This window comes from Equus asinus, chromosome 1, assembly GCF_041296235.1.
Source record: "Equus asinus isolate D_3611 breed Donkey chromosome 1, EquAss-T2T_v2, whole genome shotgun sequence".
NCBI classification, from domain to species: Eukaryota; Metazoa; Chordata; class Mammalia; order Perissodactyla; family Equidae; genus Equus; species Equus asinus.
The window spans coordinates 120,970,867-121,259,224 of record NC_091790.1 but is presented as its reverse complement, the minus strand read 5'-3'; the positions used below and the strand labels follow the sequence as shown (position 1 = coordinate 121,259,224).

The following is a 288,358-nucleotide window of genomic DNA, read 5'->3' as shown; positions in this document are numbered from 1 at the left end:
GTATAGACGGCATGTGAAACCATGGGACAGGTGGCATCACTCAGGACAGAGGGCTGAAGACCAGCCCCTGGGACATTCCCAAACTTGGAAGTCTGACAGAAAAGAAAGTTCCTACCAAATAGATGGAAGAAAGATATTTATTAGGATGAGGAGAAAAACAGGAAGATGTGGGGCCTCAGAATCCAAAGTAGAAAAATATTTTAAGGAATAAGATACCAAATGCATCCAACACAGAGGAGAGGTCAACTAAGATAAGATAGAGGATTAACCAGCACTTTTGGTAAAGAGGGGTTAGTGAGCAGAGGCATAGAATCCTAAGTAAAATTGGTAGAGAGAAAATGTGAGCTCTATTTCTGGCAGGATAGCATTGTTAATAATCTGACAACCTCACAGTTTAAAAAAAGAACTTGAAATGTTTGATAAAATATAGCAAACATCCTCTCAACTATATGGCAGAACTCACAAAAAATAATAGAAATGTTCAGAGCTCCAAAATAAAGAGGAAGCCGAAAACGAGTTGAAGCAGCTACAGAAGCTCTGCTGGTCTGGAAGCACGCGTCCATCTGAGATGCAGTTTTCAACGGCCACAAGATTTTGGTACTGAGACACACACCTAAACCTGCCTTAAAGTGTGATTTATGAAAATATTTGCTTTCCAGAAAAAAAAGATGACAATAAAAGTTGTCAAACTTGACCTGGCATTTGACCTTAAAAAAAAATCTCCTGGGGCCGGCCCCGTGGCCAAGTGGTTAAGTTCGCGCGCTCCGCTGCAGGCGGCCCAGTGTTTCGTCGGTTCGAATCCTGGGCGCGGACATGGTGCCACTCATCCAGCCATGCTGAGGCGGCATCCCACATGCCACAACTAGAAGGACCCACAACGAAGAATATATACAACTATGTACCCGGGGGCTTTGGGGAGAAAAAAGAAAAAAATAAAATCTTAAAAAAAAAAAAAATCTCCTGGACAATTTCAACCTCAGTCCTGTTAACAAGGGTTGGGATTTGAGTTTATACTCTCTGCCCAGGGCAGTAAATGCCAAGACAAGAAATTCATAAAGGTGATCCTGGTCCACAACAACCTGGGATGCTGGAACAGGACACAGAAAATCTCCTCTGGACAATACTGATGTGCCCTCAACCCAGACAGCATAGAATTTCAAACCAAACAAAATCCTAAAACACAAGATTACAGACCCAGAAGGAAACAAGCCAGCACAGCTGAGCTGCAGAAGGAAAATCAAAGAACAGAGCTGGACTCCCAGCACTTTCAGGCAATGAAAACTGATTTCATATTCCATTTTCTTGATGTTTTAACTTTAAATAAATAGGATTAAGAGGCTTAAAGAAAACGCTGAATCAAAAACATGAGAAATCCAATGCTAACCAAAAAACCAGACAGATTTTAACAAACTACCCAATAGAAATTTTAGAAATTAAATACATAATAATTGAAATTAAAAACCCTACGGATGATTTAAAAGGCATGTTAAACTCAGCAGAAGGAAAAAAATTAAGTAAATTTGAAAATGGAGCTGAAGAAATCACTCAAAGAAACAGGGAGACGATAGGATGGAAACTATGAAAGAGAGGTTAGGAGGCATAGAAGACTGAGTTGTGGGTCAGTTAACTAGTGTTTTCTGTTTCTGTTCCACCTGGACTCATGCTCATGTACCTGCATTTAGTTCAAGTGTTTATTTGGCCCAGCTGGGACAGCTGGCCTAGCTGGACCTCTCTCCTCATGGGATCTCCATCCTCAAGGAGGCTAGATCAGCTTCCTCACATGGGTGGTGCGATGTTTCAAGAGAGCAAGCTCTAATGTGCAAGTGTGTTATCAAGCCTTCTTGTGTCACATTTGCTAACATCTCATTAGGCAAAAGAAGTCCCATGGACAATTTCAGAGCCGATGTGGGAGGGGCTAATCCTGGGATACCAAGAAGTATTAGAGTAAGATCTGCTACAAGTGAGAAAGCATAACAGACATCTAATCGGAGTTCCCTAAAGAAAGGAAAGGGTCAACAATTAAGAGAAATGGCAAGAGGCAATATTCTAAGAGTTAGTGGCTGATTTCCAGAATTGATTTATATATACGTATATGTGTGTGAGTGTGTGTGTGTGTGTGTTTATCTCCAGTCTTGGAATATTTAGCTTATCTGAAGTCAGCTCCATCTTAACCCATAGTGTAAAATGTCAGAGAACCAAAATGAATACCTTAAAAGAAGCCAGAGAAAAAAAGATGGATTATCCACAAAGTGACAATTAATAGCTAACTTCTCAACTCTAAAGATGATGTCAGAAAGTGAGATAGCATTTTCAAAAGCTGAGCAAAAATAACTGTCAACATAGAATTCTGTATGCTCAGTAAACCATCTTTCAGAATAAAACTAAAATAGGGACATTTTCAGAAAATTGAAAACTGAGAGAGTTTGCCAACCAGTGACTATCGCTAAAGGAAAATTTAAAGAATGTATTTCAGGAAAAAGGAAGTGACTCCAGAAAGAAGTCTGAGATGCAGAAATCAATATCAAAAAAAGAAATTGAGAAACACAGGCACATCTAAACTAACATTTAATGTATGAGATAGTAATAATAATATCTAATCGGGGGGTTACAAACAGTGATTCTAAAGTACTGGGAAATATGTCAATAACTGGAGACATGGGATATTAAAGAAGATGGACGTTCTCATGCTGATCAGAAGGAGAACAACAATGTTGATGTATTTTAAGATTTGTTAGGCATGAGTATTAATAGTTTAGGAATAACCACTAGTTAAATAGAAATGCAGTCTAACAAGAATAGACAATATTTCAAATTAAAAAGGAAAAGATCGATTCAAAAGAAAGCAGGAGAAGAAAAAAATCATAGAAGAAGGTAAACATAAAGCACAAAATGTGTGTATATCTGTAATTTAAAAAAATATAAATGGAGTAAACTCCCATTTAAGTACAGTGATAAAAGGAGAAGAAGGAAGGAAGCAAGGTGATGGGGTAAGGAGGAGGGGAGGGAAGAAAGAAGGCAGACAGGCAGGTTCTACTTACATGTGATTTAGCACAGGCACTCTTAAAATATGGAGATGCAGAAAGATTAAAAATGAAAGCATAAGACTGCAAGCCAGAAAATTATTAACAAAAATAAAGATGATATATCAATATTAATATGAGATTGAGCAGGCTTGTTGTTAAGGGCCTTTATCCTTAGAGATAGAGCAGAAAATTTCATAATGATAAGTGAAAATATCGGGGTGCTTCCAGGTTGGTGGACATGTGGAGGTGCTGAGATAGCGGTGGGCACAGAGAGGACATGGAAGCTTCGAGCTCCTTCCCACAAACCTCGCCCTATGTATTTCTTCATTGGGCTGTTCATCCACTCCATTTTAAACCTTTCCTGCATGAATAGGGACAAAAGCTCCATAGCACCATATCCAAGCACCACATATATCATAAACTCTCCAGCCTTTCAGATTTTTACCCTGGGTGAACGTTATATACTGAAGGGGAGAAGAATATGCCACCTCACAATAGGCCACTTTGTCATAGTGATTATTTTAAATTAAAGTTACTTGAGAAACATCTGGTGCAAGAAAGCCACTCCGACCCTCCTTTGTTCCCCTAAAAGCAATAGATAAATCACCCGTGCGAAAAGTAACTTCCCTGTGCCAGGAGGATAGAAAATAATCACTTTTAACTAATCCCCTGCCATCTGGAAACTCCCAAGGTAATAAGCAATCATTGTAAAGGTTAAACTCCCCCCTCATTGTGCCTTTGGAAGCCATCCTGTAACGCCGTGCCTCTGAGCTTCACACCAGTTTCAAGTTTGAAGTAACCCTGTTCATGAACAGTTTACACCATATCTCGCTCGAGGAAATGTTCATCTCAAGTCAAGCTCTCTGAATTTTCTTTTGAGATTAGTGTACAATTTTTTTTTATAAGTGAGAAGTCAAGAAGAGTAAGGAGAATAAATTTGATAGTCAACAGGCTATGTTTTAATAAATTTGAAAGTTTGTAGGAGAGGAAACACTGGAAAAAGGGAGCTAGAAGAATGAGAGATGCAAGGTAGAAGTCAGGTGCGTAAAATCAAGTTCAGAAATGCAAGATTTAGGGCAGTAACAAAATCTGTAACAGATCCATGGAGTGGATGCTTGCGATATGCAGAAAAAGATCGTCACTGTTGAGGAGGTCACAAAACTACAAGGCCTCTGTGTTAGATAAATCCTCTCCTGGAAATTTGAAACTGACTAGAATGATCAGAGAAGTAACAATGGAGAAGTCAGTGGTCCAGTTTAATGTATTCATGGGTATAATATGTAAGTCTCTGCAGACAGCAATAAGGAGGGGCAACATGGTAGAGTCTGATTTTCAAAAGACCTGTGTTTCTGGTTTAATTGTCTTTATTTTGTTTTAATAGACAAGGAGGAGAAATATTTTAAGAAATAAATGAAGCGCAGGGAGGGCATAAACACTCGCTTGGCCTGGCACATTATATGGGGTCGGGGGGCATTACCGATAGTACTCCAAGGGAAGAAATGTCCTCAGCAGCTAAATTCAATTATATCTGGATGGTGAAGGCAATGTGCGGAAGAGAGATTGAGGCTTGTTGGAGGCAGTTGCTGTTGACTTACCATGTCCAACAGAGCGTACAACCCAAGAGAGTAAGAAGGTGAGGTGGGGTGGAAATCAGGCCAAGTTAGGTAATCTACTCAGGAGTATGTGTACTGAAATGATGAAGAATGATCTGGGAAACTTGGGCTTCTAACAATTGCTGTCAGGTGTGATGGAAATAGCCCTGGCAGTGTCTATAGAAAGGGAGGCTGCCACTATGGAAAATAGTATGGAGATTTCTCAAATAATTAAAAATAGAAATACCAAATGATCCAGCTATTCCACTTCTCAGTATTTATCCAAGGAACATGAAAACACTAATTCAAAAGGATACATGCACCCCTATGTTCACTGCAGCATTATTCACAACAGCAAGACTTGTAAGCAACCTAAGTGCCCATCAACAGATGAATGGATAAAGATGTGGCATATATATATTCAATGGAATACTACTCAGCCATAAAAAAGACAAAATTGTGTCATTTGCACCAACTTGGATGGACCTTGAGGGTATTAAGTGAAATGTCAGACAAGGAAAGATGATTACTGTATGATTTCACTCATAGGTGGAAAATAAATAAAGACACACATGGGTACGGAGAAAAGATTGGTGGTTACCAGAGGGGAAAAGGGTTGGGGGAGGGCAAAAAAGGTAAAGGGGCACGTGTGTATAGTGACCGATGGAAACTAGACTATTGGTGGCGAATGTGATGCAGTCTATACAGAAGTCAAAATACAATGATGCACACCTGAAATTTATATAATGTTATAAAACAATATGACCTCCATAAAATAAATTTTTTTAAAAAAAGAAAGGGAGACAATTGATTTAAATTAAACACCAGGGTTTTTAGAGGCAGAATACAAGCTTTGTCAGCTCAGATTTCAAATTCCTCTACCTCCCTCAGCCACCTGTCATCATTCCTCAGCACGCACCTCCTTGCAGATCCATCCTTCTCCTTTTTTGTACTCTGATTTGGCTATTGCTGCGGTATCCCTTTTGTTTTCCCGTGAAGTAATGATGGTCTTTCAGAGCTTGGTCTTTCTTATGAATCCCTGACAGTACCTTGCAAAGTGCTGGATAGGCAGAGGGTATTCAATAAATATTTCATTTATTGAACTATAAATTTCATTTGTCTAGGTTATAACCAGCACTCAGACACTTGAGATATGGCTATATATTGAAAGCAAAGGATTTGAGCTTTTATTAGAAACTTTTTCATGTTTAAAAGAAGATCTTGGCTTCTAAAGATTTTGTCATTACTCTTGCTTTTTCCCTACCTCATCACAATCTAAAATTTATGAAAACATAAGAAGTTGCCGTGGAGACAACTGTTGGGCACCAGAGGAGCCATTTGGAAATAAAAGCAAGAACTGCTATAATATTCACCATCAAAATTTTGCATTAATCCTTTGCTTTCAATAATAAAACTGGAAATAAAATACCAAAAAAATATTGGATACTGTGAAATCAGTGTCTTTGTTACCAAGCTGATAATCATCTGGTATATACCAGAAGATGCTACACTTTGTTAAGAGACAAATAATTCCACATTGGTTGGAAAATAGTCATTGCCCCTTAGAACCCCCTGGATACCACCCTATGGCACAAGCTCCCCAGCCTCTATCCCAAGATGCTTTGTGACTCCTCATAATCCAGCAACTAAAGATTAACTCTGAGCTGAAGATCAAGCAGGGGCTCAGCACCATGGCTGTAGTTGGCATACCACGTGTTAAACATGGTGAATCTACCAGCTGTTAAACATAGGGAATATCAGGGCAGCCCCGTGGCTGAGTGGTTAAGTTCACGCGCTTGGCTTCAGTGACCCAGGGGTTCACAAGTTCGGATCCTGGGCTTGGACCTACACACGACTCATCAAGCCATGGCTCTGGTGACATCCCACACGGAAGAACTAGAATGACCTACAACTAGGATATACAGCTGGGTGCTGGGGCTTTGGGGAGCCAATAAAAGAAAGAGGAGGATTGACAACAGATGTTAGCTCAGGGCCAATTTTCATCACACACACACACAAAAACATATAGGGAATATCATTTCTGACTATATGTATCAGAGGTTACAAACCAGTGTGTTACAGACATGATTTGTGTGGTCCTCCAAGGACTTTACATTCTTATCAAGTAGCATTTAAAACTTCAGTGACTTCATGTAATAACCCAAATTTTTAGCTCCTCTTGAAAACCTGGAGATTCTGGCAACACTGGACTTTTCTTCCCGAAAAAAACAGAAGAGAGCATGATTGTCCCCTTTAAACACTGCGCATGCTGTGGATTCACCAGGCTTCACCATTTCCAATTGTTCACTCAACGGACTGCACTATTTTATGTTACCAGTTCCCCCTGTGGTTGTTTAAGCCTCTGTGTCCTGCTCTACTGTAACCCCGATCAAATTCCTGGGAGCTGTGTTTGGTTCTAGACTTAGTGGTCACCTGGAGCGACATCAGCTTAGTGTGGGTCTACTCCTCCTTTGCCTCATTCTTCTTCCAGGTGTCTTTTGCTCTAGCAATTAAAACAGCAACTCAACTCCCTTCACTTCTAATTCAAGATGGCATGTCCAGACATTGCAAACAAGAAAACCTTGTCTATGGTGACTACATTTCTGAGTTTTCACAGCAAAGGATCTAGAGTTGAGGAGAATCATGCACACCAGTCTTGTGATTTACCACCAAAAAAATAGGAATGAAATTTTGTGACCTCTGCTATATATATTTGCTCATTAAGCGAAAAATTAAATCTTCTACAGGAAAACTGCTGCTGGCAATTCTGCTGTTATTCCTGAGAAGGTAGTGTTCCAGCAGCGACAGGCCCAGGGTTTCCACCTGCTCACCTGCTATTTCCTCCCTCAACTGTGGCTGCCACCTGACAGTTTGTGAATTCACAGCTATACCGCATGATAAACCAAAAGAAGTGTTCTAACACCACATTTAATCAGAATCCTTGCCTCGGTTTTCTGTTGCTGCATTACATACCAGCCAAAACTTAATTGCTTAAAATAAGCGCCAATGATTTGCTCACACTTCTGTGGTTCAGCAACGTGTGCTGGTGCGACCAGGGTCATTCATGACATTGCGGTCACCTAGAAGCTCAACTATGGTGTAAGGTGGCCCTTCACACATCTCTGGCAATTTGTAGGGGATGCAGGAATGGGCTTGGGTTCTCTTCCACACGGCTGGGCCAGGCTTCTTGGCATGGTGGGCTTAGAGCAGCATTCCAAGAGGGTGAGAACAGAAGCTTCAGAATTCTCACAACGTCACTTCTGCCACATTGTATTGGCCAAAGCAAGTCACAAGGCCAGCCCAGACTCAAAGGGTGGGGAAATGGACTCCAACTCTTGATGGGAAGAGCTGCAAAGCCACAGGATGTGCATTCAGGGATGAGGGGAAGTCTTACTACCCTCCGTGCAAACAATCTACTGCATTCCTGAAGCTAGAGAGAGGGACGGGCTCCATGATAATAGAAGAGAGGAATTACGGCAGAAAATCCCTTCAAATGTACTGGAATCCCATAACATACATCAGAAAGTCTCTAGTGAGATGGAGAACGTAAAGACAAGGAAGACTGGGGAGGAGTTCTGGTTTGGAATTCATCAGGAAACCTGTGGCAGTGGCAAGAAAGAGAGAAGGGAGACAGGGGTTCTGGTGGAAGGTTGGAGGAGGGATCGTGAGAGCCGGAGGGGCTGGGAGGGGAAAGCCTGACGGGAGGACTTGCTTCCTGAAATAGTTGTCTACCAGCTGCCGCAGCAAAGCTCAACCTCATAGCCTCCATCGCTCAGTCCTTGGGCCTGGGCTGTGCCTTCTGGTCCGTCCTCTCCACTCTCACTCCCAAGTGTGGGATCTCCTCATCTCAGAACTGATTCCCATGATATTATCCAAAAACCTCCTCCAGGCTTTCCTCGTCTGGTACATCCTGCATATCACACGTGCTTGGTTTAATTGTTTTTTTAAAAAATATTTTTATTTCTTTCTGAACAAGTAAAATATGCTCCTGTTACAAAATTCAAAAAGCACAAAAGTTACACAGACAGAAAACAGAGACAAAGAGGTTGAACAACATGCCTCCTAAGAAGTGGCAGAGTCTGGATTTGAACACAGGCTGACCGTGGGGCCCATGCTCTGGACCATGGCGCTGTGGGCCTCTAGACTCGGGCTCCTCATCTGCCCTGCACACATAAAAGTTAGAAACTACATTTTCCCCCAACTGTCAAAACCAATAAATCGACTCTGATTAGCAAGTGAGAAGTGACAACCTGCACACTTCCTGGCTAAAAGAATAAAGAACCAGGACAGCCTTACAAGCCGTCAGCATTGTCACTGTCACAGAAATAAGTTATGGGAAACAGACACCAAGCACTACTTGTTCTAAGACACAGACTCATGATGTATTAATTTTGGCAATGCTCATACACCTTGTCATGCCAATAAAGTCACTGAAATTGAAAGTAGAAATTGAAAACTGGATGTGACCTGCATCAATCAGCATCCCAGGTGTCAGACTGGGGATGGAAGAGGAGAGGGGGCCCTTGGGAGGTGGGATTAGCACCCAGGAAGGAAGGAAGGTCCTCTGCCTTCTGTCCCCATGCCTAGCCTCCTTACTTGAAAAGTTCGCTTCCAGGAGAGACCTCTTCCATTTGTCTTTTATCATCTCAATTGAGAAAATGGACAAAGGAGGAAGCATGATCATTTAGTTTCTAAAACTCAAACTTACAGTCTTTGGGTGACGCGTCTCAATACAGTTATGCCAGATACGGTACATGGGGTGCGTATGTTTGTGTGTGATCATACAGCATGTGCAGGAGTGTGCACATCGGCCATAAAACATTTGCCAACAGCAACTTCCACATTGTTCATGGGCAAAGGCCCACTGGGTTTTGAACACAGCGTTGCAGTAATATGAGGAGGAAGAGGATCATCCTGCCCACTGGACTGTGCATAGGTCCATCCCACAGTCAGGCAGATGTATCTGAAGCTGGACTTTCCAGCCATTCTTTGCTCTGCTAAACCTCTGGTAACTCCTTTCCATTTATCACACAACCATATATTGCCTAAAAGGCCACTTACATATTTCTGGCCATTCAGATCTATTCTGTAGTAAGAGATATTTGTACCCAAAGGGATAGATTTTATCCATTTTTGGAAAAATCATTTGGGGCAATTTCTGACCTTGGCTTCTAATCAGCCACTGAAGTCACCCAGAGTAGAGGGAGGTAGATGGATCTTCCTGCCGCTTGATGAAGGGAATTTTCCTCTAGCCACGAGGCCCATGCAGGCCTGGACTTTGGCATTTTTAAACAGAAATATTTTCCCCAATATAACATTAATTCTCAAAGCTGAAGTTTGAGTCCATTTCCTCTTGTCAGAAGAGAATCCTCTTTTATTCTCTCTTTGCCCTTGAATTTATAAATAGACCACTCTGAAAATAAGTCCCCCAGGGGCACTTAGAGGAGGTTAATGGGTCAGGAGAAGAAAAGTGAGGATGCTTTTTCTATATCTCACAAAATTCTTGTGATCCAACTGCTAAATTACTTACCCGAACATCTTGAGTTCTTCCCCATTAAGATGGGTAAATGGAAGGACATAGAGGTTGCCACGATTACTTCTGACACATAGAGAGTGCCTGGGTTCTCAAAAATACCAGACCATGCATCTTCATCAATCATTATTCCATTTCATATGATCTAATTTTCTAGAAAAGATGTACGCACAATATTTGTAAAATATAATTTGAATTATAGGCATAAAAGGTTATACAAATTAATTATACTTAAAGTAAAAAGTATATGTTGTCCTATATATTATGCTTGAAGAGTAAAATTTTACATTGCCTTCCTCAATGTGTATGTATATGTGTGTGTGTGGGAGAGAGAGAGAGAAAGGGCAAGGGAAATAAGAATAACAGTGAAGGGCTAAGTTTCCTATTTCCAATCTGGAAATACACCTTCTGCGTTTTTCAAAATTACAGCCCGACCATGGAATACAAGATAATGACTCCCAGGATCCCTGCTCCGGTAGCAGGACCACCGAGGCAAAGGCAGGCAGGTCCTAGAGCCAGATTCCTCATAATCACGGACTCAAATCAAACTCCCGATAGTGGAGTATAAATTATATCTGTCTTTATTTTATTCTGCAATGTTACAGTGGTCTTTGCCTTATGACACACTTCTAGTTCACAGTGACTCAACAGTAAGCAGGTTTCTCAAACAAAATATCATTTCAGTGAAGGTAGGGATGAGAAAGACGCCCCCTCTCTGATGCTTGCAGTCCTCATTCACAAGCCTGCCTCCAACCAACAGAAGCAGGTGGTACACAGGCTCATCAGGAGATGAACACATTCCTGATGAGTCATTCTCAGCTCATAGCAGCACAGAGAGTAGACCCATTTATAACCAAATTACTGAAGCCACTGGGGATCAGGTGCAGTGTCTCATAGACTGGCGAGAGACGGTGATGGCGAGACAGCTGTAATAACCCCTCCTCTGCTGATGCCTTCTAGTAAGACCTCTGTGATTGCTTTAAAGAAAGTCTTGGGGTCTGTCAGGGAAAAAACAGGAGTGTGTACAAGGGAACTGTTCTGAGCAGGTCATCAATCAGTATCAATACCTGCCACTCAAATCCACCAGATAATTCTTACCTGATTTGCCAAAAATATATATGTTATTTTCTCTGACATCTTTAACTCATGTATCAGGCCAGAAAACACTGAAGTCTTCAGACAGGCAGGAAAATGCAGCGCTGCTGAAACTGTGGAAGAAGCAGCACGCTGGCTTGTCTCTATTACTTTATGTGCAAAACTGCCTCTCACTCATCTCCTATTCACCTCTCCTTTCTAGAACAATAGCCTGGAATCATTGTCAAAAGTCAATCCACACTTGACATGAGGGATGTAGTTTAAAGACTTGTTTTGGGAATCAAGATTCCAAGTACACATTTTGAACAAGCCTTGCCATTTTCAGAGCACATTTTACAAATGGGGCTTCTGTTTTTTTTACAGAAATGCCAAACTGAATATGTGCCTGGATCACTTCTGTGATTTGTTTATTACAGGGAAAGTTGGTTGCTTGATTAATCTGTACCGCTACAACATCAGTCAAGAGACTTTTACAGATTATCTACTGCATGTAAGGTAGTGGAAAGGCTGAACTTGTATCCAGGCTTCACTTAGACTCTGAGTAAAACAGAGGATTTGAAAATGGAATTGTCCTGAAAAATCTGGATGCTATGATCTTTGCATATCCACACTATACGCTGCACAATGCTATTAAAACCTGCTATCATAAGTAAAGGGGTGAAAAAACAAATCAGTGCAAAATGTATGCAAAACCACTGGCATTCAAATAAGTGTTTGCTTTAAAAAGTAAATGATATGAAATAAGTACTAGACTAAGAGTCAGTGCTGGGTACTACCCCCAACTTGGCCATCAACACGCTGGATCATTTGGGCAAATTCCTCTACATCTCTGAGTTTTAGTTCCCTCATCTACAAAGCCAGGAACCTGGAACAGAAGGGTCTATTTTGTATATTCCAGTATTGAAATTCTATGATTTTGTGATTCTACCTGAGTCACTCTTCCATTAACACTAAATTTCTTTTAACAGAAAAGAGATATTAAGCATTAAAATAGCAAAACACACATTTTGTCTTTCATCATGAATATACATCTCCAAACTCTCACATCTTTAGTACAGCAAATTATATTACACAATTACCACACAACATCTACTGGTATTATCTACAAATGCTATATTTTGTCAAGAGTCAATATCTAAGAGTAATTCAATATTTTGAATATTGAATTATTTACAAAGTGCGTTCATCAATCACTAATGATTATTCATTTCTGTTTTCCTGTGATTAACTTACTTGTTATCTTATTATCATAATTACTTCTAATTCCCTCACTCTTCCCTAGCTGGCTAATCTTCAATGAACATTTAGGGGAGCATTAAAGGAAGTGTTAGTTTTATAATATAAGAAGAGACTGAGGTACAGTTAATAATTACTTTCTGGAATATGAAGCAATGGATGATGATCAGCTATTTTCCATTTCCACAGGGGCCAAAGAAACACTAATGCAGAAACCAGAAAGGTTGTGATTACCAAAAGAAGAAGTTGTGATCATTGTTAATTTCTAGAATTTCACATCAAGAAAATTGGGCAAATCTATTGTTCTGAATATGTTTGAGAATATGGCAGATATATTTGGGATGGTTGAGTTGAAGGGCCTCTTTCAAATAAGACAGAAAATTGTTTCCTTCTAGTCCTATTTGAGAAATAGTAGGGAGGAGACCAATATCTCACTGGGTCTGTTTTAAGCATTCCAGTATCACCACTCCCTAATCCGAAAGACTTTGATATGTGTAATAGACAACCAGAAACACCTCTCCACCTCCCTCTATAAAAGGTGAGACTCTCTGAGCTTGTGTCTTAAATAATAGCATTAACATAGTTCCTATTAAGCCATATCTAAGCTCAACCATGTGAATCATGTAAACATGCCCTAAGGAAACCTGGAACAGACCTACTTCTGCTTCAGCAACTCCATGGTAAAGGTCTCATGAGCACAAGAAGAATGGTAGCATTATTATTCATGATCAGAAGTCATTGCAGGAGAGAGAGTGGAAGGATGGGCAAAAAAATGACTTGACAAGAATTAAACGATAAATTAATATTAATGGCTGCTATATTTTACCAAATTTTACATGTTCTCTCATATAATCCTCAAAACAAACCCCAAACCATATTCTCAGAAATGTTCGCTTGCCTAGCTTTGCACAACTAGTAAATGGATGAGTAAGAATTTGAACCCAGATAATTTTTTTTATTTCTAAAAGTGTTAGGGAGAGGAGCAATCATAGGCCACACTTTCAAATAACTGATTTCTGATTTGAAGATCTTTATCTGTATGTTTCCACTCATTCATTTATCTGATCCCATTAACCTGGGACCAATAATTGTTAGAATTTCAAAGCAGTGAGGAAAATATGGATTCATTAACAAATGATTAGCCATCTCGAAAAAAAAAGCCAAGCTGGATCCTTACCAGTTGGATTTAAATTGTTCAAAGATTTTAATATAAACCAAAAATGAAACCATAAAAGCACTTGAAGAAACAGAGGGGAAAATTTAAGGATCTCAGAGTCAGGAAGGCCTTTCTAAGAATATCACAAAACTCAGAAGACATGATAGAAAAGCATGATAAATTAGATTATGCCAAAATAAATTCACCATGGGAAAACCGCCATGAGTAATGTTAAAAGAATGCCACCTCCTGGAAAAAAGATTTGTAAGTTGTATCATGATCAAACTTCTTCTAAAATGTAAAGAATGTCTACAAATTAATATAAAAACGTCCCACGTCAAGATGTTGATAATGAGAGAGGCTAAATATGTGTGAGAGTAGAGAGTATATGGAAATCTCTGTACCTTGTTCAGTTTTGCGGTGAACCCAAAACTACCCTAAAAAATAAAGTCTATTAAAAAAAAATCTGCAACCATCCAATAGAAAAAGGGACATAGGCTATGAAGAGACCATTCACATGAAAAAAATTAAAATAGCTCTTAAATGTAAGAAAATATATTTAATATTACTCATAATAAGAGAGAATAAATTATAGCATCACAAAAATACCACATTTTGTGTATTAGGATGGCAAAAATTAAAAAGTCTTATAATACGTCATGTTGAAAAAAGTGTAGAGAAATAGGTCCTTTCGCACGTGTCTGAGGGGCTTGGTGTAACCTTCATATAGAGAAGTTTGACCATATCTTACAATAGTTTAAATGCACACACTCTTTCTCCCAGCAATTTCACCTCCAGGAATCATCATACTGATATAATCCCAGATGTGTGAAATTTTATATGTAAAATGTTATTCATTTTTGAATATTCATTACATTTTTTGGAATAGCAAAAGATGCAAAACTCATATTGATTACATTTTGTAATAGCAAAAGAGTGGAAGCACCATTGGTGCCCATCAATAAGAGACTAGTTGACGAAATTATGGTTCAACCATAATGTTGGGGTTATGGAGAAATGTTACTGCCACACTCTTTTGGTTTCCAACAGAAAGGAAAAACATTCTTAATTTCTTGCTCTGCTGTTTACTGGTGAGTTGCCTAATCAGTGAGTTTGAGTTAGAAGTTGGGCCAGTGTCACTGAGTCCCTCATCCGTCTTTCCTTTTGGGATCTGCCTGCCCCACATTCACATCCGTTCTATCACGTCATGAGCCTTTCAGGGAAGCCATCTGTGTAGGGAGGCCTGTGGCTCTCTGAGCTGCCCATGACCTAGTTGGTAAATCTATCTAATTTGGAGGTTCAGTATTAGGAAATCGTTGTTCATCTGAGCCTCATTCTCCAGAATCAGCTTTATCGGTAATAAATATACTTTGATCTTTATCTCCTTAGTGCTTTGTGTTGTCTCTCAGTGAATTTAAAACTCAAGCGGCAAAAGCACAGATGTCATTTACTGTGCCTCTCTATACAACACGCACATTTGAATTCTATCCAGTCACAAAAATGAGAAATCTTTCTGGGTACAGATAGGAGATCATCTCCAAGTTACATCGGTGGGAGAAAAGATCAAAGTGCAGAACAGCCTGTGTAGAACCTTACATTTGGGTAAAAAGAGGTGGAGGAGAGAACAAATGTTCTTTTGTATCTACATGACATATCGCTAAAGAGATACACTAGAAACGATAAGTTTTGTTGCCTCCACAAAGAGGAAGAGTGTGGCTGGACAGAGAGGGGAGATTTTTCAGTGTTTGCTTCTGTACCTTTTGGATTTTGAATACATGCATGAGGATGTTTGAGCACGAGTTCGCTTCTTCCACAGTACATGTTTTTAAAACTATCTCTTGCTCTTCCTTCTCTTTCTTGCTCCCTAACAAACTCTATTCCATTAGTGCTGGTGTTAATAAAACAACATAATTGGTGTAACATGAGAGGGGCAAGAATTAATATATGACTCCCTCTTGGGCTTTTGTCTCCCCTGACAACTAGGAAGGCCTCTCTGCTCAGTCCCTCCCTGGCCCTCCTCCGCGCAAGGCTCTTTCCACTGGGTGACTGGGGCTTTGATGATGCAGAATCAGGAGACAGAGAGGGGGACCAGAACAACATCGACAGAAAGACATTGGTGCAAGATTAACTAGGATGGATGAGGAAAGTAGGCCATATGTGTGAGAGAAGTAAGGACTTTTAGGAAGTATTTCTGAGAACTTGCATAAATTTCATGGTTCTTGGGCTCTGAGATAGGTGACAGCTTCAACAGACTTAGAAATATTATGACTTGTAGCCGAAAACAGTCATGATTTTGCCTTGGTGCTTTGCCTGGCCCAGAACCACACCATTCAACAGACCCATAAAACAACATATGAGGATTAAAACCCTCCCATGGATAGACTCCTACTGATTCATCTATTAGAGAAAGGAATAGCCTGTTATCCAAGCCACGAATGAGTCATCAAACCAGATACTATTTTCTGTTTTCTTTTCTTTCTATTCTTTACATTTTCTTTTATTTTTTCACTTTTATTTTACTTTTTATTTATTTTTTTGGTGAGGAAGATTGGCCCTGAGCTAACGTCTATGCCAATCTTCCACTTTTTGCTTAAAGAAGGTTGTCACTGAGCTAACATCTGTGCCCATCTTCCTCTATTTTATATGTGGGATCCCTGCCATAGTATGGCTTGATGAGCAGTGTGTTGGTCCATGCCCAGGATCCGAACCTGCAAACCCTGGGCTGCCAAAGCGGAACACACAAACTTAATCACTACCCCACTGGGCTGGCTCTTCTTTTCTTTCTAAAGAATATAAAATGGGTAGTGATAGCTTGAGTGTCCTGGGGGCTCCCAACGGACGGTTTTGGTCACCACCAGATATCAGATATATGCACTGGGCAGTCACTCTGGACGCAGAGCTAGCTTAGCCAGCACTCCATGCCATAAGGCTCTGCTGGAGGAGACTGTGAAGCAAAGGCAGAGTCCCTTTGGCAGTGTAGAGCGCTCACCCCAGACCCTTTTCCCAAATCTGCAGACCCTACAGTCCACATCTCTCCCACCCTCGACTACTTTTCTTTCCTCCTTTGATTGCCAAAATGTTTGGTTTGGCTATTCACATAAGACATAGTTTCATTGAAAGGACTGGCTTGCCATTTACATACAAAATATAATACTACACGATTCTTATTCCAATCATTAAAGAAGCATTAAATTGTCTTTGTTACAAATTTTCTTTCATGCCAACATGAAATCTTGTTCACATATTTTCAGTTTTCATAGTTTGTTGCTCACATAGCTCATAATTTAGAAATAGAAACACACAGGAAATCGTGGGCTTAAGTAAGATTTACTAACATTGCCCTTCTCTGCTGGGATCTGTTGTGGAGTTTGTTAGAGTCCTTGGGTTTCTGGCATTGTCATTTGTTTCTATGACAATGGTAGTGATGGGAAATAATCACTAGCAAGGACTCTTATCCTCTAATCAGGGAGCTTTGGGGTACGAGGATAGACTAGCTTAGAAATTTGATTTAAAACTCCAGGAGAAAAGTTTTTTCAGCAATAAATGTTGACTGTCATTCAGATACCTAAGCAGTAGAATTCCCTACAGAACAGAAACCACTCTGAAATACATAACAATAAGAATTGCTTTCTTGGACTTTTTACTATTATCTATGACAGCAGAAAGAACAAAACAGCTAAAAAATGATATGCTCCAGATGTCCTTCAATGCTCCAATTTTATTTTCAGCTGTACCCTCCCCCATCATGGGAGTCAAATCATCCTAGCCAAATACTGTTTTCACTTGTGAAGGCTGTTTACAAGAGGAAGGTAACATCAAATTTATATTATATATGTATTTTCAAAATCTTATTGCAGTTTTCCTGCACTTCTAAATACACAAATATTTCTTGCTCAGTGGAACCACTAATTCATTGAATCACTTATAGGCTAAAGAATTTAAGTCTATTCATCTGCTTACACAGAACTGTGTTCCATTTAATAAAACATCTCCAGTGAACTATCCTGTTTGCCCTACACTTTGATGAATTACGGCAAATACCGGGGCAAATGGACACCTCTTCCCTTTTTTTCAAGGCAAGACCCCAACACCAGCCACACATCAGATGACACACATCAGTGGCACCTCCTCTGATGCAAAGGAGAATAGAGGACCCTGACCAGGAGATGGCCTTGCAACCTGGGAAAGCTCAGGGTCACTGCCAGTGGAGGAACTGCCAAAGAATCCAGGAAAACAGGAGGAAAGTTCCAGACTTGTGGCCAGAAAGGGAAGTCTGGCAAGGAATTCTGTAGCTCTGAGCTGTTTGCCATCCCGTACTCTTTTACCCAAATTCTATCTAAAACCTCTCATGTCTCTGTGTCCGTGTCCCTTGGGATGATTCTTGCCTCTCCGCTGAGCTTTTAAAGCATTTTGATTGAGCAGTATCATTGCAGCCTTCACATTTCGGATCATGACTTTGACTTGAAACAGTGCTAAGCTTAACACTTAACAGGGCTAGGAAATGTAGTTTGACTGCAAGAATGACACAGAAAAGGAGAGGTGGTGTGTGCTGGTGGTAGATATTATAAGGAGATGACAGTGCTAATCTTGCTTTGTTCTACTTTCTATTGTGATGGAAAATTAGATCGACTAAAATCATGGCTCATTATCCATCTAATTACAGAATGTTCGATGGTTCTCTCACATTCCCCATCATTATGGATTTGTTTTCTTCTTTGGGATTTGGGCATTACATTGGGTAAAAAAAACAGGCCATAGGCACCTTGTCTTGCCACTCATATGGTTAAGAGTTTGATGATGCTTAAGTGCTACTTTGCTGTGATAAAATTGCATGCATGAATAATCAGGCAATGATGCTCTAAACTTAAAGGATAAACAACCTGCTACATCTTGGTTAGAAGACCACAGCCATAATCAGTCTCTGCTTAATTTGCCTGCAAATGACTAATGATTAGAGCAAGGTTCTATTACTCCAAGCGCAGGTCTCTTCTTAAAGTTATGGCCTCGAGTGATAGAAAACTGCCTTGCCACAGTACTTTAAAGAACAAGATTGCAATACTACTATTTAAGGTGATGGCAGAAATACTCTGTGATCTGGCAATTCAGGTTGTAAGCAAAATGAGGAGCTGTAAGTGAAGCCACAGAGCATTGAGCTGGTCTGCCTCTACACGAGTCAGTATACCAGGCAGCATTCAGGCGCCACCAGAGGATCTGGGAATAAATTTGCCTCCAATAGTTTGACGAGTGAAATCTACACATAGTATTGATTAACTGTGGGAGTGAATTCTAAGAGATTACCAGTAGGTGACTTCAAAACTTCAATGCATATGATCAGGTAGTAATTTTAGAATTATTAATCAGACTCTTTCAAGATGGCAAGAAGTAAACACCCACGGAGGTTACCTCAAATAGCGGATGATTATTGTAAAGAAACACTGGGAAGGAAAGGAGACAGGAAACCCTCTCAAGAGCCTCATGACCAGGGACTGTAGACCCTGAAAGGTTGTTCAGGAGTCAACAGGAGCCAAGAGAATCCTCTCATCAGGACTGGGCATCCATTGTTCCATTTCCACATTCTGCCATTGCAATGAATCTACAATGCCACGTTTCTGCTGCTTCTACTCCTACCACTACTGACTAACTTCATTCTCTTCCTTGCCTGGTGGTTTCTTCTTATTTAAGCTGTACTGCCTCATGGTTTTCTGCCCCTCATGATTCCTTCTACTGCCTTCTTTTCAGGTGTTTTTTTGATTCTACTGACCCAACCACCCGACCCCTTCTCTGTGTGTCTCCTATGAGAGCACCATGGGAGAGGGTCTTACTATAGGTTGGCCAAGTCCCTGGTGCATAGCATCCTCTTGGACAGGAGTGTCATATCAAGCTGCCTTGCAGGCCTCTGGTCAGCACAGAAATCTCTGCCTTTGGATCACAAGCTCGTTTAGCCTTGTCTTAATTAGCTGTAGCCAAGGGAACAGGAACATGTGATACAAAAAGTGACCCACTATGTGTAAGGAATGCCCCAGAAGAATGTGGCAGGCACTCAGGATAACTAAAGGACCTCCTTCTATGGCTGACCCATGACAAATAGAAACGGCAAGCAATAGGATATATTGGAGTATATGAGGAAGCCATTTGGTGTAAAACTAATCCGGCCTGACTTTGTTTTTTCCAAAAGGGCCTGACATGGCCATTGAGCAGGCATTGTACATCTGCTTTAAACATTTCCTGTGGCAAGAACAAATGCCCTTAAGAAAAAGGTGCAACTTCCCCCCACATTGGCATTTCCTTGGGGTAAGCATCTTTCCTTAGGCTAGGAACTGAGTGCTGTGCTCACCTTTGACTACCCAGCTCACCTGTGACCACCCAGCTTGAGACAACAGACCTGCCACCCTGCTGTGTCCACCGAGACAGCAGACCTACCTGCTGTGTCCATCAGTTGCTGTGCCGATGGAGCAGTCTCGCGACTATTGTAAAAAGGACATTTCAATCATATGTGAAACCTCCTTTTGGGGGATATATAACCACTCTGTACACCCTCTTCTTTGGTGCCCTTTCTTCCTTCGAGAAGAAAGGCACTGGGCCATGGTCCTCACATTTTAGCTCAGAATAAACTCACCCAAATTTTCATTTATAGATTTGTTATGGATTATTTTTGTCGACACCCAGTACATCAGAAAATCAGGGCAGCACTGTAACTTAGGAAGTAGAAGCTTAGTCCACTGTAATGTACTGTGTGAATAGAGGCATTCCTAGAGGGTGAACAATGAAATTCCAAATAGCAGTGGTAATTCAGTCGCCACTCAGCAGAGAGCATTCCCAGACAGGCAAGCTCAGGGGTCAGTCCACCTGAAAATTGCATTTATTGTAGAGATGTGCTATTTCCATCAGAGTTATATATTAACCCTCATTGTTCTGAGTCCAATGTATGCCAAGCAGCCTTTAGATAAACCCAGTCTTATATAGTCAGCCTACAGGGCAAGTATGTATGGCTCTGTCAATGTGAGTATGCTGGTCTAGCCAACACGGTCATATTTCTCATTATAAATAAGCAATCTAGTGTTTGTGTATTTATTTATATCTATATATCTATATGTATATGATAGAAATATATATTATATATCTTTCTAGATAATATAGATAGGTATAGATTTTATGACATATATAATAATATAGAGTATATATGTAATATATGCTATATATTTCTAAATAATATAGATAGATGTAGATAGATTTATATAATATATATTACTATAATATATATCATATATTCTATCATATATATATTCTATCATATATATGATAGGTTCAACAAACCTTTCCCATACTCGATGCCTTTGCCCCACAATGAATAATAAGCCTTCTAATTAAACACAAAGTACTTCATTCTCAAAGGAATCCCATTAGCATTCACTCAATAATTAATAAGCATTATTTTAATTTAACTAGACCATTGGCCATTACATCACACACTGGGTTCAGAAAATAAGGTTTTGCAAACTGAGTCATAGAATATAGTTAAAAGGAAGAAAAGAATGTTTCAAAGATATTCTTAAGAACAATCTAAAATTGAGAGAAATATACTGTTATTTAAGGATGACAGGCTCAAAGTTGGCTACTCAACATCATCAGTTCTCGACCTTATTTTTGGGTCCCTTCTGTTCACGGGCACAGTACACTTCCATTACTGACAACTCATACACAGACTGAGTTTCAACAAGGTGGCATGCACATAGCTGAAGACCATTCTTCTGCTATTCTTATGTGTAATTTAGGGGCACTGGTCCCATTGCAGTCCAGTTGAACGGCCTCTGGAATTGCACTGTGTACAGGCTGCATCACAGATGCAGGCATTGGTGCCACCCTTGCGTGTGATAACATTAACTCTTAAATATATAAACTTGTCACAGTGGGTGGAGAGTAAAGGACAAGAGAACGATGGAGGTAATTTGAGAAGCAATAGCCACCTTTGATGTGTGAAAATACTGTTCTGAAATGTGACCATTACCAGACAGCTGGTAATTAAATTAAAGTAATTTATACTTATTTTAAATTCCTGTGTCAAATGTTGTTGAGAAAGGAATCTTTTAATATTAGGGGTAGCATAAGCTTTATCGAATAGAACAAATTGAGTACTAAGTCAGAGGACAGAAAATTTTATGTTTTGGGGATTCTACCGTTAAGTTGTTTGGAAGTAAATGATAGATTTGCGGAGGGGGAGTGTGATGGTATATACACTATTCCAATAATTGTGCATATATTTTTGCTTTCATGTGGGAAAGGAGGGGTGATACCAATGCGTTCAGACCTAAGTGGAACTGAATATTTAATATTTTATCAGTTTATAAATCACTGTGCCGGCTCTTTCCTTCCTTTTCCTTCCTCCACTAACCTCTTGGAGCTGTTGTAAGTAACCCAAAGCTTCCATATACCTGTTTATAGGTCCTGCCGTTTCATTTTCTGTCCTCACATTTGATTTACATATAGTCTATGTTTAAACTACTGCTGTCTCTTCACTTTGTCTTTTGAGTTCTTAGAAAGTGTGAAAACTATAATTACAGACAGTCAGGGAACAAAAAACTCCAATGTACACATGTTTACTGAAAGCAATCAGTGACGGAATGTTTACCGTTCAGGCTCAATAAAAACCACAGCACAGGGAGAGTTGTTTACATCATGCCTCAAGGTTCTAAAAGAAGTAAACTGCATGAGGGGGAAATATTGCCTTGTGTCTAGGGCCAAGGCTTGAGCGATGTACATTAAATACAAGAAATTGCTTGGGGTGTGTTTAACTATGATCGATAATTCTAGAAAGCACACTATATCTCATTCTCTGGAAGCTGACCTCTGTGAGGTTTCACAATGTGTGCTGGTGTGTGTGAATGTGTGGGTGTGTTTGAGACAGAAAAAGAGATGGACAGAGGCTAGTTACATGCAAGAATGTCTCACTTCCTTCAATCAGAAAAAATCGTTTTGAATACAAATTGTTCGATTGTGGGGGTGGTTACGACATCCTTTCAGCTTGGAAGTAGCAATTCTCCACCCCATTAATTCCTTATTCAAAGTTCTTCATTTTAAACACCATTGTTTGTCTCCTGCTCAGAGCTGCTGATTTGAAAAGAATCCTGCCACATTCATAAACCAGTGAAGCATCCTGGGCTCTTGTTGGGTTATCCTATTAAATGAGTGGTTGTTTTTATGACACATTCTAAAAAAGCACAAGATCTGCTTCCTGACACGAAATAACCCTAGTGATTTAAAAACCAATCCAGAAAGGTGGCCTCAAAATCTGCTTTTGCCAAACTGGCAATGACTGTGAAAACTTTTAAGATTTCTGCAAAATAACTTTAAGATGAAACCCCACAGATAACTATTATTGCAAGGTACGAACAACATTAAAGCAACCAGTATGATGAGAAGAATCTGGCAAGGCAGAATGGTCTGTATCATATGCTAAAAATGCTTAGAAGCATTTAAGGTGAGTGTGAATTAGAGAACTAGGAACGTAATGGGAACAAATTGAGCGTGTCTCTAACTCGATCCGCCCCCCTTCCCCTAATGTCTCCCCCCCAGAACAATCTCAACAGGGCCACCAAAATGTTCTTTCTTGCATTTTAGTTAAGTAAAACTCCTAGGTGTTCCCCTTCCATTTACAGACGAAGTCCAAGGTTTTCAGCATTGCACGCAGCCTCCCTGGGTTCTGATTTCTCTCTGTCTCTCCAAAAGATGACCCTCTCCTGCTCCACTGTCCCCCAAGCCCTGCAAATCCTCTCTCCTTCTCCTTATGCTGAAGCACAAGCGATCTTTCTACCTGTTATGCACTTCCTTCTTGCTCCTTCAAAATCATGGTCAGAGAGAATTTCTTCTGAGATCCCTCCTCAGACTCCTTGATAAATAGTGATAGTGACTAGCAAGTGAACCAATCTTTAGGACTCATAAGGAACTTGACATGTATTTCACTTAATCCTCACAAATAACTCTGTGAACACAAACCATGGCATAACAGAAGCCGCCATCAGACATGCCTAAGAGATGGTCAGCTGTTGCCTTGCCTCCTCTCCCTGAGTCTGGCTTCATCCTTCATCGCTCCCCATACTATTCTGCCATCGGGCAAATGTGTCAAAACCAAGACAGTCTGTATGGCCAGCGGCTGAGAAATCTCACAAAGAGAAATCTCACAAAGTGGCTTTTACTACCATAAAGTTGCCACAGTTAAAGGCTTAGCCCTTAGTCCCGAAGGTTCAGAAATTCAGTTACAAAGACTTAGCCAGGATCTTAATATCTCCCCTCAAGCAACTTTCCCCTGAATTCAAAAACATCGTTCAGGTATTCTTTCTAATGGTCCCACAGGATTCTGCATTTGCCTCTGTCCAAGCTCTTAACTCTCTATATTGTTAATATCCATGTCTGTCTTCCTTACCAGATTACTGACTTCCAGAAGGCAAGGTTGGTCCTGTCTATTTATCTGTATGTCCCGTATAAGTAGGATGTCAATACATTTGATAAATAATGAATGAACGTGTTTTTTCAGTTTGGAGATGCTTAGTCTTTTGAACAAATATCACAAGCTCCTGGAATCTAAAACTATATTGTCAATTTAATAGTTTTGCACTTAGAAATATAGCTGTCAAGCTACAGCACCTTCACTTCTTTGGTCACAAGGTATGTGGTCTGCCCATCTCCGAGTTGACTCTTTGTCAGGGCCACATTTAGTCCTGTATCTTCAGTTCCGTGCTTTTGTAACAGACTAAACTGTTCTCCTGAGTGCCTTCTTTTCTAGATACATATATAACTTTAGTCATATTTTTGCTGATTCTTAACAGTTCAGGCATCATCCTAGCTCCTCAGGATGGCCTTGCATATTTCTTCCTGATATATTACATGCTGATTTATAATTTAACTTGCAAGAGGAAATTCTCAAGGAGCAAACTGGCTTGAATTACTCATTGTCACCACATATAGTAGATATTATTATTTCCCCTACTTTACAGATAAATAAAAAAAGACCTGGAATGTTTAAATTAATTGGATAAGATCATACAACTCTTAAGGGGCAAAATTTGGACTAAAATTGCTATCTTTTGCTTCCTAGTCCCTGCTGCTTCTCTCATTTAAAAAAAAAATTTTTTTGAGGTATACTGCATATAGAGAAAACTGTACACCTCAATGAATTTTCATAAGTTGAACAAAACCTTGTAACCACCAATCAGACCAAGCATCATCATATTCCCAATAGCCCAGAAGCCCCGCTCACATTCCCTTCCAGTCACTACACCACCCCACCCCAGGGCCATCTACTATCTCAAGTTCTAAGAGCATAGATTGGTTTTCTCTACTTTTACACTTTACATAAATGACATACAGCATGCATACTTTTGCATCTGTCTTCTTTTCTCAACATTGTGCCTATGACATTTATCCATATAGTTGCGTAGAGTTGTAGTTGTTCATTCTCATAGCTGTATAGTATTCCATTTTATGAGAAGATCACTGTTTATTTATCCACCTGCTCTTGATGAGTATTTGGATTGTTTCTACTTTGAGACTATGATGAATAGGGCTTCTGGGTGTTCCCTTCCCTCTAAATTCTGACCATGGGTATCAAATAATCTTACAGATGAAAACACAAATTCATGGCCGTCTGAATCAAGCTATTTGTGTGTAAAATGTTGATTTTACCCTAAAATATCAAAGGTGGCATAATAATAAAAAATTGATTAATATAATTACTAACATTAGAGATTAAAGGAGAAAAATCACATGATCATCTGGAGAGATATTAAATTTTTTTCAGTAAATTTACTAATGAGTCCCAATTAAAAACTGTTAGCAAACTAAGAGCAAAAGAAAATTTTCTTAATATGTTAAAGGGCTAGAAAAATCCTACAGCAAACATACATTTTGAAACGTGGAAAAGCATTCTCTTTAAGATCTGGAACAAGACAAGGGTATTGTCTCTCACTACTATTCATTATACTGAAGGTACAAGTAAGCACAATAAGAGGTGAAAACCAAAATTGGAAGGATAATGAAGGAAAAACAGAAGTTCCAAGAGGCATTTCATTGAAGAAGACTTTGTAGTATAGAAAGAAACATGAAAAGATGCTCGATCTCATTAGTAAGCAGAAAAATGAGTGGAAATCAACCACAATCCATTTTCTTCCTCCTAGATTTGCAAAAATTAAGTATTGTCAAGGATATGGAGTAACCAGTACACTTACACACTGCTGGTAGGGTATAATCACTCCAGAAGACAATTTAGCGTATCTGGTACAGTTGATTTTGTGCAGTGAATACAACTCAACTCTCTACTCCTGGGTTTATACCCTAGGGAAACACTTTGGCATATACAAATGTCTAACCACAGTAGAAGGGGAAAAAATATGGAATAATCACATCATAGATTACTATATATCCAGGGAAATGAATGCATTTCAGCTGCCTGTAAAAACAGATAAATATCAAGAACAAATATTGAACAAAAAGCAAAGTTGAAGATGAATATATACAATATGTTTCCATTTATATAGTGTAAAGATAGGAACAACTATAAACACTTTGTTATTTAGGCATAGAGGCATAATTGGTAAGTCTACAACAAAGCAAGGAAGTAGCAAACACAAAAACCAGAATGATCATTACCAATTAGGAAGGAAAAAATAGGATATGACTTGAGGAGGGTACACAGAGAACCGGAAAGGTAACAACAACGGTCTTTACTTTTTTCACCTGCGTGGTGAGTACCCGGGCAGGGCAGACATTCAGCTGGTATGGACTGGTACAGCTGGACTAATACATCCTTACTGTTGTAAAAGCTGCTTCCGAGAGACCCCTGAGTGTCCCCCCTCCAAACACCTGCATTGCCCCAAGCTTAGAGCATTAATTCATTTACATGTAATTTAACTACTGATATTTTGGGTTTAGACCAACTACGTTTCTATTGGTTTTCAATTTGTCTCACCCGTTTTTATGTTTTTTTGTTCCTCTTTTCCTGCCTTCTTTTGGTATTTTTATTATTCCATTTTATATTTTCTTTTATCCTTTAGGTATACACTCTTTTTTTTTTCTATTGGTGATTACTCTAGAGATCAAAACATGCAACCTTAACTCACCACAATCTTCCTTATATTACTTCACCAGCCTTGAAACGATGCTGAGGGCCTTACAACAGTTCGAATCCATTTACCCCACTCCCAACCTTGGACTATTGCTGTTGCACATTCTGCTTCTACATAGATTATAAACTCCACAAGACATGTTACCATGCTGTTTTAAAGTCAGCATTTTTTAATTACCCTCATTTTTACCCATTCTGCTGTTCTTCATTCCTTCTGTGTTCTTGTGTGTCCTTCTGGGGTCCCTTTTCCTTCGGCTTGAAAAGATTCCTTTAGTATTTCTTGTAGTGCAGGTCTTCTGGCAATGAATTATCTTTGTCTGCTGAGAAACATTTCCTTTATCTTTAAAGACTTTTTACATGTTATAGAATTTTAGATTAGAAGTTTTTTCTTTTATACTGGTTTCTACCAGTAGAAATTCCTTCTTTTCTACCAATTTCTACTGGTTTCCACAGTATCTGTTCAAAAGTCAGTTATAAGACTTGTTGTTGATCCTTTGAACATAATGTGTCCTTTTTTTTAACTTGCTTTTAATATTTTATCAGTTCTTATATTTTTTAGTTATATAATTTGTTTGATTATTTTTTGCAGACTTCAATCTCTGGTGAAACTCTCCCAACTTCAATAATGTTTTTCTACCAACTGCATCATTTTCTTTAATGTATTACTTGCAGCTTATGAGCTACAATATTCTCCATTTAACTAAAATACTTCAGTGTATGGTTTTTGAGAAATTAGCAATTTCATAAAATATGGAGATAAAATTTCTCTTGGCTTTTTCCCCACCTACTCCAAATCTAACTTATGATTCTTTTTCCTTAAAAATGTTTTAAGTTTTGAATTATCGTGGGGGGGGAGTCTTCAAATAAAGAAAAGCAAAGTTATTCTTTAACTTTAATCAGTACCTCACAGACACAACCATCTTCATTTCCCTTTCCAACTCCATTCCTGACTTCTTTAACTTCAAAGTTATCTTCCTAGCTTATGGCTAAGATTATAATTGTATGGCAAACTAAATGTTAAACACGGTATGACTGAATAAAAACATTGCAAAGGCAACTAGATATTTTGTAAAAGGTGAATTCTCTGGTTAAACGTGTTTCAAGCGGGCAGGTCACATAGGTCTGGCAAGCTGGTAGACTCCTTGAGAGGACCAGGCCCTTAAGTTCTCTTCCACTCTCTTGACTCCACCTAATACAGCTCTTAGTAAATACAATAGGTGTTCAGTCGATAACTGTTGTAATTACCCAAAATTCGATGCAACACGAAGAAAAAATTTCTACATCGCTTCAGAACTTAATGTCAATAAATAACTCAATTATTCATGTATTAAATCAGTAATAAAGTCCCAGGAATGAGATTGCACCACATGTACTCTTAAGGAAGAGACATTTCCAATGGCATCAGGTAAAGCTGTTTAAAATAAGTAAGCAGCTTCTTACTGTATAGCACTGGTCCCAGTGCCCTTCTATAAGAAAACTCTAAGAAAATGTGGTTTGGTCAAACCACTTCCTGATACAGTTTTAAGGGCAGTTAACACAAAAGAGTTTGTTTTCCAAAAACACTGTATTGTAGTACTTAGTGGGGGAAGGAGTAATTAAAACAAGCTGATGTAATAAGCAAACCCTGAAAATGTAGAGGCTTAGTATGACAAGATTTTTTTCTAAATCAATCAAAACCTGATGCAGGCCTGGTGGCCCACTTAGTCGTGACGTTATGCCATCCAGATCCTGTGACCTCAAATTTACCAGAGCAGAGAAGACAGAGCTGGAGGAACTGGGAAATATTTTGTTTGTTTCTTTGTTTTGTTTTTCTATTAACTTTCAAATTTTACCATTCAGACTAAGGTTTTTCTTTTAATTGAGTTCATAATAGTTTACATCAACGTGAAATTCAGTTGTATATTATTTCTTGTCTGTCACCACATAAGTGCTCCCCTTCACGCCCTGTGGCCCCCCCCAACCCTCTTCCCCTGGTAACTACCGAACTGTTTTCTTTGTCCATGTGTTTGTTCATATTCCACATATGAGTGAAATCATCTGGTGTTTGTCTTTCTCAGTCTGGCTTATTTCACTTAGCGTAATTCCCTCCAGGTCCTTCCATGTTGTTGCAAATGGGGTGAATTTATCTTTTTTTATGTCTGAGTAGTATTCCATTGTACATATATACCACATCTTCTTTACCCAATCATCAATCGGTGGGCATTGGATTATTTCCATGTCTTGACTATTGTGATTAGTGCTGCAACAAACATAGGGTTACATATGTTACTTTGGATTGCTGATTTCAAGTTGTTTGGGTAGATACCCAGTAGTGGGATAGCTGGATCATATGGTAGTTTTATTTTTAATTTTTTGAGGAACCTCCATACTGCTTTCCACAGTGGCTGCACAAGTTTGCATTCCCACCAGCAGCATATGAGGGTTCCCTTTTCTCCACACCCTTTCCAACAGTCATTATTTTTAGTCTTAGTGATTATAGCCATTTTAACAGGCATAAGGTGGTATCTTAGTGTAGTTTTGATTTGTATTTCCCTAATGAATAGTGATGTTGAACATATTTTCATGTGTTTATTGGCCATCTGCGTATCTTCTTTGGAAAAATGTTCATATCCTCTGCCCACTTTTTGATTAGGCTGTTGGTTTTTTATTGTTCAGTTGTGTGAGTTCCTTATATATTGTGGAAATTAACCCTTTGTCAGATAGATTATTTGCAAATATTTTCTCCCAGTTGATGGGTTGTCTCTTTGCTTTGATCCTAGTTTCTTTTGCCTTGCAGAAGCTCTTTAGTTTCACGAACTCCCACTTGTTTATTTTTTCTTTTGTTTCCCTTGTCTGAGAAGACATGGTATCTGAAAAGATCCTTTTACTTTTGATGTCAAAGAGTGTACTACCTATATTGCCTTCCAGGAGTTTTATGGTTTCAGGACATATCTTCAAGTCTTTGATCCATTTTGAGATTATTTTTGTGTATGGCGTGAGGTAATGGTCTACTTTCATTCTTTTGCATGCGGCTGTCCAGTTTTCCCAACACCATTTACTGAAGAGACTATCTTTTCTCCGTTGTATGTTCTTGGCACCTTTATCGAAGATTAGCTGTCTGTAGATGTGGGGTTTTATTTCTGGACTTTCAGTTCTGTTCCATTGATCTGTGTGCCTCTTTTTCTACCAGTACCATGCTGTTTTGATCACTACGGCTTTGTGGTACATTTTGAAGTCAGGGATTGTACTGTCTCCAGCTTTGTTGTTTTTTCTCAGTATTGCTTTTGCAGTTTGGGGTCTTTGTTTGCCCAATATGAATTTTAGGATTCTTTGTTCTATTTCCGTGAGGAATGTCATTGGGATTCTGATTGGGATTGCATTGAATCTGTAGATTGCTTTGGGGCATGGACATTTTAACTATGTTTATTCTTCCAATACATGTGCATGGAATCTCTTTCCATCTCTTTATGTTATTATCTATTTCTTTCAGTAATGTCTTCATAATAATAGTTTTCATTGTATAAGTCCTTCACCTCCTTGGTTAAATTTATTCCTAGGTACTTTGTTCTTTTAGTTGTGATTGTAAGTGGAATTATATTCTTGAGTTCTCCTTCTGTAAGTTGGCTATTAGAGTATAGAAATGCAACTGATTTTTGCAAGTTGACTTTGTACCCCACAACTTTACTATTGTTGTTAATTATTTTTAATAGTTTTCCAGTGGATTCTTTAGGGTTTTCTATATATAAGATCATGTCATCTGCAAACAGCAAGAGTTTCACTTCTTCCCTCCCTATTTGGATTCCTTTTATTCCTTTCTCTTGCCTAATTGCTCTAGCCAAAACTTCCAGTACTACGTTGAATAAGAGTGGCGATAGTGGGCATCCTTGTCGTGTTCCTGTTCTCAGGGGGATGGCGCTCAGTTTTTGCCCATTGAGTATGATGTTGGCTGTGGGTTTGTCATATAAAGCCTTTATTATGTTGAGGTAATTTCCTTCTATTCCCATTTTGTTAAGAGGTTTTTTTTTTTTTAATCATAAATGGCTGTTGGATCTTGTCAAATGCTTTCTCTGCATCTATTGAGATGAACATGTGGTTTTTATTCTTCAATTTGTTTATGTGGTGTATCACATTGACTGATTTGTGCATGTTGAACCAACCCTGTGTCCCTGGTATAAATCCCACTTGATCATGATGCATGATCCTTTTGATGTATTGCTGTATTTGGGCTGCCAATATTTTGTGGAGGATTTTTGCATCTATATTCATCAGCGATATTGGCCTGTAGTTTTCCTTTTTTTGTGTTGTCCTTGTCAGGCTTTGGTATCAGAGTGATGTTGGCCTTGTAAAATGAGTTAGGAAGTGTCCCATCTTCCCTAAGTTTTTGAAATAGCTTGAGAAGGATAGGTATTAAATCCTCTCTTAAAGTTTGGTAGAATTCCCCAGGGAAGCTGTCTGGTCCTGGGCTTTTATTCTTTGGGATGCTTTTGATTACCATTTCAATCTCTTTCCTTGTGATTGGTCTATTCAGATTATCTGTTTCTTCCTGATTCAGCTTTGGGAGGTTGTAAGAGTTTAAGAATTTGTCCATTTCCTCTAGATTGTCCATTTTGTTGGCATATAGTTTTCGTAGTATTCTCTTATAATCCATTGTATTTCTGTGGTATCCATTGTTATTTTTCCTCTTTAATTTCTAATTTTGTTTATCTGAGCTTTCTCTCTTTTTTTTTGTAAGTCTGGCTAGGGGTTTGTCAATTTTATTTATCTTCTCAAATAACCAGTTCTTTGTTTCATTGATCCTTCCTACTGCCTTTTCTGTTTCAACAGCAATAATTTCTGCTCTGATTTCTTTTTATTTCTCTCCTTCTGCTGACTTTGGGCTTTGTTTGTTCTTCTTTCTCTAATTTAGTCAGGTGTAATTTGAGGTTGCTTATTTGGGATTTTTCTTGTTTGTTAAGGTAAGCCTGTATTGTGATGAATTTCCCTCTTAATATGGCTTTTGTTGCATCCCATATGTGTTGGTATGGTATGTTTTCATTTTCATTTGTCTCCAGATATTTTTTTATTTCTACTTTAATTTATTCAATGATCCATTGCGTATTCAATGCCATGTTGTTTGGTCTACACATCTTTGTCCTTTTCTCAGCTTTTTTCTTGTAATTCATTTCTAGCTTTATATCATTGTGATCAGAAGAGATGCTTGTTACTATTTCAATTTTCTGAAATTTATTGAGGCTTGCCTTGTTTCCCCAACGTATGGTCTATCCTTGAGAATGCTCCATGTGCACTTGAGAAGGATGTGTGTTCTGCTGTTTTTGGATGGAGTGTGCTATACATGTCTATTAAGTCCAATTGGTTTAGTTTTCATTTAATTCCACTGTTTCCTTTTTGATTTTCTGTGTGGATCATCTATCCATTGATGTGACTAGGGTGGAGAGGTCCTCTACTATTATTGTGTTGTTATTAATACCTTCTTTTAGGTTTGTTAATAGTTGCTTTATGAACTTTGATGCTCCTGTGTTGGGTGCATAGATATTTATGTGTTATTTATTCTGGATGGCGTGTCTCTTTGATCATAATATACTGCCCCTCTTTATCTCTCTTTACCTGTCTTATCTTGAGGTCTACTTTGTCTCATATAAGTATTGTGACACCTGCTTTCTTTTATATGCCATTAGCTTGGAGTATCGTCTTCCAACCCTTCACTCTGAGCCTGTGTTTGTCATTGGAGCTGAGATGTGTTTCCTGGAGGCAGCAAATTGTTGGATCTTTTTCTTTAATCCCTCTTGCCACTGTGTCTTTTTATTGGAGAATTCAATCCATTTACGTTTAGGGTGATTATCAATATATGGGAGCTTAATGCTGCCATTTTATCACTCATTTTCTGGTTCTCTGGCATTTCCTTTGTTTCTCGTCCTGTGTGTTTTGGTCTACCCATTGAATTATGTAGTTCTTTACAATGTGTCTGTTTTCTCCTTATTTATTATTTGTGTCTGTTTTACTTTTTTGTTTAGTGGTTACCATGAAATTTGTATTCAGAATCTCGTGTATAAGATAGTACATTTTCTGATGGCTTATTTCCTAAGTCTAAACCATTTCAGTCCCTTTCCTCCTCCCCTCCTAAGTATTTTTCTCACATCTTATTCCATCTTGTGTTGTGAGTTTGTGCTTAAAATGACAAGATTATCTTTGTTTTTGGTCTTTTCCTTACCTTTATCCTTAATGCTATACTTGAGTATTTGCTATCCTATTCTGATTCTGTCTACCTATTTATCTCCTTACTCCATGCTTTGTAACTCCTTTCTCCCTGTTTTTTTTTTTTTTTTTTTTTCAGTTATGAGGGGCTTCTTGAGGATTTCTTGTAGGGTGGGTCTTGTGGATACGAACTTCCTTAGCTTTTGTTTGGGAAAGTTTTTATTTCTCCATCATATCTGAAGGATATTTTTGCTGGATAGAGTATTCTTACCTGAAAATTTTTCAAAGATTTGACTATGTCATTCCATTCTCTCCTAGCCTATAAGGGTTCTGCAGAGAAATCCACTGAAAACCTGATAAGGATTCCTTTGTAGGTTTTCTTCTGCCTTACTGCCCTTAGTATTCTTTTTTTGTTGCTCATTTTTGCCAGTTTTACTACTATATGCCTTACAGTAGGTCTTTTTGCATTGACATATCTAGGCGATCTGGAAGCCTCTTCCACATAGATTTCCATCTCTTTCCCTAGGTTTGGGAAGTTCTCTGCCATTATTTCTTTGAACACACTCTCTGTTCCATTCTCCTTCTCTTCTCCTTGAATACCTATAATTCTTATATTGCATTTCTTAATTGAGTCGGATATTTCCTGGAGACTTTCTTCATTTCTTTTTAGTCTTAGTTCTCTCTCCTCCTCTGTCTGGAGCATTTCAACATGTCTAGCTTCGATTATGCTGATACACTCCTCTGTGATGTGCACTTGAGCATTCAGGGATCCATACTTTGTTTAATTTCTTCCTTTGTGTCTTTCATCTCTAACATTCCTGATTGATTCTTCTTCATAGTTGCAATCTCTTTTGTGAAGTAGCTCCTGAATTCATTGAATTGTTTCTCTACATTCTCTTTTACCTTGTTGAGTTTTACGATGATAGCTATTTTGAATTCATTGTCATTTATATTACATATTTCTGTGTCCTCAGGACTGAATTCTGCGTACTTGTCATTTTCTCTCTGGTCTGGAAATTGAAATGATGTTTGATATTGCCAGAGGGGGTGGCTCTGTTTTTACACATCCTGGTCTTATTTGGTGGCAGTTACCTCCTATCGCCATTCGGTGGGGGTCAATAGCTGTGTATTCTGAGCCCTCTGCCTTCAGCTGAGATGACCAGTGGTGGAGCCATGCTGGGTGGGTGGGGGGAGAGACTCTTTCTCCTGCATGCTCTCTGGGTTTTCTCATTCTGCTCTTGCTATCTGTTCTCCTGGGGTGTTGACTTGATGCAGTCAACCCTGAGCAAAAGCTCTCACCTTGGTAAAGGGCTTCCCTCTCAGCTGCATGGGCCCTCTGGGACCCTTGATGTTCCTGTGAACAAACGTCCCCTCCACCATTCCTTCCCTCTCAGAGGCCTCCTGTGGTTCTGGATGCAGTCTTTAGGGGAAGGAGAAAATTTCTCTCTTACCCTGTTCTACCTCCTCCAAGGGGGGCTCCAGCCTCTCCATCCTCCATCATATGGCTGCGTGTGTCTCTCTGACATTGTTTGTGTTGTGTGGATGTCCTCTGTTGGAGTATGGATGTTTTTTCATTGTATGTTGGAGGGGGGAGATTCCAGGCAGGTTCACTCCACCATGATGCTGACGTCACTCCTGGAAATATTTTTAAGTACTGGAATCACTTTATTCCTTTTCCATTGGCCAAAACCCAATGATGAAGGCCAAGCAACTACAAAGGAGGCCCAGAAATGTACAGGAGCAAATGGGTATTTGGTGAATATTCAGTCTCTGGTACAGGGGTAACAGGAGAAGATAGCAACACAATGTCAAATTGAGTGTTTGGCCTGGATTTTTAACTCTTCTACTATTAGATGTGTATAGAAACAGAAATCCGATTGTGATGATAACAGGGATTATTGGATTTTTATAAAGCAAATATTTTCTTTCATTCATTTAATAAGCATTTACTACTGAAGCATACAACCCTGTGTAAAAGAAAGCAATAGAAATAAAGAGAAATCAGTCAAGATATTTTTCCTCAGGGAGCATGGAGTCTAAGAGAAAAGATAAAGACATGTCATGGAATGTTTACTCAACCATCATTTCTTTTATCTGTCAGCAAAAAAACTGCTGGTTTTTGCATTTGTTCACAAAAGTAATCAAAAATTCCACTTCTGGGTATATACCCAAAGGAAATGAAAACAAGATATCAAAGAAATGCCTGCAGTCCTGTATTTATTGCAGTGCTGTTCACAATAACCAAGGTATGGAAACAACCTAAGTGTTGATCAGTGGCTGAATGGAGAAATATACAGTGGAATATTATTTGGCCATGAGAAAGGAGGACATCCTGTCATTTGCAACATGTATGGATCTTGAGGATATTATGCTAAGTCAGATAAATCAGACAGAGAAAGACAAATACTGTATGATCTCACTTATATGTAGAATCTGAGAAAGCCGAACTCGTAGAAATGGTGGTTACCAGAGTCTAGAGGGTAGGAGGATAGGACAGGTCTTGTTTATGGGTACAAACTTGCAACAAGTAGCAAATAAGTCCTACAGGTCTAATGCACAGTATATTGAAACACACGACAATATTGCAATATAATTATCAAACTTGCTAAGAGACTAGATCTTAATTATTCCAACCACTAAAAAGAAATAATCATGTGGCATGATAGAAGTGTTAATTATTGTTACAATGGCAATCATATTATAATATATAAATGTATCAAATCAACATGTTGTGCACTTTAAATTTACACAATCATATGTCAAATATACTTCAATTCAAAAAAAAACTCAAACACTATTTCATGTGCTTCATTTTCTATTTAAAGTGAGAATTATATTCTTATCAGCTCCTGAAGGCTAAATGATCAGCTGACAAATTAGTTTAAAAAACACAAATATAGAAAGCTGCGATGTTTTTGTTTTAATGCGGTGGGAAGAACATTCTGCCAGAAGTCAAAGAATCAGGGCTCTCATTTTCCTCCCACCATTGACTAGCCCTATGACCTTCAGGAAGCCAGTTCAACCCCAGGGCCCTCGATTTCCTCCCATTCAGACAAGATGTTCTCTACCATCTCTTCCCAGTGTAGATTTCATGTTTTGCTTTTCTTTTCAGGTTTGCCTTCATTGTTTCTCCTGCTCCTCTTCCCTACATGTTAAATTACCTCCTTCCACTTCTACTTGGGGACCCCATCCTGGTGCCCCAGATGAGTTTCACAACCTCAAACAAGGGTCCAGCCTCTGAAATCTGGACCTTTCTGAAGTTCTTCTCACTCCGCTTTAATGTGGTCCTGTCCTGTGGCCATTCTCTTCAAACCCTCTTCAAACCCTATTTTCTACTTCTAAGGCCTTAGCTAGCCAGGTAGATAAACTAACGTGTACCCATGTGTTCGTGAATCTGTTGCTTTATTCCTACCTCCAGTAACACAAATGCAGGACAGCTGCTATTTCTGGAGGAAATTTCTTCCCACAAAGAGGACTAATGTAAGAGCAAACATGAGGTTCCATGGCTGGCAGGAACTCTTTCCTCTCTTGGGCAATCAATTGTCTGTTCCCATGACAAAGAATGGATATGTCACCAAATGATTTGCTACAGATAGCTTCATCAGACAATGCTTCTACAGTATCTCCAGTCTTCAATAGCACCTCTCTATTTAGCCAAACTTAATATCCTCCTAATTGAGATGACGTTGGTTATATAGCAGTGCATAATGAAATAGTGTTGAAATTTTATCAAATACTTTTTCACATGTAATGAACGATCATATGGTTCTCTCCTTTATTTCATAACTGTTGCAAATTATGTCAACTGATTTTTGAATGTTAAACCAAACTTGCATTCTGGGAATAAACCCAACTTTTTATGATATGTTACTGTTTTTACATATTCCTAAATTTAACTTGCTAATATTTAGTTTGGGACTTTTGAGTTTATAATTTTCCTTTCTTGCAATGTCTTTGTGAGTTTTGGTATCAAGGTTATGCTCCACTCACAAATAGAGTGAGGAAATATTTCTTCCTTTTTTATTCTCTAGAAGAGTTCGTGTATATCTAGTGTTATTTCTTACTGAAAAATTTGTAAAATTCATTGCTAAAGTCATCTGAGCCTGGAGCTCTAATTTATTGAATGGCTTTTAATTACAGATTTATTTTTATTTCATATCTGAATATTAAGATTTTATATTTTTTGTATCAGCATTAGTAAGTTGCATTTTTTTCAAGGACTTTTTCCATTTCATTTAAATTTTCAAGTTGATTAGCATAAAGTTGGATATAATACATTTTGATTATTCTTTTAATGGATAAACTATCTATAATGTTTCCTTTTTCATCCCTAGTGTTTGTAATTCACACCACCTTTCTGTGACTGAAACCACAGTGGATTCCCTCCTGGTGAATTAAATCAGGCTCTCCACCAGAAGTAATTGTCTCACAAAGCAAAGTATATTTGCAGCAAATAAGAGACCATGAGGAATCATTTCCAAAGTCATGGCATCCCTGAACAAAGGGAAGTAGGGACATTTAGTTGGGATGAGGGATGAATAGTCAAAAGGGAGAGGTGGGTATTCCCTTGTGCAGGCTCTGTTGGCAAACATGCTTCCACACACACTGCAGTTTATGGTAATTAGGCCTAAGCTCCTCCTGGAGAGACCTTAGCATTAAAAATAAGGCAAAATTCATAGCTGTAGCTCTTGTGGTGAGGCTTGGTCTGGCTCAGGGTGGTTGTGATTACATCTCCCTAACACAACAAAAAGAAAAAACAATTTGGAACAATATTTAAATGCTTCTAATACCACTCCTGCGTTCCTTGGGGCAACTAGTCAGTGACAAAATCCCTCCTCTAGATTTTATCCTGCTCCTCATTCTTGAGGGGCACAGGTTGAAGGGCCGTCTTCTGTAACCGCTTCCTGCTGTGCATGGGCATTGTCCTAGGGACCAGTAGAGGAGCAGAAGTTCCAGCTAATCTCACAGGCATAGCCCCAAGTTGTTCATAACAACCATCTGTAATTGTATAGCTTCAATGTGTTTAGTATTATGATTAGGATTTGGGCATACTTGCCCCCTCCCTCCAGATTCCACCAGCTCTTTTATAGTCTACATACTGTGTTGCCCATGCTTCTCTGATGGACCTAGTCTTGCTGCCTAGGAACATGCAACCTCCTTGGAAGTGTACCACGCCTAAATGGTATGGAGTTGGTTAGGATCCAGAGCAGAGCCTGGGGTAGACAGCAAGTCATTCAAAGGTTGACAGGTCATTGGAATTTACTTATCTGTATAGTGTCGCTGAAACAAGAGTTTCAAATCAGAGAGTGACTTGGAGTAAAACTCAGAGTCATCAATTGCCTGTGACGACCTCTCTTGATTTTCAGGCATGGGTGCCTTTTTCACTCATGTGTGGTGTATCCAAGGGGTGACGCCTTCTAATTTTAGGGAAGAGTGAGTGGTTAGTAACACCAAGTAAGGCCCTACCCAAATAGGATTTAGCTGATCTTGGGGCCAACCACTTTTCCAAGTTTTAAGATAGTGTGAGCACTCTTCAGGAGCCCCCAAGCTGTTTGTTCGGGGATTCAAATCTTCCCTTGTTCATATATCATCCAGCCCTTGAGTATTGGGGACCACTGGTAACCCTGTGTAGTGGCTTCCCTTACTTCATCAGGGTGTAAATTCATACACTGGTGTAAATTTATAGAAGGGTAGAGTGGGAATTAGTGGTAATTAGAGAAGCTCTCCTGATATAGTGGCCCTTTTTGCACCTCCAGCTGCCATGTTATTCCCTTTAATGGCCTCTGAATCCCCACTGTGATGGCCTTTACAACGGATTCATGAAGCTTCTCCCATCTACAAACCATAGTTTCTCTGCATTGGGCAATGGTTTGCTCTGGAGATCTCTGTGGCTAGAGTAAGCCTGACCAATCACTTCTGGGCAAGTGTGGGTAATAGGCCCATTGAATCAGGGAGCAGGGTAGTGGGGTTTAAGTTATAGCAGGGTTTTAAAGAAATCTGAGGGGAATCTAGCAGCATAGCCTGGTATTGCAGTATTTTATTCTGGGTTAGCCATAGATGCCCTTTAGTCTCTAGTAGGCTAGAGACTTGATGGGTAGTCCACACCACCCCTAGGTTGGCCCATCATCAGTTTTTCTGCTTTCTTGATTAAGAGGCAGGTGGCAGCTATAGCTTTCAAGCTTGGGAGCATGCTTTCTCATGGTGTCTAGGCACTTTGAGAAATAGGCTACCTCTTCTTTTAGGGGTCCCAACATTTGGGTGAGCACTCCTATAGCTATTCCCTGTCTTTCATGAACATTTAGGTCAAGTGTTTTGCTCAGGTCTGGTAAGGCCAGTGCAGGTGCTTCTATTAGCAAGTTTTTAAGCTTGTTGAAAGCTTGGTCACATAGCTTATTCCATTCAAAGGGGTCTGTTTCTGGCCCCTGTAGTTTGTCCTAGAGAAGCTTAGCAATTAATCCAAAGTTAGGCATCCAAGTGCAGGAAAACCCAGCCATCCCTAAGAATCCTTGGAGCTGCCTTACAAGTTTTTGGTGAAGCAAGTGGACATTTTACCATTTTCCTTTATTGGGGAAGGCTGTGTTGTCCCCTTGAAATGATGAACCCCAAATACTTTACAGTCTCTTTTGACACTTATGCCTTCCCTTTAGATACTTTATATCCCTTACTGGCTAAGAAGTTTAACATATTTAACTCAATTTTGACACTATCTACTTGGGGATAGAATCAGGTCCCACAGGTTAAGGGTTCAGTCCCACAGGATTACCCTTCACCTCCCATTTTAGATGCCAATTCCAAGTTCAAGTTGTCACCTGTACTTCTGCCCAAGCAGCCGCAGACCAGAGGTTCCCACAACCCCCTCCTTGGGTTTGATCAACTTCATAGAGCGGCTCACAGAACTCAGGGAAACATTTTACTTGTTAACAGCTGGATGGAAGAGATGCATAGAGCAGGATATGTGGGGAAGGGACATGGGGCTCCCAGACCCTCTCTGGGCATGCCACTCTACCTGAATCTCCACGTGTTCACCAACCTGGAAGCTCCCTGAACACCATCACTTTGGGTTTTAACAGAGACTTCATCACATAGGCACAGTTGATTAGATCATTGGCTGTTGGCAATTGAACTCAAAGCCCCTCTTCCCACCATGGAAGTGTGTGTGTGGGGTGGAGGGGATGGGGCTCAAAGCTCCAACCCCAAATCACACAATTGGTTTCCCTGGCAACCAGGCCCCCACCTTTAGGAGCTTTTCAACAGTCACCTTATGAACATAAATGCAGGTGTGGTTGAAAGGGGCTTGTTAGGAATAACAAAAGATACCCATTTCACCTTTATTGCTCTCGAGTTATTTCAGGAATGGAGGACTAAAGTAATTATTACAACAAAAGATGTCCCTATGGCTCTTATATGGGAAATTACAAGAATTTTAGAAGCTCTGTGCCAGAAACAAAATGAAGATATTTATTCTTATTAACCCAGTACTGTACAGCATTGACAGCACTAAGGTCTTGAACAAATCTGTATTCCCCTGTTCCCAGTTTATTGATTACGGAAAGGATTCCTCTTTATGGCTTCTGGCTTCAAGGGGTATTTGTTTTACCCGGGGCCAGTGATCTACCTGCTTCAGTTTTTCCCTTACTGATGTGGTGCTGGCTGCTTGCCCCACCTGTCCTTGTGCCCATAATTCCCAGTGAGCTCAGCTTAAAACGTGTAGGGGAATCTCTTCTTAAGTGCTGTATCCTGTAATAGGGCCAAAAGCTCACCTCCCCCTCTTTTGGGGACTTGCATCTCGATTTGATCTTGTTCCCAGCTTATTGAGGCCCCTAACTTAGATAGTATGTCCTTCCCAAGAAGGGGAATGGGGCACTCTGGTACATACAGTAAGGAATGCTTCAGCAGTTTTGATCCTATTTCACAGGTCAAGGGCTCCAGAAATCTTTTGGCCTCTCTCCTGATATCTCTTTTAAGTCACAATTTCCTTTAGAAAGATTTTTCCCTTTTCGGCATTCAACAGGGAGAACATGGCGCCAGTATTGTGCAAGAATTCAACCTGGTCTCCTCCTCCTGCCACGGTCATCTGGGGCTCCTGGAGCCAACTGGGGAGCCCCACAGCCCCCTCACATTTCATCTGTAGGCAAGGGAAGCGGCCACATCTCGGTCTCGTTTGCTCCCTTCCCTCTCTGGAGATGGTTCAGATAATCCTTTCACCAACACCCTTCCTGTTGGCAGTCTGCACACCAATTAGCCCCTGATGTGGTTGGTGGCCCCCTCAGTGGGGGCCGGGGTTACTCACCCATGGAGTATTCCTTCTTTCCTTCAGGTTACCTTGAGGAGACTGGAGGGCCACAGCGAGCAGGGCAACCTGCCTTTTCATCTTCTTGTCTTTCTCTTCATCCTCAGCCTTGTGCCAGTCATTGGGCACCCTAAATGCAGCCTCTTCTAGTTGTGCAGGGTTAGTATCATGACCCATAGCCAACTTTTGAAGTTCCTCACGGATGTCTGGATCACTTTGAGATCTGAAATAGGGATTAAGAATTACTGTACTGCCCCGGGCCTTCGGGTCTCAATTGGTATATTGCCTGAGGCAGTCCCGCAGACTCTAAAAAAGGGTGAGGGGTTTTCCTCAGGGCCCTGATGGACCTCTCTTAATTTAGACCTGTTATTAGGCAGCTTGCTTACTATTTTCATGGCTTTCAAAAGCAGACCCCGAAAGTATCTGAGATTTCCTTGATCCTCAGGATCATTGGGATTCCACCCTGGGTCACTTCCTGACACAGCCTATTCACCAGGCCTGCAGATGTCTGATCCTGGGTCATCTTCCTTATCTGCTTATTCTTTGGCTTTTCCTCAGCTGTGGAGTGTAGTCAACAGGCTTTGAATATCTGCCCAGATATTCAAATCTAAGTCTTAGGTTCAACCTTTAACCATTCACTTAGACATAGTGCCATGAAGCACTGGACATAAGGGATTTCTTCCCATTTCTTGGTCCTTTTGTGTTAACATTTAGGGTCCCATTTTTCTGGCCATCTTTCCCTGTCTTTCAGTGAATATTGTGGCCAGGCTCAGTTACATAAAAGCATCATCTGCTCTCGGGTCAATGGGGAAAACCCAAAGGCCTTCCAACTCTGGAGGATGCAGCACAACGGGCTCTCCTCTGGGATGGAGCTCACTCCCCCCATATTCTAGCAGCTTTTCCAACCTTCCAGGTGCATCTTGTTATGGTTAGTGCTGACGCAGATGCCACAAAGTTGTACCCAGAGGAGGTTAGCACCCTAATAGCCTGAAACAAGACCCAGGTCAAGTAACTGAATCCTTAAAAGAAAAAGAAAACTGGTGGATGCTGGCTTTCACCTGGGGAGGGCAAGGGAAAAAGGGAGACCTAGGAGTCCAGAAAATCCAGACTGTGGAAAAACAAGATTAATGTCAAGCGCCGTCAACAAAAACGTTAATGTCAACCATCCTGGACAAAAACAAACAAATGAAAACTGACTCAGCAACTCCAGAGAGGGCAGCAATTCACACAGGTTTTCACAACTTGTTGTCGGGGAAATTAAGTGCATGCTGCGTGACTCCACTGGGAGGGGATTCTGGAAGCTTACACTTGGTTTCCCCCGGATTTTGCCCCATGTTCCTTTCACTTTGTTGATTTTGCTCTATATCCTTTCATCGTAATAAATCACAGCTTTGAGTATGACCATATGCTGAGCCCTGTGAGTCTTCACAACAAAGCATTAAACCTGAGAATGGCCCCAGGGATCTTCAATACCTATGGGTTCAAGCATTTGGGGATTTCTCCCCTTTTTGGGAACTTGTTTCATTTAATTGCACTGTTGTCAGAGAACATACGCTAAATGATTCCAATGCCTTGAAATTTGTTGAAAACTGGCTGTATGGAAAATCAATTTTGGTGAATTTTCCATATATAGTTGGAAAGAATATGTATCTTGAAGTTATCGTGTGCAGTTTATATATGTCCATTAAATCAAGTTTGTTAATTCTATTTTTCAAATATTTTGAATATTTACTCATTTCTTTTGCTTCCATCAGCTACTGAGAAAAATCATGAAAATTACTTACCATTTTTATTATCTTTTTTCACTTGGTGTTTAGTCATTTGTTACCATCTTCTAGTCTGCCTACTAGACCAACAACTGTGCATGCAAAGTTGAAGAGAGTTTGAAGCTCTAGCTACTGCTACTTTTTTTCCAGATAGTATTACTTTTCCAGATAGAATTTACCAGATAGAATGTCTGCTCTCTTGCACACATTCAGAATAGGGCATGTCAACTTAATGCAGACTGGGATACAGTTAGTTTGAAGATAAGGTTTGATCTTTTCTGTGCACGGGTTAATTTTTCTTCCCATGGCCGATTGGCAAAGTTTTGTGTGCTCCACTCCTGCCACCTGGGTTCGTGGGTTCAGATCTGGCGGACCTACTCCACTCATCAGCCATGCTTGTGGTGGCATCCCACATTCAAAATAGAGGAAAATTGCCACAGATGTTAGCTCAGGGCTAATCTTCCTCAAGCAAAAAAAAGAAAAAGAGGAAGATTGGCAACAGATGTTATCTCAGGGTGACCCTTCCTCACCAAAAGATAAAAAAAAAGAGAAAGAATGACTAACTCAGTCTTAAATCCCCTTGTAGCTAGTAGGCAAGTCCTTTTATGTAGTAGATCTACTGAATTTTTGGAAGGTTCTGTTGATTCTGGGTGTTTAGCTTTTCTAATACCATTTGTACAGGTCCATGATGCTCTTCCATAATTATTGCTGGTTATGACTTTTTTCCATTATTATGTATCCCTTAAAAGTGCAATTCTTTTTTGGAGCCACGCTAAGTTTCTTTTTTTTTTAATTGCAGTAACATTGGTTTATAACATTATGTAAACTTCAGATGTATATCATAATATATTTCGAATTCTGTGTAGATTACATCATGTTCACCACACAAAGACTAATTATAATCCATCACCACACACATGTGCCTAATTACCCCTTTCACCCTCCCCCCTCCCCGCTTCCTGTCTGGTAACCACTAATCCAATCTCTGTTGCTATGTGTTTGTTTGTTAATGTTTTTGTTTTCTACTTATGAGTGAGAGCCTATGGTATTTGATTTTCTCTCTCTGACTTATTTAACATAGCATAATACCCTCAAGGTCCGTCCATGTTGTCACAAATGTCTGGATGTCATCATTTATTATGGCTGAGTATACTTCCATTGCGTATGCATACCACATCTTCTTTATCCATTCATCCCGTGATATTCCCCTAGGTTGCTTCCAAGTCTTGGCTATTGTGAATAATGCTGTAATGAACATAAGAGTGCACGTATCTTTATGCATTTGCGTTTTCATGTTCTTTGGATAAATACCCAGCAATGGAATAGCTGGATCGTTTGGTGGTTCTATTCTTAATTTTCTGAGGAAACTCCATACTGTTTTCCATAGTGGCTGCCCCAGTTTGCACTCCCACCAGCAGTGTACGAGGGTTCCCTTCTGTCCACATTCTCTCCAACATTTGTTGTTTCCTGGCTTGTTAATTATAGCCATTCTGACCAGAGTGAGGTGATATCTCATTGTAGTTTTGATTTGCATTTCTCTGATAGCTAATGATGTTGAGCATCTTTTCATATGCCTGCTGGCCATCTGTATATCTTCTGTGGAGAAATCTCTGTTCAGATTTTTTTGCCCGTTTTTTAATTGGGTTATTAGTTTTTTTGTTGTTGAGATGTATGAGTTCTTTGTATATTTTGGATATTGACCCCTTATCTGATATATGGTTTGCAGATATTTTCTCCCAGTTGTTTGGTTGTCTTTTTGTTTTGTTGATGGTTTCCTTTGCTGTGCAGAAGATTTTTAGTTTGATGTATTCCCATTTGTTTATTTTTTCTATTGTTTCCCTTGCCTGGTCAGACATAGTATTTGAAAAAATGCCGCTAAGACCAATATTGAGGAGCATACTGCCTATGTTTTCTTCTAGAAGTTTCATGGTTTCAGATCTTACATTCAAGTCTTTAATCCACTTTGAGTTGATTTTTGTGCATAGTGTAAGGTAATGGTCTACTTTCATCCTTTTGCATGTGGCTGTCCAGTTTTCCCAACACTATTTATTGAAGAGAGTTTCCTTTCTCCACTGTGTGTTCTTGGCTCCCTTGTCAAAAATTAGTAGTCCATAGATGTGTGGGTTTATTTCTGGGCTCTCAATTCTTTTCCATTCATCTGTATGTCTATTTTTGTGCCAATACCATGCTGTTTTGGTTACTATGGCTTTGTAGTTTATTTTGAATCAGCAAGTGTGATATCTCCAGCTTTGTTCTTTTTTCTCAAGATTCCTTTGGCTTTTGGGGATCTTTTGTTGTTCCACATAAATTTTGGGATTCTTTGTTCTATTTCTGTGAAAAATGTTGGAACTTTGATAGGGATTGCATTGAATCTGTAGATTGCTTTACGAAGTAGGGACATTTTAATGATGTTAATTCTTCCAATTGAAAAGCATGGAATATCTTTCCATTTGTTTGTGCCTTCTTCAATTTCTTTTCAACAATGTTTTATGGTTTTTGGTGTACAGAACTTTCATCTCTTTGGTTAAGTTTATTCCTAGGTATTTTATTCTTTTTGTTGCAACTGTAAATGGGATTGTATTCTTAATCTCTTTCTAATACTTCATTGTTATTGTATAGAAACGCCACTGATTTTTGTATGTTGATTTTGTATTCTGCAACCTGACTGTATTCATTTATTATTTCTAAAAGTTTCTTAGTGGATTCTTCAGGATTTTCTATAGATAAAATCCTGTCATCTGCAAATAGTGACAGTTTCACTTCTTCCTTTCCAATTTGGATCCCTTTTATTTCTTTTTCTTGCCTGATTTCTCTGGCTGGGACTTCCAATACTATGTTAAGCAAGAGTCGTGACAGTGGGCATCCCCGTCTGGTGGAACCACCATAAATTTCTGATGCCCGTTTTATTCCTCCTTGGATCCTTTGTGGCTAGGTTCCAAAATTTTCTGTCTGAAAGCTTTTCAACAGTCTTGGGCTACTTGCTTCCTCCAAACTGGTCATTGGATTATTTTTTCCTGAACTTGTAGAAATCTGCTTGTCTAAGCTTTAGTTCACACATCTGTCTAGGCTCAGCAAGATGGCAAGAGTACTTTCTTTCAAGTCTTACCTCACCTTGAGAGCACCAGACATCCTTGTTGGTTAGAATTAAGTACAAAATGGTAGTTCTGGTTGCTTCTTCTTTCTTAGGAGAGAGAAAACTGTCAATAAAGTAAGTGAAGAATTTATCATGTGTGCTATTTTTAGCAGAAAGAGATTTTCAGCAGATGTACAGCTTGAATTACATACAGCCCTCAATAAATTTTGCCTCTATGATAGTTCCATGATTTGTATTAGATCACAAAATCCCAGTCCATGAAAAAAACATAAGGGGGAAACGTCAAAATAGGAAATCAGATCAGGAAAAAAATGAAAAACAATTTTACATACAAACGATTAAATGGAGGAAAAACAGAAACATATGTGAGTTCTAATTAGTTGTTGATTTCTTTCTAAATTGCAAATCTACGATAACTTATTTATATAGAGAACTGAAAATACTTAATATAAAACATAATTGAAGAATACAGAATGGGATTTCAAGTAGAAGTTGACTTCAAGTTCTGCACAAAGACTGTCAAATCTGGAGGGAAAGAAGGAGAAACGCCTGTAAGCCCAGACAGCCAATCTATCCCAGAAGGTGCACCAAATGCTGGGGCATAACTGCTCCCCAGAGACGAGTGTCCGTGGCTGCAGCAGCCAAAGGGATCAAACTGTGGTGAAGCTGTTGCATCCAGAGTTGGCCAGCGACCTTGCAGACACATTCAGATGGAACTGGGATGTTAATGGTGTTGGCAGTTAGTGCAGAATTTTCAAATGGATATTTCCATTGTAGCTTGATCCCCAAGGGCCAGAGCGCCTTTTAAAGTGGCTGCAAGCTGCGCTGCCTTCCATTTGCCTCAGGAAACAATTGAACAAGCCACCCTGAAGTTGGCCGGATCCTCCTCTCTGGCTCCCTACAGACTGACTCTCTTTTTTTTTTTCCTAAGCAGGCCAGGAGCCAGGCTGAAATTCAACAACAAACAAGGATGGTTGAGTTGTTCTGATTTAATCAACATTTTTAACAGAAGCCTCCGTGTGGCAGTGATAGCCAGCTGTTCTCCCAAACATTCGTGCTCCCCTCCCACAATGCAATCGCAGCTGGGAATGGGCTGCCCCAGCACTGACTCCATTTCCCAGCACTTTCACTTGCTTCTAAGTAGTGCTGTGGGACTAGTTCTCAGCAATGGAAGATAAGCAGAATGGTGAGTGTCACTTCTAACCCAAGGCGGCCATAAGGTAGATAAGCTTATTCTACTCTCTCTCTTCTTCCATCTGCTGGCTGAATTTTGTTGCCCAGAGAGATTTCAGGAACCACTTCTTGAAAATAACAGAATCTCCTTGGGCTGGGTTTCCAAATAGTGTTACCGAAAGTTCAGTCTCTGATCTCAAAGCCAATCCAAGTAACGAGACGAGAGTCTTGGGAGAAAAAGGAAAGGCTTTACTTTGCCAGGCAGAGGGAGAAAAGCAAAAGCCCAGTGCCCCAAAAAAGTTGCTTTCTCCCTGTTAAGAAACGGGTAGGAGTTTTTATTGGGGGTTTTAGGTAGGGGACAAGGGCAGTGGCCTTCTTAGTCAGCATTTTCCCATCAGCCTGTGTCTGGGGCTGCTTCCAGAGGAGACAAAGGATTTCTTGGGTGAGTGTCCTTGGCTGTTTCTCTTCATGGTGGAGGGTAGACTCTGACGTCAGGAAGCCAAGAAGTTGGCCCTGGGAAGCTTCGGTTTCTTGATATTCTGTGGACATTAGTTTCTCTGTAAGAGAACTTCAAGGTCCTGTGATTAGCCACAACTTTAGTGGGAGCCCAGTGTGAAGTCACCTGGACTTTAACAATTTGTAACTTCTATTTGGTTGTAAAGCTCAGGGAGGCAGAGGTTAAAGAAACAAACATTTACATATGAGTGTAACTAAAGACCCAGGGACCTGGGAATGTGCACCTTTAGTTTTAACCCTTACATGCTGGGTTCACTGTAGGGGAACCAACCTCAGGGCTGATATTAACTAAGAGCCAGGAACAGTAGGTACAGAAAAGGAGTATGTTCTCTCTCTGCCAAGCAGGAATACACACACTAGATTTCATAGAGCAAGAAAAAGGTATCTATTGTGTTAAATTGCTTAGAGTTTTGTTTTAAGGATCTGTTAGTTCCAGTTGCTAGCATTAACCTAATCAATAGTGCCTTTATGGCAGTCATATCCATGTATACACACACACACACACACACACACTCACAGACACACACAGAAAGATAAGCAGTCTTAAGCCATTTACTTCCAAAGCCTTATAGACTAGCTATAGCAATCAGGGCTCAATTGCAGATGCACAACCACTAGCAGGTATAATTTATATATATACACACTTACGTATAGCATAGTGTGTGTGTGTGTGTGTGTGTGTGTAAGGTATTTGTTACAGGGATTTCACCTTACACAATTAAGCAGTCTCATTAAGGCTATTGTCTTTGCATCAGATCCTAGAGCTTGAAATCCAGAGGGCAAACTGTCCGAAGGCAAGATGGTCAGAGAGGGAGGAAAAGCAGGGACAAGCTGGAACCCACAAGGTCAGACTGGAACCTGCGTCAGTTCTCAATGCTTCCAAACGTGAAGATGAGAGTATTCCACAGAACACACCAGCATCCTTCATCATGGAGCTAAGCACATGTGACATACCAGTTGGAGAAACTCAAGGAGGATGCGGGGGCAGGCGAAGCAATTTCAGGCCTGGCTGCTATCCCATGCCAAGGAGCTCTGCCAGCAGATAAGCAACAATATTTATGAGTTACAAAAACATCCGATGACCTTGCTTCAACCTTCGAGCATTAAAAAACTAGATGGGTGTTCCTTCTTTTCTTCCCCGTCAATCATACGCAAAAAATGTCTGCTGGATCATCTTAAAATAAAAATTTCAGAAAAAGGAAAATTTGTAAACATAGTTCAGCCTAGCCAAGTTGACACATTACAAAGCCCTCACATTGGTCCACTGATTAAATTACTAGCCAACCGATATTCTTTAAAAGATTACTATCCACTTATTCAACAAATGTGCATTGGGCACCATTTATTTTCCAATATTTGAGAAGTACTGGAGATAAAAATTTGAGTAAGATATACTCTTAAACTTCAGGAATTCATGGTCTCATGGAAGAAGCAAAGCTATGAACAAAATTATAATGTGACGTCATTGCAGTGGCCTTGCTATCACAGGGCATTGTATAAACACAGAAGGTGAGCAGTGTGTGGTACTGATGTTAACAATTACACTAGACCACATTGTCCACATCTACATGTACAAATATCCCGGGAGACATCACACTGCCCCAATGCTAGAAACTTCCAATCTGCTTTTTGCAGTCAGCAATATCCCCTACTGCCTTCCAAAGGTGTCAGATTAACAGTCATGAGTGTAGAAAGAAACAGTGAACCTCATCTTAACTTCAGCAGCCAGAGTTGAAGCTAAAAGCAGCCACTAGCAGCCTTATTTTAAATCGAACACAGTAGACAGGAGAGGCTAACAAAGAGTGAACAAAGATTTGCAGACATTGTGTAAAGTCATTTTTCACATACTATTCATTTTGCTGGTCGTAGGACTTAGCAATGTAACAGGTGCACAATTGACGAGAAATGGGAATTAATTTTTCCTCCCAACACTGCGCAGTCAATTCTGTATACGTCCATCATCAAGGCATGGAGCATACAAAGTATTTTTTAGATTATTCAAGGCATTTCACCAGCATTCCCTAATTAATCAACAAACATCAACAAAATTAGAAACCAATCATTATAGCCCTCACTTCTCAAGTGGGAAAACTGAGGGCAAAGAGGTTTATTCAAGGTCAGGAAGGATTTATGACAAAGTGAGGAATAGAGACCGTATCTCTGACCCTTTTCCCATGTTCACACTGCTGGCTTTGATCCTCTTGCAATAACCAAAATGAACTATAGACTTCAGAACCCTCTTCCTGCTGCACTTGAATTTACTTGGCATTCTCTTCCCCTCTTCTTCTCTCCTCAGCCCCTGGAGGTATGACTGACTGTGTTTATTCCAAGTGGTTTGAACAAGTTGAAACATTATTTCCTAAGGAGAGTGACTCTGGTAAGAGAAAATGTAAATTTGTGGGTCCCAGAGTTAATTTAGCCTAAAGTGACCCAGACTCCTGGAATCTTGAGCCTTCAGTATGCTGCAGTGTTGTAGGGATTTTGACTGTGACAATAGAAATCATTTTTTAAGAAAAATAAAAAATACTGATCACAAGTGGTGAAATTTTATTCTTTTGCTAAGTGCTTAATAATGTACTCCTAGGTAGAGGGGTCTTAATTTCTCATTCAACTGGGATATTTTGAAAGTGAAAAGGAGCCTACTGGTTATTATGACCAGACAGTCAGTGGAAACAGGGACTGCCTGGACAAACTGAGAGAAACCTGATCAGGTTTCATTGTAACAGTCCCTTCTGTTAACGAATGTGTAGAAACATTTGCTCCCTTGGTGAACATCCATGACACCCATTATTAGTTTATCTTGGTGTCCTTGCTAGCTCATTGCCCCTCACTCTGGAGATCAAAATTTAGATAGTGTATTACTGTCCCAGGGCCACTACAACAAAATAACACCAACTGGGTGGCTATGAACAACAGAAATTTATTCCCTCACAGTTCTGGGGGCAAGAAGTCTGAAATAAAGATTTCAGCAGGGCCATTTTCTCTCTGAAGGCTCTGGGAGAATCTTTCCATGCTTTTCTCTTAGCTTTTGATGTTGCAGGCAATTTTTGGCGTTCCTTGGTTTTCAGAGCATCACCTCAATCTCTGCCTCCATTGTCACATCAGGTTCTCCTTGTGTGTCTGGGTCTGGGTCTCTTTTTCTCTTCTTATAAGGACATTAGTCCTATTGGATGTGGGCCCACCCTAAAGATCTCATCTTAATTTGATTACATCTGCAAAGGTTATTTCCAAATAAGGTCACATTCACAGGTATCTGGGGTTAGGACTTCAACTATCTTTTGGGGGGACACTGTTTAACCCCAAACAGATAACTATGGTATCAAAGAGCATATATTTAGAATGAAAAATGGCCTCTCAAGCATACTTTTCAGCCCTTGCTATTCTTGTTGTTTCTTGAACAAATGGACCTGTAGAGAGGCCAGAAACAGCTACTGAGAGAGGACGCTGAAGAACTGCAGAGCCCGTTGAGAAAGTCACCTCACAACAAGGTTCAATGCCATCGTGGAGCAAATAGTCTCTAGGAATACAATATGCCTTCTTTATGGCATATCTTTTTATTGAAGAGTTTTCCCCCCTTAAATAAAGTCTCTGTGGATTCAGGCAACACAACCTTTTAAATATTTCTTGGTCACTGTATTATAAAACGATTGCCCCGTCTGTTTTAAAACAGCTCTTGAAACGGCTAGTGATCCAGTGATGCAAGAGGAATACGTGGCCCATGTGCTCACCTTCACAGCACACGGCTAAATATATTCACTGATGTATTTGATAAATTATTCATGTTATTTCTTCCCAAAAGCAACGCTGCCATTTAATGCTTATCAGATCCACTTCCTCCTTACTATATTCTTATTTTTTCTTCAGACAAACACCTGGGAGAAATCATTATCATGTCTTCCTGAGAAGACACCCTTAGCAGCTCCATGCTGTCATTTCACAGGTTACATTACCCAGAAATAAGTGAATTATTAGCTGGAGTGATGTAAAATCAGAGACGAATGGTAATCTCGAAAAGAAAAATAAAGGAGGTGAAAAATATTCATGCCTTCAGGCATTGTGTTTATGTTTATAGAGTATTTCACATTTTACTGCTCAAGCTTATTCCACTAAAGATGGTTTGGGCTTTTGTTCCTATAATTCATGGAGTAACACATTTCAAGACCATTTGTTTATATACCAAGAGTGACATATAGACCCCTTTCTCCCGAATGCCAGAATGAAAATACCAGGGTATGAAATCATTGTAGATTCATTATACTTTATTAGGAGAAGCAAGTTATTATTATTAGTTCCACGGTATATCACTATTATTCCATAGTCTTTTCAAATCTCATTAAAATGGAATGCTCTTTCTTTTGTCCAGAAGACTTGCATTGCATTTCTAAGGATTCACATGTTTAATGCAAATGTGTCCTGCACGCTGTACAGTAATGTTTGGATTACACGTGCCTCCAACATTCGTGGTCATTTTGTGTTCTAGGCATTGGGGGGATTATATTTTATCTTGTATTTTCATGCGTCTCTGCACAGACATCCAAGAGATGGATTAAGAATGCTTTGAATTAAGGAGTAGGGGGGCACATTTTAATCATTTTAGGTTTGAGGAGAATCTAATCAATAATAGAGACAAGGATGAGGTTTTTGGTACTGCCATGACAGGTCAAGGTGACAGCACTGAACTTATACTAGAATGGAATGCCTAAACTGCAACAGACATTGATCTTTAAAACACCACCAAATGTCACATACTGTGCTTAACTCGTATTGCAATTCCTTTATTCCTAAAGATCTTGGCAATTGTGGCAAAATGTATACTTTGCATTTCCAGCCATTTTCACTCATGTTCCTCTCACAACCTTTTTGTTTTAATATAGGCTACTGTATGAAGGTCTGGCTAATGGGTCAGCAGTAGCAGTTCTTATCTTTTCTGTTGGTTTAGAGTCATATTTGTATTCTCCCCAAAGCCTCTTTAACTCTTAGAAAACTTTATGCCAAATAGCATCACTTTGGAAGTATTCTTCTAGAACACCTGTCTTGTTCCCTTGCTAGTGTAACAAGTCAATAACAACTTCAGAAATTCTTCCAGATGGTGTCACTGAAAAGCGAACTTTTGCACATTCTTCTAATTCTCCTTAACTAATACTTTACTATGCCTTCTATTTAGGGCTCCATCCCTTGAGCTGTTATTGCATTGAGATCTACTGATAGAGAGGAGGAGGGAAGGAATGGGAGGTCTGCATCAGGTTACAAAGTCACAGGGCTTGGTAAGGTGGTGTTATGGACCGAACATTTGTGTCCCCGTCAAATTCATTTGTTGAAACCCTACCCCCCAATGTGATGGTATTACAAGGCGGGGCTTTGGAAGGTAGTTAAGATTAGACAAAGTCTAACACATGGGATTAGTGCCCTTATAAGAGTCGTGAGAGAGCTTGCTTCCTCTCTCTCCGCTCTCTGCCATGTGAGGATACAATGAGAAGGCAGCCATCTACCACCAGAAGAGGACCCTCACCACAACCTGACCATGCTGGCACCTTGATTTCAGACTTCAAGGCTCCAGAACTGTGAGAAACAAATTTCTGTTGTTTGTAAGCCACTCAGTCTATGGTATTTTCTTACGGCAGGCTGAGGTAAGACAGGTGGTGCGCACCAGGCCTGTGTTTACCCATCCTCTGTACCTTTATGGAAGAGATTTCGTGTGTACGTGCTTCATGATGCTATGAAGATAACTTTAAGCTTTGTCATCCTTTTCTTCTGGTTGAAGCTCTCTTTGCCTAAACCAGAGGATGATTGCTCCGAAGAAACCAGATCTCAGGGGAACCCCAGCTAGGATACTTATCATGAGTCCAGGGGTTGCATGTGAGTAACAATAATAATAAAATATTAGCACCAATATGTATTTTGCCAGGCACTATAATAAGTGTGTTACATATATTATCTCACCTGATCCTTATAACCCCCTGAGATAGGTATTATAATTGACCCTATTTTAAAGATGAGTAAACTGAGCCGCAAGAGGTTGAAACTTAATAAGTAGCAAAACCAGAATTTGAGTCCAGGCAATCTGATTCTCGAACATAACATCCTAAAGCTATTCTTAACTGGGATAAGATTGACAGAGAAGCAAAGAGGAGAGAGGCAGTGAACACAGAGGTAGTAGTCCACGCAGTGCTGAGGGCCTCTGAGCGCGATGGCTGAACTGCAAGGACCCTGAAACAGTCCTTAGAGACGATGTCTATACCTGACACACCTGTCTGACCCATTTCCAGCCACCACATGTGTCACAGGTCTTTACTCACAGTTGTTAATATGTCTACCCTGCTTTGACCCAAAATTACACAAAGCAAGAACAGTTGCCAAGGAGAGGGAATTTGGAGAATTATAAAAATACAGATAAGAAACTAGGAGAGGTGATAAAAGGAATTAATATTGGTCCCAACCCAAATTTAAGCTGGAAAATACTTCTGTGGTATAAGAAAGACTTGGATTTTCTTTAGTATAAAGCCCACGGTGAGGTGGTCCCACCCAAGGTGGAGTTAATATCTCCCAAGGCAGATGGACAGAGGTTCCTTAATCTCAAGGGCTTTACATGATGTCCCTGGGAACTTAAAGAATACTTTGCCAGGGACCAGCCTGGTTGCATAGTGGTTAGGTTCACGTGCTCTGCTTGGGTGGCTGAGAGTTTGCAGGTTCAGATCCTGGGCACGGGCCTACACACCACTCATCAAGCCAACCTGTGGTGGTGTCCCACATACAAAATAGAGGGAGATTAGGACAGATATTAGCTCAGGGACAATCTCCCTCACCAAAAAAAAAAAAAGAATACCTTGCCAATTGTGCAGAAACCAAAGCTATTCCCAAGAAACATAATTGGGTCCAACATAGTCAGTGAATTAATCCTTGACAGTGATGTCATCATTTCGAAGTACATCACTGAGAATCAGTGCAGCCCAAACCCCTGACCCCACCCCATGAGCTGCTCACACCACACAACTCCCCAGTAGTAAAAACCAGGGGCACAAGAAACTAGGCTGGAAATAACAAAGCTGTTACTTTTGCAAAGAAAGAAGAACTAAACCCAGTAAGGGTCAAAACATGAAATGCATTTAAGGGAAAAATGATTCTTCTTTTGAAAATTACTGGGGTGGAAAGAGAGATGATGACGAGGATAATGTTGATGCTACTTACCATTTTTGTTGACTATTTAGTGTGCTAAGAATTACAACAGACATTGAAACCACACAGTTAGGGATTATGATCCCCATCTTTTAGATAAGAAAACTGAAGCAGAGAGAAGCAAAGCAACTTGCCTGAAGCCCCACAGCCCCTCTTTCAGAGGCAGGCTTCAAACCCAGTTTTCTATTCCTGTGAAACTTGCACTCGTCACTGGTAAGCCACATACCTTTGAGCAGATAATGATGATCTAATTCCACGCTTCGGAGGATTGCAGACAGGCTTCCTCCACAATGCTCCATTCCCTGCTCGACTAGAATGATTGAAGAAGGCACTAAGGAGCTGTCACCGAGAACCACAGAGGCAACCGTCCTGTGTAGACAGTCCAACTTCCAGGGGTTGCCCATCCGTCACCACGAGGCTCCATAGAGGTCTGGTTATGCTATAGATTTACAACCACCCCATCCAAAGGGATTCAGAAAACATTGACCCAAACCTACTGAAAATCTTTTTTAGTTTATCTTTCTTCAGGAATTAATCCAGTTCCTGCTGAGCTTAAAGAATGAACTCAAAGACTGCACATCTGCAAAATCGAAACATTTATTAGGACTGGGACAACAATTTTAAGTAAATTAGGTTTGAATTTTAGCTACTTTGGGGAAAAAGCAGCAAATAAATGATTAGTTTCTCTTCTAAAATTTCTTGCAGGCTATTGAAACAGTCCCTTTATAAATTATGAAGCGGTCCCCTGACTGATTTTGGAGGGTAGATTGCTGGGAGCTCTGTGCACAAATGCTAGTGTTTGCTGACAAGCCGTCAGCAGAATCTTTAGATACTGCCTCAGACAAAGGCCTGAGGATTGATACACCTTAAAAATTACTCCTTTCCCCCTTTATTTCTCTCTTCTTATTTGTGATAATAAAATTTAGGCTTTAGCCCAGGAATCAAGTAACCTGAAATTATGCATGTCTTCAGGCTTCCAAAATGCCTAGTTTGTCCACACATTTGTTGATAAGGAATCTGAGAGCTTATTATTTCTAACCATAGGTAATGTGAGAATAACCATCTCCCCTCCAGGTGCACATCAGATCTGCACACTTTTCTCCTGTAAACCAGAGGAGTGATTGAAACACTGTGGTAGGCACAGAGAGGTGCTGCCTGGGTGCTCCTTCATTAAGAAGTTGCCACACAGCCCAGGAAAATGGTCAGTAAAAGCTACCAGCTGTCAGCCTCTTCAGAGTTACTTCCAATGGTAGGGAGCCACCTCACCCAGGGCCACAGGTATCCCTGAGGCAGCCCTCACCAAGTGATCAACAGGCAGGGGTCACACAAAACAAGTCTTTAGGCAACTTGAAAACTCATCAAGGACAGCATCTTGAGAAGCTTTTAAGTGAAAACACAGATGCCTGGGCCCCACCTCCAATCAAGATGGGACAGGGCACAGGTATTTTTCAGGTGATCCTGATGCATAATGAAGATTATGATCTAACGAGCTGGAGTCATGACATGGCAAGAAACAACCATAATTCATATTTAGGCTAAAAGATAATTGCCAGGAGAGGCAAATCCCAAGTTGTGCCTGATCAAGGTGGAGTCTGAGCTTAACTTTGATTCTGTGAATCACCCAGTCAGCCTGCTTCACAACACAGAGGGTGAACACGCAGAAAACAGAGCATGCAAGCATGCTTCTCATTATGGCCCCAAGGCAGCTTAGAGAGCAGAACATCGCCACCCCTGGATTCTTTTGTTGATAATGAGGAAAGTGGCCATCCTCGAACACAGAGTATAAGAATTATATCACAATCATAATGATTTATCATACTCAAAAACGATGTATGATATATGTTCATATGAGACAACTAATTTTTAACAGATAAATCAGAGACGTTGGAAAACAAAATTAATTCAGAATAAATTTCTCACAGAAACAAATATAAAATAAGTTCCTGTATAATAACTAGAAGCAATTTTGGCCCCAAACTACTGTCCTTTGCCCATCCAACAACTTGCATCTTTCTTAACACCAAAGTTTGGGTTCGGTAGCAGACAGAGTTCTTTGATCTCTGGAAAGTTAGGTCCTGACCCAACCTTCCTTAGAGGAGGAGGAAGAGGAAGTAGGCTGGGTTGACTGAAAATTTTTTCTTTCTAGCTAAAAAGACAGAGCCTGATGAAGGGAAAGACTTGCCTTGTTTCTCCCTTCTGGTCTTGAGTGGCAGACGCTAGAGCAGCGGTTCTCAAGTTTGGTCAACACTGAAATCACCTGAGGAACGTGGTGACCCTATAAAAGGCCTGGGCTGTGTTCTCCAAGGAGCCTGGGCTGTGCTTTCAGCTCTCCAGGTGATTCCAATACACACCAAAGTTTGAGAACCACAGTTAAAGCTGCAGCAGCCACCCTGTGTCTGAAGGAAATTCAGAGACACTGGTCACCAGATGAGATGCTGAAGCAATCCTAGCAGTTACTTATCTTCAGGCTGCTTGCTATGTGAAAAGAAAAAAAAAAAAGCTACTTAAGATATTTTAAGTAATTGTGGCTGAAAGCGTTGTCGGTTGATACACAGCCAAATCAAAAAAGGAATCACAACCAATTATAATGTCCCCAATGCCCATAGAATCAAAATGTTCCAGTTGCTCAGAAGCAATTCAACTTAGGCCCCGAGGCCAAAGAAAAATTACTCCCCTAGGCCTGCATGAAGGAGACACTGCTTGCTGTGGTGAGTAATATCTTCAGCAATATTCCTACAAGAGATTAAAAACAGAACATTTCGTACAATTTCTCCACGGCATCTCAATGCAAAATGCCAAATCATAGCCCAGTAAAAATGATTCTGGGGAATAAGATATAGGTTGTAGGGAATCTGAATTAATCCAAGAATGAAATTTAAACTATCTGGATGATTAGTTGTTGCATAATGTGGAAAGGTAAAAACCAAAAAGCAAATATCAGGATTGGTTGATTTATCAGCACGGGCTTCTCATAATTTGGTTTGACAATCTTTTCTGACTTCTGATGCAAACATGGACTTCTAATTTATTCATAATTACCCAATGTTTACCAAATAGTACATAATAGCTCTATTTTCCTCAATTAATTTCAAACAGCTTGTTGCAGTTGTGTTTTATTTTCGCTTTGCATCTCCAGTTATCTTCTCAGGCTGTACACTCACCCACCCTGACAGCCTCCAAACTGTAGTGAAACCGTGCTGCCTTTTAAGAAGAGAAATAGTCTCCTTCGAAGTCAGAACTTCGAAGTACTGCTCGATAGTCAGAACTGGTCATGGGAAGTCAACAGAGAGCAGCCCTGAATGGAGCAACGTTGGGCCCGGCAATGCAGGTGCAGGTAAGGCAAGATTGTCGTGGTGCTGGCCCAGCAATTCTTCCAAGGCTCAGATCTGGACCTGGTCATTAAGTCTCACTGAGAAGCAAAACCTTTGCCTTATGCAGTAACAGAAATTGCTGCTTGATGCTGCCTTGGCTTAATTATAATTCACAAGAAACCCACAGTTCTATGAGCCAATATCTCCTTCTGCCTAGTCTGAAGACGACCAAACACTGTGTGCATTTCCCTGAGATTCCTGGGAACAGCCACTTTAATTATCTCCCCCTTTGCCTCTGATTTTCTCTGGATCAGTACCCATACTTTCCTCCTTTGGTTGTGTCTCAGAGGAAGAATTACTTTGTCTTTTTGTAAAATGATTATTCCCCTTGTTTTCTTGATGCCTTGCATCCTTCTGTCCTCTGGGACTTTGCTCCGTCAATCAGCCCGGTTCCTTCGTCTTCAATCCTTCAGTTTCCACTTGTTTCTTCCTTTCTGGTTACAAACATGTTTCTGTATTCTGTATCCTAAAACAAAGCCCTCCCTAGATTCTGCCTCTGCGTTAAGCTACTGTCTAATCTCTTCCCTTTAATAGAAAACTTCTAAAAACAGGAGACTATGCTCAAAGACTTCGCTTGTAACACACTACTTCCTCCGCTTCAGTTTACTTTTCAATGCTTTGAAAACAGGATCTTTACCTAACACTCCAATATATCTTGTTTTTTCAGAATGACTTCAATGAACTAATTATCCAAGTCAATGGCTTTTTTACATTCTTATCTTCCTCTCTACACCATCTGACATTGCTGATCACTCTCTGCTTTGGAATTTTCTTCACCCCTGGAGTCAATGACAACACGCTACTTTTCTGGTTACAGAAATTCTCCTGTAAATTCTACTTTCCTGAGAAATGTTAACAGTTTTATTCTCAGGGAAATTTATTGCTCCCCCACCTTCTCGTACACACACAGGAGACACACAAACACTCCTTCGTACACACGTGCACACAGAAGCTGCCTGCAGAAGAATGATACCATATCCACTCTTGCCCTCAACTGAAAATAACTAAAGTCACCAGTGGCAGGCTAAGTTAGGGGAGCAAGAGGGTTGAGCAGGACATGGAGATTTAGTTCCCCTTAGAATACATGCAACCTCAAAACCCCAGTTCTATTCCTGGGCCCTTTCTCATCTCACTGTGATGATTACATTAGTCATAATTTCTACTTAAATGACATCCATATTTATTCACATTCAGCCGATTTTTCTATTCAGATTCAGACCAGAATATCTAATTGACTGTTTTATGTGACTATCCTGACAACCCCTCAAATGCTCCAATCTGAAGCTAAGCCTATCATCTCCACCCACAACACCCAGTGCCAAGGACAATGCCTGGCTAATAGTAAACAATGTCTGCTTAATTTTTATGTGTATTTTAGAAGGTTTACACAATTATATACTATTTTAATGAAACTAGTTTTTTAAAGTGTATTTGTGCATAAAAGATGTGCCCAGTGACCTGTGCAATTTTTAAAGCCATGAGGAGGTTTTACCATTGAGCTACATTGAGTGAAAAGGGCCTAAGGCTTTTCTGGTTCTTTCCATTATTTCTCAAATACAGAATTTTCAGATCCCTTGGCTGTCCTTCTGCGGTCAAAGTCTGTCTTATTAACATTCTTTTTAGAAATCTGACGCCTGGAATTGTCAAAATGAATTCAGGACTATCATGTAACTATGTGAGTTTTGTAGACACAGCTAAACCTAATGACCACTTCAACTTGCTATGGGGTTGCTTGCTTCAATTTCAAGTAATAACTAAAGCAGCATGAACCTTCGTGTGTGTGTGTGTGTGTGTGTGTTTATATGAATGAAAGAGAAAGTGATGGTGAACAAGGGAAGGAATTAGCTTTTTGTATATAAGTTGTCCCATAGTGCCCTTCCATCATCAAACACAACATTTGAAAATGGACCCATAGTTTTACGAAAACAGATTTGGGAGTAGAAACAGGTCTTTGACTTGGCTGCATCTGCTATGATCCCTATGATCCAATGATTAGATAACAGATGGACAAACACACAAACACTAAACAAGAAATATGTGCTAAATGCTAAATTCATGTCCTAGGATTTATTCATGAGCCTATGAAAACTTGAAGACTTATGTGCAGTATGCATATTTATGAAGCTGAAAACAATGGTATATTATTATTTCCTAACCTCCAGGCCTCTTGATTTTATGTGTGCATAAAATGGCTATAATTTTGAGCTGCAGCGTTTTTCACCTGCATCTATCTCCTTATATGATGGGTGAAAGAGAAGGGCCCTAATGTCATAGAGATTTATCTAGAGTCATAAACTTAAAATCAAATTTAAGATCTAGTCCGACTATTGGATATTGCTCACTTCTTTGCTATTTACTTTATTAAAGAGTTTAATGTCTTTGAATGGTCTGCTAAGTTCCCACTAAAGGCAACCAAAGCCAGCATTAGCCACATAAAGAGCTGAGTCCAGGTTTATGCAGCAAAAATTGGGTCTTGTGTTACTCCACAGATACTCGGTGGGGTGAGATAAAAGCAGGACTGATTTCTCATGCTGATCATCCAAAAGAAAAAAAGCAAGAGCAACTAACACTTTTTAGTGCTCCCATGTGCCAGGCACATTAGAGGGACTTTGCAACTATGTTAATTCATTTTAATCTCAAAATAACCCATCAGAACAGGGAATACTATTATTCCCATTATGCAGATAAGGAAACGTGGGCACAGAGCAATGCCATTTCTCGTAAATAGTGGAGCCAGATTTCAAATTTAGACAAAAAATTTCCAGAGTCAACATTTAACTTGTTTGTTATGTTAACTATTTCTCAAATACCTCCAACTAGCATTTTAATTTAGCGGCAATGGTATCCATTAATTCACTCAATTATCTTCATAACTCTGTTTAAAACTTCAGCAACTTAGCATTCATTATCTGAAAAGTTGAAAGTACAAGATGCTGATCTGTTGAGTTTGCTCCAGAGTCCCCTACCCCACAAAATATTTTGAGGAAAATATCTCAAAATTTTGGGGGAACGGCCCCAGCCATCCCAATCTGTAGATCTGAAACTTGAGCAGTAATTTTTCAACATGACTCAGTTTATTCCTGGGAGGGGTACATGCCTTAAGCTGAGCAAATGGTCCATACCTTGGGAATTTGGGGACTACGATTTTCCCTGGATGCCTCAGTTATGACCTGTAAAATTGGACACTTTTTGAAAGTTGCACTCTACTATGTGGACTTGGGAGCAGCACGAGGTAAGAAAACATTCATGGGAAAAAGCCAAGACAAAAGACACAGAAGGAAGATTTCCCAAATTTCCACAAGAGCTCCAGTCCTGTGGCCCATTTCTGAACCCCAGTGGACTTCATGCCTTCTGGTTCCATTACACACTTGGGTTTCCATGTACACTTTGGGGTATCTTTCTGGTATCCTTTTTGTTTTTTCTTTTGCTTCAGCTGGTTCCAGTTTTGTTTCTATTACGTTCAACCAAAAGAATCCTGAGTAGTTTACAGAAAGACACCATTACATTTTTTAAAAGTATGTATATTTTCCATACTCATTATGTTTAATTAAATATAGTTGGCAAGCACTTTGTTTATTTTTGCTGAAACATTTGTCCAACATTTTTACCAGCTATACCAGTCTCTGAAGGTTAACCCTTTGAAGGGAGAGAGGAGAAAGCACAGTTGAATTTTGCTAGGCCAGACTCATCAATAAAACTGAATCATTAATGTCTTGTCTTCCCTGAGGATATATAGCTTTCTCATGTTTACTATCTAAGATCATGAAATAAAGATTCCAGCGTGTCAAAAGAATGCTGAATACACCACGTTTCTTTGGACCTCTTTATTTCCAGCTCCTGAGTCAAAATGTTACCTGACTTGGGCACTTTTCCAGCCAGGATGTGGATCTCTTAGCAGCCAGAGGCTCTGGGACACTGGATGTGAGCCAGCCTACCTGTGGGCAGAATAATGGAACTTGAAGACAAAGGAAAGGTCCCACCCAGCACCAAATATTTCCTTCAGATGCCTTTCCTAGTGAGACTGCTTTGGTGAGGAAAAGAAAACAAAATTAAACCTCAAAACTACTCTGCCATTGGCCAGCTTTTTTGGTCAAACACCAAGTCAGGAGTAGAGATAGTCATAGAACAAAAATGCTGTCGCTCAAATGAGCAGTGACTAACATGGTACATTGACTGGGTAGTAAAAAACTAAATCAGAGCCAATGCTGTGATGGCACTACAACCTGTGTTTTATTTAACCAGACTATTCTCTGGTTAGGTGGTACTTTATTCTCAGGAGTCAGGTGGCTGGAGTATTACTGGTGTTTCATTTGGTAAGAGTATTTACTCTATAATAGCTAATGAGTGCTCTCTATTTGAGAGAAAAAAAGAATAGGAAAAATTATCATGTGTAATCTTAGTTAATGTTCAAAAGAAATCGTTGCAGTATAATTTAGCTGAACAGTCAATGGTTCTCTCAAACATTTGAGAAAAATCATTTGCTACTTAGTTTAATAGGTCCTTCTTGTTTTGCTCAGCATTCCTCGTAGTCACTTCCATACCTGGTTGTAGATGGAGATTCTGCATGTATTTCTTGAGAACTGACTATGCATTTATGGAAAAAGTATGATGGAAAGCTCTTTGGAATCAGATGAGCTTCGTTGAAAATCCCAGCCCAGCCCCTTACTTCATTTCTTCATTCCTAACAGCTTTGATCATGCAGTCAGAGGATGCTCCTGTATTGAGATGGCCTGCAATTCCAGCATGCTGGGCAAGGGATTCTCAAGGGTCCCCATGGACCACAAGGACAGAAAGGCTTTCAGGTGTTGCAGGAGTGCCATAGTGGTCTATTCAAAGTGACTACACAAGCAACAAGGGAATAAAAGCAGCCAGAATCCAGAATCCAGATTCCTGGAACTGAGAAAGAGTACTGAGTGTGTGCCACAATACAGATGCATTCATCTAGGTCAAGAGAGTTGCAGGACAGAGTGCCCAGCAGGGTGCTCCAGGAGCCCAGGAAAGAGTCCCCAAGAGAATGAGCAGTCCACTGGCCCCAGGAGCCCTGGTCCTGTTTATAACAAGTTCAAGCAAGACCTTTGCTACATATTTACCACTCCTTCCTCCCCAATGCCAACTCTGGAAGCGTCAGAAACTGGGTGGCCAGCCAGGGGAAGGAGGACAAGAGCAAAGTGGAAAAATAGAAAAGGTATTATTATCACAGTGGCATTTTCCATTGAAGGCTTCCAGCCTAAAGCGAGGGCTGGGGGAACTTGACATTATGTCAAGTTAGGAAGTGTGATTATAGTCTAGGACTAGCAACCTAATTTCTGAATGAAAATATACTTGCAACTTGAAGTAACCCGGGACTCGGTTACCTAAAAATAAACACAGAAGCCATGGGAACTGTGAGAAATTTCAGCTAGGGACTGCTAATGAATACATTTTATGAAGTGACAATGAGAGGAAGAAAAAAACCCAAAAAGCTGAATTATGTCTTGAGTTTTTCTCGTTCGTTAAATTGGTAGAATAACTGAGCAATTATTATTCACCAGGTACTGTGCTAAGTGCTTTTCATGTACTATCTCATTTTATCTTAATTCTCACATCAAATATACAAATTAAATATAATTGTGTCTATTAAGAGAAAAACAAAGCTTAGAGAAGCTTCAGTATTTTGCCCAAGGTCACACATCTCTAAGTGGAACAGCCGGGGTAATAGCTAGGTCTGTCTGATCCATAAGCCCATGTTCTAAACTACTCTGCTTTTTATTGGCACAAAGAAATGACTCATAATTCAGCAGAAAGGTTTGAGAGAAAGATCTCTTATGAAACAGCATGTAAAACTTCCCAGTTTTATACATTAAAAAATATATTTCTATATGTATTTATATAAATGTGTGTATATGACTATGTGAGAAATATTTTTAAGTCTGGATGAATACCATGATTTTTCTTTAGTTGATTGGGGGGGGGGGGTTCCCTTCTATTTTCTTACCTTTGTTTCCAATTTTTCCAGTACTATTCCCTTTGTAAAAGGATAAATTATCATTTGTGTTTTATTAATTAAAAAAATACATCTCTTCTCTGTCTTGTGTTTTATTTCCTTGGGTTTAATTATGTGACTGGAGTTTCTTTAAATTGCTTTCAATATTTCTATCACTAAATTTGGTTTAAACTTGTAAATTCTGCCCTCCCTCCTGAGGAGTTCAGCTTCTCCTGGTCCCCACATTTAGGACAGTGCCAGCAGCCCTCCCAGGAGGGCTTCTCGGTGAGGGAGGACAATGCACTTCTTCTTTAAGACAACATACTTAATCATTTCAGAGCTTCTTGCACATGTTTACACATTAATTATTTTCCATCAAAACATAACAACTAAATTTATAATGAAACTGCATGACTCCGCATATATGTTCAGAAAGGGAAAAACGAGAGGAATAGAAAGCAGATCAGCGGTTGCCAGGGTCTGGGGGCGGAGGGAGGGGTTGACTATACACAGGAAGGGGTAATTTGGGGGATAATGAAATTGTTCCATATGGTGGTTACACAGCTGTATATGTTTGTCAAAACTTGTACAACTGGACATCAAAAATAGTGAATTTTACAGTATGTATACTATAATAAAAAAGTAGAAAGAAATACAAAGTAAATCTTGTTCGATTGTCAATTTTGCATTTTAGTCATATGAAAAAAATCATATTCAGTACAAGATCTTATTGCTCAAACCCTCTTCTTCTTATCAACATCACAACACAATTTTTCTTCTTCTTTGGGTCCTCTTCCTCTTCTCAAGCTTAGCAAGTTCACTAAAAAAAATCATTATGGCCACATACCAATAAACACATTGCCTTACTCGCTCTCCAGCTTCCATGTAACCTGGATCAAAGATTAATTTTATTTTAATTCAATGGTTTAAATTATTAACTCAATCTTTAAATTTCTTTATAAGGAAAAAAATCTTTTTCTTGAAAAATGCTAAAGATCATTATTTTATTCATTCTGGAAAACATCTGGAGCAGTGGTTTTCAACCGTGGCTGCACAGCAGAATTACCTGAGGAGCTTTATAAAAGTCACTAGATTTGGGGTTCCATCTCCAGAGATTCAGACAAATTTTGTGCAGACTGGCACAAGTATTTCAAAATTTTCCAAGATTATTCTAACGTATAACCAAAGTTGAGAGCCACAATCGAAAGTTTTCAGAATAGACATTTTTTTCCAACAGAAACTTTTTTCAAAGCTATTCTTAAAGGAGGAAATGTTTATTTTTAGTAGAGAAAGTATGTGTGTATACACAAAGCCATCCCTGTGATTTTCTCACACTGGTGACCTGATTTGAGATTGTGTTAATGGCTAAGGATGATTCATTCCATTTCCTTTCCAGGTGACAGTCATCACTGCACAAAGGTCTCAGCAGCACCTCACCTTGGCATCCAAGCCAGGCAGTGGGGTGACAGGGCTGGGACATTAGGAGAATCGGATCGTCTAGTTTTCAGGTTGTACTTGGTTGCTAGCTACCTACTCCATCTATGCATAAAAAGTAACATTATGCCACATGAAGACAGCCACAAAATCTATCATAAAAGAGAAAACAGAATCAATGCACAGATGGGAATAAAAATGAAATGCGAACAGTCAAGATGGCTCAGATTCACAAGACAGGGGGAAAGATACTTGACTGAATTTTATTTAGAATAATATATTTGTTGGTGATGTCCAGTGCAGAAACATGGTTGGCTGTCCCTGACCAAAATCCCTGAAGGTACACTAGGCCCCCAATCAAAATAGACAAAGATCCTTCTGGGGAAGTGAAGCTGGTGAGAATGTGTTGTACACTTTCAATATTTACGCATTGTAGGCCCCTACGAGAAATGGTAAAATTTTAGACTGGACATCAAAAGGCCCATGTGATGCTCTCACTCCAGCTTCCTGGGTAAAGTCAATGATTAAACCATTCTTAACCTCAGTTTTCACATCTATTAAATGACTGTAAGAAGTACAACCCACATGGTTGAAAGTATTGTTTAGATAATCAGGTATTATATCAAGTCAAGGCATTATCAGCTAAATAATAATATCTTATTTTAATTCACAGAGTGTCTAATGAAACCTGGGGTCTCCTACATGACTGTTTAACTTGCCCATCTCCTTGTCCGGAAGCCCTCAGTCCTATCACTGGAGCTACTTAGCTTGGACCAGCTAATTCTTACCAGACAGGGCTGAAGGAGCCTGGACCAGTGAATCACTATAAAATTTGACTTGTTGGAAATTCTGCTATGTCCTTGAACCTCAGCTCTCTAACTGAGCTCTGGCCTTTTCTCTTCGCTCCTTAGTCCATATCCTCATATTTTGAACTCCAAACCAATTCCATTCAAATGTCTGTACTATCTTTCTCTCTTCAGTTCTCCTGGGTTCTAGTCTTGGCCCTGAAAATGTGTGACCCAGTTGCTTTGATGTCTATCTGTCCTATGACTGGAGCCTCCCAGGCTTCCCAGCTAAGCCTTTCTTGACTCTGGGCTTACCGACCAAGACGTCCCCTCTTCCCTCCTAGACGGAAGAATGGCTACAGCTCATTGAGAGCTGTAGGCCAAGACCTCTGCGAAGAACTTTGGAAGGGAGATATTGTCATTGTTATTTTATATCTGAGGAAACTGAGGCTTGGAGACCAATGTTTGCGTATGACAATGGCTTGTTGGATGAATATAACTCAAGGAGTCCTGGAGTTTTATGATATTTCTAAACCAGCCAAGCACAATGCAAGATAAATCATTAAACATGAAATCCAGAATTTAGATCCTTCAATCAAAGTGAAGTCAGTCTTTCTATTAGTCACACAAAATTGCTAGTCAGAATTAAAGAAACCTTTGGGTTATCACAGAATAGTCATCCAATCTCAATGGCCTTGAATTATTGCTAAAGAAGAAATAGTCAACCAAGCTCAAGAACTCCTAGCACTAACTCAATAATGTTAAAACTGTCTTTATAGAGAACTCTAAAGGCATTTAATTATTTTCTATTTGAAATAGAGTTTCATTTTGACTGAGTTGCAATCACATTTAAGACCAATGAATTAGCTTTAGTTATTCTGTGTTCTCATGATGCATTCAATTTATTCATTTATTTACTATACATTTATGGAATGCCTGCAATGTGCCCTGAAATGTGTGAGGGCTGGATATGCGACAGTGAGGAAAATAGACGTGATGATAACCCTCTTGGCACTTAAATCTAGTAGAAGAGAGAGACAAGACAGAAAATAATTTTAGATAATAAAAAAAATTATTAAAAAATAAACAAGGCATTTTCACAGAGATAATGGGTTGGAAGTATTGTTACATTAGATACGATTATCAAGAGAGGCATCTCCAAGGAGGAGACATCTAAACTGAGACCAGAAAAATGGGAAATATCCCATCATGCCATGTGAAATACTGGCGGGCAGTAGCTGGTGAAAGAGGGACGTCAGCCTGGGAGATCAGCAAGTATAAAAATAACAGCAGCAAAGAAGTTGGCGTGTTTCAGCAACAGTCAGATGACACTGTGAGTAGAATAGAACAAACAAGTGGGAATTCGGCCCGAGATGAAGCTGGGAGGAGGAAAGGGCCAAGGCCTGTGGATCCTTGTAGTAGGTCACGGAGAGGAGTTTGGATTTCATTATAAGCATTTTGGGAATCTGAGAATGCGTTTGTGATAGCTAATTTTACGTGTCAACTTGACAGGTACATGGAGTGCACAGATATTTGGTCAAACATTATACTGAGTGTTTCTGTGAGGGTGTTTTGGATGGGATTAACATTTAAATCAGTACACTGAGTAAAGCAGACTGCTCTCCTTAATGTGAGTGGGCCTCATCTGATCAGTTGGAGGCCTGAATAGAACAAAAAGGATGACCCTCCCCAGAGTAAGAGGGAATTCTTCCTGTCTGACTGTCTTTGAACTGGGACATTGGACTTTTTCCTGACTTCCAGCTTGAACTGAAACGTCAACTATTCCTGGGTTTCGAGCCTGCTGGCCTTTGGATGGGAACTACACCATAAGCTTTCTTGGGTCTCCAACTTACTGACTCGCCCTGAAGATCTTGGGAGTTGCCAGCCTTCATAATCGTGTGAGCCAACTCCTTATAATAAATCTCTTTTACACGCGGAAATACACACACACATTGGTTCTGTTTCCCTGGAGAACTCTGACTACTAGAGCACGGAAGGCTTTTCGAAGCAGAGGACCGATATAATCCAATTTTATTTTAACAACATCTCTGATTACAGTGTGAAGAGTACTGGATGGGAGTGAAGAGAGTGGTGGTGAGTACATTATTGCTCCTGAATATTCCTTGGCCATCCCGGTGAAAGGATACAGAGCCTGCACCATTGGAAGGAGGCTCAGGCCTGTTACTTGCTTTGGCTAATCAACTATGAGCAGAGTAACTTAGGCCACATCGGAGCAGACGTTCTAACAGCTGTTGTGCAGTTTTGCCATCATTCTTTTCCATCGGCCACAAGAGCAGCACATCCGCGAGAGGAGCTTCTCCTTCGGCCGAGATCCTTGAGCAAAGCAGACACATGGAGCAGAGCCACAGCTGACATGTAACGTGGGCCGAAAACAAACCCTTACCAATATAAGTCACTGAGGTTTGGGGATTGCTCGTTACCATAGCATAGGCTGGAGTAAACTGACACATACAGAGAAGTTAGAAGACTGTTGCATTTGTCCAGGTGATGGAAGCTGGTGGCTTAAATCAGAATAGTAGCAGCAAATATAAAGAGGAGTGGACAGACTTGAGATAATCTGCATAACGTGATGGTTAATGTTACGTGTCAACTTGGCTAGGCTATGATGCCTGTTGTTTGGTGCAGTAGTTGTCTGACTTTTGCTGTGAAGGTATTTGTGGATGTGATTAACGTCTATAATCACTTGACTTTGAATAAAGTGGATTAACCTCCAAAAGGTGGGTGAGCATCCTGCAGTTGAAATTCTTAGGAACAAATATCTGAGATTTCTCAGAGAAGAAGGAATTCTGCCTTGAGACTGTAACATAGAAATTCTGCTTGTTTGCAGCCTGCTAATCTACCCTATGGATTTCGAACTTGCCAGCCTCCAAAATTGTATGAGCCAATTCCTTAAAATAAATCTCAATCTCTCTCTCTCTCCATATATATACATATACCAGATCTGTAACTGATACAGATATAGAGCAGAAAGGACCTGCTTGTGGATTGTATATGGGGAGCCATGCCTCTTAGGTTTCTGCCTGTGGGCCTTGGTGGATGGGTATGTAACACATGGTGTATTGTCTTTAAATGGTGGTCTCAATGGGTAGAAAAAATTGAATCTCTAATTCAAAAAGTAATCTCAAACATTTTTCTTGGTTAAATTCTTAAAACAATGGCTAAGGAAAGTTCTGATGGCCATTGGAATTTCACTGATAAAAATAAAAAAGGTAACAAAGTATTATTGGTTTTTCCGGGCTTTCTGAAAAACCAAAAATCTGTACCAAAATGGTGAGCAGCCATCAAGAAAGCCCTGTGAAATCAAACGCTCCCTGATATCGATTTTCCACATTATTTAGTAATGCACAGCAAAAGCATCCTAGTCACTTTAAAATCCTCCTTTGAAAATGGCGTGGGTGAAAGAAAAATCCCAAGATGTGCTGAGTTTCAGAAATCACATGCAAAACAGTTACCTCCTCCCTTCCTGTGCACCCTGGCCCCTCACACCATCAGCCAGGAGGACCACAGACTGGGAAAGCCAAAACCTGCAAAGATGATTTACAACCCGCGATGGCTGTGGGAATGAAACATTAAGAATTCCTCCCAGCTCTCCCATTGGGGTGATCCTTCACTACAAACACAGAAAGTGTAAACCAGCAGCACGCGTACAACCGGGGTCACTACACCTCAGGTCAGGCCGCGAGGCCAGACTAAGAGAGAGCCTAGAGGTCCTGAACAGCAAACCATGGGGCTCAGGAATTCTATCTGCCTGTGCACTCCTAGCTGGGAATCTCATTTCTGCTCCACTGAAGACAAGTCCACACGTACTCTGTAGTTGGGTAGTTAGTCCATTACAGTCCAACGATCACAGACAAAGGGACCAAGGTGAATTTTTTCTTGAAAGGTCTACCTATATTTACAATTGTAAATATGCATGGTAATGATAGAGATACTCCAGGGTCTCACTCCAAGGTCTCTGCTAATTTCTCCTTCATGTTTGTTGCCTTAAATCTTTTCTAAGAGTAAGGTCCCTGTTCACATCCATCCGAACTTTTCTGTTTGAACTGAGCCTCAGTTATGTATTCTAGTTTCGACTATTCAGCAGCTTCCAGAAACTTTATTAGTATAAGAGTACTAGGATCCTTTTCTTAGAAGTGTATTTGTTTCTATCAGTGACAAAGGTTATTTCTGATTCTAATAAGCAGAGATTTTCATTCTTGACTTTAAAAAAAAAAAAAGAATGTCCAAGGATTCTGGGCTTATTGAGAAAAGAGTAATTTTTAAAGTGGGGACCAGATGTAGGTTACCATGGCTGCTGCTTGATCCTCATCTTTCTTTTTTTTTCCCATTACAATTTTGCACTTTTTTCCTTCTGCTTAGACCTTCATACTTGTGTGTGGACTAGAGCTGCGCTGCTGACCAATCTCAGAATACTGAAGCATGAGCAGAGCAGCCATGGCAAGGACAAAGCAAAACAGCACCCACCCGATTTATCTTTCTTCCCGCACAGCTTCAAGACTCAATGGAGAACACATATTTGAACAGCATTTAAACTCCCTACCACCAGCCTAACCGCTGAAAATAACTCCAGAAGTTCAAAAGTAGAAGCCAAGAATCACCGAGGAAGGGTACGAGCTGAGATTTTATGTTGTAAGGATGCCACTCTGCTCTCCTCTGCTGGACCCAGCAATGTCGCTCGGATCCTGGGGAGATTGGACTCAGGGAAAATCCCCGTCAAAGGGACACATTTATGCAATGCTAATGCCATTCCACAAAATCTTCCAATATTTTCAGTAGCCTGAAAAAAGTAGAAAAGTAGAATCTTCAAAACTCTTTCCCCTGGTGCTTCACTCCCTCCCATATTCCACATCCGCCAGACACCCCACACTTACTGAGCTAAGGAGCTGCACTCCGCAGAGATGCAGCATCCCTGTTTGCCGCCAAGTGGAGAAGAAAGTGGGTGCACGTGTGGAAAGAGAACCCAGCTCCTTCATTCTCCTGCTCCACTGCTCTCGTCACCTCCTCTTACCCCACTGAAGAGTAGTCTTAGTTTTTCCTGATGGTTCACCAACTGAGGGGGTTACATCTTCGAGGGAATTGTTTTTAAACAGTTCCTGTGCCTAATGTCTTAGGATTGCCCAGCCCAGTGGTTTGGGCTGGGTCACTTTATATTCCCATTGTATTCCAATCACCCATCTATATTCTACACAGAGAAGGTGCTAGCAGGAATAGGCCCTTTCTCTGTCTTGCCTCTTTGTCTTGGGGTAGGCACACATTTTGAGAATAAATTTGAAGCTGGCAGCTCAGCCATCATGAACTTAGAGGTTTCAATCCATCCCTCTGCTCTAAGGGAAATATTAAATTCATATGTAAAATACACAAATGTGACCAGGGAAGCAGGAATATAAAGGGAGGGTGGGAAGAGAATGATGCATCATCAATTTCCTTTCAATTTTGCCATTAACTATCAAATATACTATCTCATCAATCTGAAAAAGATCCCATAAATCAGGTAATAATATTCCCACTTCTATATTTGAGTAAAATTAGGCTGAATGGTTAAGTAACTTTCTAAAATTTAACTCAAAATCATGTGAATTATAGGATTTACTCACAAATATACATTATTTCTCACCAAATGCACTATCTTCTAAAAACTAGATAAAGCAAAGAAGAATGAGAGATATATAAAAGAAGGGGATATTAAAAGAGTCATTTTATTAGTAATGTAGGCAACTTGGCAAGTGATTTCTTTGGCTCTGGCAACACCCAGATGATATCCACTGATGAAATCCCTCCATATTGATATAATCGACTTTAGCTTAAAAATGATTCTGGTTAAAGAAATAACACAGAAAAGAGTACATTTTAACAATTCTTTATCATTTACACTTTTAGCGAAGGAGGTTTCAATCCTTTTGGAAGGAGAGCTGCTTTTAATTTCCCCCAAAGCACTGAAAACCTGGAACATTTGGAACTCCTCTGCCGGAATTGTGTTCAGGGCCAATTTATCAACCACATAAGGATATCTGTTTCATTGTGCATATTCACATTTTTTTAACCCAGTTTATCTACTTTTTTTATTGGGCTCTAAATAACTTTTAGCTATCTCCAAAAACAAAATTCAGTATTAAAGGATAAAGATCGGCTGCTGCAGAAGATAGTCCAAAAAACGTATGTTAGATTCTGAAGACAATTCCAAAAACATTTTGAGCAAAGGCAGAAAAACTAGGGACAAGCCTATGATTTCTATGGAGTTTATTTTTGAAGGGGCTCAACTCCTCTGAACGCAAAAGTTAGAGTATGTTTTGTCGGGAGGAAGAGAATTCCTCTACCCTCTCTAGGTCCTTCTGGCTGGGCTGTGAGTTAAATTCACACAAGACAGAATAACAGGAGAAAACCAAACAAAGCTTTAGAACATGGGAGAAACCCTGGAAACTGGGTAACTCAACAAGATGAACAAGCTTCCAGCTTAAATATTATCTTCAGCGAAAGACAAAGGAGGATGGTGGGGCTAGTGGTTTGGGACTCGAGAGGGGAGGAAGACAATTTACATGGAGATGGAAATGCAAATGTTTGTTAAATAAGTTTCCCTGGGCCAGAAATGGGGTGGTTGGTGTCTTTCTATCATGTCTATTTTACATTATATTATAGCTATCTTATGATATCAGCTCCTTCCTGGAACAGGCCTTCTATGTTAAATTCTTTTAGGCAGTTTGGGGGAAGATCGAATGTTCTTCCTGAGTCTTCTGGCCTTTATTGTCTTCAGCTTGAAATAATCCGCATACCAGAGTGGTGCATCTCAGGGCGGCCTGCCCTGAACCCCATCAGTTTATTATCCTTTTCATTACCTGCAGAGTAGCATTTCCTACCTACAGCATAAAAAGTAAATAAATAAAATTTTAAAAGCTTCTTTCTTCTTAGATTTAGGAATCTGTTCAGAGCACTGGTCATGAACCTGTGTAATTCACAGAGGTACTCGGAGCATAACTTTCCTGCAGTATGATCTTTCGTCAGTGTGAAGCTGATATATGATAAAGGGATATATACTCAGAAGGATCTTGAAAGAATAGAGGAGAACACTGTATAGTGTGTAAAAAAAATCCAAAGATAAATCAATCAGATGCTATTAGAATCCCCACCTCCTGGGATCATCTCAAAAACCCAGACTACTTGTCTCGTCAGTTGCAGCAGACATTGGCTACAAATAAAAACTGGAGCTATAAGGTTCAGTCAAGTAGCATTGGGCTAAGAAAGAAGGAAAGATAGAAAGAAAAGACAGAAAGATTGTTAAATGTGGCACATGTTTGAAAAACGGTTCAAGGTGTTATGGACAAAACACAGAAGCAAGAGATTGATACCTCTGTACCAGGGCTGACTGAAAAAAAAGAAGAAGAAGGAAAGAAAAGCTGAGTTTATTGTCTGACAAGAGAACTTTGTGCAAACTGATAGGCAAACTGTGTCTCTTGGGCTGCTAATAATATGAACGTTGGCAGCATATGTGCTCGAACTATAGAAGAAAGTCTGTACTGGGAGGCAATTCTCAATAGGTCTCATGTTTCTGCCGAAAGGCGCTGACACCCTTTGCTTCTGGACTATCTTTGCAAGGATGTTTGTAAAGCAAACAACTTTGGAAGACAGTGTCTCCCTCTGGAGCAGATGGCAGATTTTTTTGTCTTCTTCTTCTTCCTCTCCCCGAAGCCCCCCAGTACATAGTATACTCTAGTTGTGAGTGCCTCTGGTTGTGCTATGTGGGATGCCACCTCAGCATGGCCTGACGAGCGGTGCCATGTCCCTGCCCAGGATCCAAACCAGCGAAACCCTGGGCCACTGAAGTAGAGGATGCGAACTTAACCACTTGGCCATGGGGCCAGCCCCAGGGTAGATTTTTTTGCTGTCCAGGATAATAAAGATAATATCTCTCTCTGGGGCAAAGGTTGAGCGTTGTTAGCAGACAGACCCTTTAAAAGAATGTGTTTCCTCAGCTCAAGTTCATCACCTGGGACACAGAACCACTGTGTCTGCATCATCCACCTGGGCTGCTCTGCATTGCCCTTCTTGGGACTAGGGTGCAAGGGCATCACTGTGAACATGAAGTTTCTAATGCTTGTTGTGCCATGAGTAATAAAGCCCTTTGTCTCTGATGCAAGAGTCTCGTGTCTTCCACTAGTGTCCATGAAACTGTGGCAAGCTACCTTTTTTGCTTGCAACGAGGGTAAAATTTCAGGTCTTTCACAGTTCTTGACAGTCTGCAACTTCCAAGGAGAGAATCACATGGGATCTTTTTATAATCTCTCTCAAAACAACAACTTTTTATCTCCTAGGAAACAATTAAAGCAGACATGTATGTCAACGAGAAAAAGACAGGTACAAGCAGGAGAAAAAGAACTATTGAGCACAGAACCAATCAATATTTTAAGTGACTTATAAATGAAATAGATGATGATGATAGATAGTAGATAGGTAGGTAGGTAGATAGATAGATAGATAGGTAGATAGATAGATAGATACAGACAGACAGACAGACAGAATAGAGTGCATATTTCGGGGTGTGAGTTGTATATGTGTATGTGTGTGTTTTCATGTGTGTGTGTGGATACTGAGCTCTGCATTAATAAACAAGTAAGAACACGTGCACATAAGAATAAAATTTGTGTTTCAGATTTTGTAGTTCAGAATTTGTGTTTTAAAAAGAGAGCTCCTCAGGCAAGATGTTGAGCCTTTCCCCAATGAGATGAGTTGAGGTTGAAGTAGGATGTTTTTCTCTTTATTTTCCTCTTCGATTTCTATCTTTGGTGAACCTTCAGGAGAAATGATGCTGTATGAAAATTAGGTCTAAAATTGGCTCATTCATTTCAATTTTATTGCTTGTTCCCTAAAAGAAAAATGGAAGAGCAATAAATGATCTCTCGCCTCAGCGTTATCAATTTGTATTCACTGTGCTTTGTATCTCCCGTTCAGACATGGCTGTGTCCTGACCTTCCTTTTAATTCAGTTCCAACATATTTTTAGCATTTTATCTCATGGTCGGTCTCAAAAACTTCTGGAGCATTTCACAGCCTTCTGATGTTACATTGCTTGAAGATCTCCACTGCGTAGGTTAATTTTTACACACAGCACCTAAATTCGATGAAAACTTTTGTTTCAGAGACCTCAGATAGCCTTAGCATATTTCCCTTGGACTTTGTTTCTTCAGAACATGTGGTATATCAGCACTTATCTGGAAAAGAAAAATAAATTGAGGCAAAATGTAGGTTGTGTCTAATGCTTGGAAGCCATTTTACCAGTATGCACTAGGAAAACCCTTAGCCTCCCCTCAAGCATTGACTGCTTGAAAGGGACTGCATTGCATTGGAGGGGTGCCGCATGACGTCAGAGCCTCAGAGGAGAGCTTCCCAAAATATAGGCCCCCAAAACCTCCAAAATCTTATGTCATACTCACTTGGGTTTCTGACACAACTCCTTCCACTGGCTTTTATTCACATTTTCCTAGTAACATGAAGTCTAGCAACTAGTAAGGGGATTGAGAATCTGTTTGTCCTTGGGGTAGTCAGGATTCATCAGGAGTGAAGGCCTGATAGCTCCCGTCGCTTCCTGTTTTACTGTTCATACTTTAGGAACACCAAACTATTTTCGTTTGTTGTCAAACCCTCCTTCCTCACTATAATATACCTGCGTAATATACCTTTCATTTCTAAATTAATATCTTTTTACCTTGCTTCTGTTTCTAAGGGGTACTTCATCTCATTTCTAACCAGAGATCTCTTCAAAAGAAGTTTCTCTCTTAAACTTTTGACCTCATTACTTTTCAATGTAACTTTGGGTCTAAGGCCACTTTCCGGAAGAATACATATTTCTATAAAAGTGATCGAAACAAGAACTATTGTGCTGACTTGTTCAATAAGAAATGAAGTTAAAATAAAAATTGCACAATAAAGGTCCTCGGGTGGAAGGGTTACCCTGGCAGGTCCTGATTCTCTCCCAAGAGTCCATTATTTCTGCTCCTTATAGTTGTCAGCTTTGGAAGCAAAACAAAACCACAGTGTCGTTTTCAGCCTTCATCAAGGTCTAGGCAAGTGTCACCAACATCACATCTCCATTTAGGAAGTTTCCAATCCTTTCTACTCATTCTTTCTTTTAACCCTGTCTCTTCCTACTTCTGAATCTCTGCTTCTTTTTCCAAGTCCTCTGGGTTCATTTCTGTTCTTAGCACGTGTGAACAGTTGCACATAAAGGTCCTTGATTTTCCCAAATGATAAAACCTTTCCTTGACCCAGTTACCAGCTTTGTCACCTTCCTGAGCCTCTCTTTGATGACATGTCCCTAAGGTATTTGAACTTCTCAGGATCTATCATTGCAATTCTGTGCAGCAGAACTATTTTAAACATTCATGAAGGGTATGCTTTTGGTTCCTTCTAACTCTTCACCATCAAAATGTTTTCTTTAGTCATTCAACAAATATATCGATTGTCTACTATATGCTAGATAAGTTGCCAGGCAGCAGGACATGGCGATTCATTAGACATGGTTCCTGCTTTCTTTCAGTTACAACGTCTCAGAAACATTAACAGGTGTTTTCTTTTGCACATAATTGATTACTGATACTCATGCTCTGAAATGTCAAATGCTTTTATCTATTTGAATCCCTTCTCAACTCGATGTTGTACCTTTCACTGGTTAATTTGCATAAATACAATGCAAAACTTTCCATGGCTAAAACTTTTTTAAAAAAAGCCTAGCTAGAAAGACACAGGCTTTTAACATAAATTTTATACTATAAGCTATTTAAGGAAGAATTATCTTAAAGTGGAAATGAAAGAGGTCTGAAACAACGCTGAGAATATCTGGGCTCTGTCACAAAGAAGCTACACGGTTTCAGAAAAGCCACTTAACCTTTTGAATTTCAGTGCCTTCATCTGTTAAATGACGGGTGGGAGTAAATGTTCTCTTATGTCAGATCTAAAATTCAATGATTCTAAATGCAAAAGTATTTCAGGTATGAAGTGCTGTTCTAAACACATTTCTTAGGAAAATTCAGTAAAATGTAAAAATTCAGCCAGCAGACACAGGAGAATTCACTGGATAGAGAGGCCAGAAGTTGCACTGAAATTCCTCTCTACCAGCAGTCTGAGAGGATGGCCAGGGCTGCCTCAGGTGTGGGAGATGTTCAGCTCTCTCCATATCTCAACCTCCTCTCACGGCAAGGTCAGGCTCAGGGCCGTGGAAACATAAGGCATCTGCTATGGCTTTGCTTCTGTATCTGGTGATGATCTCAAATTTATCAGCAAAATTAGGTTGAAAAAAACTGTTATTGGCTATGGATGATTATCAAGTCTGGTAATCAGATAAAGACACTGAGGAATCCATGTAATAATTATGCACATGTGATGAAAATGGATCTTTCCTGTACCCTGTAAGCATGCGCCATTCCCAATGCTGTGGTCTGCAGAGAACCAGAAAATTAAATGCGGATTATAAAATCTTGATCCCAAGCACAATGTTGATGACTATAGTATTGACTTTCCCAAGGACAATGGCAGACATTTTCTTCATGCAATTTTAAATATATATGAACTTAAAAAATGTTAGTATGTCAAATTTATTTTCAAGCAAAATAGACTCAGAAATGAATTTCCACTACTCACTTAATGATTAATTGAAAGACATTTTAGATACTGGTTCTGAGGGAAAAAAATGCAATTATTTTTTCCTTTAAATAATCATTTTTTTCTACCATGGTTTTGTCAGAGACATATTTTGAAGACAAGCGCTTCCTAGTCTTTGGTGCTGTGGCTGCACACCAGGAAGCTAGTATTTGGTTTGTTCCTTACTTTCTAATGGTAATATCATAACCTAGATATGAGTCCTAGTCTCTACTGTCTTAAGGAACAGAAAGTCAGTGACAGATCTGCAGTTTTCTGGTTGTTTTCATTGACAACACGAGGGTTGCTAAATCAATGTTTCCCTTCCTTAGACATCAGCCAAATGTGACATTACATAGCAAAGTATCCACAGACATAAAAATATTACTATAAAACAAGGCCACACAGTAAGGATGACACTCATTTTCTACATTTCCCGTGTTTTATTTAGAAGCATAAACCATTTATCACTAGATTAACATGATTTAGGTCACAGCATCCCAAAACCTGTGCTACCAGAAGGAGATTTCTAATGGCTTCAATATAACTGAATATATAAGTATTACTTGTATTTAATATATGTATTATCACAATTTGTTATTATTTCAGCCTCTCAAGGGAAGTTCATAATACTTTAAAATGGCTAGAGATGGACAGATTCTCTCTATTTAGAACAATTTTCCTTGATGCCATGTAAACCAAGTCAAAGAGTATATTGGATAAAAACAAATCGTTGTGTTTTCTTTTTGGTGTTCTAATTAAAAAAGTAATATCAGGCCTGTTATTAGTGTGTTATAGTAAAGTGATCTAAAAAGATTGATAAATATTTATGAGTGTGCGGGTTAAATGGACGTTTCCAAATTTTGTGTGTTATGCAAACTAACCAAAATATTACTTTAGAGTCACCAAAAGTTATCTTAAAATTTGGTTATCTGTGATTTCTTTCTTTTTTTCAAAGTTATCTTTTCCTACTCCAAATCTCACCTTCTCATAAATGTTCTACTGGAAATTGCTGTGTGCTCACATAAGTCATCTTGTGGATTGAAGCCATGAGTATTAGCAAATTAGCTGCAACAGAATTTGGCATCTTGACATTGTGTCTATCCTCTCCGGAGCTTGCTGAGTCAGAGCCTATCAAGTGTTAAAGGTCAGTTCAGGAGACATGAACTGAATTGTCATTTTCAGATTAAGGGAGAAACATTTATGAATTTGAAATGTATGCTTGAAGCCAGCGGATTCTGAGACATATGCTTTTCACTCCCACTCATCGATTCCACCAAAAATGGGGGTATAATAACTGGCATGTATCCCTCTAAGTCAACCAAAATGGGAACTCACTGGGAACCTCCTGATTGATTTTCAGATCGTGTTGACAGGGTACCTAAACAGCAAGCACGTCTTCTTTCTTGAATAACATTCAGGTGTGTTATTGAATTACCCTGAAGCTCAATGGTCAGGATCTACCTGGAGGAAGAGTCCAGCTTTTTCCATTAGAAAGATAGATCACTGGAGTAATTTGTGTGGGGGTGTGTGTATGTCGGGGGCGGGGGGGGGGGGGAATTGGCAAGAATTGACTAGAGGGTCCTATTCACAGACGTTCTCTTACTAACCTTTATCCTCCCATGACCTCAAAAAAGCACTGTACTCTTTCCCCTCACAGCAAGCTGGGTGAATTTAAGACTTTTTTATTTGGTTATATATGCCAAGCACAACAATCAGTTCATTAAAAAGCAAACTACCAAAGAAGATGTCAATTTAAATTTACTGAGTCATTTGATTGAAAAAGACCATTTATTTAAATGAAGAATCCAGGATACCTGTGTTGGTATGTTATGGATGAATTGCATAAAGTCAAGAAATGATAGACATATTAATATTAAACTTTAAAAAGGAATTATATAGAATTAAAGCATTAGATACAGAGAAACCGCAAATGGCACTTGGCATATGTAAAGCAAAAGCAGACGTATAACAATTATGATAATCCATATTTCTCAGTATTTTTAACCAAAGGCTTTTTGAGGGGAGATCAGGCTAAATTTTTCACTATAAAAAATTTTAGAAATATCACATAAATTAATTCTTATAATTTGATGTTTTCACTATCTATAATATTTTAGTGCTTTTTTTCCTAAGTACCCAACTTCAAACAATTTACTCTATGTCAGTGATGTACCTAAATTAAGATTCCCACTGAAAAGCAATCTTACCCATTACAGAAGTTCTCTAGGGGCTTCTACGTATAAAGCATATAAAAACATGAACAATACAATTCAAGTATAATGTTGAAATGATATGTTTTTAAACAATTTCAATCATTTTTATCCATTCTTCTTTGTGCTTAAAACTTTGAAATACATGGGCATTACATCTGTTTTCATAGGAACTCTGCTTGATGTGTACCTTTTCCAGTAGTGATTTCTTCATAACGTAGCTGTGTTTAGGTTTTTCTCCGTTAAAGTAACAAACATCAAGAGAAAAAGGAAGTCAATGGGAATGAACTCCAGCTTCAGTCTCAAAGGAGGTATCTCCATATAAGGATATACAGCTTTGTCCTTTGCTGAAGCAAAGCGTGATTCAGACTTATCTTTGGAATTAACATTCGTTCTCATTATAAGCATATGAATGGCAGAGAATTCTTAGTTCTGGAAAAATCGTGAACTTGATTATTATGCATTTTTTTTTTAAGTAAGACTTGGATTCGTTGTTATTGCATTTATAGAATGTCCATCTTTCCAAAGAAATAAAAGATTGCAATCACATCCATCTCGGGCAGATTAAACTAGGAATTCTGAACTTACATAATCGATAGAGCAGAACACATTTTTCAAACGAATCCTTGCACTTGAGGCGTTTTCAACCCACTCGTAATTAGTGCCTACACACACGTCTTCTAGGCTCTCTTTTAAGTGCCAATAATGAAAGACAGAAGTTTAGAGTAAGTGGGTTCCAAGGCAGGGGAGAAGTTTCTCTGACTGGGAGAGATATTGAGGTGTCTGGAACCAGAGAAAAGAGTTGAAAAGCACGACAAAGGAGGAGCTCCTTGGGTTTTAATTCAAACATCCAGCAGCTCTGTTCACTTGGGTGCACAGACAGTCCTTCCACCACGGGATTGATCAGCATCTTAAGCCCTTAATGGCTGAATTTTTCATTTCACTCTAATAGAGTGGTTCCCCTCATGGGCACCTCTCCAACTGGATATGAAAGTCAGTAGAAAATAGAATTCTCTTTTTAAAAATCACTTCTTGTGTCTATTTTGCAATTCAAGTGGTATGGAAATTCAAACCTGTGTCAAGGGTTTTCATCAGGCTTGAGCTGGTGCAGGACAGAATGTCTTCCCACAGTACTGCTTTCTTGGAAACTGTAGCATTAAGATAAACACGGAATGTTGTATGCGACTTGTATTCACGCCTTATCTATAGAACTACACTTGGGCTGTGGAGCTGAAAGCTGGTAGACCTTGGACCTATGTGACTAGAACAGTATAAAAGATATGTTGGAACTTGATTGCTGTCTGCGGCAGCTGTGTATGCCCTGAGTGGGGGAGGGGGCAAAAGGAGCTGTATGCCCTGAGTGGGGGAGGGGGCAAAAGGACCTGCAAGAAAAAGTAAATCAGCTGTATACTTAAGTAGCTGCTGGGCCCCCATGAGATGAGGCTGCACTTGCTGAAGCACTTGTCCTGTATCCTTCTATAAAGCTAAGGAAACGCAGCCTTAAAGCTTATTTGCACCTTGTGAATCCAGTTGCCAATTTAGACCTCTACCCATAACTATGTTGGTGCGATATCATACCAGACTTTTCTTCCTATCTTCATTACCCCTTCCACTCTGCTCCCCAATCCTGAAAATGTGGAAAATACAAATACACAACACAAAATGGAATCTGACTCAATGAATATTTATTGAATGGTTGCTATTTGGGAGGAGGAACAGAATTTTCAGCAAAATCTCTAGAGAAAGCTATTTCTCTTCATAAAAAAAAAAATGCACACACAGCTGCATTCTCACAGACATACACAGAGCCTGCGTGTCATCTCCTTGTACTCGGGCATAGTAACATATGGGAGAAGGAGTCGTCTATTCCTACAGGCTGTGACAATCACTGAGAAAATTTACCACAGAAAATTAGCCAACAGTATTTCAGCAGGAGGTCCAGAAATTATCTATCAAAGATTCAGAGACCAGAGGCAACATTTCACCTCATTTATTCCATTGCTCAGGGCAAATAAAATTATAAAGCACCCAGCAACCTGTGCCCTGTGCATTTTGACAAGCTTACTGCTAATTGATTGTTTGGGCCTGCCGCGCATTCCAGGAGAAATAGATTACTATTAATTTTAGCTGACGTTTCATATAGGAACATATATTTTATTTCTGTTTATATTTGTGACACTGAAATCTGATTCTGCAACTCCTCAGGAGGGAACGGAGGTATCACGATTTGGCTCCATCCTGTCGCTTTTAAAGATTTTATTTTTTTCCTTTTTCTCCCCAAAGCCCCCCGGTACATAGTTGTATATTCTTCGTTGTGGGTCCTTCTAGTTGTGGCATGTGGGACACTGCCTCAGTGTGGTTTGATGAGCAGTGCCATGTCTACGCCCAGGATTTGAACCAACGAAACACTGGGCCGCCTGCAGCAGAGCGCGTGAACTTAACCACTAGGCCAGGGGGCCAGCCCCCATCCTGTCACTTTTAAAAGCAAGCAACGAAGTAGCCATCCAATTAACAACCCTGAATTAACAATGGGTTAAGCATTTGTAAAACACCGATGTTAATACGACGCCACTTAAGCAAGACAAGCAAATTTGGCATGAGGAGGATGTTACGCAAATAAATTCCCAAATGTGTTCTTCAAGCTTAGTCACTTTCAATTAACCCTCCCCCCCATCAGTCTCTTAACTCTTCTTGGTCCTAGTGGAACTTGAAGACATTTTAGGAGATGTGACAGCCACAGTAGCAAAAGATTTGCAAAAGCTCCCTACTTGGGATCTGCTTTTAATGCACTGATAAAGCTGTAGTCTGGACAACATACGTACATCAACATAACTAACCAACCAACTGTTGGGTTCACCAAATATTTGTTGAAGGTCCCTTGTTAGCTCCCGTGCTAGGCCACATCAAACAACTCTGAGAAACAGACTCATCCTCAAAGAGTTCACATCTACTGGAAGAAGACAGACAGTCAAAGAGCTAACATCAATGGAATGTGGTGAGGCCAACAATAAAAGGTGCGGAGGCTATTTGGGAATTCCTAAAAGACACGCTAAGCCAGCCTGGTCAGACCGGGTTTCCTAAATGAGGGCACTGAGCAATAGTGTCACTGAGCTGCGGAGAATCAGAGTAGAAAGGGAATTTGAAGGGATTCTAGTTCTAGTTCCGTGAATCTCAGTGTCAAACTAGGAGCGGGTGAGAACTGTGCGAGGAGGTGTGTGTACTTTAGGAAGTATACAATGGGCTTTCTTAAGCTAGACATCAGGGATGGAATTGCGCTAAAACTAGGAAAGCAAGGCATTTAACCAGAAGGCAAGCTGTCCATGAAGCTAAGGAGGAGAAGCTGGATAACATGGGAGCCAAAGGAGAATGAATGTCTTGTCAGAAGGCATTTTCAGTGAAAATTTATTGAGATCCTATTACATACAAGGTGGTGTTTTAAGATTGCAATTAAAATACGAGGTAAGTCTATTCTGTCCAAGGACAGAGAGAGGAAAAAATTGCCTTCCTCTTCCAAGGAAGTTAAAATGGAACCAATATGGGAAATTAAACAAAGGGAAAGGAAATTAGGATGGAAAAATTTTATCAGGTCAATATGTGCAAAGGAGGAAGCCAAAGAGGAGGGAATATGAAATGGTATCTAAATTGCACAATAGAGAATGTGTGCTCCCGGCATGTATGATTGTGCAAGGCAGGCCTGGGGACAGTCATTGCAAAACTCAACAGATGTGAACACCTGAGACCCAAAGGAGAGAAGTGTTCACATCCTCTACCCGGTCAAGGCCTATGGTCCACAAATCGATTTTTTGTGTCATCACCATTACCTCTGCATATTTTAAGCTCACTCTTTCCTTGAAGAGTTTCCATTCCATTTAGCATTTATTCTAATAAGAAAGTTTTACTTAGCTCCTCGGAAAAAGGCAAACACTTTAACATCATGAAACACATCATATTTTCCTTGTAAATGTTTTGTAATAAATGAGAAACTGTACGGCAGTTAGTTCAATATTGCCCATGGAGGATGAATCCTCTGAGCAGTTACCTTGTTTCCATGGCAACGGTACATCTGCCCATCCTTCAGTGTGATACTAGGAAGCCACCAACTCGGGACTGCTAAGGAAAAGCTAAGGAAAACTTAGTCAATTAGGGGAGTCTGGGAGGGGGGTTGTAAATTTCATACTAACTGGGTGCAAAAAACAAACTGCTATTTATATTACGTATTAAGTGGCTCATTTAAGCGGCTCAAAACAATTCTCAAGGGAAAAATTGCAATGTTGGAAAACAGAAACAAAAAGCAAAATTTATAAGAAAAAAAAAAGGAGGAGGGAAAGAACAATTAGACTTCCGAGCACCCCTGCCTGCACCTAAGTGCTCAGGAGGAAGCTTCTGAGCATTCCAGGATCTCGAGAGAGAAGGAAAACAGATCTTCAGCAGACATTCACCTTGTGGCATCTGCCTGGCCCTCCCCCTCCACCCAGGTTCTGCCTGGGCTAGAGCCTAACCTTTCATTTTTTTTTAAGCAAATCCTGGAAAAAGAGGCCAGCAAGTGGGCCTTTGACATCCGTGAAAAACTGTACTGTTCTTTTGGTTATTGCACTCTAAGGAACTGCAAGAAAAAGTAAATCAGAAAAATTGCCTGGTGGACACTGAGCTATAACACAAATACAACCGCAGAGGCAGCCCTTCAGAGCAAGACTGTCAGGTCAGCGGCAGCTACCTTTTTTGAGGGGATTTTAAACAGAGATTTAAAGTTGGAAATTAATGATATGTTCCACAGGGAAAAATGGACATTATAACATCGTTGTGCCCCTGCTATTACACTTGATGACAGGCTCTCGCAGGGGCTGGTTCCCAGACAGTTTTAGAAGGACATTTTCTTGGTGGGGATTATGAAGGAGGCTCCAGAATAGGAGGTGGGAAGAAAACGTGGATGAGGTGCAGGGAGGAGAGCAGCAGAATTATAACCTGATACACCACCATTCGATTAATAGGGCTTGTAATCGCATCTAATTACAGGCATCTCTTGGAACTTGGACCACAGGATTGAAGACAAATTTAAATACTTTGGAGAAATATCCTGGCTAATATAAGACCTTCTTCTGTTTAGACAGGTAAACCTATTAAGGCAGAATCTCTAAGTCAAATGACTATATGTCTGAAAATTTACTTATTGAAGGGAAAAAAGAAATATTAATCTGGGAGACCAAGGAGATATACAAACCAAAATGTGGAACATAAAAGTATTCAAGAGATTATTCCATATTGTAAATTACTCTGCTTATAAAGTGCTTATCTTTAAAAAAGTTTAAAGGAAAGTTAAACATGAAGATACAAAAAAAACTACTTGGAAAGTGAAAAGATAGGCATGCTTTAAAAATTATCTTAAATAGAACTACCATATGATCCAGCTGTCCCACTACTGGGTATCTATCCAAACAATTTGACGTCAACAACCCAAAGTAACTTATGCATCCCTATGTTCATTTCAGCACTATTCACAATAGCCGAGACATGGAAGCAACCCAGGTGCCAATCAACGGATGAATGGATAAAGAAGATGTGGTGTATATACACAATGGAATACTACTCAGCCAGAAAAAAAGACAAATTCATCCCATTTGCAATACCATGGAAGGACTTAGAGGGAATTATGCTAAGTGGAAATAAGCCAGACTGAGAAAGACAAACATCAGATGATTTCACTCATATGTGGAATATAAACAAGTACTGAGACAAAGAAAACAGTTCAGTGGTTTCCAGGGGAAGCGGGTGGGGGTGGACACAGGGCATGAAGGGGAGCACTTATGTGGTGACAGTCAAGAAATAATGTACAACTGAAATCTCACGTTGATGTAAACTCTTATGAATCCAATAAAAAAAATCTTAAAAATAGGATTTTAAAATCACAACAATAATATGACCCATACTGTAAAACTCCACTGATTTCTTTTCTACATAGGGACCATTATTTGTTTTTCATAAATTATATATTTACATTTCCCTATCAAAATTCCTCTAGATTCTCAGCAAAAGTACATCTGAACATAATATTCAAAGAAAATATTTCGAAAATTCTATTTTTGTTCTATTTATAGAAACATACATACTGTCATGTTTCACAATTGAAAATCTCACTGCTTAATTTAATATATAGTATAAGAACAAACACATTAGATAACCTATGTTAATTAAATATGTAATACAGTAAATAGTTAACATAGAAAAATACAATGTAAGAGATCTATGCCTCAACTCACTGGGTTAAAATCACCCAGAGATATAGCTGGACCAAACGACATAACCATATTCAACCTGCCCAAAATTAAGGTACTCACTCCAGACATTTTACCAATATCTGGCCTAAGAGACATCATCACCAATAGTAAACATTAAATAAATGTTTGTTGAATTAATTAATTAATGGGGAGTCCAAATAATCAGTTCGGTTTAATTTACCACATAGCTTGGAATTATGGCCACAACCACAGGTATCTCTAAATTATCCGTCATTAATAAAGGGTCCTTTCTCCCTGCCATAACAACATTTTCTCTTCTTCACCTCAAGAAGTTCCCTCTGGGGTTTCCTTTACTTCCCTGCAGTCATGGAACCCATTGTAATTTTCATTTTTGTTACCTGCAACCTCCATGGCTTTGCCAGTCAAGATTTTCTTCACTTCACTAGATTATAATTATGCAAACACAACAGACTTGCTGGACATCACCTCTGTATCCAGTGCCACTCATCACTATGAGGTTTGGGCATAGTCTCTACCCTAATCTATTGGGAGAAGTAAGATATACACACATCAAGAATGAACCATCTGTGAATTATTAGATTAGGAAATACAGGAGGCACAGAACGAAATCCTTTGGTGGCTTAAAAAGGCAATGGGATGGAATGGATAGAAACTCAATAGATGAAGACATACAGGGAAACTAACATTTATTGAGCAGCTGTTTTCCATCAGGCCCCTTGAATGGAAAACACATATAGTATTTCACACATAGTATTTCATTTCTCTCTCACACAAAAATGTTGAGATAAACCTTTTCATAATTTTATAAGACATAAAGCTCAGCAGGTTTCAAAACTTGCCCTGGATTATGTTGCTTGCAGGTCTCTGAGCAGATATTCTAATTCAAGTTGATACTTTTTTCCATTCCAGGCAGGAGGAACACAAGCATGCACTAGGGTGCCAAGGTAACATTATACACAGGTGTGTTGGACAGATAACGATGGTGGCAATCATTTATAGCAGAGCATGTGAAGGGGAAGCCACAAGCTTGGAAATAGCAGGTCTGGAGACACTCAAACTCTTATCGATAGCTTTTCCTTTTGGTTCTTTCTTAGGATTTCCATCTCTCTGCTTTCATTGCCTATCTGTTCTTGTATGCTCTCTACTTTCTCCATTAGAGCCCTTAGCATATTAATCACAGTTGTTTTAAATTCCTGGTCTTATAATTCCAACATCCCTGCTATATCTGGTTCTATGCTTGCTCAGTATCTTCAAATTGTGGTTTTTGCCTTTTGGTACATCTTGCAATTTTTTTCTTGGTAGCTGGACATGATGCACCAGGTTAAAGGAACTGCTATAAACAGGCCTTTAGTAATGTGGTGGGCTGTCCGGGCGAGGAAGCATTCTATAGTCCTATGATTAGGCCTCAGCCTTTTAGTGAGCCTGTGCTTCTGGAGTGTGACCTTCACAAGTGGGTCTTAGTGTTTTCTCTCCCCACAGATGGGACCCGATGGCTAGAGCTGGCTGGAGCTGGGTATGTCCCTTCTCCAGGTCAGTCAGGCGCTGATAATACCCCGACAGGTTAGGCTCTGGTTACACTCAGACACTTTCACACAGCCTAGAGGCCCTGCATGGTCAGGCCTGGCCTGTCCAGCCTCACCTGGGCTTCTGACTCCTTTGCTCACCTCCACACTCCAGCCACACCGGTCTTCTCTCAATCCCCCAGGAAGCAAGCTCTTTCTAGCCACAGGTAAAGGCTCTTCTCCCAACTTGCTGCCTGACCGGCCCTGACATTATGTTAGGTTTCAACTGAAATATGGCCTCCTCAGAGAGGTCTTCCCTAACTATGGGAACGTGGTTTCTCCACCCCATTCTCTACAGCCTTATTATTCTGTTCCAGCAATGCATGTTCTTTCTTTCAATGCACTTTTCGTAATCCTAAATTTTATACTTATTTGACTGTCTCCTTGTTTAATATCAGTTTCCTTGCTGTGCTGGAGTACCTTGAAGGCGTTAACAATGTCAGCTTCGTTCATCACAGTTTATCCACATCCCAGGACTATGCTTGGCATGTAAAATCAGGCAAAATAGAAAACTGTTGAATTAATTGAAGAATTAGTGAATGAATAACTCCTTTTTAAAAAAATTTTAGTCTGAGCATGACTCAATAAACTGAAATAACGTCTACTACTATTACTTAATACCTGTTGCTAAATAAATGGTGAATTTGTGACAAGTCTATTTAAGAATGACGGGTGTTCACTCCCAGAGGTTGAACCACCTATGGCTATTGATGAAACAATAACTGTAATATGCTGAGAAATTATAATATAAGGAAATAAAGTATTGTGAAGGTTAGATGTTGCTGAAATTCTTATTAGCTGAGCAAGTAGCCAAGTTACCACTGTTAATTATAGGCATCGGCAACTGTAAGTCTTGGAGTTTTGGGGTTTTTTTAAGGATTTTATTTTTCCTTTTTCTCCCAAAGCCAACCGGTACATAGTTGTGTATTTTTAGTTGTGGGTCCTGCTAGTTGTGGCTAGGTCTTGGAGTTTTGAAACGAACAAACCAAATCTTTGTTTCTGGGTCCACTACAGGAGCTGACACTAATAAAGGGTCTCACTTTTGTCTTCATTTCAGGCTTCTGTTCAGCTGCAGGCTCAGGTTAAACTTGTCTCCTTTCCTCACAGATCTTTTAAATCTGCACTTTCTCAGTGCATGTGATCCTTGCATTAAGCAGCAAATTTAACATTAGGGCGCCACCATCACGAACAACCAGCGCCAACAACGTGTGCATGGAAAAGGGGCTCTCAGGAGAAAAATATGGACATCAACAGTGGTTGTGTTCGGATGGGGGCAGCTACAAGTAATTCTTAGCTTTTTCTTCCATGCCATCTCCAATGGGGAAAATAAAATAAAATAGCGTTGTAATTAAAAAATAGTAGTAAAGCCAGCATGATCCTAGAACTCACTTATTGAGAAAATGAGCCACCTTAAAGCCAATTTCCTCACTGTTAAAGCTAATAATAGTAGTGAATGAAAAGGACAGACTTCACATAGTGCTCTCCTGATGATGTTAACCCACAGCATTACTAGAAGCAATGACTAGGTCAGGCACTATGCCAACTGCTTTATGTAATGTTATCTCATTTAATCTTCCCCCAAATCATGTTAGGTGATTACTATCGTTATCCCCACTTTACAATAAAAAGACTAACTAAGTGAAGGGAAAAGATTACACTGGAGCAGTGTTCAGTTCAACTTTGAGATATTCATTCCATGACTTTAATCTAAAAAATTCCCTCATACATTTATTCAATGACATTATTACTCATAAACTACATGCCAAGCCCTGTCCTAGTCATTAGATATACATCGGTGTGTAAAGAAGTTTCTGTCCTCGAGTACTCAAATCTAGTGGGAGAGGCAGTTGTGTAAACAGACAACATTAACAAAGGTGCTAAGATAATAAAACATAAGTTCAGGCTTCCAGGAGAACACAGGAGCGGAGCCCCAAAACTAGATGTGGGTTGAAAGGATATATCAGAGAAAGTGGCTTGGAGATGGTGACACCTGATCTAAATCCTAAAAACCAAGTAGCACTTGACTGTTACTGGTGGCTTACTAATTGGAAATGGTGGATGAGAAAGCATTTAATCCAGGAGAGTTGGAACAATGGCCTGGAACAAGAAACAGCATGATGCATAAGAAGAACGGCGTTGCGAGGAAAGGAGTGATAAGACATGAGATGGAGAGACAGCGAAGATAAAAGTGAATAAAGTGTCCTTTTACATTATAGAATTATGACTTTAGCATGTACTAAATAATTTGAGAAAGACAAGGCTAGAGAGGCTAGAAGGCTTGTTGGCAGGCAACTGAAACATGATAGTCAAGAGATGAAAAGGGCCTTAACTGGGGGAGTGAGGACAAAGATGCAGTGAAAAAGGGAAGATTTGTGAAATATATAGGAAACAAAACTTGCAAGGTTGACTTGCAATGAAGATGAGGTACAGAAAGAAGTGAAAAATAATTCTCAGAGTGTTAGTTTAAAATATTGGGGGAAGGACTCCCAGTGTCCCCTTCCACCATGGAGATAGAGACAGCAAGAAGAGAAGCAGACCTGGGAAGGGATGAACTCAGGCCAAATGGGAGTGATTGTGGGACTCTGGGGTGTGACACTAATGTATTGCTAGCCTTGAAATTCTGGAGCTTGTAGAGAGATTTGAGTGAACAAAGATTTGAGGGTCTTTAGCATATTAGGAGTAGGTGAAACCCAGAAGTTTGGTGAGATATCTCAAGGAGAGTGGGAAAGAGAAAACCTTGCACATAAAATACAGGATTGGAATTTTGAAGGGTAGAAGCAGGATTATGTGGGCAGTGGGCAATGACAGAGCCCGGGGGCAGGGGCATCTTAAGGATGAGCCGAGGAAGAGGAACACACAAAACACATACACGAAAGGATCAAGATTGGAAGTGTACCAAGAACCAAAACCAAGTATACCAAGAACCATCTCTGATGGGCTTCAGAGTCAAGAGTTCTGGAAAGAGTTGTGTTTTTTGGTAGGGGAAATAGGGGATTACCTAGGTCTGAGCAGGTTTACAGTTTAAAGTATAGAAACCATTAGAAAGGAAATGAGAATAACTGAAGAAGTAAGTGTCAGAAGGAGTTTGATGTGGTTATAGTTAAGGGCACAGAATAATGGGAGGACTCTTAGCACCTCATCCACTGAGACTGTTGGAAATGAGGGAAGAAGGAATGGGTGTAGATTAATTTGTTAATAGGGACAGTAAGTTGTATAATAAACATCATGACCAAAACTCCTGCTTTTCACATCTGCACCCTACTGTCTTCTCGTTTCTAATCTGAAGAGGGACCGTGAGTAGTTGAGCATGGCTGGAACAGAGTTTGTGTGGAGGGCGGTGGTGATAGATGAGTCCGGAGAGAGTGGTTGGAGCCAAGCTGTAGGGGGCCCTAAACACTTTTCTATGGGGTTAGGACTCTGTGGTGGAGAGATATTTTAGGGTTTCAGGAATTGACATCACCTGTCTTGTGTTTCAAAATGACAGCCAACAGCAGTGTGAAAGAGAAGAAGGAGGGAGGTGATGAGCGTGTCAACTGGCCAAAGGAAATGGAAAAGAGGAATAGGGTTGGGAGATATTTCAGAGGCATCACTGGCAGAACTAGACGATGTGCTGGGAGCTTGCGACCTGAGTGGTCTATTAACTGAGATACAGCATGCAGGAGATAAACACAGAGAATTATTAGAACTACTTAAGCTTTTATATTCACTAGTGTCAAATAATCCATATTATTCAGTCATAAGTTTAAATAGTTTCCCGATCATATATGGAAATTAAATGTTCCTCCTTCCAACCTCTTTTTACCACCTACTGGTGAACTCAATTTATTAAGTCAATTAAAATCTCTGTAGTAAAACGTGTAGAGATGTTTCCTTGAAGCTGCTTTAGTGGGGTTTGGAGTTTTTATGGGACTCTTTACCTGAGTCTAGGATTATAAATTAAATTTTCTATCAAATTTTCCTCTTACACTTGTCCCCTAGAGGGAAAAAAATCACCTTCGAAATAAATTATTTTTAATTTTGACATACATTAAAATATTCACTATTCTTGATATACGGCTCTCTTTTCCTTGGACTCTTCAGATCTCTGCTTTAGTAACTGAGAACAAGCATCTATATTTACAGTGAAAGTCGGCAGAGCTCCGACAGAGGCAGTGGGGCAAACACTGCACAGAAGGCAAGAGACAGGTTCTCATTTGCTTCTGAAGCAAGAAAACCTTGACGACCTCACCACACTCCTCTGAGCCTACTCCCTCCATGCTCTCTAACGTTCATCCATTTTCTCATTCTATCCTGCATATATTCAACAAATATGCCTTGAGTGTCTGCCATATACAAGGCTTGGAGGGATAGAGAGTTGAATTAGCCATTTCTTAAGGAGTTCTCAGTTTAGATATTGCAAGCTAAACAGCTGTGATTTTAAAATTAATATAAAATTTAAAAACCACAATGATATCTCAAGGAAATGATGTATATTTTGAAGCCAAAGGAAGCAATCCACCTAAACATATTCAGAACTTTCGATATTTCTTCCTTGGATAATAATTTACTTTTTAGGCTTTGTAGAAATGGATAGACTCAGGAAACTAAGAAAGAAAAAAAGCAGCTTGCATCAAGAGTCCCTTTTTGTCTTCAGTATCCTCGCATCATATTTGTAACAGAGGCCTGACTCCGGGAAAGCAACAGAGAGCTCCCAGGAGACTCGAGTTCTCCTTCAGCCCTGGCTTTTACATTAAAAAAATGAATTATTTGTCATTGAGTATAATAGGGGGCAGCCTCTATAACCTTACAAATCTTTGTGCTTCTGACCCCCCTGCCCTGTATTACCCACTGTCTGCAGACACAGAGGAAGGGCAGGCCTCCTGTGGGGCGTACAGGATGTTTTCGATGAAGCGATGCAGGCGGGCTGCAGTGGGGCACGCTCTGGCACCCTGCTTCACATACATTTGTCTTCACTGGCAAGGCGCCAGTTCCAAAAAGGGTGTCTGGGGTCCTGCTGCCAAGCGGAGGGGGTCGGTGGGCAGCCTGGTTGCTTGTAACTGGAAAGTGTTCACTGTCCCTTCTGGGTCCGCAGGACCACAGCTGTCAGCGCCGTTCAGACAGAAATGCCTCCCCCTCTGAGCTTCAGGGATCTGTGCAGAACATCGTTCCCACAGGACAACACAACAAACCAGCTCTGTTGGGCTTTGTTTTGCTTACCCAGAAATAACCAATATTTTCTTCAAGCCATCTTCTGAATACAAATGACAGCAGAGACACCAAGAGTTCTGGGCTCCTGATTCATTGAAAGCTGAGACCCGTCTTTTCCTAGCAACTAGCCCATGGCCTGGATAATGGAAGATGCTCAGTAGATATTTGCTGAAGTAATTAATTAGTGATTTAATCAGCCAATCAATTTATGGATCTATGCCTAGCATGGTGTCTGGCACATGCTAAGTGTCAACAAATAATTGATGAGTGAATGAACCAGCGGCAAAGTCTGCAAGGCAGTTAAGTTCAGGCTCCAGGACCAGATCTGAGGCAACACTAAGAAGCAGATGATGTTATTCTAGCCTCTCCCATCCTCACTTTCAGCTCCTGTGTATTCTTACCAGGACCTCCATGGCTCACTCGAGACAGCCTGCCTAGATGCCTTTTCCTTAGAGCAGTGATTCTTAAAATGTGGTCCTCTGACCAGTAGCATCAGCATCACCTGAGAATATGCTAGAAATGCAAATTCTCAGGCCCCGCCCCAGATCTACTGAATCAGAAACTCTGGGGGTGGAGACTAGCAATTTGTGTGATAACTAGCCCTCCAGGTGATTCTGACATACACTGAAGTTTGAGAACCACTGCTTAGGTTTTGGTTTTTGTTTATTTCTAAAAAAGGAGAATCACCCAGGAGTGCAGGCAGTGGCCTCTCCTCTATATCCTAAGAATTCAGATCTCTAAGGCTGCAGCCAGGGAATCTGCCTTTTGGACAAGTGATGTTTTATGCAGAAGAACCACTTCCCCAAAACTATGCTTTCTTTCCATCATCATTAGTTCTTAGCTGATCAGTTTCAGCAGCAGTTTCTAGTGGACTAGATTTGTTTTATTATTCAACAAGGTGATAACCAGAGATATTTTACTGTTTAACAGGGAACTAAAGGTCCCTCTGTCCTAAAAGAATGTGCCACTAACAATGGAAATTCAGATCGGTTTGTCCAGTAAATGATGCTCTAGGCTAGGGTGGGGATTTCTCCCTCAAGTTAGAGGGCATCAGAGAGAGGCATTTGGGGAAGAAGGAGATCCTTTGAGGACCAAGAGGAGGGATCCACAGCACCAGCATCCCAGTCGGTTCAGTGCTCTCTAAATCACTTACAATAGTGATGATGCTCTTGCTATTGTCTGACTCCTGTTGTGTGTGTTCATAGAGTTTTGAAACCATTAGAGTTTTAATGTGTCCTTCCTTTCTCCTCAGCCAGATCTGGAAGATTTACTAGCTTTCCATTCTGTGGAAGGTCCTTGACACCGACTTTCTTTCCAGAACTGTTTAGCATTTTAACACATTTTGTCAAGTTGCAATATTTTTTCCAAAAAATTAAATAAGTACCTTATTAGAAATATTTTTCATGTTTTAAAATTGAATCATAATATTCACTTCATCTGGTATTCATTTGATTATGAGAGTCGCCATTTTTAAGCAAGCATGGAATAAGACAAAACAAATTATAGCTGGTCCACTTAATGGCATTTCCCCACATACCTATCAAAAATATTATACAGCTTATACTGTTATTGTACTATGCCTAATGCATTAATAACCAACCTTATAAATTTATGTTATCTGTTCTCACTATAAATAATTCCCCCCACCAAGTATTTCTGGAAGCCCCTAAGCACGTGAATTAAACAAGTAAATGTAGCATCTGTCATTTTCCCCTCTTTTCCTGCTCTAGTAGCTGTTTATTGCTTTATATTTATTTCATTAGAAACCTGGGGGTGAGGGCATTCAAATTCATGAGCTCTAATAGCCATGCTGACGTGGAAGTTAAGGAATAAGTTTTACTCACGTTAGAGAGGTAGGTTGAAAGATATCATATTCCTTTCCCACTGCTGACTTTTACAATTCTGTGCTAAGGTAACCATTATGTCGCCTTGTTCCTCCAAGGGGTCTCCTTTTGCTAAAACAGAAGAATATTGTAGAGCAATGTGGATGAAACCATTCACACTCATGTAGGTCACTGTCCACTTTTAAAAGGGCCTAACTATTCCACTGTCTTCATCAATAGGACTTTACTATTCTGGGAAACTCTTGTCCATTAAAATAAAAGTTGCAGATAACTTCATGGTTCATTTTGGAAACTTCTCCAAAATCTCATTTCACTTAATATCAGACTGGCTGGCTTTCCAGTAGAGAGCATCAAATGACTGTCTAGTCTTCAAGACCCTTGGAAACCTCGCCATAAAACCTCTGACATGCTGTACCCACCAATTTTATTTTTTTCAGCTTTATTGAGGTACGAAGAAAATCATAAGATATTTAAAGTTTACAATGTGATGATTTGATAAATATAGACATTGTGAAAGAATTTCCTCATTGAATTAATTAACACATCCATCACCTTGCATATTTACCTATTTTGGTGACTATTTAAATTCTACTCTTTCAGCAAATTTCAATTATACAATACAGTGTTATCAACTGTAGTCACAATGTTATACATAAGATCCTCAGACCTTATTCATCTTTTTCAATGGAAATTTTGTGCCCTTTTACTAACCTCTCCCTATTTCCCTGGACCCCCCAGCCCATGGCAACCACTTTTCTACTCTGTTTTTATGAGTTCAACTTCTTTCTTTTTTAGATTCCACATATAAGTGATATCGTACAGTATTTGTCTTCTCTGTCTGGCTTACTTCATTTAGTATAATGCCATCCAGGTTCATCCATGCTGTTGCAAATGGCAGAATTTCCTTCTTTTTCAAGGCTGAGTAATATTCCATTCTATATATACCACATTTTCTTGATCCATTCATTTGTTGACGGACATTTCAGTTGTTGCCATACCTTGAATATCTGTACTCCCATGTTCATTGCTTCATTCTTCACAATGCACCCCCCCCATTTTAAATGATTAGATCATGATTCTTGCCCAATCTTAAACGTTAAGATTCCAAAGCCTCAAAAATATCCTGACTTTGCCCTCCCTTCTCCCTGACTTTGTGACTGATAAACTCAGATTTGCCTGATCATCTGGGGGTTTTAGTGGTATTTTAAGAGGGCCAGCATTCAACACTCCAAAAGACCAGACTTCTTAGCCATTTGCTATTTACCAACAAGCTATTTTCCAAGTTCACCCTTCACAAAAGTTTCTTACCCCGTTTCCACTTATTTGGTTCTGCCCGTTTCCATCTTCCTCAGCTTTTAACTTCAGCTAGAAGAATTAGCTTAGTCACAGAACCAACCTATTTGTGAGCCCATCAACCAAATGCTTTAGCCACACATTTCTCACTGTTTTTAGTTCCAGGATACAATGGAACACTCACCCCTGGGCCCTTTATGGAATCCAATGCTTTGATGCACTGGGCCAGCTTAGTTGCTTTACCCCAAAGGCAATTGTCTTCAAAGGGAACACTCTCTGTTTTTATGCAAACTTTAAATCCTTTAAATACACTAAAGATGATTGTAAAAATCTTAACTCATTCATTCAACATGGTTTTCTTTTCAGTTATTTTATCAAGGTCATAATGGTTTATAACATTGTGTAATTTCAGGTATACATTATTATTTATCAGTTTCTGTGTAGACTGCATTGTGTTCACCACCAATAGTCTAATTTTCCTCCATCACCATATCTATGTGGAAACTTACCCCTTCTGCCCTCCACCCATCCCCTTCCCCTCTGGTAACCACTAATCTGTTTCCTTATCCATGGGTTTGTTTCTCTTCCACATGTGTGAAATCATATGGTGTTTGTCTTTGTCTGGCTTATTTTGCTTAGCATAATACCCTCAAGATCTATCTATGTTTTGCGGATGGCACCATTTGTCTTTTTTATGGCTGAGTAGTATTCCATTGTATACATACACCACATCTTCTTTATCCATTCATCCATTGATTGGCACCTGGGTTGCTTCCACTTCTCGGCTATTGTGAATAATGCTGCAATGAACATAGGGGTGCATAAATCTCTTTGGAGTGTTGGTTTCAAGCTCTTTGGATAAATACCCAGTGGTGTGATAGCTGGATTGTATGGTATTTCTACTGTTAATTTTTTGAGAAATCTTCATACTGTTTTCCACAGTGGCTGTACTAGTTTGCATTCCCACCAGCAGTGTATGAGGGTTCTCTTTTCTCTATATCCTCTCCAACATTTGTTATTTTTTGTCTTGGTAATTATAGCCATTCTGACAGGTGTAAGGTGATATCTCATTGTAGTTTTTATTTGCATTTCCCTAATGATTAGTGATGTTGAACATCTTTTCATGGGCCTATTGGCCATCTGTATATCTTCTTTGGAAAAGTGTCTTGTTCATATCATCTGTCCATTTTTTGATGAGGTTGTTTGTTTTTTGTTATTGAGTTGTATGAGATCTTTATATATTTTGGAAATTAACCCCTTGTCAGATATACGATTTGCAAATATTTTCTCTCAGTTGGTGGATTGTCTTTTCATTTTATTCATGGTTTCCTTTGCCTTGCAGAAGCTTTTTAGTCTGGTGTAGTCCCATTTGTTTATTTTATTCTTTTGTTTCCCTTGCCTGAGTAGACATGGTATTCAAAATGATGCTGCTAAGGCACCTGTCAAAGAGTGTACTGCCTATATTTTCTTCCAGGATTTTATGGTTTTGGATCTTACATTCAACTCTCTAATCCACTTTGAGTTAATTTTTGTGTGTGGTGTAAGATGATGTGCTACTTTCATTCTTTTGCATGTGGCTGTCCAGTTTTCCCAACATCATTTATTGAAGAAATTTTTCTTTCTCCATTGAATGTTCCTGGCTCCTTTGTTGAAGATTGACAATAGATGTGTGGTTTTATTGCTGGATATTCAATTTTGTTCCATTGATCTATGTGTCTGTTTTGTACCAGTACCATTCTGTTTCAATTACTATAGCTTTGTAATATATTTTGAAGTCAGGGATTATGATGCCTCCAGCTTTGTTCTTTTTCCTCAGGATTGCTTTGACTATTCAGGGTCTTTTCTTGTTCCATATAAATTTTAGGATTCTTTGTTCTATTTCTGGGAAGAATGTTATGGGGACTCTGATTGGGATTACATTGAATCTGTAGATTGCTTAAGGTAATACAGACATTTTAACCATGTTTATTCTTCCAATCCATGAGCATGGAATATCTTTCCATTTCTTATGTCATCTTTAATTTCTTTCAATAAGGTCTTTTAATTTTCAATGCATAGGTCTTTCACCTCCTTGGTTAAATTTATTCCTAGGTATTTTCTCTTTTTGTTGTGATTGTGAATGGGATTGTATTCTTGACTTCTGTTTCTGCTAGTTCATTATTAATGTGCAGAAATGCAACTGATTTTTGTAGGTTGACTTTGTATCCTGCAACTTTGCTGTAGTTGTTGATTATTCCTAATAGTTTTCTGGTGGATTCTTTAGGATTTTCTATATATAGAATACTGTTGTCCACAAACAATGAGAGTTTCTCTTTTTTCTTTCCACTTTGGATTCCTTTTATTTCTTTTTCTTGCCTAATCGTTCTGGCCAAAACCTCCAGTACTATGTTGAGTAGGAGTGGCGAGAATGGGAACCCTTGTCTTGTTCCTGTTCCCAGACGGATGGCTTTCAGTTTTACCCTGTTGAGTATGATGTTGGCTGTGGGTTTGTCATATATGACCTTTATTATGTTGAAGTGCTTTCCTTCTATACCATTTTATTGACAGTTGTTATCATAAATGGTGGTTGGATCTTGTCAAATGCTTTTCCTGCATCCATTGAGATGATCATGTTATTTTTACTCTTCATTTTGTTAATGTGCTGTATCACATTGATTGATTTGCAGATGTTGAACCATCCCTGCATCCATGGTATAAATCCCATTTGATCATAGTGTCTGGTCCTTTTAATGTATTGCTGTATTCAGTTTGCCAATATTTTGTTGAGGATTTTTGCATCTATGTTCATCAGTAATTCTGGCCTGTAATTTTCCTTCTTTGTGTTGTCCTTGCCTGATTTTGATATCAGGGTAATGTCGGCCTCATAGAATGAGTTAAGAAGTATTCTGTCTTCTTCAATTTTGGGGGATATTTTGAGCAGGATAGGTAGTGAATCTTCTTTGAACATTTGGTAGAATTCTCCAGAGAAGCCATCTGGTCCTGGACTTTTGTTTTCTGTGAGGTTTTTGATTACTGTTTCAATGTCTTTATTTGTGATGGTCTATTCAGATTCTCTGTTTCTTCTTGATTCACTTTTGGGAGGTGATACGGGTCTAAGAATTCATCCGTTTCTTCTAGATTATCCAATTTTTTGGCATATAGCTTTTCATAGTATTCTCTTATAATCCTTTGTATGTCTGCAGTATCTCTTGTAATTTCTCCTCTTTCATTTCCAATTTTATTTATTTGAGCCTTCTCTCTTTTTTTCTTAGTGAGTCTGGCTAAGGGTTTTCCAATTTTGTTTATCTTCTCAAAGAACAGCTCTTAATTTCATTGATCCTTTCTACTATTTTTTATGGTATCTATTTCATTTACTTCTGCTCTAATATTTGTCATTTACCTAGTTTTGCTGACTTTGGGCTTTGTTTGTTCTTCTTTTTCTAGTTCTGTTAGGTGTAGTGACATCACTCAACATGTTTTTTGAGCAAGTACAGTATATATATATATATATATATATATATATATATATATATATATATATATATGTCAGGGTGTTCTTGTGTTCAGCCCTGGGTGTGCAGTGGGGAACAGGACCAATGCAGCATCTCCATGGTGGAGCTTAATCTAATGATGAGCAGCCATGAAACAAATATTTGCAAAATAATTGCCTACATTGCAATTGTACAAAATTCTATGAAGGGGAAATAGAGTGCTATAAAAGTACAGCAACAGGAAACCTAGCAAAACCTAGGAACTTGTGGAAGTTATGGAGGCTTGTTCTAAGAAAATGATCTTTAAACTGAGACTTTAAACACTTTAATCCTATCTGGTGTCACTGAGAGATCTTTAGTATTATGACGTTAATTAAAAGAATGAAACCTTAAAAAGATACACGTTATCTTTTTTTTCTCTTTTGGTTTGGTTGAGATATGTGAAATGGTAAAAATGCATAGGATATCTAAGAAAAAAGAGAAAGATTTGGCATCTTGCATAGTCACAGGTGAGGCTCTTCTACAGGATTTTCTAGTTAAATGTGCCCAGTTATTACTGACGACTGTTTTTGTTTGCTTGCTTGTCAATGTAGATTTTCGTTTGCACATAAGGGACATATTGTGATAATCCTTAATTTTAGGCCAAAGTTTTCTGTTCCATCTTCTGACGTATTATAAAACTAAGCTTGGGAACTAGAGCATCACATAGTCATTCCTTCTAATTTTCATTTATCTGAAAAATATTCAATTCAATTTTATTTGTAATATTTTTACCTTTCATATACTATTTTTCTCCTACTTATATTGGACAGAAAATGTCACAAAATGACAGGGTTCTGGCACGTCCTGGAGAGGTTAGATAGACTGTATTCTATCTGTTTGGAAAGTGCAAATGAGAACTTCATGAATATAAATTAGTGTCTTATTTTTCCTAGTGTCACATATGATAAATCAGTTCTCTGGCAAGTGACAGTGATATGAACAGTAAAGCATCTCCTCATCTCTATGCAAAATAAAGGATGTAATAAGATAAATAAAAGGAGAATTTAAGAATGAAAAGTAAACCATTCTCGTCTTGGAGAGAGGAAAATGAGGAATGGATAACAGAGGAGGAGGAAGGTTTCGTAACCAGGTGATTCCCGTCTCACCATGGAGATCAGGCAATGCTCCTATTCAAGTCTGGCTTGGAGACTGAAGATTTCAAAAATATTTTGAAAGCCAATATATTAAAATACCACATTTTCTCAATCAATCCTCTTATAATTTCCATCCACATCCAGAAACCAATATGACAGGAAGTAAGGAAGGAGGGAGAGATGGAGAGAGAGATAGGTGGGGTGGGATGGAAGGGAAGGGGAGGGGCGGAGAGAGAGGAAGAGAGAAGCCTTGTATCCTTTGCTACATAGACACACAGACTCAGTATTTTGTTTTAATAAAGCAAATCTCCCCAAAATTTACATTTCAGAGAAGCTGATTCCTATCTAATGAAAGTGAGGATTTTATCTACAAGCATATTCTAAAGAAATTGTTTGGACGAGTAACTGGAAAGCCATTATATATATATATATATATATATATATATGGACATTCAAAATCATGCAAGCTATCTGGAGATTACTAGGCTCTTGAGGGAGAATTCAGAAAGGAAGAAGGCTGAGGGTTTTGTGCCTATATAAGTTTATTTTCAATTGCATTTATGTATTAGAATTCTTTATATTATTAAATTGTTTTTCAACTCATCTATTTCCATTTTCTTGTATGCTCTGTGCACCAACATCCTCTCTAGAATCATCCCGTGAGACAGGAAGGTAAATTATACTAATTCCAGATTCAGCGACCTTTAATTAAAATTTTCTGTGCAAAGATTTCTCGATGACTACAGAAACATATGAAGCTCAGAAGCCCTAACATCTTAAAGTTGAATCAAACTGATTAAAGTTCTCCATAAAGTCACTCATCTTTGTGTGCCATAAGAAAATATTTTCCCCCAGACCTTATGATGGAAGCACTCCCTGGAGTCAATAATGTGTTTCTCTGCTTAACTGCTCTCTTGTCTTTGCTTTCTTTGGATTTCCAGTTCAGGAGCAAGATAATCTCCCAATCAGATACATTACCTCAACTTTGACATCTTCCATTTTTAAAGTCTGAATGTTTTGCACATGAATGCCAATGAAGCCATTTATCTGAAGAAAATACTAAATTGGACTCAGAGAAATTAAAAGAGACAATTTCGAAATCCCAAGCTAATGCCTTAATCTATCTCTTACTGCTACAATAGCTTAAAATGAAAGCCAAGCAATTTTATCAAGTGGCTGAGGTACTCATCAGGAAAGGCCAGGTCCTCAGCTTCTCCAGGGTCTCACCTGGTTTCTGGAAAACTTGGCTGAATATGCTTCAAGCATTTTCATTTTTGCCAGATTTTCCATAGCTCTTGAGATATGCTTGAAGCTAGAAAGATGGCGACATCAATCTCCAACAAGACATAAATGATGATGAGCCTCATTTATATTGCCCTGGAGCTATTAGGTTACACTCCCATATTCAAATTCATCACCTTTTGCTTCTTTTCCCCTTAAGATCCTACAAAGTTTTTATCATAACAAATGAATTCAATTCCATGATTTGCCCCAGAAGGTTTAGCTGCCATTATATCACATACTCCTTTATATTAAAGGACTAGTATAGACCTGTGCTGTCCAGTAGAGGAGCCACGAGCCACATGTTGCTATTTAAATTTAAAAGCAATTTAATTAAAATTAAATTGAATAAGAAATTCAGTTCTTCAGCCACACTAGCTACATTTGAAGTACTCAATAATCATATGTGGCTAGAGGAATTGAATTGGCTAGTAAAGAAATGGAAGATTTCCATCTTCACAGAAAGTTATATTGGACATGCTGGACTAAATGATTAAGGAAATTAAATGATTAAGTTCCTTAATTCAACTAGGCTAAGATTTTTTTGAGTATACTTTTTAACTTTTCAACTCTTTTAGAATATACATGTGCCTCTCACAAGCATATAGCGAGGCTAGTGTCCAACTTGAGAGATTAGTTCAGTATCTGCAGAAGAGTTTATCAGGGTACGTGAGCAGATGTAGAAAGAGGATGCCAAGCCAAAAAGAACCATTTGAATTGGGCTGTCTATCTGGAAGATGCAAGACATCAGGAGGTCAATGATGTTCTTTTTTGTGAAGCTGAAATCATGGAACAGGTCAGAGGACAGAACATTAGAGCCCATTGCAGACCAGAAGGAAAGTTAAAGTCAAAAGGCAGTTGCTGGCAAAGGAGCACCGAAGGAAAAGGGATTAACAAATGGGAGTGAGAGCTCAGCGGCAGAGGGAGGTGGGTGCTGTAGCTGTATAAACTGAGAGGCAGGCTGTGTTGTCCAGACCATAACAGAGGACTCACCTCCCTTTGAAATAGCCACTGTGATTTCCAGGTGTGCCACATCTTGGTTCAAAGGGTGTGCTCACGCAAACCTGAGAATAGCCTGGACTAAGCACATTAAGAAGAAAAAACAATCCCGCTATCCATGAGGGGAAGGGCTCTCTCACATCTTCTCTCCTCTAGTTTGTTCCCACCCTCTCCTCACAGACTCTGCTTCTAATCACTGGTTGTGATGTTCAATACTTCAGTTTGTACCTGGGGGAGAAAAAAAGGTTGTGCGTATGCGTAGATTCAAAGACCCAAGTAACCAAGAGTGATGGAGTACATATGATGCTTTACTTTTGTTCTAACCTACTAGCTATTTTACTTATTTCTTACCTTCTTCTTCCTAGTTTTCAATACCTCAGTACCAGTTCAGTTATAAAATATTTCTGTTGTTAATGTGGTCAAACGAGGTAACTTTTGTTCTAAAAAAATATACCTGGCCACCATAATGATGGGCATATCAAAAGTGAACTTTCCTATGGCACAGAGACAGAATATTTTTGGGAAAGTCACACCAGAAATTTGAGTTAAACGAATCACAGTTTTCTGCACAAAAAGATCAGAAGTGACGTTTCTGAACCCCTGTCAATGGTGCTTCCATTTAGACTGACAGAAACAATTAACTTGACCAAAAGTTTTTGTCAAAATATATCTCGGAAGCAATGGCCAGAGCACAGGGAACCACGAATTTTATGTAAGAGCCACCCTCCGAATCAGGGGAGAAGTTTAAAAGGTCGTGCTCAGAAATTGAACCCAACAAAGAAAAAGATAAAAGAGATGCTGGTCTCCTGTGGAATTCTTTCTAGAAAGGATCTTACTCCAATAGATATTTTATTAAAAGTATTGCTGAGGAGAATAGGGTGCCTTCTAAAATCTATATGCAAAGACTTTTACCTAAAATGCAATGAATACAGAGAAAGCTAAAGTTGCCTATTTGAAACTTGACTGTCATAGGTAACATGAGACTAGTAAAGCTTTTTGATAGAACGATGAAAAGAAAGGGATTGGCTTTAAAAAATATCTGGTGGGTATTTACTTAGCATTATTCAAGAAAAATTCTGAATCATTTAAGCACCAGTATCCTGGTCACCAGCACATAGGGTCAAGTTTGTTTTACTATCTTTACCGGTCATAAAAGAATTTCTCTTAGGGAGAAAAATGATCTTCAGAAAACTACCTTATGTTCCCTTAAGAAAGATGAAAATTTAGCAGAGGGCATGAACTTCAGCAAAGGACATTATAATTGATGTGGATGAGAGTCTGAGAAATGAGTAATTTGTGGGGTTTGTACCCAAAAGGAAATGAGAAAGACAAATAAAGAGAAATGAGAAGGGAGGAGGAAGAGAGGAGGAAGGAAATCTCCAGGGATGGGATAAGTATCCATGACACTGATTTTCCCCAGTGCTGTTATGTGAACCTCTCCTCTCACTCATTTCCAAAAATCACTAGTCAAATCTACCAGAGTCACGATCACTTTGTTTGAGAGCATGTGTTTGTGTGGGTAGGTGTGTGTTAAACTTGAAGAAGAGACTGAATTTCATATCTTGGCCATCATGATGCATAACAGAGGTTGCCAATGCAAAAGAAAAAAGAAGGAAAGGGAGGAAGAAAGGAAGGGAAAAAAGTATCCCCTTGAAAGTAGGGAAGGGAATTTAGGGAAATCTTGGTGTGTGACTTCCAAAGGCTGAGAAGTTGGGGGGCGGGGAGGTGGGCAGTGCTATTTAGATCTCAATACATAGGTGGCCCCAGCTGAAACCTTGCTGGCACTAGGAGGAGATGCTCTTTGTAAGGTTAGAGTGCTTTCCAGAACTCCCCTAAAGCATCATCACTATCCAATGTCTTTTTCTCTGATGCTGACAGACCCTGCCTTCCCTCCCTGACTTGATCTTTGACAAGTTGCCCAAAGGTAGTCATCCTGATAGCAGGAAGGTTAACAACTTTGTTTCCATCACACAGCAGGAATTGGAATCCAATGTTAGGGCTTGGATCAGATGCACCAGGGACTATCCCCCCCTAACAAGGGAGGGCTCAGTGCACAGAATTCCATCTGAAATCTCCCTGGCTACCCTGCATCATGTTGGCATTCTTCTTCTGCCACTGGGGCCAGACCCTGAAACCAATGCTATTTGATCAGAGACCTGATTTAATGTCTTGATAATTCTGTACTTAGGGGTGAAAGATACTGCATTCTAGGGTTTTCTACAATGGAGAATCCTTCTGATAGTGCTACAGTCCAACCACCGGATTGAAACTCCCAGTAATGCCACCAACCTAAGCCATACCTGGACAGCTACTTCTCTCATGACCCTGTGTGTTGGATCACACAGTTGTGACTGCTGGGGCCAGCCTTAGCAGCCTGCGATGTTTCTCCCAGCCAGTGCCGGTTGCCCTTGGGCTGAATATTCCAGAGTCAAACTAACCTTATGACATACAATCATCTCCATTCCTCAGAGGAACCGGCAATTCAGAGCTGTTAAGGAGTCGCTCAAGGTCATCTAGCTAATCTAGGTTCTCGGAAACAGTTTTGTCTGAATCTAGACCATATGTTCTCTCCACATTGCCACCCGGCCTCCCATTATTTATATTCTGAGTCATTCCAAAATGGATTTGAGGCTTTAAAATTAATAACTGAATTCTGGTTTATAAATCAGTCTCCTGTGCATTTGGGTAGCACAAATAAATTCCACCGCCATTTATCCTCATGATAAACTGGTCCTCAGTATTAGAGATCCAGAAACTGGACCAATGGTGAATTCACCAAAATGCTGACACCCCCATAAGACCACCTGAAACAATCCTCTGATCTTTCACGTGTCTGTGGACCAAAAAGGGAATAGTTTGGCCGCCACGAGTATCCATGTAACTACAGACACTGCGGATGACATCACTCATGAGACTATTTAACACTGAGACTTGGGATCCAGTTGCAATTATCCTCAGCTCTCAACAAGTCGCCTTAACAGCAATTTGAGTTCAACGATTAAACCTTATCTTTAAGCTCTGAATAGCTGCACTGGGGAGTGTATGAGTCAGTCCTTCCAGCACATTCTCACCTTGTCTTGCCACATTGCAGTACCACCCAGCTGCTAGCAGAAATCCCTCCATAATTCTCCTCAGCTCTTTTGGAAACACAACGGGTATTTGGTGCACTTTCCTGTTACGTTTGGCCCCGCTTCCTATTTTCCAAGTGATTCTTACTGGATCCCCTTTAAATAGAACTTTGAAGCTTTCTTCCTTCCTTAGTGGGCCTGTTTTATTGGCTCTCTACCTAAAGAGTTATCTCCAGCAGTCTGACTAATATCAGGAATTTTCTATGCATTATGCTAGTGCATTTACTATCCAGGCCTCAAAAGTCAATATTTCAATTTCACTAAAAAGGAATGATCTTTTTCTCAAAAGGGCAGGACATTTCTTCACTTGGTCTGTCATTTAGTACCACAGTGGGTAGGCACAAAGTCTCTGAGTTCACAGCTGAGTACAAATGCCGGCACCAGCACTGACCAGCTGTATGGTCTTGGGCACCTGCCCCAACCAGTGTAAACCTCATTTTCCACGGCTATCAAACGAGATCCACTATCTGCCTTTGTATACATTGAGAAGATGTAGCTGAAGCACTTAGAATAGGCTCTAATACATAAATCAGTGCTCAGAAAACGTTAGCTATTATTATTCATTCAAATAATTGTCATAAATTAAAAATAAGTGAATAGCCCTAAAAAATGAAAAAATGCAAATTATTGCTTTGGAAGTGGGATAGAGGAAAGCATTTGTATATCCAGAGTCTTTATATGTGTCCATGGATTAGGGTTCTGTTTAGTTTTAACACGTCTCCTTTCAACTCTTCCTCTCTAGGATTAGTATATTTTGCAGAGGACTGACAGAGTAATCTTTCTAAAACCTGACACTAATCTGCTGAAAAGATTCCAGTACTCCTCACTGCCAAGCAATTCAAACACACATCCTTTGTCTTGACAGCCTCCACCCTTATTCAAGGGCCTTGAAGTGCTAACTGTAATGAACCTAGCAGAGGGCTTGGGACATAATGGACACACGTTAAGTCTTGCTTTGCCTTGCTTTCCTTGAGTATTATTGTCCAACTCAGCTACCCCTCCCTCTACACTTCTGTGGGTAGGGACATCCCAGTGTCTCCTAATCACATCCAATATTCCCATCTGCCCCTACTTATTCTGTCAACTCTACTTTTCCTTCTACTCCAGCTCAAACGTTAACTCATCCGTAACTCTCTGCCTAGTATTCCATTTGAGCGAGCGTTGTGTTTTATACTCTTGTGTATTTTATTACACTCTCCTGGAACTCTCCAAAAGTTTCATACCACTTTAGGAATGCCAGGGAATTCCAATTCTGCCACAGCAGTGGTGCTTGGGAAAAGACCTATTAGGAACCCAGCATGCCTCTAAGCTTAGGAAATCACTGAGGCTCAAACGGTGACAGAGCGAGCTTGAGCTTTGAAGTTCAACAGACCCGGGTTTGAATCTCATCTCTGGCATTTAACGGCTATTTGGCCATGGACAATTACTTAACCTCTAGGAGAAATGGTTTCCTCTAATAAAGCTAGTAACGCCCACTTTTGAGGTTTTGTTCTTTAGATTCGAGATAATATATGAAAATCTCATTGCCTAGCAAAAAAGTATATGCTAAGTAAATGGCAAATATAAATATTATTTAGTCAACTGACAAAATGATTGTCTCTAGTGGGTCAATTATTCAAGCCTGGCCTGTACTTAAGCCTTACAAGTCCATACAAGTTCATCGAGCTTTTCTAGGAGTCAGGGGTAATGTGTCAGTCAAGGAGCCCGTTCCACCATGGCTGAGGCAAACCTGCGGGACACTTTGCTTTGAGAGGCTCAGTGAGATTATTCCCGAAGAATATGGATCATTTTCGTAAATATAATAAACCACAAAGGATGTCGTTTGACTCACGTTACATCCACATTCCCCTTTGAGAAAACACTCACCAGAAAATGAACTAATCCTGCCTCTTTTAATTTAGGTATCAGTTGTCCCACATCCCCACGTGTAACTAAGAAATGTGATGCCCAGGCATGGACGTGGGTCTGTCTAACATCTCAAACCTGTTAATGACAGAACTAGGTCTGGAAATCAGGTTTTCTGCCTCCTGAATCAGCATTTGCTCTATGAGATATATGAAAAGGCCTAGCACATCACTAGCGTACTCAATAAGTATTCATTTTGTTTCCCTTTGTTTTTCTTTTCTTCTATTCCAAGTTAAACCTCTATTAATTACAGCTGCTCCAAACTTGCTTCAGTTAGGAAGTTGTTTTTGAACAGGAAGAAAAGGGTCTAAAATGACAGCCATAAAGTCCTTTTCCCCATAGTGAAGTTGTATGTTGTTCATGCAATGGAATCAATTTTGCTAAAGAATTCAAACTTTAAAGGAAAATCTCTTCACAGTAGGTAAGAAACAAGAATTCCTTCTGAGTGTAGAAAAAATTGAAGTGCAGATAGAGGAAAGTTATGTCTAAAAGATAGCAAAACCTTTTTCATTTTGCATCTGGATGTTTTTGACATTATGTAGAGTCAAAGGAAATTTCTGCAAGTCTTAGAAAATCAGAGTAGAGGAATAAAGAACAAAATCCACATTTCCTAGGCCTCTCTTTTATCATCATTTTATTCACTTGGCAGAAATTCTTCTGTATTCTTCATTGTTTCTAAATGTATCTATATTTTTCTCAAAATCACAGTTGCTTTTGAAAATGGTTATCATCCTTAAAGTAAATGAATTACTTCACAATCCACTGACTGACGTTAATTCTTTTTTGAGACAAAGTGAGAAATCATGTTAGATTAAAATTCCTCATTGATAAGCATTCCAGGATGCTATTTACCAAGTATCCACATCCTTGTTAAAAAAAAAAAAATAAGATTAGATAGTTGGTGTTTGTGTAGTTTTTCGATGAATCAGCATTTTGAGTAGGCACAATTCAGACATATATTTAAAAGTCTTAGGTAGGGGTAACCCAATCCATGTGTTTCTTGGAAAAATGAAAACCCTTTTCTTTAATGTTTTGTGGGTCAAGATTAGGAGAATCTGAAAGAACACATCTTTAGCTAGATGCAGATAGGCCTCAGCCACTCCATGCCGTAGGAAACCATTCTTTCACTTTTCTTCAAAATTTACACCAGGGAAAAGCAGAGGTTACTATACAAATAGTCAAACTATTCTCTAGGTCTATAAAGTTCCAAAACCTAATTAGTTTAAAATTTTGTGTACAGATATAACGTCTTCAATATAAAACAATCAACAAAAGCCATCCATTGATCGCGGGGGAGAGAGGCTGAAGCAGGCACTTTGTTGCCTATTAAATATGCATTCCCCTTTATTCCTTACCATCAGAATCCCAATTGTTGCTGCAATATCAATGTTTCCTGATTTTCAACAAAAGGAAATTTCTTGCCTTCCTTGCAGGTGTGCATGGTCGGGGAGAGTCTTCTGGCTAATGAAATGTAAGCAGCCATCATTACAGTGACTTCTCAGAAAGCTCTTTAAAAGCAGGTTGACAAACATGTTGGGCTCTTTGCCCGTTCCATTCTTCCTGCCTGGAACACTGATATGATGCTGGAGGCAGAGCAGCCACTTTCCAACCCTGAGGAGATAGGCATGAAGAATCTAATCAAAGGCTGAGTGGAAAGAGAGAAAAGGCCAGGGTCACTAGTGGCATTATGGAGCCACTTCACCAGTCTCAGACTTCCTACTTCATGCACTCCTTATCCTAGGAAACAAACAAAAACTAAAAGAACTTAAAGAGCTCTAATTGGGTAATTCATACTAAATTGAGTTTTCTGTTATATGCATCCAACTTATTTCTTTTTCTTCTGAATGGCAGGCTTATTTTATCCAGTGAAGGGGAAGAATGAAAGTTAACTTTGCTTCTTCCTGTGCAGTCATTCTGTGGTAAGATAGACATTTTAATTTATCATCAGCATAAAATTTCCTGTATTGATCACGCTTACCCTGGAAATGTCCACAACCTAAATTATAATAATATTTCGCTTATGTCAGATCCAGCAACAAGACTGATTAAATCACCAAGGAAGATAGGAGGATGTATTTTACATACACTCAGAGCACTCTCTCTTTACTATTTGCACCATTACTACTTCTATTAATATTAATAATGCATAGAAACACTGAAATACATTGAAATTGTTATGGTGAAATTTCTCAGTTCAGATATGAATGACTAAAACAGTTTTTCAATTATCTCAGTAATTACAAAACTTTTTAAGGAGCCATCTTTAAATTAAGATGTAATTTGTATGTAATAAAACGCACAAGTCTCAAATTTACCATTCCATGTTTTTTGTCAGTTTTATTCACCCATTTATTGTCAGTCTTTTAATTTTAGCAATACTGGTGCTATCTCATTACGGTTTGAAATTGCCTGATAACTAATGATATTGAAAATCTTTTTATTTGTATATCTTTGGTGAAGTGTTAGGTCAAATCTTTCAACTGTTATTTTTACTGAGTTACTTGTCTTCTTATCAAGTAGTAAGAATTCTTTGCATATTCCGAATATAAGGCCTTTATGGACATGTGTTTTAGAAATATTCTCTCCTAGTCTCTGGTTTGACTTTTCATTGTAACAGTGTCTTTTGAAGAGTCAAACTTTTTAATTTTGATGAAATCCAATTTATTAAGTTTTTCTTCATGCTTTTTTTTTGGTTTTATTTAAAAAAATCTTTGCCCAACCCAAGATCCCAAAGATTTTTCCTATGTTTTCTTCTAGATGTTTTACAGGTTTAGCTCTTTTGTTTAAGTCTATGATCAATTTTGTATTAATTTTTGTAGATGGTATAAGGTAAGAGCCAAGGGCAAGCTTCAATTTTTCTCTCTCTCTCTTTCTCTCTCTCTTTTGTTTTGTATACATAGCTGTCTGACTGTTTCCACATCATTTACTGAAAAGATCTTTTCCTTCTTTGAATGACCTTGGAAGCTGTTGAAAATCAATTGACACTTTTCTTGGAAATCAATTAGATCTATACAGACACGTCATCCCGTTCCATTGATGTATCTATCTGTTTTTATCCCGTCTTGATTACTATAGCTTTAGGGTTAAGTCTTGGAACCAGGTAGTGTAAGTCCTCTGATTTTGTAGGTTTTTAAAAATTGTTTGGACTATTAGCAGTTGTCTGCGTTTCCATGTAAAGTTTCCATGAAGTATGATGTTAGCTTTAGGTTTTTTGTAGGTGCCCTTTGTCACACTGAAGAATTTTTGTTCTTTTCCTAGATTTGCTGAGAGTCTTTTCTTTAAATGGTGTTGAATTTTGTCAAATTATTTTCTGCATCTATTGAGATGCTCATATGGTTTCTACTTTCTAGTCTGTTAACGTGGTGAATTACAATAATTGATTTCCTTTTCCTTTCTCTGTTTTCTTCTGGTTAGAGGGTATGTCAGATATTCAACTGATAAGAAGAGATACTACACCTGCTCTTCGCCAAAAGGCTGAGAAACAATCTACAATGATTGTTTTTCAAATGTTAAACCAATTTTGTGTTACTGAACTATATCCCCTTGGGTATGATTTATCCTCCTTTTTATATATTGCTGAATTTGATTTGCTAAACTTTTGTAAAGAATTCTTTGCATCTACATTTGTGAGAAATGTTGATCAGTAGTCTCCTTTTTATTGCAACATCTTTGTCTTTGACATCAGGGTAACGCTGGTCCCACAGAGTGATTTGGGAGGAGTCTTCTGTTTTCAGGAAGCAGATTCTAAACCTTACATGGAAATACAAACAACTGGGAATAGACACCAAGAAACGTAATTTTTAAAAAGAAACACAAAGTTGGAGGTCTTACACTACCTGATTTCAAGACTTAATCCTAAAAATCATGTAGAATTGTTTTTATTTCTCCTTTCAATGTTTATTAGAATCACAAGTAACTTTTGTCATTTACTGCTTCCAAGAATCTTGCCTATTTTACATAAGTTAGAAATGTATGGCCATAAATTCATTTTATTCCCTGATTAATTTTGCAACGTGTGCATGACCTACAGTGATGTCTTGTCACTCAGTCCTGTTGTTGGTAACCTATGTCTTCTCTTATTTCTTCATCAGTCTTACCACAGCTTTTTCAATTTTATTGATCTTTCAAATAACCAGTTTTTTATTTTGATATTCTATACTGTTCTTGTATTTTCTATTTCAGTGAATACTCCTCATATTTATTATTTCCTTCTTTTTGCTTACTTTGGGATTAACTGTCTCTTCTTTTCTCCTCTTTTATTTTATTTTTGTGTGTGTGAAGAATTGGCCCTGAGCTAACATCTGTTACCAATCTTCCCCTTTTTGCTTAAAGAAGATTGTTGCTGAGCTAACATCTGTGTCAATCCTATTCTGTTTTATGTGGGATGCCACCACAGCGTGGCTTGATGAGTGGTGCTAGGTCCATGCCCAGGATCCAAACCTGTGAACCCTGGGCCACCAAAGCGGAGTGCATGAGCTTAACCCTATGCCACAGGGCCTGCCCCTAACTTTCTCTTCTTTTTAAAGTTTCTTAACATAGAAATTTATATCACTGATTGAGGTCTTGCCAATATAAGCATTTATTGACATGATCTTTCCTCTAACCATTGCTTTGGCTGCATCTCACAAATTTTATTATGGGGTGGTTTCATTTTTATTTAGTTCAAAATATTTTCTATTTCCCCCATGTAAACTTTTTCTTTGATCTATGCTTTATTTAAAAATGTGTTATTTAATTCGCAAATATCCAGGAATTTTCCAGATATGTTTCTGATGTTGAATTTTTTTCATTTAATTCTGTTGTGGTCAGAGAACATACTATCTAACATTTCAATTTTTTAAAATTTCTTAAGACTTGTTTCATGTCTCAGAATATGGTCTATCTTTGTAACTATTCCATGTGAACTTGAAAAGAATGTGCATTCTGCTGTTTTGGGCGAAGTGTTCTGTAAATGTCAATTGGGTTAAATAAGTTGATAGCGTTCAAGACTAGTGTGTTCCTATTGATTTTCTGTCTTCTTTTATCAGTTATTGAGAAAAGCATGCTAATGTACCCAAATATAATTGTGGATTTCTTTCTCTTTTTTTCTATTGGTTTTTGTTTCATGTACTTTGAAGCTCATTATTAAGTGGATATGCAGTTAAGGTTATTATATCTTATTAATTTGACATGTTTATCAGTATGAAAGAACTTCTTTATTCTTGGAAATATTCCTTGTTTCAAAAGCCACTTTATTTGATACTAATATAATGACTCTAGCTTTTTTTTGATTTGTATTTTATGGTATCTAATTTTTCATCTTTTTACATTAAAACTATCTGTTCCTTTATATTTAAATTGGGTTTTTCTAGATAGCATCTAATTGGGTCCTGCTTTTCCATCAATCTGACAATCTCTGCCTTTTAATTATACTGTTAATTTTTAATGCAATTGTTGCTAGAGTAGGGCTTAAATTTACCCTCTGGCTATTTGTTTTCTACTTGTCATACTTAATCTTTGTTTTGTCCTCTTTTCCTGCCATTTTGATATTAATTGGGTGTTTTTGATTATTCCACTTTATCTCCATTGTTGGCTTATTAGCTAAACCTCTTTTCGGGTTTTTTAATGGTAGCTCTAAAGTTTGCAATACAATCTTTAACTTCTACATTCAAGTACTATTATACAACTTCATGTCTAATGTAAGAACTTATAACAGTGTAGTTCCATTTCCCTGCTTCCAGCCTTTGTGCTATTTTGTCATGATTTTACTTTTACATATGTTGTAGACCCCAAAATACACTGCTATTTTTGCTTTTTAAACTGTTTTGTCTTTTAAATGTCTTTAAAATATTTTTTAAAGTTTTAAAATTTTTCCATATGTTTATGATTTTCAATGCTCTTCATTTCTTTGTGCAGATCCAAATTTCTGGTAATATTCTTCTTCCTCCTGAAAGATTTACTTTAACATTTTTTCATAGTGAAAGTCTGATGGTAATAAATTTTCCTAGCCTTTTTTATGTCTGAAAAAATCTTTACTTTTATTTTATTTTTAAAATATATGTTGGCTGGATATAGAATCCTAGGTTGACTTTTCTCTTTCATTCCAGTTCTTTAAAGATGTTCCACGATTTTCTTCTGGCTCGAGTGCTTTCTCACGACAAGCTAGCTGTCACTCGTCTACACTTAACATGTCTTTGTTTTCCCTGGCTGATTTCAACAGTTTCTCTTTACCACTGATTTCAGCAGTTTTATGATGATGTACCTTGTGGTGATTTCTTCCTGATTCTTCTGCTTGGGGTAATTTTGGGCTAATTTGGTCCACTACTGAGACAGTACCTTCCTAAGGACTCTACCCAATGCCCTGCATATGAAGATATTTTTCCGCTCTGGCTGTCAGAAATGGCAACTGTCCCCGACTCTGTGTGAGTTCTGGGGATTGTTCCGCCTGCTCCTTTCTGTGACTCTTTCCCCTGACTCAGGGAGTTTCCTTACATGCAAACCTAGATCATTATTCCAATAGAGATTTGACAAGAAGACCCTACTTCAGACCTCTAGAGAGATATACAGTCATGCACTGCATGATGACGTTTTGATCAACAATGAACCACACATACGATGGTGGTCCCATAAGACTAGCGCCATATAGCCTAGGTGTGTAGTAGGCTATACCATCTAGGTTGGTGTAAGTGCACTGTATGAAGTTCTCACAATGATGAAACACCTAATGTTCACACATTGCCTAACAACGCATTTCTCAGAATGCGTCCCTGTCATTAAGCAACAAGAGACTGTATATTAGATACATATACATATATATATATATAAAGTGAATGAATATATAGATATATATTCTTCCTCTCTGGTTCCCTGCCTTACAATTCTAGCTTCCTTAGATTTCCAAAGTCCAAGCTCTTTCCTCTTCCTTTAGGAAGACTACTGGGCTCCAGGTACATTGTTAAAGGTAGGTGAAGTTTACCTATGCCACTTTCCTAATTCATTTCCTCATCTCTCTTACATTTTCAGGCCTTTCTTTCAGGCCTCTGGGCCAGCAGAGCTCTAGTACCCTTTTCTTGTATCTTCAGTGCAGTGTATGAATTTTTTTTTTCAATATAGCTAGAATCACAGTATGACAGAATCTAGTGGAGCCAGGAACAAATGGTGCTACATTCCAAAATTACCCATCCCTCCTTCCTCCAATCAAAATTCCCCTTCCTTCTGAGGAAATTGGAAAAAACTAATCTGGAGCAAGTGTAGGACGGCAGTGAAGAATGGTGGTTATGAGGGTAGCCGCTGGAGTCAGACTTCCTGTGTCCACATCCTGACTCTGCTGCTCACTAGATGTGTGACCAGGGCAAGGCACTTAATCACGCTGAGCCTCAGTCTCTATTTATAAAGTAGCAATAATTACAGGTACTGTTATAAGGCAATGGAAGGACTGAATAACATAATCCATGTGAAGAATTCAGGACCGTGCCTAGAATAAGTGTTAGAAGGATACTGGGTGTTAGCGTTATTGCTCATGTAGTATGTAACAGATGCACTTTTATAGATACGTAACTTGGTACTTTTAGAAGACACTTTTACAGTTTTAAAGGATGTTTATTAATCCAGATACACATCACATTGCTCAAATGTTTACCTCTTTTTCCTTTGTATTATTCCACTTTTGAGCAGTATAAATAGGGAACATTACATGGCAGGCCAGCCTTTCCTGGGCATCTATTCCTGAGTGTCCCTGTGTTGAGGGTTGTCAAGACCACCCTCAGGTTGGATGATTTGTTTGGAGGACTAATAGGACTCAGCATATAGTCCTGCTCAGGGCTGTGATTTATTGCAGTGAAAAGCTACAAAGGAAAATCAGCAAAGGGAAAAGGTAGATGGGCAGAGCCCAGATGAAACCAGGTTCAAGCTTCCACAACTGGAGTCACACAGGACACACCTAGTTCCACCTGCTTTGAATTGTGACAGCCTCTTGTCTACCAGGGAAGCTCATTAAAGACTCAGTGCCCAAGGTTTTTCTTGGAATCTGGTAGCATAGGCACCCTCTGTGTACCATGCACCAAAATTCCAAAGTCCTGTAAGGAAAGCAGGTGTTCAGCATAAATCATATTGTTTGCAGAAATAGTTTAAGTGCTGTGAGCTACTCTTCTCATTTAGGGAAGTTTTATATCACTGTTGAAAACTGTTTATCAGCCAAATTACAAAACACCAGTCAGGGCTCAATTTTGCAAGCATGCCTTTCTAAGAATAGCAACGTCAGACCTACTATGCTAATCCTTTTCTGTATAGTCACCTTCTCCAAGCCCTTAAAGCCAGTTTTTCAAGGCTTCCTGCCTTGCTCAAAAATTCTCCAAAACTCCCAACACCTGCAGTATCAGCAAGGTTCCTAAGAGCAGGCAGCAAAAAGGGAGGGGCAGGTGAGGTGTCCAGGATTATTAACACCATTTTTCATTATAATTCCAGCCTCATACAACATGTTTATGAACCATAAATTGCTGCAGATATTTCACTTCATGTGTCACTGTGTTAGGGGCAAGATTTTATAAAGATAAGGCCTACTGCAATGGCATAACCCTGGGTATTCAAGAATACTTTAGGCTCGGCACTCTTTCTCTCAATTGTATTCATTATAAGAACTTGTTTGTTTTTATAATTGCTATTGTAAATAAAAATGGTATCGTGATGATCACTCAGCTGAAGATTTATGCAAAAATAACACTTTCATTCATTTGTTTGTGAACAGCTACTTTGGAAATAGGCGTTTTCCTTTACCTTATTGACATGCACTGAAGAGGGTTACCTGCATGATCCACACGTGTAGGATTGGGTCTCAGCGCCCTGAGAGTAATGCATTCTCTCTCTGATCAGCAGGTGGGAAGAGTGTAAGGAGTCATCTCGTGCATCACACTGAGATCTATGGCTTCAGAATGTGCTCATTTGTGTGGTAACTGATGTTGTGAAAACGCATTTCGAAAAAGATGTATATATTTCTTGGTTACGGCCGGAATCACATCACAGTGGATTACAGAGGTGCACCAATCTCGACCTGGATTTAGAAATCCATAATAACTAGAAACCTAACTTTTTAAACTTTATATGTCTGGAAATTTAAAACCTACAAGTTTGAACAACTCATAGGCTCAATTCAAAGGTCAAATAATTAAAAACTCACATGTTTTCATAATGCATAGGTCAAAAGTATGTGCACGTATGCATGCACGTCTTTTTTAATTACCAAAACGTTGTAAATTGATACTATAATCCTGTCCTTGTTCTCCCGTACTTGGATTCTACTTTCAGTAACTTATATTTTACTTATTTCCTTCCTTCCACTTTAATTTTCAAGCTTTCTGCTGTTTAATGCATATTTTAAGGCTCTGTTTTCCTCTCAATGCTATTTTAGCTATTTCCCACTAGTTACAATGTGTAGCATTTTTATTATATTTCAGTTTGTTTTTTATTTTTCCTACAATTTCTTCCTTGACCTATGAATTATTTAAACAACTGGATTTTACATTTCCAGGCATCTGCAGTTGTAAAATAAGTTACTGATTTCTAAATAAGTTGCATTGTGATCAGAACGCTTTGTCCAAATTAGACTAGTTCGTTGAAATGTACTGACACTTACTTTGCTTCAAAACATGTGGTCAGTTTTATCCCCAAATTGTACCTTTCAAAAATACTGGAATACTTGCTATCCTCTCAAAGTGCCAAGTTCTCACACCTGGAATTCTCATTCCCTTGATTGGGATTTTAAACCTCTTCCTGGATTCATTCTTGTCTTGCTTTACTCTGAGTCAGCCTCCCTGAACCCTCCTGAGTCAAACCCTCCTTCTATGTGTTCCTTTATTTTTCGTGGTTACCCTTTTCATCACATCCATCCCCATCTCGGGTTTTCTTCTGACGTGCCTACCCTTGCATCAGGACCACCTGAAGTGCTTTTGAGACCTTCAGGTTTACAGTTTTAACCCAGATCTATTGAATTACCTGTGGGAGTGGAGCCTAGCAGTCTTCAATTTTATCAAGTACCCAGGTGATTTTTGTGGACATTAAAGTTGATGAACCACTGAGGTATATTGGAATCATTTATTTGTCTCTCTTTCCTAATGTTGTTTGCTTATCTCTATATAATGGTGTCCCTCAAACCTGACACAAACTCTTATGTTGATAAACAAAAGAAACAATAAATGTGGCATGAATTTTGAATAATAAACCAGGCAGTCGCCCATGTGGTACGACTTAAGGGATGGCGTGACCACACGGTCAGTCTGGTGCTGAAGTCCAGGCAATTCTACTTTGAGTGACCCGAGGAAAACACTAACACCCCCATTGGATTTAACTGGTCACATCAATTTAACCTAATTTGTTCCTGACTTGACAGAGTCTCAGAACTGTAAGAGCTCATTTAATATAAACAAGTCAATCCCCGTCGCTCTACAGATGTGATGCCTGAGATGTTTAGCAGGAAGATGACAAAATCAGGACCAGATTCTTCACTCTTTATTCACAAACAAAGGAGAGGAATAATGAAAAATACTTGGAAAGAAAGGGCATCTAGGGTGAGGGAGCACTAAGATAAAATTTACCTGAATTTGATTTGTTGGGATGTTAAATAGTCCAACCTATAAAACTCACATGAGAGTTAAAAAAAAAAAAAAAAAAGCCAAATGAAGCTAATCCACTAAGGAATGCAAACACACAATCATTAATACATAGAGTCAAAAATTAAGAAAATCTAAGCTAGAAACTTTTTGGGTTAGATTTTCCTGACTTTTTTTGCCTCCGTGTCTAAGCAACCAAATTTGAATTATAATCATAAGTATTGTCCCACATGTTGGAACAATAAAATAACTAGAAGAAGAGAATATGGTTGAATGCCACTTTTTTCTTTAGCTCAGATTAATTTAAGTCTCCTGTGGGCCTGGGTTAGTTTATAAGGCTCCAGTTAAACAAGTACACTGATCCAATGAAGCAATTTTACCTCATTAGGTATTTTTAATGTTTTAACTAATCTAGTTGCTATTTCTCTTGCCCCCAAAATGCTCCACCAGATGGCAGTAAATGCACCGCCTATTCTTTTAAAAATGGAAACAACCTGCTGAATTAAACCAAATTTATCTCCAAGTGTTCTGCAGAGTTAAATTTTCATTGGCAGGAGGAAAAATCTACAGAAAAAAAGTAGGTTGAATATCTTGTATGTTAAATTAAATATGTAGTCATAAGGCCAATGACAAGGAGAAAATTAAAAAGAAGAACCAAAATGGAAAATACAAAACACTGACCTTTGTAAAAAATCTATAAAGTGAGCCGATAAAAGTGAAAAGGCCACGTCGGCCACATGTTCAACACATTTCAGTCAAGTTTTGTGTTTTTGTACTTGGTAAATTATGGAGTCTTTGAATTAATTTCACAGATTTCACTTGTATTTCCGTTTCTCCATAGTCCAACCACAATACTTTAAATAGATAACAGAAAGCACTGATTCCTCCAAAAATCAATGTAATTCACATATAACTTCAATCTCTTTAAATTGGCTGAAACCAGCCAACAGAATTAAACTTCAGTTCTACCTGATATTACCGCAGCATGCAGAAGAGCTTTCTTTGACTAAGCTTAACCTGGGTCAACAGATTCCAGGACTGTCCAAATGGACCAGTACAATCACAGATTGCATTAACAGAAGAATAGCATTCAGCACAAAGGAGCAGATAGTCCAGTCTCAGGTGTTAGGCTTTGGGCCTGTGATTTGAAGGTAAATTGAAAAGTTAAGGTACACGGACCACAATCTGTGTATACTAATTGTGAACGTTAAATCTATGGAAAGGAAATAAAATAATATAACCATCTACAAATATATAAAGGACTGTTAGTGACATGGAAAAGGAATAAGGCCTTCTGGGTGACGTTGGAAGACAGCTGAAAGACGTACAGGTGGAAGTCGTAGTGAGAAGTCTTGCAAGAGAGGAAAGTCTCCATGGGCCAGCAATGAAGAAGAGAATGCAAGCTCAGATGGGATTAAGATGGGTTGAGGACGAGGACTCTTAGACTTGGAAATTGGTCCTAAGGCTGTTGGCTCTAACACTGAGACAGTCATGAAACTTAAGATCTTGGGTTCCAGAGAAGCAGGGAGTTGGCACAGCTGCATACAGCAGAAACCTGAAAATGTGTACCCTCAGTGAAAAGCCGGCTAAAGAAAACTCTGCCCAGCATTCAGAGAGAAGTTTGTCTCTGCTCTGCCAGCAGGAAACTCTTCCAGACCCCAGGCTGCTCTAGCTTCCCGCTGCAGAAGAAAGTTGTCTCCTAGCTGATGTTTCCCAGAAATAGGATTTATTGCCTCCGGAGCTGGGGAGCCCCTAGTCGTTTGTACCACGGAAATAAGCAAGCCAACGCTGACTTTGGCAGAGTCCTAAAACTCTAGTCAGCATCTGGCAAAGGGGCTCTTTAGGTGGGAACCTTGAAACACATTTATAAATACAATTTTTAGCTTTTGTTAAATGACACATCTCATAATATATAGACATTTTTCAAATTGTATCAAACCTCTGCCATTGCCAGAATCAAAGCCTGACTTCTTAAGAAAAGGCAACAAAGCCTTGAGCCAACTGTCTGGAACAGCTGACTGTTTCCTATTTGTAAAAGGAGGCAGGAGATACCTGGCTTTTAGGAGACCCACCTGCTTTTAACTAAAAACCCTTTGAAGTTACTTTAAACCATTTATCCTCTCCAGCTCTATTTACTTAATTTTAACATACTTATGAAAATAATAACATTAGCTTCCAGATACTGTGTCAGAACTTAGCATGTCCATGAAACAGACTACGTACTTCATATATGTTTTTTTCATTTTATCCTCAGAAAAACACTGTGAGGCAGGTTTTAGGAGGTAGATGAAGAAGTCAAGGTGTAAGAAGGTTTCAAAGTTTATCCAAGGCCACTGAGCAGGTAACAGGCAACATGGGACTGAGGTCAGCTGTGAAGTCCCTGCTCCTAACCCTGCTCCACTGCTCACTGCGTATTTAGAGAAAGGTAAACGACCTATTAGGGGTCTTGTAGACTTGATGTCAGTGACAGACGGCTGAATGGAAGACACCTGGAAACTTGTTAAACATGCAGGCTCCACGTTTCCGTACTGGAGATTCTGATTCTGAGACAGGGCCCAGATTCCTTATTTTATTGACTGTCTCCCTTGGTGATTCTGACATACAGCTAGTTTTTGTAACTACTCTTGTAGGTAATACAAATTCTTATTTCCCCTAATGAGTTGATTTAGAACAACTCTGTTTCCTTTCAACCTGAGATTATTTTAATTATTTGAGAAATTATTAATGACCCTTAAGCCCAGAGAAGCTGGCCGTCCAAAATGAGGATGAGCCAACAGACCCAAGCTGCTTGCAAAAAAAGGGATTTCAGGTTTAATGATATTAATGAAACACTGCATTTTATACCCCCTATTGGAGAATGGCAATCTACCACAGTATGTTAAAGACTGGCAAGTTCTTCAGTAAAGAAACCTGTTTAACTTTATTTAATCCAGGATTTCCCCAACATAGTTTACCACTGACTTCTCTTCTCTCGTGGGCGCCATCAGTTCCACAGCAGCCCTTATTCGAGGTCCAAGCACAAACATTCAGGGAGGCATATGCACGAGTGCTACCCTCAGGGTGTTCTAGCTCTCTGCTGTGGGAATCCTCTGCCTCCCAGAACCTCTCCTTTTCTAGGCTTGTACTTTTCTGCCCTTGCTCAGCTACCCGATTTCACAATGACCAACCAGGTCTGCCACAATGCCACACTCTTCTTGCCTTCCACTCTGCCCTTAACTCGTTGTAAACTGGATTGGAAACCCCAATGTGTTTAGACTTTCTCAGCAAGCGATTCTGAACGGCCAGTCCTAATATTGGAAAAGTCTAAACGGGGACAATAAGAGGCCAGGAGCTTCATTCCACCCCTTATATTGTCTTCAAGTATTTAAGAAGGAGCCCTGAGAAAAAGGAAGACTTGTCCTCTGTCTTTGCAGAGGCCATCACCAGCACTTTTGTGAAGGGACTTTGCACTATCCAACATTGGAATGGAATGGCCCACAAACTAGTAGAGAGTCACCCACTCCTTGGCATACTTACTTGGTGGCTGGGTGACTATCTGTCAAAATTACCCTGAAAAGGATTCTTGTAGAAGGTTGGGCTAGATAATCTAATTCTAGAAATCTAGTCTGTTTAAAGAGATTGCACATTCTTTATAGTACATTTGCTCTGGGTGAACTGATTAAATCATGTCTCCCATGGCTTTAATGTAATCAGTGTGGCCTAGGAAATAATTGAAGCAATGGCAGAACCTGTATGACTGTTTCAATATTCAAAGCCGGAGTCAGTGAGGACCCCTGAGGATGGAGGGAATTATGTGCTCCACTTCAACGCATGCCCCAAACTCAAATGAGTGCAAATCTCAGTAGTTTAACCATTTGAAAACTTATTGCAAAGGCATTATAGGAGAATTACATGAACAAGCTTATACCTGGAAAAATTTAAAATATTTAAATTGTCTATTTTAAAAACAAGTAAAATAAAATGCTTGTTAATAGATTCCATATAGTGTGGCAGGGGGTGGCATTGTCATATTTTGTCTTTCCTTCTGGGACCCTATTCCTGTGTACGACAATGGGAATAGGTTATTTGCTACCGGAAATATATTTCATTTCATAAAAATCAGAGATATCTCATAATGTAAAAATGAGGATATCAGATGCTGGGGGTGGGGGGGGGGCGGTTTGCACGATTTGCTAATGCATTACTGATTGATTAGATTTTTGCAAAGTGAAGTTTTTGTATCAGACAGCCTGAAGGAAGATAAAAGTCACCCTATTGTAATAAACCTAGTTGTACTACTTTGTTCAAAAGCTGAAAATTGTATGGCTGAGCTTAGTTTTGGCAAATCATCAAACAGCTCTCAGCAGACTTATTAATAGAATTTTGCAGGGGAAGAAATTGATGAGGTTATACAAAGAATTAATAGCAGAATGAGGAAAAAAATTTAGGACTCCAGAGCCTTATTTCTGGAGAAAAACTGCTTATCGTATACTTGGAAAGTGGTGTCTCACCTTTGTTAAAAAAAAAAAAAAAAATGTCTGGTTAATTCAGTAGTTAATTTTCAGTCCAGTAAAAAGAAAGAAGGCACCAAAATGTCACCAGCTAGAGTCAAGGGTCACAGTGATGAAGACAAAAGAAAATCAGCCATTACAGCTTGAATCTGTGACCACTGGGGACCCTCCAAATCTGCTGAGTGAGTGCCCCTGGAAGGACTTGGACAAAGACAGAGGATAAAGGAAAACGAGCTCCTTGAGCACAAAGGTAGGTCTCCCTCGATTTATATCTTCATGACCTGGGGAAACAACAAGCACTAAATAAATGCTTGTTGAAGAAACAGATCGATGATTTATCATGCTTTACAATTTAAACTTTAAATATCAGAATAAAATTTTTGACAGGATGATTAGCCAACAGAATAATTCAAGGGTTTATTAATAGAGGAGAAATTGAAGGGAAATAGTTTAAAACTCGAATGAGTGTTTTTCAGCATCGTGAGATCTTGTAAGAAAGAATGAAGATCTATGATATGAGAGGAGAGAGAAGAAAGAAATCAATTTCCCTATTTTTTCAGGTTATTTAAAAAGCTAGTTCAAAGTTATCATTCTCTCTCCTCTCAAATTAGTATAATTTTGAAAGAACTCAGTCATCTTTCAAAGTACAAGTTTATAACTCTTATTACATTAAAATTTGCTTAATTAAAATACATTTCCATTTCCAAATTACTTTCAGAAAACTATGAATTCAGATTCTTTAATAAAGAAGTCTGATTCTTTTGTTTTATTTTAAAATAATCTGCCTACCAATTTAAAATGTCAGATAAAACGCATGTGAATAAAGTAAAATTAGAAAAGACAGTTTACTAAAATATGATAGATAATGAAAATTTGTATCATCTCCAGCTTGTTTTTTTCCCAAATGTCCATTTTATATGATCAGTTATATTTATATATAGCACTATATCTTACCTGTAGGCCATACAGCTAAGATAATAAGTGAACTGAGTCTTTTCATAGACTTTATATGCTGTTTCTTTTTGCTGTTTTCTAATGCCAATGCCACACTGAGCCAGACCATTCCAGAAATCAGTTAGTGATAATTCAGAAATGAGGACCTTAGCTACTGCAGGCACTGGGGTCAGAGGCATTTAAAATCAGGCAGTGTTACCTGAATTTAAATATCAGTTTAGGAAGAACTTTAACTAATCTAATTGAAAATTTAAGGAATCAAAACTATTTTTAATACTCACCCATAAAACATGATCTACACAGGTAGCTTGCTTCCTATTTGAACAGCTCAGATATGTCAAGGAAACTCCCTGCAGAGTCAGAGATGGACCAGTGAGCTGACCTGGGACCTGGCTCATTCTCTGTGTCCTCTGATCACAGGAGTAGCTAACAGAGCATGAACTCATGCCTGCACCCCACCCACTATAACCTGCAAATATCACCCCTCGATTTTTATTACAGAATGAGATTTTTTTCTTTCTTCAAATTGTGTTTGTTTTCAAAACAAAAATTATTAGTTTTCCTTTTTCAGGACTTACTACATGCCGGGCACTGTGATAAGACCATTAAATTCATCACCTCGTTTAATCTTCCCCTTGGCACTGTCGACAGGTTATTATGCCCGTCTTACAGAGGAACCTGAGGCCTGTTAAGATTGTTATTTGGTCAAGTTATTTGCCAACAGCTGTTTTCCCCCTAAAATAAGTTTTTGGGATTGGTTTGGATCTTGGAAATGTCCTGAGTCTTTAGAGGAGAATTGATTTGGTTACACCAGGATGGACTCCATTCTTACTGCTGGATATGTCAACTGTTTGACTTCAGTCTAAAACTTTACCTGGCCTTCACTTTACTGGCTGTCCACTCTAGTTTATCAAGTCAAATGTGGGTGTATTATAAAAACCAGGATTTAAGATCTTTAGAATGAATAGCAGAAATCTGATTCTGGATGTCACAGGATATTTCCCACTGGTTGGAATTAAAAGGAGATCCCAGGATACCCTGCCTTCTCAGAATCATGAATGTACCGGAGATGCTCACAGAAAGACAAAGGCAGAGGTTGGAGAAACAGCTTGAGCTAAACCAGCCCATGGTTGAGGGGGGAGGTAGGAGCAGAAGAGAAATGATGGGCACTGAACAATTCTATTGTACTATTTTGTTCGTATGCAAATATACCTTGGGTTCTAGGTTATCTCTCTCTTCTAATTGGTAACATTTCATATTGACCCAATGTGCTTGCATGTAGAGTTTAAGAAGACCATGTTATAATGGCAGTGCATAGGACGGGGGTGGCTGAGGGGTCAGATCAGGAGAGTTGGAGCGAGGCCCAGGTCAGTGACTAATTAGCTGGGGTGACCTTGAGCAGGTCTCATAATATCTATGGACCTTACTTTCCCATAAATCAGTAAACATTACATCATCTTCAGGGTCCTTCCCAGCTTTATGATTCTAGAACTCCATAGCTGTTTTTTATTTAGATTTGTCTTTCTTGGTTGTTAGTTTATCCACTCTATGCTCTCATGGCAGATACTAAGTTTCTATCTGTACCTGTCATGCTGCTAGTATTAGAAATGGCCACATACACAACACTCACAGACCCTGGACACATACCAATATAAAATACCAAATTCTGCCACCTGTATACATGAAAAAATTAGACCACGTGGATGCATAAATTGGTAGTAGGCTAACAATTATTAACTTTAGAATATTTGTTGGTTTATAAACCACATCTGAGGATTTCCATAATCCTATGGAGTACATATTATCACATTACCTAAACAAAGAAACTGAGATTCAGAGACATTAAATAAACATGCCAAGACTACTCAAGCCATAAAAGACTGTTCCATTAGTTGACCATATTCTTCTAACAACAAATTAATTTCTTCCACCATATCATGTTTTCAGTGGCACAAACATAATTGCATTTGTGTAATTTGGATTCAAGAGTGCAAGATAAAAGAAACAGTTATGGAAGTTGTATTTCCAGGTTATAAGAAGCCAGAAATCTTGTCTGCAGCCAGTAGTCAGTGAAGGACACCACCGGGATTTCATCAGTCATCAGAGGGGTTTCCAAAAAAATGTTTTCTGAAATAACATGCAACACTACTGAGGACACCGGGTTTATTTCCAGCAGAGTTGAAATGACAGACATTTCTGCTTTTTCCTGGTAAGATCCCTAAGCATATAGTGAAAACCAGAAGATCTAAAGCATGTGATGGTGATGACACATTTATTATGACCCCTTCCTTGGACTTCATCACTGCAAGATGAGGGGGAAGAGGGGCAAGATGTGGAGGAAGCGGAGAGTTAACAAAGAGTCAATCAGAGGAGGGAGACGCTGACTGCTCAACAATAGGAAAACAACTGGTGCACAGGGAAAAGCGCACGCTGGGAGCTAAGAATCCAATTGCGCTGCCAAGCACCCTCCCTCCCACGAGAGACACAAACCAGCCCAGCAGACTTAACCCATTCAATATGGTTGCATTTGCTGTCTTCTGTTAATGGCTGTAAAGAAAATTGCATCACCAATCTTTCTTTAGAAGGTTCTTTAAGAGATACAAAATTTAAAGAGAAGGAGTATCCCTTTGAAATCTCCTCTTGATCATGAAGAGTGGTTTGAAGTTGTCCTGGAAAGCCTTGTAAAATTATCCCCAAAAGGACACCCAAAGTGAAGGTGCCCTGGCTGCAGCAGACGTGTCTGTTGGTATCAGCTCAGCACAGCCACACTCTTTTTCCTCACTGTTTCAGACAGAATTTTGGCCAGAAGATTTATTTTCCCAAAGAAGAGGCAGAAAGACAACAAACCAAGTTAAGATGATGCAAGAAAAGCCCTTAAAGAGATTCATTTGTACTAAATCGGTAATGAGGAAGAAAATGTTGCTTTAAAAGCCTTGCATAGAGCTTCTTACCCCCGGCAAGCTTGTGGATAGAGATAATCACCTCCAGCTGACCCATAATTACCTAGTTTGGATGGAGTCCACTCCGATTATGTACCGCCAAATGGATTTAACTGAAATTCAGATTTTCTAAAAATAAAACCAGCTAACGACCCAGAGCAAAGTAACAGTCTCTGGATGATTCATCATAAAGACTAAACTTAGCTGGATTACCATGTCTGCTTGCCAGAGCAGTTGCTGTCTTGTTTTCATGGATATGAAATTTCATCTTCCTCTAAAATGCTTGAAAATCAGCAATTCTGGTGAAAGCCACATGTATCTGGGAGACTGAAAGACAGCTTTCTGAACAAAAACTGGCCCTCTGGCCAGAGTCTAGGGCCATGATCACAGCAAGCAGTGCAGATAGCAGATGCGATGGCTCAGCCACACTACATGGAGAAGGAAAAGCGCCATCGCACTAATGCAAGAAAAGTCCATTACCCGTAAGACAGAAGATAGCACGTACTGACTTACCACTGTGAGCAAGACTCAACTACACTGGGAGGGGAGCTCACACTAGCGAAGACACAGCCCTGCCCTGAGGGAGCTCCTATGGTAATCAAAGACACAAAGGAGAGTGGAGGAAAGTGAGCTGTGAAAAGAGAACTACATGGAGGCTCTACTCTGCTGGGTGAATTAGGACAACCAGAAAAAGGGAATAATACTAGAATAATAACATTATTCTGAAAGGACACACTCTTTTGTAAGTAAAAACGCCCTATACAAATGTTAGTTTCCACTTATCAGAAAAGATGACAGAAATGTTTACTGAGGGCTTGATGTCTCCTGTGTTTGATTCCTCTTTGCTACCTTCTTTCTGCTCAGTTCCCTTTGCTGGCTCTTCCTGGGCCCAGACAGGGTAGAAACATCTATCCGGGTGCTTGGCAGAGCATAGTGACTAAAATAATGTTCAGTCTAGAGCAGGGTGCTAGAAACCTTAAGACAAGCAACATTTTAAAGCACTGTCACTAACAGGAGTGTTCTTCAAAAACATACTGTCGTTCTTTTGTTACTGGTCCCTGGTGTTAACTTCCAAAAGTAGGGGGAAATGAACAGATTTGACGAACAGGTGCTTGCGTTGGAGAGGAGACGAGAAGGATCTCAGTTTGGTCCACTGCCATTCCATTAATTGAACACAGCACACCCTACCTGCACTCATTGACCCAGATCCCTCTTTCCAAGGATAGCCATCCTGCATGACAAAGTCCTGCTTTGCTGTTGATCCAGGGTTGAGATTAGCCAGCCACCTGTGGAACTGTCACAATTAATGAGCTGGTATCTACAAACCCAAACTGGGGGGTGGGAGGGGATCCCTCTAAGATTTATGAGACAAAGGCCTAGCATAATGGACAGAACAAAGAAAATGTTTTCTTAGGTTGTTTGTAAATAAATCAGGAATATTTATGTATTATCATTTCATTGTCAATTTTCATATGTGAAAAGTGATAGGTATCATTTCAAAAATTTATTGAAATGGGTTTCCAAAGGAAGGGGCCACCTTCTGCTTGGCTTCTGCTGTCAATGTTTAGGAAGACGAGTTCTGAAGCAGGGACAGTTTTCTTCCACTTTAGACATTTTTTCATTTGAGATCCCAAACATTCAGATCTTTACAATTAACATTTCGAATCCGGTTATTTAAAAGGTAGTGGAAACCTAACTTAGTGGGAAAACATAGAGCTGGAAAGTCAAATTGTATTTCAGCTCACCAATTTCTCTCTGACTGACAAATATTTATCGAGTCATTAAATAAATCTTGAATGACCTTGGGCAAGACGCCTAAGTTTCTCAGCCTCAGTTGCCACATCTGTATGAAGGGGATGGTAATATTTGTTCCACTATTTTACCTCTCCAGGCTGTTGTGAAGACAAATGTAGGATATTTGAGAACAAAGTGTCCTTCAGAGTAAATGTTTCAACTAAGTTTTTCAATATTTTTAGTGTGGAAAAATTTGCACCTATCACAGGTAAAGGAAGCGCTGTTGTCCATCCTAGCCTGAATTTTCCAATCTGACATGCTTCTAATGTAGTGGGGGGAAAACGCTGTTAAAAAATACTAAACCCTTCTCTGAGAGCTCTGAATAATAAACCAAAGGCTATATGACCTTCCAGCCCTTAGAACAGCATGAGGAAAGGCCATTTTATAAGGCAGAGGAAACACGGTGTCATGAGTATATGAGTAATGATAGAATCCAAGGACATTTTATTTTCAACGACACTGTGTGCTCTCTCTCTGCTTTAGCAAAGGCCTACCACTTATCACTCTAATAGAGTAGGTGAATTATTCCCCAAAATGGAACTTCACTGTGACATTTCCAGGAGGCTACAAAATACACAGGACAGAAAAACAAGTAAGAAAGATCCTACCGTCTGAGATGCCATGTCAACATAATTCACTGTAGGACTTGCTCTCTCACCATCACTTTGACAGTATCCAGGATGCAGAGCTATGTGTCAACCCTCCGTAGCGACTATGTTTCCTGTTCCATTTGCAAACACCCAGAACAGTGCTGGGCCATAGTAAGTGATCAATTAAAACTCATTGATATTGAATCTGTCTTACACCTCCCTCATTAACACATATCTTATGTTGAATGTCCATTCTGAATGATCAAATTTCATTGTTCATTCAAAGAACTTTTCACACACTGGAAATCTGAGAATTTAATATCCACAAAGGACGTGAAATCAATAGACTTGAACAGAGACTTTATCTGTGTTCTGGAAAGGAGAGCTGCAAACTAGACCACTTAATCACTTCTGTGATCCAACCTCACAAGGAAGAACTCCTCCCACGGATCTAAAAGAATGACCAAGAAACAGTGCAGCTGCCACCTCTTCTCAGAACCTGAAGGTCATGGTCTCTGACCACTCAGTGCTCAATGATAACTGAGTGACTGCTCTAATGACAGCCCCAAAACAGAGACAACAAGTGCCTCTGGACTAGATGTAAAGATTCGATTTCTTATTTAACTGTCCTCTTCCCAACAGATGCCCAGGTCTTTCATCTAGTTTAAAATGCTGGGTTTTTATAATATATAGCTTGATTTTATTCGGAGTTTTTGTTGTTTTGTTTAGTTGTATTTTAATTGATGCCTTCTCTTATATTGACCATTTACGAAATGTCCATCCCTGTTTGTACTATTGACTTTTATATTAGCATGTCTGGATTTTATTATTTACAGTTTTGAGACACTAATAAACATCAAAAGTAAATCTCCATTAAAAAATTTCATAATAACATCGATTTCTTGATCTTGATGTAAACACAGGAGAATGTCTTCCCGAAATCCATCAAGACGTGATGGATTTTGTAGGGTGAAGTATGAGAGAACTGCTCAAAACTTATGACAAATAAAGCACCAGAATGCCACTGCCCTGCAATCAGGATTCATTTGCAATGCACAGTGGGCTGAGCTGACATTAGAGGACCTTTCTGAACTGACCGTCTACAACTCAGGAGCATTTCTCAAGGTGTCGAATGCAGATTAAGAAAAATCCCTGAGAAAACCAGAAGCAAACTCACCACCACTTCTCAGTGCTTGCTAGTTTAAGTAAGACAATGACTCAGTGGACGATTTTAGAGGTTGCCTCATGTGGATCAGCATGAGCAGCGGCACTGAAATTGTAGTTCTCATGAATCTGGAGGTTGAGATGGAAATATCTGAACAAACCACCAGCAGTGTTTGACAGGGTGGGGAAGTAGGGTCTAGCTTACAAACATTTAATAAGAAGTCTTACCCCCAGGGTACTAAGACTATGTGGTTTTATCCTGTGTTTGCAATTTAGACTTTGATGGGGTTTAGAACAAGAAAGCAGAAGAGCCTTTCCCCAAGAAGCGTGAGACGGGGAGGTGTGGCTCCAGGATACTGTGCAAATTTAACCTGCAGACCCTGACTAGTTTCCATGCTTCGCCTGTCCTTTCTCATTCTTTCCAATTTGGTTTTTCCTGCTTATCTTCCTGACCCACGTCTTTAATATCATGCTGTTACAGGCTCGTATCCTTTCCTTCCTTGTGACCAGATGTTTACTGATCACCAACCATGTTCCAGGCACTGGATTAGACTCCAGGGCATAGAAAAATGCAAAAGACAAGTTCCCCCAGTGTCAAGAGGTACGGTCCAGGGTAAGGGTCATCTCCATCAGTCCTCACAAAACCCTGGGCAGTACGTATTATTTTCCCCTTCACAAATGAAGAGACTGGAAGTCAGAAAGGTTAGGGAATGTGCCCAAAGTAACACAGCCAAAAGGAAGCACAGATGAGCCTGAGCCAAGGGTCAGCCCCTTAGCATCTCCAAAACTCAGCCCCCTGGATCCCCTCCTCATTCTGCCCTCATTCTGTGCTTAGTACTTCTTCATTCCTTCTTCTATTCTTAACCCCATAACCATTGCCCTTCACTTTTCCCTTCAGAGAAGGCAGAAAATTATTTTTAATTGATAAAAGTCCATGAGTTTTCAACCCAGTTGTTGAAAGCCCTGTGAAAAGAACAAGACTCGGCGTTGGTCCAGCCTTCCACGGATGATTGTAAAACCAGACCTCAAAAAGACACGGAGAAAATTACACATTCCTTCAAGGATTGCTGCCTAGTTTCCCTTTGGCCTGTCTGATCTTTTTGAGGTTTATGAGTGTGGGATTGGACCCTGATTCCTAACTCAAAGCCTTCTGGTACCTTCCCTGGCCACATTATTAAGAACTAAAATATGCTTTACTAAAGCAGAGCCAACATAGAATGGACCGGGTAAAGAGAGGAGGAGAGAGAGAGAGGAGAGGAGAAAAGGAAGGAAGGAAGAAAGGACGGCTACCTTCCCTGAAGACAGACTAGAAGGCCTTCATTCATGTGTCATGCAAGTTTGCTGTTAACCAACCAGTGTGTCATCATTAAAAGAACTTTCTAGAAGAAAGCAAGGGGTGGGGGAAAGGAAGACTATGAATTTATTTGCCACCAAATTAATGAAACAAATAAATAAATATAAATAATAAAGTAAAATAAGATCAAGGTACCATTCCAAAGGAGAGGGGAAATAAATCCCTCTCTTCGAATCAAACTGTGTGGGAAAACAATCCCGTTGGAAACAAACAGGCCTAGAACAGAAAGTGATAACTTGGGAATCAGGACCAGAGAAAAGAGCAGAAACCAGCAAAGCTTCCAAAGTAATGAGACTCAAGTGTGGGATCCACAAGCCCCTAATCAATACCTAACATCTCTGATTAATGAGGCCTTGGCAAAGGAGTCCAACTTCTCCATATCACCAAGGCCCAGTTGGGAAAGATGTGAATATCAATCCAAACAAGACGACAATGGAAAGGAATCAAATTTCAGCTGCTTCTCAGTATCAAATAAAGGCAGTTTACAGAAGGAACTGAGGCCTTCCCACCCTCTTCCTCAGTAAGAAAAGAACAAAGCCACGAAAAAGAGTTGACGTGTGAAAAGTTTCTGTCCACAATCCCAAACCACACTAGAAACAAAACTTTCCACCAGGACCGGAGTCTAGAGGTAGAATAAAAACAAACGGCGACAAAACCTTATCTCCAATTCAACCTGCAACTAAATAAATGACAAAAATAGAATGCTTTTAATAGCAGATTGCAAAGTTCTCCCCCTAACGCAGAGCTTTTAAGAAGTCATTGCTTTTCTGGCAACCACTCTAATCTAATTAGATATCTTTTACCTTACTTCTATCTGGACTTATCCTAATTACAGCTATAAGCAAATGCAAATCAATCCATTTTACAGCCATAAATAAACCATTTAAGACTTACTCTGAATTTTTAATAATTTTGGTTCTGGAATATATATTTGGTTGACAGAATTTGCAGCAAATCATATGTAGAGAGGAGGAAAGTACTTTATCTCCATCAAATAACATCAGTACATCCATTTGTTATTTTTTAAACGGTGACAGCAAAATCAATTCTGAGGGGCGAAAGGAAAATGAGATTCTGAATTTCTCACCGTAGCTTCTGGTTCCCCTTGACACACTAATTAGTCTCCCACCCTCTTTTCTTATGCCTTACAGGATGTTTGCCTGGAGGAAAAATGAAACTGGCAAAACACAAGAGTAGCAGTGACTAATGAAAAGGACAAGAGAGAAGTGACAATTCTTTTGAATGGAGCCATTAGCTCCATGCTGCAAGTTCAGGCTCCAAGTCTCAATATTCTAGCATTCTCACTTGTTTACAGAAATTCCTATTTCTATAGAAACTGTAGACTCTACATAGCTTCATCATTGATAGTTTGGTATTTGTACAATTAAGGATGGCATATTCTTTCTGTATCACTTCTCAAGACTGTTATTGCTCTTCTCTGAGACTCGAGAGAAGAGACATAAAGGACACTGCCTTCTTACCACCATCATCTTGTGGCATTTGGAAGAAAATACTTTTTTTATTTGAGGAAGATGAGCCCTGAGTTTACATCTGCCTCCAATCCTGCTCTTTTTTGCTGAGGAAGATTGGCCCTGAGCTAACATCTTTGCCCATCTTCTTCCATTTTATATGTGAAATGCCTGCCACAGCATGATTGATAAGCCATGTGTAAGTCCACATCCGGGATCCAAACTGGTGAACCCTGGGCTGCCGAAGCAGAGCACACAAACTGAACTGCTATGCCACCAGACTGGCTCCAAGTAAATCTTTTAAAAGTTTTGAATATCAAGTATAAATGACAGCATAATTCCCTGATAGCTTTAAAGAACAGTTGTCTGCACAGTTTGTGGCCAAAATTTGATATTTTAAAAATAACATAAGGTAGGATTTTATTTTAGTTTTTTAATTAATTTATTTTTTTAAACTTTTTTTTTATTGCACTGACATTGGATTATAACATTATATAACCTTCAGGTGTATGTTGTGATATATTTCTAATTCTATGTCAATTACATCATGTTCACCACCCAGAGACTGATTATATCCCATCACCACTCATGTGTCTAATCACGCCTTTCGCCCTCCTCTCTCCCCCATTCCCCTCTGGTAATCACCAATCCAATCTCTGTTGCTATGTGTTTGTTTGTCGTTGTTTTTACCTTCTACTTATGAGTGAGATCATACGGTATTTGACTTTCTTCCTCTGACTTATTTCACTTAGCATAATACTCTCAAGCTCCATCCATGTTGTCACAAATGGCCAGATTTCATCATTCCTTATGGCTGAGTAGTATTCTGTTGTGTATATATACCACATCTTCTTTATCCATTCATCCCTTGATGGGCACCTAGGTTGCTTCCAAGGCTTGGCCGTTGTGAATAATGCTGCAATGAACATAGGTGTGCATGTATCTTTACACATTTGTGTTTTCAAGATCTTTGAATAAACACCCATCAATGGAATAGCTGGATCACATGGTAGGTATATTATTAATTTTCTGAAGAAACTCCGTACTATTTTCCATAGTGGCTGCACAAGTTTGCACTCCCACCAGCAGTGAACAAGGGTTCCCTTCTCTCCACATCCTCTCCAACATTTATTGTTTCCTGTCTTGTTAATTATAGCCATTCTGACAAGAGTGAGGTGATATTTTGTTGTAGTTTTGATGTGCATTTCCCTGATAGCTAAAGATGTTGAATACCTTTTCATGTGCTTGTTGGCCATCTGTATATCTTCTTTGGAGAAATCTCTGTTCAGATCTTTTGCCCATTTTTTAATTAGATTGTTGGGGTTTTTTTGTTGTTGAGCTGTATGAGTTCTTTGTATATTTTGGATATTAACCCCTTATCTGATATGCGGTTTGCAAATATCTTCTCCCAATTGTTAGGTTGTCTTTTCATTTTGTTGATGGTTTCCTTTGCTGTGCAGAAGCTTTTTAGTTTGATGTAGTCCCATTTGTTTATTTTTTCTTTTGTTTCCATTGCCTATTCAGACATGGTACTTGAAAATATGCTGCTAAGACCAATGTCAAAGAGTGTACTGCCTACATTTTCTTCTAGAAGTTTCATGGTGTCAGGTCTTACATTCAAGTCTTTACTACATTTTGAGTTGATTTTTGTGCATGGTGTAAGGTAATGGTCTACTTTCATTCTTTTGCATGTGGCTGTCCAGTTTTCCCAACACCATTTATTGAAGAGACTCTCCTTTCTCCATTGTATCCTCTTGGCTCCCTTGTCAAAAATTAGCTGTCTGTAAATGTGTGGGTTTATTTCTGGGCTCTCAATTCTGTTCCATTGATCTGTGTGTCTATTTTTGTGCCAGTACCATGGTGTTTTGGTTACTATAGCTTTGTAGTATATTATGAAATCAGGAACTGTGATACCTCCAGCTTTGTTCTTTTTCCTGAGCATTCCTTTGGCTATTCACCGTCTTGTTCCATATAAATTTTAGGATTCTTTGTTCTATTTCTGTGAAAAATGTTGGAACTTTTATAGAGATTGCATTGAATCTATAGATTGCTTTAGGAAGTATGGACATTTTAATGATGTTAATTCTTCCAATCCAAGAGCATGGGAAGAGAGTGATGTCAGCATCATGGCAGTGTGACCTTGCCCAGGACTCTCTCCCTGCCAACATACAATGAATAAAGGCATCCATACTCCAACAGAGGACATCCTAACAACACAAAAACATTAGAGAGACATGCAGCCACACAACAGAGGGCAGAGAGGCTGGAGCCTCCCTCGGAGGAGCTAGAATGGGGTAAGAGAGAACTTCGCTCCCTCCACTAAAGACTGCAGTCACTGCCACGGAAGGCTCCACGAGGGAAGGAGTGGGGGGGGGTCGCACATTCACAGGAACATCAAGGACTCCCTAGGGCCGTTGCAGCCTAGAGGGAACCCCTCTAATGGGGCAAAAGTTTTTGCAGGGGGTGACCTCATCAAGCCAAGACCTGAGGAGACCAGATAGTGAGAGCAGAGTAAGAAAGCCTGGAGAGCACAGAGGAGGAAGCACCCTCACCCCACCCGCCCAGCGCAGCTCCACTACCTGGGGTCTTGGCTGAGGGTGGAGGGCTCAGAATATGTGGCTCTTGACCCCCACCCAGTGGCAATAGGCTGTAACTGCAACCAAATAATATCAGGCTGAGAAAGGCCTGACCTTCCATCAGAAACTACATCAAATCTCCAGACCAGAGAGAAAACAATGAGCACCCAGAACTCAGTCCAGAGGACACAGAAATACGTAATCTAAATGACAAGGAATTCAAAATAGCTATCATCAAAAAATTCAACAAGGTAAAAGAGAATGTAGAAAACAATTCAACAAGTTCAGGAGCTACTTCACAAAAGAGATTTAAACCATAAAGAAGGGTCAATCAGAAATATTAGAGATGAAAGACACAATGGAAGAGATAAAACAAAATACGGATTCCCTGAATGCTTGTGTGGACATCATAGAGGAGCGGGTCAGCATAATTGAAGACAGACATGTTGAAATGCCCCAGAAAGAGGAAGTTAGAGAACTAAGACTAAAAAGAAATGAAGAAAGTCTCTGAGAAATATCTGACTCAATGAGGAAATGCAACATAATAATTATAGGTATTCAAGAAAAAGAAGAGAAGGAGAAGGGAGCAGAAAGCATTTTCAAAGAAATAATAGCAGAGAACTTCCCAAACCTGGGGAAAGAGAGGGAAATCCATGTGGAAGAGGCTTCCAGATCTCTTAGATTTGTCAATGTAAAAAGACCTACTGCAAGGCATATAGTAGTAAAACTGGCAAGAATGAATGGAAAAGAAAGAATACTAAGGGCAGCAAGGCAGAAGAAAATAACCTACAAAGGAACTGCTATCAGGCTTTCAGGGGATATCTCTGCAGAAACCTTACAAGATAGGAGAGAATGGAATGACATATTCAAATATTTAAAAGACAAAAATCTTCAGCCAAGAATACTCTATCCAGCAAAAATATCCTTCAGATATGATGGAGAAATAAAAACTTTCCCAGACAAACAAAAGCTAAGGGAGTTTGTAGCCAGGAGATGCCCCCCTACAAGAAATCCTCAAGAAGGCCCTCATACCTGAAAAGAAAAGCAAAGGAGAAAGGGGTCACAAAACACAGAATAAGGAGATAAATAGGTAGACAGGATCAGATTAGGATAACAAATACTCAAGTACAGCATTAAGCTAACGAGAAGGAAAACACCAAAACCAAATATAATCCTGTCATTTTAACCACAAACTCACAACACAAGATGGAATCACATATGAGAAAAACAACTTAGGAGGGCAAGAGGGAAAGGACTGAGTCAGTTTAGACTAAGGAAATAAGAGGACATCAGAAAATGGGCTATCTTGTACACGAGATTCTGAATACAAAATTCAGCATAACCACTAAACTAAAAACCAGTACAGAGACACAAAGAAATAAATAAGGAGAAAACAAAGAAACGCATCATTAAAAAACTACATAGAAAACAAAGAACATGGAATATCTTTCCATTTCTTTGTATCTTCTTCAATTTCTTTCAACAATGTTTTATAGTTTTCAGTGTACAGACCTTTCACCTCTTTGGTTAAGTTTATTCCTAGGTATTTTATTCTTTTTGTTGCAATTGTAAATGGGATTGTATTCTTAATGTCTCTTTCTACTACTTCACTGTTACTGTATAGAAACACAACTGATTTTTGTATGTTGACTTTGTATCCTGCAACATAAATGTATTCATTTATTATTTCTAAAAGTTTTTAAGTGGATTCTTTAGGATTTTCTGTAGATAAAAGCATGTCATCAGCAAATAGTGACAGTTTCAGTTCTTCCTTTCCAATTTGGATCCCTTTTATTTCTTTTTCCTGCCTGATTGCTGTGGCTAGGACTTCCAATACTATGTTAAATAAGAGTGGTGACAGTGGGCATCCTTGTCTGGTTCCTGTTCTGAGAGGGATAGCTTTCAGTTTTTCTCCGTTGAGAATGATATTTGCTGTGGGTTTGTCATATATGGGCTTTATTTTGTTGAGGTATTTTCCTTCTATACTCATTTTATTTAGAGTTTTTATCACAAATTGATGCTGTATCTTGTCAAATGCGTCCTCTGCATCTATTGAGAAGATCATGTGATTTTTATTCTTTATTTTGATAATGTGGTGTATCACATTAATTGATTTGCAGATGTTGCACCATCCCTGCATCTCTGGGATGAAACCCACTAGATCATGATGTATGATCTTTTTAATGTATTCTTGTATTCGATTTGCTAGCATTCTGTTGAGAATTTTTGCATCGATGTCCATCAGTGATATTGGCCTGTAACTTTCTTTTTTTGTGTTGTCTTTGTCTGGCTTGGTATCAGGATAATATTGGCTTCATGTAATGAGTTAGGAAGCCTCCCCTCCTCTTCAATTTTTTGGAAAATTTTGAGAAGGATGGGTACTAAGTCTTCTTTGAACGTTTGGTAGAATTCACCAGGGAAGCCATCTGATCACTTACTTTTATTTTTTAGGAGATTTTTGATTACTATTTTGATCTCCTTACTGATGATTGGTCTATTCAAATTATCTACTTCTTCTTGATCTAGTTTTGGAAGGTTGTTTGATTCTAAGAATTTATCCATTTCTTCTAGATTATCCAATTAGTTGGCATGTAGCTTTTCATAGTATTCTCTTATAATCTTTTGTATTTCTGAGGTGTCCATTGTAATTTCTCCTCTTTCATTTCTGATTTTATTTATTTGAACCTTCTCTCTCTTTTTCTTGGTGAGTCTAGCTAAATGTTTGTCAATTTTGTTTATCTTTTCAAAGAACCAGCTCTTGGTTTCATTGATTTTTTCTATTGCTTTTTTAGTCTCTATTTCATTTATTTCTGCTCTGCTTTTTATTATTTCCTTCCTTCTGCTGATTTTGGGCTTTGTTCTTCTTTTCCAGTTCCTTTAGGTACACTGTTACATTGCTTATTTGAGATTTTTCTTATTTGTTGAGGTAGGCCTGAATTGCCATAAACGTCCCTCTTAGAACTGCTTTTGCTGTATCCCACAGATTTTGGCATGTTGTATTTGTATTTTAATTTCCATTTGTCTCCAGATATTTTTTGATTTCTTCATTAACCCAGTCATTGTTCAAGTAGCATTTTGTTTAATCTCCACATTTTTGTGCCTTTTCTGATTTTCTTCCTGTAGTTGATTTCTAGTTTCATCCTTTGTGGTCCAAAAAGATGCTTGGTATTATTTTGATCTTCTTAAATTTACTTATACTTGTTTTGTGGCCTAATATGTGATCAATCCTGGAGAATGTTCCACGAGCATTTGAAAAGAATGTGTATTCTGTGGTTTTTGGATGGAATGTTCTATATATACCCACTAAGTCTATTTGGTCTAATGTGTCATTTAAGGCCAGTGTTTCCCTATTGAACTTCTGTTTGGATGATCTATCCATTGATGTAAGTGAAGTGTGAAGTCCCCTACTATTATTGTGTTACTGTCTATTTCTCCTTTTATGTCTGTTAATAATTGCTTCATATATTTAGGTGCTCCTATGTTGGGTGCATAGATATTTACAATCATTATATCCTCTTGTAGGATTGTTCCCTTTATCATTATATAGTACCCTTCTTTGTCTCTTGTTATAGTTTTTATTTTGAAGTCTATTTTGTCTGATATAAGATTGCTAGCCCCACTTTCTTTTCTTTGTTATTTACACGGAGTATCTTTTTCCATCCTTTCACTTTCATTTTGTGAGTGTCTCTAGGTCTGAAGTGTTTCTCTTCTATGCAGCGTACATATGAGTCTTGTTTTTTTATCCAATCTGCCACCCTATGACTTTTGATTGGAGCATTTAGTCCATTGACATTTAAAGTAGCTATCGATAAATATATACTTATTGCCATTTTTTTCTGGATGTTTTAGTAATTCCTCTCTCTTCCTTTCTTCTTCTCTTACTCTCTTCCCTTGTGGTTTGATAGGTTTCTTTAGTAATATATTTGATTTCTTTCTTCTTACTTATTTGTTTATTTATTATAGGTTTCTGGTTTGTGATTACCATAAGGTTCCTATACAATATTCTATGTATGTAGCAATCTATATTGAGTTGATAGTCTCTTTAGCTTGACCTCTTTCTGAAGGCTCTACTCTTTTACTCCCATCCTTCCACATTTTATGTTTTTGAAATCATATCTAATCTGTTGTTTTGTGTGTGTTTATCCATTACCCTTTTATCATTGAAATAGATAATTGTAGTACTTTTGCCTTTTAACCTTCATATTATCTTCATAGGTGGTTGATCTGTTACCTTTACTATATTTTTGCCTTTACCAGTGATTTTATTGCCTGGTTTGGGGGGAAGGTTTAAATAATTTTCTTATTCCTATTTGTGGTCTTCTCTTTCCCACTTAAATAAGTCTCTTCAGCATTTCTTGTAGAACTGGTTTCTTGGTGATAATCTCCTTTAATTTTTCCTTATCTGGAAAGCTCTTTGTCTCTCCTTCCATTCTGAATGATAATCTTGGCTGTAGATTTTTTCCTCTCAGCACTTTAAATACATCATGCCACTCTCTTCTAGCCTCTAGAGTTTGGGCTGAGAAGTCATTCAATAGCCTTATGGGCTTTCCTTTGTATGTCACTTGTTGCCTTTCTCTTGCCATTTTTAAGATTCTCTCTTTATCTTTAATTTTGGACATTTTAATTACAATGTGTCGTGGTGTAAGCTTCTTTGAGTTTATCTTGTTTGGAGCTCTCTGTGCATCCTGTACCTGGATGCCTGTTTCCTTACTTAGGTTAGGAAAGTTCTCAGCTATTATTTCTTCAAATAGGTTCTCTGTCCCTTTGTCTCTATCTTCTCCTTCTGGGATACCTATAATACGAATGTTAGTGCACTTGATATTGTCACAGAGTTCCCTTAAACTTTTCTCATTCTTTTTAATTCTTTTTTCTTTTATCTGTTCAGCTTGGGTGATTTCCTCTAGACTTTCCTCCAGCTCGCTGATCTGTTCTCCTGTATCATCTACTCTGCTATTGAGTCCCTATAGTGAATTTTTCATTTCCAGTATTGTATTCTTCATTTCTTATTGGTGCTTTTTTATATTTTCCAATTCTTTGTTGACATTCTCACTGTGTTCATCCAGTCTTCTCCCAAGATCAGTGAGCATCCTTATGCGTTTTTGTTTGAACTCATTGTCAGGTATATTGATTATTTCTGTTTCATCTAGTTTTTTCTGGGGTTTTGTCCTGTTCCCTTGCTTAGAATGTATTCCTTTGCCTCCTCATTATGCCTCTTTCTCTGTGCTTATATCTATGTATTAGGTGAATCAACTATGTCTCCTGATCTTGGCCTTATGTAAGAGATGCCTTTTGAAGCCCAGAAGTGTGCTTTCCACTTGTAACCAGTCTATATGATCCAGGAGTGACCCCTATGTGGGCTATTGTGTCCTTCTGCTGTGGCAGCATTGCTCTTACTGCAGGTTCCCAGGGTGTCTGATCTTTCCCTCTCTGTCCAGCTGTTTGTAAATTGGGTTAGAGGAGCCCCAGCACTATTGGCTACAAGGTCTAGTAGCACAGTCCTGTTGCAGTTTTCCTGTTAATTGAGTAGGTACCCAGTGTAGCTGGTTGCTAGGCTCAGGGGCTTACAGTTTCTGTAGGCCTCAGGCCTGCAAAGCTGTTGTCAGCTCTCTTAGGATTGCAGCTGAGTGGGGCTGGCCTGGGCATGGGAGCACCCAGTTGTTTCAGGTTTTGGAGGTGGGGATGATCCTCTTTGTAGCTGTTTGTGAAGCACGGGGTCTTCTGCCACTGGTAAACCCCACCACCCACAGGTCCACCCACACTGTCAACAGTTCCTGGTCTGTGCACACTTCCCAACCCCATACCCATTGCCCCATTGCACAGGTCCCCACCTCTCCACCAATGTATCCACAGTTCACCTGGTCCTCACACAGGCCCTGTCCCACAGAGGCAGACACACTCACCTGCCTGTAGAGGATCAAGGCACCCAGTCTATGCAGGCTGACAAGTAGCCTGAAGGCTTACTGCTGGGCAGGACTGGTCCCTAGGGTGGGCTGCCTGCCATGGCTGAGCTGGATTAAATCTGCACTCTAGTGGATGTGGCAGACTCCAGGGCTAACAGGCCACAGGAAGAACTTCAATGGCTTCTGCCAGCGTCTGTGTCAGCATGCCTATGCTAGGTCTCAACAATGGCTGCCATAAGGTATAATTTTAAAGTAAAGGGGACTATTTGAACACATATTTTTAGGGAGTCCTTGACACAGCACAGAATTACAATGGTATTTTGCTAGAAATCACCCAACCCAGGACAGCATGTGACTGAATCCAATGTCATCAAGAACCAGTAAAGAACTGAACATAAGAAATGTCTCAATTATTGTACTGTTTCAGACACATTTCTGTAACCACAAGCCTTCCAGGACCAGTTCAAGTGACCACATCTATTATCAACAGAGTGATTAGGAATTGTCTTTCAGAAATGCTGCAAAGTCACATAGCTGTAGCTATAGCCAGGGCATGCACAAAAGAAGAAACCGTGACCTGAAACAACCTCAAGACCAAGGTCCTCCTCCCCACAGAACCCAAAGACCAGGACATGACTGGAACTTGAAAGTTGGACTCTTACCAGAAGCAAGGGGTCCTTCATTCAGGAAGATCTGCTGTTAAAATTCTTCCCCATCTCATCAAAAATGTTTAGATCCCCATCAAAATGTTTAGAACCCCATCATAAATGTTTATAACCTCATCAAACATGTTTAGAACCCTATGATAAATGTTCAGAACCCTCTCATAAGTGTTTAAAACCTTACCATAAATGCTTGAAGCCCGCCAATCAACACCTGTCCCACCAGCATTTTCATGTGCCAGCCTGTTCTTAACCTCTTAAATTTTGCCTCAAATCCTGAACTGGGGAGACAGATCTAAGGGCACATGCCTCCTGTCTCCCTGCAGATTGATCCCACAGAATAAAAGCTTATTTCTACCCCCAAAGGCCAATTCCAGAATTAATTGGCTTGTTTATGTGCATTGGGCAGAGAACCCCAACTTTGTGCAATAACATTTCTACTCAACCATAATTTTTTATAAAAATGCCCTGTTATATTCCTGAGGAAAAATGAAGCAGATTTAGAAGGAAAAAAAAACAAAACAAAACATGGAAATGTCTTTCAGCAATTTTTTTTTATGTTTAGCTACGTCTTCCAAAATTGACTGAAGAATTAATCTTTTCTTTTTCATTACAGTGAAGTCTGGGGTTATTTATGCCTGTTAGAATTCTGAAAAATTATAAACGGAATTATCATTAGCTAAGGTGTGATTTTAAATTTTAGAGTGAAAGCATCAAATTGACATTGTTCGATTTCTGGGGGAAAAATCCCGTTGCTATGGAAACAAATGTGGATGTAGCCTCTATTTACCTTAAACTTCTTTGTCTCCAATGGTTAATTCTGACTTGAGGTTAATTTCTACAAACACACACACGCATGTGCACATGCACACACACATTGTTGAACTTCAAAAACACAGCACCAAACTTTACTAAGTGAAAGTAATTTCCTGGCAGCATTTCCTGGCAGCGGTCCCTTACTTATTGTTAAATTCAAGGATGGTTCCTACTAGTTGACAAGGTGGGGTGGACTTTAGAATCCAATTCATTCCTCAGGGAGCACCTGCCTAGGGATGGTTCTGTCTACGTCACAGTTTTCTCCTGGTCCCTCCCCTCCATGGCTTATAACCATTTAACATTTGGGTAAATTCAGTGATTCTAGGCATGGAAGAGGAAACACAAAGAATAGATCTAAATTTCTACAAAAACACCAAGAGCTGACCAGCTCATTATGCAGCTTGCCTCACCAGCTTCTGATATTAATGGCCACTTCATCTCTCTCTGCACCTCTGTTTTCTGTCTATAATTTGAGAAACATTCTTTCCCTACTAGGTTAACTATGAGAAACGATGAATCCTTATAAAATAAAATTTTATCATATCTTCTAAATTGGTTATTAAAATTAATACCAGTAATAGATATTATTTCAGCAGTGTAGCAAAGGCAGGTGAGGCATCAGAGTCCTTCACTGTCCAGAGAAAAGTCCCATAACAATGTCCTTCCAATGCCCACGTGGACTAATTACTGTGAATGTGTGGGTTTTATCCTGACATGCAGAGTAGAACAGCTATTTGTAGTAGTCAGGACTTTGGCGTTTAGTTTACATTGCTTCTCAAGAACGAAGGAATTTGAATTTCTTGTCACCAGCAAAATCAATCTATAAGTGTTGCCTTCTTGGTTTCTGTAATACCCCAGGTTTTCAAAATGGTAGTAGTATAAAATCCCGTGTGAAAATACTTTGATTCATTTGTATTCTGTTTTTATTCAGTCCTTTCCTCTTTTGAGCCTTGATTAGTGTTTATTTCCTGTTCTGTATTTCTTGATCATGAAAAGAGATGAACAAATTAGAACAAAACTTGCTACTAAACAATATCTCGAATTTATCTCAGTATTTTCTTCCTTCACTTACTAACCAGAACTGTCAGAGCAAAATATGGGTTAAGATCAGGGTTTTGAGTTTTTTTCAAGTGGATGGAGGTAAGTCATATTTACTTTATTTCTAATCATCCTTATAACTTGCAAAGCAGTATAGTGAGCAACTAGCATGGGTTTCAAAGGCAACTGTATTTTAAATATCCAATTTCCCACTTATTAATATTGGTTCAGAATATTTCAGATCAAAGTTACAGAATTCATCCAAAGTGCTTTAAGAAAGAAAAAGAAGAATGATTGTTCCCAAGCTAGGTTGTCCAGAAGTTCATCATGTCGTCAGAACTTCTTATTTTTCTGTAATTTCCTGTTTGGCTCCCTGCAGGTAGCACCTTTGGCTATAGCAGTTGCTAAAGAAAAAGTTATCTGACATTTGTCAAAGGAGTTATGCAGACTGTATTTAGGACTATTGTGATAGGTGTAGGGACTACTCCAATGGGGTTTCACAGGAGGGGAGCCACATTGGACTTAATTCTGAATACAAGAAGGAAAAGTGGGGATTTCTAGCCAAGGAACAGGGTGGGGGGAGTCAGTGGATGAAACACTTTTTATATTGTGAAACATATCATGTGAATAAGAATATAAAAACTTAAGTGTAGTTTAAAGAATAGTAATAAAATGAACACACATGAACTCAGCACAGAGACTAATAGAAAATGGTCGGTATCTTTGAAACTTCTGTATGGCCCTCTCCACTTTAACTCCTCCCCCTCAGGTGATCACTCTTAAATATTATTTATCATTCATTGTTTTTCTCCATGATTATACCATCCCAAACAATATATTGCTTGATTTATTTCTATATTTGAACTCTATATAAACAGAATCACATGGTATGTGGTCCTCTCTGACCAGTCTCATTTACTCACACTATGGTTTGGAGATTTATCCACAATTACCTGTATAGTTTTAATCAATTTATTTTTACTGAATCAGATTAGTTCAGAATTTTGAGACTTATGGGGCTGCAATCAAGGTGTCAGTAGGGTCTGTGTTTCTTTAGAAGTCTCTGGGGAGGAATCCATTTCCTTGCATTTTTCAGCTTCTGGATTAGACATATAAAAATGGAATTCTTATATCTTCTCATAAAATTTTGTTTTTATGTACCGTCCTGAACTTTTAATTTTTTGTGTTACTATCTTTAACAATATGTTTGCTTTGAAATCTATTTTGTCTGAGATTAATATAGTTCTACAACATTTCTATGTTGTAGTTAGTATTTGCTTAGTTTATCTTTTTTGAACTTATATTCTCAAACTTCCTGTGTTCTAATGTTTTAGATAAATATATATATATATATATACACACACACATATTCATATTTTTGTTGTTGTTGTTGAGGAAGATTAACTCTGAGCTAACGTCTGTGCCAGTCTTCCTCCACTTTATATGCAGGTCACTGCCATAGCATGGCTGATGAATTCTGTAGGTCTGCACCCAGGATCTGAACCTGCAAACCAAGGCCACCAAAGTAAAGCACACCAAACTTACCCACTATGCAATGGAGCCAGCCCTAGATTGAATATATTTTAAATACATGCTATTGGGCATTTTTTATAGCCACTTGACATTCTTTGTCATTTTAACTGGAGAATTTAGGCCATTTATATTTATTGTGATTACTGTATGTTTGGTTTTATTTCTACTTGTTTGGATGTGCTGTGCTGTTTGTTATTCTTTTAGTGGCTATTTTGTAAAATAAAGTTTCTATTTTGGAAAAATTTTAGGTTTACAATGAAGTTGCAGAGATAATACAGACAGTTCCCATATAGCTCTCTCCCAGTTTCTCCTATTGCTAACATTTTACATTATCCCAGTATTTTTATCAAAACTAAAGAACCAACATTTGTACATTACTACATAAACTCCAGATTTTATTTAGATTTTACTAATACTCTTTTTTGTTATTGTTCCAGGATCCAATTCAGGTTACCACATTGCACTTAGACTCCAGCTCTTTTAACATGCATGCCTAACAAAGTATACCTTTTATCAATATGCACATCCACCTCTCAAATTATCCAAACAAATTTGAATATTTTAATTGTCATCACTCCTATTTTGACTTATATGTTATGGTGGTCCAGTATTTTAGTTTTAGCTTTTATTATGCCCCAAAGTTAAACTTGCTATTATCATTACTATTATATACATTTTACATTTGTTTAGAATTTCATATTTGCCAACATATTTATTTAAATTTTACATTCATGCTAAACACTCTACTTAGAAACATTTTCCTTTTTCTTGAAGGCATCTTTCAGAATTTCCTCAAGTGAATGTCTTTTGGTGATAAATTTGTCAATCTTTATTTTATCCTCATTAACAAAAGATAGTTTTCCTGGGAATAAATACCAAACTGGCAGTGATTTTTCTTAGCATGTGGAAGATGTCATTCTGCTGGTTTCTGGCTTCTGGTTTTGAGAAGTTAGAAATGGTGAAATTTCTGTTCCTCTGTAGGTGGCCTGTTGTTTTCTCTGTCTTCTTTAAATATATCTTTTTCTTTGATATTCAAGTATTTCATGATGATGTGTTTGTGTAGATTTTTTTACCTGTTTGTAATTCATTGGGTTCCCTACATCTGAGGATTGGCTCCTTTCAACAATTCAACAATTCTGATGCATTCTCATTCACTATCTCTTAGATAGTGCCCTTTCCATTTCATTTCTATTACTTACCTCTGGATTTATATCTAAGATATATATATATATATATATATATCTTATCACTCTTATCTTCCACAAGCATAGGAGTGAATCGGCCTTTCATAATTTTCTTCACCTTGCCTTTTTGGATCTTTATCCTAGATTTATTTAGGTCTATTTTTCAGTTCACTGGGTTTCTCTTCAACTATGTCTATTCTGCTTAATCCATCCATAGGATTTTAAGTTTATTTTGTACATTTTTAATTTCTAGAAGTTTTATTTGATTTTTCTCCCAATTTGTCAGTTTTTTACATTCTTGTCTTCTCCACTTTTAAAGCTTATTTTGAATTTATTTAGACATATTCCATAGTTATTTTGCATTCAATTTTACCAGAAGTCTTTGTGGGTCTGTTCTGGTATCTCTTGGCTCATCTATTTTCATGGGACCTTGTGTGCTTTGTGACTTTTGACTGTAGGCTGCTAACTTTCCTTAGAATTGTTTCTGTGGGAAAACCTTGAGGCCTTCATTAAAGTTTTTCAGACGTAATTTTTATTTGCTTTTATCTCTAGCTTGGGGTCACTTCCAAACATAGACCACTTTAGATTTGCTGCTTGTGGTTTTTCAGACCACACAGATAGAATAAATCAAGATCACACATCTACATGGGGGCTGAATTTAGTTACACATTCTCAGATGACATTATTTTTTCTTCCACCACCCATAGAGGTAAAGACAATTAAATTTCCTTACTTTCCCCTTCTTCCCAATGAGGTTTCTTTCTTACTCATCCTTATACTAAGAATGTAAAGAATGTAATTCTCTGCAGATTCAGCTTTATTTGTAAGTCTCCTGTCAGGTTCTCCACTGTATGTAGTTTTGAAGCTTCTGGTCCATCCTCTTTGCTTGTTCAGCCTTCAGAAGGGAAGCTCAAAGTCTCAGTCCAGATAATTCCAGATTAAAAGCCAGTACTAACACTTGCTTGCCTTCCAGGATTCCAGTTTGACTTTTGCTTTGCTTCTGCATATTCCTCCGTTTTTATCAGTGAGTTTAAAAAGATTTTCAAAATGTGCTCACTTCAGCAGCAGCATATACTGAAAAATTGGAATGACACAGAGGAAATTATCACGGTCTCTGCACAAGGATGACATGACATGCAAATTCGTGAAGTATTCTATATTTTCAAAAGAAGATTTTAAAAATATATTTTAGCCAGAATTTTACTTGTTTTAATCAGAAGAGTCATTCCAGCTATCTAATTTACTAAATTGATGGAAACAAAAATCCCTGGGAACAAAAAAGCTTTAGACTTATTTTCAGATTCTGTTTTTGTTTCATAGGAAAGTTCCCCAAGCCGTGTTATGCAATTTGGAATAATATAATTCATGAATGTCCTAGTCTGTTTTATGTGCATGTTGGATAATATATATAAACTGATACTTCATAAACAATAGCACACAAAGTAAAATATACTCAACTTATCTAAAACTTATCGAGAATTCCACTGTCTAACTTAGACAATTGGGGGAAATTTTGTCTCTGTTTCTTCATCAATCATGGTGTAAGACCAGGACTAAAATTAACTCTACGCATATCTTTTGTTTATCAACACAAATCATGTACAAATTGCCACAGCACTGACTGGCACAAAATGATCTTGAGTGGACTAATGGACATAAATGGAAAGTCAGGTAATCTTGAGTAGAAAGCTAACTATCAATAGTGTGCCTTTTTACTTTGGTTTACATTATGTCCTTATACCTTCGGGCATTTATGTTTGATCATTATTTGTGAAATCACACAAATAAACAATCTTTTGAGTTTTATAGGTTTTCTGAATCAAGAGCCAGTTTGAACTATAAACTTTTAACCCTCAAATTTTTTAACTCTATTTCTAAATGTCGTTGGTTAAGAAGTTTGCTGTTCTTTGTGTCAGAACTAAATCCCTATTCACATATTCTTAATCCAAGATGTTCTGCTCTCGTGGTGTCCTTCTACAAATTGGATGTAACTGTTAACAGATTTGATGCAGATTCCTGCTGAATCATGATTCAGTAACTGTTGGACCATTTTTCTCATGGATGTTTGGCCTTAGAGCAAACAAGATACACCAGCCAGTTGTCCCGTCCCTGAGGTAACTGTTGATCAGAAGCAAGCATGGTCATGAGTTGTCCATTTACCTAAGCTGTCAAAACAAGAATTATTTCTCACTGATTCATTTTTTCCTAAGACCTGTTCAGAGAACTTGGGGTCTATTAATTATTGGTTCAATTGACTTATCATACTTAAGAAAAATCAAAATATTCCTCCAGTTGGTAATTACTGACCACAAAATACTCTATTTGACGTATTGTACTTTTAAGCCAAAATAGACTAAATATCTAGTCCTAAATCAGTTTGAATTTTATCACATTTTTCTATAATCTTAACAACATTCTGTGGAATTCTCCCCTACCTGGTGGGAAAATCACAATCAGAATTTTAAGAAATCTATTCAGAGGTAAGAGAGGCAGGCAAAAAATCAAGAATGACTTGGAGATTTTGGGCTCAAATAACAAGGAGATCTTGAGGAGCCATTAATAAAAACAAGGAAGTCAAGAGAAGAAAGAGTGCCTAGAGGGAAGGGGAAGAGGAGAAATTAATTTTTTGATATATTAATTTTGAATTAAAAATGCAAAAGTGAAAAGAATCAGTTATTTAAACGTAAAAATGAAATGAGTATTGGTAAATAACACAGGCAATTCAAAACCCAAGAGCAACTTAAAATATTAATAAATCTGACAATATAACCATGAAAACTTTCGAATGACAAGAAACACCATAAGCAAAGTCTAAAGACAAATGACAAATTGGATATAACATTTTGGTAACTTATAATAAAGAGTCAACATCTTTAACTCTTGAAGGACTCCTAAAAATTGAGAATTACAAAAAAGCAACACAAGAAAAATATGAATGGGCAGTTCACAAAAAATTAATTCAACTTTAAACACAGGAAACAATGATTAGTCTCACAACAAGAGAGAGACAAATTGTAACTCACTAAGAAACCATTTCCTACCTATCGGATTGGCAAAATCCATGATCTCTTTTGATAAGACTGTGAGGAAACAAGTATTGCAATGTATTTTTTGACAGGAATGCAAAGTTATACAATTCCCACATAGCAAATTAGACAAAATATAATCAAATTACATGCATATTCATTTTTCATTGACTTAGCAATCCCACTTCTAGGAAAGTATCTCAAAGATACATTGGGAAAAACTGACATGATATAGATATATCATATATCTCATATATGGCAATATTGTATATAAATATGTTGATATTAATATACAAAATATTAATTAATATAAAATATTAATTACAAACAATGCTGCTGAAGCATTGCTTTTGCTTTTTATAGCTTTGCTTGCAAAGACAAGACTCAAATGTCCAGCAATAGAAGTCTCGTTGAATAAGCTAGGTTTATTCACATCCACTCAAGGGAGTCTTATGCAGCTATAAAAAGGGATGAGAAAGAGTTCTATATACTGGTAATCTCCAAGATATATTGTTAAGTGAAAAAGGCAAGTGTACAACAGTATTAATAGTTTTCTAACTGCTGTATGTGAAAAGGGACAATATAAATTTATATGCATAGTTGCTTAATATTTTCACAATGTCAATGGAAAAATAAACCAAAAATTAATAGAAAGGCTAGCCAATGAAGGGTGGATAAAACAGGAATGAAAGCAAATTTTTCTGAATTTATATTGTCACAAAATTTTGACTTTGGAAATGTATACAAATTTTTACATAATTAAAAATTAATTATAATTAATTACATTAATTAAACAGAAAAATTCCCTCAAAACCAAAAAACAGATGGAAACAAATGAACTAACTGTATATCAATTTAGCAGCGTAATCAAAAACAGGGAAACACGTTCCCTTATGAGCATTTAAAACATGGTACTTTAACTGCAAATCCCTAGTGGGATGTAATCCAAGAACCAAAATAAGTGCAAGAAAATTTGAAACAATATTGTAGACTTGTTAAAAAGAATTAGAATTGTTATTTTCAAAACATCATGGGTACTTGCATGATGAAGCAATGAGTAATTACATTAATGTCATTAGGAATCAAAATTTTTAAAATAAGAGAAATGAGGTACAAGTGTAAAATCAAAGAAGTTGGCTAAAAATCATGTAATCTTATATTTAAATTGGAAATAGTAGTGTGACTCATTGTTTTCTTGTCTTTAAAAGAAGGAGGCGGCAACGATTCCACAGCTCTTTGCATTGAGAAGGCCTGGCAGTGATGCCCCAGCAGGAAGGAATACTCCTAGAGCCGATATTCTGCTCTCTAAATCCCCCCTCTCTGAAAGAAGCCAAGGCTCCTTCGTAAAATACTGCTTCTAGGTCTGGAGCAGGAATGTGCAGGATTTGCTTGCGATATCCTATCATACTGGAAAGCAAGAAAGTTAGCGAAAACAAATGGGCAAGGGGACACACAAGCCCATTTCAAGGGGGCTCCCATAGCCTAAGCTGCAACAATATGAGCAACAAAAAGATTAATGACTGCAACAAAATGAACCCCATTAGATGTTTAAAAAAACGAAAAATCCATGAGATCATAATGAAATGGACTCCTTCAGAGAACAAAATAAAACACCTCGTTCATCATCATTGAAGGTTACGAAGGTATCAACTAATTACTCTGAAAATCCATAAATAATGGCAACAAATAAAATATGCAAATTGTCTTTCTTGCATGAATTATATTTCAGGGTAACTAAATTACTGATCAAGGAAAGTTCTTACAGAACAATTCCAAGTAAACAAAGAGAAAATGACATAATTAGAAAAATCACCATTTTTCAACCCATAATGATATGGGGGATCTAGACAATGATTACCAAATAGTGCTAAAATCGTTAGTTTGGTGGGGAACTTTACAATGAAGATATCAGACTGACATAAACAGAACCCAATGAACACTATTAGCGTTAATAAGTAAAAAAAGTTATGTGCCTAATTAAATGATTCTTTAGAAAATATACAGCACCAACTGTGTGTGATCTACTTTCCTAAACAATTGAACTGAATCTAATCAGGCCTCTAGCTCCAACTATTAATCTACAGGAATTATTGAGTATATATGAAATAAGATTGGCCAAATATGGATAACTTTTAAGCTGGGTGATGACAACAAGGGAATTCATTGCATTATTCTCTCTTTGTGTACCTATGAAATTTTCCATTAAAACAGTGTTTTTATAGACAGATGTATGGGTTGGCCTGGTGGCATAGTGCCTACGTTTGTGCACTCCCATTTGGTGGCCCAGGGTTCTTGGGTTTGGATCCCAGGTGCAGACCTACACACTGCTCTTCAAACCATGCTGAGGCAGTGTCCCACATACAAAATAGAGGAAGACCGGCACAGACATTAGCTCAGGGCTAATCTTCCTCACCAAACAAACAAACAAACAGAGAGATGTAGAGGAATATATTGGATGAAAGCTTAAGGCTGGAAATTAACATGGAAGCCAAGTGAGGTAGAGAGTTGAGGTAAGCAAGGTTATTTAAAGAGAGCAAGAAAAAATAAAGCAGTCAAGGAAAAAGCTGCAGGAAATATGATATTAATAAGTGGGAGGAGAAAAGGGGTCAATGAAGGGAGCAGAGGGATATTTGCAAAAGAGAGCAACCCAGCCACGAGGAACCTACGTCATGGACTCCTGGGTCAGCCCACAGGGTCCAGAGCAAGCTTGTGAAAGGAGAGATGCCTACATGTGGAGGGAGAAAAGAAAGAATGTCGCTGATATAAAAACTGGGCAATTTAAGGTGGATATAAGGGAGACAAAGGAGCTCAAGTCAGAGCTCAAGCTTCTTGTCAATAGGAAACAGCAGCACCTCCTGAGGTGGGCGGTCCTCAGGAGGAATTGTTCTAATTCAAAAAAACCAGCTTTCCTTTTTCCTCTGTCTGTAACCAAGAAACAGGCAGCTTCACAGACTCTGAAGCCTGGGTTTAAATACGGAGAAGATGCGACTAGTTGTGTTTGATATGTCAAGAAAGGCCGGAAAACTGTTACAGAAATCCTCTTAATGGAGTTTTCGTCTTTGAAAAGCAGATCCAGAAACTACAAAATCTGCCAGAAGAGGAAAAGTTGATGATTTAAAAATATCTTGATGAGAATATAACATCCCACACTGAGAAAATCCCACTTCTCATTATTCTCTACCATGAGGTCTCCAATTAACACCCACTGTGCTGCCTCATTCTGAGTGTTACCACGTACTGAATTCAGGATCTTTCTTCCAATTCTTGGAGGATTTTGGCTGTGGGTAACCCTTGGGTATAGGTCCTAGAGATATGGGATTGCAATAGGAATTTTAAAAATATTTTCTCCTCCTCACCTCTAATTTCTTTCAGAGGCAGGCAGAATTTTCCCCAACACATTACAGCTACACAACGTCTTTTCCCCAACTTCCTAGGAATAAAATCCTGGCTTCTTATTGCTAAAACCTACAAGAAAAATTAATTCTCAACATATTGTCACATACAGTCCATCTGGGAAAGCGAGTTACTCATGGCCTCAATGAAATTTGGCAGGATTTTTATTACTACACCATTAGTGCCTGCAAATGGGGACAGCATATATATTAATAATTAGAGAAATCTCATATGGGATGACATCACCTACATATGAGCTGAAGTGTATACCCTTATAAAATAAAACCAAATTTTTTTCTGGCAGTGACCTAACTCATTAGGATCCTAAGTCGTGTTGCCTGAAAATCTGAAAAAAAAAAATTCTGAAAAGTTGGCTTACAGGACAGCTTCATGAGTTCCCAGCTTTGCTCAAATCCCTGTGACACGGCAGTATGGTGATGTTTTGGAACTGGAGTTCCCCAGGGATGTGATTTTTCTATATTTTGGGGTGTGTTTGGTGGACTAAATTTGAGGAGTTTGGTCAGCCAGTAAAGGTGAGGGAAGATTCTATTGCTTATTTATTTAAAAAAGGTAATTCTTAAAAGCACCTTTGTGATGGTTTCCTCGACTCTTTTAAAGTATTTTGGATTTAATTAGATCTGTACAGGGGTTAGGCCCAAGCAATGGAAACTAATGGTAGGAGTTTAATAGGCTAATGAGTGAATGATTTGAGAACATATGGGGTTTTCTAGTGATGATAATATAATTTTATCCAAGTTATAGCTGAAAATGCCTCTAAGTATGAAAGACACGGATGCCCAACTAGCATCTCGAAAGAAAACCCTCCACAAGGAAGCACTCTTTAGAACTGTCTGATAGAACTTCCTGTGATGCTGGATGTTCCATGACTGTACTCTCCAATACTGTAGCCACTAGCCACATCATGACGACCGAGTACTCGAAATGTGGCTGGTGTAACTGAGGAGCTGAATTTTTTATTGTATTTTAATTAATTTTAATTTAAATATCCACATGTGGCTAGTGGATACCATATTGGACAACACAGTTCCACATACTTCCTTAAAACCAGAACCCCTCCCAGCTTCACTAGTTGTCTTCCTCTGTCTCCTATATTTATTCAGTCGACAAGTACTACCGCTTTTTCTAACCTATGTCTGGTAGCCATTTTTTTCTAATGGCAGAAAAAGTTTCAGTTTCTGCTTATGAAACTACTTTAAGTTCTGATTTACGTGCATTTAAATCTCTCTCCTTCTCTTTCTCTTTCTCTCTCCCTCACCCACTTTTACTACTAGCTTTGTTTATTTGAACCACACAGTTGTCTATATGGGCAGTTTCCAGCTTGCACTCAGTTTTCAAAATGCTCCCCATCTGGCAGTTATGGACGCCATGATACTTTCTCTAGCAGACTCTTCGATCTAACTGCTGCTGGTTAGGGTTTGATTCTTAACCGTTTTATTTTTACTTCTGTGTAGGCTACATCTGCTGCTGAATTGGTTTTAAATTTTTTATTATTATTATTTTTTAGTAAAATTTTTTTCCCAGTTTTTTTTTTTTTTCTGATTGGCACCTGAGCTAACATCTGTCGCCAATCCTCTTTTTTTCCATCTTCTTCTTCTCCCCAAAGCCCCCCAGGACATAGCTGTATATTCTAGTTGTAGGTCCTTCTGGTTGTGCTATGTGGAACGCCATCTTAGCATGACTTGATGAGCGGTGCCATGTCCATGCCCAGGATCCAAACCTGCGAAACCCTGGGCCACTGAAGCCAAGCATGCAAACTTAACCACTTGGCCATGGGGCTGGCCCCCAGATTTTAAATATTAAAATTATAAGTTTAGTTTTTTTTCAGAGCTAGGAAGAGTTAATTCATTTCCATGCCATTAGTTGTACACCATGTATCTTAATTCAGTGCAGGAAATGTTAGCTAATTCTTCCACAGAGACCCTCAATGTTATTTTCATATTATCCTGAAATCCTTTATCTTTTGCATGGATTATTTGAAAATAATATTACACTGTTCATTCTTGATAGCAATCTCGACATCTTTCTTCTTTCATTTATGAAGTCTTTTAGTACTGGCCAAAGAAAACGAAGGAGGTAGGGGTTCATGACAATATTGAAACATCCAGTATTCTATTTCCATTCTGAGAGAGACCTCAAGAGATCAAGCTGTTGTATTCTACTAGACAAGATTGCATATAAATCATCCTGGAGAGATGAGTGTGCAATTGATTAATGGAGAAATTTCCACAAACTCCCTCAGACATTTGGTTCATCTCCAGCTTTCGGAAAGTCATCATTTGGGTCTACCCTATAACATCCATTTTCATATGCCATGGGAAGATGAATGTTGCCTGAACTGTTTTTTGGATTTCAACATCCATTAAAAATAGATCATTGACAACAATCTATGATTCCTGTCGGTGTGCATCCTATAACATATTTTGTTTTGAAACCGTGATTTTTTTTAATGAAATGTCTACATTTTTTTGAGAGTTAAAAATAATCTGGCAAAAACTATAACAACAGTAGCAGAAGATAAGCTGAAAAGGAAGGAAGCATAGCGGCTCTCTTTTTCTATTTCCACTGTCACCAGCTTGTCATAGACTCTCCTCAATCTATGCCAGAGAAACCCAACAGCCGCCAAGCAATCTCCTTGCTTCTAGACCCTCCTTTCTCCAATTCAACTACCAGAGCGACTTTATAAATTACAAAATCCATTACTGCTTAAAATCCTCCTTTGCCAGTAGGATGAAAAGCCATGTGCTTAGCTTGGCCTTCAAGACTGTAATACAATCCGACTAAATCTTGGCTTGAGAGCTCACTCCAAGCAGGTGAGTCTTATTATTCTCCCAGGAAGATGCCATGTTGGTATTCTCTTATCGCCTGTTCATTCCATTCCTATGCAATCTTCCCCATCCTTCTACCTATTCACAAACGGTTGTATTCCAGAGTCCTCTGTGATGGTGGATTTTAAACTCTTGCTTTGGCTATAACCTATAAAAAGAAATTATTTAACTTGATTCTATAGGATACACACTGATACTGTCTACTCGATTATACTTTATTTCCTTTTTCTTTTTTTACAACTGTTACCATTTTCTTTTCTTTCTGCTTTTTCTCCCCAAATCCCCCAGTACATAGTTGTATATATTTTAGCTGTGGGTCCTTCTAGTTGTGGCACATGGGACACATGTGGCACATCAGGCCGCCTCAATGTGGCCTGATGAGTGGTGCAATGTCCGTGCCCAGGATCCGAACCAGCGAAACTCTGGGCCGCTGTAGTGGATCTTAAGAACTTAACCACTCAGCCACAGGGCCTGCCCCTCTATTTCTTTTTTAATGCTGGTCTTAGATCACTAAATTGACTTTATGATGATGCCTGTTATGGGCTGAATTGCATCCCCCTAAAATGTATGTTTTGAAGTCCTAACCCCTAGTACCTCAGAATGTGACTGTATTTGTAAAACCCACATTAGGGTTTTTAATGAGGTAATTAAGGTATAATGAGGCCATTTTGGTGGGCTCTAATCCAATATGATGGGTGTCCTCATAAAAAGAGGAGATTAGGACATAGAAACACATAAAGGAAAGATCATGTGAGGACATCGAGGAAGACGGCCATCTGTAAGCTAAGGAGAGAGGTATCAGAGAAAGCAACCCTGCTGACACCTTGATCTTAGACTTCTAGCCTCCAGAAGTGTGAGGAGATGAATGTCTGTAGTTTAAGCCCCCCCATCTGTGGTACTTTGTTATGGCAGCCCTGGCAAACTAGTACAATGCCTTCCTGGGTTGAGAGTCACAGTTCAAAAACCACTGCTCTATGAGCCTTGTCTCAACTCTGCAGCACATGTTAATCAGCCTATTTTGTAGCATTTACTTTCTCTACCAGTCATTTAGGCATGAAATTACACACTGCTATCTAGTTTTGTGTATATGCTTTGCCTCCATATCTTTATTCTAAGCTCCTTGGTAGTACAATATCATTTCCCTGTCTGTTTCCCGCAGCACCTAGTACATTCCCGAACACATAGTTATTCAATACACTTTTGTTCAGTGTATGAGATTGTCTGGGTCTTTTAAAGGCAACTGAGCAAAATCTAACCACAAAACACTATCATCCCTCTTTAAAATAATTTTTCATTTACCTGTCTTCCAACAAGTCAATCTAAGTCAAGGATAGGGATGAGCTGCCAAACACAGCTGGGTGGTCCTTCTCAACGCTGCTCCAAGCAGGCACTCCCAGTCCATCTATGCTGCTACCTTTGGTCTAAGCCAAGAAACCGTCAGAGCTAAAATTAATGGCATAGAGATACAAGCACATTCTACAGTCTCTCATCTCTAAAAATAATTTTGTTTAAATTATTTATTGAAAACAAAACCGCTTTGCACCATCACTATGCTACTCCCTTCAGTTTCAGCCCCTCCAAACCTCCTGAAGAAGTCCATATGCACCCTGTCTCCACTTTCTCATCTCCCATTCTCTCATCAACCCACACCAATAGCTTCTTTCCCTCTATCCACTCTAAGGACTCTTGCCAAGGTCACCAATAATCTCCACGGAACCAAATTCAAAGACGGAGTACTGCCTTCATCCCTCCTATCTACCAGCATTACTAGACACAGGTGCCCATTCTCTACTACTTGAAATATTCTCTCTTGAATTCTGAGACCCATCTACTTCCAGTTTTCCTTATACCAACACCAGCTACTCCATCTCAGTATTATCTCCCAAGACGTCTAAACGTTGTCACTCCGCACTTAGTTCTGGGCCCTCTTCTCTTCTCTTCTTCACTCTCTCCTCACTGTACATCAGATGTGTATGTGCATGTATATGAGTGTGTGTACCTGTGTACATATACACACGTATAGTTTATATAATATAGATAATGGAATTAGCAGTTTCACAAAATAATAGTTTATGAGTCTATATGATTATTTCTATTTTTTATTCTACTGCACTATATCTTATTCTATTTCATTTTATAAAAAATTTTAGTCAATCCACTAAACTGATGTAATAATGTTAATGGGTTGTGACTCACAGTTCTGAAAACACTGCTTTTCCCGTGACTTTAAATAACCTCTATATGCAGAAGATTCCTAAATTTATCTCTCTCCTCTCACTTCCAGGCTTATAAATCTAATTGCTTACTTGCTGTATCCATTTAGCCATCTTGTAAGAAAATCAAATGTAACCTCATGAGAACTGAGATCTTTATTTTTCCCACAAATCTTTACTTTTCCCAATTAGCAATGCCACTACCTTGGACCCAGTTGATCAAGCCTGAAAACTCTGGGTTGTCCTTGTCTTCCCCTCTCCATAGTTCCCCCCACTCACACGTAGAAACAATCTATGATCAGTTTTCATCAGTTCTACATGGGGTCTGAGACGATAATGAGGATCATTGTGACAACTGGGTTCTGATGTCCAACTGACTTTTTACCTGGAATTACCAAAGCCATCCTCATTTCACTGTTTTGGGACAGTTTAGCATCAAGCCTGTCAGTGCGGGCCAGCTCCCTCAGGGGTCAGGAGTTGGTGGTTCCTCTCTCCATGGACCCCCAGAGTCTGTTTCTGTTATCATTTTCTCTAGGTGGATGAAGGAGCTCAGCTAAGAACTGTGCTGATGTGCAGTTAGGTAAGCCTGTGCGCTTAACCCACTCTTTCTTTCCCAGTTCCGGAGATGATCTTTAATCAGTCCAATAGCTTGGCTGTTATAAGAAAGAGAGATGACAATGGACTCAGAGTGTGTCATCCTGAGTCTGCAGTCAATGAGTAATTCACTGAAAGGCAACACACTAACGGATCAATTCATCAAACGATCAATTATCAACATTTACATGTTTATCAAAAATAGATTATTTTAACTGTTTCTAATGCCTATAATACTTAATGTTGGCTGGATTGGCAGCATCTAAGAGAGTTGTGGGTAGCCAAGGTTCAAGGGTCCTGGGGACTTCACATTCTCTCGGTGCCTCAGTCTCTTCCTCTGCCTTCGATCTCCCCCTTTCCTGGAACTGGCAGCCTCCATCTTTATTCCATTAGCAGGAATTTCCTTCCCTCTGCCCAGCTTCCAACAGCTGAGGCATAGGGAATAGGAACAGACGCAAATTGGACGTTCTTTTAAAAGCCATTATGAAAAGACAAAACTAATCTATGGTGACAGAGCTCAAATAGAGGTCTAAATGGTCACGAATAGGAAAGGGGTACAGGTACAGGGCTTTCTGAGTGCTGGAAATGTTCTGTGTCTTGACGCAGTTACATAGGCAGATGGATGTGTTAAAATTCATTGGGCTATTTATCCTCAGCATTTATGCATTTTGCTGTGTCCGTGTTATACCTCCACATAGAGTAAAAATACCTAAATCCATCAAAACTGTTATGAATTATTCATGCCATACTAATTGTTATAAACCTTCTACATAGTTAAAAGAATTCTTTCTTGTTAATTTGGTAAGTTCGATCATTAGTCACACAGCAAAACCTAAATTCTAAAAATGCCAAAATGTTTATTAGACAGAAAGTGACTTTGAAAGGATTTGCAAAATAGAATAGATCGAAACTGAAAAATTCAAAATGAAATGCTGAAATTTGGGCTGTATTCATAAGAATATGTTTAAAATATTCAAATATATATTGGAAAACAAAAATGAAAAATTAAAAATAGAACTACCATATGATCCAGCAATTCCACTTCCAGGTATGCATCCACAGGAAATGAAAACAGGATATTGAAGGGATATCTGCACTCCCATGTTCATTGCAGCATCATTCACAATAGCCAAGATACAGAAACAACTTAAGTGTCCATCAATGGATGAATGGATAAAGAAGATACAGTGTATTTATACAATGGAATACTACTCAACCATGAGAAAGAAGGAAATCCTGCCATTTGTGACAAAACGGATGGACCTTAGGGCATTATGCTAAGTAAAATAAGTCAGACAGGAAAAGAAAAATACTGCATGGTATCACTTATATGTGGAATCTTAAAAAAAAAATAAAAGTCAAACTCAGAAACAGAGAGTAGAAAAGTGGTTGCCATGGGCTGGGAGGCAAGGAAATAGGGAGAGGTTGGTCAAAGGGTACGAACTTTCAGTTATGAGATGAAAAAGTTCCGAGGATCTAATGTATAACAAGGTGACTATATTTGATAACATTGCATTGTATAAGTGAAATTTGCTAAGAGAGTAGAACTTAAATGTTCTCACCAAAGAAAAAAGGTAAATATGTGAGGTGATGGATGTGTTAATTAACTAGATGAGAAGAATCCTTTCACAGTGTGTATGTATATCAAACCATCACATTGTACACTTTAAATATCTTACAATTTTATTTGTCAATTACACCTCAATAGAGCTGAAACAAATTTTAAAAAAAGAAAAAATGTATTTATGAATACATTTAAATAAGAATATATTCATAAGAAAGCTAAATTAATCTTAACTGATTTCCAGTTTTATTGAGAGGTCATTGACAGGCTCCGCTGTATAAGTTTAAGGTGTACAGCATGATGGTTTGATTTACATATATTGTGAAATGATTACCACAATAGGTTTAGTTAACATCCATCATCTCATATAGATACAATAAAAAGAAAAGAAAAAAATTTCTCCTTGTGATGAGAACTCATAGGATCCACTCTCTTAACAACTTTCCTATATAGCATAGAGCAGTGTTAGCTGGAGTCATCATGCTGTGCATTTCATCCCTAGTACTTATTTCTCTTGTAACTGGAAGTTGGTACCTTTTTACCACCTTCCTCCCGTTCCTCCTCCCCCAATCTTCCACCTCCAGTTCATGGAAATCTGCTCTCTTTTTCTATGAGTTTGGTGTTTTGTTTTGTTTTTACATTCCACATATAAATGAAATCATACAATATTTGTCTTTACCCTTAACTTTTGACAAATCAAACATTCCTTAAAATTGGGCAAAATAGAATGTATTTGTGCAATATTTTAATTGAATATAATCAAGGAGAATGTATTTACTAACGTATTCGTTAAGAAGAGTATATTCTCTTCCATCGTATACATTTCAGAAAAATTCTTTTACTTTAAAAGATTTTATATTAACCTTTTATTTTGTATATTCAAAGAATTGTCATTCAACAAACATCCTCCAGCAAATTGGTTTTCGGTGAATTCTTTTCAAGAATGGATTGGCTTTTGGTTGAAATTTAAGACTGATTTTTAAAGCTGTTGGAATAACTTTCCAGGCAAAGATGGAGCCGCTCCTGCCCATGGGGCCACATCAGCAAATGGAAGTTCAGATAGCTTTTGTGTCCCTGTGTATGCTCTGCATGAATAGAAAGGCAGTGCATGCATTCAGCCAGGCTCCAAAGGCCAAGCCAACTCTGGCTCTATACTTATTTCCTGTTCCTTATTCATTTTCTATTTTTCTCTTCCTCATTCCTTATTCACTTCCTACTTTTCTCTTTCTTGTTCCTTATTAATTTTCAATTTTCTTTTCCTTGTTCCTTATCAATTCTCTATTTGCTCTTCCTTGTCCCTTATTCTTTATCCTATAAAAATTTTCTGCCTTCCACCCCATTTTGCAGTCCTCTTGGGAATGGAGACTGCCCACTTCATATAGTCTTAAATAAAGTTTGCTTGTATCACCCAAATTGTCTTCTTTAATCATTTTTAGCAAGTCCAGAAACTGCTGTAGCTGAGCAAAAATTAAAAGTCAAATTAGATTAAGTTAAGCAGCAACAAGTAACAGTAAACCAGTGGGCAGCCTGGAAGGAACTGAAAAGTTTTGGAAGGAGAGAGGCTGCAGAGAAAGACAAAAGTAAGAAATAAAAATGAACCACGTGATGAATTTTGTTTGTTTGTTTTTTTGGAGGCTGGCGGGTGGGACCAGCAGGAGATTCACATCGAAGAGGGACGTGTACCAAGTGGCAGCCTTGCAGGAGAACTCTTCAAGACCAAGCTTTGGGACCAAGTATAGTCTCTCCCCTCTTCCAGTGCGATGGGGCTTCAGTTGCCAGCAAATACCTCTGTCAGCAGGGAACTCCCACTGCGGCCTGGCACCTACCTGTTCCTCCTGTTGCAGGTCTGGCATTGGGTCTGTGTTCTTCCCTGCAGAGAAGCGTGAGGAGCCAGTGCTTTCCGAGATGGAGTCCTCTCTCTCTTTCCCTCCCTGCAAGCTCCCTGCCCTACTTCCACTTGTTTGGGCAGCACCTTGTCATATTTTGTAGTTCCAGGTTTCGTCTGGAATTTGCATTGCTGTTTCATGTTCTCCTTGGCATGTCTGTGTGATTTTCAAAAAAAGAGGGGGAAAGGACAGCTTTCTCAAGCATTTTTAAAGCAGACACAGCCAACTATTAAGCGAATTTTAATGAAAGCATAAAGATCAAAGTAATTGTTTTTATTTAAAATTCTTCCTCATTACAATATAATGGACTCCTTTAAGGGGAAAGCATCCCATTTCAAAGTAGTCAACAAACAAAAGACCTTGTAAAGAGTGGAGAAGAGCTACAGAAGATAAATCCGAATGGGAGGTGATTTCCCACCGACTCTGCTTAGGAGTGTCTCACTGATATCTCCCCTTCCACCAGCAAACCAGCGCCCAGGAGAGCATGCTACCTCCCTTAAAACTACTTCTAACTCTCCTTCACTCTTTTCAAGTTGGAAGATGGAGAAAGTACAAAAGGGGCCCAAGGGAAGAAAGGGTGTCTCATCAACGGAGCCTCATGTCTCCTGGAGGACAAAACCCTGAGAGGTATCCTAAAAAAGGCCCCAGGAGAGAGAATAGGGGGAAAGAGGAAGCCTCAGAACACAGACTTGTGTACCACATCAGTGATCCAACCCAGCGTAACGAGACTCATTCGGCCAGTTGTCAGGACGAATAGACTAGAGAAGAGTTGGCTGATGGATTCGAGCACTCTGGAGATGCGCCGTGATCCGTGGCCCTCGAGGTTTTTCAAAGACCTTTGATGGATTCAAACCAGGAGTAGACAGATGACATTGACGCATCATCCCTACAAAGGGGCTGGCCTGTGTTTGCAGTGGAAGTGGGGGGACCAAGCTGCAATGAAATCTCACTCTGCAACCTCATGCCCCAGTAGCTCAATAGTGATTTAACTTTTCTTTTTAACCAGACTTTGCTGTGTTGCTTTTTAAAGTTCCGGGGCCCAGCAACTTAGTAAATGATTAATCAATCGATCAATCAATACTACTAGTTTGAAAGTCAACAAATCAAAATTCTATTTCCTTGGTCGCTTAGTATAATTGAGACAAGAATTTTTCCCATAGGAAGTTTATTGAAAAAATTAAAGGTACACAATTAAATGTACAAATAAGGACAAAATTAATTAAATGTACAAAAAAGGGATAAAAAACATAAAACATCACTCTTTTCAGAGCACAAATTTATAGTTCTGCAGTAGCTAATGTCTGTTAAAAACGATTAAAGAGGGGAACCAGCCCAGTGGCGCAGCAGTTAAGTTCGCACATTCCTCTTTGGCGGTCCCAGGTTTGCTGGCCCAGATCCCGGGTGCGGACATGGCACCGCTTGGCAAGCCATGCTGTGGTAGGCGTCCCACATATAAAGTAGAGGAAGATGGGCACGGATTGACATCAGGGTCAGTCTTCCTCCAAAAAAAAAAATTTAAAGAGGGCAATTTAGATGATACAACAAATTTTCTTTAACAATTCATGAAGCGGGCAGTCTCCATTCCCAAGGGTCTAGAAAACTGCAAAATGGGGTGGAAAGCAAGCAGCTTTTATAGGATAAAGAATAAGAAATAAGGAAGAGAAAAATAGAAAATGAATAAAGAACAAGGAACTAAGTATGGAGACGGAGCTGGCTTGGTGTTTGGGGATTGACTGATGGGGGCACTGCATTTCTGGTCAAGCGGAGCATTTACAGGAACACAAAAGTTATCTAAGTTTCGATTTGCTGACCTGGCACCGTGGGCAAGAGGGGCTCTATCTTGGGCCTAGAAATTTATTTCAGCTGGAGGCAAGGTTGAAATGAGGTTTCAAGGTAGGCAAACAGATGAAGGGATTTCCAGGAAGAGGGAACAGCATGCGCAAAGGACGAAAGTATGAAAGAGTGTGATACAGCTTGGGAAATTTATAAGGTTTTTTTTCTTCCCTCTTTGCTGAGCTTACAGTACAAGATTGGGAAAAGAGGCTAGCAGGTAGACAGAGGCAAGGGCGTGAGAAGACAGGTCAGACAATAAGAGGTAAGTAAGAAAAGGGACCTAACAGAATCTGCAGGGGGAGGGTTTGGTTGACTGTGTCACATTCTCCTTGGGGATCAAAAGAGCTGATGACTAAAATAAGTCCAATGGACTTAGCAATTTGGAAGTTGTTGATATCCTTAGCAAGGGAAATGAGGAAGGGTTAGTGCAGTGTAGGCACCTAACAAGTAGCTTTTCTCGACTGTAATGTAAGTGCCTGACATTAAGCTTTCGACTGCCAAGGCATCCATTTCAAAGACCTCCATCTTGAATAAACACATTGCCAGCTACACAACCAGCTAGAGCCAGCCTGCTTCACCCATGAAGTTCTCCCTTTAGAAAGCCCTGAGTGACCTAGATACTGACCACTTTCCTTTTCCATGCTTTAATTCCTGCTTTTGTGGTTTAAATTCACCAATAAAGAGTAAACGCATGAAACGCTAGGTATCCTGGACTCCAGTAAAGACAGAACCCCAGGCCCACACGCTCTCTCTACCTGCAACCTCACTGTGTGGTCCTGGGTGTGTCATGTACCCTCCAGAACCTGAAAGTAATAAACTTTGTTTTTTAAAAGTTCCCTGATGTTTGTTGCTGAGGTGCATCTTGCAATCATAATAAGAACCATAAGGGCGAGTCCAGCCACAACATTGGCTTCAACGGGGGAAATGTCTGTAGGGTTCTCCACAAGTAGTACGGGCCCAGGTGAGTGCCCGTAGGCCCCCCTAGCTGATAGCATCACTATCGATAAACTGAAACTGACACAAAACAATTTCCTTGCAAAAGTAGTCTAAAACCAGATTGAAATTGGTTGAAGCATGGGTGGGAGGAGAGGATATAGAGATAGACAATATAGCTCTTTTTTACTTGGCTATGGAAGGAAGGGGAGTAACTCTTACATTAAAACATTGCTAAGAATGTAAATGTAAAATTAATTTAAATATCATAACATAAATTCACATTCTACCCTGGAACCTCAAAACTTAATATTGAGTGAAAATTGAAGTAGCCCTATCTCGTATCCTTGACATCTCAAAAGTAGGTTGCTAGAGACGTTCTGTGTGTAAGGCAGGCTCCTTGAACAAGCCCAGGTCACTCACCCTCTTATGCGTTCCACACACACTGGTGAACAAGGAGGCACTCTTCATTCATTTAACATCATGTAAGTATATGCTGAAGATCCACTGCAGGTCAGACGCACGGCTAGTGCAGAGACGACAATGGCGAGCAAACAGATCCAATCCACACCCTCCTATTACTCACAGAAATTAACAAAAATATAAATCTAAGTGCTGTGAGGAAAAGGTGCAAGGTGGTCTGAGATCATTCAACAGAGGGACATGAATTAGTCTGAGGGATGGGGCTGGAGTAGGAAAAACCCACGGAAGTAGCTTAACGTGAAATCAGAAGGATGAATAGGAATTAACTAGACTAAAGGGGAAGTGAATGTGCTGGGGGAAGAGAAGCATTTTAGGCCTAGGTGAGAGAAGGAGGTGAATGAAAGATGAACTGTGGTGGGATCCCTGAGGTGGAGGGGGTGAGCGGTGAAAGAGGAGCCTTAAGACTCAGGCAGGAACCAGAACATGAAAGGTCTCAGTCTTGTGGCATGTTTCCATGGCTTTGGAAAACTGTGGAAAGCTTTTAAGCAAAGGAATAATGTAACCAGATTTTAATTTTAAGGCCTTCTACCTGAAGGAAGAATGAGAGATTGAAGAGATGTGGTGGTGATGGTGGAGGTAGAAAAAAGTAGACAAATTAAAATAAATTTTTGGTGAAATCAACAGGGCTTGTTAGATTAGTGGAAAAGAAAGTGTTAAGGATTGTGGTCTATAATGAGCATAGAAGTCAAGAATGTTAGGAATGCTGATGCTATTGGTCCCTTGAAACTCTGAAGAACAGAAAACAGGAAAATGAGTCAACAAGGACATATTTATTAAATTTTCAGAATTCTATTTCTCTCCATTTATATGGCATAAGATGATGCCATCAAACCTAGTGCAGTGTCTTGATAGAGTGTCAGATTGGAAGGCAATCCTGCAAAGGTACATCTGCAGGATGTTGGCTGGGCTTGATTGAAATTCTGAAGAAAATCAGGTCATCCTTCGAAAACTATGCTCTAGGCTGTTTATCCTCAGTAGAACTGCCGGCCAGAATCAGCAGGAGACCCTTCTCACGCTATTTGTAAAAGTGAGCTGGGAATTGCTTGCAGCTGAATTAGAGTAATATATCTAACTGGCCCAAGCATATCAGAGCAGACTGCTTTTCTCCCCCTCTGTGACTGTGCATACGTGTTGTTTAAGACTGTGTCTGTGGGTCAAGTTGTGAGCTTGTCTCTCTCACCGTTTACTTTCATATTCCAAATAAATGGTCTACTTTGACTTGGCTTGATTAGAATCTGTAATGCAATCTATTCGTGTGTTGGCAAGATGTCTTCATTCTTTTAGGCTTGTGTAGCATTAACTAGCACTTGGGAGTGGTTATTTGGTCAATTCAGTTCCATTCAATCAACATTTATTGAACACCAGGCACTAAAGTACCAGGCACCAACCTATGCACTAGGGATGTAAAGATCCATAAGAAATAGTCATGGTCTTTGAGGAATTTACAATGTGGTGAGGAAAGAAACATAAATAATTAATTTAGTTCAAGTCATCTTTCTTTATAGAGGACCTACTATGTGTCTACTGCTCTCATTACCATTTTAGTACCCAATAAAATGCTGAATCATGAGCTTAAGCACATGAGAATGTGCATCTTCCTCTAGGGTGCTTGGAAAAGGTACAGATTAGAGAATTGACTTGATGTCATGTCATTTTCTAATCAGCCCTATGAGGACAAAAGTTCTGAAGAGTGTTATTTTGGCTCACACCTACAATTTAGCCTTTGAATTCTTGCCTGCCCTCCATCTTTGCTATCTATCTTTTATATGAAAAGTTTGCTCTACCCTATTTAATTCTGACAACAGGAAAAATACCTACCACCTCATTCTTTGATCATAAGATGGAAAACAAATGACAAAACTATAAGGTAAAGTCATAAACAAGGGTACATGATGGAGAAACCACTCCATGTCCACCCTGCCAAGATACACATGAAGGATGGGTCTTGCTTATGTGCATCGGTACTTATATGCTTTGGTGCCCATGAACCCAAAACAACATTGGAGAATGAGGCCAGGCCAGGTTGGACATGACCCAGCCTAACTCTCTGAATCTACCTGGCCCTTGCTGCTCCTTCCATGCTCAAACACTCGCTCTGCTAGATTGTTCAGTTACTTTCAGATAGACTCAGAAATTTGTGTCTGCTGAGAGGTGTCACAATGCAATGATTCTCCATTAACATGAGGTATCTTTCTAACAAACCACAGCTGATCATGTATCTCTCATGCTTATAAACTTCTGCTGGTTCTATGATGATAACATCCAGAATCATTTATTCCTTGATTATTTGGCTCTTGTTAACCTCACCAATATTATCTCCTACCACTTCCCTACATGTACTCTGGGGTCCTTAAAGTTCCTAAACTTTGATCTCTGAACTTGTCAGGCCATGTCATAGCTCTGTGCCTTTACACAGATTCTTTTGTCTGCTGAGAAAGCCTTTCCCCCAATCATTATCCTAGGCTCATTTCAAATATTCCTTCCTGTAGAAACCAATTATGCTGTTCACCAATATTTCTGATTCTTTTCTTTTTCCAGACACATGCAAGACTGCAATTCCACACCCCTTGTACTTAAGTGTGGCCATGTGACTTGCTTTGGCCAATGCAGTGTGAGAAGTTCATTTGCCACTTCTCTGTGGAAACATCTAAGAGCCTGTGCCCAACCCTATATTTTCTTTTTCCCTGATGAACTAACTGAGGAGGCCAAGCGTTCAATATCATGGACCTACAGGATGGTGAACCTTCCTGCAGCTCTGGGCCACTATGTCACCACACAGAGAACAGTTGTCCATGTGACTGACCAGATCACAGCAGAATTTTTATATGTGAGAAATAAATCCCTATTGGGTTAAGGCCCTAAGAGTTTGGAGTTGTTTGACCCCATCTTGACCTACCCATCTTGACCAAAAACACCCAGCCAGCTCCTTCAGGAAGATTGACCTGCTAACTCTTCTTTATTCCTACAGTATTTTAACATCTGTTTTAGTGAATACTACATTGTATCATAGTTGAATTCTTTATACATCCATTTCTCTCAGTAGCCTGCGACTTCCTCAAGGATGAGGGCCATGTCTTATTAATCTCTATATCCCCAAACTGAGCACAGTTTCTGGAATATAGATGTTCAATAAATATTTATTAAGACCTAGATTCTATCCCTGGCTTTATTGAGCAATTCATTTAATAACTATGTGCTTTTAGCTGCTTCTTGTGAAAATGTAGATGAGAATGGCCTGTCTGCCCCCTCAAGGTCAAATGAGTTAGTAAGAGTGAGAACACTGAAAACTAAAAGGACAGAAAACAATAAATTATAATTGTTATGAAGTAGGGCCAGAACTGCTTGGGAAAACAGCGGAACTGGAGGTTTTCTGCAGAAAATACGGGGAGAATGCTTTTACGTTCTACTTATTTACATGCAATTCTCAAAGATTTTTCTTTCTTTTTAGGAAAAAACTTTAAAACATGACTAGGGAAGACAGAGGACCAGAGGAGGAGCAATTTCCCAGCCCCCAGAATCCTTTGACCAAATTCTCATCCTTCATTTCCTGTACTGTTCAGTTAGCACCCTTCCAAAAATGATTCTCCTCACACAGATGTTGGGTCCAGCACATGGTAGCAGATGCTGCTGAAACCTGTCCATCTCCGCCGGTGCTCATCACTCCTGAGGACACCCATAGCTTCTTACTGCCGACTTCTAACTTTCCATTCAAGGGCTTTCTCTGGCTACAGGTGTGTGCTCAGTCTGTGTGAAGCTCAGGCCCAAGGTTTCTTGATGCCAATGCCCCTGGTAGCAGCCCTCAACCAGTGATGGAACAGATGTTGGTGGATAAATACCCCAGCTCCCTCATCTTTTGGATGGGAGAGCTCTGAGCCACATTTTACAAAGTGGCTTAGAAGCCTCCTGAGGGCCTGAGCCCCAGATGCCAATAGCAGTCCTTGCTGATTATACATCTGTATTGCTTCCTTCCCATCCCAGTTTTCTTTCTCCCTCCTTTGTCAGTGCTTTCCAGGATCTCCCTGCAAATGAACTCTGGTTCTGCCTCTGGAGAACCCAATGAAAAATAACTCAGCCTCCCCAAAGTATTTCTTATGTTTTAATATAAAATATATTGATAACTACATATTTATTAAATAACTATAAGTAAAGAAAATATATAAATAAAATAAGCATAGAAACACAAACATCTAAATTAAGTAAAAGAAAATAATATGGAATTAAAAATTACTACTAACTCCTGCACAAATAGACATTCTTCAGATTCATAGAGATTCTTTAGTGCAGTGTTGTTTTATCAAAAGAACCAATGTGCAAAACCCCCTACTCCAGGTGCTGCCCATCATAGGAAATTATTTCAAGAGCATCCTTCTTCTGGTTCCAGGGGGCAGATTGGCATTTAGTCAATCTGCTGCTCCCTGGGAGGGTGTGGGATAGGGGGGCCCAGGCTCAGATCTTCGAGAAGATGCCAGTCCTTCAGACACAAGCTTGAGATTTATCACAAATGACACAAGTACCTTCAGCCTTAGCTGTGGAGCCTCAATCTGTCTCTTGGAGTCTCCTTTCAGTCACTGGGGAAGCAAAGTACAGGACTGGTCCCCTCTCTTTCCCTTTCTCCCAACTTTGAAATGGCTGATTAAAATGGAGGGAGACTGTCTTTTATCAGCATTCTGACAGCCGCGGCAGAATTGTTCCTCAAACCTTATTACCTTTTGATTTCTAGCTTCTTCCCCAATATTGTTTTTTACATTTCAGAGAATAAATTAGATACAATTTTCACCACGGCTTGAATATACACAGTGGATTTCAGAGCTAAAGCTTGCCTCCTGACCAGTAAAGCAGGTCCCAGAGAAAGAAAAGACAACCACAGAAATCATTTAGCCCCAGAACCATGACAAGGGGAGAAAAACATGCCACTGAGAGTATATTAGAAATTCAAAAAATTGTGCTCATTATAGCAAATGGAATTAATTCTTTCACTCACATGAAATCTCTTGGGTTATAATGAAGGAAAATTATTAACAACAAAGAAGCTTTGAGAGGCAGGTTGAGAGGAAAGATATAGCCAACTCGGGCTGAACATATGTGTGTGTCCTTCCCGTTTCAGCCGCTTTCCCAATCAGCACTGATGGCAGAGAGTCATTCACATTGATTGCTAAACGGCTGAAGTGATTGTGTCACCTGCTGTGTCACAGTTCAGACATTTGGGGTGAGAGTGCTTTGCTGTGTAAAATGACCATTGGCAGCCTTTCAGAAATCCTAGCTAAATTTGAAAATGGGTTTGGGAACAACACAAATTTTTGCCAAACCAATTCAATAATTGACCCTAGGTGAAGAAACTAGAAAGAAGCATGTTTTGGAAATAGAATGGTTTCAAATCAGAGGGTTGGCTTTCTCATATCATCCTCATTCTGAGATTCTTTCCTATTTACGAATTGTTTTTTTACTGCATGTTTCTGCACAATTAATATAGTCCTAATAAAATGTTCACTAGGCATTTCACATGTTCATCCATTCTATAAATATTTATTGAGGACTCCCTATGCTTAAAATACTATCTAAAATTTACCTAAATAGAGAATAAAATTACTGATAAGCAATGGGCTAAGTGAAATGAAGATACCAGGAGGATCCGGGAAGCTAGGCATATACCACATGTGCTTGTGCACATTTGTCTCTCTCACATAACACACACACACACATTTACACACACTTTCAGAATCCTGAGCATTCAAGGTCAACATGTAAGTAGCAAAACTATAACAGCAGAAAAACATCTCTGTGATTTCTGGGGGTTAGGAGACATGCAAGGCTAAGCCTGATTCTGCCAGTGGCTTTCAGTGTGACCCTGAGCAAATGAATTCACCCCCTCGCCACCTCAATTTCCTAGGAAGGTGGAGACTTTCTCTGTTAGTTTTACTACTCTATTCTCAGCTCCCAAAATAGAGCCTAGCACTGGTAGAGCTCAATAAAAATCTCTTTAATGAATGAATAGAACAGTTTGGTTTCAAAGAGTTAGGGCCTAGCTAGGCATAGAAGGACTGGAAAGACTTAGCGACTGCCTCTGGGCTATGGCTTCACCAATAACAAGCTTAGTGACCCCCTTGGCCCTTCACTTTAGGCCTGAAAGCTCACCAGCCAGTTAGATGTCTAGCCACTTTGATGGTGAGGACTGGTGAGCCCAAGGAAAAGACAGGGGGAGAAATTTACCCCAATGACTGGCACAGAACTGGTCCAAATGTTGAGTTTAGGGAGGGTGGAGTTGGGTGTGTGTGGGAGTTGGTTTTGGTGGTGGCGGAACAAAAATGAGTTCAGATCAGTCTAAGCTGTTTGTTAGAATGTCGTAGAAAAAAAAGCACTGAGTCAAAAAGTCCAGTGACATCTTTTCTGACTACTTTGGGCAAACACATTAATGTCTCTGTGATTCCGTTGTTTCTTGTGTGTACCTCTTTTTTGCCAACATTGTAGTTCATTGTCAATATTTGCATACTTCCCACAAGGTTATGTGTTCACAGGGACTAAAATGCTTGGCACACAACAGATGCTTAATAATTGTTTGTTGGAAGAATACACTGCCTTTCTTGGCATAAACATTCACAAATGTCATGTTACTGCCTTCCTGTGTGAACATTTAAAAAATTAGTCTTATATTTGATATAAGATTTCTTGCTTGGCAGGAAACAAAGATTTTGATACAACTTACTTTACAAAGTGAGAGGGAAGATACTTCCTCACGGCTCTCATCTAAGACATTTCGCAATTTCACTCCTTCCCTTGAAATGATTAATCACTTGTCTACTTTCCAACAATTGGTACTTTAGGTCACCCACAAAACACACATCACAGCCTTTTGAAAACCCCTGTAGACTTACCACAAAGGTAAATTGGATAGCCTTTTTTTCTGTTGTGACAATATTGTGTTTGCAATAAATAAAATCAAGAGAAAAATAGAAATCATTGTCTTCATTACAAAGAATGATTCCCACACAGTTAGGAAGTGATTATTAAATTGATTCATCAGGAATTGTCATTGAACAAAACTTATTGTAGGCAAGGAAACAAATCTGTACAGTATTATTACAATTAGCCATCTGACAGTTATCATAGAAATAGCCTCTATGTACACTACTTAAATTCATTCTAAAACAAGTTTTATTTAAATACACTTTTTAAAGATTTTATTTTTCCTTCTTCTCCCCAAAGCCCCCTAGTACATAGTTGTGTAATTTTAGTTGGGGGGGGGGTCCCTCTAGTTGTAGCATGTGGGACGCCACCTCAGCGCGGCTTGATGAGAGGTGCCATGTCCGCGCCCAGGATTCGAACTGGCGAAACCCTGGGCCACCAAAGTGGAGCGTGCACACTTAACCACTCAGCCACTGGGCTGGCTCTAATTAAATATATTTTAATATGTTGTGTGACCTTATAAGTAGGGAAGGGGCCCCCAAGAACAACCTGTCTGATAATTTATTTGGCAGTAGGCACGGTTGCCAGTTAATAATTGGCTCCCATGTTACAAAATTTGATTTCCTGGACAGGGATGCTACCTGTCGAGAACCATTGACTGGCTGAGCAGGCAGACGTCCTTCCTTGCCAAGGTCTCCTAACTCTGCCTGGTTTACTTCAGGTCACTTGTTCACTTTCCACCTAAGTTCTCTTGACTCCACAGTTGGGAACTGTGACTCGCCCATCTTCCCTCCCCAGCATCAGGGAGAGGAGCTCAGTGGAAATGCTCTCGTCTAAGGATGGTGACCTCTGCAGAAGGAGCACAGGGAGTCTTTGTTCTGGTGCTTTGAACTTGACTAAAACAACAATAAACAAGCCTTCTTTCAGGCTCAACGTTGTCAGATGACCACTCCTTTACTTTGTTTCAGTGGAGCATTTTAGGCTTAGAATGAATGTCTCATTTCACCTTTTTATATGAGTGGGATTCATCAGTTTAATTTAAACAGCCAAGTATTCCAACTCTTAGATTTTTAAAAATCTGATACGAGGCAGAAGTGATTTTATTTATTGTAAAATTAAATTCTATTTATTGTAAAATTTTTCTTAGTGGAATTAATAAAGAACTAGTATTTAAAACATTGGCAAACCATTCTGTTCATTCAACAAATTTGCATTGAACGCCTATTATGGGCTAGGCTGTGTGCTGGGTTCTTTAACGCAAAGACTCTGCCCTACGACAAGTCACAGTTTATTGGAGGATGTATGAGCCAAAAATATATATTAGAGAGTAATAACTACCATAGTAGAGTAAGGTGGGGGTATTTAGAAGGGATTTTAACTCAACTTCACTTGAGTTTCTATCCTGTCTTATGTTCTCCTGGGTATTTTACATAAATTTTTTAGTACTAAAAGATCCTAACATGATCAAGGAATCATTGAAGGTCATAATAGCTATTTTTAAACAGTTAAGGTCTTGAGAAAGACACTTCATGCGCTCATATGAACTATGCATAAGCAGTTTAGTAATAGGTGATCCATACAAGAATATATGCTTGTTCTTTGTCCAAACGGAGAAGGTGGGTAGAGGGATAGAGAGAGCTGGAGACAAAGAATTTGGAGAGGGCTGCTGAGAACTCCGGGTAATGCAATAGCCAGAGGATTTTCATTTATTCATTTGTTTATTGACCAAGTTTGTACTCCTCCTCGTACAATAGCGTTCATTTAAAAAGAGAGACCACGCCAAGAAAAGACTGTTGAGAAAGACTAAACTAGCTAAATTTGTCTGGGAACCAGCCTGTTTCCACTTGTACTGCCACAATCTACCATTTATTGGGCACCAACTCTGTGGGAGACACTAAAGCTGGACGCATGGAGAACATCAACTCAATTCCACCACACTCGTACCAACCAGGCATTGTTAACCCCTCTTACAGATGAGGATGCTGGGTCTCTGCGCATTAAGTGACTCGTCTAGACTGACTCTTGGCGGCACAGCTGGAATGGGAACCCAGGTCTGTCTGATTGCACCACCTATATTTCACCCCCTAATTTAGCAACAGACAGTGGGTGGAAAAGAATTTGCTAAAGCCAGGATTATATAGGGGAAACTCTTAGAGATATCCCGGGGAAAAAAGTCAGAACAAAAGCATATTCACCTGCATCAGAGAGGAGATAGACAATAAATCTCAAATTGCTCATTTCTGCTGGCTTGTTTTTGCCTACTCATTTCTGAGTATGTATTTGGTATTATAAAAACTGTTGATGCTATAACATAGAATTAGTGCTATTGAAATGATCAAGGCCATAAACAATTAAAGAGAGGCAGGTTTCACTTAACACAAGCATGTGAAAATGTATAAAAAAGAAAACAAAGTGGCAGGTTTTTTAAAACTGAGCTTCTGCAATAAGCAAAAGAAAAAGTAGATTTCATGTTCTACTGATAGTAGAAAATATATCCTTTACAAGTAATCATGTGAATTTAAAAAATCATCCCATTTTTCCCTATCTTATAGTCTCTTACATTAATTTTATAATATCTTTCTAATTGCTAGGTTTTTTTTAATTGGCTAGTGAAATAATTAGTAAACTCAGGTATATGTAAAATTCTTTAAAATTAGGAATTCTTTTCCCTTTGGCAAAGACACTACGTCAACTCAGACTTCTGAATTTTTAAGAATTGTTGGCACAGTAATAACATTTGCTTTGTAATCTTTGTCAGTAGAGACTTCTTAACTTTTTTTTTCCTTGATGAGAAAGATTGTCCCTGAGCTATCATCTGTGCCAGTCTTCCTCTATTTTATATGTGGAACACTGCCACATGATGGCTTGATGAGTTGTGTGTAGGTCCACACCTGGGATCTGAACCCATGAACCCCAGGCCGCCAAAGCAGAGAGTGCAAACTTAACCACTATGTCACTGGGCCAGCTCCAAGAGTTCTTAACTTTTAATTAAAAAAAAAATCTTTGGAATCCTTCAAAGCATCTCTATAAACCATTATTTGCTCTGCGGGTTATTTCTAAGATCCCTGCATGGTATACAATTTTTGCTTTCTGTTTTATATTTTCCCATTTTTCCATTCAAAATGTAATCTCCTTACCATCAAAAGTCTTGATCTTCAATATTTTAATAACTTGAAACTATAGTCTGATTAACTGTAATGATTGCAGTATCTAAAGAGAAAAAATGACAGGAATAGAAACTTGGCTTGCTGTTTCCCAGACCAAGAATTTCCATACCTCAAGAAAACTCTTTTACTTGTTTGCTAGAATAGACGACCAGACTTACTTTCTCAAATATCCATGCCTTCAGATAACATGAATTACCAGAAAGACTTCTGGGACAGGGCCTTACAGCCTAAATCAAAGCTTTCTATCCTCTGTTGGCTGGATTCCTTTCAAGAAGTCTCCCCTCCCCAGTGTCCGCTCTTCAGAATACTGTGTACAGAGTTTGCTAGATGTCTGTCCTTCAGAGACTGCTAAGTATCTGGCTTCAGTTGGGATAGTCTTTGTGCTGTTGCTGCTCTCTGAAAGTCTTAGGTTATAATATCAATGGCCTTTTAGTGCCTGACATTGGGAGGTTGGGGTACAAGCAAGACCCCACGTCAACCTACAAACAATGAGGGTGGAGATCTTTGGGAGGGAACATCCAACTTCACTGCTAAGAATAAGACGCTAGCTCTGAGGTTGCAGTTAGATACAGTGAGTGGTTGAACTCACCTACAACCTGGAAGAGCGTTACAGCTCCAAAGGTGATTGATGTGATGTGATGTGATGTGATGTGATGTGATGTGATGTGATGTGATGTGATCCGGGCAAAGAATTGGCACTGGTAAACTTCAGTGATTGGATAGTGACTATTTGGGCCATCTTTCCTATGTGAGCCTTTCCTGAAATAGTATCTTATTGCAGGAGCATCAGATACCACTCTTGTGTTCAGGTGCCACTCGTGTCTTCTTTTCCTCCAAGAAGAGCTCTGTGAGGATAACTACAGAGGACTGCATAGTGTGACCAACTCCCAGTGACTCTAGCGGAGGCCATCATGGTGGCCAGGAACTCACCCATGAGGGTAACACCTGGGATGAGTAGATCCTTCATTCAAAAACGGAAGGATGATTCACCAAGGACTTTGCGATTGCTGTGAAAATTCAGGGCCTTTGTATGTGTCAAGAATTAATCGGGACAGGGATTCACTGTTGAGATACAGAGATCTCTTAAAAAATTTCTAACCACATGCTTTTATAGCATAACAAACACACACTATGCAAAGAAGGGTGAAAGATACTTAATCGAAGAACCTAGTCCAAAGTCAGGATCATCTGAGATACGAGAGAAACAAGTTCTGAGAAGCTCTAATTGATGGGAGCAGAGGGATTAAGAGTCATCTTGTTGAAAACTGGGGGACTGTCCTTTATCTGATTTCCAGCCCCTTAACTTTGCAATTCTGATAACCAAATATAATCAATGTATTTGATTGTCATAATGATAAAACAAATTTTATTCCTATTAATCAACTACTATGTCAGAGACCTTAGTTTTAATAATTCAGAGTTCATGATTTCTCTGTGAGCATTTGTCAACAAATTATATAGAATGTCACTAACCCAAACTTTATTTTACATATTTTGATGCTAGGTGTGTATGTGTGTATGTTTATTTATAGTAGTATGAATCTGGAAAGACAGATAAATGAATTTTTCAAGAGGCAGGTAGGAATAGATGAAAAAAAAGAAGTGATTGAATGAAATGGCACTGCACGACAGCCTACTTTAACTTTCGATGCTGGTAAATAAAATATATTTGAAATATCTAGGAAACCTGCCAGATGAAAAATATTGCATATATTTTCAACTTTTTTTTTCTTTTTTCAAAGGTTAGATTGAGGCTTATAACACAACATCCTGATAGAATGGGAAAAATCAATCAATCACATGGATAGTGTGTCTCCAGCAGCCATGGCTGATGAACAGATTTTCCCATTTCCTCCCTCTCCCAACGTTTTACTCAATATTTGGAATCATGAAATTAGGGCTGAAATGATAAATTGCATAGAACTGAAACATAATCAAATGAAAGAAGAGAGAATGTCTATGAAAACATTTTGTAAGTTGCAAACACCACATAGACAAAAGGTATTGTTTTTAATTAATGATCCTCTTAACAGCATTAACTACGAGTAGTAATAGAGGATAAGAGGAAGTTTTATTGGGAGCTATCTAACAGATACTATTCCTCTGTTCCGTCTTTATCTGCTCGCCTCATGAAAACAGGGATGAGGAGCCTTGAACTTCTTTAACAGCAACTTTGAGAATATGTTTTCTTTGTGCAACATTTATTGAACAGTTTTTGAGCAGAGTGGTTCAAAGTCGGTGGTTTGGAATGAAGCAGAACAGAATTCATCTGTTGTGAGAAGTGAGATTCAGGGCCACCTGTTTAACCGCTCTAAGCCTTATCTCCTCACCTATAAAATGCGGGGGATCAGTCGTTATTATTTATTCTCTGAAGGATGCAGTGCTAGAGCTTTCTTAGAGTCATGCTTACTCTACATCTAGAGGGCCCCTTAAATCCATCTCTCCAACTTGTTAGAGCAAATCACAGCAGAGAAAAATGAGTATGAAGTAAAGTGAGCAAATCTGTCCGTCTGCTCCCCAGAAGGGCCCACCTACAAGACTGCAAGAGCTCCAGGCTCTGGGAATCAGTCTGTCATTGTGACCATGCACCCCGCTCTGCCAGCTGTCTTTTCCCATCCCTGGTGCTCAGGCTCCTGACTTCTCATACTGTCATTATTCAGTCTGTGTTCTCACCTCATGCAGATTAACTACAGCTTAAAAGCCACACCTCCCACAACTCTCGGGGTACCCTTGACGCCTGCTCTTGGTCCCTGCCCCACTCCTGAAGGCCTCCAGTGGAAGGAAGGGCCACCTCAACCTCACTCTGTCTTTCACAGTCCCCCTCCTCTCTCTGAGAGGCCTTTATGTGACGTAACAAATGTTTAATGATACAGTCTGAGACATTTGCATTTGAATTACGTCACCCGTATCCCAGCTTCCCCACACCTATTAAGTGAATATTGTCTCCAAAATTATATGACTGTGGGTGATTCTGGGCCCCTTCTAAAGAAAGAAGGCATGCTCTGAGGTAACTTGCAATCTTGAATGGACAACTAAGCTTTGCCATCAATTTTAATGCAAATGTTTCAGGGAAAATGATAGGTAGGCAGCTAGATAGACAAACAGATGGCTCTGGGCCTAGATCTAGAGTTGTACAGATGTGGAAATACGGCTAGAGGTCCTAAATATAGCTCCGGCTAAAGAAAGAGTTGAGATCGTTTCCTGCCTTGCCAGCCACGGGCTATGTCGGGGTGAGGAAGGCTGCTGCGTGGATGGAGCAAGGACCATAGGGAACTCTTCAACATGGTGCTGGGGTAGTCCTCTACATGCAGGCACAGGCAAGTTTTGTAGCCCAAGCAGTTCTCTAGACTCACAAGAAACTGGGTTTACTGTTCATAATGTTAATATGTCACTCTAACTGTAGATAAGCCTTGGAATGAGGAGGGATTGGCCACATGCAGAGGGCCAAAAACGATCATGTGAAGGTGCGTGGTGAGGAAACCACCAAGAATATTTGCCGTGAAAATGTTTGCATGGAGCCAAAATAGCCAATATAGCCTGTTGTAATTTACCTTTATACTCTAAGGATATTTGTATCTCGAGGACATTTTGGCTCAACATGGGACAACCCTGATGGGTCACTTTAGCTCCAGGACACCCAGAGTGGTCAGCATTGCAGCTCAGCACGTTTCTCTGCTCCATCTGGCTCTTGTGTAAACTAGAGCTGACCTCTCTGTATTCCATTTGATTTTCATGTATACACATCTTCTTTGCTCTATTCAATGCTTATCTGCTCTTTTTCCCTTTTGTCTAACATTTCGTTCATTTTCAAGACTGTCTCTATTAAAAGAAGAAACATCCAAATTTATCTCTTAATAACGTGGATGTTTCCACAGGTTTCATCATGGAGTTTTGGAATCGATTCTAATTGCACTACTTATCCTGATTAGTGGAACTATAATCATTTTGTAAATTTGGACTTAAAGCCTCTTGAACTTGGTATGCAAATCTGAGCAAAAACATCCGTGTATTTGTCCTTTGAAATGACAGCGCATTGAAGATAGGCCCATGGCAATGGCCATCCATAAAGAAGAAAATAATCCAAATGTCAGTGGAACAGAGTAATTCCGAAAAGAAAGGGAAGTTAAGATATTTAGCCAAGGTCAGGAAGCACATTTGTGGTAGAGCTGAAACTAGAATGCCACCTAACTCCTTGGCCGGAGTCCTACACAATACATCTCTCTGGTCCATACTTAGCATCCTGCCACAGAGGGCAGTAAACAAACCTCTTTAGTATAACGGATGCGAGTCCTGGTGCTTTGGCTGTTTACTTGAATTTACTTCCATCCTTAAAATCTCTTTTCAATCCATCCTCAGGAACACTTCAGTCTTAAGGTTTTTGCTCTTTTTAAAAAATTATATAAATTTGTGGAGTTTAAGGAAATGGCAGGTAGACCTCATTTTACAAATTACATGCATGAAATTTCATGCAATTTCTATCATACCTCCAAGATAGTTCAAACACTGAACAATTCTTGTTACTCTTTTTCCAAAATACCCAAATTAACTATTCTGTCCTTTGTAATCCTATAATTCTCACCATTTATTTTAATTCTCTGTGTATTTATCTGGTTTCTTTGAATTGAGGTGATTTTTCTTATTCATACTTAAATTCCTAGTCCTTAGTAGTTTCCTGGAAAAAGTATGCATTTAATAAATGAAGAGAAAAAGTGTTTATATATACTTTTAATGATATTTTTGTTCTAGTTTCCATTATATTTCCAAGAAGTATCGTAGCAGAAAGAAATAGGAACCCATGATGCAACCCATAATAAATATCACACTTAAAGTTTTTCCAGAATTCACTTTATATACCATTTGCTCTTGTAATTGTGCAGCAGGGAAGGAAAAATCCCCTGGCTCTGCCAGTGGTAGTGGGGGGTGAGGATGGAGGCAGAGCAGAGGAAAGGAGAAGCCTCTAAGCCTTGGTTATTTCTTTACAACAGAAGGGGTAGATTCATTTATTCTTTTGCTACTCACCGTTTTTCCCGGGAACACAAAAAATATTGTAGGATTCGGAGGAAAAGATGAAAACGGAGGGAGTAGGAAGGACTTCAGGTGCTTACTAACATTTCAGGATTGAGACTCGCCGGGAGAGGCAAATGTGTTTAATTTATTTCCAAGATTTGAAGGCAAATCCAGAGCCCTGTGGACACCACTGGCTGATTCCTGGTGCTTCTGCAGGCTGAGAGGCCGTTCTGTGGAGACAAACTGTGACGCATGTCTGATGAGGGAGCTGGAATAGGCAGCCAGGATCTAGCAGCAGATCTGAGGGGTGAATGCGGAGCTGAGGCAAGACAGAAATCAAGAGGTCAAAAGCAGATTGCCAGCCCGGGTTATAGAGAAGAGAATAATTTGGAACAAAGGAAAATGAAAGCGTACAAAATTGGATGCATAGTTCATTGAAAATGTGGGTGATCTGCGTATCCGTGCGTGTGTAGAGGGTGCAGTTCAGGACGCTTAACATATACATGAGTGTATATGTTAGAAAAGGTAAAAATCATTAAAGAGAAAATTTAGGTGATACAAACAGTTCTATTTAGCACTTCATGAAGCAGGCAGTCTTCATTCCCAAGGATCCAGAGAACGGCAAAATGGGGCAGAAGGCAGACAACTTTTCTAGGATAAAGAAATAGAAACAAAGAAGTAACCACAGCCAAAGCTGGCTAGACGTTTGGGGATGGCCGACAGGATACACTGTTTCTAGTCGAGCAGAGAATCCACCGGGACACGAAAGTTATCTAAGTTTCCGATCGCTGACGTGGCACCATGGGCAGGAGCAGCTCCATCTTGACCTAGAAAGTTTCTTCAACTCTCCTTAGAGAAGCCTCTCCTGATTCCCCAGGGATTTCTTTGCTCCTCCGCAGTGCTGCATTGCACCTTGCCTACACCCCATAAAAGTCATTTCCTTATTGTTTGTTTGTCTCTCTCTTCCTCTGTGAGCTGCTTGAGGAAAAACTCGTGCTTTCCATCTTTGCAACCACAGTCCTGGCGTAACTCCTAGTACGTGGTAAATGCAGGAACTGTGCTTAATAAAATCTCAGCTGTCAACAGAGATTGGCAGTTTGGGGGTATGGCTGGAAGGTCTGTTTTTTTCTCGTTTTCAAAATTATGATTCCCATAGTTGGGGAATTTGGGAGATCTTACAGGATCAGAAAATGGTTGCCCCTAAACCTGAGGCTGTGGAGAGGAATAAGTCATTCCACCTGCCACGTGTGCCTATCTGTGACCCCAGAGCCACATCCCCATGTTCTTTGTACTTTACAAGGAATCAAGAATTACAGACTCTCGTGCCGGCTCTGCCATTAGGTAATTTGTAGCACTTGACCAGTCCTGAAACCTTAATCTCTAAGGTTTTCTCCATCTCCAAAGCTATTCGCTTTGGCAAATTGTGCCTTTGGTATGACAAAATATCTGATTCAGACCAGCTTTCCCACTGAGGAGATCCATAAAAACTGAATAAAACATTTAAAAAATAGCTCTTTGGAAGAAATGGGAAAGCAACTAAGGCAGCCAGAACATGAGGGTTAAAGATGCTTGAAAGAAGGAAGGCATTGGAGTTGCCTGATATTCTCCACAACTTTCCCTTCTAGGTATTTGCTGGCGCATAAGTAGTACAGCTTTCAGGCTGAGCAGAAACTGATGGTTTAAGCTTTTGGCAGCCAGAAGTTCAAAGGTAAAAAAGCATTCATGACCTGAGAGGTCAAGATTGTCAAGAAAAGATAACCTCACAGAAATGAACTTGACATTCTGCACCACATTTTTCCCCAGGGTATTTGCTTATTTTGGGGCTGCAGGGGCAAGAATGGCTATTAGATAATATTTTAACTGAATGGTAATGAAAAATATGACATAACATAGTTCATACAATGCAGCTATACTTAGAAGAAAATTTATATTCTTGAATGCACATATTAGAAAAGAAGAAAATCTGAAAATTATACAAATATCCATCTCAATCAGTTAGGAAAAGAATGGTAAATTAAATCTGAAGAAAGTGGAAGAAAATAATAAAGATAAGATTAGAACTGAAATAGAAATAAGTGCATAATTGAAAAAATTAAACTGGAGTTAGTCTTTGAAAAGAATAATAAAATGAGTAAACACTAGTAAGATAGGCTAAGGAAAAAATAAGAAAGTAAAAACAAATCATAAATACTAGTAATAAAAGTAGTAGATAATTACAAATCTTATGCACATTAAAAAATATGAGATCATCCTATTAATATTATGGTAGTACATTTGGAAATTTTGATAAAATTCCTTGAAAAACATAAATATCAAAATTGACACAAGAAATATATATTATATATATATTATATATATGTCATATACGCAAAACGTCCTTAATTTAAAACCTTCCATCAAAAAAAATTCCAGCTCAGATGGCATCAGTAGTATATTATTTATTTCACAAAAAAATTAACTGACTTAACAGTACAAAGACCCATCTATGGTAACTTATTTATGATAAAGTTGACAGTGCAGTGCAGTGGGAACAAAATGGTCCTTTTGATAAAAAGTCCAGGGTCAGTTGGGTATTCATATTATAAAATTGGAATCTTGACCTCTACCTCATATCACACAAAAATATCATTTCCAGGTGGCTTGAAGAGTGGCAGGTGAAAGCTAAAGTGATAAAATTTCTAGAAAATAGACCCAGAAGAACATCGTCCTTACTTATAGGCAAGCCAAGTTTTCTTGAACAGAGCACAAAAAGCACTAACTGTAAGGGAAAAGATTGATAAATTGAAAATTACTGAAATCAAGGTCTTCTGTTCACCAAAACATGCAATTAAGAGGGTGAAATGGCATAGAGTGGAAGAAGGTATTTGCAATACGTACACTCTAAAAAGGCGTGCGTCTGAAATATGTAAGAACCCCTCGAGGTCAAGCAGAAAGAATAGACAACCTAATATCAAAAGGGCTAGAACTAAAACTCCCATACAGGTGATGGGGGTGTAAATTGGTGTGATTACTTTGGAAAACTGGCAGTGGCTATTAAAGCTGAATTTATATGTATAAAACCCACAACTCAGCAATTCCACTTTCCTGTACTATGTGTTCCAAAATACCAAAGAGACACGAACAAGCACGTTCATAGCAGCACTCTTAGTTAGTTGTATCAGCCAACTTCTTGAAACAACTTCATTTCCATCAAGAGCAGAACACATAAATAAAATGCGAAATATTCATATAATGGAATATTCTACGGCAATGATAATGAATAAATTACTGGCATAGAAACAATGTTTGAATCTCACCAACATAGTGTCAAGCAAAAGAAGTCAGACACCAAAGAGTACACACTGTATAATTCTAGTTATATAACATCAAAAGCAGGCAAAACTAATCTATGAAATAAAAAGCAGGGGCCGGCCGGCAGGGCAGCGGTTAAGTGCACACGTTCCGCTTCGGTGGCCCAGGGTTCCCTGATTCAGATCCCAGGTCCAGACATGGCACCGCTTGGCAAGCCATGCGTAGGTAGGTAGGACGGTAGGCGTCCCACATATAAAGTAGAGGAAGATGGGCACAGATGTGAGCTCAGGGCCAGTCTTCCTCAGCAAAAAGAGGAGGATTGGCAGCAGATGTTAGCTTAGGGCTAATCTTTCCCAAAATAAATAAATATAAAATAAAAATAAATAAAAATAAAAAGCAGAAGAGTGGTTTTCCTTGGTGGGGAGGACACTGGGAGGGATGAACAGGGAGGCGCCTGGGTGTCTGTGATGCTTTGTGTGTTGGTCTGAGTAGCGGTTACACGAGCGTATTTACTTGCTAAAACTTCCCTGAAGTAGTACAACTTACAGTTTGTGCATTTTTTTCTATATAAATGTTAAATTTCAATTGTAAAAATTACACTTGAAATGGTTTGGTACTGTTGTTCTATTTAGCAGGACACACAACTCAACTCACAAGTTTAGGACAGAAGGACGAGGGGAGCAAGTTGGCATTCAGCTTATGAGAGCGCCAGAAGTCTCTGGGCCTGATGGCCCGGCCGTCCAGTCTTTGCACAGCTTATGCCAATGTGTATTTGAGCAAGTGGAAATAAAGCAGCTCAGGAGGCCAGCCAGACCAGCCCCCAGTGTAGACAGAATATGAGGCCATATTTTGGAGTCATTAGGATCTCATTAAAACCCTCACCCACCATGATAAAGTGTATTTCCCAATAACCAATAACTTTAGGACTACCGTCCCTAAAGTCCACCGAAGCAGGTCAAGATAGCTGTTATGAAATGTGGGTCTGAGGTTTCTAGTAGAATTTTCTAACTTTATTTGTTCTTTTATTTGCATGAAAATCTTTGAACACTGTGTCATTATGAAGACTAAGTTTCTCTCTCGCAGTGATAATCCACAATTGGAAAATACTTCTGGAGGCTTAATAATTTCTTCAGCTGGTGTTTGTTGTCTCTTGAGGTTAGGCTACATATTCTCCAAGGTCCAGAAGAAATTTTTTTTACCTATAAAAGGACTGTTTTCCAGAAAGCTACAGCTAACGTAAAATTAAGCTACACAAGACGGCTAATTCCTTAATGATTACCACCTATTGTCATGTTAGCCTAGATGAAGTGTCAGAAAACTATTGTCCCTGGGTGAAATCCTGGCCAATGTCTGTATTTGTAAATAAAGTTTTATTGGAAAACAACCATGCCCATTCACTTACAGATCATCTGTGGTACTTTGAAGCCTCAGTTGCAGAGTTGAGTAGTTGAACACAGACCACTTTAATCCCACAAAGCCTAAAATAGTTACTATCTGGTCCTCACAGAACAGATTTGCCAACCACTGGCCTAAATTTATGTGTTACCTTCCTTATCTCGGGAGAAAGAATGGTCCTATGAAAATAAAACTCAAAATACCTATCTTTTTTAGAATGCCACAATCAATTAAGTCGAGATGGAGAGCTCCAGAAAGGCCTAGACCGAGCAAATAGCACAGCCCGGGGAGCTGCTTACAGAGAGCAAGCGACGCAGGCAACCTTCTGAATTTGGAAGGGTAGTGCCTCCTTTGTAGATAAAAAAGTACTGTTAGATAGAAGTGTTTCTGGAGGGCATGTTTTGTTTCTAATGCCTCATATTGATCATGACAACTAAGTTCCATGTATGATTCTTAACTGGATCTTGGATTAAAAAAAAAAAAGATAAAGGATGTTATTGAGATTAGCATGGAAATGTTAATGTGAGCTATAAATTAAATAATGTAAAAGCAATGTTAAATTTAGCAAGTTGATAACTGTACTGCAGTTTTGTATGAGAAAGTCCTTGTTCTTAGAGGATACATGTTGAAATATGGACTGAAGGTCCATGATTATCTGCAGCTGACGTTAAAATGGGTCATCAAATAATCAAAGAGAGAGAGAGAAAGCAAATGTGACAACGTGATATCAATTGGTGAATCGAAGTAAATGACATATGGGTGTTGATTGTACTATTCTTGCAAATATTCTGTAGTTTTGACATTTTTCAAAATAGACCATCAGAGGAAAATCTTTTAAAAATAGATATTGAAAGATGTTTGCCTCCAATATTTGGGGAAAGGATGGAAGAGAGAAGACAAAGAAAATGGTATTTTTTTTACTGAGAAGGTAAATTTTTTGTTTGCTAATATATTTAGATTTTTACCCATGATTATATTTCCCTCTCTTTTTATCAAGTTTCATCTCAGCCCTCACTGCATCCCCAAACTCTTCATTTGATTTCCTACACATAAGAAAAAATCGTGTTAAATATTTTCCCCAGGAAAACATTATGCATATGACACATGAGTATACCTAAAACACACACTATAACCATATTCCTCAAATAAATATTTCCTCTAGTTAAACCAACCTCTATTTTAAAATCTTTTGAGGAATGTGCCACATTATATGACATAAAGAGAAGACAAACAAACCAGATCCAAAGGGATCTCCAACATGTCCCTCATTGCTTCTGAGAAATATGGTGCCATGTAACCTGGCAAGATTGACACATTCACAGGCGAGAGTAGAGAATCAGCAAAGGGAATATAGCTACATCTGGCAACTGCTGACAGATACTTCACATGGGGTTTAGATATTGTGGCTTCAATGTGAATCTTGAAGTACATTTGAGAGCCTACAGCTCTGGGAAACAGAAGAGAAGTTTTTCCAGTGTCCTTCAAAGCAATCCCTAAATATTAGTGTGTCCACCTGCAAAAGAGAAACACATTCAGCAGCCTCTTGGATGCCACTCATCCTGTTAGAGGAGGGGCCACTGCCCAGGTGGCTCAGACCCCACCCATGTTGTTAAAGATAAAATACAGGTCTGTGGTTCCCAAACCTACATCTGATGTAAAAAGCAAGACCGCTCTGTCTAGGTTCTTAATTTGACTTCAGTTCTCCTCTGCAGAAGGCACTTTACTTGAGTGACTTGGAGAACAGATCTTCCTAGACTCTCATTCTAACTTTCACTTCTTTTTAAATTCCAGGGCTTTTCAGTGGACACCACTTTTCCATACAGTTAACAGTTAGAGCAGGGCTACACAACAGCATTTATACAGGAGGTCAAGACAAATTGTTATTGGGAGAAGGAAAGAAACAATGGCAGAAGGAGTTTTAAGCAGAACTGAATGTGCAATAAAAGTTCCGTGCATATCTAACAAGACTGAAATTGATGGGTTGCTTAACATGTCAAGTGAGCCAATACATCAGAAAGACAACTTCTGCCCTGTTCCACAGTATGATTGCAACATGGGCAAATGGGGCCACAGAGTCATAAAATCAGACCATCGCAACGATAAATAATGTCAAGGATGTTGTGTTACTTCACAGATCCTGTTCATGTTCCAAATGTGAAATGAGCAATAATCCTAATGATAAACACCATTTTGATGAAGTGGTCAGCAATGTATTTCCTTTCTAGGTTAAAATAATGAGAGTATTTTAAAGCAAAAGAAATAATCCTTGGGGCCAGCCCGGTGGTGCAGCAGTTAAGTTCGGCATGTTCCTCTTCTCGGTGGCCCGCGGATCACCAGTTCGGATCCCAGGTGCGGACACGGCACCACTTTGCACGCCATGCTGTGGTAGACATCCCACATATAAAGTAGAGGAAGATGGGCATGGATGTTAGCTCAGGTCCAGGCTTCCTCAGCAAAAAAGAGGAGGACTGGCATTAGTTAGCTCAGGGCTAATCTTCCTCAAAAAAAAGAAGAAACAATCCTTTATCTTAAATAGGAAATTTGTGGATTTTTTTTTTTACCCTCTGAAATTAGGTAAGATCTCAGTGCTTGTTGTATGCATCTAGTTAGATAGGGAGGATAATGATAAAAGATGCCATCTCAACTCCTACTCGTTTGCCAGTTACACTGTGGAAAGAATAAAACACAATGTTGTTTTTTTCAGAACTAATTCAAATGAGTCAAAAAAATTATATGGCTTCTTCCAAGTCAATGTAGATGTCAGAGTCATAGAATACTGCTCTGTTGAAACAAAAGAGAAGACTCAATGAGTCAGGTCATGGATACTAATTAGGAGAGAACTGTAGAATAACATCATTTAAGTTTTCTTTCCTACTTTTTCAGCCATAATGTCTAAGATCAAAACAATCCCTACTTTCTTCACTCCCTTTCTTTTTTTTAAGAACTTCCAAACAATAGACATTGTTTTTGACTTATAAGGATAAGCAATGAGATTAAGAAACTAATCTGAGAGCCTTGGGAAAGCAAAAGAGACAAGATATAAGCGAAGTAGTTATTCATTCTTCTAAAATGAATCCTCGGGAAGAACTACATTGTTCAAAGAAATAAATATGAAATTGTAAAACCTGCATCAGAAGCCGTCTACACCTGAGTGGCAGGCTTTGTCAGTAGTCAGTGAAAGAATATACAGACCAAAGTCTGTCTAGAATTGCCTGCAGTGGACAAATCTCTACCCCAAGCTAATTGTTCGCACAATTGGAGAGAAAATGAGAACTTCTAGAAAAAAGAAAACTGCAAAAAGGACAATGCAAGACTGCAGGGGTGGCCTGACTAGGTACTTACTTAACAAAATAGTATATATTTCATTTAAAACTTAAGCTCATGGCAAAGATTCAGTTTCGATGATTTACCATATTAATAGCATTGACCACAGAATTTACTCCACCCACGAGATTCACACACCATTCACAAGACCCTGTTCTACCTAGCCTGGAGCCTTGTACACACAAGGCACTCAGGAAATGTTTAGCGAAGTTAAGGAAGCAGAGAGGAATGGAGTGAATGTATGAGTGTGTAAAGAAATGCATGCTGAGCCGAGATGAAATTGATGGCTCAAGAAGAATTGTTCACATTAATGAATACCAGACCTTCCTTATGAGAATGTCTGGACTGTGCAGACATTTGAAACAGGGAGATTAATTGCATGTGGTGTATAAAAAAATACATATATTATGCCTAAACTTCAGAAAAACAAAGCGTAGAAAGCTGTGTCTATCATCGCTGTCAGTTCAGAAAGTGCCTCGAGCAAAATTGAATGAGAATTTTCACAAACTCTTGTTATGAAAAATTTGGTTTGCATGGCTAACTTGTCTCACCAGTTCACATCATTGCCCTCAGCTTCTGAAGTGGTTGCCATGGGCACCAGGCTCTGTGTGGGGCTGCTACCCAGATCAGAGGATGACCAGCCACTCTTCCCATACATTCTCATTTGTTGTTTTGTTTTGTTTTGGGGTGGTTTTTGTTTGTTTTACAGAGTCTTTTGCTCTTTGGGTAGCCTGCCTTCTCATCGGATATGGTGCTGATGTTTTTCCCCAAAATATTGTTTAATAGTTTCCCATGATACTTCTGGACAGCAACTTGCATTTCTCAGCCTGAGAGCTGCCTGATTTCTTCTTCTTTGCCCGGTATTTGGGGTTTCTTTTGTCTTACTTGCCAAAGAAAGCATCTGCACAATCTGATAAGCCTCTTAAGAAAAGCCACAGAGGCCTCAATCCTCTACTTTGGAGAACTCAGAGGTAATCAAATATGGATTTCTATACAATCAGGAGCAGCATTGAGAAGACTGAGCAATCCCTACCTGAAGCTGCCACCTAATAGCTTTTCGAGGCCTTCATTGATGACTTAACCTTTGTGAATCTCCTTTTCCTTCACTCTAAATGGTTGGGGGAGGGCAGGGGAGAGGAGCAAGGTGAAGAATGGGTGGCAGCTAGTTTCCTACCTTACTCAATTTCAGGGACTACTGTGGGGATCAAAATAAACTGAAAGGATTCTGAAAGGAAGAAAGGGCCTTCCCAATCTCAGTGGGGTTGCTTTACGTTGCCAGGCCTTACTCTTTGCCTGCCACATCCTTGCCAGTGCTGGTACCTACTGCTGCCCGCCCTTTAGAGTCTTGGCCTGTACAAATAGCTGAAATCCCCCCAGTTTCACAGTGTCAGGCAGGAGGCCTGCAGCTTCTGAACTGGCCCTTGCTCTTATTTGGACAGACGGAGGGGGCTGGGGAGAGAGGTGTTCTATGCTGGGGCACCGCAGGTAGCCTGTGACTGAAGATGGTGGGCGGAAACTGGCCTGGACCTTTAGGTCCTACCTTTATGGTAACAGAAGAACTCTCCTTCAAGGATGCTCTTGACTCAGGCAGGACCAAGAAACTTCTTTCCTCTCCAGGAACAAGTGGCTAAGAATTCCAGCTCATAAATGCCCACAGCCATGTCCCCAGTGCATGGAGAAATCATTCTGAGAGGAAGAAGCTGACCACAGAGAGAAATAGATGAGAGAGAATGAGAACAAACATCCTCAGACCAGTACCACTCCTGCTCTTTCCAGTTTAGTTTCATGCTTTTTTTTTTTTAACTTAAGCTAGTTTGAATTGAGTTTCTGTCGCTTGAAACCAAGAAACCTGGCTGTTGGGACAACATTCAAGTTTGCAAGACTTCAGAATGGGAGAGAATGACCCCTCTCTTTACTCCATAACTCCAGATGCAATCCATCAGCAAATTCCGCTGGCTCTTTCCTCAGTGGATATCCAGGGTCCCACCACTTCTCCCTCCTGTGAGAACTACCACATTATTTCAATCCCTATCATCTTTCTCTTGGATTTTTGCCTCCTATCAGGTCCCCCTGTTTTCACCCCTGCCCCACTGTACTCTTCTCACAATAGCCGGAGTGAGCTTTGTAAAAGAGTCACTTCTCCAATCAAAATACCCCAGTGACTTTTCATCTCACTCAGAATAAAACCCCAAATCTCTATCATAGCCTCCAAGGCCCTCTGTGATTGAGCTTCCTCAGATCCCTCTGACCTCGTCTCCAGTACTCTGTTCCTTACCCAATGTACTCTCTCCATCCTGGCCTCTTTGATATTTCTGGAACACACCAAACGCCCTCCCGCCTTAGGGCCTGAGCGACCTCTGCCGGGAAGGCTCTTCTCCCAGATATCGGCATGCCCTTCCCCTACTCCTCTCAGGTTTCTGCTCAAACGTCACTGTATCAGAGAGGCCCTCACTGTCCCCACCCCCAGCTAAATAGCATCGTTGCAATGGCCCCTGCCCCCAGTGCAGTCTGTATCCTGCCTCATTTTTACAACACTCACCACTATCCATCATACTAAACGCGTACTTGTTTGTTGTCTTTCTGCCGCTGAGAAATTCTTAGGGCAGGAACCTCAGCCATTTTGCTCACTAGCCTATCATCAGCACCCAGAACAGCTCTTGACATCAGGAAGGACTCTGCGAATACGAGTTGCATAATACGTGTGTGCATGAGTGAGCAAATCCCCCTCCTCACTCTAGAGAGAGACGAAACAAAAGGGAACTGGCCAATGAGAACAAGCAGGTGCAATCAGGCATTCATCACCGACTGTATGCCAGTCCCTGAGCCCTGGGAAGCCCAGCCACTTTGTGGACAGCAACGAGTGATGCTGGTCTGAGGACACACGTTATCTTGGTCTCTCCCATAGGACAGTGGGCAGTAAATCAGTCAGTCTACCCAAGCGACAGTAATGACAGTTATAACAACAATCATAATAGCCAATGTTACTGACTGAGCACTTATTTTATGCCAGACACTGTTTGAAGTGCTTTGCTTTTCTTAACTTATTTTAATGACCTCAACAGCCCTGTGCAAAAGGCCTTGTTATTACACCTATTTAAGACTAGAACATTAAGTCACAAGTCAGCTAAATAATTTGCCTGAAGTCGTGAAACTACTTAGTTGCATAGCTGGGGTTTGAACCATTACGTGCTGGCTCACAAATCCAGATAATTAACACCCGGCCGTTGGACCACAAATGTTCTTTACCATGACCTACAATTAGAAATACAGTTTTCACTGTCGCTTAGTACGCACACACACACATACACACACATACAATGTATAACTAAAGTAAAAGCTTCACAAAACAATACTTGCCTGCTAATGGATTATGACCAGCAATACAGAAAATACTGCAACCAGCCCTGTTTGAGGTCCACTCCCCTTCACTCTCGCCTCCACCTCTAATCCTGCTTTTAAACAGGTTCCAGGGGTGAAGCACCCTTATATCCCGTTGACCCAGAGCAAAGCCCCTTAATAGATAGCTCACTGTTAAAAGAAAAGGACGTCTCGGAGGACCCACCTAGACAAAGGAGGGGGAAATATGAAAAGAAGAACATGGTGGAGGTATTAACTTGGCCTGCTACACAATTTGCCTAAGGCTAGCCCCACCCTGCCAGCTGGAGAATTTCTGCCACTCCAAAAACCAGAGGCGAGTCACTGCTGTAAAGAGAAAGGTTGCTTCTACTGAGGCTTATTAACATCCTGCCAGCTCCAATTCACCCAGCCGCCTTTCTGCTGTTCTCAGGCCAATGTCACTATAAACTGAGGTCTCCTACTGGGAGAGGAGGTTCCAGCTATCTTTTTAGCTTCAGTTATCTAATTGTGGTTTTATCCTGCTGTTCTTAGCATTACTACTAGATGTTTTAAATATCTTAACTAATTGTCTTTTTATCTCTCATAGTTGTCTTTAAAACAGTCTATAGATGAACACTTTTAAAATTTCTAAATAAATGATGAACCCCTGAATAAAATAACTGTTTATAAAACAACCTCCGATCTTCACTCACACAGTCTCTGTGTCTGTGAGGTAGTTTAAAAGCTCTTTCCTAGCTGTTCTAGAAAGAAGAAGACTACTCTAGGGTGTTTCAAGAATAGCACAACACACTTTATTTGAATAGCAGCTGTAAATGAAAATATTGGAACACACTAGCAGAGTTTTTAACTTCCCATCCTAAAGCCTATATAGTTGAACCTACTTAGAAAAGTTTTATCCAGTTGTATTTATGGCTAGTTGTATTTACAGTTTTTTATCCATTTGCAGCTAATTTCCCAAAAGTGTCACAGGGCTTCTAGGGCCCCCAGATCCTGATTCTAGGCACTGTACAGAAAGTCTCTTTTGTGTTGCCTTAGCTCTCGTTTTTTTGTAACACTTCACCACCCACCTTTAAATTCCCAGGGCACCTACTTAGAAAACCAGTCAGGCTGACCCCCAACTCAGGCTTTGTCTCTGAGTTACAACCCCAGTAACAAGAACCCTGGGAACCCAGTCCTAAAGTGAATTTGCCATTTCCTCTGTGAATATGCAAACCCCCTTGGAAAGTTTCTTTGGAAGCTCTAGATTTAGCTCTTAAATTAATCCTCCTTCCAAAGTAGATCTTAGAGTGCACAGTGAAAACTTTAAACATCTTAGTAGCCTGAACTGAGTCAAAGTGTGTGCTTAGAAAGAACAAAGCTTGTAACCTCAGCAGATCAGAGTTCGCATCCCACACCTACTACCTAGGAGCCATGGGAGCTCTGGCAAGTTCATAGGTTGTGGTGAGCCTCTCATTTCTCATCCAGAAAATGGAAGGCTATCATACCTCCTTCACCACTGTGGTAGGTGTTAGCAATATTGCATGGAAGGGACCTGGCACATGGTACTCAACTAGATGATAGGGTTGATTGATTTGTGGATATTGAGCCATCCTTGCATCCCTGGAAGAAATCCTACTTGATTAAAAGGTATATAACGTAGCCTGATGGCTCAGAGGACGGTTCTGGAGCAAGCCGAAGTTTGAACACTCCCTCTACCTCTTAATTGTGGTAGAGCCTTGAACAGGTTATTTAACTTCTTTGTGCCTCCATTTCTTCATCTGTAAAATGGGGATAGTAACAATAAAAACATCTAGATCACGTGCGGATTCAAAACATTTTGAAACATTTGAAACATTTAATACAAACTTTGTCTCATAGTAAACATTAAATGAACGTTAGCTAGTTGATCCTAATAATTAATAGTACATATCTTGATGCACTTCAGGGAGAACTTGAGCGATTTGAATATTTTCCTCAAAATATAGAAATCGTCCTTCTTTTTCTCCCCGAATAGGCATTAAAAAGCAAAACACTGAAGGAAAATTTCTTCTGCATCTTGTTTACGTGTTTATTTCCTGAACATAAGGCCATTAAAATCATTTAAGTTTATAGAACGTTAAAACATGTATTAGGCCAAGGGAAATGCTGATGCTGAGAACATTTGCTTCCATTATGTTAATGGTTAAATAAAAGAAGCGTTTCACTTGGCCAGTAAAATACTGCTTCCTCAGAGGACTCAGGGAAGATTTATTACCCAAATGCCCCCGAATGTTGCCTCTGCATAAATCCAATCTATCCTGGGGACACAACTGACAGCAGGAAAAAAACGTTTTAGCAAAAGCTGAGCTTAATGTGCACTCTACCTGGTTATGAATAATTTAACTAGTCTCCCAATTTTTGAGAAACATGAGAGGAAAAGCTTTATTGTGGGTGTGACAAAGTGTAGTTAAGCATGAGGGAAAACCAAAAATATTTTCCCCTTTTGGCAATCATAGAAATGCCCTAAGTTAACTGATTTAGGACAGCTAGGGAAAAGTTTTTGTATTTGTGTACTGGTTCAGCTTTACTTTCGTCATCATAATATGCATTCAGGATTTTAAAAAAATTTTGTCCACTGGCATGTTTTTGAATAGCAATAAATGTTAGAGAACTCAAGTCAAGCTGAGAAGAAAAGCTAATCTCATTAAAAGCTGAGAAGAAAAACTAATCTCATTAAAAGTATAATTTAAACTGTTATCATGTGTTTTCAAATTGCACGATTAGTGCTATCAGAGCATTATTACCATAAGTTGGAAATGACTAGAAGCAGTATTACTAACCAATAGGTTGCTTCAACCTCTGTGTGAGTGTGGTATTCCATTTGCTTCCATCCTATCTGGACCCTGTGGCATGAACTATATGATTTTGGAAGTTCTCCACCTGGCCTAAGCAGCCATGGCTTTTCTTATAATGAACCAAGGTTAGAATGTGAAGAAGAATCTCTACACAGATGGTGGTCACCGGACCATGGAGTGTCAACTGTACCCTAAGCCCTTCCTACCTTAGAAAGCTCTCATTGTTTCCCACTGCTGCCTCCACCCTGGTCTCAGAGAACACCACCAATCCTTCAAATGCCTAGCAGAAGCTCCAGGCCTGACTTGTGCACCTAGTGGTACAGCTGATGCAAGGCTAAAACATTTGGATAAGACTCTATCAAAGTCTCAGCCATAACAAAAGGAAAAAAATACATTCCTAGAGTAACATGACTGTAGATTCTTCCACTTAACAGATACCACCTGCTTTCTGGGGCTCACAGTATCGAACTCACCCTCTTTCTCGGTCCATATCAACACAGTGGGTACCAGCATATTCTCCAAGTCTCCCAGGAACATGGAGCTAGACACCTAAACTCTTCTGTTTAGAAAAAAGAGAACAAGACTCAGAGAGAAATAGTGTTCTCTCCCCTCTACCAGGAACCTACCTTCGTGGTCTTCATTTCTTACCTGAACCCTCCTCTTGCTCTTGTAATTGACATCAGAAACAACCACTCCCTTAAGACGGGCCATAAACGCTCCACAAAGGAAAGCAGACTTGCCCCTATTGGCCTCAACTGAACAACCGTATCTCAATACATTATAACTCCTGCACAGGAGCAAGTATAACTATTTTATTTCATCCTTAAGCCACCCTCTTTATTTGAATAATTGGCCTCTTATAATAGTAGATTTTACCTTCTAGGTGTTGAGGGCTTGGTTCAGTGATACCAGCCCAGGAAATGAATTTCAAAAGCAACTCTCTATCAAGTAAGACGTTGTCCACAATTACATCTTGTTTGGTATTAAGTCATAGCCCTGTGCATAGAACATTTAGCATAAACTGAAAAAATCAACAGAAAAAATAAACATTTTTCCCGGGCACATGATAGTGCTGTATGCTGGTAGGGACTCGGTGTTTGGGAGGGAGATACCAAACTTCTGCTTTGCCTATCTCTTCAGTGACTCTAAGTAGGCCATTTAAGGTAATTTTGAAAGATCAAAAACCTCAGTATCTGCAGTCTAGGTTCCCATAACATTCAGATCTTAAGGATAAATTAAAATGATGCATATGGAAATAAGCTATTTATAACTTACAAATTATGACATGAAGATAGGAATATTACTCTAATTTTTTGGCATTTTCTGAATTCTGTTTCCTAGATTTCACTATATATTACCCATCACTAAAATATTTGGGGTTAAGTTTTAGTAGTTAGAGAAACATGACTCAGAGAGATACAATTAAGACTAACTCATGAAATTTTACACTTCATTTTTTAAGATGGGGAAGTTTTCACTTCAGGTCTTGGCTGTGATAAAATGAAATTACACTGCAAGTAATAATCATTATATGATTATTTATACCACAAGAGAAGCCTGGAAACAGTTCATAAGAAAGTGAGAAGAGAGAGAAAAAAAAGAAATTAATTTATAAAGTTTATGGATATACTTCATAATTGAGGTATATTATTAACTAAATTGTAGTTTGCAATGTTCCTTGTTACGGTTTCTCATTCATTTATTTCTGGTCCATTTGCTTGTCATAAACCCAAGAGCCCCAGTGGTACCGCAAATGCATTGCTGAATGGTTTTTTTTTGCCACAGTAACCTTTTATTTCACTGCTTAATGCATATATTTTTATGATGCTTGTCTATTTGGGATAACACCAAGTAATTCAGACATAGTGCAGGCTCAATGGAGGCCAATGGACTTTGTAGAATTCAGACAGCTTCCTACTACCATCAGCCCTCCTTTCTCCCTGAATCTACCATCTACTCATTTTCTTTACAGTCCTCACTCACCTTCCTTTATCACCAACTCTTACCTCCTGATGCCCAAACTCTTTGGAGACATTGAAACTTAAAATATTCAACCAGAGAGAAAATTCTTCCTTCCTCCTTTCTTTCCATCTTTTTCCTTCTTAATCTTCATGCAATAAACATGGAGAACCAACTATATGACAGATACTGTGCTGCGTCTAATGGATACAGACATAACTGTGACACAGTCTCCACCATAAAGGATTTACCATCTGATGAAGAAGACCGACCTTCCCATATATTATTACTTTGAATTGGGAAGATGTGTGAACACGTTGCTATGGGAGCACAGACTCAGGCCACACAACTCTGCTTGGAGACAATGGGGACTGCCTCCTAGGGTGTGGGAGGTTTGAGCCAGTAGAAGAGATGGAACTGAAAAGGTAGAAAGGGGCAGGACCATGGGAGGTCAGCTGTAGCAAGGAGAGTAGACTCTATCCTGTGGAAGAGGGTAGGTAAACACAGGCGTTGGGCCAGATCCCCATCCTGCCACCTGTTTTTCACACAGGGTTGTTGGCACACAGCCGTGTCCATTTGTTCAGTATTGTCTGTGGCTGCTTTCAGGCTAGACTGGCAAAGTTTAGTTGAGACAAAGACCACAGGCCCCTAATGCCTAATTATTTACTACCTGGTCCTTTACAGAAAAAGTTTGCTGACCCCAGCAATAGAGCAGTGCTTTCCAACTTTCCTCCCCTCACCTCATGGTGGACAAGGAAAATGACAACATTTGAACAGCAAGTTGGAGTAAACAAAGACGATGCTTCTTGCCAGGGGCAACCAGGCGGGGGCCTTGAGCTACTTGGAGCCATATGCGAACGGTGTTGGGCTGGAATGAGGGGCAGTGTTCCAGCATGCCAGGACCTATTCTTAGCACACGGGTTGGGAAAAAATTGCCCTTTAGAATGAGAAGTCACTAGAGAATATTCTAAGCAAGAATTTACATATATAATGTTTAATCAGAAAAAAAAAGAAAACATTGGAAAATTTGAATAACCTCCTCAGGCAAACCAGAAGCTCGAGGATTTATAATTTTTATCAGCAAGTTGAAATCAATCAAGTAAAAAAAGTATCTATTTAACAACTTTTATCTGCAAAATATTCTGCTAGTTTCTGATGGGAAACAAAGACATTGGCCTGACATCATGATGCTTGAGCTAACTTGACAGAACAGATCACTCTGGAGAAGAAAGGAGACTGAACACACCAGTGAGGTCTGCAAAGGGCTGTCTTAGCCCCTGCTTCCCTCTGAGGACCGGAAAGAGGGGCACCTCATCTGCAGGTGTATTCAGGAGCAGAAGAGAGATGGGCAGCCACTATGGTGGCCTTCTGTGACTTGATGCTCCTAATTGAGATGGAACTCAGAATTCCGAGAAATGCCAGGAGCTGCCTTCTGCTTACAAATAATCAGAATACAGCATGACTTCATCACTGCTAAGCAAGGCTAGCTGCTCACATTTGTGGCCCCTGCCTAACACATTGCCAGAAATTCTTCATTAGAGATTCCAGCTTTAAGAATCTCTCATTCATTTGCAAACACTCCCAACCCCAGAAGTGGCTGCGTCATTTTTATCTAACATCTTACTGAAGGCTCATTCACTCACGAAAGCTTCACTGGGCACTTTCACTATTCCAGGTGCTATGCTCAGCCCCGGAGACACAGAGTTAAATCCAAAGGCCCCAGCTTAGTTGAGAAATAGCTAAATTGGGCTCCATAGAAATAAGACTCAGGATAGCCGCAGGGGTGTGTGTGTCGTGTGCGTGTGCGTGTGTGTGTGTGTATTAGGGGCAGTTTTGGGGGAAGGCAAGGACTTTAGATAAGGAGCAGAAGCAGGTGCAAAAAGCAAGCATTCCAGTGACAACTTTCAGCCACTTCACACTTTTGCCTCAGGCTGTCCCTGTAAGACAATGTCTTTTTGTAACATGTCACAAGAAGCTACCCATGCCTCACACGCTCGCATGACGTATTTACATATTTCCTTAAATTTTGTTCTCTGATGCTCAGTTACTAATTTTCCATCTGAAAGACCTGCCCATCTGACAGGAAACCAGGAAAGCAGCAGAAACAAGAGAAAGATCCTTATGAGAACCAACTGACACACAAAGCCACACCGGCGCTTTGATGGACAGCTGCTAAGCTCCTTGGTGACACAATGGCCTTGGAGGTGCCATTTTGCAGGCCCTTGACCTTCATCATTCCTTTCTGCCTTTATAGCTGCCCTGTTCCTGGTTTTGTGATGATGAAAATGAACTGGCCAAAAAGTGATTTCTCAAAGGGTAACATTTCAGTAGCTTTTGAACAACCATTTCAGCGACTTCAAAAATAATGCGTTATATGAGCCAGGGTGCACTTTACCTATAGGTCTTTCCACTTTCTCTATCTGCATTCTGTCTTCACTGTCCTGAGACACATAGGATCCATTCTGACTCCCAGCCCATTTCTTTGTGAGGAGTAAATCCAGTGTCACATTTTTCGCAGGTGCAGACCATTAAGACTAGATTGTTTTCAAGATTATTTACCTGACAAATGACTTCCATCATAGCCCAGCAATATAGCCAATCCTTTATATAATTGCATGGTTACAAAGGGAGCAATTTCAAGTCTTTGCCAGCATAGGTGATCATCCAGTTCAATGACTAAATTTATTCTACTAATAAGGCATAGAGAGAAACTTGGAAATGTCATCTGGTGTTAAACCTTAGGAGATATGATCATGTCTGATTGATTAGATGTGGTGCTTTGTCCTATACTCAAAAGAGGATAGAAAATTGTCGTGGTTGTTACCTTTTTCTTGCAAATTGCTCGTGACATATTACGACTCCCCAGGGCCACCTCACTAAATGCTTGTTTCTCAGAACTTGCTTTGATAACATTCAAGTCAATTCAGCCAATACTCTTGGGGAATCTACTCCAGTATGTGCCAGGTGTTGGGCCGGGCATTAGGAACCCGGCAATGTACAAAGTACTCCTATTTCCTGCCCTCAGGAAGCCTGGCAGGAAAGAAGGGGAAATCTGATGGAATTTCTATGGGTTGCCAGATATTCTGCTTGTGTCCCCCACCCCTCAGGTCCTCTCTCCTCCTTTCCCACCCTCTATAACCCCAAAAGGCTAACCTATATGTATCAACCTGGGTTGTCCTGTTGTTTGTTCAAATGCCAATTTAGATGTTGCTGTGCAGGTATTTTTCAGATGTGATTAACATTTAAATTAGTAGACTTTGAGTAAAGCAGATTACCCTCCGTAATATGAGTGAGCCTCATGCAATCAGTTGAAGGTCTAAGAGCAAAGACTGAGGTCCCCTGAGAAGGAAGGAATTCTATCTTCAGACTGCCTTCAGACAGGAGATTGCAATATCAACCCTTCCCTGGTCTCCAGCCTGCTGGGCTGCTCTGTAGATTTCAGACTTTCCAGGCTCTACAATCAACTATGTGAACCAGTTCCTTAAAATCAATCTCTCTGGCTCTCTCAGTTCTGTTTCCCTGGAGAACTCTGACTACTATATCCATAGATTCCCTATTCTCTGGCTTTGGATTTGATTTGGTAACTAGGAGGCACAGAGAGGATATCAGAGGGACGAAGGAGAGAGGTTTCCTGGCTCCCTTCCCATGGGGTCTTGGGTTAGCAATGACTGTGTCCCTCCTAGTTAAGGCTGTGGCATCTGACCAATGGCCTTTTCCTGTCCTAGTGTTCTAGGTCTCTCTCTCTGGGTTCTGGTAACCACTCTGTCCTCTTACCCCTTCAGGCCTCGGGAAAGTGATAGGTCCTGCTGTTGTTGATTTGGGGTATTCATCATACTTTATTATTTTACCTAAATTCTCTTAAATGTGTCCACTTGAGTCTGCCAGCTATTTTCTATTGAGACTGTGATCCTGATTCATAAACATTCACTAAAATATCCTTTCTGAGGCCAGCCCGGTGGTGCAGTGGTTAAGTTTGCACGTTCTGCTTCTCGGCAGCCCAGGGTTCGCTGGTTTGGATCCCGGGTACAGCCATGGCACCGCTTGGCATGCCATGTGCGGTAGGTGGCCCACATATAAAGTAGAGGAAGATGGGCATGGATGTTAGCTCAGGGCCAGGCTTCCTCAGCAAAAAAAGAGGAGGACTGGCAGTAGTTAGCTCAGGGCTAATCTTCCTCAAAAAAAAAAAAATCCTTTCTTCTACTTAAAAAAAGCAATAGTTTTGGAATATCTTGTACACTGAGATCCAATGAGTGGATCACTATTTATGGTTCTTTACGAATTGTTTAGGTGTAAATTCCCTTCAATATGAATCTGTCACAAACAAAGAATTTTTTCCAAAAAGTTTTAGAACTGGAAGGAAATTGATTCATCATCCAGTCCGACCTTGATCCAACCCAATTTTCACATTGAGGAAATTAAACGTAGAGAGGTGAAAGAAACTGCACAAAATTATAGTTAGTGTTAAGACTGATTCGAAACCTAGATTAAACTTAAAATTATTAAATTTTACGTCCTAAAATCCACAATTTCAAAAATACCTTAGATAAGGTGACTTGTTCTGAAATCTTATTTAAAGGCATTCTGCAGATAAAAGAAGGTCTCACGGAAGAGCTCCTGCTCATTGGATGAGCCAACACTGTACTTTACTCTATTTTCTCTAGTTACAAGTAGTTAATCCCCAAAGTATTGGCAGCATAGCCTCTTAGCAGAAGCATTTATTTATCTGCACAAAGACCTATGATTCTGCCCAAATGCAGAGTTCTCCTCCTACTGTGATCAGTACAAGCAACAGATAATGACATCCACGCCTTGGGTGGCAGTCAAGGCTTAATGAATTAGTAAGACTGCGCAACTGTTTCCATCTGAGCAAAGGTCTGTGCCTTTGCTTATTTTTAATCTTGTTTATCAGTATCAGACATCCTAATGCTTATAATGGCCTGGTTTCTGACAAATTGAATTAAACTATCTGTTATGGAGAATGTTTGTGCCCCTCCCTCTCTCAATGCACAGGCTGAAATCCTAACCCCCCATGGGAGGGTATGAGGAAGTGGTGCCTTTGGGACGGACATGACTAGGTCATGAGGGAGGAGGCCTCAGGAATGGGATTAGTGCCCTTATAAGGGGCTGAAGAGACCAGAGTTCATCCCTCCACCATGTGAGGATACAGCAGGGAACAAGGACGTGGTCTCTCACCAGACACCGAATCTGCCAGAACCTTGACCTTGGACTTCGCAGCCTCCAGAACTGTGAGAAATAAATGTTTGTTATTTAAGCTGCCTGGTCTATGGTATTTTCCTTATAGCAGCTTGAAGGGACTAAGTTCCTATGTAAACTATAAACTGTTTCTGAATATGGATCCTAATATGACTGTCATAGTTTACATTGGGGCCATTCTCCCTTGTCTATGTTTTCAGGAATTTGGAGTAAACACATACGAAACTATAGCATGCTTAAGAAACAAAAACAGGCTTTTGTGGAAGTCTATAAAAAATAGGTCCAAAAGAACATGGCCGCTACCCACACCCCATTCTCAGACACCACTGCACAGCTGACAGGCATCCCTCAGATCCTGCTAAAGTCTTGCTCAGATCAAAACCACTGAAGCTGAAGCTGCTGTACTGCTCTTGCTAATCCCCTGAACCCAGCTGCCCGCCTTCACTGTGGAAGAGAGGGCTTTTCCTGGCTTCCCGCTGGCTCCAGGGGAAAAGAGTTCATTTAGATGTAGATAAGGCTCAAATCCACCTGAGCCCCAACCCCACGGGAGGCCCTCCCAGGCGAGTCTCCGGAGCCTGCATTTCATTGCCCATAGGAAGAGGGGCCGAAGCTCCAGCCACACTGGTCTCATTGGTTCCTCTGCTTCCCTCCCTCCTCCCCGCCCTACCATTCCTGCCATACACTTTTCCAATATAGATTAAACACTTGTAATACTATTTTTAGTTAAACTGTATTTTGTCAGCTCCAGTGTGTTTCCTCCCAGACACCAGTGTGGAGGTGAGCTTGTGATTTATCATAAGAGTCACAGGACGGCAGGAACAGGAGTTTCCAAAGCTGGCCCTCTTCAGCAGAGTCCTTTAACGTGTTTTCTGGGAAGCAATGCATGATCATTCAACAGACAGGAAGCGGCCATTAGCCTTTGCTGCTTTATCCCCAGGCTGCAGAGGAAATTTACCACTACAGGAACGTGATGCCCACATTGTGTGAAGCCCAGCGCATGTTCTAAGAGGGCAAGAACCACACCTGTGTAGTTTCAAATGCTCTGATCAGCTAGGAAGAAAGGAAGGAAGGAAGGGAGAGAGGGAATGAGGGAGGGAGGAAGGAAGAAAGGAAGGAGGAGGGAAAAAAGGAGTTCACATTTTCATACAATTCATTTATCTGACCTTTATAAAAATAATTGACTACTGTTGGGCAGAGGATATAAACATTTTTCCAAAGATATATAGATGGCCAGTAAATACATGAAAAGATGTTCAACATCACTAATCATCAGGGAAATGCAAATCAAAACTACATTAAGATACCACCTTATGCCTGTTAAAATGGCTATAATCACTAAAAACTAAAAATAACAAATGTTGGAGAGGGTGTGGAGAGAAGGGAACCCTCACACACTGCTGGTGGGAATGCATACTGGTGCAATCACTATGGAAAACAGTATGGAGATTCCTCAAAAAACTAAAAATAGAACTACCATATGATCCAGCTGTCCCACTACTGGGTATCTACCCAAACAACTTGAAATCAACAATCCAAAGTAATATGTGCACCCCTATGTTCATTGCAGCACTATTCACAATAGCCAAGATATAGAAGCAATCCAAGTGCCCATCGACTGATGATTGGATAAAGAAGATGTGATGTATATATATATATATATATAACAGAATACTACTCAGCCATAAAAAAGATAAATTCATCCCATCTGCAATAACATGGAAGGACCTAGAGGGAATTATGCTAAGTGAAATAAGCCAGACTGAGAAAGACAAACACCAGATGATTTCACTCATATATGGAAAATAAACAAACGTGGACAAAGAAAACAGTTCAGTGGTTACCCAGGAATGGGGGTGGGGAGTGGGCACAGCGGGTGAAGGGGAGCACATATGTGATGACAGACAAAAAATAATGTACAACTGAAATCTCACATTGATGTAAACTATTATGAACTCAATAAAAATAAAGAAATAAAATAATTGACCACTGCAATAGGGCCAAGCCAACATGCTAGCACCACTCATCCAACTGAAGGAGAAGGAAACTAAGATACAATGAGTGCTTCTCTCTGCAGGATGCCTCACATATTCTCTAACAAAAATATTAGCTTACATTTCTTAAGCTTTTACATCAGGCATTATGGGAAGCATTTTATGTGTATTCTCTCATTTAAATGCTTACAATCATCAAGATACTATTTTTATCCCCATTTAAAGAGAGGAAAACTGAGGCTGCCCTAGAACGTCAGTAAGTGCCTGACCTGAAATTTGAACATGTAGCAAAGTCAACCACCTTAAATTTTTAAAACTTCTCATTGCCTCAAGAATATTTAGTTCTGTTTTAAAACAGAGCTAAACAAGAAAACTGAGTGGGATATAGTTATATAATTCGTCCAAAATCAGGCTTCCATTGAATGGTGGGAACAGGAAGTGACCCCAGCTCTATATGATGCCCAAGTCCAAGCTCCACGTGCTGTACCATCTTATTCCTTGAATTTGGACTGAAATCTGCACATTTAAAATCACCTAAATGGTGCTGGGTGCAAGGAGCTCTTGCATTGCAGTGTTCACCGGCTAGCCTTGCTCCTACCCCACCCACTCCTGTCCTCACCTATACACAACAGTCTTGCAAGTTGAATTTTACACTCAACTACACAGGCCCCTACCCTCACCTGCACAGCCGCCTGTGGCCACCACTTGCCCTGCCTATGTTCTGGCCATCAGCCTCAAGAGCTTGATGTCCAGGATCCAAGGAAGGAAGGTTTCCACAGTTGGTCAGCATTTTTTACCCTACAGTAAAACTCCAGACATATGGCAATCCTGGCATTTCTCATGCATTCATTCCACAAACATTTATTGATATCCCAATATGAACTGTGAAATGTCCTGAGGCTACAGAAATTTGTGGAGTACGGTGAGAGCTCTTGCCCACAAAAAACTCCATGTCCAGTGTGGAAATAGGCATGGCAACTCAACATTTATGAAGAAATGCCCTAGGGGCTTTGAGTGAAGTCTAGATGCAATAAATTCGACCTAGATGGAAGTAGACCAAAACAAAGTGCCTGAGTTTTCTTCGGAAAATCCCAGAAGAGTTAGCAACTGACCTGAATCTTGAAAGAGAAACAAGAGTTTTCCAGGCCTAAAACCAGATGTATCAGGCAGAGGTCCAACACCTGCACAAGCAGAGAAACAAAAGAGCACGGCAGAGTCTGGAAACTACCATGATTCCTTGATAGGGGTGAGGTGTAGGGAAATTAGCAGGATCTTGTTCTGTAAAAGGTTTTTGACTGTATTTATAGGCACAGAGTCATTAAAGGATCTAAACTCCTGGTTGCAGCTCCAGTGGACTGAAATGATCACTAACCCTACTCAAGAGTATGGAGGATCAGAATTTGCCACCTCAAAATGTGTCTCTTTGGCTTGATTATTTTTAAGAAAAAAAGACTCAGAAAGAAACTTCAACCTTCCCCCTAATTGCCTAAAAGAATTTCAGATAGAAGGCCTATCCCAGGAAGGAGCTATCGCCATAGATAACTCTAGGTGTGGTAGACAGTAAGGCACTGTAGGGGAGGAATTCCTCCACCCTCTAGGTTCTTCTGGCCAATCTAAGTATTAAGTTGACTTGAGACAGAATAACAGGAGAAAATCCCACAAAGCTTTATAACATGTATACATGAGAGAAATCCAAGAAAGCTGAGCAACTCTCCCGAACGGACAAAGCCACCACCTTAAATACCATATTCAGCTAAAGACAAAAGATGATATTGGGAATAGTGGTTTGGGACTTCAAAGGAGAAGAAGCAATTCACACGAAAATGGAAAAGCAAATATTTGGTAGACAGATTTTGATAAGAATGGGCTTAGCAAGGACCCTCACAGTCTAAGGTGATGGCCTTGGGCCTTCTATCTTTTTTCTTTTAGGCATTTAGGAGGAAGGTCACAATTTCTTTCAGAGTCTTTTGTCCTTAACCAAGGAGACACATTTTGGGGTGGCCAATTCTGATCCCCCACAGCACCTACAAAGGCCTATTTTATCAAAGTTCTCTCTGGGATCACGTTGTCTATAGATGGCCCAGCAAACATCTGTTTACCAAAGATTTGCTTTTCCATCTCCATGTAAATTGCCTTCCTTCCCTTTGAAGTCTCAAACCACTACCACCAACATCCTCCTTTGTCTTTAGCTGAAGATGGTATTTAAGGTGGTGGCTTTAGCCATTTTGCCAAGTTACTCAGTTTTTCTGGATTTCCCCCATGTATACATGTTAATAAATTTGTTTGATTTTCTCCTATCATTCTGTCTCATATTAATTTAATTCTTAGGCCAGCCTGAAGGACCTAGAGTGTAGAGGAATCATTCTTCTTCCCCTACAAGAGCCTGACTTTGGCTCTATGAAACTGAGCACTCATTGGCACGTCTACTTCATCTCCCTCAGCTCTAAGCTGATGGAATGGGAACAGATTTCCATGGCCTCTCATCCTTCCAATATCCCAGACATCTCCAGCCAGAGTGCTCACTGCCAACACAGCTTCCCTGCTTGGCTCTCCTTCCTCTCCCCTCCTCCCAGTAACGTTGGAATCTAAAACAAAACCACCTCTGCCCATAGTGAATAATAACAATAATAATGGCATTTCTAAGAGGTTTTTGTCTCTCTCCCCACCTTCTGTCCTGCAGAGGCCCCAGGGGATCGGTAAACTCTGCAAATGTTACACGATGTGAGCAACAAATCATATCCCAAAGCTGCCTAATGAGGTCCTTTGGAAAGAAACACTACAGAAAACAGCACACAAAATGCCAAAAGAGGCAGAGAAAGGAAAGTTTCAATAGTTGCATTCCTGACACCCAAAGGCAAAGGAAATCCAGAAGGATGGGGGATACTACAATTTATCAAAAATCATAACATTTATTTAAGGCAGATCATCCCCCACACAAGAATATGAATAAAAATAACACTTTACATTTGCAAGCAGCACAGCACAGAACTTTTTCCAAAATGTTTTCACAAATATCATCTCAATTGAGACTCACAAGTGTCTTGCAGAGGATGTACGCCCAGAGAAACAACGGGTCAGAGTGTTGGTAATTGCCCAAGGTCACATGACCCATAAGTGGTGAAGCCTGTGTGGACACAGACCCTCTGCCTCATGGTCAGCATTCAAATGATGAGCTGAATTTTACTTTTTTCCCCTAGTTGAAGCTTACATTCTTTCACAAACATATGTTAGTGCTGATTATGTGCCAGCCACTATTCTAAGTGTTCAGAGATACTGACTCATTTCACCCTGATAATAACCTTTAAGGCACAGAGAGGCCCAGTAACTTGCCCAAGTTGCAACAGCCCATAAATAGCAGAGCCACAATTTGAACCCCTGTAGCCTGATTCCAGAGACAGAGCTCTTAGCCATTACATTACGTTGCTTCTCTGAGTTCAATGACACACCCTGTTCATATCCATAATTTTTAAACAAAGAAAAATGGTTCATCTGAAATCTATTATCTACTAACTTTCTAAAGACCGATCAACTTTTTAGAGGTTCAGTCTTTAAAGTTCTTCAAAGCCAGTGCATTTTAATGTCTTAGACCAGAGGTCCTCAAAGCCTTTTCACAGGATCTGTGAAGTTAAAACTATTTTATAATAATACCAAAACCTTATTTGCCTTTTCCACTCTCACTCTGTAGATGAGTGTACAGTGGAGCTTTCCAGAGACTATTGACCAAGTGACATTGCAACAACTGGATCCAGAGGCAGATATGGTAACACCTCTCATCCATTAAGCCAGGCATGAAAGTAATTTTGCAAAAATGTAAAACAATGCCACTCTTCTTGTTAAGTTGTTTTATTTAGGAAAACAATGATTTTTTCATAAAAAAATATGTTAACATAATGGGCTTATTGTTATTTTAAAATAAGTTTATTTTCAATTTTTTTATTTTAGTTTCTAATAAGGTAAATATCAGAAGATAAAACTCACATTAAAAAAAGCTAGTTGGGGTTCTCAATGATTTAAAAAGTGGAAAGGGCTCCTGAGAGCAAAAAGAATTCCTGTCCTAGACCATTTTAAATTTACCGTCATAGAATCTAGTAATGATGAGTTTTAGGTTAGAGTCAAGAGATGCTAAATATTGTAACATTTTGGAAGTGACATCTCCAATGTGACGTCCACCCCTACTCACTTCTCTATTAAGTAAGGAAACCGAGGCCCAAATTGGTTGAGCTTGTATATTTAGTACTAAACTGGCACTAGAACCCACATTTTCATCATAAATTAAAGTGAATTCTTTTAAAACTTTTGTTGAGTAATAAGCTTGAAGGCAGAATGGGAAATTAGAACAATAGTAGGTAAAATGAAGCACACGCGTAGTGTTGGAGAGTTTTCAAATTGCTTTCGTGCTCATACGCTTGGACTCACAATGTGATTCACATGCAGGGTGGCTGTCTCCACTTTTTTTGATAATTTTTAATTTAATTTGTATCTTTATCAAACAAATATGTGTATTCAGCTTTAACAGTGAAATAACACTGTAAGACTTACAACCAAGGACAGCCGTCTTGCCTGCCCCTGCCCTGAATATCTTATTCTCCAGAAGCAGCTACTTTTATCTCTTTGGGTTGTTTCTTCTTATATTTGCAATCACATTTCTAAACTATACACTTAGACTTCTATTTCTTGGCTTGTTTAGTTTATACTCTGTTCTTTGACTTCCAACTATGAAAAATAAGGGTTTCACTCCTGTTTGGCTCACCTATTTCTTTATAAAAATCTACCCCACAACATAAAAGCTTGAAACAACCATCAATTATAATCATTCCTCACAGTTGCCTGGCTCCACTAGGCTCCGGCAGGCTCGGCCAACTGTCTCAGGGTCCTTCACGCGGCTGCAGGCAGACTGCAGCTGAGGCTGGGATCATCTGGAAGGAGTTGTCTACTGCTCTCACATATCTAATTTCTGCTGCAGCGGTTCACATGGATGAAGGCTGCCCCAGCTGAGGCCTGTGGGCTGCTACATGGTCTTTGTCGTTCTACGTGGTCTCTCAAGCATGGAGGTCTCAGAGTAAGCAGACTTCTCACTCGGCAGATAGAGGCTCTGAAAGCAGGAGCTCCAAGCGACCCAGACATAAGCTGCATGGCCTTTTCTGACCTAGTTTCAGCAGTCACTCAGCATCACTTCCACTGCATTCTGCTGGTAACAACTGGCTCAGAAGGCCACAGGAGTTAGACTCCATCGCTGGATGGGAGATTGGCAAGAGCACTAGCAGCAGAGGATACCGACGGGAAGCGTTGATAGGGCCATCACTGGAAAACAATCCGCGCACGTCCACACTTCCTCCTCCATCGTCTCAATATTCAGTGTTTACATTGTTACATGTTATTACCTTGTAAGTATTTTCACAGCTGAGCCACATAGTATGCAATGATTATATCGCTTTTCTTTTACATAATTTTATTTTTCTGGAAGTTAACGATTGTACTTCTTTTCTTTTCTTTTTTTTGGGGGGCCTCATTTCTGTGTTCCCATCACTAATTCTTTCCCAAATCTTCAACAGAACTGTGAAAATCACCAACCAGTGTAGTCATTCACATCGGGGAGTCTAACATATCAATTTTTCTCCCTTCTAGAGTTTCCTCCCAGAGCTTTGGTGCCTCTGTTACAATATGTGCCACTGGAGCTGAAGGTCTTTCTCTCCCTGGCATTCAGTTGTCTACACAGGGACTTCCTTTAGTCATTAGCCCTTTCCTCTCTCCTGTGTTGAATCGTCTGTTTTATGGATAACATGTCTCCCTTTTTGTTGATTTATTGAGTAAATGTTCATTAACTTACTAAGAAAGGCTGTGTGAGAGGTAAAATTTTTGGAGATATTGCCTATATGAAAATGACTTTATTCTACCTTTGTACTATTTTATCTGGATACAAAATTCCAGGTGGGAAAGAATGTTCCCTTGGTGTTTTTAGTGTCATTGTTCCATTATCTTCTAGCTTCCAATACATTATTGAAAAATCCAGTGTCAGTCAGAGTCACAATCTTTTATGTGAAACCTGTATTCCCCCCCCCCCTCAGCTGCGATCAGAAATTTGCTTAATGATGGAAATCCTCTCTTACTCATTGTGCCTGACACACAGTGGCCCTTTCAATGTGAAACCATATTCTGTATTACTTCTTTGACAGCCACTCTTATCATTTTATTTATGATTTATTTTTGAAATTTCTACTAATCAGGTTTTGCAACTTCTTGATTGCTTCTCTATTCCTGTTTTAGCCCTACTTTCTGGGAGATTTGATCAAATTTTGCATTCCATTCTTCCGTGAATCTCTGAAATTTCTACATCATGTTTTTATTTTCTAAGAGCTCTTTCTTGTTTCCCTTACTTTCTTACAATATCCTCTTCTCAATTAATGAAACTAATATCTTCTCTGAAGAATATTATTTATAGGTTTTTAAATGACAATAGTTTCCTGTTTTTTTCCTATTTTTTCCCAAGTTTCTTTTTGTTTGTTTTAGTTCCTTTCATGTTGGAATCATTCCTCAAATGTCCTGTACACTTGGTTTGTCATTCACATTTAAGAATGGAGCACTACAAGTTTAACAACTCCATCTCTGTGGGGTGATTAAGAAGGAATCAGGATTTTTTGGGGGGGGGCTACCCAAATGACCGTATCTGTTGGTCTTTTCTCCTTGGCTAGTCAAGACAAGCTGAAGACCATAAACCTGGTAGCCAGCACTTTGGAAACAAAGTACAGAGAAAGGGATGGGTAGAGATATTAACATCTATTTTGTAGACTTTTAGTTATTCCCCAATTTTTTTTAGCACTTTATTCCTGACCTTCAGTTTTTCAGGTGGTACATGCTACTATCATGCTACTATTTCTTTTGTTTAGTTTGGAGCTTTTTCTCCTTTGTTTTTATTCATTTAGTTTTTGATTTTGTTTTTGCAGTGATTTATTTTTTAGATCAAATACATACATAGCTTGTTTTCTAATGCAACCAGAAGAAGTTTTAAGTTATGCCAGTTCAATGCACAGCAATTCTGTGTAGAGGCAAGAATATGCTTGAATGGACAAAGCCATTGGTCTTGCATATGAGTGATGCTCTCATCAAGACGTGATGACTTCTAGTCAAACTAATGAGAAAAACGTCTCTTTTGGAAAGGGGTACCTGTTGTTTTTGACTATGATAAATGCCACTCAAGAGGAGGTGGATGATAAAGTATGAAACGCTTTTGATGACATTAGTGTTAAGGGCTGGGAAATATAATGATTACAAGGGATTTTCCCAGCAAAGACTAGCAACAATCCAGCAGCTGAGCTGTGGTTAGAGAGCCAATTGGCCTTTGGCTCTACTGAATAATGTCTGATAATATAATTATTTCTTCACTAAGCTGAAGTTGAGCATCTGGTTGAGAAGTGGGGAAAAAAGAAAGATGCAATTAAGTATTATTTTCTTCTCTGAATACTGACTTTATTAAGTTTTGAAAAATTGTCTTATTGAGGTATAACATCCAATAAAGCACACTAACTGTAAGTATACGGCTCAATGAACTTTTCATGTGTGAATACCTCTGCAACCACCATTGTGTCAAGATAGAGAACTTTCCCAGAACCTCAGAAATTTGCCACGTGCCTTTTCCCAGTCAGTACTTCACTCAGAGCTGGTCACTATTCTGACTTCTAAATCTATGGCTTAATTTTGCCTGTTCATGAACTTCATAAAAATATAATCATATGGTTTGGACTCTTTTGTTTTTGGCTTCTTTCACTTTTACATTATATCTATGAAATTTATCTATGTTATTATGTGTATCTGGAGATTCTTCTTCTTGTGTTTTTTTCTCCCTATTTAGTGTTCTATTATATGAATATTCCATGATTTGTTTATCCATCTCCATCGATGGAAACTTTGGTTTTGTTTCCATTTGGGCAATTATAAGTAAAGCTGCTATGAACATTGTTGCACAGGTATTAAGTGGGTGCATGGATTCATTTTCTTGGGCGTGTATCTAGGAATAGAACTGCTGGGTCATAGGTTGGACATATGTTCAATTTTAGTATATACTGACAAATTGTTTTCGAAATGTGATTGCTATGTTCTTCACTCTCACTAGCAATGTAAGAGAGTTTCAATTACTCTAGTTCTTCTCCAACATCTTTTAAAAATATCAATCTATTCACATGCTCCAAAATTATTCCTTTAACTGATTTTGATCCATCAAATTTAAATTAAGACCAATTGACTGAAGTATGCAGATTTTTATGATTAATATAGGACAACTTTGCCATAAAGGTACCATCCACTCTCTGATAGCTAAAATTACTTTTAATGCTTCTTCTCTGCCTTATTGTACTTTCTTGTGTCTGGTACTTTCTACTCCCTCTAAACCATTTTTGGTTTTACTGTTAATTCCCAGAATCATCCTTGCACACTTTCACTTTATGCTTTTCATAGAAGAACCTTTTGAGACTGAATCACAATCATCAAACCTAAACCACTATTTTTCAATCAGCAGCTTCTTATTTACTTGGTCACCGAGTTCGTTTTTTGTGTTGATTCAATTACTTGAAAGAATACGGCAAAAAATTGTGATCTACTGACAAAATGAGAGACTGTAGCTCAGGTACAGACCCCTGTAGTACTCAACAAGATTTCTTAAATATTAAAGAGGAATCATCTCCATAAAAAGAATCCTGCAGAGTGAAGATCTGTCCCATTATCTGAGAGAAATTATCTATTCCATGTCCGAATAGACTTATTTCCATTGCTCCTCTTCACCATCTTACAAGTAAATATAAACTTGAATTTCACTCTAATAAGAGGCTGCTTGTTTCATTTTTCATTTAGGTTGGATGGGCTCATGAAGACAGAACAGCTACTTGGATCAAATTGAAACTTTACAGCGTTATGTAGAAAAAGAATTCTGTTAAAGGTGAACTGATCTATCTTTCTAAAAGGTATATTGTAGGATAGTGACGTCAGCATCATGGTGGAGTGAGTTGTTCCCTTTGTCTCTCCCCTCTAAGTTACAACCACTCGGACATCTATTGACCCACAGTGGGTCCCCTACACAGCACAATAAGATGCATAAGAGATCTAGGCATCTATGCAGCTTAAAGTGAGCGGACTGGACCCCAGGGAGGTAGTGGAACTAGGGGAGCAACATCCTCCCCCATTCGCTGGCAGCTGTGATCCAGGGCACTGATCCCCACACTGGCCTGCATGGCTGCGAGAAAACAGGTGCAGCTTGCTGAGCAGTATGGTGGTGATGGGGAGTGCAGATTGGGGCATTTCCTGCCTATCTCCCAGAGGACTTAGCCTACAAGCCCATGAGCAGTCCTGGTGGGGATACAGAGGGCAAATCAAATTGCTCCCTGAACATCTACCAGTATATCCAGTGTGTGCACCCCTCCCCCTGCCACAGCAGTGCCAGATCCTTCCAACAGTGGGGATAATATACAAAACTTGAATTTTCTCAGCTGAGGTAAGTTGCTGTGACCTGAGTTTTAAAAACACACCAGCTAGCACTAGAGACCAGAGGCAGCACAGTGAGAAACAAAAAAAACCTCAACCTGCTTAGTACCTACTCCCCACTAGCAGTGCAGGTGGAACCTGCAACTAGAGGCTTCAGGAACCACAGCAAAAGTGATGATCAAGTTCTCAGTGGTGGCATCCTCAACACCAGCTACACCAGCAGAGGGGGCTGCACATAATTCTCCAGATCCCTGGGCCCCCGGCAGTGACAGCAACACCCATGAATCCAGCACTCCTGGCTGCAGTAAAACCAGCACCCCCAGACAACCCAGGAGCAGCAGCACAGGTGGTGCACAGGGCAGCAGCATCCAAGCCTGCAGTGAGCCAGTGGAGGAACATGAGACCCTGGAATCAGTAGAAGTGCTCACATCCTGGAAACTCCGGTGGCAACTCTTGAGACCAAAACAAAGGCACCAGCAAACCCAGAGCACAAGCATCACAAGGAGGGCAGTGACGATGCCTCTGGCAGAAGCAGTGGAGAGAGGAAAGTACAGGCGCTCAAATACAACCAAAGCAGCACAGAACCAAAGTAATAAAAACCATACCTGAATAAGAAAGGTGACTATTACCACCGATGCACTGGCAGAGGACCAATTCATCAGACACCATGAAGAACTACAGTAACAGGGAAGACGAGAAGGAGAAGGAGCTCTCCCAAAGCCAAACTTGAAGTCACAGAAGATTACAATGTGACTGACAGAAAATTCAAAATAGCTGTCATAAAGAAACTCAATGAGTTACAATAAAACTCAGAAAGACAATTTAATGAGCTTAGGAATAAAATGAATGAACAGAAGGAGTGCTTCACCAAGGAGATTGAAACTCTAAATAAAACTAACAGAAGTTCTAAAGGTGAGAACACAATAAATGAGATGAAAAATAATGTAGGAAACATTAAAAAATAGAGCAGACTATATGGAGGAGAAAATTAGTAAGCTTCAGGATAGAAATCTAGAAATGAGTCAGGTGGAGGAGGAGAGGCAACTAAGATTTTTTAAAAGTGAAGAAATTCTTTGAGAAATATCTGACTTAATTAGGAAAAGTAACATAAGGACTATAGGTATCCAAGAAGGAGAAGAGAGGGAGAAAGGAGCAGAGAGCTTATTCAAAAGAATAATAGCTGAGAATTTCCCAAACCTGGGGAAAGAACTAGACATACAAGTACATGAAGCTAATATAACTCAATTACCTTAATGCAAAAAGGTCTTCTCCAAGGCATGTAATATTAAAACTGTCAAAAAACAATGACAAAGACACAATATTAAGGGCAGCAAAAGAGAAGAAAATAACTCACCAAGGAACACCTGTCAGGCTTTCAGGTTCTCCGCAGAAAATCTTCAGGCTAGGAGAGAGTGCAAGGATATATTCAAAATACTGAAAGATAAAACGTATCAGTCAAGAAGACTCTATCCAGTGAAATTATTCTTTGGATATGATGGAGAAATAAAAGCTTTCCCAGACAAACAAAAGTTGAGGGAGTTCATTGCCACTAGACCTGCCTTACAGGAAATGTGGAAAGGAGCCCTCCTATCTGAAACTAAAAAGCAAAGGTTCACAAAACCTTCAGCAAGGAGATAAATAGACAGGCAGAATCAGAAAATTACAGCTCTATATCAGAATAGGTTAGTAAACACTTAATTATAACATAAAAGACAAAGGGAAAGAACACATCAAAATAACTATAACTAATACAATTAGCGCACAAGCTCACAACACAAAAAAGAAAAATTTGTGACAACAAAAACCCAGAGGTGAAGAAGAAATGCATGGAAACCTGCTTAGGCAAATGGAGATAAGAGGCTATCAGAAAATGAACTATCTCATCTATGGAATCTTTCATACAAACCTCATGGTAACCACAAAACAAAAAATCAGAGCAGAGTCACAGTCATAAATAAAGAGAAAATTGAGAAAACCATCACAGAAAACCACCAAACTGAAATGGCAGTCAGAAATACAAGAAAAAGAAGCAATGGAAATATAGAACAGCTGGAAAACAAAACATAAAAAGTCAGTATTAAGCCCACACATATCAATAATCACTCTAAATGTAAATGGATTGAATTCACCAATCAAAAGGCACAGAGTGGGTGGATAGATTAAAAAAACAAGACTCAACAATAAACTGCCTCCAAGAAACACATCTTAGCTCTAAAGACAAACACAGGCTCAGAATGAAGGGATGGAAGGTGATAGTACAGGCAAATGGCAAGCAAAAGAAAGTAGGTGTAGCTGTACTTATATAAAACAGACTTCAAGATAAAAAAGACAAGAAGAGACAAAGATGGCCACTATATAATGATAAAAGGGACATTCCAACAAGAAGTCATAACACTTATGAATATATATGTACCGAATACAAGAGCACCAAAGTATATAAAGCAACTATTAACAGACCTAAAGGGAGAAATTGACAGCAACACAATAATAGTAGGGGATCTTAACACCTCATTTACATCAATGGTTAGATCATCCAGACGAAAACTCAACAAGGAAACAGTGAGCTTAAATGAAACACTAGACCAGATGGACTTAATAAATATATATAGAACATTCTATTCAAAAATAGCAGAATATACATTCTTCTCAAGTGCACATGGAGCAAGCTCAAAGATAGACCATATATTGGGAAATAAAGCAAACCTCAATAAATTTAAGAAGATTGAAATCATATCAAGCATCTTCCCCAAACACAATACTAAGAAACTAAAAATAACTTCAAGAAAATAGCTGGGAAAGTCATAAATATGTGGACCCTAAACAACATGCTACTGAACAACCATTGGATCAATGAAGAAATCAAAGAAGAAATAAAAAAATATCTGGAGACAAATGAAAATGAAGACACAACATACCAACCCTTATGGGATGCAGCAAAAGTGGTACTAAGAGGGAAATTTATAGCAATACAGGCCTACCTCAACAAACAAGAAAAATCTCAAATAAGTAATCTCAAACTATAGCTAAAAGAACTAGAAAAAGAAAAACAAACAAATCCCAAAGTCAATAGGAGGGAAATAATAAAAATCAGAGCAGAAATAAATGAAATAGAGACTAAAAAAAACAGTAGAAAGGATCAATGAAACTAAGAACTGTTCTTTGAGAAGATAAACAAAACTGACAAACCCTTAGCCAGACTCACTAAGAAAAAAAGAGAGAAAACTCAAATCAATAAAATCTAAAATGAAAGAGGAGACATTACAATAATACCACAGAAATACAAAGGCTTAGAAGACAATACTATGAAAAGCTATATGCCAAAAATTGCATAACACAGAAGAAATGGATAAATTCCTAGAATCATAAAACCTCCCAAAACTAAATCAATATGAAATAAAGAATCTGAATAGACTAATCACAAGTAAAGAGATTGAAACAATAATCAAAAACTTCCCAGAAAACAAACCTCCAGGACCAGATAGCTTCTCTGGTGAATTCTACCAAACATTCAAAGAAGATTTAATAGCCATCCTTCTAAACTATTCTGTAATATTGAAGAGGATAGAATGCTTCCTAACTCATTCTACAAGGCCAGTGTTACCCTGACACCAAAATCAGACAAGGACAACACAAAAAAGGAAAACTACAGGCCAATATCACTGATGAACACACATGCAAAAATCCCCCATAAAATACTAGCAAATCAAATACAACAATACATTAAAAGGATCATATACCATGATCAAGTGAGATTTAATCCAGAAATGCAAGGATGGTTCAACAGCTGCAAATCTATCAATGTGATACACCGCATTAACAAAATGAGGAATAAAAATCACATGATCATCTCAATAGATGCAGAGAAAGCATTTGACAAGATCCATCATCCCTTTATGACAAAAACTCAATAAAATGGGTATAGAAGGAAAGTACCTCAACATAATAAAGGCAATCTATGATAAACCCACAGCCAACATAATACTTACTGGTGAAAAACTGAAAGCCATTACTCTGAGAATAGAAATGAGACAATCCCACTCTCACCACTCTTATTCAAGATAGTACTGGAAGTTTTAGCCATAACAATTAGGCAAGAAAAAGAAATAAAAGGGATCCGTGGGCCAGCCCCATGGCCAAGTGGTTAAGCTCACTTGCTCTGCTTCGGCAGCCCAGGGTTTCACTGGTTCAGATCCTGGGTGCAGATATGGCACTGCTTGTCAGGCCACGCTGAGGCAGTGTCCCACATGCCATACCTAGAAGGACCCACAACAAAAAAATATACAACTATGGGGGGATTTGCATAGAAAAAGCAGGAAAAAAAAAGAAGATTGGCAACAGTTGTTAGCTCAGGTGCCAATCTTAAAAGAAAATGGCGGATACAATTGGAAAAGAAGAAATAAACTCTCACTCTTTGCAGATGACATGATTCTATATATAGAAAACCCTAAAGAATCTATGAGAAATCTATTAGAAATAATCAACAACTACAGAAAAGCTGCAGAGTACAAAATCAATATACAAAAATCAGTTGCATTTCTATACACTAATAACAAACTAGCTGAATGAGAAGTCGAGAATACAATCCCATTTACTATCACAACAAAAAGAGTAAAATATCTAGGAATAAATTTAACCAAGGAGGTGAAAGACTTATACATTGAAAACTATGAGACATTATTTAAAGAAATCAAAGTAGACATAAAGAAATGGAAAGATATTCCATGCTGATGGATTGGAAGAATAAATATAGTTAAAATGTCCATATTACCTAAAGCAATCTACAGATTCAATGCAATCCCAATCAGAATCCCAATGACATTATTCACAGAAATAGAAAAAGAATCCTAAAATTTATATGGAACAACAAAAGACTCCAAATAGCCAAAGCAATCCTGAGAAACAAGAACAAAGCTGAAGGTTTCACAATCCCTGACTTCAACATATACTGCAAAGCTTTGCTAATCAATGCATCATGGTACTGGCGCAAAAACAGACACACAGATCAATAGACCAGAATTGAAAACTGAGAGACAAAATTACACACCTATGGACAGCTAACCTTTGGCAAAGGAGCCAAGAACATACAGTGGAGAAAGTCTCTTCAAATAAATAGTGTTGAGAAAACTGGACAGCCACATGCAAAAGGATGAAAGTAGACCATTATCTTGCACTATACACAAAAATTAACTTAAAATGGATTAAACACTTGAATGTAAGAACTGAAACCATGAAACTCCTAAAAGAAGATATAGGCAGTACACTCTTTGACATTGGTCTTAGAAGTATCTTTTTGAATATCATGTCTACTCAGGTAAGGGAAACAAAAGAAAAAAATCAATGAAGAGGACTACATCAGACTAAAAAGTCCTGCAAGGCAAAGAAAGCCATGAACAAAACAAAAAGACCATCATTTATCCAATAATGGGTTAATTTGAAAAATATATAGAGAACTCATAAACTCGACAACAACAAAAATAACCAGATCAAAAAATGGGCAGTGGATATAAATAGATATTTTTCCAAAGAAGATATACAGATGGTCAACAGGGATATGAAAAGATGTTCAACATTGCTATTTATTAGGGAAATGCAAATCAAAACTGCAATAAGATTTTGCCTTACATATGTCAGAATGGCTATAATTAACAAGACAAGAAATATCAAATGTTGGAGAGGAGGTAGAGAAAAGAGAGGACCCTCCTACACTGCTAGTGGGAATGCAAACTGGTGAAGCCACTATGGAAAACAGTTGGAAGATTTCTCAAGATATTAAAAATAGAAATACCATATGATACAACTATCCCACTACTAGGTATTTACCCAAAGTAAATGAAATTAACAATTCAAAGAGTTGTATGCATCCCTGTGTTCATTGCAGCATTAGTCACTATAGCCAAGATGTGGAAGCAACCCAAGTGCCCATCAACAGATGAATGGATAAAGAAAATGTGGTATATATACACAATGGAATACTACTTGGTCATTAAAAAAGACAAATCGTGCCATCTGCAACAAAGTAGATAGACCCTAAGGGTATTATGTTAAGCAAAATAAGCCAGACAAAGACAAACACCATATGATTTCACTCATATGTAGAAGATAAAAAAACACACGGATAAGGAAAACAGATTAGCGTCACCAGAAGGGAAGGGCATGGGGGAAAGGCGGAAGGGATAAAGGGGCGTATATATATGGTGACAGATAAAAACTAGACTACTGGTGGTGAACACAATACAGTCTACACAGAAACTGATATATAATGATGTATACCTGAAAGTTACACAATGTCATAAGCCAAAAAAAGAGTATATTTTATTAATATTTGCAACATTTCCTAAAAGGGTCACACAAGTAGTTCTTCTTGAACCTGTTTGAATTAATGTAAATATTGAAAGGAAAACTTCATGGCAATATCAAAACATCACAAAAAATTACCCTTGGTTGTACCTTTACAAGAGGTCATCTAACTCAAAAAATATGTAAGAAGACTCAGTTTGTGATCCCAGCTTTTAACTTCAGCAGCTTGATTTTGTCAGCACACAGAGTAAATCCATCTCTTAGGACTAATTCATAATAAAGCAAGCACACAAAAGACTTGCGCACAATCTCAAATTATAATTTATGAATTAAAAATGAGAGGCATAACTGTTTCAACGCCTAGAACACATCAGCATTTCCAGTGCATTTTCTCCCAGTAGACACGGATGATAACCATGAAGCTATCTCATGAGTGAGGGAGTTAGTTAAATGTTTCAATGGCGTCAGGCTCTGGTAATTTAATGCATACATTTCCATTGGGAGAAGAGTGAAGGATACTTTGTGCAGGGCATCCCCTCCTCTAGTTGGAAATAAAAAAATCTACTCTAGCTAGCTTAAGCAGAAAAACTATTTATTAAAGGGCATTAGTTAGTTTATGGAAACTTCAAAGGACCCAAGCTTAAAGGCTATGAGCCAGGGGCAACACCCATCACACCACGGGAGAGCTCTGATGATGCCCTTGCTCCTGTCCCCTCTGGGGACAGACCTGCTGCTCACACTGTTGATGCTGGGCACGAGAACCTCACTTGCTGATTCTTGAGAAAACAAGACAACTCCATTGCTCTCACATCAGAAAAATTGGGATCTGCTCAACAACTGCTTCCTCATGTTACATTCTTCGGATGCAAGATGCATTTCATGCAGATGCATTTGATCAGTGAAGCTGAGGTCACGTGACTGCACTCTAGCTGCAAGGAAGGCTGGGAAAGCAAATTCTTGGCTTTTACCTTGGGAAGATGGGAGCCATACTGTGGGAAGTTTCCCAAACATTGGACGGGTGTTCAGTAGAATTTGGGTAGCCGTAAGACATGACAAGTGCTCTGTAGTGGTCATTGCCAAAGTTAGGTTTATTCTCTGACTCTTTATTTCTACATTTCCTTGCTGTATATTTTCATTTTCTTTCACTAAGAATTATTTTTAACTCATTATTTTTATTTAAAAGTTGACTAATGCTTATTGCACAAAATTTGGAAAACACACGTCAGGCACATCGAACAACAGGAATCCAAAAAATGCAGTCTGAAGATGTCTGTATTCTTCCCCCCACTGCCTATTTAAATTAATCTCTGTGGCTGCTTTCTCTTCAGGCCTTCAATGAAATCTAAGACAGGTTCTGTGAAATGTATTATCATTCTTAAATAATCAAAGGTCCCCAGTCACTTTTAGTCACGATAATCGCTTCATTGCAGCAATGTAAGTGTATAGGTCTGTGTAATAATCAAAATCCCAAGTTTTTTCATATCCAAGCCTCCCCTCCTCTGCTGGTGATGGGACGGGGTGGTTGACTTCTCTCTTTTGCTTCCAGCCCCTCATATCCCTCCCCTGCATTATGTGGTGCCTCTAAGATAAGAGAGGTATAAGGAGAGGGAAGAGTCAGCAAAGGTCGGCCCTGAGGGATCCCAATACAATTGGGGATGGTTTCTTCCAGGCCTGGTGGGTGATGAGCGCCGATCTTTTTTCTCAGGGGTACCCTTCATGGGTTCTTCAGAGGCCCCACTAGCATCATTAGACTGTGCTTTTTGTAAAACAGACAATCATGTTCTCCTTGAACTGGCCACTAACTTTTCCTCCCCTAGCGCCTGAGAATCCAGCAATCGCCTTCTCCAGCTGGGTCCTCCAGTCTTCCAGGAAGGACGTAAACAGTCTCAGGCCACCACTAATCTTCCAGGGTAACTCACTAAGCAAAACGCACAAGCATCCTTGCCCCACTGTTTGTATCCATGGACCCAACTCTCAGTGCAACTTTTTCCCCATCCCACCCTTACTCTGCATCTTGGGCCACATCTTCTCATCTTTAGATTCCTTGAGCTTGTGTCAGACATTTAATGGCTGTGACACATACAAAGCTTTTCAAGTGTTCTTTAAAAATCCTCTCTCATGAAGTTTAAGGTTTGGAGAAAATCATTTCTCAACCTGCTGCAAGAGGAGATACCTCTCTCCATATAAATTCTCTGCTTATTCCCAACCTTCCAAGGCACTTCACCTTCAATCCTTTCATAGCTAAAATATGATGAGAGTGTTTACAGTCTGAACCAACCTGTCCTCAGACCGTGGATCTCTTCACCAAAGCTGAAATGGAGAGCCCCATTTTAATATCTTTTCATGCACAATCCTGTCTCTAGTCCTGTCATCTGCATGTAGTCAGTTCTTCTTGTGTTTCTTTCTAATCTTTTTTCTGTACAGACGAATATCTTTTTTTTTTTTTTTAAAGATTGGCCGTGAGCTAACATCTGTTGCCAATCTTTTTTTTTCGTCTTCTTGTTCTTCTTCTCCCCAAAGCCCCCCCAGTACGTAGTTGTATATTCTAGTTACAGGTCCCTCTGGCTGTGTTATGTAGGACGCCACCTCAGCATGGCCTGATAAGTGGTGCCATGTCTGCACCCAGGATCTGAACCAGCAAAATCCTGGGGGGAAGTGAAGCAGGTGAACTTAACCACTGGGCCACAGGGCTGGCCCCCAGGCAAATTTCTTTTTAACCGGTGTCAAATTTCATCAGACTCATGCTTCCAGGTTTTGAAAATTATCACTTTATTTATAACATTTTTTGTGTCATTACTGTTCAAAAATAGGTTCAAAAAAAGATGAAACTTCATTCACTATAACTCCAAACTGGAAACTACTCAAAAATGCATCAACAGGATGGATTAACAAAGCTTGATATATTCGTAAAATGAAACACTATGCATCAATGAAAATAAATGAACTATAACTGCACTCAGCATCATAGAAGGCAGACACAAAAGAGTGTGTACTTGCAATTCCATCTACATAAGTTAAAGAACAGACAGATTCCAATCAACGGCAATAAAAATTAAAATAACGGCTACTTTTGGGGAGTTGTATTGAGTAGGAGGAGACATGGGGAGTCCTCTGATGTTCCAGAAATGTACTCTCTCAATCAGGGTGGGGGTTATGGATGTGGCTGTATAAATATATAAAATTTAGTTAACTTTGGATTTAAGATTGGTGTACTTTATAAATGTATGTTATAGCTCAATTAAAAATTATAAATGATGAGAGAAAAAATATGCTTTAATTTTTAAGGGCTTGATGTCATTTCATCATGACCTTTCGTTAGTTTATTCCTTGATAAGTGTTTAATGTTTTTCTACTTTGTGAGGAAAATAAGCCTTTGTGCATCTTTGCGTGCATATCTTATTCCATGAGAGACATTATTCCCAGTGAAATTACTGAGTGATATGTGATGAACATTTTTAAATATCTCAATGCATATTGCTGAATTGATCACCAGAAAAGTTGCACCAATATGCATGCCCCCCACCAGTACGTGAGTATGCTTTTTTCATTGCCCCACCACGAGCTGTGTGAGTTAGCATCTATCGTATCGTTATAAAATTGATTGACCAAGAAAAGTTCTCTCCTTGGTTTAATCTGCACTTGTTTGATAACCAGTGCTGTAAACATCTGTTGAATGGAAATGAGATGTGAATACAAATATCAAAGTTCTTTCTTTACAGTGACCATATGTCACTCAGAGAGCAGAGTGCAGCCAGGTTGAGGCCATTCATTCTATTCCCATGAGATGGTTTATATACATCTTAACAAGAGAAAGAGAAGGATAGTGAAGTCTGGTTTTCAGGCTTGGTCTTGTCATAAAAATTTTCGAGTCTGTGCGACTTCATATCTCTGTTGGAGGACTAAGGAAACCTACCTCCAGTGTCTCAAAAGAGAAAGGAAAGTTATATTTGGTGACATCACTAAATGTCTCTTTGGCCCTGTAAGAGGGAGGCAGGGCCCTCTGGTGGGGAGGCTGTGACTACAGTCCCACATGAGATGGAGGAATAGATCCCCAGTTTCTCTGGGACACTATGAGTTCCTGGAAAAAGTTACCATCCACAGAGGCTGAGAAATCAATTCAGGTGATGTTTTACTTTAACTTAATATTATGTTGGGGAGAAAATCAAACACCTTTGTTGAAAAACCCTTCAAATTGATGTCTGTCTCATAGTTCTGAGACTTTCACTTACTGTGCTATAAGAAGATTTTACTAATTAATTTGGGGCCTGGCAAGAAGAGACACTCTTTCATATTTAGACAAAAATAACAATTTCTAAAACAGCTACTCTCACCTATAAAGTCTTCCTAAAATCTTTAGCATCATTTGCCAAGTTCCAAAAATTAAAAAAGCTATTTGAATTTAAGTCGTTAGTAGTGTTAAACATTAATTTAAGAAGAATTTATACCTTTAAAATAGTGAGTCCTTCCATCTAGCTAAAAGGTATGCCCATCTTCTTTTACATCTTTCCTAAGCTTTTGTAGTTTTCTCCGTATAGGACCTACACATCTCTTTTTACATTAGTTCATAATTAGTTAATGGGTTTAGAGTGCTATTGTAAATGGAATTTTTCCCATTATGCTTGCTTACCAGTTGTTGCTGATATAGAGAAGTATTGATTTTTGTGCATTTCTCTTGATTTAGGTGCTTCTTGAACTCTCATTAATTTTAAATCTTTCAGTTGATTCACGTGGACTTTCCAAGACAATTTTAGATGTATTGACACTGAAGGCAGGTCATTCTACTACTATAAGATGGCTGTGCCTCACTCTGTTCTCAGCCACTTCATGCTCATTTTTACAATAGTCTTATTTCAAAGTGGGCTGACCCTCGTGCCCACCCCCACATTGAACACACATGTGCATGTACACACACACACACAATCATGCCAAAACAATACCTAAGAGATTTATAACATGACAGCATCAGGAATATTCTTCATCCGCCTAGAGGTCAGCTTTAGGTAAAGCTTGATCCAGTAGTCCTGACACTGTCACCAAGGGCCTGGTTTATCTATTTCTCTACTCTGCCTTAGTGTCTATTTTACCCCAGCCCACGCCTGACCCCCCATGAGATATGGAAGCTAAAGCCAAAGGCATATCAAAACAAAAAACAAATAACAACAATAAAAGACACAGGATCAGTTCTGGACCTTACTTCCTTACGTTGTCCAAAGAAGAGAGAAAGAGAAGTTTCTGTCTTGAAGAAACTTCTCCTTAGTGGCTGCCCCAGCAAACATCTCACATTGAATTTTGTCCACTGATATGACATGAATGTCCCAGATCCAGTCCCTCAACTGAGGGAAAGAAGCACACTGATAGATTCAAGATAGTCCAGAATCTATCCCTGGAGATAGCAGTGAGGTCAAAACCACACCCCCAATGACTGAGATCAGGGGGTGATGGCCAAAAGAAATTAGGAGGGGGGATGAACGGTAGGCAGCAGACAACAGATATTCACCACAGATGGTAGGTGCTAGCTACAGTTTTGTTTAGTTCCTGTACCCTGCAAATCTATACTTACTCAGTCCATGCTGTCTTAAGGCAGAGTCTGTTGCATAAGATTAAAGTCCCCAAATTAGTGCTCAACTGGTATTAATTCGTAGTTGCTATGATTTCTCACTGAACAGAACCGCAATATTGTGATATATTTTTGACTTCCCAATTCCTGTCTCCTCTCTTCCAAGATACTGAAGGCAGAAGGCTTCACTCATAACCATGGGGCCTTTGAAATTATTCTACACTAAAACCTCAGATCAAAGCAGTCTCCCTAGGATGCTATAGTTCTCAAAGCGCCATCTCAATGCAAAGCCATCACCTACTACTGAAAACCCAATGCACAAATGTAAATAACCAACCCCTCTCCCCTGCTCCCAAGGGAATACCTTTTACCGTAAAGAATAAATTTGCTTTTAAGTAAGAACGCAGGCTTGCTCATGCTTACTCTCGCTTTCTATCTTTATCCCGGAAGATGCCACCAATTCCTTCCAGATGCAGCTAGGACACACGACTCCACTCCTCTGGACTCTGCCCCTTGCTTTCAGATCTGATCATTTCCTACCAGGTCACGTAGCTGATTCTGGACGGGCCTTATTTCAGGATCCTTGCCTGATGCGTTTATGTCTTCACCACAATGCTTTTGACAATGCTATAAATATTCTCTGCACCCCATAAATGTTTTTAATGACTTGAGAATTTTATTCCCTTGGAAGAATTATGTACCCCTTGAAGTGGAACAAAGCAAGCTAAGACTATATACATTTCCACAGAATAGATTCTGCATCAACATTTCTCGGGAAACTTCCTCTTAGATTTTAATACGCAAACTTTATAAACACATATGTTTAAACTCAATATTTTCTTGTCAATAAAGGGAAAGGAAAAAATTTATATTTATGCCACCAAAACTCACTGCATCATTATTAACAACCTCATGTGCAGACACAAGTCTTATGTTATGTTCAAAACACAGCCTCCCAGCGTACAGGGCTGGGAGTGTCTTGGCTGTTGCTGCTACTGGGAGAGGAGATTCTAAGAGAGGGCCATGGCACAAGGGGTCACGTAGAGGCAATGACAAACATTACGCAGGGACATATTGCTGATATGACAAGAATCCTGCTTAAAAACTTTTTTCTTTTAAATAAGCAAAGTTGGTTGTTTTTAGTGTTTTTGCATCCTAAAGCCTCAACCAGCTCCCTGAGAGTGGATCACAGCCTCCTGTTCAGGAGCCTTTAGAGCAGCCTCAGAAATGTGGCGTCTCCACCAGTTCCTCTGATTCAGGTGGTTTGCCTGAACTTGTCCCTTTGTCACCCACTCACACCAACTCTTCACACAACCTCATTTTATAACCCTTGACAAACAATGGCGTCAAGCCTTCTCCCCAGTTCCATTCTCAACTTTTTTCAAACTGCAATTAGCAAAGAATTCACGATAAGAAATGAACTTACTTTTTTTTTTTTTTGAGGAAGATTAGCCCTGAGCTAACTACTGCCAGTCCTCCTCTTTTTGCTGAGGAAGCCTGGCCCTGAGCTAACATCCGTGCCCATCTTCCTCTACTTTATATGTGGGACGCCCACCACAGCATGGCGTGCCAAGCAGTGCCATGTCCACACCCGGTATCCGGACCAGCGAACCCCAGGCCGCTGAGATGTGGAATGTGCGAACTTAAGCTCTGCACCACAAGGCCAGCCCCTGAACTTCCTTTTAAAGTTTAAAATTTATTTTATCTTACTATTTTTTTATTGAGGTAATATCGGTTTATAACAATAAAAATTTCAGGTATACGTCATTGTATTTCGACTTCTGTATAGACTGCATCATGTTCACCACCAAAAGTCTAGTTGCCATCCATGACTGCACACATGTACCCCTTTACCCCTTTCGCCCTGCCCTCACCCCCTTCCCCTCTCATAACCACCATCTGTTCTTCATATCTGTGTTTATCTTCTACCTATGAATGAAATCGTATGGTATTTAGCTTTCTCCATCTGACTTATTTTGCTGAGCATACTGCCCTCAAGACCCATCCATGTTGTTGCAAATGGCAAGATTCCATCTTTTTATAGTTTAGTAGTATTCCATTGTACATACATCTTCTTTATCCAATCATCTATTGACAGCACTTAAGTCGCTTCTGAGTCTTGGCTACTGTGAATGACGCTGCAATGATCGTAAGGGTGTACATATCTTTTCAAATTAGTGTTTTTGTGTTCTTTGAATACTCAGAAGTGGAATACCTAGATCATATGGTATTTCTCTTTTTAATTTTTTGAGGGATCTTCACACTGTTTTCCATAGTGGCTACACCAATTTACATTCCCACCAGCAGTGTGCAAGTGTTCCTTTTTCTCCACATCCTCTCCAACACTTATTTCTTGTCTGTTTACTAATAGCCTTTCTGACAAGCCTGAGGTGATATTTCATTGTAGTTTTGATTTGAATTTCCCTAATAGTTAGTGATGTTGAACATCTTTTCATGTGCCTTTTGGTCATCTGTATACCTTCTTTGGAAGGATGTCTGTTCAGATCCTCTGCTCATTTTTTGATCAGGCTGTTTGGTTTTTTGTTGTTGAGTTGTATGTAAGGTGTTGGGAAAACTGGACAGCTATATGCAAAAGAATGAAAGTAGACCATTATCTTATACCATGGACAAAAATTAACTCAAAATGGATTAAAGACTTGAATATAAGACCTGAAACGATAAAACTCCTAGAAGAAAACATAGGCAGCACTCTCTTTGACATGGGTCCTAGCAATATCTTTTTGAATATCATGTCTCTTCAGGCAAGGGAAACAAAAGAAAAAACAAACAAATGGATCTACATCAAACTAAAACATTTCTGCACAGCAAAGGAAACCATCAACAAAACGAAAAGACAACCTACCAATTGGGAGAAGATATTTCCAAATCATATATCAGATAAGGGGTTAATATCCAAAATATACAAAGAAATGAACTTTTTATTATAAATTGTTATTGCTTTTTTTCCCTAACAACTATATTTCTTGCTGCGTATCCATCTCTATGCCCTATCATAAACGATACCTATGACATGGAGTAAACACTGTACACGTTACTGTGTACAAAGCATTATGAGCCTGACTGTTGGGTGATCAGGAAGGAGTGCTTAAGATTTTTATTTCCTAACATGGTGGTTACTTCTATCTAGACATTTTACTGGGTTTTAGTTACATTTTAGGAAGTTGTTTGGTTGTTTTGCATTGATATGTAATGGATTATAATTTTTCTTCTTTTAAAACAATGGGCAATAGGATTTGGTTAGCATTTTCATCAAAATGCCTCATTTTCAGGAACAGATTCTTGTAATTGTCATTTCCTATTAGACTGGACAAAACGATTTTTCAGCATTTTTGAAGTTCCTATTATATTCAGAGCACTGGGCTAGGTGATATGGAGAAGTCACAGTGATCATTATGTGATTCTCCCACCTTCAAACAGCCTTGGAATAGTAAGGAAATAAACATCTATTCATCAAATCACTGTGTAGGTCTAATTGTGGTAAGCAATAAAACTGAGGCAGAAAAAATCTATGTGTGAGCAGAAAGATGCAGTAATTCTGATTAGAACAAAGAATAGAGATTTGACAATGGAGCCTAAAACTACCAAATTAAAAAAGAACGTTTACAGGCCTTCCCAAATGTGTTTGTGCATATTAATCACAGCGTTAGAGCTCTAAGACAACCGCAAACGTCAAATTCTCACTTACTCCAGCAGTAGCATTGTTGGTGAAAAGGGAAGCCAATTAAGAAAACAGGATAAGTAAGGCTATGAATGAAACATCTACTTCCTAAGCAAACAAAGTGTTGGATTATTTTAAAATTATACATTAGTCATGTGACCTTGAGCAAGAACTTAACTTCTGTTGGCTTCATTTTTCTCATCTGTAAAACCGAGCCTTGAATTAAATGACTTCTGAATGTCTCCTAAGGTCGGAAATGCTATAATTATATCATTTGCATACAATTCAGCAGATTTTTATTGACTGCCTGCCATGTGCACTGGAAAATAAATAATAAGCATAATGCACAGCCTCTGACCTCAAGAAACTTACAATCATTTTGGAGCGGTCCATGAGTGTCAGGCATATGTGTCCAAGTGCCAAAAGACAGGGTCCAAATAATAAGCAAGTTGGGAATTGGGAGAACAGAGGGTCTAGGAGCCAAAGAAAGCATCCTGAAAAAGGAAGCTCTTAAAATATGCCCCAAAAGAAGTTAGGATTTGAGCAGGAAATAAAAGCGAGAAGGCACCCAACTTCCCTCCCTACCTCCCACCCCCAACCAAAGGCAGCCCCAAAGAGACTGCACAGGAACCTTGAGAGCTCCAGACGACTGTCTGGAAAATTCCACATGATCGTTTCAGCAGTTACCCGCTAAATGCAAATATCTAGGCCATGCCTTAGAGCAATTAGTGAGGGCTGGTTTTCAAAGTTCCTGTAATACATTAATGTACATTTTATTATTTCTGTGGGTGCTGTTCTTAGTTTTATGTGGTCATCAATTCAAACTTTGAAAACAAATCTGCGGTCTAAGCAATAGAGTAATGACGAAAACCTTATTACCTTATTCCCAGTGTTTATTATTAATGACGATAGTGTCTTTTCAATGATTCATATACCTTCCTCCCTGAGTGCTCATGGCTGCTGTGAGCACATTGTCACCGGTATTGTCACTGGGCATATTATTCTATGAACCGTAATGGTCTTCTGATTATTGTATTGTGGCGTGTGAGTAACGTACTCCATCATTTCATAGGCCATCTTTTGTGAGAATATGTTACTATTACTTTAAGATTTCTTAGGAAACAGGAATGAAATTTTAATATCAGAAACACTTCCAGTTAATCACAATGATATTCACAACACAGTAATCATACACAGTCACTGTACACAGCAAGTTGGGAAAACTGGAAAAAAATGTAAAATTATCTGCATTATTTTTTGTTTAAAAGTGCATTTTAAAACATTCCTCCCAAAAGGAAATCAAATTATGCAAAGGTTCTGTAGCCTTTATAGCTACAAAGATAATCTATTTTGTAACGTATGTACTCAAAGCTGTATTTTTTTTACTCACTACTTGCACGGCCAGACCCTTTGTCAACCTTCCTCAAGTACTCTGGACTTATGACTCATTGCTTCCCGTCTGTCTGTCTTTCCTCCTAACTTCGTATCACCATCACTACAAACACCTCTGGAGATTGTACAGTAAGGTAGGCTTTTATCAACATAAAAGAAGTCTGAGAGCACTCATGTTTATATAAACACATTATTAAGTATTCTGTAGATCCAGTGAAATTGATCAAATTCTACCTTGAGGAAATACGCACCGCAAGAACAGCTCTGGTGAATAGCTGGATCACATTAAATATCATGACAGTTTTCCTTCCAGCTCTGAATTTGGTTCAAGACTTGGTCCTTATTTGGAATCTCCAAACTGTAAATCCACCTTAGAAAAGCTAAGTGGAAACTGAAGACCAAGATTTTAAAGGGAGCAATGGTTGTAGCCCCATTCCAGCCTCCTTGTGGCAGGATATTTAAAACTCCAATATGTCCTTGGTGTTATCCTTGGCCATAATATCTAAGAAAGCTGTGTCTCATAATTTCTAATTTGACAGGAAGCACCAAAACCCCTTTCCCTGAGTAAAAGGGAAAAGCTTGAAGATTAGAGAGAAATTTGGGAACAAGGTGCCATTTATCTGAACTGTCGAAGCATTGTTAATTAATGTGTGGCTTCATTGAGATGTGAGGTGGAGAGACACATGAAAAAAAGGGAATCATGTACTTTTGTACACTAAAAAGGCCACATTTTTTATTTCACAAGACATGTGACTAAGCTTTGTTAAAAAGAGGAGTAAGCATATCTTACGTAAACTAGACTTGGGAGATTTTTGAAAAAACAAATTAATTCTCACGTTCACCATACCATTTGTTTCAAAAACTTCAGCAGAAAATGAGATCACAGCTGTTACTGGGCAAAGGTAGAAGAGTTGAAGCGTCTTTCATTACCTCAGCCCCATCTTCCCCAGGACCAGAGGGCCCCCTTCAGCCGTGAAGAGACAGGACCTCTTAGAGCAGATGAAGCTCCACGGACATCCAGCCAAGATACCCGAGGACTAGAGTGGAAAGGTACGTGGGACAGGGAAGGGCTCTAAACAGTTTGGTGTGTCCAGAGACAGAATGTGGAGACACCAAGTAGTGAAGGGTTAGAGAGGGTTGCGTGGGAGGGGTTAGAACATGATAAGGATTGTCAAGGAGTAGGCTAGCATTATGGAAGGAAAGGAGCATCTGTCTGAGTCACCCTTTGAAGGAATAATTAATGAGGGAGCCCCTATGTTATACCAGGACTTAATTCCAGTTCACACCCTGCTCTGGTTCAGGACACTTACAAAGGAATCAATGAAAGGGCAACTCAAACCTCCTTTGGAGACTAGTGTGTATTCACCCAAGGAAGATGGGCAAGGAGGTAGCTCTTTCCTCCATGGGCATCTGGAGGGCACTGGCCAACTCCAAGAAGTGTGCCAACCTGTATTCATCTACCCAACCTGGGGGAGTTTATGTCTGATGCCCCAGATTCTTCAGCATGCCCTGCACAGAGGATCTGAAACTGGATAACTTCCTTCTTTGAGTAACTATCCTATAACAGTTTGGAGTAAGTTCAGGGTCCTCTTCAGGAGCTCTTTCCATTTTGTACAGGCACAAAGAGGGAGAAGTGGGAGGAGGAGGAAAACACAGCACAGACATCCTCAGAGTATTTTAGTTAGCCTTAAAAATCCCAGTGTTCCAAAGCCTATAAAAATTAGGTTGCTTCCCTTCTCCAGGCAAGATGTACTTTGACTCCTAGTTATTGCACTGAACTGGAAAACCCAGAGCACAGAGAGATAGCCAGAGGGTTTCACTGAGCCTTTATTACCTATCAAACGTAGAACCAATTAATATCCAGAAATAACTTTCACTGCTTCACTCTGCCTGAAGATTGGATCCTCTAATTGTCCAGACCATGTTAAACCCACGTAGGAGATTTTCCATGAACTTATTGATACCAGCAGTCTCTTTTGAGAAATCTTTCTGAAATCCTGCATGTCCTCTCTGAACTGCCTTTGGTGGCTTGGAGGGGATGGGAGCAGTTCTTTCTTCCCCTCTGTGCCACCCTTGATGAGGTCCTGGACGTTGAGGAGTCCATTTTTTTTTAAATGCCTCGTCTGGGTGCTGATAGGCTTCCACAAATTGGGAAATGATGAGGTCTGGAATTGTCTACACCATTGCTCCCCATCCCATACATTTGGGAATCGGTGCTTCGTAATGTGAAGGGCATTGGCTCCCAGCTTCCTGTGGGTTGCTATTGTCTAACACTCCTACATCAATGAATTAAACACAGGTTTTCACGCTAATGTCTCCATGCAGTTTTCCTATGCTGCCTCCCTTTAGAGTCATGATTCTTAACTTTATTTTGAATTTGATAAAATGATCAATCTCTATCTGAACAGATGCACAAATATTCAGTATTTCAGAGGGTTTCTGGGCTCCCTGAAGCCCATGCACTGATTCCCTAGTGGCCCATGGACATTTAGTTACTAATCCCTATGCAGCTGTATTGCTTTTGGAAATACTTAGACTACTAAGTTTTCTGCAGTTGAGCCCTGAAAAATTAGCAGCTCTGACTCATTTTAAAAGCCTCATTTTATGTTGGTGCAAATGTGTCTTTGAGATGAGGAGATGACATTCTCCTAGAGAATGGAGGGAAATTGCCCTAAATGCCAGTAACCAGTCTTTAAGCATTACATATAGTATCACAACAAATTGAGTGATAGGATTACAAAAGGATGCATGTCACAAACATTTGAGAATACGTTTAGACAAAGTCTATTGCCAACTTACCGGTGGAGAGTTTCCACATACTTGACATCATTGGAATTCTCGAGAATCTGTATTATTATACAGCCAATGTAGATAAGGTCTTCATAGAACCTCTTTACTTTAGCACTAAATCTCACCTTATGATAGAAACGTTCTGTTCATCCCCAATGGCATTGGGGGCTGTAATTTTGTATTATATTGACACTAAGCAATGAAGTCAATAACATACTATCTTAAGACATCAAAGAGCAAGAGTGCACATAACCGATAGGAAAGAACAGACAGCGAGTCCAGAAAAAGAAAAACACCAGAGACAGAGAAACGTGGAATTCTGACCATTTGGACCCTAGACAAATACAGAAAGTAAGACATGAGGGAAGATTTAACATATAGATTTACGTAAACTAAAAGAAACATTTTTAAAGAGAGCGTGGACTTATTCCAAGGTTAGGAAATTATGATATGTATATAAGGACAATGCCACCTTAATCCCCCAAAACAAACTCAAGATCATCCTAAAGCACTTAGAGGAATTTTCTAGGAGAATCAATTTAACTTGTAATTTAAGGTGTTTAGAATTGAAGAAAAGCTGACAACCAAAATTCCTTCTGCCTGTTGGTATCAGATTTCATATCTTTCTAATGAAGAAGACCATCTGGCTTTCTTTACTTATGTATGCAATCTTTTCAGATGTGGCACCATTTACTTCTGCTTAATTTTGTAATCTTCTCTTTTCTCCCTTTATAGCTTTCTTTTCAAGCACGCCTTAGAGAACAATATTCTCTAAAATATTGCTGAATCGCATGACTTCTGAGATTCTTGGGGAGACATTTTATTATTCTTGCTATGAGGAAATCTTTGAGGAGAGTTATTAATATAGTATATTAAAAACAATAAATATTTATTGACCCAACTGAGTAGGAAGCTGGACTAGATTTTTCCTGATGTTTTATACAAGAATCTATGGTTCTAACATGTGTAAGTTAGAAGAAAGTGTTCCTGCCCTCAGGGAGCTTGCAATCCAGCTGTCAGACAGAACAAAACAGATAGGAAATTTGACGATCAGTGTCAAATAAATGGTACATACAAATCTGCAAAGAAAGCAGGGGATTATGCAGGACGAGGGTGATCATAAAAACTTTCAAGGGCCAAGTAGGAATTGGCTGCTGTCTGGGTGGATACCTGAACAAGATGGAGCTGGATGAAATATACTCATTACAATGACAGAGACCTTGACTTCATTTCTTACTCATTTCCCTATTCAAACCAGCTTATCTGCTTGGTGGCTTCTACGTATCCACGTAGAGAAATAATTCCAATCAAATTTTAGGAATTGGGAAATCAAATTTAGATTAAAATCAGCCTTACGCTTGCTCACTCACTTGGTATAACAAATATAACATGAAAGGAAAAAAAACAGTAGGAAAGAGGTAAAATATTTAATGATGTATGTTTAATTGTATTCCATTAGCCATTTTTCTCTTCTCAGGACATGCTAAGTGGCTCTGGGAATAAACTATTATAGTGACTTACATTTTAAAAAAAAATCTTAACAAATTTGGTGATTCATTAACATGCTATCTTCCTATTAGTAAACGAGTACTTTGGGACTTGATGAAAGTATAATGATTTCACCACATATTTTATAATAATAGATGCCAGCATTCTAATGCCAATCTTTCTCAAGCAATGGTTGATGACCTAAAATGAGTAATAACTAGAAATAGCTCTGGAGAAAGAAATTTAAGAAAACCCCAAAATACAATCAAAGACTTAAAGATGCTGGGAACAGAAACAGATGCATCTTCTGTGTCCTGCACTTCCTTTTGGAATTTACGTTTAGTTTGGTGATTTTTGTTTTTGACCCAGATTGAATGTAGCTGGTCTAATGAGCAGAAAAGAAAATGGATTTAGAGAACTCAGTAAGTCCGGAAGAAATATGTAGACTCCTTGTACTGGGTATATATTCTAGTTCATTTCTAATAGGAAAATGTTTAGAAAACAAATTTGGTTAAAAGACTATGTAATTATGTAATTTAAATATTTGTTCCAGAAAGGTCTTTTACCATCAGCCTCAAGTAAAAATTATCGTGTCTCAAGGGGGATGCAAGGATAAACTAGGAGCAAGAGTGTAAGGTTCTAACTCGCATTCCCCACTCCATATCTTTCCTTCTTTCTCATCTTCCACCACCTGGCCCTCAGGGAGTAAGCAGCGACGTGAACCTCAGCTGACACCATAAACTACAAACTACCTGCCACTGAGGCAATGAGGCTCCAGTTTCCTGGAATCCAGACACTTAACTCTTATAGTCTCTATTCCTGAGATGTGAGGCAAATAGTAGTTCTTCTCACAAAGCTACGTCAGTCTGGGAAAAGAAAACCAATCACTTCAGTGGCTGACATTCAAATTGAATGGGGTTCGTAGGATACTATTTTCAGTAGGTTAGGGTTTAGGGCATCCCTCAGAGTAGGGATGGGGTGGTGGGCATTTCTAACAAGTTCGCAAGTAATGCTGTTGCTGCTGCTCTGGGGGCTTCACTTTGAAAACCACTGGTCTATCGATAAACTCCCTTCTTGTCATCAATACCCACATGGCTGTTCCCAGGCACACTGAAGTCGGGCGGAACGCCACTGCTCCTTCTCTGCAGGAAAAGACTCTTGCCTGGTGGCACATCTAAAATAACTTCCATTTTAATTTTGACACAGTATGATCTCATTCCTCAAATCTCACTAATGTTTTTTTAATGAAGAATAACTTTTGCAATTAGAACGGACAAACTCATCAGAATTCTAAGTTTACTCTTATAAATGATGTTGGCATGATTTCACTCCTGTTTTCTCTCTGCCCTTCTCTCCCAATCCTGCCTCTTTATAAAATGTCTTGATGGGAAGAGCAAAGCAGCTTTTCCATTCTCATGGACTTCTCCTTGCTTCAAAGACATTTGAATGAAAGAAAAACAATGTGAATGATAATTCTGTGCTAGTTCTGTATCACTTGTGAGGCCAAGAATTCCTACAGCGCAGTATTGGATTAGTCTCTCTGGGGCACTGACTAATACAAATCTCCATTCTGTGCATCTAAAACATTAGCTCTGATTCCTAACTTTTGTATTAATTAAAAAACACATGTAAAAACAGTTTTGAAAACTAAAGATACTATATAATTGTTCTAGTGAAGAGTCTTGGTTGCAATGAGAGTAACCAACACAAGCTAACTCAGAGGAGCAGTTTGTTTGTACATCTGGAGTTTCAGGACAAGTGGGTCTCTGATTCAGGGAATGTTAAAGAAGTAGAGTTGGGCCTTAATTAAGTACAGCTGGAAAATGGAAAGTAGGCAGGCCAGGGACTCTCTCCAACTCTCTCCCTCTTTCTCTCTCATGACTTCTCCTCATAAATGATGCATTTTCTCTCTATTTGTCTCTATCGCCACTAACTTTACCCTTTACTCCAACCAAACACACACTCTACACAACCTTTGATCTTGGCTCCCTACTGCTGAACTGTGCCAGTTTCTTGAGGTCCAAACTTTACCTTTACAAGAGAAAAGAAATGGCCCCAGTAATTCCAACTTTCTCCCCCAGTCTGGATTTTCTTTCTTCTGCAGTGGGGGCTGGTCACCCATAGTGAACGTCCACCTAGGCCCAGTCTTTCACAGGAACAGTGGGAGCAAGACCAATGGAGGGCAAAGGAAGCAGAACTGTGCAGAAGAGAAGTGGAGCCCGACGCAAGGCTGCCAACAGCCTCAGCTGGCTCATGGCAACTGTCCAGAGTTGACCCAAGTCAAGGTCTAGGGCCATGAAGCCCCCTCAGTGACAGTCATTGCACACAGCCTGCCCCTGGAAAGAGGCGTGCCCTTGGGTGAGTCAGTTTTCTTCAGCTGAAACAACTCTCAAAGAGAGCTGACAGCTGAGGGCCGTCTTTTAGCAGCTCTCCCAGCGGCTGGAGACTATATCCTTCATTCCTCAAAGGCTTCTGGGCAGCACATCACACCATCCACCACAGCCTACCTTCTCACCACACGAATCCGCTTCTTCCTATAGGTTCTGGGGCAGCTCCTCCAGGATTCCAGTGGACCTCTTCTTCTGGGGGAAGCTTAGAAGAAGAAGGCTAGTGAGAAGTACCAGGGCCTTTTCTCCTGGAGTTGGTCTCAGCGCCACAACAGACGTTCGTTGCCTTCCTCCTCTGCTCCCCAGTCTCGATTCCTTTCACCCTCAGCCAGCACTGCCACTGGTCTCTGTAATTCACCTGAGGATGTGACTCAGACCCTTGTCCCTGAAATCTGATCACCATGCCCTTCTCTGACTGGGGTTGCTGCACTTGTCTATTTACAGTCAATGTAGGGCAAAGGAGAACCAAGAAATACCCAAGTGACTCAATCATTTGCAAGACATATTCCTCCATATGCCGGTGTGTAATGCGGCCCTTCCTCCTCCTTGTCATCAGGATCAATTATCACTGCCAAAATGCAAATTCATCTTCTCGTCTTCTGTTCTTTGGCACAAGTAGCCCAACATGCCCAGACAGCAGCTTTAGCTTACAGTTCAATGGGAGTTTTGCTGTGTCCCCTGATCGAAATGCTTCCCCTTTGAGAACAAGGATCTCTTAAACTCACAGGCATGGGAAGCACAAATTTCCCAAGTGGACAAATGGGAGTGACGGCTGCTGGGGTCACTCGTGCTTCCTCCGTACTTGGTTCCTGAACTATGTATTCCACTTGTTGAACATAGCACCACTCAAAGGGCTTTGATTTAAAGTATTTTGCATCCTAGACAGTGGAGCCATATCCTGGTAAATTATTGGTTCTGGACTAGGCCTTCAGGTGGGCCTTCAAGAGGCCCCTCCTGTATTCTGTCAGGCTGGCAGCTGCTGGGTGATGCAGTATGCATTATGAACAGTGAATTCTGCTGTCGTGGGCCCCTACCTGCACCCGCTTTGCTGTAGTGTGTCTGATGGTCTGACACAGAGGGATCCTTGCTTGGGAAATCAGACATTCTGCAAGCCCCCTGAGAGTAGTGCTGGCCGAGGCCCTGCAGGCAGGAAAAACAAACCCGCATACCTGGAATATGAGTCCATTCCTGTAAAAGTGAGTCAGTGTTCCTTTCAGGATAGCAGAGTTCAAATGTAGTCAACACTCTGTCAAGTAGATATTTGTCTTCCCAAGGGATGGTGCTGTAGTGGTGGCTCAATGTTGGTCTCTGTTGCTGAGAGTTGTCAGCTCAATCAGCTTTCTTAAGGGCTGTTGGGCCCTGCAGAAAATTCCATCTTGCCATCATGGCTACTCATTTCACACATCTATGTGATAACATTGGAGTAAATGAGGATAGAAGCTGGCTGATTTCAAAAATCTGTTTTGTTGTTCAGTGCCTCTTCCATGGTGGATACTCTCTGGTGGGAATTAATATGCAATACAAAGATCTTCACACTTTGCGTTCATACTGTATGTCCATCCACATGTCTCTATCCCTGGTCTCCTTTGTCCCCAGTGTTCTAATCTTTCTCTTTCCAGGGCCCAGACCAGCCAACCAAGCCATTCACCATTGTTTATGTGTTTGTATGTGTTTCATCCTTGAGCCACAAAATAGAAGACCAGATGCACTGCCTGAAGCTCTACCCATTAGGGAGACTTTTTAATCACCACCCTCTTTCAAGAAATGAATGGTACTGTAATGGAACCACTATCCATTTTCAACTGATCCTCCTATGAACTATGCTTGGGAGTTTTCCTCTTCTGTTAGCTAGTATAAAGGATGACCCATGGTACCATAGATGCCAGCTGAGAGAGGCACTGGGACAATAGTGATAGAGAAAGTGGATGTCTGGCCTAAATGCTCATTCAGATTGCTTGAGCCCCTGGTCCTGTTTATGACTGATCACAGATGGACATCTTCCATTCTATGAGTGGTTTAGTTGCTGGATGTGCTCTACCTCATGCCACTGTGGGTCTGACAAAACCCAGCTCACAATGGACAGTTCTGTCCAAATGAGCACTTGATGTCCCATGGTCAGGTATTCTGTTTTCACTGGGACCTAGGAATACACCAGGAGCTGTTTTTAAAAGATGTGTGATTTTCTGCTTCAAATGGCGTATCCTTGTTCTAAAGCCCTGTGGACATGCGTAGTGGTTTCCCCCAGCACGGAGTTACCATAAACCTCAGATGGTATCTTTTCCCACCACCAATATCTCTTATACCACAGGGCCTTCCAGGTCGTGTAGCTATGGTGTCAGGGCACTCGCACTGCAGCCTGGACTTGCTGCAGGACTCTTTCTCGCCACGCGCCTAACTCAAAGTTGGCAGCATCTCGTGTCACACAATATGTAAGTCAAAGCAGTGTTCCCAGGTGTGGAATGCTGCATCTAGAACTCAAAAGGCTTGCCACGCATTTGGTTTTCTTCTTTATGGCAGAAGTTGCAAAATGAATAATTTGTCCTTTACTTTGGAGGAGATGTACTGATATGGAGGATGTGAAGAGTCCCTGAATGTTTGTTGGTTTTATTATTCCAGAGTACATGAGTCCTTAGCAAGTCCTTACCAAGTTCTCCAACATGATAGCCACGATATTATCAATACAGTGGACCAGTGTCATGCTCTATAGGGTGTTCATCTGGTCTATATTATGACAGCTGAAGGGAGAGTTGACATAACACTGGAACAAAATGGTAAATACTACTGTCCAATCGAAGGTGGATACAAACTCTTTCTGTTCCTCTTTTTGGATAGAGATGGAAAATGATGTATATGCCTAATCAGTGGTCAGATACCATGTATCTGAAGCCAGATTAATCTGTTCTGGCAACGATGCCACTTCAAGCACAGTGGCTACAACTGATTTATTACTTGGTTGAGTTTGCAGTAATACGTTGTCATCCCTTATGACTCATTTGGTATTTGCAAGGTCCAGAATCATAAATTAAATGGAGATATGGTGGGATCAACAGCACTTAATTCTTTAAGGCTTTAAGAATGGCACAATTTCTGCCATCTACCCCAAGATATGATTTTTTTGTCCTAGTTATTATTATAAAGAAGATAGGAGGAAGTTTTAGGGGCTTTCACCTGGTTAGCCTTACTACAATAGTTTTTACCTCAGAAGCCAATAACCCAAAGTGGTCCTTGAGCAGGGAAAGGGCTGGGTTGAGTAGAGGGTTGTACCAATTCCCAGTGTGTCTATTTATTTGGGCACCAGGAAAATGAACAACAGGTTGTTCCAAGGACGCATGGCAGCAAGTGTAAGATGGACCAAATCCCCATAATGCCCCGACTCTAGCAGGAAAGGAGGTATAATTATGTTTCAGATCTCCAGGACTCAAGTCAGATCTTTGTCCAACAGGCCTCAAAATGTTTAGGCATTGCCCTGTCTTGGGTGTACAGTTGCTCTCACAGATGGCATCAGGTGCCTTTGGGGAAGTACTAGGGAAATTATTACTAGGTACATTTGGCCATTGTGGCATGGTCTGTCCTCCTGGGGACCCAGCCTTTCTTTCAGTCAGTGAGTTCTGGATTTGAAAACTGTGTAAGGTCCAGAAATCAGGGAAGAGATTGTGACATTGTATTAAATCAACTGCTTACAGTTTCTTGACCATCCAAGTTGTTTTCCGTTGACTGTACAGATTCAAGTACACTTGTTTGCTACCCATCTATTTTGCCTCTAGGTATCCTACGTTCTCTTAACCATCTTGATAACTCTCTGTGAGTCAGGCTCCCTTGGTGGTCACTCCAACCTTGCCACTAATTATGATAAGTCCACCTAGTTTGAGATGGTTAAGTGCTGCTATCTGGCTCCAGCGCTTTTTCAGGATCCTATGATCCCCACTGACTCATAGACCCCAGATCTACTCAGTGTCAGCCTTGGTCTTCTCAGTGATGCTGCCTCCATTCTCATGGGTGCCTTCTTTATTGCTACGGCAACTGGCATGTCCTTCAGGCCCTCCCATGGAATATGATCATCTCATGGAATTTCCAGAATGACGTATTATTTCCTAATAAGTACACTTTTCCGAACTTTTAATTCCTTCTTTCGCTATCTGCTATAGCAGTTTTGGCATTTCTTCCTCACTTGGTGGGTCATTGCTTTTTCAATGCTTCTAGGAGCCATCTTAGCAGAACATTCATAGCACCTCCCAGGTGTTTGCAGGGTATTAAATTATGCATCCTGGGAGAGTGCTCTCACTAATGATAAGTTCTCTTTTCTTCAAATGTATGCTCTGCCACCTCTTGGTCTGTCGCCCTTAGAATGCAGTCCCACTTGGACTCTTCCAGCTCCCGCTAGTCTGTACTGTCTAGGTCCTTTAGCTCCTTCAAGACATATAGTTCCTTTCCACCCCTAGGCCTTGTACATCCTGGCCTTGATGCTCATTTTTGGTTTAGTGGTCAGGAGGTGCAGATCCTGAGGAGGTGCATGTCATTGCACAAGAGAAAGGACTCTGAATCCTCTTCAAACAAGGGGAGAATGCTCACTTCTCATTTCTGTAGACTCAGAGTAATTTGGAGATGCAAGGTTTGCAGGCACATTCAACTCAGATGTTTCCATCCCATATTCAGGGTCCCATTCTCTTCCAACCAGGGCTCTTACCTTGGCACAGCAGATCAGACATCATTTAGAGTCTAATCTTCTCTGAAACTCAATCCCTGAAGCTGGACTTCTGCTTTCTGTGCCCTTCCACTGAAGAAAATAAGAGCCTCTTTATATGTTGTCAAGAAAGTCCTCTGACTTTCGCACTTGGTTTTTATTGCCAGTTAATCACTCTTAGCTTTCCATTATCTTTTTTCAGAGTGCAATCTTATCAACAGCTTCCCAATTCTACTGTCCTTACAGTTACTGTTTCCCAAAACCCTGATACATGGCACCACTAAAGGCGTAATTCTCTTTCATAGGTATACCATCCCAGTTTACCACCAGTGAACATTTAAATAATTGCACTGTTAGTGCCAAGGTCTATCTGGATTCCATGTAGCAACAGTAACACATTCCAACTGGGCGGTAGATGATCCAGCTCCCAAATCCCATCTTAACATCTGCTTCCTTAGACCGAGTACCCAATTTTGCACTGTCAGTCCTCTGGAAAGTAGATTTTGACACGAAGATTCACATTCAGGATTTTTAGTAAGGAAAGGTCTTGGGATCAACACTTGTGCGAGGGAACAAAAGGAAACAGAATTGGCCCAAAGAGAGGTTGAGCTGTGATGCAGTCCCAGGTAAGGCATGAGCCAATCTCAAGGGGAGCTCTACAGTTTGGATGGTCCTTTAGAGTTGAGGTGAGGGGGTCAATTCTTTCTACCACTGTACTAATTAGTCATTGGTTGTGGGCTGTCCCTGGAAAGAGGTATGACTTTGAGTGAGGTGTGATCTCAACTGAGACAGTTCCCAAAAAAGTCTGACCACTGAGGGTCATCTTCTGTCAGCCCTTCCAGCAACTGGGAATAAGTTAAGTGCCCTAGTCTTGGAGGAGGATTCTGGGCAGGACCACAAAACACATGCACATACAAAAATTAAGTATTCTAAGAAATACTATTATAAAAACTTTTTAATAAAATAATATGACTGCGGACATTTTATTATTCATTAACATTTTTGAAAAATTACATTTTTGCTCACAACAACTCTGTGAGGTTGTCAAGTTGGATGTTATTATCTTTAATTTACAGACTTAAAAAACCCCGAGGCTCAGGAGATTTAAACTAATTCCTTATATTAGCAAAACTATCACTCACTCAATGTTTGATGTTTTCACAAATATCAAACATTTCATATTAGGATAATTATAAAATGATAAAAAACCCACACAATCTGACTTCAAGTCCAGAGTGCTTTCCCCTCTCTCACTGAGAATTTTTAGATGATAAATAAGATGAGAGATTCAATGATAAGAGTATAAAGTCAAGCTTCTCCTCTAGAATACATGAGTGAATTTTTTTAAACTTTCCATTACAGCTCTGATCTTTTACACCAAGGAATAATTATAAGAATTGACAGTCAAGAAACAGGTCAATCAGTGAATAAGAAAGAGATTATTTTTAAAATGAGAGTTCTTGACAGTTCTCGTGGGCTGGACGGAGGCGTCTCTTCAAACTCTGAAATAAAATAAATATCTTCTCTCAGAGGTAAAAAATCAATGCTAAAGGATTAGAGAAGAATTAAGCAAATTCATCTTAGAAATAAAGACTTGTCCCTAGGTCCACAAATTTTAACTATAATCGGAATGAAAATACAGTTATGTCTAAAGAAAAATAATGTGCCATATTAAAAGGGGATAGTTAACCATGGGAGGAAAGAACAAGTAGCTTCAGTGGCAGCAATGGCATTATCGAGCCAACATTGTCCCTACTAGAGTGTGTCCAGCTCGTGAACTGACTGCCCAGGAGCAGTGTGGGGCATATTCAAAAGGTGAAGATGGATGCATTAGGCCATCTTTGCTCGAAATCAGCAAACATCTTTACAAAAATAAACCTTATGATGATATTGGTGATGATGGTGTTAAAATTCTACTACTAGTAAAATTCTACTGCTAGGGCTCCTTGTGCCCTCCCCCCAAAATTTAAAAAATAAAAATTATCAAGCCATAGTGCCTTTTTTGTATGGCAGCCAAAGCATTTGGTGGAAACTCCTCAGCCAATGAAATTTTTGGACTCCTAATTTTTATACTCAGTTTGTTCTTGGCACCGAGAGAGGAGCAGCAATAACTTTCATGAGGCCCATACGGCAGGAGAAGTCCATTTGCTTTGCACAGACTGATGGATGGGCTTATTCCAGAAAGCTGCAGTTTCCAGGAGGAATGACAAGCCAAAATCTGTATCATTCTCTTCTGAGTAGCCAGGATTTCTTTACCAATACCCAACAATCACAAAAACCCTATTGTAGGAAGGTCAGGCGCCCACCGCTGGACTGGACTGAGGAAGATAAGTCTGAAGAAAAGTCTCTCCTCAGAAGGTTCTCCTTTTATGGCAGCCCCATCAATGATTCTCCAACTAGAGTCATAACTGTACAATATCCTAACTGTACAGCTCCTCCTCCAGCTCAGCCTCCAGTCACGGATCATGCTCTATTACCAGCCAGGTCCTGGCAAAGAGCACTCTCTACAAGCTATTTCAGCGGCACGTGGCCATAAACATCTTGGTGGCTATAGTGTCCTTTATGCTTAGCAGACATAGGCTAAGCAGTACCAGGGGCTCTGCTCCAGAGGCAGCAGCTCTATCAAATGACATTTGGATGCCATCCAAGTCCTTTGCCTTGCCTTCCTTAACATAAGTCTCCTGAGGAATTCACCAGAATCCTCAGTCTACTCCAGCATTCTTCACCAAAAGTGATACAATAAGAAAAGCCAATCAAAATCAAAAAAGGAAATATTTACCACTCCCTTTTCACTGCCTCCTCTATTTCTCTTAGTATAAAATTCTATTGCTTTGCTTATATTAGTGTATGATAATTATATGCTTAATACTGTAATTCTCCTCACTAGGCTGTGAGTTCTTTGAGGAGGTATGAAAATAAACAAAGACCACCCAAATGAGAACAAGCAAATGTCATCTATTTAGAGCTTGCTCTAGCAAGAGAGTCAGCCACCATCACTTGTTTTTGGTAGAAACTGAAACATAGGCAAGGGAAGTGGGAAAGCTTTCTGATGACCAAAATGGAAAGCTCCAGGTATGCCGTGACTGGAGGTTGTTGGCGTGAGAAAGCAGGAGGTGGGCTAAATAGAAGTGGTGCATCTTATGTGATTGGTTTGGGGAGCATATTTGGCTTTCTGGCTGGTCTTGAGTTGGAGGCCGAGGCAATAAAACAGGGAAGTTTTATTGGGAACTACAGGGAAGCTGGTAGTTAATTACCATGTCCTGCCCATTCTGGGCCAATTGCTGAAGAAATTTTGGATCAGAATTCTATTGTTGTATGTGGTCTCATCATTGTCCGTTTGTATATCAGTCTCTCAGTCTCCCCATTTTATCATTATAAAGTTGACCAATTCCAGAAAGGGTAGAAATCAAGATCTTCACTGCCTAGAGGTGGTTCTATTGTCTCCGTAGTCAACAAAATCACAAAATCTTCTTGACTTTTTGTTGTTATATCATCATGACAATCATCTGAGTAGGCTGTACAGAAGCATTTAAGACTCTGGATAAAATACAACTAGCATCGTGACACTATGTCAAAAAGAAGAATGAGGAACAGTCCCTGTAAGATGGTTCAGAACCAGGAGCTCCAGTTGCCTAACCAAGGTCAAGAATATAAATCCTATATGCTATGAAGATCAGCATTAGAAAGCCAAATAGGTTTTTCTGTAAGATTTTCATTAAGGCTGTTCTACCTTCTCTGTACCCATTTCATTGATCCAAGTATAGCAAGAAGTATTAGTAATGTCATGGATGCCACAGAATTAGCCAGCAAGAAACAGCAAGACAAATGTGCATCACTGCTTATGCCAACAAGGTGAAACTGATCTGTTTTCTGTCTAAGGCAGAGGTGATATTGTTAATAACTTCTGACAGAGTGAGTTTCTTACAGTATTTACCATTTGTCTGATTCCCACCATTGTGGATACTGCTCTTTTTGCATAAACAATGAGTCAATAATTCTCCCAGGTAGAGTGTTAGAATAATTATGGATGCCCTCATTTAGGAACTCACATCTGATTTATGGAATTGTAAATAATATAGAATTTCATTTTTTATAGAATTGTACTAATAAAATATCTTCTTTCCAACTTTGGTGATTCATGGAATTAAGTTCTCTGTATACAGAGAATTCTCAGAATATTATTCCTAAGGTACATGAGATGTTCATGTGATCTAAACAGGACCGGTATCCTGGCCACAAGGAAGAAATATCTTGTAGGAATATATGGAGGTCCAGGGAAAAAGGAGTCACTTATGACACAAAGTTGGCACCAAGGCATTACAATAGCTGGGTTACACATTTGGATGTATGTTAGTCTTTTCCAGATGACAAGTATTTGGCCCTTTGCCCGTCAAAGGTTGTTGAATTAAAATTTAGAAATACCTAGGATCTGATCAAGAGATTATAATAATTGGTTTTATTTCTGGAAGAGGACAGCAGCAAAGTCACAAGTTGATTTTTTTTAGGGTCATCTGTACATGTAGCTGAGAGTAGAAACATCACCAGCTTAACTCCCTATCGTCTCATTTGATGAAACCGGAATTGCCCAGAGGTTTTGATCATAAGGGTCTGGTGATAGATGACATATCTAGTAGTCAGTAAGATTGAGGGGCGTGGATAGCCTTTGGGATAATCTAAGAATGGCATTGGAGTATGCTCTAAAAACTATTACTAGGAAGGAAGAAGAAAGAAAAAGGGCTGCAGCTAGTCAAAAAAACAGTAATCTTTAGAAAATGAGAAAGAAAATGAATACACACAAGATCATCAAAAACAAAGCAAGAATATGTGTGTAAATATCACATCACTATGATGTACACCTGAAACTAATAGGATATTTTATGTCAATTATACTTCAATTTTTAAAAAAGGGAAGAATTAGATAGGCATTTTGGTCCAATGTCCTGGGCAGAATCTGTCCACTATCTGGGGTTGTCTGCTTGCTCCAAAGTTCTTGGGTTAGTAGGCTCTACTTCTGAAGATAGGTCATTCTAGAGGATTTCTGAGAATTCTCAGCTTGAGGCCCTTTATCTGAGTAGCTTTCCAGTTGTGTGGAATTCTAAATTGCTTCTTCAGTTGTGAAATGTGAACCCAACGATGAGCTCCCTGGGAGTTTCACTGCTGTACACATTCTTAATCCTGCCCGATAAGGTCACTTCCAGGGAGATTCAAGAACAGTGTTTCTTTGAGGTTTCTTCTGATAGACGAGGCCTCCTGGTTGAATATCTTGAAGAGGCTGTTTGGGAAGATGTTGGAGGAAGGTGGATTTAACCTGTTGGTGCTAGGAATGGATACAGTACATGAGTCCCTTGCAATATTGTGTCATGGCTGCACGTAGCAGAGAAGAATTTAGTGTCTAAAATAAAATCACTAAATGCATGAGCCTTTCAGTTACCAACGTGTCCCTGAGGGAATGGACCAAATAACCACAAGAACTAGCGAGAGCACCTTTGGCCGGGGGAACTCAAGGGTTTCTGAAGGCTCTTCTAATTTTAATTTAAGGAAGCCTTTGGCTCTTTCAACCTTTCCAGAAGATTGTAGGTGATAAGGACAGTACAGCTTTTAAGTAAGGGGTGACCCTTTACAGTGTTCGTTTATATTGTTTCCTGTAGAGTGTGTGCCTTGGTCACTTGACATAAAAGTTCATATGCCACAGGTTGGATACACAAAATCAGCAGCTTTTTAGCAACTGCAGGGGCTGTAGTTTTTCAGCAAGGAAATGCTTCAACTCATCCTGAAAAGAGACGTGCAATAACTAAAACCCCAAATCCCATGAGGGTGGAAGCTGGACAAAATGCATTTGAGGGTGTTCAAAAGGTCCATGAGGCTTTGGTTTCTGGCCACGTCTTACCTTTATAACTTTTCCAGGATTATGTTATTGACAGGTGACACATGACTCAAAGACAGCTTCTTTTTAAAATGTCCCCACTAATGTGATTTAAGATGGTAACCCATTTGTCTATACCACGATGAGTAGTTTTGGGCCATCTTGGGAGCACCGGAGATTACCTGAGTGTAGAGTACTATCAGATTTTTCCCATCCTTTCCTTAAAAATCAGGGGCTAAATGTTGGTATTTTATAATGACCCCTTTGAATCCCTCCAGATATTTATTCATCCAGACATTAGATAGGATCATAACCTTGGCTGCTTGTTTGGCCTAACGATGTGCTAAAGCATTTCCTTTAGCTTCCATACTATGTCTTTTTGCATAAGCATCAACCTTCGTACAACCACCTCTCTAGGAAGTAGGAGTGCATCTAAAAGTTCCAGTTTTGAGGTATGGTCCATCAACAAATAATTAGGTCAGAGCTCTCGTTGGAAGTCTTTGATAAATCTGACCAGGATACAGAGAATTCTCTAACTGAGCTAAGACAACCATGACACTCTCCTTCTTGTGCTGGCAATAGGGAAGGGCTGGGCTTCGGGGTGCTGCAATGGAGAATAGTAATGTGAGAGGGAGAGAGTAAAAGAATTTCATAAAAGGTTGACTGGCTGGGGGCTGGCCCCGTGGCCGAGTGGTTAAGTCTGTGCGCTCCGCTGCAGGCGGCCCAGTGTTTCGTTGGTTCGAATCCTGGGCGCGGACATGGCACTGCTCATCAAACCACGCTGAGGCAGCGTCCCACATGCCACAACTAGAAGGACCCACAACGAAGAATACACAACTATGTACTGGGGGGCTTTGGGGAGAAAAAGGAAAAAATAAAATCTTTTAATAAAAAAAAAAAAAAAAAAAAGGTTGACTGGCTGAAAAGGATTGTGTATTCTCAGTGAGCAGTAATGTCTGTACTGCATGAGGGACCATGAGGTCAAGTGGGGAGCCCAGATCTAGTGCAGCAGAAGCACCCACAAGTTTTGCAGCAGCAGCTACCATGTCAGGAGTAAGGTTACAGTATACAATGGGTTTTTGGTGGTTCCCATGAAGCTGAGTTACAACTCCAAAAGCTTTTCAAGATTGCTCAGGCATAAATAGACAAAAGGACTTTTTGTAGTTGTGATGCCTAAGGGAGGCTATTGAAGAGCCCTATTCAGGTGACAGAAGACCTGTTAATGCGTGGGCTTCCTGAAGAGAGTGTCTCTTACTGGAGACCTAGTCATTTCCTAAAGAGGTATGGCAATTTCAGCAAAATTTGGCACCCATTGTCTACAATATCCAGTTAAACTTTGAAATTCTCTTAATAGTTATTTTTGAAGGGCCTAGGATAAGTTTAGATTGTCTTCAGTCTGTCAGAAGAGAGTGTTCTTTTCCTCCTTAATTAGGTCATACCCTAAATAACGAACTGTATTTTAGCAAAATTATAACTTGTCTTCTGAAACTTTATGTCCCTTTTCTGCTAAGGCTGAGAGAAGGTAAATTGAATCCTTTGAGTAGGCTTCCTTGTTCTCTGAATTAAGTAGGCGATCATCCACATATTTTATCAGAACTGAATCACAAGGGAAATTTGATCCCTAAGTATTGATTTGGAGAAAAACTCCAGGATACAACTGTCCAGGGGTATTGTTGTCCTCCTCGGGCAAAGGTGAAAAGACACTGACTATGTTGGTCTAAAGGCATGCTGGAAAAGGCAAAGCAAAGATCCACTACAGTAAAGCGAGTGGCTTCAAGTAGAATTGATGATCAGATGGAATTTGTATTAGGTACTACAGGAACAAAGGACAAGTTTGTTGATGAACCTGAGATGTGAGCAAATTGATATCCTCATCTGTTTGGTTTCTTTACTGGCAGAACAGGAGGGTTACGAAGGCTAGTGCATAGCACGAGAAGACCTTTGGCTATAAGGCTTTCCACTACAGATCCCTTCATTTGCTTCTGGCTTCAAGGGATATTGGGGGAAGTTTGGATAATGTTTTGGGAGAATCTACATGAACTTTAATAGGTTCCGCTCAAATTACTCTTCCTATGTCAGTTGAATTTTTAGCTCATAGTGTCAGGTACGATGTAAAGATCTTTATCTGGACTATGTGTCAAATATAATGGAGAAGACAAAGGAGTATCCAGAGAATAAATAACTTGATTATGAATAGAGGCATCTTCTGACACCTCAAGAAACAGACCCTCTGGTGTGCATTTAACATTACAATCTTATTTGCAAAGTAAATGTCTCCCTATTAAGTTTGCAGGGGTGGTATCCCAGAACAGGAAGGTTTGTTTTCAGTCAAGGGCCCAAGGGTCATAGCTAAGGGCTGGGAGATGGGAAACATCTGTGATTATTTGAAATACCTGCCATCTGAGCTGTGTGTTTACTTCAGGAAGAGGCTGAGAACACACGACAGAGGTTCACGTAGAAAGAGGAGCATCTTCATCCACCAGTAATTGATGAGGCGACTACCTATATTTATATTTGAGTGTTTAAGGATAAGGCAAGATATTGGGCTCTTTTTCCCTCCTTGAAGCACCCTTCATTCATCTGAATTAAAGGATTTTTCTTTGCCTTTTTCCTTTGGTTTTTCCTTTGTAGGATGGGACTGTCTTTTTTTCCAATGTCATTTCTGTTTACAAACATCTACAAGTCTCCTTGTCAATAAGTGGTTAGTTGGGAAGTGGGTCACCTAACTATTTGACCTATAGGGCCTTAAGGTTGTTGTGGATTCCATCTTATTTTCGTTCTAAAGCCCTTCCAAACTGTTCAGTCAGGTGTAATTCAGGTAAAGGGACTATTTACCATTCCAATTTCTGTTTTTGAATTCAGTGTCCAATTTCCTGTTTAACTCCATTGTCAAAATGAGATGAAAGGACTGCCCTTTCTTGAACTCCCAAATATTTTTGGAAGGTATTTTCTAATCTTTCCAAAAATGTCCTACCTCTTTTCTGTTAGCATAATTAAATTATAGCTCAATCAAATTTTTTAATATAAAATCTTTTTTTAATTTCAAAATTGTGGTAAAAAACACCTAAAACTTAACCATCTTAGCCATTTTTAAATGTATAGTTCAGCAGTGTTGACTACATTCACATTGTTGTACAACAGATGTTTAATCAATTTTTTATTGGAAATATTTTGGGTATGGCTTTTAGGAGACTTTGCCCTATGGGGGAGGAGAGGGGAGACTTTTTTTGACTCACAAGTCTATTGTGCAAAGAAGGATCTTGTAGTTCCCTTTCTGGGTCAATCCAATCACCTTTCACCATCCAGAATTTAGCATCTGAGGTTCTAACCAACATGTGTACAACTTAATATAGATCAGGTAACTCTGGGTCATATGCACCCAAAAGAATTTTAAATTCTTCTGTGAATGTTTGCTGGTCTTGTCTGGGTTTAGGGAAATCCTCAACTACAACTCTTAATTTAGTTTGGTTCCAAGGTTTAAATTCTACAGTTGCCTACATACTTGACTCATGGGAGGGATGACTCTTTAGAGGAAACTGGCATTAGGATTCTTAAAAGAATCGTTGGGATAAGGTAGGTGATCTGGACAAAAGGAAGAGAAGGGAGGAGTCAACAGAGGTGCAGAAGGAGAGATCAGCGGGATAAAGGAGGAGAAGAAGACTTGGATAGAGGGAGGCAACTGGAGGACAAGGATGGGAGGATTTACCTGGGAAATGAGTCTAATCTTTTGTTGCATGGGTTTGTCAAGTTGCTCATTAGCTTTGGCCAAAGAATCTTTTAGTGAAGCAATTTTGCTGAGAATTTCTTTTTGGAAGCCTCTGTTACCAATCAAAAATGCTGCCCATTGGGCCTGAGAAATATTATTCCCTTTCTTTCTAAGGCATCTCTCAAAGGAACAATCGTGTTCAAGTCAGTTGTACCCCAGAGTGGCCACTGAAGGCCAAATAATCCTCAATGAAGTTATGCCATTAGAGATAAGTGCAAGAACTAAGAGAGGGCATATAAGAAGCAGAAATTTTTCCAAGAAAAAGACAGGATTTAGGCTCAGACAATCCAGTGAGAGCTGTAATGGTCACTCAAAAGAGATGACCGTGCATCTCATGCCTCGGACCCCAACTTATGTTTGACTGTCTCCAGACACAGACCTGACAGTCTGAACCCCTCAGCAGGCAGAAAACTCAAAACTCAAAGCCAAGCCCTCAGATCAAAAATTAAAGCTGGAAGGAGCACCTTATCTGATTTTATTGTTGACACATAACAGCATTGTTTCAAATAGATGCCGGCCTGACGAGAAATTGTAAACTCACCAGTCAGTGAAGCCAGCTTTTGAACGGGCTTACAGGGTCTCGGACTGTGTTCTCTTCGATGATTCTCCTGATTACAAACAACACTTTTAGACACACGACACAAAATGGAAGCCCAAAAGAAAACAAAATGAGGTGAAAAGGAATGGCTCCATTCCACCAAGGATGCCAAAATGGGAACCAAGAATAAAACCCAAGAGAGAATACATAGCCACGGAACCCAAAGTAAAAAGAGCCAAGTTCAGACCCAGTGATGATTTACCATGGTGTCATGGATTCAACAAGCCTTAAACAGCAAAGCACGGGCCTCCATCAGTATCACACCTGGTCAAAGGCTGGGGTCCACAGTGATGAGCAGTGTAGAGTGGATCTCAAGGGAATCTGCAGGAAACCTGGAAATAGACAAAGAGCATCCAAATGAAAACAAACAGGCTACTTATTCAGAGTCAGTATAGCAAAAGAGTCAGTCACCATTCCTAGGCCTTGGCCGAGCCTCAAAGGCAGGCGAGAGAGTGGAAAACTTTATAGTGCAAAAAAGGAAGGCTCCGAGTATGCTCTGATTGGAGGTTTGTTAACATGGGAAGCAGGAGATGGGTTCAATAGAGGCGAGGCATCTTATGTGATTGGTTTGGGGAGAATATTTGGCTTTCTCTTCTTGGTTCGAAGCAGGGACAAAAAATAGGGAAGCTGTCACTCATAGACCAACTCCTGACCATCCTCTGCTGGTTGTTGCAGAGGTGGGGGTTTGACGGCAGGCTGGATTCTGCCGAGGTTGTGGGTCAGAGTTCTGTTGTCACATAGGGTCTGTCCATCATCCATTTGTATTTCGTCTCTCAGGGAAAATCCTATATCTTGTTTTAATTTTTCTCATTGGGTTCTAGCCTCAGTCCTGGTAAAGAACAGAGGCTCAATAAATATTTGAGAAGAAGAAAGGGAATGAGGGAGGGAAATAAAAGCCCCTAACAGCCTTGAGCCCTGATTAGGTATGGTAAGCTAAGGGAAGTGTCCCCGTAAGAAGACATGTGATGAAGTCCCTCCACAAGGCCATAGGAAGCGTGACTTCGGGTGGCATTGTATGCAGCTGTCCAAAAAGATGTCGCTCGATCAGAGTGAAGCCACCGGGCACCATGTGAAAATGAAGAGTCACAATGACTGCCAAAAGATACTATCCTCTCAGGAAAAAGGGATGGTCTTTGAGGTAGTGTCCTGTGGGACCACCTGCCTGAGTGTCTTTTCAACCACTTACCCATGAACAGTGAGCACCATCAGAAACTTCTGAAATTCAGTGCTAAATAGAGAGAAGTGATTATTTACTTCTGGATGAGACTTTACATTGCTCTCGTAGGTACCTGAGGTAAACAAGATGCTACTGGACATTAGTCCAATTCCTTTGCTTTGCACAGACACTTGCACACGTATACACCCCTCCAAACACAAGCACATGCACACACACATGATACAGGGAGAACTTAGATAGGCTTCAACATTACCTGAAGAAAAATAGTTATGGGCTCTTTAAATAGGAAATAGTCGATGCCTAAGGTATTTGTGAGAGGCCAAGGGAAGAAGTTGAAAGTAAGCCAAGGGAGGTTAGCAAAGAAATAAATTGTAGGTCAATTTCAAATTAGCATTTACACCAGTTTCAGGCTTCAAAGGGCAAGGATCTGAGGAAGGGGAAGTAGTCAGAGGAGGAAAATTATTCATCCTAATTGAAAAAGAACAGTTCTGAGAGATTCACACCACAGAGGCAGGCTCTCGGGATCTCTGTATTCTGTCCCCTGTTTTTCCCTGAGCTGTGTGGAGCAAAGACTCATTTCCCCTAGGCAAAAACCTGAGAAGTTGGGTAGCATTTCAAAACAGGTGATGGTCAAGGGCATCAAGAGATTTTAAGTTTTAACTCAGAGCCAGAAGAAAACCCAGGAAGTTTTTATACGTGGCACAGCCAAGAGCTATGTCAAGGTGTTGGAGCTATAAAGACAACTACAAAAGTCTGAAAAGATACGGGGAGAAAGGGGGGGAAAATAATTTTCCTCTATTCTTCTGAGCTCTTGGTTGACACTCCTGTAATAAGAGAGATTAATAAGAGAAAAACAAACAAGTTTACTAACATGTATGCTTCATGTATGCATGGGGGATACCCAGGGAAAACTGAGTAACTCAAAGCGATGGCTTAGAACTCCAGCTTACATAGCATCTTCAACAAAGAACAATAAATTTGTGGAGAAATGACAGGGACAAGGAAAGCAGGTTTTGGCTTCCGAGGACAGCAAACTGTGCGAAGGTAACCCTATGGGAGATGAAGGCTACTTAGTAAAGCTTGTTATGTAGATTCCTCCGGTGCTGTCTCCACGCTGATAGGATCTCAAGCTGTTTCTGATGATTAACTTTTGTCCTTCCTGGTAGAGAGGAGAACAGGGACACATTTACGTCCTGCAAAATTCATTTAGGCAAATAGAGGGGGGACGGGGACTTTCCTTATATCTGCTTCTTCGCAACTGCCTCCAGCTCAAAACCATTCTTATGCCAAAGTGGCATAAGTTGGGGTGGCAGATCCTGCTACCTTTCAGGGGTAAAGGATTCTTTATGCCTTATACTGGGTTAAATAGTGACTCCAGAAGTTCATGTCTACCTAGGACCTTTGAATGTGACTTCATTTGAAAAGAGGTTCTTTGCCGATAGAATCAAGTTAAGATGAGGTCATACTGGGTAAGTGCAGGTCCCAATTCAATGCCTGGCATCCTATTAAGAAGAGAATATTTGAGAGGCCAGCCCAGTGGCACAGCGGTTAACTGCACACATTCTGCTTTGGAGGAAGATGGGCATGGATGTTAGCTTAGTGCCAGTCTCCCTCAGCAAAAAGAGGAGAATTGGCAGCAGATGGTAGCTCAGGGCTAATCTTCCTCAAAAAATAAATAAATAAATAAATAAATAAAATTTAAAAAAAAAATGAAGAGAATATTTGACACAGACATAGGGGAGAAGGCCACTTGAAGACAGAGGCAGAGATTGCAGCGATACAAGCCAAGGGATAACAAGGAGTGGCAGCAAGCCCCAGAAGTGAGCAAGGTGAAAGCCAGCTCCTCCTCTGGAGCCCTCTGAGAGAGTATGGCCGTGGCGGCACCTTGATTTCAGACTGTGGGCCTCCAGAACAATGAGAAAATGAATTTTGGCTGTTTTAAGGCACCCGGTTTGTGGTAATATGTTACAGCAGCCCTAGGAATCTGATACAGCCCAAGGAGAAAATCAGATGAAAATTTCAAAAACAGATGCCAAGAGAATTCAGTAATTGTTTATCGTGCACTTACTATGCCCCAATTGGGCTGCAAAAAATAGAAAGATACTTATCGGGCCAGGCCCGTGGCCAAGTGGTTAAGTTCACGCGCTCTGCTTTGGCAGCCCAGGGTTTCACGGGTTTGGATCCTGGGTGTGGCCCTAGCACCTCTCATTAAGCCACGCTGAGGCAGTGTCCCACATAGCGGAGCCAGAAGGACCTACAACTAGAATATACAACTATGTGCTGGGGTCTTTGGGGAGAAGAAGAAGAAAAAAAGCAAGAGAAGATTGGCAACAGATGTTAGCTTAGGTGCCAATCTAAAAAAAGAAAAAGATTCTTATGACGAGATCCTGCTTTTGAGGAGCTTAGAATCAAGGAGGTTTGTAAAACAGGTTAAATATAAAATAGTTTTATGATAATGAAATAGCCATTTATTCACCCATCAGATTGGTGAAAATTTTCAATATTGATAATATATACTGTGGATGAGTAAATGTGTTAATGGGCAATATTGGTGGGAATGCAAATTGGTACAGCTGATTTTGAGAACTTAACAGTCGCTTTTAAAATTTTTAATCTACCCCCAGAAGTTTATACTACTGAAAATACTCATATGAGTAGGCAAGGATATTTTCATTCACCAGCCACGTGCCTCTCATTGTGCTAGCAGCTGGCATGACTATAATAAAAAAGATAAATACAGCCTTTAACATCAGGGGCACTTATATTCTAATACGAGATGGAAGCAAATAAATGAACAGACAAATATTTAAATAAACAAAGGGCTGAAAAATAAAATTAAAGCATTATTTGTACTACTGAAAAATTAGAGACAACCTGAATAGTGCCAGAAGAATAATTGTATAAACCATGCATATCCATATGTGAAATATAATGCAAGTCAAAAAACAATGGGGTGCATTCCTGTTGCAGGTTGAATTTTATCCCCCAAAAAGATTTGTTGAAATCCTAACCCCTAGTATTTGTAAACATGATCTTGTTTAAAAATAGCATCTTTGCAGATATACTTAAGATATAAGTTAAGATAAGGTGATACTGGAGTAGGGTAGGCTCTTAATCCAATATGATTAATGTCTTTGTAAGAAGAGGAGAAGAGATCAGAGACAAACACACAGAGAAGAGACGCTCTGTGAAGACACAGACACACAGAGGGAACACCACCACATGACTGTGTGAGGATGAAGCAGACATTGGGATCATGCAGCTGCCAGCCAAGGAAGGTCAAGGATTGCTGGGAACCTCCAGAGGCTAGGAGAGAGAGCATGCTTCTGCCAACACCTTGATTTTGGACTTCAAGTCTCCAGAACGGTGAGAGAACAAAACTACAAAAAGAAAATAGCCGTGTTGGGGCCAGCCCGGTGGTACGGTTGTTAAGTTTGCGTGCTCCGCTTTGGCAGCCCAGGGTTTGCCAGTTCAGATACCGGGTGTGGACCTCCACACCACTCATCGGCCATGCTGTGGCGGTGTCCCATATACAAAATAGAGGATGAGGCACACATGTTAGCTGAGGGCCAATCTTCCTCACCAAAAAGAAAGAAAGAAAACAGCTGTGTTGTTTTAAACCATCCAGTTTGTGGTACTTTGTTATGGCTGCCCTAGCAAACTAACACACAATAAAACTGTTACGGGATCTGGCCATCCTCATGCATATGTAGGCGCAGAACCAACAGTAGCATCCCACTCAAACTATATTTTTAAGACATTTCTTCCCTCACTGGCATTAACAATTAGTATTTCCATCAACATTAATAATGTGTTTTAGTAAATATTAAGACTTTTATTTAGAAAACAACTGATTGGATTTTGTTCTAGAATAAAAACTCGGATTCAGCCCCCAACACAAAGGGGAGACAGGAACCAGGAAAAGAGTTTATTGTTCCGACCTCAGAGTGGGAGCCCAGGCTTTCCTGCTCACCTGAGGTCAGTTTCCTCAGATGCAGGTACAGTGCTGCCCACCTCAGAAGTAAGCCCACTGCAAGTCCGGGTGATGCCATTTAAGTATGTCGATTTTCATGAACCTGATTCACCTCCACTTGCCAGTTCCCAGACTTTGGCCTTACCTACAAGTTGAAAGCTTTTTTTTTTTCTTTATTGAAGTCATATTGGCTTATAACATTGCATAAATTTCAGGTGTGCATTATTATTATATTTCCGTTTCTGTGTAGACTGCATCGTATTCACCATCGATAGTCTAGTTTTTATCTGTCACCGTGCGTGTGTGGCCCTTTACTTCTTTTGCCCTCCCGCCACCCCCTTTTCCTTTGGTAACCACTAACCTACTCTCCTTATCCATGTGTTTGTTTGTTTATCTTCCGCATTTGCGTGAAATCATACAGCATTTGTCTTTCTCTATCTCATTTATTTCCCTTAGCATAATACCTCCAAAGTCCCCAATCCTCTCCAAAACTTGTTATTTCTTATCTTGGTAATTATAGCCGTTCTGATGGGTATGAGGTAATATCTCATTGTAGTTTTGATTTGCATTTCCCTAATAATCAGTGATGTTGAAGATCATTTCATGTGCCTGTTGGCCATCTGTATTTCTTCTTTGGGAAAATGTGTGTTCGTATCCTCTGCCCATTTTTTGATTGGGTTGTTCATTTCTTCTTGTTGAGTTGTATGAGCTCTTTATATATTTTGGAAATTAACCCCTTGTCAGATATATGATTTGCAAATATGTTCTCCTCATTGGTGGGCTGTCTTCCTGTTTTGTTGATGGTTTCCTTTGCTGTGTAGAAGGTTTTTAGTCTGACATAGTCTCATTTGCTTATTTTTTCTTTTGTTTCCCTTGCCTGGGTAGACACGGTATTCAAAGCATTTTTGAAGGAGTCTTCTCCCAGGTCTTTCTTATCAAATATCACTAGAAAAATGGCCCTGTGCACAGTGCAAAGAGGCCTTAGTCAGAGGCAGTGATGGCACAGTGAGCACCCAGGGAGCCCCTGTACATGTGAGCACTCACAAGCAAGCTGACCACCATGTGTTCAAATCTTGTCATGTCTGCACAGCTCCCACTGACTCTAACAAAAAAAAAGATTTTCCTTTCCTCTCAAGGACCCTGTCGGGTTAGCAGCATAGATCACAGAATGATACAAGAGGATCCAAGTTGTGAGTACTCAACGAGTGGGCCATGCGGTCAAACGACTTGTAAACTATTGCAAAAAAAATTAAAACTTCAGGACAAAAAAGTGCAATGCAAATCAATGGGTTTCCTGAGCAGCTCGGTAAAGAAAATTAAACTTTCTGAAACACTCCTTCTCCCCTCCCCTCAGGATCCCTTTCTCCTCCGTAATTAAGAAGCCATCGGGAAGCAGCAGGAGGGGAAAGGGTTGGTGAGACGGTGATTACTAATAGCAACATCAGCGCTGACACTTGCTGGAAAAAAACCTCAGGCATTTTTACCTATAAGAAACTTGTCATCAGTGAAGGCACTTAAGAAAGCTTCCTTGCTAGTCTTCCGAACACTAGAAAAATAATTATGGTAATGTAAAGCATTTAGCAAACATTTAGTGAAAGAAAAAGCAATGACTCTTCTTTCACCCAATACCTTCCCAAATTAGTGGTTTATCCCCTGCGGAAATTGACTTCTTTTTTCTCGCAAATAATCAAATTAGAACAATTCCATCTGGTTTAATTCCTGAAATAAAAAAACTAATTCATAAAGTCTGCAGCTGACTGTTCCTGAGGTTAATTCTTCAAGTGGCCTTCCACATCCTCCTGTGTAAATCTCTTTGCAATGTGGCGTAGGTTTGGAATATGTCACAGAAAAATTGCACTGGATGGAGTTAAATAGCCAAGGGAGAATTTATTCAAGACTACCACCATAGGGGTCAAGATTGATGCAATAGGGGAGAGAGTCTGAACGCAATTTTGAATACAACCATAGGGGAGGAAGACATTTCCTCTACCTGCTCTGGGTCCTTCTGGCCAGACAATGAATTAAATTCACATGAGACAGAATAACGGGAGAAAATTAAACAAAGCGTTATGCCATGTATACATGGGAGAGGCTCAGGCAAACTGAGCAACTCACCAAAATGGCGGAAGTTCTCATCTTAAAAATCATCCTCAGCTAAAGACAAAGGAGGATGTTGGGGGTTGGGGGGAGTCAGTTATGGGAGATTACTAGAAAAGCACAGTAAACAAGGGTAAGGTTATTATGCAGATTTAAGTCCTTGCCTTCCACATTAAGAGTTTCTAGAGATAAGGTCATCCCCCCTTCTTCCTGGTATAGAGAGGGAGACGCCTTTACAGAGGGAGATTTCCTTTACAAATGTAAATGTCTCTTAACAAACGGTTAAATTCTACTTTTCAGAGTCTCTCTCATGTCTGCAGTTTTCAAAAATGACCTGCCTGGGGCGGCCCCTTGGCCAAGTGGTTAAGTTCACGCACTCCACTTCGGTGGCCCAGGGTTTCGCTGGTTCAGATCCTGGGCACAGACATGGCACCACTCATCAAGCCATGCTGAGGTGGCATCCCACATGCCACAACTAGAAGGACCCACAACTAAAAATATACAACTATGTGCCAGGGGGCTTTGGGGAGAAAATGGAAAATTAAAATCTTTGAAGAAAAAAAAAAGTAACCTGCCAAAAATAATCCTCATGCAAAAGAGAAGTATCTTGGGGTGGCCAATTCCAGTCCCCCACACAACCAAGGGCAGATGAGGATTTATAGCCAATGGGCAGGGTGAGGGAGCAGATGGAAAATTATTAAGAGGCACTTGGTTGGTATCAAGGGTAGAGGGACTCCTGCTAAATTAACTTGGCAGGATGCTTGCTGACCTAGGCTGGCAGACCAAGGACAAGGCCAAGTTGAGAAGAAGGATCAGAGGAGCCTGACTCAAATGTGGTCAAGGAGCGAGTGCCCTTGTCAGACAATACACCCAAGTAGCCTTCACACAAGCAGAGGTGTGTTAGCCCAAGGTCTGAGAAATGAACCAGATTTGCCAACGTGTTTGTTTGTGTTTATTTTCTTTTGGTTTATTTGCCAACTGTTCAAAAGGGCATAATTTAGCAATCACACAAGTCATTTTTACTAATTGGTATTTGTAAATTTATAGAAAGGCTACACTTCAAATAACTGATGTGCTTATATCAGTAAAAACAAAGCCACCAAAATAGTTTCACGGTAAGGTTGCTGTGTTTCTTGTTGTTCTGTGACTGTGACACATAAAGGAGAAAAGGAAGACGAAGAGTGGACGTGCATCAGAAACAGACTCTCCCCAGATGCACACAGTGACTGGCAGTCACCGTCCTGGAGGCCTGCCAGTTCCCGGCATTAGGAGCGCTGAGCACCCATCGTCTGGCTTGCTCAAGGTCAAGTGTGGAAGCCAGGATTTGAAGCCAGATCTGTCTGACTCTAAAGATAAGATTCTTTCCATTACACCAGCACTTCCAAAACACCAGGCCTTGGACCTAGGCCAGTGCAAAATTAAACTATGAGCTGTCAGAGGCAAAATGAAAAATATAGGGACAAAGTGGCGCATTTTTAATCAAATAAAATGAATTCAATTTAAAGCACCATTCTTTTTTCTGAGATTATGGCTCACTTCTGGTGTTAAAAAGGTTCTTTCTATTATGAAATTTTAGTGGTTGTGTTGATAATTATTTGTTTTTGCTTTTTTAGTGTCCTTACTGGACAAAATTTGAAGCTTGGCCAAGTTTTGGTCATTCATGGAATTTCAGAGCCTGAGAACCAGGACTACAGAAAGGTAAGTTCTCATGAAATATAGAAGAAAAGGCAGCTTTGCATGTTTATTCTGTTATTACCACCTCCGTCTTCACCTCAGCCTCTGAAATGTAGAGAGAAGTCACTTCCATTTAAAGAAAAGTTAACATCTCTAATTGTGAGCAAGCCACCAGGGAAGCAAGGACAGACACAAGGCACAGCTGGAGGGAGTGAGAATCAAGATGACTCTAAGGAGTAGAAGAGAAACTGCCATCGGAGAGTCTCATGGCAGGAGGAGAAGCCAAAGGCTACTGCTCAGACTGAGAAGAAGCATGTGTACTCCCACTCCTGCGGGAGTGACGAGCAGTCGTTGGCCTCTGTGGGATCCATCTTGGTTTTTACTTCTCCAGGGTTTGCCCTGCTGGAGGGACACCTGTCTTCACCCGTGAGGGCGCACTTCCCCAGGGAGCGGGAAGCAGGGGTGCCAGCAGACCAGCATTCCTGCGTGTGCAGAAAGCCTTACTTCCCAGGATTCTCAGGGGCCATTTTTAAAGCTGACCAGACATCTCTGACATAACAGGAAGCGTTCTATTTTTCAGTTCTGCCTACTTGCTTACTAAAGTAACATAAAAAAAAAAAAAAGAGGAAAAAGTCTTGTTTCCTACCTAACCAAAAGGAGGCAGTATAATGTCATGTCTAAGAGCCTTACAGTCCAGAAAAGTGGGTGTGTAACGGCCCACATGGAGGTCTAACTCAGGGCAGCTCTCTAAACCCTAGGTGCCTCTGTTTCCTTACCTGTAAAAGTGAGTAACAACATTTCCTGCTTAATGGGGCTGCTGTGAGAAGTGAGAAATGGACGTGCCGTAATACACGGACCTCCTGGTATACTTGATAAATGTCAGCTATTATTATGTGCATTATGTTTACTACCAGTAGGATACTTGAGCACATCCCAAGTCAGAATAATAAGCATATACTACCAAAGAGAGCCTACTGACTAAATTTGAAGTAAAAAATTAAAAATTGGTATTCACCTATATCAGCAACATACTGAGCGCCACACCAACCCTTCTGGGTGTAGCTCACACTGATTGTCAGCTACAGAAGACTAGGAATGACCTCCCCCACTCCACCTCCATTCTCGCTGGCTCCAGACACTCAACCTCTAAGAGTCCCCAGGGTCTCCACGTTGGAGTTAGGGGGCGGTGCGCAGTGTTGGCTGTCTGCCTCATAAGCTCTAAGGTCGTTGGTCCACTTAGGCAGTGAAATGTACTTTCCAAAGGTCAGTCATGCTGTCCTTAGATTGATTCAGACTCTGAGAGAGGAAATACTGTGACAATACTGTGGGGCGTAGGTATTGTTCCCGAGCCTGGTCAGCAACTTCAATCTCTGTCCTGGGTTTCGGTGGGACCTCTTTGAGGGAATTCATTTTCCAAAGCCCTTTCAAATTCTGGACAGCCCTTCCAAGTTTATTTCTAAAGATCAATGTGCTTTCTTACTGCTCTAGATTATCTTCTACACAATCTTTATTTCTTTTTAAGACATCTTCAGAGTTCATTTTAAGCCAAGTTTTGTTTTTCTTATTAGATTTTTTCTTTCATTGTGAAGTTGATAATCCTATTCGTGTTAAGAGACTTCTGAAACAAAGTTGGATTAATGCTAGAGGTCATCTGGGGCCAGATTCCTAAAGTCAGGGGTCAGCAAAGAATGGCCAGCTGGCCAAATGGGCATATAGCCTGTTTTTGTAAATATACTTCTATTGAAACACAGTATTCATCCACTTATGTATTCTCCATAGCTGTCTTCTCTCTACCAGGGCACTTAAATGCTAGTGACAGAGATTGTATGACCTACAAAGCTGAAAATATTTACTATCTGGCCCTTTACAGAAAAATTTTCGGTTTCCCTTCCTTACGGATTCAGACCACTATGAGAAAAATTGGTCATCTTTCAGAAAAGTTGGTTGGCTACCATCATGACAATTAAGTAATCAGTTTTGTCCAAAATTTTTCACCAACATAGCAACATGTCATAATGAGATCTGACACTTAAAAACATTTTCTATTTTGATGGTTCAAAATGGGACCAAAATTATTATCTTCCAAAAGGAGTCATCCAAATTCTTCTATATTAAGCATCCTCTCCCAGAAACTATCTCCAATTAATTAGAGTTAAATACCTAAAACGCCATAATGGGGCTAATTTTGGTGGGAAGAATAAAAGGATGTGACACTCATAAGTCTAGCTTAAGTTTAGTATCTGGGACAAAATTCCAACTTTGAAAATCTTTGGAAGTAAATCTAAAGAACAGTCTAATTAAAAACAAGCAAATAAAGCTCCTATTCCTTTTCTCCTCACAAGAAGCCAACTGTACACACGCTGGAGTCAACAGCAGTGCTTCTGAGCCAAATCTGAAACCAAGCACTTGGTATTAATTTGTGTTAATAAAAGAAACATATTCTTAATGGTTTGCTCCACTTCCTGAATAAGAGGCAAAGTTTGGGAAAATGAGAACATGAGAGAAGGTCAGAGAAGCTACTTCTGGCTTCTCATGCAAAGAAAGATGTTTCTTAAAACTTCAATGTAAGTAAGATTTACTTCATTTAAAGAATCAGAGAGAATCATGTTCTGTTAAAAACAAAACTTTCTAATACTGTTTTTCATTTGTTTCACACTCTCTGGACACATGTTCCGTGCATTCTCCCTTCTGTATGTGGGCTGTGTACACCTGGTCACGTACATTCTGAATCATGTGTGGCTTTCACTGACTTTCCTTAATTCAATCATTGACAAAAATTTGCCACCCAGTTAAAATTGTCACATCCTTTGTGAAAAGCAATTTGGAAAAACATTTTAAGAGACATAGACTGATCATGGCTTCTGACCCAGTTATCACACTGCTGGGAATTTATCTTAAGGAAATAATTCAGAAGAAGGAAAAAAACTCTTATTAACTAAAGAATTCTTTTTTTTTTTTAAAGATTTTATTTTTCCTTTTTCTCCCCAAAGCCCCCCAGTACATAGTTGTATATTCTTCGTTGTGGGTCCTTCTAGTTGTGGCATGTGGGACGCTGCCTCAGCGTGGTTTAATGAGCAGTGCCATGTCCACGCCCAGGATTCGAACCAACGAAACACTGGGCTGCCTGCAGCGGAGCGCACGAACTTAACCACTCGGCCATGGGGCCAGCCCCTAAAGAATTCTTTATAATAGCAAAAAAACTCCTTTACATCCAAAATAAAGGAATAATTAAATGAATTATGATACATCAACTAGAAGATCTCGCACAGCCATTAAAATAATTATGGAAACTATGTAACAACACAGAAAGTATTTATGGCATAATGAATGTTAAGGGAGAAAAGTAGAATGTAAAATTATACGCACATGATGATTACAGTATGAAAAATGGTGCCTGCATATGAGCTAAGACTGGAAGAAACACAAAAATGATTTGTTTGGTGAGTTGGAATATAGGACTGCTAGGGGTGGTGGGCTAAAGGCTGTATTTCTTTCTTAAATAAATGCTTATTTTTATGGTGGTGTTTATAAGCTTAAAATAGAGGAGAACATCTCTTTTTTCCCTCTTCTCTTTTCCGTTTAAAATAATTTAGGAACTGTATCAGTCATGGTCCATTTACAAAGAAGAGAAACCATTCCAGCTAGATTAAGCAGATTGGCGTTTATTACAGGACCAAGGCAATGATGGAAGAAACAGACTCTAGGCTGAGTTTCCAGGGATCATTCTCAAGGCCATACCATAGAACTGGGCCCCAAAAGAGCTCTTTCTCCTGCCATGACCAGGAAGCAGCTTGCAAACCTGGAAAGCTCTGCTGACATCTGTTAGCTCCAGAAGAATACTGCCTCTGTATGATGTGTGCCGGGGAGATGGAGCTCCGTGCTCTTGCTGTGTAACCAAGTTCTGAATTTAAGTCTTGGACAAGTGCATCAGATCAACAGTACCTGAATCACATGCAAAACACTTTGCAGCTTCCATGGTCTAGTGAGGCATTAAAAGGAGGTTGAACCAGACAGTGAACAACCTGGTCTCTAGGTCCTGCCACTTATGATTGCCAGATAAAATACAGGATACCCAGTTAAATTATAATTTCAGATAAACAACAGACAATTCTTAGTAAAAGTATTCCCCAAATGTTGCAAGGGGCACACTGACACTAAAAAATTATTCATTGCTTACCTGAAATTCAGACTTCACTGGGCATCCTGTATTTTAATTTGCTAAATATGGCAACCATACTGCCATGGAAACCAACAGAAATTGAAGTAATTCCCAATTCATACAAAGCTCCAGTGGTATTTATTCCCAGATAGAGATTTATGCAATAGAGTGGAACCAAATATCTAATGGAAGCATTTTTTTAAGCCAATAAACATTCTCTGGATTCTTTACAGTTTCTCTGAAAATGGAGAGCAAACAGGTATATGTTGCTTAGACTCTTGCAACCAACCAGAAGCTATCGGTGCCAGGTGGGACCTCAGAGAGAATGTATTCCTTAGAGAGAATTTTTTTCTGTTCCTCTCATTTAACAGACAAGAAGTCAGGTTAGAACCCAGGGTCAGAGTTAGAATCCAGAACTCTCAGACTTCACCCTGGTTAAGTACCTCCAAAAAGATGAAACTTCCTTTTCAAATGCTGATTTAGATTCAAACTTAGGCTGCTATCACAAAAATGAGAGGTCCTTATTAACCTCTCAGGATCGTTGAGTACCACAGAAAGGGAAAGTTGCCACTCAAGAGCTGTGGTAGAGAAATCTCTGGACCGGGGATGGCCTGGAATTTAACCCGAAGTGTCATTACTCCACGCAGTAAGCTTGGGCATGTGATCATTCTCCTGAGTCACAGTCCCCTCATCCCTAAAATGAGGTCATTAATACTTTTCCTGTTACCCTTACAAGTTTGCCGTAAGAATCAAATAAGCTCACATCTGAAAATTTTTCTGAAATGTAAGAAGTACCATATAGGAAATTTTGGACAATCTCATAACGGAAAATATCAAAAGTTTAAAATATTCAATATTCCAACCATTGTCCATCTCTGAGGAGCTTGTTACATGCAATAATTTCAATTCTTGCTTAATTTATTCTTGAGCAGAGTAGTTTAAGTAGTGCCAGAAACCCCAAAGTAGAAATAGTTCATACAAGATAAAGATTTATTTCTTTCTTAAGTAAATAAACTCTGGAGACAAGTGGTCCACGGGTCTCAATTATCCTTAGGAACTCCAGTTTCTTTTATTTTCTGCCTCTGTCATTCTCCTCTCATAGATCCCCCCTCATTGCCCAAGATGGCTGATCAACATCCAGCCATCACATCTACATTCCAGCCATCAGAAGGGGAAAAGTTTTGAAGAGGGCATACACCTTCCTTTTGAGTTGAACATGCTCCTGGAATGTAAACAGCATTTTTACTCAGACCCTGTTGCGAAAACTTCATCAAGTGGCCACATCTAACTGTAGAAAACAGAGAAATGAAGTTGTAATTTCAGGCAGCCGTGTGCTCATCTACAAATCAAGACCTCTATTGCTAAGTCAGTCAACAGTCTCTGCCACAGTAGGTAAAAAAAAAACCCCAAATATCTTCCCACATGAATTAGAGGGAGTCTTAGTTGGGACTGCTATAACAAAGTGCCACAGACTGGGTGGCTTACAAGCAACAGAAATTTATTGCTCACAGTTCTGGAGGCCAGAAGTCCAAGATCAGGGTGCCATCATGGTCGGGTTCTGGTAAGAGTTCCCTTTGGGGTTGCAGACCACCTTCTTCTTGTTGTATTCTCCCATGGTGGAAAGAGATGGAGAGAGCTCTCGAGACTCCCTTTTATAAGGGCACGAATCCCGTTCACAAGGGCTCCACCCTCATGACCTAATTACTTCCCAAAGGCCCCACCTCCAAATAGCATCGCATTGAGTTAGAATTTCAACGTACGAATCTAGGGGGACACAAACATTCATTCCGTTGCAGAAGGTAATTCAATTAAAAAGAATCTCTGAAAAATGCAGACACAAACCGGAAAAGCCAAATTACAGTCGCTTTAATCATATAATTCATCATCATCTAGCTAGATTATAAACTCCATGTGACAATAGCATAGTGCCTGCCACATAGCTGATCATTTATAAATATTTGAAGAATGAATGGAATAAACAGCTGTTAGAGGGTAAGAGGGAAGAATCACAAATTTTGTCTCTGCACAATTAGAGCTGCCAACAATTAAATTATTTTGGTATTAAGAACTGAAACAGAAACAATAACTTGGAAAACTGCCCTATGATGCTCAAAACAGGTAAGCTAAACCAAACCATGACATACAAGCAAATCGTCTAAGCTCCAATTTCCCACCTCATTCAGAGCCAAGTATTCCAAAAACACCACAGACGAACTGATCTAACATCTCCTGGGTTCATAAGACCTCCAACTGTTTGAAAAACTCTGTAAGTTTATGAATTCCACCCACTTCCTGAGAAGCCCAGCCTGTGATCTCCTGCAAGCATCTTTGCCTACTTCCCTTTTTTTGAAGCATCCTACAGCTACCTTGGTATGTGTTAATAATAACACCAATGAATTTAACTTTGGTTGATACAGGTGTGTTTCCAGTGTTGGTTGACCAGAAGCAATAGACCATGTTTCATTAAATGTCATGCTTATTGTTAATGTCTGCTTCCACAGATTTTTCTTGAGCAGTAGACATGTCTTCATGTTGTATACTGGACAACTCAAATCCTTTCTGGAACAAGGTTGTGTATAAATATGGATAGATAATCAGTATTATAAGAACTAGAGAAGCTTTTTCTGCACAAATTATGGTATATGTTACCTAAATTCTCTCTGGCAAAACAGAGAAAAAGTTAACTGGACATGGTATCGGTTCAAATAGACATGGTCATGAGTGGGAGCAGGGACTAGGGAGAAATATTTTAGAGTCAATAAACCAGCCAACAAATACCAGTACTGAAAAACACAAGTTAGATGAATTTTATTATGTTGAAAAGGATTGCATCCCAAAGTATTTGGTCTTTTATATGAGCCTTAAAGTCTCATAATCAGGCAGCAATTGACACCAGGTTTGCATTCAGAATATGTTAGTAATACAATTTAACTTTGCTTCTTATAATATATGACTTGGGGCATATATTATCTGAGTTTTAATTATGTCATTTATAAAGTGGAGCTATTATATTACATTTAACTTTGGATATTCAACCATATGGCTCTATTTTACATAATTAAAAACACTGTAAAATTATATTTTATATCTGTGCACCTTATGATATATAATCATACTGCATAGATTGTGTGCTGACGCTATTCGTTTTACTATGTATGACTATTCACAAAATCATGTTTATTATACTTTATGAGCAACAGAATTTTTCTCATATAGTTTTGACTACATACAGTAGTTGCCTGATGTGCTGATTCTAGAAATGAATCATCAAGTAATTTTTTATCTGACTGCAATACCTACAATACAGATGGGTTGTTATGAACGTTAAAAGAAAAAAATGGTAAAACTGTCAGTACACAGCCAGTTCTCCATTGTTTTGACCAAATCTCAATTTTTATTCCATAAACGTAAGACAAGCATATTTTAATGATATAAACAATAGTAGAGTAATCTGTATAGCAAGGAGAATGACTGTGTTAGTAATAGTCACCTATTACATTGAAGGCCGCCAGAAGAGGGCAGTCTCATTTCTCTAACGAACAGGATGACGCTGAGACAAATGGTTGGGATACAAGATGACAGATCACTCGGAGGATGAAATTGTTCAGGTCACTGCTGGCTACTGCCTGTCGGCGTAATTCTTTCCCCAGGTGAGGTCAATGAACTCTCTTTGCAGGAAGTGCCAGAAACTAAAGAGCCTGACTTTCAATGCTATGGATTTCGCCATGAAAGATTATATAAGGAGAGTAAGAGATGGTTCTCGATTCCACTGAGACTTTTTCACCCCTGGCTTTTCTCACCTCTCCAGGTGTGTTCCTTTTTCACGCTGCAGCAGCATACATGAATGCTAAGATAAAACCTAGGGCTGGTTTTTCTGGACTCATCGATTTAAAGAGAAAACAGATTTACTGTGGTCAAGAGGTGACGCTGAGGCCAATTATCTAGTCATATCTATGTCCTTTAAAGAAGGTACCCCAACCTGAAATGCACCTAAATCCAACAAATGTATATTGATTAACCTCCTTCCCAGCCCTGAGGAGTGAGACATGAAGGCAGCAGCTTGGGCCTTCATGCTGTGTGTCTTCTAAAACCCTCTCATATTGATTATTGTGACTTTCAGATGCACCACCATGAGCAACAGGCTGAGCACAAGGAATTTAAAAATTCTGAATTGAACTTCTATAATAGTTACCCTGCTCTTTTATTTCCTGTCTTTTTGATAGGCTGCTTCTCTCCAACCTTTGCATACAGAACAGAAACAATTTGGGTTGCCCTTGAAGAGTTCCCCCCAACCCCCACCAAAAAAGAACGCTGGCATTATTCACATTTTCCCAATGTGGATTCATGTAATGCCATTTTTTCAGTTCGATTTTGAAAGCTTGGCGAGTGGTAAAAGCTCCCATTAATAAGCATAACCATTTAATTTCCAAAGTTAATGAGTGGAGTTCAACATATTGAACGCATTGTATCAGAATATCTGATTTCTTTGGCATTGATCTGAAGCTCAGAGAGGATATGATGACCAAATGGTGCTAAACTAATGATATTTTCACACTAGGATATGAAAAGAGAGAAGCAAATATTGTCTCATGCATAGGCAATATTGTTTCAATTTGTTGATGACAAAACACATTTCATCTCAATTAGCAAGCAGGCTTTGTTATGAAGTGCTAGCCAGATTGCTAATAATTAAAAACTTAATGTATCTTCAGTCATTACAATAGGGTGGTGATGAGAGGCTGCAGAAAAATATTTGAATTCTGTTTGCTATATCTATTTGGGGAAAGGGAAAAATGCCTATCTTAATAACGATGGATTAAGAAATAGTGCATATGCTTATTCTAGGTCTTCTGGAAAAGTTAAAACATTTCTCAGTGTTTGCCCATGATGACACCCCAATTCAGAAATGGTCCCCAGGGGATCTCAGGCCAGTTCAGATACCCTCCCCGAAACAAGTAATTGCCTAACACTTGTTCTAAGTTCCTGTCTCCCCAGTATCTTTATAAGACTCATTTTTTTAAAGATTAGTAATTGAGAGCATCCTCATTTATATACACTCTCCCTTGCTTGTTATAATCCAGGGTCACTGGCCTAAATGGCCAGTCTTACTGTTTGTTTATTTGCTTGCTTTGATCTGGGCAGTCTAATTGCCTTGTCATCCGTGTTGAAGTTACTTCAGTCACCCATTCCCTCCTCTTTTACAGCATTTTAGGCACATGGGCATGATTCTATGCATCGAAATTGTCACCGTCATAAATTTTTTAAACTTAAATCAGTTTAAGTCTAAAGATGTCTGTTTCCAATATATTTTATGCTGAAGCCCATTGCTAATGATCCTCAGTGTTTATGGAGAACCTTCTTCACCTCAAGATTGTTCAGTGATGAGCTTCTGCCCTGTAGCAATGTTTGCCACTTCAAAGTCCAGGTTGTGGTGCGGCTGCTTCCTATCTTTTGAATGGACTTGTATTCACCACGATCACTGCAACAGAGAAAATGGATCCCACCTACGCATGTCGCCCACCAGGCCGGGAGCAAAGCACAAAAACTTCAAAGATGGGTTCTTTGGCTCCCTGGGACTTTCTTTTTGAGATTAATTAAATCTCAAATAGGATTACAGTATGATCATTCCTGGCTGCAAAATGCAGACTGAATTTTCTGGCAGAAATACGCCTTAAATTTATTTTATTTTATGCTCATCCGGAGCTCATCCTCTTACCAAAAAAATGAAGAGATTAGCAAACGTTAAGGATATTTTTTATCAGTGTTAGACAGCCATTGTATTTAATTTTCTTTTACATCCTACACTCTGCATTATCCATTTAATCCCAAAGACACAGAAGATTTGCCAATGAGTGATTCTAGTTGACAAGTACGGCAAGACTGGGTTTACTATATTTCTGCTGGTATTTAATACAATTGGGTAAAGAACTAATTCAGATCATAAAATTCAAGACCATAATAATCATCACAGTTCAATTCATATGGAGTTTCATTAAAGAGTCAAAATTATTTTCCTATATTCTAGTTTACTTGTTTTCTCCAATCTCATTAAATGTAGAAAGGAAAATCTAACTGATTTTGAATGCATTTTTCTGACTGGCCTTGTGTGGTGCAACTTAGTTGAGTTGACTTGCAATGGTCATTCATTCACAACATGTTACTCAATCATTATTTATGGAGCATTTATTTCATGCCAGGGATGGTGCTACATCCTGGAGATAGAACACCAGACAAAACGCAGTCCCTACTCTGGGGAGCTTCTAGATACTCTTATAGCCAACTGGAAACAAACTCTAGCAATTCACTTCCTTAATTTCCTGATCATTTCTTTATCCAGTAAGATGTGATTCCTTAATAAATTTAACTATTGAATTAAAATTTTTTTAAAAGACTGGCACCTGAGCTAACATCTGTTGCCAAACTTTTTTTTTTTCTTCCTCTTCTCCCCAAAGCCCCCCAGTACATAGTTGTATATTCTAGTTGTAGGTTCTTCTAGTTGTGGCATGTGGGACGCCACCTCAGTGTGGTTTGATGAGCAGTGCCATGTCCGATCCCAGGATCCGAACTGGCGAAACCCTGGGCCACCAAGGCAGAGTGCACAAACTTAACGACTTGGCCAAGGGGCGGCTTCTGAATTAAATTTAATTATCAGATATTTCCTCAACTCTCAGTAGAGTGTTTTGGCAGAAATTTTTCAGTTATCATTAATTCAGTGGCAAAAAATGCTATGAACTGTGTTCATGTTGTGAAAGTACCGTTCTCAACCTTAGTTACGGAGCTTTGTTATTTTGGGGGGGATCTTAACCAAACGAATAACAATGTGAATTTTCTCACTTTAATTTTCCTACAGGAAAATTAAGAAAATATCCTTGGCTCAAAACTTTTGCCCATTTTTTTTGACTGTGCAGCTGTCTTAAGAAATGCCTTGCACATGACTGCCAGTTAGTGAATGACTTTTTGAATGAATGGAAGAGCCACGACAACAGAGACTCTGCCACTTTCCTTCAGTTCTTTATTTCTAGCACACAGAGCAGTGCCTGCAACAGGGTAGGCACTCAGTAAATCCTTGTGTGATGAATGAATGTGCTGTCACTGATCGTAAAGGACTAGTTCTTACTATTTAACTGGAAAAGAAAAAAATCACATGAAATTCTTCAGTGAAGAAAATTTTGTGGTCATTTTAGTCTACTAACTTTTATTGTAAATACTGACTTATTTGGATTTATTTCTACCAGTTCTTTTTTGAGCTCTCTATTCTGGTTTTCTGTTCCAAGCGTTTTTCCCTCCTTTCTCTTGTTGAGAAATCTGTTGTCGATCTAAAAGCGGCTTCATTTAGATAATCTGTCTTTTCTTTCTGGCTACTTTTAAAGTCTTTGGTGTCCTACAGTTTCATTGCAATGTGTTTATGTGCGAGTTTCTTAAAAAGAAACATATCCTGTTTAAGACTACTTTTGTTTTGCAGATTTATATCTTTCTTCAACTCTGGAAAATTTTCACTCATCTCTTTAAATATTGCCTCTCCTTTTCTCTATTTTCTCTCTCTGGTTGCAAGTTAAACATATGTGAGAGCTTCTCATTCTGTTCTCAGTCTTTTAATCTCCCTATCATGCTTCATCTTTTTAACCTTGTTTTGCTGTATGGTGATGAATTTCAGTATGTCTAGCTTTTAGCTCACAAATTCTTTCTATACTGTGCCCAATCTGCTCTTTAACCTATCAAGTGTTTCATTACAACAATTATTTTTCATTTTCCGAAGTTGTATTGTATTCTTTTCCAAACCTGCTTGCTTTGCTCTATCTTATTAATTTATAATATCTTTATTTCATCTTTTCTAACTATTTGTTTTATACCGTTAACAAAAATAATACAAATCTCAATTTTCCATCATTTGAAGGTGTAGGGGGACCTAAATTTGCTTTCTGTTATTTCCATGACACTTGCTCATGGCCTGTGTAGAGAGTATGCCCCTACTGAAAGCATTCGCATTTGCTTCGCTTGGTGCCCCTGGGGGCTATGCTGACATGCATTATTTCCTCAAGCCATCTCCATGGTAAATATTACCCTTTCAAAACACAGAAAGAAATGAGGCCAAGCCTAGGGTCGCAAATTCTCAGAGGTGATTTTGTTTTCTTCCACCCACCACCAAGGACAAGATAGGTAGTTTTTCTCATAGTCTGCCTTTGCAGGTAATATATATTTTTTTCTTAGCCTGTGCTTTCACTACATGTTAGGATCCTAGTTTTAATCGATTTTCCATATTACAGAGCCCAAGTCTTTGTCTCCCATTCCAAAGGGCAATTAAAACCTGGTCGCTAAATTCAACAAATGCCCCTAGGACAGCTCAGCTCTGATACTCAGCTGCCTCCTGTGGCAGTTTTCCCTTTCTGTCTTTCAAACTCAGCCATGCAATCAAAGTGTCTTGTTAAATTTTGCCTAACAATATTCTTGGGGAGTGGGATAACCTAGTAGATCATATTGCTAAAAATAAAAGTCTTACAAGCTATTTTTAACTCTCCTTTGTTATCTTGCTTTTAGTCCTGCGTTAATCGAAACCTGCCATTTTCATCTAAGTTGAAGATGAAGAAAAGATGATAGGTACACTTCTCTCTTCCTAGGTGCCAGGACACCTGTGCTCCCGCCAGGAAAGACTTCAACTTCCAGACACTCTCCTCCTGATGGTACCACTGCCTGTACTGCAGGGTATGACCGAAGCAGAGTCTCTGATCAGGTATAGACTAACGCCGCTGAGCCTCTGTGTGAATGTTACCAAATCTTTCTCTCTTCTCTTTTGACATTTCTGTCTGCCTGTCTCGTGTCCCCTTGACATACTTTCCTCTTTGAGTCAAGGATGTTTTTCTTGAGAAGAAGGATCATATCTCATTCAATTTGCGAAGCAAGGGAGCGCTCATTACAGGGCCAAACCCACAGACGTGGAGGACACACTTTCAAAGAGAGACAATACATTTCTATTTTCAAGTACCTATTCTTCTTCTAACCAATTTCCAGTTAAAGAGCATGTTTGTGCTGTTTAAATGGAAGCTGTGTGCTTTAAAGATAGGAATAGGAGCGAAAATGAGAAAAACGAGTCCTTAAAAGCATCTTCCTGAATGAACGTCTCTCCAGGTTTCCGGAAGTCATTCAGTGATCCTGACAAGCTAAATCAGTGACCTAATTATTTTTGCAGAGGAAAGAGAAAAGATGACTTAGAAAGAATATGAAAGATGCTTAGATAAATCTGCATATTTATCTTATTCTTAAGCCTATTCTTTTCAACTCCTACTCTCATCAAATTAGTGGAAAAAAGAAAGAGTGGAAAGAGAATCTAAAAGTCCACATGATGTGCAGGCTGATTAAAAGCGAAAGCCAGACCTGCAGACAATTGACTAAAGATCAGGTAGTTATTTATTTAATTGGACTCTGAGTGACAGGAAGGGGAGATGATTATCGGAGAGATGAGTCCTTTGTTCCAGCCTCACTGTTTAAGTCATTTCAAATAGAACATGAACTTTTTCAATTTCTCCAAGACACCAGCCTCAAGAGGTTTTTCAATATTAATCCAGGTAATCAGGATCAAGAATGTTATTTGCCTCCCTCACAGGAAGAAAAGATTCTGTGCCACTGAAATGGAAAGACTAGGAATGCCAAGGGTATGAACTCAGCTGCATGTCGATAAGGTACAGGAAGTGAGTAATCTGTCTATGCAGCTTGGCTCTTCCAGTTTTGGTCAGTGGTGTAAAAATATGGTTCAAGAGAGAAACCATCAACTTCCTCCATATTGTCAGTGTGGCCTACAGAAGAATTTAATTCACACTTTACAACTGCTAGAATTCTGACCCAGGAGCCTTCAGGTTCTGGGACGGAAAAACTGGATCCTAGAAGCAAGCATATATTTTCACTTTCTTTGCATTAGGTTTATGAGAGAGAAAAGAATTAAAATGTTCTGAGTATCTAATATGTGCCAAGCAATGTGCCAAGCAATGTGCAAAGTACATCATATATGTTATTACATTCTCACAATAACCCTGTTGTAAGAAGAAAATATCCCAACTCTTCATCGAGCTAAAACACTTTGAAGACAGTATTATTCACGTCTCCCATACTTTTGTGTTCAATTTAAAGATAAAGAAATAAAATGTTAATTCCAAGTCAGAATGATGCAATGGTCTCTGTTTAAAACTCAAGTATTGGCTACAATGAGCAAAATTGGCTTCCCTCAAGAGAATGTTAAACATCTCCAAGGCAGACTGCATCTCTAGCAATTCCTAGCAGCCAAGGGCACCTTCAGGAAAGGAGGAAGCAGTGACCCGTACTATAACCCTCTGGTGGCAGGTGGCGCTTCTCACTATGCTAGATGAATTTGTTTCCACAGTGTAGGGTTGGAATACATCTGGATTGACCAGAATCAGGATGGAAGCAATTAAAGATTTTGACGAGTTCAATTAAATTTTAGTTACAAGTGCTACATGAATACGGACCACTCTGGAAAGGTGGCTGAGGATGCCGTCAGCAGGCCCTGGGAGATGACAGTGGCATTGCACAGGCTGAACAGAAGTGGCTCGTGTCTGGAAGGCTCCCTTCCATTCACCATCTCCCCTGTTCCAGATGGTATAGCTCTGGGAAGATGTGGGTCCCACAAGGTTACCCCAGGAGACCTATGTCACCAGGAGAGGGAGGAATTACCAGATGGTGGCCACACTGAGGTAAAGGCACGGAGAAGCTCTCCTTCCCTCTTCTTTACAAGTTACCTGTTGATCCATATACAGAAGGAGAGGGCCAGAGGACCCTCACCAGAGGTCTGTACCTCTGTCACTGCACAGGGTCTTATGTTTAGACTTGCAAAGCGAGAACACCCACTTGGCAGGGACATGGACTCTGAACATGAATTGTCTATATGATGAGAGAACATCGTCTCCTATTAATCTTAAAATATCTCTTGCTATGCAGTGTATTTATATAGGATTCCTGGAGGGCAAGGGCAAGAGCAGCAAGCTACTTTCAAGGAAAAAATAAGAAGTGTGGTGTAAGGATTTTCCAGGAGATGAACATCTCAACAGGATGCACCTTGAAGAATAGAGGCAACAGCCTCATGGGCACAGTACAGGCAACAGCTCAGCAGGGAGCAGGGCGAGAAGTCAACTGCTCATTTCCCTATTCCCTGCTAGGATGCAGAGGTCTTTGCTGTGATGAGGAAGTAGCTTTACACAAAAGTCTACCAGTCCCAAGAGGCTGAAAGCACACCCATCTGGTCAGTTCCTGTCCTAGCGCTCTCCTGAGGCCATCTTTGAATGAGAGCTAGTCATGGTAACTCTTGCTAACTGTTAAACTAGATTGCAAAGTTCTTGTGATTTGTCACTTATTTCAATGTGGAAAATAAAATTTTCCACCTGCTAACAGAGTATGCAAGCATTTCCCAAACTATACCTCATGGAGATAGATAGATAGATAGATAGATAGATAGATAGATAGATAGAGGTATAGAAGATAGAGATAGGGATATTTACTGAGAAATCCATCAGTAAGGGAATCAGATTAAGTTTGTTTAAGTCAATGATTGCCAAATTTATCCAACTATAGGACCTTTTAAAAAACGACTAATAAAACCTCTTGTAACTTCATTGATCATAATTTAATAAACAGTGGTCAAGTGGGTATGAGTATCATTTACATTCCCCAGGACAACCAGAAACTCAACCTTGTCTCACTGTCTCATGAGTTTTGCTTATCCATTCTTTCATCAAATATTTATTCAGAGCAAACTATATCCACATAATGACAGTTGCTGAATAATACATAGCTAAATAAAATAGGTATGGGTCCTGTCATTTGGGAATAAAAAACGGGCAATAAAAAATATCAAATGATTACTAATAGTATCAAGTGCTGTGATGAAAATAAGCAGGAAACAGTAAAGAAATATGGTCAGAAAAGGGCTGGAATGAGGCCTGTCCTTGAAGAATGAGATGGAGCCACCATGAGAAAGCTGGGGGCAAAGGCTTATAGCAAAACAACTCAAGTTGGGAGGCTTGCGTGGGATACTATTTTTATTTTCCACATTGAAATAATAAAATTATATTTCTATCTATTATGAGGGACTTCCTTCAGTGAAAGAAAACTCTTCCAAATGCAAGAAATTGTCTTCTTGTTATCCTACAATTCTAGAAGTAAAATTGGAATATTACCTTTAACATAAGTTTCTTACATTGTATGATGTTTCTTCTCATACTGGTTATCAGATGTATTTCTCATTCCATATCCTTCTAGCTTGATAGAGTCTATGTTAAAAGAGAGTAAAGATTATGTGTGTCTTATTCACTGTCCTGCTATATAATAGATGCTCAAAAACCATCTGTTAGATGATTAAAATAATTTATTTTTATGAATAACTGTCTTGGTCCTCAAAAAGGAATCTGGACAACAGACTACAGCATTTACTACAAATATCTTCCTACTGGTTGATATAATCTCTATATCCAGGATATTTGTTTTACTTTGTTTATAACTATGAAACTTTTATGTGTCGTTGATTTGGGAACATAGTTTAAATAAATACAAAAACAACTTTTAAATTATCCAATATCTAACAATATTCCGAAAACTGAGGTGATAAATTCCTTTCTTTAATTACAAAAAAATTTAAGGTGATTATTGTGCCTATGCACAATAGATTCTAGCTGCATTTATGTTATAAGCTGGGTTGTCTATAAGTAAGAATATAAAATTTTTCAAAGAAGGACCAATGATTGCATAAAAGTCACTTACATTATGGAGTTAAAGGACAGATGACCATAAAAATAACATAACTCTGGCTGATTTAAGAATTACTACTTCAAGGGGAACTGAGACAAAGAGCAACAGAGGAGGAAGTTGAATAATGATACCAGATAAGTTTAAGTTAAGAAAACTCCAGATGGACCATTGGGCTCTTTTATTCCTCAGCTCCCTGACAGAATAGCGCTTCTGAGCCGTGGTCAGACTTTGCTGCACAGCTGTTGAACAAGACATTTTTTAGACTCATCTTCTTGACCCACATTTAAAAGAGAGCAGCCCTCTCGGATCCTCTGCATAAAAGGAACCTGAAAAAGTCCTTCTGACTCCTTTGAACAGATTGCCGTCTCCCTAGAATGTTGCAACACAACTGTCACCTCCAAGTCTTCAAAAACGCCCTGAAGAGAAGGAGTTGGGAAAATGAGGCAAAGAAGCAAGGCACTGAAAGATGGCACCGACTGGGCTCTGAACTGGAGAGGTCAAGGAGATTTGGTGTGTTCGGTGTTTTGTCATTGTTGCTTTCTTTTTGAGATTTCCGTAGAATTCATTGTAACTCACAGGGTAAGAAAGCTAACAGGGAGCTGGGGCCATGAGTCAAGAGTCTGCCCGCTGCTCCACCTAAGCATGAGCAGACGGCGGGATGAGACATGGACCCGGACACAGCGAGGGAGGGAAGCATTGACAGTATTCATGTTACCTTGAAAACTAAGCTAAGAAATCTACAGCCAATTATTGTGACATTTCTCCTCAGCCAAGTAACCGAGTGAATAACGAGAACGTACGAACGCCTAGAGGAAAAGATGTCTAACAACGAGCCGCTCTGCCATGTTAGAATTAAACTATGCCAATTGCTGTAAAATGCTGTCGTTTTGTAAAGTAAAGCTAACATGTTTCGGATTTTTGAAACTGCCAAAAAATAAACAGAAATAATTCTGACAAATATCTTAGGTCCAGAGCTTATTTTTTTAATGATCTGTGTGTGTGCGCCTGCATATGAATGTATGTATGCATTTATGCATAAATTATGTGTGTGTGTGTGTGTGTATGCATGGATTTTTTTTCATGGTCCCTCAGACACTATTGTGGTATTCCATGTGACTGGACACACATGTGGTCTGAATACACTTTTGCCACCACTCTATCTCCTAACTTTATGAGCTACATAGTGTTAGTTAGAACTCAGATGTGGAATTTCAAACTTGCTCATGCCCTGAGAACCTAGAAATGCCTGTGCATTTGCTTACAATCATCTCTTTAGAGCGGTACATGTGGGAAACTAAGTCTGACTCAGAGTATGACTCATCCATTCCAGCAGTTGAGTTAATAACTCCCAGTAGTTGAGTAACACCCACCACAGCAAGGCTGCCTGTTTAAAAGCTGTGTTGAGCACAAAGCTCAGGCCCTGAGGACCGACTGTGGTCTTTTATTACCTCCCTGCAAATCTGACTCAGAGCTCCCCAGTTCATTTATTTCTGCAGAGAGAGAGAATAGCTGGCCCCGACTGTGAGCCGGGCCCTGACTAGTCCCCTGACCTCTTAAAGAGAGGAAGTGGGAGATGCAGGCCCTGGATATAACTAGAAAACCCGCATGTACTTATAATACATAATGACGCTGATTGTCACATACAAGGTGGCTTAGAATGCTGACTTTTGGCATTAATGCTTATCTCCACTAGGAAAGCTGGTAAAATGCACTTGCTTACACAGAAAAAGGAGAGGAAAGATTTATAAATAAAATATTAAAGTGGCTCTCTTTTGGTGGTGAGATTATATTGACATTTCATATTTTTTGTGTTCTTTTGTGTTTTTCCCAGTAGACCTATATCATTTCTATAATCGGGAACAAAACATTTTAAAGAATTCTGCTTTTTCATGTTAGCTTTGACTTTTAATTTATGGTCATGTTAAAATGATAGCCTATGAATCTTAGGAAAGACATTATAGATTTTTAATTGGAGTTTTTACTTTTGATCCGGTGGAGAAACAAAGACTGATGAATTCTTTAGTTCAATATTGTTAATATAAATCTTTCATAGGTACAGGAGTTCTGATTTTTTCAGTTTTATCAGTAGTCTCATATGTTAGCCAAATAGGTCTATTTTAAAAAAATATCTTCCTGGAAAGAAGGAAAAGAATTCAAAATTCATTTTTTCATTTATTCCATCATTGAATTCACTTATTGACTGCTACACACTAGGTTTACAGAAATGAGCAAAATATTGATTGATGAGTCCCCACCTCAAAGATTTCACAATCTAGTGGCAGAGACTGATAAACTGACAATTATATAGAGAGCCTGCCCTGATGGCCTAGCGGGTAAAGTTCCGTGCTGACTGCTTTGGCAGCCTGGGTTCACTTCCCAGTCGCAGAACCACCCATCTGTCAGTTGCCGTGCTGTGGCTGCATCCCACATAGAAAAACTGGAATGACTTACAACTAATATTTATAACCACCATTTACAACCATGCACTGGGGGTTTGGGAAGGAAAAAGAAAGCAAAGGAGGAAGATTGGCAACAGATATTAGCTCAGGACAAATCTTTCCCTGCAAAAAAAAAAATTTATTTATATATATTACTTATATACATATATGTGCATATATGTATGTGGGTCTGTATCTGTGTGTACATACACACACACATATACTTAGTGTTAGGAACCAACTCAACAGAACTCTATCCAGAGGAGATGATGTCTAAGCTGAGTCTTGAAAAACCAGAAAGGGTTAACTCAGCAGACTAGAAGGGAGTAGAGGGAAAGATATGTCCAGTAGAGATGACAGATTTGCAAAGCTATCAAGCTGTGATATACTTTGGGGCACTCAGGAAATTTCCGCTAATTTTGAATGGTTGAAATATGGAGTATATGTGAGTATGATGGAAGATAAGCTTGCGATGAGGTTACAAAGGTTTTATAAATTCATTTTGAAAAGAATTGATTTAACTCTTTGAGCAATGGGAAGCCGTTAAAAGCTTTCAAACTTAGAAATCTCAATCACTTTAAATTCAATGCATCCAAACTCAACACATCTAGGTTCCCTCCAAAACTAGCTCTCATCTGGTGTTCCATATTCCGGTGAACGCCACCATCATCTGTGCTGTTTCGTAAACCAGAAATAGATGCAGCATTCTTGATATTAAATCTTCTTCACCCCAGTTTCATCCTGCCACCAAAGCACTACTAAAATGACCCTCCAATCCATCAATTTATCTCCTCTTCCACAGTCACCACCTCAGTCCCGGTTGCCATTATCTCTCGTCTGGACTATGGTGGTAAAGAACAATCCAGTGTCCCCAACTGTACTGATTCTCCTCCAATCTGATATTCACATCAAAGTCAGATCTGTTCAAAATGCAGATCTAATCCCATCTTTACCGTGTTTAAAACCTATTACTTCACTATGCTCTGATGATGAAACCAGAGACCTTAAAGAGGACCCACAAATCCGTCTAGATTAACCCGCCTTTCCTCCTCCCTGCTTCTCACTCCTCTCCTCCACTGTCCTGCTAAACTTTCCTGACTTCCCTGTGTAAGTCAGGGGCTTTTCTTATATTCACGTGTTCTTGAGTGTGATTACTTGATTGTATGCCTTTCCCACAGGACTCTTTTTCATCACTATTATTTTTCTGGCATTTAATATAGCGTCTGAGAAATAGTTGGTGCTCAACCAACCTTTCTGAATAAATGAATAATAACATTAAAAATTTGTGTTTTAATCACTCAACTGGACAACAAGAAAACAAACAACCCAATCAAAAAATGGGTTGAGGATATGAACAGACATTTCTCCAAAGAGGATATACAGGGGCCAGCCCCATGGCCAAGTGGTTAAGTTCGCACATTCTGCTTCGGCCGCCCAGAGTTTCACCAGTTCAGATCCTGGGCACGGACATGGCACCACTCATCAAGCCATGCTGAGGCAGCATCCCACATGCTACAGCTAGAAGGACCCACAACTAAAAATATATACAACTATGTACTGGGGGGCTTTGGGGAGAAAAAGGAAAAATAAAATCTTTAAAAAGAAAAACAAACAAAAAACAAGAGGATATGCAGATGGCCAACAGGCACATGAAAAGATGTCCAACATCACTAATCATCAGGGAAATGCAAATCAAAACTACACTAAGATATCACTTTATTATACCCGTTAAAATGGTTATAATCACTAAGACAAAAAATAGCAAGTGTTGGAGAGGTTGTGAAGAAAAGGGAAGACTCATACACAGTTGGTGGGAATGTAAACAAGTGCAGCCACTATGGAAAACACTACAGAAAGTCCTCAAAAAACTGAAAATTGAAATACCATATGACAGCTATCTCACTACTGGGTATGTATCCAAAGAACTTGAAATCAGCAATTCAAAGCTACTTATGCACCACTATCATTGCAGTATTATTCACAATCGACAGGACATGGAAGCAACCCAAGTGCCCATTGACCAATGAATGAGTAAAGAAGATGTGGTATATATACACAATGGAATACTACACAGCCATAAAAAAGACAAAATCATCCCATTCACAACATCACGGATGGACCCTGAGGGTATTATGTTAAGCAAAATAAGCCAGGTGGAGAAAGACAAACACCAGATGATTTCACTCATATGTGGAAGATACCCATACACGTGGACAAAGAGAACAGTTCAGTTGTTACCGGGGGAAGGGAGCTGGGGAGTGGGCATAGGGGGTGAAGGGGAGCACTTATATGGTGACAGACAAGTAATGTACAACAGAAATCTCACAATGTTATAAACTATTATGAGCTCAATGAAAAAAATTGTGTTTTAAAAAGTTTATTCTGATAGAGATATGAAAAAATAAATTTGCATGAGCAAGACTAAAGGTAAGAAGAGGGTTAAGACATAATCTTATAATCAGGTTAGAGGTGATGGTTGTTTGAGCCACACGTGACAGTGAAAATGGAGAGGAGAGGGCAGATCTGAGCCTGATCAAGAAGTTAGAATCATCTTATATGGCTAATATTTCATTTTGAAAATAGGAAATACCTAAAGCTTAAAGGAATTGCTAGGTGGTTGGCACAGTAATACTTAGATGCTTCAGGTCTTTGGATCAGGAACTTTTCCTCAAAGCAGAAAGTTTGATTCATTATTAATGTATAGGTTGTTTTTAACAATTACAAGGAAGTATCCTAAAGTAAATTTCAGTTGCTTCTGTTTCGAGAGGGTGCAGTGGGGAATGGAGAGACATCCCAGAGCATGTGTATTTCAGAGGGTTTCTTATGTGGTATTGATATAATCCCTACTTCTACCTCCATCCCCCCTTCTTGGCCCTTGGTCAAGATGCAGTGTAGCTTGACTCCACTGGGGATGAGAGACGACTGTATCCAGGATGCTACCTACAGCTTCAAGAGTGTGTCAACTCTGAGGGACTAGAGCTTCTTGTGTTGTGAAGGTCTTATCCTAGGTGAACAGAGTAATATTGTGTCTCATAGATGGGCCAGATGTCTCAGAAAAGCCTTAGCCACCATAGTATAGTCTTAGGCCACAATGAATTCCTGAGAGTATATGGCATGCAGCAATTTATTTCAAAGGACTTGGAACAGAAAAGTCATCTTTCTAATTTTCAAGAGAGAATTTGAAGTCTTGATTATGACAACTCCATGTTCTCACCCTCAACCCATCCATATGAATCGATTCCGCCCGTACATACACATCTGTAAGAATTTTCAGTGTGCTTTGTAAGCCCTGAATGTGCCTATTACGAACTATTTGCAGAAACTTCTCTTTCAGTTAGTGTGCGTCTCTGTGAATGGGCTCATCTTCTTAAATGTGGGAAAACATTAGGGCTATTCAAAGCGCTCTGCGAGATGTCTATTAGGGATGCAAATGCACAGGATATGGACAAAACCAGCAGGTCCACTTGTGAAACTTGTGAGTTAAGGGAATTTAACTTAGAGAAACAGCACTGCTACTTTCTGCTTGAGAAGAGGTTTTTAATTTTTCACGTCTGCGTATTCTCTGACTCCATTTCCTCTCTTATCGCCAGATGTGACTATACATGTAGTCCTTGGCATTCTAACTTTCTCATTATACACTGTGGCCCTCAGAGGTCTCATTCACTTTCTGAGCTTCACTATCAACTCGTTCCTACTGACTTCAAATTTACATCTGCTTCTCTGAGATTTAGTCCAACATCTCCAACTGCATGCTGGACATTTTAGATTCCAACTTAAGATGTCATACACCGAGATCCTCATCTTTCCCTTACCCCATCCGTAGATACATTTTCTATCAGCGACAATCGACTTGGTGTCAGCCTCCACTTAACACTTTCTAGGTCACCTCATTCAGAGGGTAATCAAGTGCTCTTGACCTTCCTACCTACTGCGCCCTGTTACTTCTCGAACCCAACTTACCCACCAGCATTCCCTTAGTCCTGCCCAGCAATCACTTTCTCTGAGGACACCCTGGTTTATGTATTTCTTGTTTTCTAACCACAACCAATCTCTCAAAATGCTCATCCATACCCCGACTCCCTCACTTTCACCAGATGAGATCCAGGCTATCACAAGCTCCTCAAGCTTCCCTACTCTCCACCTCCAACTACCTCTTTACTCTGTCTATTAGTATCTGTTACTTTGCATTTTAAAATATACGTATTTTACATTTCCCCCAGTGTATTGTCGATGAAAATAATCCATAACCAATCTGTAAATGAAAATTTGGGTGAGTTTATTCTGAGCTTAAATCTTAGGATTATAACCTGGGAGAGTCTTTCCACAAAGGAACAGAGCACTCCAAAGAAGTGGGGGTATAAGGGTGGTTATATACCCTCAAAGAGGGTGTTTCACATATGATTGAAATGTCCCTCCCACAATAGTCACAAGATTGCCCTGTCGGCACAGCACTTGATGGACACAGCAGGTAGTGGGTCTGCTATCTTGGTGGGCGTAGCAGGAGGCAAGTCTATTGTCTCCAGCTGGGCGGTCACAGGTGAGCACAGCAATCAGCTTCTAGCCTAAGGAAAGATACTTAATCCTTAAGGAGACACCAACGTTGGGAGGGGGAGGGAAGTTGCACCTCTATCTCAAGGGCCTTTTGCTCTTGCCATAGGGAATCTCTAAAGCAGATATACAATGCATGCTCAATGGCCTCGGTCAGGCCCTTTTGGAAAGACAAGGTCAGGCTGAATTAGGTTTACACCAAATGGCTTCCTCATATATTCCAATATATCCTATTACTTGCCATTTTTATTCGTCATTATCTATTTCCCTGTGTCTTGAACCCCATTTTTGCTCACTTTTCCCAGAGTTTTATTTTATCACTTGTCCTCTGTAGTTTATTCATGGAATATCCATTGGTATTTTTCCTCCGTATGCTTAGATTTTACATGTCCTAAAAAACAAACAAACAAATAGAAAAACACCTTCCTTACCCCTTCTAGCTATTGTACTAACTCTGTCTTTCATTTCTGAGGAAATTTCTGTAATCAGATTATCTCTGTATACTTTTAACTTGAATTTTTTCCTCACCTACTTTACCATTTGGCAGCCGGTGATCAGCCATCGAAATGATGCGGGGTCGGTGAGCCAGGGAGTCGAAAGAAAGATTTCTTCGACTCTCAAGATCTGGCAGTAGTGCTCTTTTATTTAGAGAATAGTGTAGCATGGGGACAGGACCCATGGGCAGTCAGAGCTTCTGCTGCTGCTTCTCCTGCCCCCGCTGGCATGGGGACAGGACCCACGGGCAGGCAGAGCTGGTGCCTGGGGACAAGACCCACGGGCAGTCAGAGCTCCTGCTGCTGCCCGGAGTTGAGGGTTAGGGCTAAATTTAAGGCATAGGTAGGTGAGTCATCTCTTTACGAGACAAAGAAAAAAAAGTTAAAATGGTACCAGTGCCAGTAGGGTCCGGCCATTGGGCAGTCCCACAACTTTTAGATAAGAATCAAACTGGATTGAGTAAATGGCAGAAGTCACCGCTCAAATATTATCTTCAGCTAAAGACAAAGGAGGATTTTGGGGTGGGGGGTAAGTTACATGAGTTTGCCAGACAGTAAACAACTTAAGTTCTTGCCTTCCCCATTAAGAGTTTCCAGAGATAAGGCCATACCCCCTTCCTCCTGGCGCAGAGAGGGAAGCATGGAGATTTCCTTCACAAATGCAACTGTCTCTGATCAAAGGGCAAGCAAATTCCACTCCTCGGAGCCTGGTTCTCATCTGCAGTTTTAAAATTAACCAGCCTAAAAATCCTCATCATAAACTGTTTTAAAATTAAGCAGCCTAAAAATCCTCATCAACACTACTAATGAAACCACACTTTCAAGACCATCAACAACCTCTTAATCAACAAACCCAACAACCTTTCTTAGTTTACCTTTTCCCTGACTGCCCTCTACTACTTAGCATTTAACTATTTTTTCCCTCTTTATCTCTTTTACCTCATTTGTAGGACATTGCCCTCAATGGTGGGCAGATCCTTTCCCTAACTTTATGACTAATCTTTCTAGTCTTCTATTGGTTCCCTGATAGTCCATCTCTATGGCTTCTCAAGTTTGTCCCCATGACCTTTTATTGTCATTCATCCTCTACACATTCTCCATTGTTAATTTTCTCTATTGCTGTTGCTTCTACCTCAGGACTCATTTCTGTGGAAACAGATCTCACAGTCCCAATGCCCTTCCCACACTTCAGCCAATGATTCATTACCACCATATTTTCCCAAATTCTACATATCTAGAATCAAACTCACTATATTCACTCAAATGTCTCCACCTCCTACATGCTTTTGCTTGTAGTGGCTCCAGAATATTTCCAGTTCCCCATTTATTAAGTGTATTCATTCAATAAATACTTATTAAGCTCATAATGTGTCAGTTTAAGGATCCGAGCAAAAAACCAAAAACATTCAAAATGTTTTAAACAGAGGAAACAATACAGGAAATTGGTTACACAGGTGATGGAAAGACTGAGAAGCCAAACAGAGGATGGTGAGGTAACACATAGATTAGCAATAGCAAATCTCGCCTAGAAAACTGAGGAGAGGAGATTTTGACAGAAGCTCAAGGTTTAAGTTCACCAGAAGAAGCTGCAACCGTGGAAGAAGATATAGCAACAGAAAAGACGCAGCTGCTGCCAGAGATGCTGCTGAAGGCAAGAAGAAAGAATGAGAAATGCCCTGGATTCTCACTTCTTCTTCTTCTTCAGTCTCCTCTAGTGACTCCTACTGGTCAAACCAATCCAGAAGCCAGTAATCATTATGGAAAATGCAAGCCAAAGAAATCACCCCTCCCCTCACAGCCCCAGGGGACAGTATACAGAGCAGAGTCAGAGAAGAGTGAAGAATGGATCTGAGAGCAAAATAGACCAAGACAGATCACTCTGCACGCATTCTTACCCTCCTTCTGTATTTTACTTTCATGCGATACTGTCAAGCTTCCACCTAATATGGTACAACTATTCTTTGTAGAAAGTTCTTCTCATATTCTCCTCACAAAAAGGAGACGCAAAGTCCCGCCAGTCATTTTTGTCTCAGTAATTCAGGAACTCCAGGTGATGCGCAATCATCCACATCTGTTTAGGGTATGGCTTTTCATTGGTCTAGTGATTTATGAGCTAAACCATGAAGTTAAGCACCACCAACTTCCCTTTACAAAAAAGTAGAAAAAGAAAAAGGAGAGGGTAATAAATAATATCCATAGCTCCTGCTGTCCCCATTTCTGTAACTGGTGCCAAGACCATAGCTAATATTTTTTAAAATAGCAGTTTTATTGAGATATAATTCACACGTTATACAATTCACCCATTAGAGATAATTCACTGGCTTTTAGTATATTCAGAGAGGTACAACTGTCAGCACAATCAGTTTCAGAACATTTTTATCACCCCCAAAAGAAACCCTGATTTCATTAACAGTCACCCCGTTTCCTTCCACCTCTTGATGAAGATCTCCTACTT

The 288,358-nt window shown here is 39.5% G+C and overlaps 2 long non-coding RNA genes and 2 pseudogenes across 3 annotated transcripts; 2 read left to right on the top strand and 2 right to left on the bottom strand.

Annotated features, from left to right (window-relative positions):
- Positions 1-111,755: 111,755 nt before the first annotated feature.
- Positions 111,756-111,884, bottom strand: LOC123288383 (U2 spliceosomal RNA; annotated as a pseudogene).
- Positions 111,885-123,242: 11,358 nt separating this feature from the next.
- LOC139045022 (uncharacterized) lies at positions 123,243-279,372 on the top strand. 2 transcript variants are annotated; one of them, XR_011502563.1, is made up of 5 exons: positions 123,243-123,718; positions 231,974-232,073; positions 261,457-261,541; positions 269,181-269,326; positions 274,292-279,372. It is a non-coding gene; the product is annotated as an uncharacterized lncRNA (long non-coding RNA). The 2 variants fall into 2 exon arrangements; XR_011502562.1 differs by lacking the exon at positions 123,243-123,718 and having other exon boundaries at positions 231,816-232,073.
- On the top strand, positions 148,491-148,605 carry LOC123288370 (U6 spliceosomal RNA; annotated as a pseudogene).
- On the bottom strand, positions 181,028-197,725 carry LOC139045023 (uncharacterized). The gene is made up of 4 exons (XR_011502564.1): positions 197,473-197,725; positions 195,940-196,025; positions 190,837-194,410; positions 181,028-188,753 (listed from the first exon to the last, which is right to left on the bottom strand). It is a non-coding gene; the product is annotated as an uncharacterized lncRNA (long non-coding RNA).
- Positions 279,373-288,358: the final 8,986 nt, after the last annotated feature.